General features: G+C 38.0%; 2 protein-coding genes and 1 long non-coding RNA gene across 10 annotated transcripts; all 3 read right to left on the bottom strand.

The window, feature by feature from the left end:
- Positions 1 to 88923: 88923 nt before the first annotated feature.
- LOC109144475 lies at positions 88924 to 90667 on the bottom strand. The gene is made up of 3 exons (XR_002045275.3): positions 90595 to 90667; positions 89543 to 89615; positions 88924 to 89009 (listed from the first exon to the last, which is right to left on the bottom strand). It is a non-coding gene; the product is annotated as an uncharacterized LOC109144475 (long non-coding RNA).
- Positions 90668 to 134928: 44261 nt separating this feature from the next.
- On the bottom strand, positions 134929 to 245880 carry CRPPA (CDP-L-ribitol pyrophosphorylase A). Of its 8 annotated transcripts, none has more exons than XM_039549325.1 (12): positions 245663 to 245879; positions 238519 to 238798; positions 220328 to 220477; positions 207206 to 207310; positions 199669 to 199714; positions 191660 to 191757; positions 187627 to 187716; positions 186821 to 186913; positions 185147 to 185253; positions 184242 to 184374; positions 182393 to 182521; positions 134929 to 137250 (listed from the first exon to the last, which is right to left on the bottom strand). In XM_039549325.1, exons 1-12 carry the CDS (start codon positions 245821 to 245823, stop codon positions 137146 to 137148), a joined length of 1497 nt encoding a protein of 498 aa, XP_039405259.1. In that variant the 5' UTR covers positions 245824 to 245879; the 3' UTR covers positions 134929 to 137145. The 8 variants fall into 8 exon arrangements, with proteins under 8 accessions (XP_039405259.1, XP_019141373.1, XP_039405260.1 ...); XM_019285828.3 differs by lacking the exon at positions 245663 to 245879 and adding an exon at positions 245061 to 245563; XM_039549326.1 differs by lacking the exon at positions 187627 to 187716 and having other exon boundaries at positions 245663 to 245880.
- Positions 245881 to 259302: 13422 nt separating this feature from the next.
- On the bottom strand, positions 259303 to 263294 carry SOSTDC1 (sclerostin domain containing 1). Its single transcript, XM_010399085.4, has 2 exons — positions 262839 to 263294; positions 259303 to 260627 (listed from the first exon to the last, which is right to left on the bottom strand). Exons 1-2 carry the CDS (start codon positions 263155 to 263157, stop codon positions 260212 to 260214), a joined length of 735 nt encoding a protein of 244 aa, XP_010397387.1. The 5' UTR covers positions 263158 to 263294; the 3' UTR covers positions 259303 to 260211.
- Positions 263295 to 288358: the final 25064 nt, after the last annotated feature.

Raw genomic sequence — 288358 nt, 5'->3', positions numbered from 1 at the left:
CAGACACATACACACACACAAACACACACAAAAATAGAGGGAGGGTTTGAAATAAGCTCCTGTAATACTTGAACAAATGTTACTCAGCCATTAAAGAAAGTGAAATCCAGCTTACACCACTGCTGCTGAAGGGTGGCTATTCATTTCAGTATCAGAGAGCTTGTTATGTTGTGTCAAGCTGATGCTGCTGAAGACTACTGAAGTGCTGATATGTGAACCTAATGTGGAGGATTTGCAAGCTGTGGAACTAGTAAGATCACAGATAACAAGGGGATGGATCTATTACACACTTTCTCTGGTTTCACCATGACATAATGCTCCAAAAATCAGAAAGTAAAATACAGAGTTGGCCCGAGTCCAAGCATCCCAATATGTTAACTACAAAGTTGGATTTGTGGATGCAGCATCCAATTAATTTCTTTTTAAAAAATAATCTAATTTAAAAAAAAATTAAGATAATCCACAATAGTGAAGGTTGGAAGTCTTTGTTAAAGACACAAAGCAGTCTTCTTCCTAGGGGTAGACTGCAGTGGAAACTCAGGAGGGATATAGTGCCGTCTCTTTCCTTTTCCCCTTCAGTGAGCATCACTTAGCACACCGTGAACCCTGGGTCACACACAGTCATATGGTTTGCAGAGCTCCACTCCTCCTTCCTCTCTCCACATCACAACTTAGCTTAGCCTCTGCCTTCTGCTGCAACATACCTCTGCCCTGAAGAGAACAGACAATCTCAACATTCAAGCAGAACATTCTGGCTCAAGCGCCATTCTGGCTTTGGCTGCTTTAGTAAAACTGTCAAAAACTAATGGAAACGTGTTGCATTTACTGTAATGGTTTTTGTGTTGTAAACACCTGGTCTTGATGGTTCAGATATTTTGTATAGGCTGTACAATGATGATTTAGATCACTGCTGGCTTTGAACTTTGAACATGTTACTACCAGACTATTCAAGTATCTATATTAGAAGCTGCGTGAGAAAGGACAGTTTCGTAACAAAAAAAAAAACCCTGAACATTTTTGCATGCGGTGTTTGAATGAAGCAGACAACTCTTAGAGTTTTGACAGAAGACAGCAAGAGAGTCACCAGAATAACCAGTGTCCCTAGATGATGCAAAAGAACCAGACCCAAATCACCATCCTGAATCAATGCTACACAGACTGAGCCTTTTTTTCCTAAACTGAGGGTAAGTACCCCAACCATTTAGCCATCAGTGTTTTTACGTTGGGTTTTTGTAACTAGAAATTCCATCATGAGCCTGCAAAGCCTCTCTTGAGAAAAAAATTCATTGAAACTAACATGCTTCCCTGTAAAGTTTGATTTGGTTTTAGCACTTTCCAATAAAAATAATCATACAAAAGTATGACTTGCATTATGATTTATATCTCATTTATTATCTTGGCACCTGAATTACAAACAAACTTACTTGTAAGCCTAAGGATCTCTGAGCAAAACTTACCCATTTCTTAAGCAGCCAAGCTCCTGAGTTTTGTCTGATTTTTAGTCTTGAATCTGATGTCTTGGACCTAAGATTTGAGTAATAAGACATTTGGCTTCTGTTTCCATTTCTGCCACTGAGTCTCTGTTGCAACTTGGATAAGTCACTTAATATCGCTGTCCCACAGTTTCTTGATCTACTAAGTAGACACAGCAGTATGCAATCTGAGTGTGTTACAAAGCTAAATTAAAGGCCTTGAATAAAAGGTTCTAAGTGTCATTTCCCTTTTTTTTTTTTTTTTTTTTTGCTAGTTATAAGATCAAAGAGTGAGAGAGGGAATGTATTGTGTTTATAAGCAGTGAACATCTGATAAGTTTTATAGTTTATGCCAATATTGCTGTAATGCCCTTTTAAACCCACTGTCCCCAACAGAAATAATACTAATAAAAACATCACATAAACAAACAGTAGTGCAAAAGACATGCCAAGGTGCAAAGGACAGTTATGCATATTCATAGCCCCTTAACTTTGGTGTAACTGCACAGCAGGCCCTCCAGCCCCCAAAGTTTTCTAATGATTAACGCCACACAAGTTTTCAGTGATTGACGTATACTTCCTGTCATGGATCAAAATCACTTTGCTTTACTCCATTTTTATGTTTCTTAGATTCATTAATCCCTCCCAAAATTTAAGAAAAAATGGCAGTGTTTTAAGTTCCAAATGTAATTGCTTGTGCCATGCTATGTTGATGATGCAGTTGTGTATCAGATCTTTTAGCTTTACACACAGATGGATAACAAGGAACACTACTACCAAATCTGCATGGAGTTATACAGCTGAAAATTGTTCCCATACACACTTCCATCTCTGATTTAAATGTTTGCCTTATGTCCTTAAAGTCCATGTCAACAGAATATGGGAGCATGCTCTTTCTCACGTTGTCATCAGGCCACTATCATGTCAGAAATATTCATACCTCCAGTGAAATTACTGCATGAAATAACCTTAAATGTATTACTTGGCACATCGTTTCTGTTTTATAGAGCACTGCTACCTACTGTAAAAGCTTGCATGTTTGTTTACTCTTGCAGGCACAGTGTATTGGACAGTTGAATAAATCTTAAGCTGGAGAAGTCTTCTACATTTTAGTTTCCTATTGGTTTTCTATTCCACTTGCAATTGACTTGCAGTACAGATGCCCAATCCACATATAGTGTTTCCAAATTTTTCACGCAACGTATAAATCAATGGGTTTTATCTAACCCCGTTGATCAGTTTGGTCCTGGCTAATGTGGATAATAATTGCATGATTATTCACAGGTTCTGGTCTAATTACTGTGAGGTTACAATCTGTTCAACACTTCTCACTGATTCTATTTTTCCAAAGTTTATCTGATTTTTTTTAAAAATGCAACATTTCTAAATTCTTTTTGTCACAAGTACCAATGTTTCTGTAGTTATACATAAGGACCTCAAATCGATCTTCAATCCAATGTGAATTTGCTTTGACAACCAGGAAGTTACTTCCATTATGCCCCTGTGTCTCCACTTCTTGCAAAAACATTGGCTCGACCTTAAGTCATTCCTTGGAACAACACTATCTATAATACCAAATAGGCCTTCTCTTTTTATGATGTCAAATAAGAGAGATGGACATTTTTCCAGCTGAACTCATCATGATACCACACTCCTTTCCCTATATAACTGTTTAAGATACCAAGAGCTGTCAATAAATGTAAAATGAGAAATAAGAATCCAGACTCCAAATCTTTATCTCCTGCGCTACCCAGGAAAAAAAAGAAATGCTGAGGTCACTGCTGACTCATGAAATGTTACCAGAAAACAACCTATTTCTTCAGGAATCAGATTTTTCACTATAGACTACATCATTGATGTTTGGAAACATGTTAAGAACATAAATAGCCTAGACTAAAAAACTGGAGTATATATTATTGGAACAGACTCAAGAAAGACAAAAATTCCTTCTTTTTCTGAAAACAGTGTCTCAAAGATGATACTGTTCAATCTAAATCTAAATACACAATAAAAATCCTGCCTTGGTTAGAGCATCAGCTTAAGGTAAACTTCAGGCACAGAATATGAAGTCACCATGGGGAAAATCATTATCACAAATCATTACACCAATCTCAGACCTGCTGTTCCGATATCCATGTCTCAGGGCATTTATAAAACTGCTTCAAGTTTGGAGTGAAGACTGTATTTGAAAGCTGTCTGGAACAGCGCAGCACTCTACAGTAACAAAAGTGTTTATCTAGGCAAAAGACACGATTTTCTCACAGACCTTTCAAAACTGTGAAATGGGCCCACTCACCAAGTAATAAACTTTGGAAATCCCACCACCTTTTGCTCCAAGGTCAAAGAACACTTCTTTTAGATGGACTTGTAAAACCATAACTGTATCTATAAACACAGAAGAGCAAACCAAAAGAAGTTCTACAAAAACAAATCTAAACATAGTTTTCCCTATGAGATCTGAAAAAAAAAAAAAAACCACCCCATGCTACTGGTTGTGGTTTCATTGAGGGTGCTTAGATACTGAATTTAGGAATATGATAAAAGAACTACATCTGAAAGGATACACATACGGAGGTACTCCTACAAGAAAAGCATCTCAAAGTGAAATATCCATAGACCAGAAATGCCCACCATTTAACCATATTTATTGTTTGACCTCTCACCCCTAGGTCAAAGTTCTGAACAGTTACAGATTTAAAAGTTTCCAAACAAAACAATTCAATATTATGTGTAGAAATACCTTTTAAAATACTCTTACATACTTTTGTATGGATGCATTCTTAGTCATTTTACTGAGCAAATTATATGCCCTAGATTTCAGCTCTGACCCATCCTTCAGAGCTTTTTTTATCTAAAGAAACACTGCATGACTTTTTCTTTTGCACCTGAAATTTTCAGGGACCAGATATACCTTTTATTGTAAAAACCCTACATATAGAATTGAAGACATCTATTACGCAAAATTATTGTGTCATTTCTATCTAAGGATTCATATCAACTCTCATTAACATCATAAGTCCATCTGCTTCATTTGAATTTATCCCTTTGATTTGCTCTGATGGTGTTTTAAGTCCCCTGTCATTTTTTGTTTTCTGCCACATGCCTACCACATGTATTGTATAAAAATAAAGGTTATTTTTCTACCACCCACCTATAAAGACTATTCTGCTACCAAAATGTGCTGAAAATTCTGCTTGGGAATTTACTCTAAACATAATATAATCAACCTGTGAAAAGCCAGTCTACAATACACAATAAGAATCCTAAAAGTTGCCAAACAGAAGATGACCAAACAAGCACATTATTTATTACCTACCCTGGAATGAGAATCAAGTCTCCAGAGATGAAGGGCTAGGACACTAAGCCTTGATTCTAGGACTGGAAAAACTATTTGCCTCTCTATATTGTTCATTGAATTTAATCCATTCTCTGTTTCTTGGTTGTCCAAAATTCAACACACAGTTTGGCTGTACCAAAGGTCTAAAAACATTTGGCTTCAGCTGGAGAAATTCTACTTAATGTCTACTTGTGGGCATTGTCATGACTGGAGACAGTGGATTCATTCTACAGTGTTCCTACAACCAAGTTTGGATGACACAAAATCAACACTACCCTGATGTCAGACTTCATCTTCATTCCTTCCCTGGAGCATTCATACAAATGCAGAATTCAATATTCCACATAAATACAAATATGAGTACAACTTTTGAGCTTTTTTCTTAAAGGTGTTTATTGCTTATCGTAAATGCATTCAGAATACGCTACTAAAATGCATGATTTCCGTGCATAAGCCACTAAAGAAATCTTTTTCTGGTTATGTCCTGCAGTACAAGCTCAGAAGTGTGCAAAATGACAAACAGAGCAAATTCTTTAAATAACAAATGTGTACATTTTTTGTTTAAATGTAGCTCTTCATGTCAAAAAATAATCTGCTTGCTTTTGCGAGAGAAATCTGATGACACAGTCTTGAAATATATTTTTGTTCTATGCCACTTTTATCTCCTTTGTAACATTCTCTAACGTGACTGCCAGAATGCTGTTCTAATTTGGGGGATAATTTTCTATATGAGAACTGACAGAATGAAAATAAATTCAAAGTTCCAGGAAATAATGAGTTCCCGATTATGTGTCTGATTACTGTCAGCTCGAGGAATGTACGGACTTCAGAAATGGAAGAGACCACTTTTCCTTTCACCAAACTGGGAGTCCTGAGTTGATTGAACAGGGAGAAGGCTTTCAAGTACTTTTAAATACTCCCTAGTTCTACATGAGAGTTATTTTGAGGTCATGTTCACGTTTCCAGACAGAATGCGATTCTCTGGTAGAGACATCTGAGTCTTATCTGCCTATTTCTGGCTCTGTTTGAGAATGTTTATATTATTCAATGTGGGAGACTTGAACTCATGACAAGGAACATGATAAATTTTCTTAATCAAACTGGGTATCAAGAGGTGGTCTGTCATCATTTCCCTTTTGTTGCACTGTGAAAGAAAGCAAATAAGAAGCATCCAGTGTGATCCCCACTTCTGTTTCAAGTCTCCCCACCAAGTCATTAAACATTCTCTGGCCTTTGTCAACAGCCTGGTAAACATCCAGAGAAAGAATCAGAATAAAATAGTTTATTTAACATTCCTCTCCTCCAACTGCTGATTAGGATAAATAGTTTGGATAAAAAGCCTATCTGTTCCAAAAATCACAAAAAGAAAGGATTCAGCTATCAGCAAAGTTTAGATTTGGTTTCAAATATTTTTAAACAGCAAAAGAGTTTTTTGTGCTCTTTGATATTTTCTCCATCCTCAGCACATCATGTTAGCACCGTGTCAAAGCAAAACATCAACATCAAATGATCACTGGGTAAACTCCAGTGAACTGGAGTGAAAGGCTGGAGGCTGAAATTCCAGGCACAATATAAAATTTGGAGAAATGCCAGAACAGAGTTCTTTTTAAACTGCCTAAAAAGCTGAGGAATTGATATCCAGCAAATCCCTTCATTGACTTAATAGTTTGGAAATTGCTAATTCTGGTCAGACTGATGAGTCCTTTGAGCCAAGATCATTTCCTCTGACAGGGAAAAGTGTCAACTATTTCAAAGAAAAACAGAATCTTCTTCCTCTGGCCACCATTGTGCTCATCCATAATGAAAACAAAGCGACACTATGCCTAACAAAAAGCATGTACCTAGCACGTAGAGTGTTGTGGTCAGCTCAGGAAGTGAAACAGAAGAATTCAGGACTGCTTTTTATTTTTATCCTGGACAAGGTACTTTTATAATCCTAACCTCCTTGGCTTAAAATATTGGGGCTCAGGATACTCTCCAATAATTAATTATGTGTTCTGAAAATATATTTTTTTATTTGTAGTAATCTTGTTGCCATTTAAGTTTGCCAACTCTCCCATTGCTCTTGTATTACACTACAGTAAACAGAAACAGCCAAATGATCTTAGCAGCATTCAGAACTCCTTGTCAGATGCTGAGCCGGCACAGATTAGAATAGCTCTATTGCATTCAACCCTCACTTAAAACATTGAATGACTACAAAAATCCTAAATGCCCATTCTCTGTGTTTGCATCCTGCAAGAAACAGCCAATCAACAATTATTTTTTATTGTATGTCTGATATGTTTAATATCCTTTAAACATTGGGTCAGATCATCAGTTAACATAAATCAGCAAAGCAGAATTTACTGGATCAGTTTACACAACTAAGAATGTTGCCTGTGGCTTTCCCACAGTAATAAAGTTAGACCACATACCCACTTTGGCTGAAATATCTGAAAACATCGAAAGGATCTGCATTCTTAGCTCCCTTTAACAGGAATTGGGGATAATCTTATCCATCTATCTGATGGGTTATTTCTATTTGCAAAGCACAGATCCCCATGGTGCACACACACCCCAGAATAATAGAAAACAAGATAATTCCACAAATGGACTCCCCAAAGGAATGCTTTATATTTATATTATTTTATCAAGAAACTGTAACCACGGAATATGTTTACACTTCTCAAGTGAAAACTGCTGCTGGAACAAAATGGTGAGCTCACTTCTAATTTTAAAAAATATATACCATTAAATTTCTCTGGAGAAAAAGTTACACAATATTGGCACATTAAATAATGCAGGACTTTAGAGTTCATGGTTAATATACTAATAAAACAGGAATAATAGAATAACCTATGAGTCAAGAAGCCATTTAAAATAGGTCAATTTTCGTTTTTACTATTGTCTATGAAAAGAAAATTAACTTTTCCAAAACCACTTCTAGAAGGTGGCTACACACCTGCACCACAGAATTAGGGAGTTTATCCCTAAATTCACCACTGAAAGTAATGTTCCCACAGTAAGTCTGAATGCGTAGTGCTAATTATTGAATATCCAACACCCTAGGAACGGAGGCACTTTAAAATCTTATTTTTTCAATAGTGTCCAAAATATTCAGGATTTTCCGCAAAGCTACCATTGGTTTCTCTCATTCTTACAGTTTAGGAGAGCCATTTGAAAAGGTGATCAGGAAAAACAGAACGAATGCTGGAACCAGAATGAGAAACAGAGAAATGCCCTCTCCTGAACGGTGATGTTTGGAAGACAACCATCCTCACAGCACTGGGGAGAGCCAAGGAGTATTCCACCAGCATGGAGGATGCAACACGTGTTGGATACTTCATGCACGTAATTCAAAGTGGGGCCTGTGAAATACACGTATAATGACAGTGTATTCTCTTGCATTGACAGTAAAAGCCAAATTCCATTATTTTGACATGATTTCTGAAACAGACTGAAAACAGAGACATTATTCAAGAAATATGAAGTTTTTAACTGACTCATTTCAGAGTCACCCTCCCATACTTCAGCTTTTGATTTCGTAAGCTACTGCAAGACTGCTTTTAGGTAGCTCAGCCACAGGAGCCCAACAGGAGGCTCATCTGGGCTGGCAAAAGGAAAGTGAGAGAACTCCAACTCATCATTATACCTTGTCCTGGCAAGCTGGAGAAACAAAAACTAAATAGATAAGAAAATCAAACAAACAAATCCAAGCCATAAAGAAAAAAATAATCAAATTAGTTATCCTCTTCTTACAAAAAGGAAAAAAACTTTGACTCAAGTTCAATATTAAAATTTGGTATTGACTCCTCATATTCACTTTCTTTTAAATAAGAATAAATCTTCTGTTGAAATGAAAAAAGGACACAAAACTTCTGTGATAATATAATTTGTATATTTTCAACTAGTACCTTTCACAATAGTGGATCTCAGAGGAAAGTGAAGCAGCAGCTGTATGCTGCCACTGAAGGTGAGGAATACAATACTAGAGCAGTAGCAGGCAGATAGCAGAAGAGAGAGGAAGCCAGATATCATTTCTTATCTGCAGAAGTGATGAGCCTGGAGCTGGATCTCTGGGAGAGCATGAAAAAAATCACTTCATTTTCCTTTTTTCTTTTCTTCCTCAAAATATCCAATATGATTTGAACACAGAAAGATCACTGGAACAGTAATACAGAAAATAGCATTTAAATTTAGTTATTTTAGTTTGGAATGGATAGCTTGGAAAGAGTTTGTTTCAAACTGTTGTATGCCATCTGTAAAATGATTGCATATGCATAAAAAAACCTTGGGGGAAAAGGGAAAAGAGAGAAGAATTGACCAGTGGAATCCCTTGTGAAAGTATGTTTAAAAATACTGAGGTTTAACACAAACCAAAGGAAAAGCCAGGAAATTCTAACTTAAACCTAACAACTCCATCCTGAACCCATGCTGCTGAGAAAAATAAAAGGAACAATGCTGAGACTTCAGAACAGATCTGCAACTTTAACTGAGCTTCCTGATTCCACTCCTTTTGTTAAACACTTCTAATGTTAGCATTTAAATAAATAGTTAACTTCATTTATCACTGCTCTTTACAAATAATAAGTTTTGCAGCCTGAACATAGGTTAGGTCCATTTGGCTGCAGCCAAAGCACTGAGTTTAAGCACTTTTCATGATGCTTCTTGTGTAAACAAACATCAGTGAAGCCTTGTGAAGGTTCATAAGAAGTTTTATGGCAACTTCTTAATATGGTGCCACACTAGAGTAAATGAGGATTTTTTTCAGGTTCTCCCCTTGGGATGATTTTTCATTTCGTAAAAATATATAAAAGTATTGAATAATCTTACATGTATGCCAAAATTATCATTATTTCTACTGTGAAAAGGATATATTTTTATTATTTGTTGCCATTAGAAATTATTGAATGTTGACATTTTCTTTTTAGTTAGTGATTTGCTGCTTGATCTTGGATATGCTACAGGCACATTTATTGTCCATCTGCAATGTGCTTATCTGGGATATTTATTCATATAGCATATTTATAACAATACTATCTATTTTGTGCAATATTTGTTTTCCTTTATAATAATTATTTTATTGCCATTCAGCACTCAAAGAAAAAAGGAAAGTTTAAAGCTTGCTCAGTCAACGTAATTTAATACAGAAATGTGTATTGTAAAAGTGTTTTGTAAAAGTGTTTTATAAAAGTGAGACTGTTCATGCTCACATTCTGATTCAGCAACAACTCCCACCCAGGTAGAAGATAAATGTAAGCCCATGCAATTCTTTGGCCACTCAACAAGAAGCAACATTATTATGCAGTATGAGTTTCCAAATTCCAACAGCACACTGCACCTTGTATTTTATTTTATCAACTAAATACGTTTACACACATTTACCAAAGTTCACACAAATTCCATCAGCAAACTGAAAGCAAGAAATGACCGAACAATATTCATCAGAATTATCTGCTGAGTTTTCCCCTCAACCTCATCAGTGTCCCTTCCCACAAGATATGGATGGCTTTGATGGCTCTTTCATCGAGCACATATCCATATATGCTAATTTTTAATTCCTCTTTGATCAACATTTAAGATCCTGAATATTTATTTGCTTCAGTCACTGTATTTTTTTAAAAACTTGTTTTTCTTCTGATTTGACCACCTGTTTGCTATTATGCTGAGTTCAGTGTAGGTCTCAGTGAAAACATTTCTAGTGTTGGCTGACCAAATGGACACTGGTTGTATAACAGCTGAAGTTTGATAGGTGCGGAAGATGAGCCTGTGGAAAATGTGGCAATGTGTTTTGCAGACCTAAAAAGAAAAAAAAAAAAAAGACAAAACGGTGCTTTGTTCAAAAGCAGGCACTCTGTCAGGATTAGGATTATTATTTATAGTTTATTCTGATAGGCAATGTATGAATATTAAACATAAGACAAGCCCTTTGCCATAATCAAAGCAGAGAAGAGAGCCCAGAATGCAGCAGTGGGGCCACGCAGCATTTCAAGTTTTGGAAGAACTGAGTAGTTAAGAATGAAGCTAAGTAGGGACATAGAACTGAGCATAGAAAACAAAGCAAATAAAAGATAAGGGCATATGTGAAAAGACTGTCAGAGGATGGGAGGAAACAGGAGAAATTTGAAGCTAATAGTCTATTTGCTTAGTGAGAGAATCTAGTCAAAACCATGAAAGATTCAGCCAAAATCATCATCCCTTTTGTTTGTTTTATTAGGTTCTCTTTGTCAGTAAGTATGAGCAAATTTGCTAAACTGCTATACTGAAGAACAATATTTTCAGATACAGAAGCCTCATATATATCTGTTATACCTCCAAATGTGGGATAAATATGATCCAAGGGTGGAGCAAAGTTCCACAAAGAGAGAGGAGAAATTATACATTCCAGAAGTCTTTTAAAATATCGTAGTGGCATCTAGTGAGCAAAGCATCAGTTTCAATTGGGAAGAAATTCAAATGTGGTCTTGAACACTGAATTAGCTAGAAAAACAACTCAGATAAGTTAAAAACACCTCCAGCAATTAAAGGATGATTCACAGCTCTGACCAGAAACTACATCACATGAAAGATTAATGTGTAGGTTTCACCATAATAAAGAATGTTAGAAATGGAAACATTCCTGGACCACATTACTTCTGCTCAGCCAGCAAATTAAAATAAAGAAAAAAAGAAAAAGAGTAAAACAAACTCCATCTCCTCCAATTTCCAGTGGCTTATTTTAGTAACTTGTCTCTTCCTACATAGAGAAAGAGGACTGTATTTTCACAGATGGAAATAAGTGACTCTTGTGCCAGGATTTGGCAACTGCTGCCCCATATTGGAAGATCTGGGAACTCTAACTGCAGCATATTGTGCAAAATGTGTATTATATACAGCATAGTTTGTCTTTTAACGCAGCAACATGTTCAAGTGAAGGGAACTGATTCACATAACAGTTTGGTGAAAATTCTACCACAGTGGCAAGTACTGGTTCAGACCTCTTTCTCAAAGCATCAACTTGTCAGTACAGATATTTGCATGATCTCAAAGCTGAACATGAAACACTGCAGTGAATCTGCAATCTTCCTGAGAATTTTTATCCATCCCTGGACATTTTGAGTCCTGAAGCTGCAGACCAACCCATTTCTACATGAATCTTTTAAATTATTCTTTGCTTATGTATTACAGCACACTGATTGAAAATGTGATTTTCAGTCCCACCATGCTGACCATATTATGCAAGTGGGTGAATTTAAAAAAAAAGGCAAAGCAAAGGCAAAACAGGTGCCATAAGACAGCCCTGCTGCAAAGAAGTACAAAACTGCTGGTGGGGCTTAGGGCTTGCTTGAGATTCAGATTGCAATTGTATTCCTTTCTGCAATAAATTGGAAGGATATCTGGAAAATAAAGAAATACAGTTGTGCTGTAGCAAAATAGTGTAAAGAAAATTTTAATGTGTGTTCTGTCAGTGATTCTCCTGGTATTTAACAAACAATTTATCAGCTGCCACTTACACACAGAGAATCCAAGACATACATCAGCTATTTCCTCAGGCTTATATCACAGAGTTTTGGCAAAGCTGGATTCAAGTCCCATGTCTGCTTTCTCCCTTTGTACATAGGCATGACAGTGGTTGACCTGGCAGCTGATCTAAACTACCCCTATTGAATCGTGATATTGATCATTTTTCTAGCACTTAGTTATATGTTTTTCTTTCATTTACTGGGTTTCAGCCCTTTTTTCTCGGAGTGGGAGAAAAGAAAGCAAGAAATTAATGCAGAAAAAGAAAAGCGGGAAAACTCCAAACATATCAAGTTACCTTTCTGGTTTACATCACCAGATGTGTTATCATTTTACTGAAGCCCTGCCTGTGAAGGACTCCCTTTTCTTCCAACCCTGGAGCAATGACTGAAATTCTTACTTCATACTCTTCTATGAGTAGAGTGCACCTTTGGAAGATTTGGAATAGGTATTCTGGAACTTCTCATTTCATTTTGAAGAGATTGCAAAATATAGTTAATGAGGTTGTGCAAAGTAACAGAAGCTCCAACATTCCCCAGGTGAACATGGGACTGCAAACCTGGAAAACTGCAGACTTGCAAACATATTGCTAACATACTGGGTATAAAGTCTGTGCCTTAATGAGATTGTTAGGAATTTTTGTTACCACAAAAGATATTCTGAAAAGCTTAATGTCAGTGCTATGCAACTACAAAAAAAAACCCCATCTTCCTTTGGATTTATAAACCTGAGACTGTTAAGCAATGAGAAGGGAGTGATCCAACTGCTGTTATTCTCAACACTCTTAAGGCAAGTACTTGGCCACACTTGTGCCTGTACTTTGAGGAGGATATCAAATCCTGGAGTTCAAAGGAGGGTCACAGAAATGATACAGGGCCTGGAAAACAAGTCTTCTCAATCGAGGCTTAAGGAGAGCTGCTTATCAGAATAGCTCAAGCACAGACTACAGGCACACACGGGGAGAAGTTCTGCAAAATAAGAAGAAGCCTTTCAGCCTTTTTGGCAAGAACTTTGCAGGACTTGTTTTCCCAACACTAACAGCGAAATTCAATTCTTAAACATGGCAATTAGTGAAGATGGTTAAACATAGACAAAGTCAGGGACTATGGTATTGAGTTCCTAAGGTTGAAAGTAAATCTTTCTAATAAAATTTTTGTTCCCATTGAGCTTTAAGAAAAATTTCTTTGGCACAGGTAAGTATGTTGATATGAATGAAGAGGAAGTGAGAGGAAATTAAGCCAAATGGAAGTGCAGTCCTTTTAGATGTCCCAGCTGATGGACCTCTATCTCCTACATCCCCTCACCTTGGGTACAGATGTAGATGTGGCACCTCCATGATCTGTGACACGTGTCATGCTCAGAGGCTTCAATCCTTCACATTAAAGCCAGGAAGATTTATGTAATTTCTGCTTTACATAGCATATTTCATTTTATTTTTTTACCCTGCTAATTTGTCCAAATTGCCACCCTTCTCTTACACAGCAGGGACAGACTGTAGCTGGGGCCTGGGTGCTAAGACAGCAGGGATGGGCAGGGCAGGGTAGCTCTAGGGGAGGCTGGTCAAGGACAGTAAAGCCTGGCAGTGCCCTCAGGGCCCTGACATCAAGTCCAGCGGTAGTGTCCTGTGGCACTCCAACATGGACCCTTATGTGGCGTGTGGCTTTTTCGATCCAGTCAATTCTATATCATTTCAGGGCATTCAGCAGCATTACTGCACCTGACAAGGCCTACAAGAGAGCTGGAGAAGGACTTTTTACAAGGGCGTATAGTGACAGGACAATGGGTAATGGCTTCATACTGAAAGAAATTAGGTTTAGGTTAGCTTTTAGGAAGTAATTCTTTACTGTGAGGGTTGTGAGGAACTGGAATATGTTGACCAGAGGGACTGTGGGTGCCCCATGCCTGGAAGTGTTCAAGGTCAGGCTGTATGGGACTTCAAGAAACCTGGTCTATGGAAGATGTTCCTGCCCACAGCAGGGATTTAGAACTAGATGATCTTCAAGGTCCCTTCCAACCCAAACTGTTCTATGATTCTATGATTTTCTGTTTGTACAGCTCCTCTTTTATGCAGCTTTGCTCCTGAGAATCAAAACATATTGTGCTACTGCTGTGAGGGAGCAGGTGAGATTGATGATGGTCAGCACTGGCAGGGCAAGGTCAAAGAATTCCTTGCCCTGCTCTTCTCCCTGTCTCTTTACACACACCTTTTATGTCCCACACAATGCAAGATATATTTTGAGCAATGACATAATTGAGCTAAAACCAGAAATTTTCTCTCCGGGTTAGTCAGAGCATGTCTACATAAACAGGTGAAGTGCAGTAGGGCTGGTAGCAACTCCTCCATGGATGCTTTTAGCATGGGCTGAATCCAATGTGATTCTGCCATTTTATAAAACAGTGTACATATGTAGCTGGTGCACAGCAGCAGTGATTAGTGACTGACTTGCTTGATTGCGGAAGTCATCAGGCGAACTTTGCGATGCAATTGTATTCAGACCAAGTAAAGAAATAAGAAATTTAGAGAGTGAAAACATAGGCATCCCTGCCAGATGTTTATGGAGAGCCAAGAAAGAAACAGGATACTAAGCCCCTCCTGTACTAGTCAGAAACACAGATCCTGGCTGTGAAAAGCAGTGACTCTTTCCTCCATTTTTTTGGTAATGCAACCTGCTTGCTCTAAAAGGCTCTACCAGAGTCCCAGTACAATTAACTGAAAACCTTCTGAGCACACATGTCATCTCTCAGATCTGAAGTCATGCAGGTTGCAGGCCTCACTTTTCTTCCTTTAGACCAGAGAAACTGGACATGGCAAAGCTCAATTGAGTCACCCAGTTTGTGTTTGTGAACAGGAGGCAATAATCCAACAGTTATTGAAGGATGTTGAAACAGTAGGTGAGGAAGTATACTTACAGCTTTTTACCAGCTAGGCTCGTAGTTCAATGCCTTAGAAAGCCTCGAGCAGCCTAGAGAGATAGCACGGGCAATCTGGCATTTCAGTAGCTCTAAAAGCGGCAAAATGGTAGCTGCAAATCTAATGCCACCAGCAGAAGCAAAGAGGGAGAAACATAGTTTTTGGTTTGCCTAATTCCCGCAATTAGAAGCTTTCAAAAGAAACAGAAGAACACAGATGTTCGCAGAAAGAGTTGCAAAGCCAAAGAGGGCAGGCCCCACCTTGGTCCTTTCTTTTATTCGGAGAAGGGGAAAGGGAAGGACTGGGGGTGGACCCAGGGTGACTGGCCAATCAGACACTGCTGAAGAGTTTGAGTTATATTTGGTTTTGCCCAAGCTTGGAACAAAGGGGTTCAGAGCACATGGCAGAGGCAAGTGTCTTGGGGAGGGGAAGGGGAAGCTCGGAACAGGCAGCAACAAATAGGGTGTAAATTATTTGATTGTGAAACCAGTGATGGTTTGTCATTTCTTAGGCCAGCTCTGTCCTATTTTACAATGCCCAGGCAGGTCCAAAGCATGACTGCTGATTGTTGACCCCAGTGGCCCATTTAGCTATTTAAACTAAAAATAAATTAAAATTATCAATAAATAAATAAATAGATGAATAAATAATCTTTTTAAAAGCTACCAGTCTCTGAAATCTCAGCTTTAGCTTTTGCCTCAGGGAGTTGAAGCTGCCAAGGGAAATCCCATACAGGCCCCATCCACTGAGGCAAATTCCCAAACCCCTTAGACAACTGCAGATTTCCAGGACCTGTTTTGATTCTTCAAAGAGTACCTGAAGTCTCAGTAGTGTCCCTCTCTTTCCAGCCCAATGATACAGACCAATGAGTCTGATAGTATCCTGAGAGAACAACAATGCTTCGGCTTACTTAGCTATCTTTGTTAAAGGGGTTTGTTAAAATAAAACATACATGAGAAAGTAACAACTAATAAAATAAACCAGATTTAAGTCCTTGTCGGCCAAACTGGTACAGTCCTCTTTTGTTAATTGGATACTTTTTCCAGACTACTGTTGGGCATCATTCAAGTTTTTAATCTCTGTGCAAAATCAAATACTGTACCACATAAAGTGAATTACTTGGCAAAATGTGACAGATTTCACAGTGGAAATACCCAAGTTATTTTAGTTTGGGTTTGCTTTTTTTTTAATCTAATGTTCTTTGTTTCTTTAATAGTCTACGAAGACAAAGCAGAGCAAAGGTCACAATTGAAGTGCCAAAGGGACTCATAATTTATAACTTTTTGAAAGCAACCACAGGGAGTCACAGGAAGATTGGAAATGGTGATACATAGAAAGATACATATAAATAACAGCATATGACAGGAGGTATCTCCTTAGGCTCCTACTTACCTTTTAATGTCTTTTATTCATTACTGCATAAAATGTGCACTCCTTAGAGCACTTCCCTCACTCTTACTACCATCATCAGCATAGGTTCCAGAAAATGTTAGCTGAAAGCCAGTAAAGAGGTCATAAGACACAAAAATTCCCCACTCTGTTCAAAGCACAGGATAACATTTTCATTAATAAACACCATTGTGTTTATTAAAAAGACTACTGAATAGTTTAATGATCCTACTTTCATCTCAATCTTTCAAGTTTTTCCTCCCTCTTTCCTTATCTTCATTTTGCACCCCACTTTTTTTTTTTAAAGCACAAGGAAACTTTTAGAGAATACCATTCAAACCAAAATTGTTGCTTTACAAAATCAATTTCATGGAATCAAAAGGGAAGATTTGAAAAGAAAAAGGTACAAAACACAGTATTTCATAGAAATCAAGTAAAGTTATCACTTTTCCCTTTATTTAATAGGGAAATCTTAATTTCTTTTCTCCACACTCAAGATTTCAACATTTCCAACTTCATAAGGAAAATAATCGGGGAAAACTAATGTGAGCAGAAAATTTCAAATAATTTTGTTCCTAAGTTCAAACATGGAGAAGTATCACAGTGGCAGATAAGATCGGCGACCTAAGATATTATTTATCACACTTCTGTACGTTATAGGGGTTTTCTTATTGTTAAGAACCAATGCTTCTTTGAGAAATAAGGGAGTGTTTTTAACCTAAGGACAGAATCACAAAGAAGCCTGCCAGTGTTAGCCTTTTCCAAAAAACAGTGGGTAGAATCAAGATTAGACTGCAGGACGAAACACAAAATGACAGCATGCTTTATTCCCAGCAGTTTAAATGCATGGAGATGACAGTATCTTCACAAATGTTTGAGTTAGATGGTGCTTCCAAGCCCAAGGTCAGAAACAGAAAAAAATTAAAGAATTATTTAGTCAGTGGAGCTAATATTCATATTCTTTGATATCATGACAGTTACCCACAGATATTCAAATTCCAGGATTGTGTAACATTTTCCATGGATTGTCGTTGTGGTTTCCAGCAACAACCACATTCACAGGAATCTCAAACAATGCTCCTGATGGAGACCTGTGGTGGACAGAATCTACTGACTACTACCAAGTCACTTTCTAGTTTTAGTTTCTGAAGTATGTATTTCACTTTTCAGCAGATTGCAGGGTAGATTGGCACCAACAAAGCTGATAATTTAGTTCACTGATTGGAAATATTTGGAGTATACGGAATTCTATGGGTGCCCAACAAGACAAGAAACCAAAAGGGGAATTTAGGAAGACTATAGGAAATGACATTTCAGCAGACACTTAACCCTAGGAAAGGGAAGTTACTACAGCATTATGCTGGGATTCAGGGAATCCCCAGTTTAATTCCAGCCACTTATCTGTCAAACAACTGTTTTGATTGTCTAAGCTCCCTGATCTAAAAACTAGATCACAGAATAGGATATTTCTGTAGAGTGTTTTGAGATTTTAAAGTGAATATTCAGCATAAAGACTTACTTCTGTTATAGACAAAGCCATTAGACATGAAATTTAGTCTATGCATAAATCAATCACAGTTTGCCAAACTTGCAGGGTTTTTTAATTTGAAATTTACTGTTTATGGAACAATGCTGTATTTGTAAGGTGGCTGAACAAGAACTTTTTCTGTGGTGTGTAATTTCTATTGTTCACTCCTATTTATTGTAAAGGAAATAGATCATGTTGTACCAGGACCAAAGGTGGTATTAGCTAGTAGATGCCTTTGCAATTGAAGTAATAAATTATCAAGTTTTTACATCACCTTTACTAAACAGGCAACTCTATATTCATAAGCTGAACAAATGAAGCATTGTTTCAGAGGAGAGATTCTGATTCAGAAAGGATTCCAAATTTCATCAGAACTGATAAAAGAAACACTTCCCCCTTTTACTACATGATAATATACAATTACACAGACAAAAAGCACACAGACCGAGATATTTCCACTAGGTTATTGACCAGAATTGGGAAGTGGCTGGGACATCTATATTTATACTGTCACCATCCCTGTACATTTCATCTTAAAATACATGCTTCCATTTGTATCTTATTTAGACCCCTTAGCAGGGCCGTAGATGCAAAAAAAAGTCCTGAATTAAATCTGCTACCGTTTACACACTGACTATGATTCTTTTTTACTCTCACTCTTTGGCCTATGTCATTTTATTTCCATGCAAAGAATTTGGCCCTTTGGCAGATTAGAGAGAATCCAAAGGACTAACCTTTTCGTGTTGGGAAACAGCTAACGTTCCTGCCAGTGAGCTAAAGCTGGAGTATCCCTTTGTCATGGCCAAATTTATGACATGGATCACAAACTATAAAAAGCTGTGTTGCATCCTGCCATTAAGGAGAATTAATATTTTCAGTGGTATGTTAACCAAAGTTTTTCCAGTGTCTTTCGTTAAAAGCAGATTGTTGACTTTTCATCCTGGTGTGCCAAACATTTTCACTGAAGCCCTAACAAGACTTTCATCTTAGAACCATTATTTCTTAATGGACTTGGATAGGGGCAGTGTACGGGAATGGATTTCCTTTTCAGCTCAGTGCAATGGCCTTTCATTATTGTGCTGGGTCTTGGAGAACCATTACACATGCAAACATTTAAAGTATTTCCAGGGTAACTACTTTTCTTTCCTGAAATGCAATTCATGTTTTATCTATTATATTTAAGGAATATTTGGTCACATTTCACCTTTCAAGTATCTCTACTATGATTGCTTCTCATTCTGCTGTATAGTAAAAGTCATAATGAATGAGATCATGCACAAAAACATTTTTTATGGAGTGGATTTTCTAGAACTTTCCCCTCATCTTGGGCAATAAATCTGTCTCTGAAAACCACGAAGCCCAAATGCTGACCATTTGACAAGAATACAGTATGACGACATCACTCACTGCTTATTTCTTATTATTGGGTAGATAATAGCATTCTTACTTGGCAAATAAAAAGGTAATCTGCTGTTTGCCCTTTCAGTGCTTCTATTTTTAATGATGTTTCTATTCATTCCTGTTTTCCTACTGGCATTGCCCTAATATATGTCACCAAACAGAACTCACTAGCTTTGCAGGAATGTGGGTTTTGTTTTTTCCAAGCTGACACATGCAGTGTCAACTGCTTTCAGAAGTGGTCCATGCCTCCTGTTAAGCCCTCTCATTCCTAATATGTACTTCTAAAGATTCCTTAGCAGTTACATACACAGATGCAGTTTTGGAAACTTTGAACCTTTGACGGTATTTTGAATCACGGCCCTATTGGCAGCAAATGAACTCAAAAGTAACAATCTTGGAGTGTGATACCACCAGTTCTAAGAAGCTGTGTAATATTTATATGTCTTCATTCAGACTTTATATCAAATGTAACAGGCTTTGCAACCTTCATTAAGATAAGCTGGCACCCAGAGGTTACCATATGTTCCTCTTTTTAGGCTAGAATTTAAGTGCAGATGTACATTTATTTTTCCACTCTACGGTCCTCCCTGAACTGTTCTTACTGCAAAGCTAATGAAACCATTGCTTTAATCCCTGCTGGCCTTCAGGGTACATCATATGGTCCTTACTATTTAGGAATTCTTTTTTGTGTGCTTTTTATTTCCTTACTTCTGCAGTATTTATAACATTCCGGTTCAAGAGGCTTTGCTTTTTCTATGGGCGTCAGGAAAATAAAACATTCAGCATCACACTGAAGGTGGAACTGAAGCCAAGCTGCCTAAGTCAGATGCAGAACAGTTCTTCCTCCACCCTTTCCCATTTGCCCAGCATCTTCTCAATTAGTGGAGCTGTACAGGACGGCCTTCATTAACAGGCTTGTCAGACATTTTTAAGCTGGTCTGCTCACCATTCAAATCCAAAGACCCTTTTTGTATTCCAGCAATTGTTTATTTAGACAACACAGTTACTATATACTTCCAAATACTGAACTCAAGGCTATTAAGGCTCTGCAATAGACACTAGCAACCTTCTTTATAGCAGATTAATTCATCTAAATTTCTATTATTTCTCTTTCTGCATTGTAGTGCTTCCACATTTTCTTCAGGCCTGATCTACCCATTTGAATTAGTGAAAGCATCCCATATTTGATGGGTGATTTTTAATGAACTTTTTAATAAGAAACACACCTCAAATCATTTGAACTATGGACCCCTTTCGACTGCCTTGAGTCACCCATGTAACATTTAGTCAAAAGAGCAAGCGTAGGGCATGCTGGAGGCTTTAAGACCTTCAGAACAAAAAGGCTAGAGATTTGGCCCCATATTCTTCGTTCCCTTTCTGCAGTGCACCGAATTCCTTGGTGCTTGATACTAGTCTATAAGATTAGACTTTTATACTATGTTTTATATTTCAGCAAATCCCACTGAACTCATTCTGGTTTATGCTTCTTCTTAGAGGAGACTATTACATGTAAGCTGAATCTCTTAACTATATCAAATCCAATATAAACACCCTCTTTATAAGACACACCTCACTCTAATGCTCAGTGTGGAACTCCTAACAAAAATTATAAATGGAGTGCTTTGTTCAGGAATTTAACTCTTTCATTTCTGATATCAAATCACAATGCTTAAGCTGTTTTTATTTTTCACTTGAAAATAAATATTAAGGGAAGTTGTAACTTAACCCATATGATGTGTTTGAGGAAATCTGGGAGAAGATTTTAACAAGAGAAGAAAACTAAGGATATGACTTCGCCAAAATTTTGAGGTTTTTCATCTCACTTTTTGGAGGGGTGTCTGGGAAGGAGTGGGGGGAGGGGAATGTGCTAAAACTTTGCTAATTGTTGGAGAATTCAAACCTGTTTTCATTTATTTTAAATTATTACATAATGGAAGTGGGACGCTATAATTCAACCCAAATGGACGACTTCAATAAGCGGGTGGAAATGATTCAGTACATTAAAGAGAAGCTGTTTCAATAACAAATCTTTATTATAATCAGGAGTGAAGTGGTTAATTTAAGTTTTTACTGAAAAACAGGCTGGCAAAAATGTTTCCAGGGATGTGGGGATTTTTTTCCTTTTACTCAGTAGGGGTTTGGAGAGGAGGTTTGGAAGGGAAGGAGGGCTTTGGTTCCAGGATCCCCGCATTCCCACGAGTTCCATTAAGGAAGGGGGAAGGGCTTCCTGCTGAGGCAGCCATCTGCAGCTTTCTGTGAACAGCAGGAACCAAAGGCCTGGTAAAAGGAGAGTAAACCCAGGGTGACAATTTTGTCTGCAGTCAAAGTCAGAATGTGGCTGATTTTTTTATTATTAGTCATGTTGTTACTACTATTATTATTAAGGAGGAGGGAGGGTTTCTCTGGCAGAATTAGCAGGTCTATAATGGAATATTAATTACAAGCAAACAATAGGGTTACAGGCAGAAAAGTGTCTAGCACAAACACACCCTGACAGCCTCTCCTGGAATGCGCCATCGACAGCAAGCTGGGATTGTCATCATCCAAGCTACTGTCGCTCTGCTACAAACGATCTGAACTCCATGGATGCATGTCTGACGTCCCTTAAGTTATTGCTTTCTAGGCTAGAGTAAATTAGACCTGGATTTTTTTAAAGTGCTGTCACTTAATATCTATTTTATTAAGGTTATGTTTATGCCCATAATTTGAGGGTAACACATCTGTTATTTCCTCTACTGCCTGGCTTTGGTGAGCATTACCTATGGAAAGTAACAAAGAGTGACACTGGAAAAAATAACAAGGGTGTTTTAACTTCCAACATCTGGAGAAAACAATATTAAGGAAACAGGAACAAATAGGCACGGTAGCCTACAAAGCAAAAGTCCACTTTGTAACAACAGTACATAGTTTATACAGTACAGTAGATTTTTATGATTTTAGTCTGGGCAAGCTAATATAAAAAATAAGGTTGAAAAATCTCATTAAAGAAGCAGCAGTTCCAGCTCTTTTTTAGGTCATCCTAATGCCAAAACCCCAGGTACAAAGGGAGAGAAAAAAAAAAAGGTACTAATATCCCTTCCAGAAAAGACTTTCAAAATTCCATCTCAAAAGCTTCCTGTTATGTAGTTTTCTATAAAGTTTTATCACTGCTACATATATGTCCCTGGCTGCTACCTACACGGATGCAGAAAATTCTACTGTGTCGTATGGAACTTGAAAACTGAATTAAGCATTCCTGTGGAGTGATAAAAATCAAGATTAAGAGACCAATGGTAGTTTTTTGAGACAAAAAAATAGTCAATTATAAAACTGTTAATGTTTGCAGTCACATCATTGAATATAAAAAAAAAATCAGAAAATATATCAAATAATCCTTTAGGGAAAGAGATGCATTTACCATAAAAATATCTGCCTGAAAATACCACATTTCAATACTAATTTTCTCTTTTTAAATTTGATAGATTTATTTTACAATGTACATTCCTAAACCCTCCCATTTGTTGTCTGAATTCCTGTTTGTGACCTTCGAATTCCAAATTTATTATGTCATCCTCTGCCTTTTTTTCCAAGGGCATTGTATTAGAAAATGAAAACAGTATGAAAATACTTCCCTGTCCCTGCACACCCTCTTCTTTTCTCCTGTTAACAAGTATTGCCTTAGAAAATTTTGGTTTTTAAATGAAAGGGTAGCTTATACTTACAATACTTTACAAAATACAAGGTCTAGCTTTGTTTCACAAACATTAAGGGATGGGTGTAGCAGAAGCTGCTCATTTCTAGCTACTGTTTTGGGGTATAGAGATTTCTGCCTTCATTTAATTTTTCCTTTTTGTTTTTAAGGAAACAACAGATAAGACGGTTGCAAGACTTCCTGCCTTTCTTCTTCTGACTTTCAAAAAGGAGGATTCTGCTTTCAGAGGCACGTGATTATTTTAGCAGTTTTCCTCATATAAGGGCTACACAAAAGCAGAGAGTGTTTCTCCTGCCAGTAATGAGAAGTAGATAGGTGGTGGTTAAGAACAAATGCCTGTAATGGCTGGACCATTGCTTGTGACCGCAAAAGCCAGAGGAAGTCATTACACACCTAAACAGTAGATGTCCTTTTTGGTTCTCAGTATGCATGCCTGGGTCAGTAAAGCACTCCTGCATTGGAATAGGTTTGGTTTCCATGCAAAGCTAAAGCTACTTTTCTGAGAAGGTTTTCTGTCTGGATGCATGAAAGTGACTCCAGGCACAGGTGAAATTACTCCAGCTCCTGGCTGAATATCCCAACCAAGCTGCAAGATGACAGGTTGCAATGCAAGAGAAATTCAGTCATGAGAAATTCCACTTACAAATGATAGCTGATTAAAACCTTAGTGCAATGTGAAATCTGACATAATGAATGGAAGTCTAACCCTGAAAATCCTCATTTTAATAGGTATTACAAATGCTCAACACCTTACAGGATTAAGTTCAATGTCAACTTTAAACACAGTTTTTCCTTCACAAGTACTAATCTTTCTAAAGAAACTTTAGGATCCAAACCCACAAAAATCAACTTAAAAAATTTTTGTCTGCTGTTAACACTACCAACTTAGACCATAAGGTGTGTACACTCCCAAGAAGAATACAAGAACCTATTTCTAACTTCAAATCATAAAACACTGTTTTCTTCAGATGAGGCTGTACATGTAAATCCATTTCCCAAAGCTGAAATAAAACTGCTAAAGCAACATAGGCATTATACCATTTTACAATAAAAGCTCAAAAACCCTCAAAAAACCCCAAACGGCTACGTACAACTTTGCCTCAATAACTTTGCTTTTTAAAAGGTCTCACAGCCAACATGATTATTTTGAAGGAAGATGGTTTTCCTACTTTTCTTCCTGAAGCTGTTAACCCATGTTTGGAGAAGTTTTCCTTCTGGACACCAGACACTCTCACAGAATTTAAGATATTTAATGTCAAAATGTCGATCTTTTTCTTGCATATGTTTATAAAAGCTTCATCTGTGATTGCTCCATATCACCTGCTGCAGGAAACACCTTAAGTTTCAGTGGATTGAAAACACAGTAGGCATTATTGATGAAAGGTACATCTGTTTAAATGGCATCTAGGGTTTTTCAGTGGGTTAATAGTTTAATAGCTTTAGCTATCAGAGAAATGCAGTATCTATGGGTAGCACCTCTGAAAAACATGCAGGCATAGTATATGCATTCATAAATGAGTAAAATTTATCACTGAATATACGGGTCTCAGGAGAACTCTTTATCACTTAAGTCCTCAAAGTAAGGCTCCAGTGGGATTTGAAAAATGTGTGGGCTTTTTTCCAGCCCTGTGAGGTGAATTATACCTAGTGAAACTACAGATATGCTTGTGCAGACAGGTGCAAGCAGTTCCCTCAATTCCTCTGTGTCTCTGGCCCCAGCCGGCTACAACCCAGCTTCAACCCAAAAGCTACACAAGCACGTTTCTCTGAGATGTACAGTTATTGGCTTGGGCCGTGTCAGCCTTCAAACATGCTAGCTAAGAATCTACGAAATAGTTCCTGAAGTGAGCTTTTAGTTAAAGCTGTTTAGTATGCAGAACACTTAGAAATAAAATTGAAGTAATGACATCTTTCTTAATTCCTTCAAACATTAAAAAAACAAACATACAAACAACAGGTAAAGCAATACAAATGTCCTAAAAATTTATTACAGAAACACAGATAATCCACAAGGGTCATTGAAGTCCAACTCCTAGCCCTGCACAGGACACCCCAAGAATTCCATCATGTGCCTGAGAGCATTGTCTAAACCCTTCTTGAACTCTGTCAGGTTGGTGCTGTGACCACTAACTGGGGAGCCCATTCCAGTGCCCAACCACCCTCTGGGTGAAAAACATTTTCCTGATATCTAGTGAAAACCTTCCCTAACATAGTTTCATGCCACTCTCTTGTGTCCTGTCCCTGATCACTGGGCAGAAAAGATCAAAACTATTCACTGAGCATTATGCCACAATTTTTAAAAATATGGACTGAATCTGCAAAACAAATTAGGTCAAGAGACCAGTATTTTTTTTAAATTCTGCTATCCTTCCTCATTTATAATACATGCCATAAAATGAAGTGGAAGAAGTAAATGAAGCAGAGAACACTTAACAGCTTTATTGACAGTTTTTGTACTACCAAAACAAACTATCCTGCATTTTTTTATATCTATACTGGGAATTTACCATTTCAAATACTACCCAATGACCCTAGTTCAGTAAAGTACCTAAACATGCCTTTAACCATTTTCTGAATGTGTAGAATAAAACAAAATCTTAAATTAAAGCATATGCTTAAGTCCTGAGCTAAATGGGAACATTAATGTTCACATAAATTGCAGTTGCAAGGCAAGCAATTGTTCTACAAATTACTCTGAAATTCTTCTAAAAGATATCACAGAAATCTGAGTAATTCATAATACTACAAATTCAACAGGAAGACCAATATCTGTCAACTGGTGTTTGGAGCAAGCTATTGATTCCAAGTGGAGCAAGGTTAAAATGTTATAACAACATGATCTGGCATGATTTTTCAAAAACTTACAAGCAGGGGAAATGCACCAGGGAATGCACCCAGGGAGCATTAGGCCATGCTTCTGAGAAGGCTGGATTTAAGGGTAGAACTCTGAGGAAATCACAAAGAAAAAAGTCATATGTCTTTCAGTCCCCAAGGATCTGCTTATAAATTTATAGCCAAGGATGTGAACCTCTAGGTTACTTGTGCTTCAGATCTGTAAGAAACTTTTCCTTATTAACTCTTCCACACCGCAGATAACACTCCTCTTCATAAACTAGCTCTCTGTTCTTTCTATCAAATGTATAGCAAATAAAATAATTATTTTTAAAAAGAGAGAGAAAATCAGTCTTTATTCATCACAAGGAGGAAGGAATAGAGTCAAAACAACTTCATTCCCCTTTGTTTTCCCATCTGATTTTGAAAGAAAATGAGATAAGCTAAGGAAAAAGAACACTGAAAGATTTCTTAGCTGAATCTCATAGGCTCAGCACTAATCAAGGAGGATTTGCAAGAGCTGTGACAGATGTGAAGGAACTGTACAGTCCAAAAGAAATGGAAAATATTTACTAACCCAAAGACTGCTGTCCACTAGTGTTTTTAACCAAGACACAATGTCTCCTTTCTCATGTTCCAGTGTGATAAAAACTCATTTATGGAATAAACCACAAGAAAGGTAGGGGTCATTACTTCTGTGTTTGTATTAGACCTGGCTTCTTCTTAATTTTAACATATGAACCCTGAAACAAATATCCATTTCCTTTGTACCATGGGAAGACGAAGCCTTTTCAAGCACAAAAAGTAATTGAAAAAAGATATTTTCTGGTTTTAATAAGAACTAAGCCAACATGATATAAAAACCCTCTATGTTTTGCAACACCTGTCACAACTTCAAAGAACTTGAGAAGTGGCTATTGCAAAAAATAACAGGTGTCTAGGTTGGAGATGTGAGGTCCAATATGTGACAGAAGCACAGCAATTCAAGCAATTGCTGTTAATAGAACACACAACCCAAACTTCCCTCAAAAAGAAAAATAGAAAAAGCCCCTTATGACCCACAAGTCAGAGTGGATATTTTTAAAACTCTACATGTTCATATTATCTCATAAGTAATATATCATTGAAATATGCAAAGGGATTCAAAAATAGATTGGAACAAAACTGAGGTTAAGAAACCAAGCATTCAGGGCCAGGAAAGAGAGAAATAAATACTGGTGTTTTAAAATACAGCCTTGCAAATGTTGATAACTGATAAAAAAATGCAAAATGGATCATCAGCTAAATACTGATAGAGATTGCATGACCTGGGAAGGATTTGGTGTCAGACAATTAATTTTCCTGGTCATGAGGACTGTAAGATATGCAAAAGCATTTAAACTGATAGATCTCTGATACAATCCTGAAAACCGAATAGAGTCCTCCAGTTACTCCAAACGAGAACATAGCTAGTGAGAGAAACATGGGAGGTATTACAGAACTGATCCTAAAAACAAATTACAAGTTAACTGCAGTTTGCATACAAGGTCCTGCCTTTCAACACACTACAGATCAAGGGACCATAGCTGAAATCCCAGGATAGGTTATTTATTATAATTTGTTTATGATTTCATAATTTTTAGTGTACTGTCACTAAATCTCTGCTAAAAGCAGACATTAAAATTTTTAAGGGCTTAACAATGTAAAATTTCCTTTTCTTTCTTTTCAACTACCCAAGAGGGACAGAGAGAGTAACATCCGATTAGTAAGCGCGCTTCCTCTGTGATGCTAGCTGTGAAATATGTAGCTGGCCCAGTTTATTAACAAGGAGTATGTGCATGAAGCATAAAAACACACTGGATTGTTTGGAACATAGCAACGGGCTGGGTTACAGGGTCCTCCCTCACTGCTACCTAATCCAGCTTATTGAGGGTTCTTCATGGTCTGGGCCCCCTGAGGAGATGTCATGGTGACTCATGACAGCCCCATATCCGGTGTGTTCGCCATCATGCTATGGTGTATGGGAATACAACAGCTCTTGCTTTAGAGATAGGCAGATGTGCATTGGATGTGGGGCTTTCAGGAGGGGTTAAGTGATTTGGACATTTTCTGTCATTTGTTATTACTGCACCTGGGGAGCCTATCTAATAGTAAAGCAAGGTCCCTGAGATGCTTTGGAGATCCTGGGCCTGAATTTCAAAAAGTAACTGTTCTTAATTATAAGAGTGAAGAGTGTGAATCTGTTCAGCAGATAACAACTGTTTGCTTCCCATGGTTAAGGAAACAACCAAAACAGTGTTTAGTACCAGTTAAAAACCACAAAGGGTACATCTAGAATTAAGGTAGTTTCTTATTATTTTTAATGAGACACCTTTTTCTCCTTCAGTGCTATACCTGCATCTCTTAACATAACTCTTTTCAGTTATCACCTTATTTGATAGAAAATTGTAATGATCCTAGTTTGTTCTGAATGTATTTCTTCAGATTGTTGGACTCTTATTTTGGGAAAAATGATTGAGGGCATTCATTGGTTTTTTTCTGTCTTACAGGTGGTACAACATTGATTGCCAGCTGGATGAATGCAAGTAGAAAGTCTTCCTAAGGTATTAGAATCCTGCCAGATGTTTTGCTTTTCTTGTTCCATGCAGCTTAGAGCAACAACATTCCAGACAATGCTTTTTACTGAATAGACAGTGCAGGATGCTCTCTCAGAACTTAGGGCTGTGCTCAAATTACCCAATTAATTTTATTGTCAGATGCTGAGAACTTAAGGCTGCACTAAATTAATAAAAATAAGTTTTGATTCAAATGTTTAACTGACAACAAATAAAAACCCAACTTTGAAACCCATATCTGAGTCAAGGTAGAGAGAATTTTATCAGTATTCTGCAGCATGCATTGAAATTCTAAAAGTAGTTTTTTATCTAGGTCTTATTTAATGTAATTTAGAAATCCAAATGTTCTATAAATGCAGAAAGAGTACAGACAACTGCATATTTGTTAAGAAACAGTGGTCAAAATCTCCCCGGTTCCTTCAAAACCCCCAGTCAATGTTTTTCTTTAAAGTTATGTTCCATGATTCAAGCTCTTGAGAATTTAAGTTCTTTGCTTCTTTGCTGGCTTAGCCAGCTCAGTCAGGTCTTTGTCAGCAGCTGGGAAGGGTTGCACGTACATAGCTACCAGTTCATTTAGGACTGAACTCTGATACATTTATTCATGATGGGCAGGAATTTACCCTCCCTGCATTAGTTTTAATAGGAATTCATTGGGTGAAAATGCTGCAGAAGTCCAGTGCTTAGTTGACAAATTGATACATTTACCAAATACCAAACAGGATTGGAGTCTGTAAAATGCAACTCCAAAACAAAAGTTTCGGGTTTCATTGCAGTAGCCAAGAAGGTAACATTTCCTGATCTCTTGAGAGGAATTCTTGGCATCGTTTGCAACTTTAGCTTTTTACCTAATAGTACCCTAGAAACTGTAAAATATTCCAATTTTAATGAACACAAAAAATAGAGTTATGACAAGGGGATAACTGAACACTAGCTCTCCTCTCAGCAGAGAAATACCTCTTGTATTTCTGTTTTCCTTCATTAAAGACTTCCTAACAATCTTTTCTTTCTCTTTCTCTCATGTGTATAAAGAGGAAGATAGACATAAAGAGAAACATTTTACAGAAGAATCGTTTGACCCAGGCTCCTCCACAGACCTCAGTGAACCTCCCTGGCAATGAAACACAGAGAGGAAACAGGTGTGGGAATGAGCCACGCACACACTTCCCTCAACAGTGGCCACAAAATTCAGACACAACAGCTAAATCCACTCCTGCAGAAGCAATGTCTGTGACATAAATTCAATTAGCTTTGTGTTAGAATGGCAACAGTGGAGGAACCATTTTGAAAAATAGGAGTAGTGGAGAGTATTTCTCTAAGACATGTCTAGGGGAAGAAAATAAGTAAAAGCTTTCAGAATTGAAGAATACTACCTGATAATTCTCTACCTACTCAATAAGTGGTATCTCATTGCAGCATCTACTGCAGAACACCTTTGATGTTGTATGTTTGTCAGTCTCCACAGAGGTGCTAAACTCTTAGTTGTGTTCATCTGTAAATTATAGAATGCTTTAAGGATCTTTGATCTGTTGCATATTTGCAGAGCATCTATCAGAATGCAGCCTTGCTTCAAGCCTGAGTTTACAAATAATGACAAAAGTCAATCTATAGCTTTGCTTGTGGTCACTGATTCCTAATTTTTCATTAGCAGATCACAAACAGAAGGGTTTCACTTCCATATAATTCATAAAATGATAACATTTTATATTAGAATTGTGATTTTTCAAAAATATTTACCTACAGCTTTCTCTTCTCATGCAGACTGAAACAATGTGCAATATGTTTGCTTTCTAGTTATTCTAATGATTGTGTAAAATTTTTTGCTTTAGACACCAAGCAAGTTTTTATCAGTGATAGTGTTTTTGTCTTGTTCAGTGTGCTTCTTTAAGTGGTATACAGATACATTATCTTCACCTTTCACTGAAAATCATCCCCATCACCTATGAATTATAACTCCTACAAAATGTACGTTCTTTTTGCTTTGCTGAGATTGACTCAGGCACACACTACAATTTTTAAAATTGGAAAGGAGATGGACCTTCTACGCAGATGGTGGTTTCTAAGACATAACAAATTAACTGATCAAACTGTGTAATATTCTCTGCATCACAGAGTTCATTCCCTACATGATGATATTCATCACCCACCCTCTTCCTTCCTCCACAGACTCTCAGAAGATTCACACTATATCCATTTCCAGCACTCCTCTCAGATTCCCCAGGCAAATGCCAATCAAAGCTTCCTTTGTTGGTGATATGTACATTCCTTCATGAGCTATAAAGGGTAAGTATGTCCCAACTTTCTTCAGGCTATCATAGCCACGTGCAATATTATTGTCCCATAGTTTATCTTACCATACCCTAGAGAAATCTCATCATCCTGTTTTCTTTATATGGGCTACAGATGTCTTAGCCAAGCTTCCTCACCACTGAGTCACCGACCAGGATTGTTTACGTCTTCATAATGAGTCACCTTCACAATTTGGCTCATTGTCAATACTTGTGCTGATGGCTTCAGCCAGTCTCTGCTTTGTCTCATTCTCCTTCATCTTGTCAGTGTAGTTGTACCTGTTGGGAGTAAAAACACAAAATGGCTCCCTCCTACTTTTCCTTTTCCTTTATGTATGCTACTTCATGTTCACTGATGTCACTTTCTATCTCTAGATTGACTGCTGTTCCAAAACTTTGACTTTCATGTTGTTCCAAGTTCCTGTGCCATAGGAAATCCAATTCAAAATTCCTTTTTTGCATCCAAGAATATCAGTTGATGTGCAAAATCTTTATGTGCCATATCTTTGGTCAAATGTCAAACTGCATTCAATATGTGTCTTTCATCCTCTTCATTTATAAATAGGGATATTGTGAATATTGTAAATATCTAGGATGCTTTAGAAGTCATGTTGCCTTTTCCTGTATGGTATCTTTTCACTTGCTGGAATGTGTAAATGACTAAGAATTCTGCTGGCCAAGAACTTTCCTTTTTGCACTATCTATTGCCTTAGAGGTTCATTTTATGAAGGTTCTGTATTTATTAGTTCTTTCCTTTTCTAATCACTATGTTTAGTATGTCCACTCAGCACCTAACTCCCCCTTAGATCTAAACTCCCTGCAATCAGGGATTGGCTGGACTCCCAGAGTTAGCCAGTCTCATTTTCTGTTTCACCTTCAGGCTTTCTTGTGCTACTTCAGAGCTATTATAATTATGTTTGCAAAACAGCACAGATATTTTAACATTTTCATTGTATCATTATTTCCTAAATTTACACTGCGAATATGTTTTTATATTAATTCCTTTCATAAAAAAAAAAATTTAAAAATAAAGTACTTGTTAAGTTTCCTTTAGGAACCTTTCACAATTCCAGTTCACAATGCACAAGAGGCATTTGCTTTGCTGCATAAAAAACCTTACAGCAACTGAATTGGGGTGAGAGGTAAAATATTGCCACGAATTAGAACAGGCTAAGAAACCAAAAACAAAGTGTCATAATTAATAATCAATTTTCAGGGAAAAGGTTAACAGGAAGATGACCAGAACTGAAACCAGTTTGCCAGGTTGGGGGTGGGAAGGTTGTGGTGAGTGGTGGTGTAGAATGTAAAGATGTGAATAAAAACATTATTGTATTTAATTACTATTAACAATATAAATAAATCATACCTAAGCTTTTTGCATCTTAATCCATGGAAATCTCACCCTAAAAAGTCCTTTAAGGATTTGGCTAGTAACTTCCAACATAAGCCCTATTTTCATTCAAAACCACAACTTTTGGGGATAGAAACATGGCCTTATCTTGTTTTTTAAAACCAAAGCAGTTGTGTGAAGGACAGAATATCTTTGAAGATCTCCAAATTCTGTGTATACAAGACACAAATATTCTAAAACGTAAATGAATTCTTTAATTCTTCGAGTTTATTTACTGATCTTACCTACAGTTTCTTTGACATGACCCAGATGTCATTAATAAGACCCACCTATCCACCCAGAAAAAGGGGTTCGTGTCCTTTAGTACCAGTTCAGATTAATGGCCAGCCCTATTATCCTGTTTATTTTTAAATCAATCTGGATAAACAAATCCTTCCATTTGTCATTATTGTTTCTCTTTCTGTAATTAATCCTCTGAGAAGTTACAAATTAAACAGCACTTACTCAGCCAAAATGGAAACTTCGTATAGTAGTTTCTTTCATAAAGCACAAATCAAATATAAATTCACATTTTTTGAATATGGAAATACTTGTAGTGATGAAAGTTATACTTAGCACATGTGGAATGTGTGCTTCGTTTTTTTAAATAACAGTGATGCCAGTGAACTTCAAGATGATGAAGTTTAATGGGCCCTGGAACCTGCTCAGATCCAGCTGCCTCAATCCAAATGCTAATGTTGAACTGCAAGCAGGGAAACTCAGATCTGAAAGACTCATTGCCCTAGTGGGAAATGCTATTTGTGCCAGTGAGAGGAGCTGCTGGATGGTTTATGTGACTGAAGGATTAAGAACATTGGCCCACATGAGGTGCATTTTCATTGCAGACAGGATTCCACTATGAAGCTCTCCCTGATACTACGACCATTTTTAGATGAGGCCAAGAATAGTGCTGCTTGTATTGCTTGGGATGCTTGAGGTATTAATAAAGAGAGCAATAGACACTGTGCTGGATTCCAGAGGTGAAGAATGATGTAATAAGAATTTTTTGTTTTCAGATGCTGGACCTAATTTTGGTGCTTTTCCATGTGTGGTTCTGGGTAAGAGACCTGAAGCTGTGACCAACTAGCTGTTTGTACACTCTGACAGACATGACCATAAAACAAAGCAGACTCATTATGAGTGTGACAGAGCCAATATCACAAATTCTGAGGTTTTCTACTAAGCTGCCATTCAGTGATGCACTCCTGCCTTAAAAGAACTCTCAACAACCAACCAACAGCAACAAAAAATTGTATTCAGATTAAGGAAAACCCAGTTTACCCTGGACTTGGCTACTGTGACAGTAGAGGAGAAGATAGTCTCAGTCTTGCAGTTTAGTCAAGTGTTATGCTATCCATCAAAATCTGGGATGATACATGACCAAAATATGGAACATCTGTATATTGTTGAGAGTCTCAGCATAATTTTTAATTAGAAGATGTGTTTTGAATGTTTTCTCACTCCTAAATAAACCAGACATTTTAAAAACACAAACCCCAAATTATTTATGGGCAAACCGATGAAATCCCTATTCCAAAACCACAACTACCCCAGCCATGAATGCTGACCTCACATCTGCTGCTACAACTAATAGGAACTACTTAAGCTAGGCATAATTAAGAAGATAAGAAGTATGTTAATGGATTTTTCAATTCTTTTGCTAGATATCTGCCAGGGAGAAAGATGCTGATCCTGATTCTCTCATTGGGTCTAGTAAACAGTGCAATGACTAAATAAAGCATATGTTAGCATGAAGCCCAATGCACAAAAATGGAGATAACATAAAAATGGATAAAGTAGTACGCAATATTGAAACAAAGGTCTGGGAGGAATTGGCATTATGAACAATTTCACAAGGGATTGATTTTGTTACTATTTTGATTTATGCTCTGGGTCTAGAACATGGGAGCGCACTGATGGCAATCCAAAGAGGCATACATAAACATACAAGAGGACAAGGAAACACACTGAAAGAACTGAATATTTGTGAATTGAAATGAGATTACACTCAGTAGTGAAAATGCCAAAACTTGCATTGAAGGCTAAGAACTAAAACTCTCATTTGGAAAAGATTCAGTAAAGTTGCTCTGGAATTACCAGATGACTGCAGGAGGCTACAAAAGCAGTGTTTTTTTAAGATGACACTAGAGGAAAAGTAGCAAATTCTTAGTGTCCAGTTGTGCAAGGTTTGGGAGGCCTTGTCTGCAATACTACATATAGCTTTTCTTCAAGGAAAATGAATTTATCACTAGCACAGGTACAGAAATGAGTTACTAGGATAGCCAAAGGAGTTAATAACCTGTCATTGGAGTAGCTTTATAAAATAAATTTGGGTGGTCAAGTAAACATCAGGAAAGCAGAATAGTTATATAAGCCAACAGACAGGACTGGCACAATAATAAGACAGCAGGCACTGGTCGTAAATTAACTGAGGCTGGAAACTGAAAGATGGTGTCTAGTCATTATACCAATAACTTCTGAAGGATGAACTGCTCCAGAGTAAAGAGGCAAAATTCATAAACACTTAACAGAAAATACAGAATAGTTTTTGAACAGGCAACTCAAGACTTTGTTTGCATTCCTATGTTTCTGTCTGGAGAATTCATCTGTAAGGATAAATGCCCAGCTGGACACAGCTCTTGGTTCTCTTCTCTCTGAGAAGAGCTACATCACACAACCAGCTTTATCATTATGACAGAGAAGTCTTCTATAAATTAGAAGCATCAGTAACAGAACAAATAGGCTGACAATTTTCAATGGGATATGTATGCAGACTTATACAGAAGAGGATGCCACTTTGCCATCTGACCTGGCTAAAAATCCATTAACTGACAGTTCAAATCTGAGCACCAAAATTGTCCTCAGGCTGTTTGAAATAGCACTTGACATGTCTGAAATTGAGGAGAACTCAATAATCGTAGATTATGCTGAGTTGGGAGGGACCCATCAGGATCATTGAGTCCAGCTCCTGGCTCTGCACAGGAGACCCCAAGAACCACACCATGTGCTGTTTCCTCAAGTTCTGTCACTGGTCATAAGAGAGAAGAGATCAGTGCCTGCCCCTCCTCTTCCACTCATGAGGATGTTGAATCCACAATGACATGTCAATAAAATATACTGAAAAAGTATATAATTAAGGGCTCAACTTTTTGTTTTATACACTCTTAGTCTCCTTAAAATATTCTAAAGGCTCCTTGTAAGCTAGCATTAGTTTTCTACTTCCACTGACAAACACATTTCACAGGTAATTGAAAGCCATATAAATTAATTTGGCTTTAGTTAACCGGACTGACAGAAAAGTGCTCTAGAGGCATTTTCTTCCAAGATTACTTGATTCTGCATGGTGGGATATATGCAAGCAATCTCTTTGAAGAAAACAGACCATAACAGCCATCATCTTTACTGAAGAATATTGTTTAATACAAAAAGATGCAGAAAAAAATTAACCAGGATACAATGATGTTTAAAACAGATTGCTGCGATGATACAAACCATAACACAAGTCCATTTTCTTAACATCATTAAAGCAGGGAAGAAAGTCTTTCTCATTCCATGCATTTTAACATTTTTCTGTGTCTAATTAATTAATGAAATTTAAGCAATAGGTTCTGGCTGAAAGTTCCACATTTTCATTTGAACTCCTGAAGAAATTCATCACAGAAGACCCCTTAGATCTTACTTCACTAAATTCAAGCAAAGTCAAGATTCCTTCAAAACCCACAATTCCTTCATATGCAGTGAATCAAAAACGTAAACATTGGCTTATTTCTGATCTTTTGCACTGCTAAATTTTGTCCAACATGCTCAGATCATTCATTCAAAAAATATATATGCTTAGTAACTGTTCAAAAAGAGGATTAAATCCTTTAACACATTATTACTGCATTGCCTCAATAAGCCCCTTAGTTTACCAAAAAGGATATTTACTGTAAATATGGTACTAGAACCAGCTGCATCACATTTATGCAAAAAGAAAACATACTGAATTGTTTAGAAAAAGAGGCATAATATAGTGGCGATTGCTTTCCCCTATACTTCTGAATTAAGAGTTTGAAATACTATGCTTGAAGTCCCATAAAGCTTGGTATGTCTTGGGAGCAGCACTCCTTGCTTAATTTGGGCCAGGCTCCTTTTTCCACTTTGAAGGAACAAAATGAGACTTTAATAGCTCCAGGAACCTCTAGGTGGTTGCAAACTGAGGGTTCTAAAGTATTCACATGGGCAGAGCACAGCCCATAGTATAAAGCATATTTTAAGGACACTGCCTTGTCTGTCATGGTTGGACCATTTCTCCTCCTACCAATGCAGAAATAAAACCAAAAAATTTTATTCCCCTCTCTCACTGGCTTCTATGCAAAATTTTATGGTTTTTTATGTATTTATATGCAATTATGAGACCTTTTGTGATCTAATACACGCAAGTGAATTGCACTTGTGATCATTTAGGGGTATCCATAACTCACAACAGGTCAAAATTAGTCTTTGGAAAGCACAGTGTAAGACATCAAGGGTGCAAAGAGTAAGTTTCATCATAAACAATTCAGAACTGTGTAGTATTTAGGTTAAAGAGGAGTTTTGGTACAAAAGAAATAAAACCCAGCCCTCTGCCTCATTCACCCCAAAAAATAATAAGATTTCAAATCCCAGCAATTTCAGACATTTGTGTCATGTAGAACTATATAGTTCAGGGCTTTTAGCCAGGAAATTCTGCAAATGTGTCCTCCAATTAAAAAGTGCCATGCAACCCAATCATGCTACAGCTTTATTTTGAATGCTTGCACTTGGCAATGTCTCTGGATGAAGATGTCCTGTATTTTTTGGCTTCTGGATAGTTTATACTAGAAAAGCATTTTGGCACAATTGGCATCTACTGTTTAATCTCTTAAAAGGAATGGAAATAAAATCCCTTTAATTGGTCTTAGGTATGCACATGTCTTGAAAGGTTTAAGACTAATTTTTATAACATGAACTAAATATATAGCCTGAACTAACTTCCTATCCAGCCAGGATGTTCTTTCTAGATCAAAGATGAGGATTCAGAAAGAATGCAATGAAATTGCATCAGAAAAAATAGCTTACTGTTTGGCATTTCTGTGCAGAGGTTAAAGACATGTCTACATGGCAGCCAAGAAGTATGATTTAAAGCTTGTTTGAGGATGTGTGCACAAGCTGCAACTAGCTGGCCCAGTGATGATAAACATATAGCACATAGCCTTAGCAGAGCAAAGGGCGGATTGAAAACTTCATCTGAAAATTTGGACGAATATTTCGGTGGTTAAGCTGCACTGAACTCCAAGCTGCCACAGCTGACACTTTATTTGTAGGATTTAATTTCTTATCTAGTCATAATGACTAAAAAATTCTGACAAGACTTTGTTCTAAGTATTTAATGAATTCAAACAGTGGGAGTGAAATGGGGAGTGGGAAGTGGGAGTACTACTGGACCTTTTTATCTGAAACTCTATTTCATCAATAAAATTATACTGCTAAATTTCTGGGATATTTATGCTTCCAGCAAAATCTCTACCTTCTATGAGTTCTTGTTGCAGTCACTGAGAGTTATTTGGAAAGTGTTTTTGAACCAGGGTTTCCATAAGAAATTTCAGAAAATAATTCAGACGTGCTCTTCCTTAACTGACTGAATCCACAGACTGAAAAACAACCTTGAAAACCTGGAATAATAGTGCCTGCTTGCTTCAACAGACCCACCCATGATTGTGTGCTTTAATTTTTCAACAAGATGTGGAGGTAGGGCCTGAGGAAACCCATAAAAATGTTTGGTTTGGCTTTCTGGCAGGTTTCCCTAGCTCAAGTGGATGAAAAGCACTGAGGATGCAAGATCCTGCTAAGTTTCCATAGAGCGCCTGACTTGAACACCACAGAACATTCTGTACATCCCGAAGCGGAGGATCAGATTGCTGCGCTCACTCTTGGGACAGCAACAAGCAGCAGTAGCAACAGCAGGTCATCAACTGAAAACTGGAAACCTGCCATCTTCTAATTAGTTGCTCTCTCCTTCATAATAATCCTATTTAAAATCCTATAAAATGCAAGGTCATATTTGCTGCACAAGCTCAGATAATGTCAAGCCAAATTTTTAATCACGTCATTAGCCAGAAACACCTTTTTAGACGGAATAAATACCATGTCCTCATTAAAATTAGGGAGTATAATACATGGCCAGGCTCTGTTCTTTCCTATTCTTAATCACTGTCCAGATGAACACAAAATTTTCACAACTGAATGAATTTGTTTTAGCTAAAGTCAACAGTTTTCAACAACAGTTGAAAAACTTAACTTGGTTTTGGTCTCAAATTCCTGTCCTTCAGATACAAGAACCAAATTCTCATTCTTCTTGCAGCATATGCAAAGGTATTTTAAACCATTCTAGTTTTCAGCAGTTCCAACCAAACTCCTGTGTAAGCAATCACTGGATGCATTTTAAAAGTAAATAATGACACCTCATACAAAATGTACACACGACCTTAAAGCAAAGGATATCAAAAGCATCAAAGTCTTACCATCATTTCACAGATTGTTGCAGAACTATGAAAGACACAGCAACTGTGTGACTTAGTGGAACAGCAAATCAATTCCTGAATCAGGAGCAGAACACTGGTCTTCTGACTCCTAATCCAACAGCATGGAGGAAAATGACCTTATCTGGATCTAAAAGGAAGATTTCTCACATGTGCTCCCTTCCCCACCTTCCACACTTCCACCATCACACCACGTCACTACTTTTTCAGGATGCTGGATTGAAATGTGCTCCTTGCCCTGGCAATAAAAAAATAAAAAGAAAAGAAAAAGAGAAACAAAAAACCAGTAAACTACAGTGGGTGGGTTCACATAAATACAAATTAATAAGGTTCTTCTGTAGATATGCTGCAGTGTATTGTGTAATAGAATATAATCTGAGTAATCTGAGCCCTTGCTACAGCTACTAAATCATTGCCAAAAAAGTGGGGGAAAACTGCCCACAAACCTTATGTGCAAATTATGAAGTGTGTAGATTCACAAGATTCTGCTTTATTGACAGAAGTAAACTCTTTTTGAAAGAGACTGATTTAGATAGCCGATTTCTTTAAATGAATTTATTTTACCTTGCAGGCGTCATCCATTTAGGCAGGAAATTAACTTTTCAGCTAGTGATCTTTTTCACAACACCTCTTAAAATTATATTTTTGTATGGAATGCTAGCAAGAAAACTCTGTATGAATACACCCCAAGAAAGAGTTTACAATGCCTGACAATATCCCAAATATTTCAGTAGGTGCAGAGCATACAGGCCCTTGGCACTGAGTCAAAACTCCAAGTCTCAACTCACAAAACAGCACGGAGCTGTATGCAGAATTTGACAGGACTGGGGCTTAAACCTCAGGCAGACAGGCAAGCAGCCAGCCTTTCAAGAACTACCTCAGGCTGCCGTTGATTTCCCAGCTCTCAGTCTGGACCTTTCGTCAACCTGTGGACCATCCCTCTTCTCCAGTGCTTTCTGTTCTGAGGGAATGTCTTGGGCAATTCCTCTCAACACTCTTGTCACTCTTTTAGGCTCACTCCTTAGTTCCACTCCTCTCCAGAGGATACAGATCTCCCTCATTCACTGACTCTGGGAGAAAGAGAGGAGTTTGAGACTCCCCAGCCTTACAACAGATTTCTTTCTCAAACTTACAACATTCAGATCTCTTTATCTAATCTACCAGAGTTTAACAATCATGACATATAGCATCGGTGTTGCCAGGGATGAACAGGATTGCTAAATAGGGAGGAAAGGGAACTTACTTTTTCCTAATGTGTTCTCAGATAGGGGCAAAATAGAAGCAGTTCTACACCTGGAAATGATCCCACACCAAGCCGCTCTCCTACCTCATCATAATCTCAACTCTGCACTCAGTTTAAAGGATATTTCTCACTGTACAGGCTGTGACTGTGACAGGATCCTCTAAATTCTGTAATGGAAGCATTCTCTGGAAAGACTTGACTATTATTTTTCCAATGAAAAGTGACAAAATGGAATATGCTCGTGGAAAGTCATTCTAATGAAATGCTTCCCCCACCCCACCCCCTTTTGCCATAAAACAGTACAGTTTTCATAAATGCTGTCAGTTGTTTGTTTTTAAAAAAAGTTCTCCACAAGTAATTTGTAAACCCAAGAAATGGTTCCGATTTCAAAATTTTTGGGAAGTTTTTGGTATCTATTTCCACATTTCCCATAAAAGCTTTGATACTTGTGTGTGTTCTTACTTTTATTTCTTATCAAGCAAAAGCAATGACACAAATTGTTAATTCAGCTCATAGCACCTTAAACACTTTTATACCTAAAGAAAGGGAAAAGGAATAAAAACATTGAAAAATGAGAAAGTAGTGATAGCATGTTTTGCCATCTAATTCATACAGAGTTTTCACTTATTCCACAGAGAAAAATACATTTACTCACGATCCTTTCTTAGTTTTAATACCTTTGCCAAGAGGATTTTTTTCATACTAGAAATCCACCTTCCTTTTTCTTTTATAGCCTACTTTAAAAACACCTATATTTAGTATCCTGAATTAGTCTGTATGACCGGCAAGGACCACTAGTCTCTTGAGAAGTGATTTTTTGGTTGTTTGGGGATTCTTTGGCAGATTCCGAAAGATCCTAACATTCTAACAAACATACATGATATCTGAACTGCTGCTGCTTACGTCACGTGGTAACCAGAAGTTGTTAGATAAATATAACAAGTCCAGTAATTTAAGCATGCCATAACAGTCCTGATAGCTGTAAATAACTGGCGTGTCCTGGACTGTGGCCATATTGTTTAATTCTCTCACTCTGCAAGCAGGCGGATGCACATCCAACTTGGAAATGGTCACTGTGCCCAGAATTTGTCTGGCAGTGCTAAGGGGCCCATGGCTAAAACCAAACCATGCTGGGGCAGCTATAGCAATTTAGCAGTACAGCTGATCAATTCCCAGCACCCGGGAACATTGTTTGATTTAGGAGTATGGATGTAGTCAGTGAAGCCACACTGATCATTAATAATAAATGCATGATATCGCACTTGTGTTTCTATGGGAAACACTAGCAATGTTTCAGAGATACACCCCATTGCATTACTAGAGCTCTATTTTCTCACTATTAAGTATATTCAGGGAAAAGGGCAAGTCAATGGAAAGTTGTCTGAATGGATGGAATTGTTGGAAAGGAAGCAATAAAAAAAAGGAAGCAGAATTGAAAGGCAAGTTAAAGATGTCACTTTTCAGTTTACTCCAGGATTGGCCTGGAAAAGTTTATTTTTAGGATCATCTTTGTAGTCCTGTAGCACTTGAATGCCTTTGCTGCCTTTGCAGTAATATATTAAACATAAAAGTACAAATACAATATACAGATTTCTTAGGCATTTTTTTGCAATCAAGGCCATGAGTTTTATTAGCTATATCCAGAATTTGTTTGATTTGAGATTATTGTAGGACTTGAGTAAAAATATTGCTTTTTCCTTTTAAACAAGGTAGATATAGCAAAAGTCATTTTTCTGGTCAGCAAAAAAAAAAAGGAAGGAAGAATTTAAACTTATGGTTACATCATTAAGAATCTATATTTCAGGGCTGTGACCTTACAGCTGCAAAATATAGAACTAGTTTTATTTCATGAGTATTTGTCCAAACATTTTCTTTCATTTTGATCCAAATACTTTCACACCCACTGAGTTAGACTTTGACTTTCAGGTTTGAACAAACTAAAAATTTCAATCAGGTCCTTGGCTACAGTAAATTGGTGCAGCTCAACAATGGGGCAAATCACTGACTTCAATGGAGCTACACCGATTAACACCGGGTGAGGATTGAATCCTGATCAAATTGAAACTCAATTGGAATTGCTGTGCTTCACCTGGTGTTTATTCACACCTCACATCAAAACCATGCAAAGCTATGAATTTTGCAGGATTCTGATCCAAAGCCACACACCCTATATGCTTAAAATTGAGTTCAGGTCACTCAGGAGTTGCACAATGCTAAGCAAATCTTTTGATAAATATGGTTTGCGTTACTAGTTTGTAACGAAACTCCACACCAGGTGACTTTTGTGTGGTCTGGTGTTTCATTGTGAACATTTTGCACTGCTCTAATGAAACATGATTTCCAAGACAACTAGGGGATAAAAAAAGTTTCTATTCAATGTTTTACCCTCGAGTTTTGCAATACGCACACAAACCATGACCACAACATTAAACTTCTGATGACTAAAATTTGAAACCTAATTCCCCATTAAAGCACTTAAATAATATTGGTGTGGTCTTCTAGAATGGACTGCAGCTCTCATTACTGGAAGAACTGCAAGTCAAATCACTCTGCCTTAGGTATTTACATAGTCCGGGATTTCATCAGAGTTTGTCAAGGTATTGAGACTAGCTTTTCAGAGTTTATTTATCAAAAATACCTGAAAATGCAGGAGACCATCTAAGGCTAGAATAGTGTAGAGTTGGACTCTAGAAAGGGACAGAAAAGACCCTGTGTGTAGAGCACACCCGCTACTGGCCAAGAAGCAACATGCCTACAGGAGCCCTTTATCCCTCTCTGGAGATTTGGTGGCAGTCACATCTCTGGGCATGTGAGATCAAGAGCCTGGAACATAAGGCTGCTTAATCTAGACAAAAGTATTTGTATATGCTCACACATTTATCGCATGTTCCTAAGGCTGCTGTGTTGTCTTTTCTATGCAAGACGTGTATGTCACATGCACAGCAGGAGAGATGCCTCCAAGAAGCTTTGAAGTTACTGTATTTGCCCTGCACACATGATTTGTACATGTGGGGTATATTTGATATGCACAAGCAAAATGCACATGCGCAATTTCTGGATTGCTCTGCACAGGATTTTCAGGTAGAAAAAGAAGTTATAATGAGGAAAAACTGTGATAAATAACCTTATGCTAGCAAGGCTTACAACATTGCTTACAACTGCTTTCACTGTACTCAATAGAAAAAAACAAAGACAAGACAAAGGTGAGTATTTCCATCCATATTGTGGTGGGCAGCAATAAATTCCTTCAAGTGAGGTGAATATAGAATTTGGATCCTTCCCCATGATGCTATGCTCTAAGATATAGGTTCCTACATGCTTGCCTGCCATTCTGAGCCTTTTGGAAGAGATCACAGAAACACAGAATATTCTGAGTTGGAGGGGACCCAGAATGCTTATCTAGTCAAACTCTTGTCCCTGGACACAACATCCCCAAGAGTCACACCATGTGCCTGAAAGCATTGTCCAAATTCTTCTTGAACTCTATCAAGATCAAAGAGAAATGTATTTGATACTTCTGAGGAAGCTTTGGAGGAAGATGAGTAAACACCTCCTCAGAGATAGGCAGATGCAGCAATACAGACAACAAAAGTATTGGCCTGGGAAAAATTAAAGTTTACAGTGATAGGACACCTGAATTTAGGCATCCTGAATTTAGGCAATTCTAGGATTAGATTGCACTAAGGAACAGACAATCTCTAAGTTTCACATAGCTCAGTTTCATGTAAGAAATTCCCTCTTTTGTTGAATGTGGCCTATTATAATGGAGTAGGATTTCAGAAAAGCTAAGGTACCAAAAATTTCAACATGGAAGATCCTTAGACTTCTGAGCCAAGTTTGTACTTGCAGCTCACTAAGCCACTTCAATTCAGCATTGCTTTCTAAAACACATAATCTGGCACAAGACTGAACTCCTCATAAGGCCCAGCACCAAGGCCATCTTCTTAAAAATCCTTCTTGTGAGAGGAAACATTATATTTTATTTATAGTTCAATGTTTATAGCACTCCCAAAGTACAGGAAGCCTAAGGGAAACCCTTTCCTAATCTGTAAAACCTTGAATTTATGCATTCCATCTTTTAGCAAAGTGACAAGCTATGAAAATTCTGCATATTCCTATCTCTGCTTTAAAGACGTATCAACATGAGGTTCATCAGATGAGAGCAGAAGACCAAACAGCTGCATTACTCCCCAGCTACCAATAAAGATAAAATGCTGGGAAAGGGCAAACCAAAAGAATGAGTCAGTGAACTTCTGCTCTCCAATGCCTTTCAAATACACCAGTGTGTCTTCTTAACTGGGATTTTCAGATATACTCTTTTGTATCTTTGAGAATATTTTCCTTAGCACCGAATTCCAATCACATCCTGCCATTCAGTGAGTTTATATGTAAGCGTTCACATCCTGGCCAATCTACTGATTGGTTCCATGTTATTACAATACTATGAAAATCTCCAGTAGTGATCTGACCATTAAACCAAGCTGTAAATTAGACAGATTTGATCAGCATTTTCCTCTAGGGAAGCAGCATGCTTCTTTATTCAGTATAAGGACCTCATGCTGGCATGATTCTTTAGGCATAAAGACAAGAATGTATTAAAATCAACAGTGGTACAGATGCTTGAACAAAGCATTAGATATATATCACTCATTTCTCCTGGAAGCTTCTTGTGCTCTTTGGCTTGTAGCCGTGCTGGTACTTGACTCGATTTGTTTCACAGAAGAAAGTGATGCAAGAACTAGAAGACAACGTGATAAAAATAGCTAAGCTTTCCCCACTGGAATTTCAAAATGTGAGAGAATGGAGAGAACACTTCCCCCATCCCTTGGGAAAATTAGTCCTATTTATTGCTAGCACAAAACCCAACATCTTTTCTAGCATTAAATGTTTCCCTGGGTCAAAATTACGTGAAGAAAATATTTCTTTTTCCAAAGGCTTTCGATTTTGGGTTTTCAGTGTGGCCATTTACAGAGCAGGAGAGACATAATTCTTTTTTTGGTCACAGTACAGTGTTTAATTTTACTTAGGCTACCATCTCTTCCCAGTCTCATAAAAACGTTTACATACAATAGATCACAGAGACCATAAACTAAAGACAAAGACCTACACAATACTGTTGAGATAATCCTTTGTGCTCTGCACATACCAGTGCTGTATAATATTTGAGGAAGAGCACAATAAACTATTTCAGACATCTGTTTTTAAGGTTGCAGAACACTACAATGTCAAAAGCAGATGCTACAAAGCATTCACATTTCCACCAACTTTAAATGATCCTGGTTATTCAGGGGAGAGCACCAAACTGAGTAAGTGCTCTCCCAACTGACAACAGTAGCACAATGTTAAATGAGACAGATTCTCATGCTGCCAGTATGTTGTACTGTCACAATTTCTTTGCTACACGTGATAAAAAAGGTGGTAAGTGGAGTCTGACAGCCATGCATTTTCCTTCTCGTATTTGCTGTTAATTCTGCTATTAGATACTATATGAGACTACAAGTCCTGTTTTAAAGAGCACAGCATCTGCTTAGTAGGATTTACACTGCTATCTCTAGCCATCAGAGAGTGTAAATGCTAAATAGAGCTGCTTACTACTGATATAGTTTGGTGATTTCTTCCAATACATTACATACTTTATCAAAAACCAATTCAGGGATCATGGCATAATGAAGCTGAGACAAAGCAGCTTTTCAGGCAGCTGCTCAGCATTGCTCCTTCTGCCTTGTTTTCTTTTCCTTAAATTAAAGGAAACAAAGGTTCCTGTTTGTTCTCTAAAACTCCTGCCCGCCACACAGCATCCTCCATTTCAAGCCAAAGGCACAACGGCCATCAGCAACATAGGTGGGCTTTGGTGAAAGCAAATGCTTCACTAAAGTACATTGTTTCTTTCAAGCAAGTAAAACAAATGCATTACATCACCTGCACAACTTGTGACAGTCACTCAAATTTTGTATCATCTTGAGCAGGTTGTTTAAAAATCCACATCTACAGATGCTGAAGAACGCATCGAGCTGAGGATAACTTGTGTATTTTTAATCCAAAGTTAAAATAATAATTTTCCTTTCATGAGAAGGCCTTTCAGGTCCGAGACACATGTACACAGTTTAAAAACGCTCTTTCATCTGCTACCACTTTTTCTGTACTCTGGAGTTTATGTTTGTTCATTATGACAAAGACTGTTGCAAAGTACTCCAGGACTTTGTGAAGGCACTCTGCCACCTACAAAGCAAAGATATTCTTCAGCTCCTTTGCAGTACATGACTCAGTAATGGGCTTCATAGTGGGCTTCCAGCCAGAGCTCTGCATAGTGATCTTGCTGCACTTCAAATTCTAGCATGAAAACATTTGGGGGAGTTTTTGTTGTCAGCTTTTTTCGTTTGTTTTGGTTTGGGTTTTTTTCTAAAAGCTTCTAAAGTATATTCTTCAAAGAAGCTCTGTCTTACATTTATTAACTGTAAAATGAAGCAGTAATGTCCACACACCTAATCAGATGAAAAACATACTGGGTTTTTTTTTCTTTTAGTTGTCAAAGAAAACCTGTCACTGTCTCTGCTTGTGCTATAAGTTGTCAGTCAACAGCTGTTAGCAAGCTAAGTCTTGGGGAGCTAAGAATCTGCCCTACAGACTGTGTTCCTGAAGCTGAGTATATTGGCAATTAACTACAGCCTAGGTAATAATGCCTGAAACCTTGGCTCAATTCACTCTTATTCTGGAGCAGGTAAGTGGGAAACTAACATCTGAATGAGCTCATTGCATGGCAATACCCTGGGTAGTTTGGTAGTGAATAAGAATGTGCTTAAAGAGCCTGTTCTCAGGGCTCATATTCTCGACATTTAAATTAGTCAGGACCTTATAAAATATTTCAGTATGAGTTTTTCTCTGAGAACATGCTTAATTAATCCATATTCTGATGACAGTGCACCAGTATGGGGACAGATCTGGCTACAGCCTCATTCACCACCCTCCCTACCATGCAGATACTCCTGGTGAATAACATCTTGGAGGCAATTATAAAAGTATTCTGAACAAATTTATCACTGGTAAGGCCTGCTTTGATGAAAAAAAAAAAAAAATAACCCAGACGTCATCTTGACACAGGACTAGCTCAAAAAGTGTCCAATGCCTTTATGACCAATTATGGTCAAAGAAGCTTTTGTTTTGATAATAGCAGGTTTGACGATAGCTGTCTCCAGAAGGAGGATGTAATGTTTCCTATACGACATACCTTCTGTATTGTGTCTTGTTTTCCTGTGTTCTCTCTTTTCCAGGTTCTATTTGCCTCTCAAATCTTTTCTTGGGTGATATCCCATTTTTTTTTTAATTGCTTTTTGTCCTTAGAATAGCGGACCATTTATACTATGCATTGGACAAATGTTGCTTTTATGGATGTTCTGTCTCCTGTGCTAAGGAGCAGAAAAATTAATTTACCAATCTGACAGGATTGAGATTAAATGTAAAGGACTCTCTTAAATATCCAATTTAACAAAAAAAAATCTATTAAAGAAACCTTAGATATTTGGCACTAGGGTTTTTCTTGCTCGATATAAGTACATCTAGGGCTAAAGATGTGTGATTCATCATGAATATGCATACATGGGAGACAAGGATTATGAATACATATTTTCTTTGTGTAGAAATATGTATATTACATGTATATAATATAATATGTATATTATATGTATAATACATATATTATATGTAAAATACATCCTAGGTATTTTATATTTACACAGTTTATGCAGAGTTGGGACAAGTGAGAAGGGTGCTCACCTACATGTTCTGGAGGGGGAAGGTCAAATATGCCCAACTATTCCCAGTATGCCAGGTGAAGCTACCTCTGCTGCACCCAGAGGAGCTGCAGCAGGTCTCTTGTGTCTCCTGAACAATCACTACCAGATGGAAGGAGATAGTTTAAAAGAGTGGCATGAGAAAAGAGCAGAGGCTGTGCCCAGCAGACAAAATGTGTCTAGCTATCTCATCACAGTTCTGTCTCTGCAGGGTGTATTCCAGGTACACAAACACTTCACAAGGCAATGGAAGAAAATCCCCATGCTGCAGGATGCCTTTCAAAGTTCACGTGTCTTTTCCTTGGAAAAGAGCTTGTTTTTTCTCTACATTACAAGTATCTCAAAACTTCTTAAAACTGCACAAATACCAGAGCAGATAAAACCTTTATCTGAGCAGAGAAAAGAGAAGGGGTGCAAAGCCCCACGGATTCAACCACACCATTAGATAGTTGTCTATGCCATCCTGCCAGAGCTTATGGATGGATCTCTGAAACACCTCTACCCATGTTATTAAATGTCTGATTGCACTCAGTACAGTGTGGTCTGTGCTGAGTGTGAATTGTCATCTCTACGCAGCTGAAATCACAGATGCTAATCCTTTTGGAGGCAAATATGTCTATCTCAGTAAAGAGAATGTTTTGTAAACTGGTGAAGGTAAGTATATACCTCCGACAGTAATCATTCTGCATGAAGCTGACTCACATGGACGGCACTTGGTAGCAGTTCATTTCTGTCTGAGAACGTAAAATTTGTCAAACAAAGCTGCAATAAGCCTTTTCAGTGCTCAGGCGCCACTTCTTACCATGGCCTCAGGACCCTGCCCTGACTTTCTCACTGGCATGGTCAGACACGCCCTGGCATGCCTGCACTTAAGAATGACTGGCAACTTCTTCCAGATGTTCCCACTACAGGTCTCACAGCCCAGAAACCTGGGCAGGACTGATAGTACACAAGAGTCAGGCATGTTTGTACCCATATGGCATCCTTTTTTACTGCTTTATTGAACACATTTATTGAAAGAACATATTTTTAGGAATCAAGTTTCATTTCTGAATAATTACATATATTAAAATAAACTGAGTAAGTGAATTCCAATGACTAATTCGAGCAGCTGTAATATCTGAATGTATAATCTGCCAGAGTGTTACATGATCTTATTTCCACTTGATTCCTGAAAGGAAGTGCCTTACAAGCAGTGGTACATAAAGTTGTCTCTAAACACAGACACCATCCATCGTAAACGTTTAATGTCCAATCATGAATTACAGCACCTGTTTTAAGTGATCAGCTACTAAAGGATATATATAAAAAAAAAAAAAAAAAGAGGACGGAAATAGGGGTTCCTTTCAAAGAAGATTATTTCCTGCTGTTGAATTTCTACATCTCAATAAGGTGCCAGTTTCAGTCTTTGTTCTTGCAGCATCTACTGTATATATGGCTGAAAAGAGAAACAAAGATCTTAGCACAGAATTTCAGTTACAGTACCAAGTATTTCGACCTTATTTTGCATGCACAGTGATTTAAAGTGTTAACTAGCTGTTTACATGTGATATACTACAAAACAGGGCCCACAAACCTTTGTTCCCTTTCTCAACAGTTTTTTCATCAATCTCATCTACTATTATAATTGCTTTTAGTGTTCCTGATAATTTGTAAAATGTCATATTTATTGTACACACCCATATTCACCTGCAAAAAATATATTCCATAGATCCCCTACAAAAAATTCCCTCTAATAAGAGTAATAACTTAAGAGTTAAGTGACAGATAATGAATAATGAAGAGTCAGCAATAACTGGTAAAAGTCAGCGCCTTACTAAAAATAAACAAAATAGAGAGGAAAGTAAAAATAATAGGATATAAGAGGGAAGGGGGGGAGGGGGGAAGTGGGACAGTTTTGGAATGATTCACAAGCAGAAAAATGGGGAAAAATTTACAGTGGATCTGTTTCTCAGGGAGTTTGGTCCAAGTCTCACTGGCAAAAGTGAAGAGGCAGACTTCAGAAATATGAAGCAAGGAGAAATACATTAAAAAAATGGAGTGAGGGGAAGAACTTCATGCCACTTTTTCCTTTTGGCCTTTATACTCTACACACATTTTCCTTTCCCTTACTCATACACGTTCGTCTGGGGGAAATGTTGGGATTGGGAAGTGATCCATGAGAATGAAGCAGCTCGAAAAGCATTATATTAGTCTGTGGAATAAGTAATACTTCAACCAAGTGAAGTAATGGAAACCACTTCACCCAAGTCATTTAAAATTGGCCTGAATAAGGCACTGGAGATTATACTGAAGGGAACAATTCTGCATTGGCAGGAATATGGACAAGATGACTTAATAGATCCAGTGTCCATGTGCCAAATCCTGAGATCCGGATCCAGTTTTTATTAGCCTATCTTTACTCAAGTTGAACTTCCATTCACGTTATTGGGAGCTCATTCTGACACAAGGAAAAAATAACCAAGAGCTTCAGGATTTATGTGTAAAACTGTGAATAAAACTTTAACTTGTTGCATAATAATTATGAAGTGTGAGGGCAAAAATAATGGATCTATACAGAGCACTCCTTGAATTATTCCTAACAGTATGACCAGAAAAATTACAGTTTATCTAGTTTAATTTGTTAAGACTCACCAGAATCAGTGAAAACCCTACTGCTCATTTGAAATGTGTCTCTGTGTGTATATTATGATGTTCCTGGAATGGGTGAAAATATCTGTGAATAAAATATTGCAACGAAAACTAAAATTTAATTATGCTTTTCTATTTAAGCATGGGAACAGTATTAGATGCTTACATTAAAAAAACACATAATGCAAATATAAGCAACAGCATTTTTTCCTTTTCTTCCTTAAATATCACTGTGGCATTTCAATGCAAATGGCAGAAGATTTAGGGTAAATGGCGTCTATTTTCCTTGGTGGAGAAATGTGTGTAAAGGAATCAAGGCTCTTCAGAGATTCTGCTTAACTCTGTTTTGTTTTAGTCCTACAGAAAAATAGTACTAATTAAACCAAAATTAGTCTATAAATGCTATTAACACATTTAAAATGAGATATTTGAGTGTTCTCTAGGGACAGAGACGTGTATTATGTACAGAGGGGTTGGTTTAGATGCAGTTAAATAGTTCCAATTTTCACTTCATTCCCATTCACACCTGTCGCCTTCTTAGGTTATTCCTGGCAAGAAAACGGTGAATGAGTTCTCCCTGGCACACTATAGAATGATCATAGACAGAAAGATCAAAGGCCCTATTGAGTGTATTGGGGGTGCGGGAGGAGAGGGGGGGGAAGTCAGAAAGATAGCTGAGGCAGCAAATTCTACATTTTGTAATATTTAGAGATATACATTATTTATATTAAATTTTCCAATATGGATGAGAGGATTAGGAACTATAGAACAGTGGAATTTTTTCATTCCCAATAAAAAAAGACGTGTTAATAGCTGGTTGGGGTCTTATCAAAATTTTTTACACCATACTGAAAATTTTAAGAGAAGCTTTCTAATATTCATGGGTTTAGGAATTCTTGTTTATGCCTACACTGAGCACTAGTCTGTATGAAGGGATGAGATTTTTCTTACATCTTTTGGACTAAGTTTATTGCCCAACACTACAAGGCTACAAAAAGTCATGCGTGTTCTCAGAATGGGAAGAACAGAAATCGTATCTGACTGCGTCTTTCTTTTTCTGTTTTTTTTGCTTTGGGGGTCTTTTCCTAGATCTACGAAGCTGTAGGAAACCTGGCATATTATCGTTTTAAAATATCATGAAATAAAAGTGAAACTCATTAGTGAGCACATACAGATATGGGGGAAAGAGCTGTGGTTGACCAAGGGCATGGAGAACCAGGAGGGAAGACGCGCAGACATTGCATTAAAACTTCACAAAGACCAAAGCGTGTATCAGGTTTCCCCGCAGGGTCTTCAAGTACAACACAAAAAGAGTAATTGCTGACTACAGAGCTTATGGTCTATACAATGACCAGAACTGCTACAGTCCTCCCCAGCTTCAGCTATACCCTGTAGATGCACCTGATTTCTTGGACCATCCTTATTTTTAAACCAAATAAAACGTCTCTCTGTTTCTTTAGGTATGGAAGGCATTGCTTTCACAGTATGCTTCATCTGGAACTGTATTTAAGTAAACTCAAGAGGACTCTATACAGGCAATGCAAAATCATGTGTGATTTTTTTTGTTGTTGTTTCAATAGACAGGGCTTGAGTAATGTCAGGGTTTATGGCTTTTATTTTATTTGGAGGGACTACTTTTTAACGGAAGCAGGAAGCAGTCTTTGGACACAGTAAGTCACAATGTATAAATAGCTCTACTGAGAGTATAACAAAGACTCTTTTGTGCTCTTTTACCAGCACGGCCAATCACATATGCAACTTAGTAACATAAAAATACCTCATCCTTACTTATGACACCTATATCTTACAAAAAAATTATTAAGACATCCATTTAGAACTTCTACCAAATGCACATTATTTTTCTGTGCATTTCTTATGAGAAGTCATATAGAAGCTGAAATTACTTTCTTTAATAATTGCAGAGAAATACAAGGAAATTTGCTGTTGTTTGATTATGAAGGAGAGCATACAGTTAATTCATCTTAAATTGGAATACATTTGTGGAAATATGCTTCTCCATATGGTTTCGTATTTATTTCTGCAAGGTGAATACAGTGACGGCATTTTTTCAAATTAGAATCCACAATTTTTTTATTAAATCAAAATCAGTGGAGTTTCTACTTAGCAAGCATTCTGGACCTCATTTTAAGCCATTTTAAGGAGGTCTGAAGTTTATTGGATTTTAAATACATCCTTCTCTCCATCAAGAGTCTTTTAAAGGATAGTTTAATCTGTCTAATTTACATTCAGGAATTTCATTTTACATGCCAGGCTCTGGGACTGTCAAATCCTTTGGCTTTTCGTTCTTATCAAACATAATAAAGCAATCATATATAACCAGTAGGATGTATTTTTTTGATTTTTATCCAAATATCATTTTCAAATCCAATTTTGGTCATATAGGATGCCAATTTTGTACAGTTAAGAAGTTAGATGGGTTTTCCAAAGGAAGATTATCAGTAGTAAGTATAAACATATGTCAGTTCATTAACTCTTTAAATAAAATATCCAGCACATCAAACTTCATTCCCTCCTACGTTTTCAAATACGACAATAGGTCCTACTTGAGGCTCTGTAAAGTCCTGATACAAAAACTCCCCAAGGCTGTAGAAATCATTGGCTTTCCTATGGGGTTTGTAGTTGGGCAAACTCCAATACATCCAAACATTTTGCTGAGTGGGCTTCATCACATTTTGAGATTTGGGACAGATAAGGATCCCTTGCAACCTATTACAGCCACTGCTTAGAATGGCTTCCAGCAAAATATTCTCTAGCTGCTCCATAACTTAAAGTGTTATTTTGTCCTACTTACAACCAAGGACAGAAGGTAAATTTGCCTATTGTCAGTCAATCATTTCTCTTCCCCTTCTCCTCTGCAAATATAACACCGCATTTTTACCTAAGAAGCTTTGCCCCATTTCGTCAAAATCAATACCGCTTCTACACAAGAATTTGTATTTCTTAATCACAAGTATTTTTTTTTCCACTGTTATGATAGAGTTTTGGGAATATTTTTTTTTTCCTGTACTTTGAAAATGAAAGGTTCTTTTATTTCCAGCTTTAGGAGCAACCAAATCTAAATCCATGCTAATCCCGAAAGTCAAGTAAACTCTAATGACTCCTTAGAAGTAGTACTAATATTACCAATTACTTTCTTCCTCTGCTTAGTGTGATGCAAATTGATACAAACTAATAAAAGTGGGTTTGATTTCCCTGTGCAAATGAATTAGATGGTACCAAAAAACAGTAATATACCCAACTTCAATTAAGTGCCAAGCATTTTATTCCTTGTACATGCAGAATATTTTAAGATTAATAATGTACTCACATATTTCTTAGGCTTAGTGAAAAAATGAGTCTGTCTTTAGAGGAACTTTGTACTTTAATGGGGTTAGATGGAGATTCTACTAAATCCAGTACACAATTCTCATTAATATAAGCCAGGTGAAGTTTCACTGTTACCTAGATGTAAGTAAAAGCTATTTCGTCAAAGTCCTTATCTCACATATATTAATCTGTTTGGACATATAGAAAGAGGACAATCCCTCCTTTTCTCAGTCTTCAAACAAAAGGAAAAAGAAGACTGACATTGCTCGTTCTTCAAGAAATTACTACATCATTAAATCAGTCTTTGCTAATTTTTCAACCCCTCTTTTCTGCACCCAGCCAGCCATGTAGTACACATTTGGTCTTGAGCCCAGTCTATCCCATCTCTTATAATGATAGTGAAAATCATTTAGAAGGCTACACCATTTATTTTAAATGCAGGGATAGCGTGATTTGTCAAACAGACAACAGCACTTCTCAGCACCTTTTCACAAGAATGGAGCACAATTTTCCATCTTAAATACATTCAGATCCAAACATTCAAATTCTTTTAAGCAACCACATCTGTGGTCGTAAAGGAAAATGTGAATAATAATTCTGAGTGCTAAGCCTGTCCCACTAGCACGGCCCTAAGTCAGAGGGACCTCATAGTAGCCTTTTCCCTAGGGCAAATGAGAAAAAGCAGCAGGATTCAAAAAATCTTCCTGTGTCTATCCATAAGCAATTAATCTGCTCTGCCTTGAACAGTCAGCATACTCACCTTTATTCCAGCTCATTTGTAGCAGCTGGTTGTTATGGTTCTTCACTAAAACCTTTGCTCACCTCCCATTGCTATAAGCCAATTCCTGCCTCCAGTGACAGAGAGAAAAGGAAAGTAAGTACCCAGGTGATGCTCACATGCTATTGTCTGGGCTTGCATGGACGTGGGGAAAACCTTGGTATTTGTCCGTCTCAAGGTCTCTCCCAGTGGTTAGGACAGCATAGTGTCAAACTCCCTCCAGAGCCTGTGGGCCAATATTCATCAAAGTCAAATATATCACAGTAAGTAAAAGTATGACCTGGACTCACATTGAGTGGTATGGAGTCATCAACAAACATACAGGGCTAGAGAGATAGCCCTTTCCAAATATATAACGTGGGATTTTCATATTGGACCTCCTGAGTACAGTAGTGTTTGACAAGATTTATAGAACTGAATCCATCAGGAAAAGAGAACATACAGGTTTAATAGCAACCAGTCATGAGTCAGTCAGAGAGACATGGAGACTTGATTGTGATTTCAGGGTAGGCAATGTCCACAGTTCCAGATTGCATTTTCATCAGCTATAATTTAGAAAGTCTTTATCACCTCCACCAGAACGGAAAATAAATATTAAAAAATTCATGTCAGTATCTCACAATATCCACATTTCAACAATCTAGTAAATAAGATTCATTTTACATTCACACTTGAATTATTGTTATTCAGCCAACAAAAACAAAATATGAAGCCCTACTGAAGAGCAGTTTTAATTTGATAGCATTTCTGAAGTGTCTGGGGATATCTGCTGTCTATGAACGCTGCATAAATTCTGCCATTGTTTTCTAGAGTACTGCAAAAGGATAACTTCCAAGTGTTGTTCACAGCAGGAAATGCCTTCAGCCTATTTCTACCCACAACCAATAATTCTTAAGTTAATATCTGGTGGGGCCCTCCAAGCATTTCAAAATCGTATGCTTTCTGCAGTGGTCTGGTAGGGACTGTATGACCTACAAAGCTACTTATGGTAGCATGAGTTGTGCCATCTTATAATGACGTGTTCTCATGTCAGTTTTGTTTACTGTATCAGTGGTGCAAGTTGTCATTAGGAAAAAAAGTAGCATACAGCAATTAAAAGAGATTTTTTCCTTGCATGCCTTTTTTCTCTTTCTTTGCAATAAAAAAAAATCTTACCCTGATCACTGCTATCCTATTCCTCCTCCATCCTTCCTCAAATCCCTCAGTCATAGTGTTGATGGTATTCATCGAGATTTAGAATACAAGAATTTTCTACTTCATTTATCACTGCATCAAACTTGCTACCCTTTCATAAGAAAGTTTCGTAATACCTCACATATTATTATACAAGGCCACTCTTAAAATATCCCCGTATTTACAAACTTTTTATAGGCCATAATACAAAAGAGCTGCATATACAACATCAGACTGTAAGTCCAGTCATTATGTTAACAATAATTAAGCTTTAAGGGATATTTACAATGAAATATGAAAAACAAGGCATAAGTAGCATGTTTATATATTCAAATGGATATATTGATCCAGACAAAAAATAATAAAAGGTGTGCTGATCATCTCATTTTCATCTTGTCCACCAACTTTTTGCACCTTTAAATCCAGTCTACTTCTATTGCTCATAAGCAGAACGTGACACATTGAAGTGGATGACTGTGACAATTTATGCTAGCTGAGGAACTGGTTCTAAATTTCTAACCACACTTCATTTAAGATTGATTAATACAAATCCTACCAAATAAATCTATTTGATATTATGAAAACTGTATTAGGAAGCTAAACTAGATAATTTCTAAAGCATTTGGGTTTATTTTTTAAGAAAATGTGCATGGTGGAAGATACTTTTATTTACTAAGGTGCATTTTTTTCTATGAACTTTTTAAGAACCCAAAAACCACAGAGTAAAAGATGAAGTATTAAATTCTCATTGTGGTGTACACTAGAGTCATTTGGATGATTATGCAAAAAGGGAATTTTCAAGCTACTGTCCTGTTCTTTACATTTTAGCATTAAATTTGGGATAATCCATTTCAGAAGCAGACAATACCCACTCAGTTAGAAAGAGATTACCTTAAGTCTTCTTTATGAAAAAACAGGGAGAAGAAGGAACCTTAAGCTCACAGTTATGTCAGTTTAAATGTGCTGACCCCGTTTGTGTTTCACTGCATGGGTGCCAAGAGCTTTGCTCTGATTTGAAAGGTCAAAGACTGGAGGAGATATTCCTTACAGATTGTGTTCTTATTTCTGGGTATTTGGCCATAGTACTCTAAATGTTCACCAAATAGACCTGGGTTATATTTTTCAGACTCCATTCTTTAGAAAAGAAAGAGTTGCCCTCTTTCAATTCATAAGGATAAAAAACTCAAGTCAAAGTACAAAAGTACAATTTCTCAGTGTGTCTATTCTATCCTATCCTTGTTTGTTCCATTTTTGAGTGGCTGAGCATTTGATTCAGCTCAGGCAGCCACCACTCCCAGTTCCTGAGCCTCAGCCAGGTCTCTCAGGCCCATTCACAATTCCAGCACTAACTTTCCATAATTATTTTATTTCCTTAATCTTCCCAATGGCTGGTTCAGCCCCAGGTGGGCCTCATTCCTCTCCAAGTTCAATAAGACAGTCTCTTATTCCCTCTGCTCTCCTGTCTCCTCCAATTTTGATTTTTGTTGGCAGCCTTACAGTATCTTCTGTCCTCTCTCTTATGCACACACAAACACACATACGCACACACACACAATAGATGGGAAATACCATTTGGAGAAAAACAATGGCAAGTTGCAATTTTCCACACCTAGAAAAGAACCAAAAGCCGGGAAAGAAAAAAAAAAAAAAAGGACTATGAGGGAGAAAAGAGGACCACAAAACTGTAAATAAAGAAAAGGAGAGGGGAAAAAAGAAGAGTTTGAATATATCAGTAGTAAAAGAGTGAAAAAAAATGTTACTCATATATATAAGGCTGAGGCAAAAAAAGTAAGTTATACTGGCACTGAGGAGAAGATATAAAAATAGAAAAAGTTTAAGCCCCAAATAACCTAAAGCTCAAGGTAGCTTTGCAATTTCTACTTCTCTGCCCAAAATTTCTGTCTCTAGAAGTGTTGAAAAAGATGCAAAAACTCCAAACAGTTTCAGCTTATTGTCTCAGTCTTTGCTTATGACACAGTATTCCCAAAGCTGAAAATGTTAAATGCCTGAGCTTTCCCTCAGCTTTTTCCACGTTAACCTGGAGTGCAGTACAAATCATTATGCAAGTGTAATGCTGCATGCTACACCCAGGTGTAGCATCTAACTGCAGTCTTCAGAGACTAAGTCTGTCGGCTGCAGCTTAATAAATTATTTAAATACATGGCTGATTAAGCAATGGCTGTGTCTAACCTGTGGAAGGCAGGTGTGCCTCTGAGCCCCTACAGCCTACAGGGTGTGTGTGCGTGTCTGTGTGTGTGTGTGTCTGTGTGTGCCCCAGCTGCACCCTGGCTTCTTGCTCACTCCCTTCAAGCCTTCACCCCCACACCCCAGTTTCCAGCCCAGCAAGGTCCCCCCTGAATGATCAAGGACTTGGTTATGGAGCACACCCCACTGCTCAGACAGAGCCTCTGGGAGTCATCGAGTGTTATGTTTGCAGCAGTCTGAAGCAGAGCTTTGACTCAGGGTAATTATCTTGTGAGCTGAGCCTTGTATGAATATTGTCCACTAATAGTTTTGCTGTGAAAGAGAGTATCTTTTCTCACTCTCAAAAGCAGAAATAAGTTCAGTTCATTTTTTAAAGAAATTACTTTAACAGCTTGTGCCATATTTAGGAAAAGGAATATAAGCACACACCAGGGCCAGTCTGGTAACAAAGGACACACACTGGTTTGGTAAAAGCAACCAGAGCACTCACATGGCTACGTCGCCATGCACTGCACTGGAAGTGTGCTCATAGGTGTCAGTAGTTCATGCTTGGCCATCTGTATTTTGTCAACAATAGCAATTCACTTTTTAATGAATGTTTAAAGTCTCAATTCCCGCAGGAGTAACAGCTACAGAGAGCATCAACTATTGCTGAAAGAACAGGGATTCTAGGAATAAACAGAATATTGTGGAATGGCAAATGGGAACCAGTGACCTCATTATTCTGGAAAATGTCTCTTTTTGAACCACAAGGAACTCTGACAATTGTAAAGGCTTAGTCTTGAACAGTGGAGTTTTGCAGAGATAGAGTGAAAGCAAAATTGAGCCCCCTGTGTACTTATGGCAGTTCTTTATTATGTGCCATATATTATCATGTTGTGTTGTGTTTTGCTTTATCGTTGTTGCATCTTTATTAAAGGTGGGCCAGAAATAAAACACAGATGTAAATATACCTGCACTTCCAAAGCACTTGGCTGAAGTTAAGAGCACAGCAGCTGAAAGCCATCCTCAGCATGTATTCTTCTAGAACATTTATATTCTTCTTCTCTTAAAGTGAAAAACAAGGAAAACATTTAAAATAGCAAATAAAATCTTGCTGTTGTAAAATAATTATGTATAATGTTGTTCGCTACATTTTAAAATAATCTGGCCATGCAGATATGGGTAACGATTCTGACTTTAAAGAGGAGAGCAATTTTGCTCTCTAGCCTGCAGAATACTAAGAATGCAGGACACATTCTTGCCCTTAAGTCTAGGGATTTCCTTTGTTTAGGCTTATTAAGCGAATTACAGACTGGTGTCTTGCAGTCAGACAGTGAGGTCTGCACTGGATTATTGAGTTGTAGGACACAAAACCATATAAAGAAAGAGATGTCATTATTCCAATGACAATGGAGGAGAAAAATATCCACTGCTGACAGGCCTACTTACTCACAAGTCCATTGGTGTCAACATACATAGCAGTAGAGACAGACTAGGTTAGGAAAGAGTTTGTTACATCTGGTTAAAAGGGAGGTGTGAGAGCTAAAGGGGAGCAAAATACTGTATGTCAATATTTGCCCTACTGAGGAACAGCAGACACGTACTGGAACTGAAAGATACCATATATAAAGAAGTAAGTAACCACATGTAGTATTTCAGCCCTGTGCCCCAGCTGTAAAACATTATTTGAAGTTATAATAGTTGCACAGCTGTGGGAAGGTGAGGGTCATCCATTTTACATACATATTCAAATTAAGAATGCAGGACTGCTGGCACAGACCATCAGGAATGATATGGCCTCAAAGGTAGGAATGTAGACAGAAAGAAAGACAAAAATCTCCTTTTGTTTTCTCTTTTGGAGGTGGATGTGAACTTTTTCACTCCTCTCTTCCTTGTGCAAGGTTAAGCCTGAAGGTGGAAAATTATGAATATCCTAAGCAATTAAAGTACAGATACACAAAAAGTTCAATAATTAAAATTAAAAAAATAAAAGACATACAAAAAGGCCTCATTTACACCTAAATCAGGTGGTTTCTAAATGCCCTAACTGCTTTCTTTTGCAATATTCAAATGCATTTCTTGAGTCCCACATCTGGTCATGGATAGAACTACCCTGACTAGACTTTCCTTATGCTCTATCTGGGTCTAGAAACTAGATGTTTTCCACATACAAATATGCCTGCACACCAATACACAGGTCATATGTACCTCAACTAGCTCTTAATGAAAAAGTCTGTGTACCAGAAGCTCATAATTTATTGCTCCTCACTGACTATTTATCCTCTTTTGATATGTCTTCACAACCTTCCACTATGACCAAGAAAAACAGAATTGCTGAGGTTGGAAGGAGCCTCAGAAGATTATCTACTCTGAACCCCTGCTCAAAGCAAGATCAGCTAGAGCAGGTTGCTCAGGATCACATTCAGCGGCAATTTCAAGTATCTCCACGTACAGACTCCACAAACTTTCCAAGCACCCTGTTCTACAGTTTGACTACCCTGACCACAGTGAAAGGGTTTTTTCTTACATTTAAATGTAATTTCTTCTGTTTGAAGGTATTGATGGTCTCTTGTGCTGCTGGAGCTCAGGCTCTGCAAGCTTAGGGTCTGCCCTAGGCAAAGCTCCCAGCCCCCCTTGTCTGCAACCAAAACACTGACCTTGTTCTGCAGCTGCCAAACTGCAGGCAGAGCAGGAGCCCTTTCCCTGATGCCACAAGTCAGAAGCTTGCAGCTCTCACCATCGTGAGGGTCTCTGACACCTCTGACTCTGCCTGCCCTTCTCTTCATAAAATCGGAGTTTAGGCTCTTGCAGCTACAAGGTCTTGGAGAAGATCTCATCAAACTCATTTCCTTGTCTCTGATGCAATGCAGTCTGTAGCCCTCGTGCAGCTCTTTTACTTGGTGACACAGATACTCTGTTAGTGCACACCTCCTGCAGCTAAGGACACATCTCCTCCAGCCCCTGCATCATGTCATGCCAGGCAGGAAGCTAAACTCCACACAGCTGCTCACTCACCCATCCCCACAGAAGGATGGGGAGGGAATTCAGAGAAAAAGAAAATTCATGGGTTAAGATTAAGTCAATAATAGGACAGGGATGGATGGATGGATGGATGGATGGAAGGAAGGAAGGAAGGAAGGAAGGAAGGAAGGAAGGAAGGAAGGAAGGAAGGAAATAAAAATTCAATAATAGTAATAATAATAATTAGAATAATTAGAATACACAAAAAAGTAATGCACTTGCTCACCGCCTGCCAACCGATGCCCAGCCAGTTCCTCAGCAGTGGTCCCCAGCCTGCTTTCTCCATAGTTTGTCTGCTGTGCATGACACCACATGATACAGAACATCCTTTTGGTTAGCTGGGTTCACCTGTATTGGCTGTGTCCCCACTCAATTTACTGTGTCCCCCAGCCTACTCACTGGTGGGGTTGGGTGGGATGAGCAGCTGAAAGGTCCTTGACTTAGTGTAAACACTGCTTAGCAACAACTGAAACTTCAGTGTGGCATCAACATTACTCTCATACTAAATCCAAAACACAGCACTGTATCAATCACTAGGAAGAAAATTAGCTTTATCCCAGCCAAAACCAGGATACATCAGTGAGGCATCCCTGCATCCATGAACCTGCAAAGCTCCATCCTTCCTTGGGAATTCAGGTTAAGTTATGGACAGAGGAAGATGCTTTAGTTTCTGCCCCATGAGAGGTCACCACCACTGCTGAGTGTATACACCATCCTCCACAGTTTCTGGCCCCCTTCTGTGCTCCCTTCTCCTCAAATTGACACAGACTGTTGCATCTCCTGGTTGCACCTCTTAGCTGCACTCTGTCACACATCTGTGTCTCACAGGTATGCTTAAATCTCCTGTGGGACATAACCCAGCTGGTTCTCTTAGTACAAGACTGGCAAGACACATATTCGTAAAAATACAGTAACAGATGCGGTCTTCAACATTGCCAACAGAAACACTGGGGAAGTAATTCTTCTCACTGGGATTTGACATTATTTGATGCATGTTGGTTCTAATGCAGTTCTAATCATGTATAAAAACCAGACATTGATTGATATTCTCTATTTTTACTCTGGAGTAATTCAAAAGACTTGAGTAAGCTCTGCTCATACCTTTGGAAATAGTTTAGAGGTATCATTTGATCTTCAGGAAATGGATACTACCTATTCATTTACTCTGGGCAGTTCACTGTTTTCTTTTTGATTTTAGGTGCTTCCTTGGTCAGCTAGTCAACTATTTGAGATACTGTTTTAAAACAGTAATGGGAATCTAGACACCTAACTTATGGAACAAGTTCGTCTCTACAGATCAGAAGAAAAATACTTAAAGGTAATTATAATTTCAACCTACTGAAATATCTGTCATTTGGATCCAAAAAGATTGGTGGCCCTAAATGCTACAGATGATACGAGTTCCAGGTCCTTAAATCTCCAAGGACTCGGCATTCAGACGCACAACACATCTGCTCAATGAATGAATGAAAGCAGAATTGGTTGTGACTTCAAATGGCCAAGTTGGATTCACAACTGTTCATCATTCTCCACAAACACAATTCTATTTCTTATTCCTATTCTAGCAAAGATAATGAATCAGTAACTGCTAGCTGCCAAGAAGGATTCAGGACCTTTGAGAAAAAAAGTATACTTTTAATTATGGCAAAATGAGAAAAGTAAATTAAACACCACAATCAGGTAATAACCTGCAGTCAACAAGGAATAAGATGTTGAGATTAGAAATGGACTCTTCCTTCTGTATTGGGAATTGTGAGACTTTCGAAAATAGATCTACCAGAAATAAAGTATATAATTTTATATATAATAAATTAGATTAATTGCATTGGTTTACTTCCATCTGGTAAAAGATGTCAAAGTACATACAAGTAGAATTTAACAGGCAAATGAACATTCTTTCCCATTAAGGCTAACATTATGGAATAGAGTGTGTATATCTGTTCAAATCCTCTTTACTTTCCAAAACTGCCTATTGAGAATGAACCATGGTCTCTGCTAGATTCCAAATCATGCCCAGATGCTCTTGGAGAGACCAGTAATTGTCACAGGACAAAAACTTGCAGGGGACTTTTCCAATAGTTTGGCAGCAGAGACAACCCCTTCAGGCATTTTTAACATACCATGGAACACCGTTTTCTAATATAGACATGACCTTAAAAACTGCAAAATCTAATACCAATTTTGCACTTAAAAAGAAAATAATTTTTTAAAAAATGTAAATTCATTGAGTTTCTTTTTATTAGGAAATGGATTTAAAGACATATTTTTGAAAGGAAAAATAGCATTTTAGTTTGATTTTCCAAAAATAAAACAGTTGTAATAGTACTGTTTGCCCATTCATCTGTCTGTCCAGCTTGCTTGCCAGTTCTCCTCAAAAACCTTCAAGGAAGTAAGTGAACATAGAACACAAATCCAAATAGAACACAAATCCATAGAATACAAAGGAGCAAGACTTTATTAATATCCAAATCAGTCTGTATTTCCCAAGCTCAAGTCATTATATAAGATGTGATTCTCTCTCAAAAGTTTCATTTTAAAGGACAATGCTAGAAGTTGAGGCAGAAATTGTTATTATTCAAGTGATCATTCAAATCGTGTGTCTGCATTCAAGGCTACAGTACTATCACCCTGTAACACACATTCTACAGGTATTCAGACTGGTAATGTGCTCTGCCTCTTACAGGCCACTGTGGCTCTCAGAGGGCCACAACACACGAAACACAAGTTGGAACACAGGAAATTTTGACTAGGTGTAGAAAAAACAAAACCCAAACCAGTTAGAGTGGTTGGCCAGAGAGTCTCTAAAGAGTCCTTCCTTGGCGATGCACCAAGGGTGATAGCACCAGGCCCTGAGCAGCCTGCTTCAACTGGAAGGAGATTGGACTACAGTCTCCAGAGGTTCCTCCCAACCCACACAATTTTATGGCTGCCTATATGGAGTCTATGAGCAGAAAAGGAAGAGTTGGTGAGAAAACTTACATCTGGTCCAATTAACTCAGAAAAGAAAAGTGAATCTTAAAATAGATTCACGTCTCATTGGCAAGTAACATGTATTAAAGGATATCTGTATATCTTACTGGATTGCTTAGATAGTCTTTTTTCTTTGTTCAGCTGCAGGCATTTGACTCCCCTGTAATCTATTTCTAGTAACTTCTGAATTTCTGAGTAAATCTTAAAAGATGGGAGGTTTTCGAGGCTGTCACCAATAACCTATCACTGATGTATATAAAGTTTCTGCATTCAGCAAGTTAAGTGAAAGATATATTTATGTATAGACATACCTGGAAACAGCAGAAAACAATACCCAAGGACACAGGAAGGTCTAACCCTAGTCAAAATCAAATGGACCTAGAATCCTTCAATCTAATGCAGGGTTGAACGACTGCCTTAAGATCATTAAAACAGTCTTAGAGGAAACAGTCACAAGAGTGCAGACTTCCAAAGAAATGTGGAACATCAACCTGAGTGCTGAAAGCAACTGAGATACTGCAAGTAAGTTACAAGCATTATCTGTTGTTTCTACTGTTTCTTTAGGGAATGGAATTTTGTGCACATCCTTTACAAATGAGGAGAAATATACCCAAATGGGTGTTGTACAGGACTTGTACTACACCTGTAAATTAAAAAAAGTACGCAGGGCACAGACAGTGAAAACCAGAATGAAAGAAATAAGATGTGCAATACAATTTCCAAACACGTGTTTTGTGGTATTTCTAAACCCTCAAGATACCTAGTCAGCTCACTAGCTGTCAATCTAGAAAGACACAGCTTCTCCTTATGTGGGAAGAGATTATCTGGTGTCCCAGGTACCCTGTTTTGCCTAAAATGGTGCCCACTATCTATGTTTAGGCAAGTGAATTGAAGACATGTTTTTCACACTGAACATAAAATTTCTGTAATTATGTCTCACTTACTGCAGAGGTCAGAGCTGGCTGTTTTGCAGTCCCTTGTTATATTTCTCTTCTTACCCTCTTCACCCCTCATGCTATGGTGGGATGAAGTAAGGGACTTTCAAAGAGAAAAGCAAAAGAAAGTCTTGTTTCAGACGGAAGGAAATAACCTGGTAATTCAGGCAGCTCAGACAGTCCAAAGATGTTTATTTCCAAGCCAAACTCTTTTGGCTATAGAGGTGATCGCAGTCACTGCTATCTTTTCTTTGGGTATTAAATAATAGTATGCTTGTTTAAAAAAAAATTCATTGAAGCACTGAAAGGACTATCCATGTCTTCTGTGACTGAAGCATTCAACTTTTCTAAAACCACAGGGAAAACCTTACTTCAGGTAACATTTAAGTCTTTATTTACCAAAAAATTCCCCTCCGTAGCCTGAGGATAGACCATGCACATTTGATATGATACAGACAGGAGACTGTATTGGAATTGTTTCAGATAAATTTCATTGAAGGAAAAAGGTGTGAAATAGTTTCTGTATGAAGCAGGTTGAGCAGATCAGGAGTGTTCTGGTTGGAGAAGCAGTAATACAGGCCTAATAAAACACTGAATGGCAAGAAGAAGGTGAATAGAAGTAACAGCTCATGGATTCTTCCCATATAAGAACTAGAGATTATCAAATAAAATAGCAATTGGCAAGCCCAAAGTAGAGATCCCTCATGCAAGACACTTCATACAGGGTACACACAAGCTCTGTGAATCCTTTTTACAGGATGTTGCAGGTGCTACAATTTTATATTGTGCGTAAAGTGGCTAGAAATGGGGAAATGGGGGAAAATGGGGGAAAAAAAAGCAAGGACTATTAATTACAGACATGTCAAATGACTGACTCCAATTTGCACTGGCGCAGAAAATTTCTGTATGTGTTTGGCAGACACATACTACTGACTATTGTGAGACAGGCTGAAAGGCTGGGAGGTATTTGGGCTGCCTGATGTGGCCATCCCTATAGTCTTAAATCCCTTATCTGAATGAAGCAGAGCTGTGTTTTGCAATGAGACTGCTTCCAAAGAGTGAGCCCGAAGCTAACATACGGCTCTGTGAGTCTGAGCAGAAAAACCACCCTGCAGCTCCAAAACTCCTTCTGAAACTTGCTCATCTATTCTCAGCATTATCTGATGAAAAGAACAATGAAAAAAGAACACTTTGTTTAAAAAAGTCCCAACCAGCTCCTCTGTTACCCAAACCAAAACTCCACAATTTCTGAGGTTTCCCTTCCAGAACCACAAAAGACATTGGCACATTCTATAGACTCAGGCACCAGTAAAATACAATATGTATCTAAAGAAGACTGATTGCCTGTCCTTACTGCAATGATTCTAAGGCCCAGTGCTCCACAGGGGAGAGATACAAGACAGCCAGGAAAGACATTGTGAAAACAGACAGAGAGCATATAAATCACCAGTGCAGCTCAGACATGGAATATAGAAAGATGACTCCTATTTGGAAGATAAACTACACTGTACATGCTAAGGCAGAGCAAGCAAATCTTTTGATATAGGTAAAATGCAGAACACTGTGGGGATGAGAAAGGAATCAACCTTCTGCCCCTACTGAAAACATTGGCTTTATTGAGCCAGAAACTGGAAAGGGTTATTTTTTCCTTGTGCTAAAATGCCTCCAGAATATAGCTGGGAGGAGGATTGGGGCACTTGCCTACAATGATTCAATCTAGTGTGGAAAAAATATATGTTCTTACGATGATTTTCTAACACCAAAGAATTTGTCTGCTTTAATAAGCCCAGAGAACCTAGGTGTCTGGTGATTTCTTGTCATAAATCAGGAGCTCATTAAAAGAAAAAAGTATGAAAAGAAGGCAAAGATTCTGGCAGGAGTCTTGAGAAAACAACTGAAAAACATTTTTGAAGTTTCAGTCATTTTGGTGCAATATTGCAAAGGCCACAGCTCTGAACAGTAGTAGTTCTGAAGTCTGTCAACTAAGTACCTTAAAGCTCCTGAATTTACTGAATTTTAGACCACAGATTCCGCTTCCCACCTGTGACTGGATATTGCCTGCTTAGAACGACGCGCAAAGCTGTGGTTGTGGGAGGGAGCTGCAGAAAGTCATGCTACCTGACCAACAGGAAATTCAACGTGCATCAATTCTAAGAGTCCAAAGAGCTGTTGAAAAGTAAGATAAGGTTCAGAAGGGGATTACTGTGTCCTAAATGTGATATTTTTATTGAGAGGGCAATGCTTAAATTACATTTTTATGAGCCAGAGTGGCATACCATCACTTTTTCATTTTACTGGGAAGCTTGCTGGGACTTCTCTGGTTCACAGCTGCAGAATGGATTAATTTTATCCTCTCCTGAATGAGACCTTCAGTCCCAGTGTAACTTCTAACTTGAAAGCAGTGTGCAAGGATACTACAAGAGCAAAATTATTATATCATCAGAGTAAAAGAGAAACAGGAATAAAAATTAATAAAACACTAGGACTTGATTCAGCAAAATATTTATGTGCATGTTAGCCTTAAGCATCCCTGGTTAGTGAAGCACTAAAGCATGTTCTTAGGCTTAATTGAAGTTAATGGGATTTACACAGGTCCTGAAGGTAATCATATGTTTCACTGCTTCATTAAATCAGAATACAAGTATTAAAAGGCAAGGGCTATCCTCAGGGAATTCCACTGAAATACAGGGTGATACAAAACTATAAATCATGTTAAGGTATTTATTATTAAAATTCAAACACAAAAATATGTTAAAGAAGGTGCATGTTGAATAAGACCTGAGCCTCAGAATAGCACTTTGTTTAACAAGATACCTGAGACATAGGACCTGTTTCAGTGTAAAATCAGAAGTAACTACAGAGAAGCCAAGGCTGACGCAGCTGAGATCAATATTAAACCCCAGAGAAGGGGAATTTTCTAAAAGCTAGGGGGGAGGGGAAGAAAAATGGAGAACAGGTCCCCAGAGAATGTGATAAATGGTGATGGGCTAGGCAATATAGTTCTGCTTCCAAAAGCCAGGCTTAATCCTCACTCAGGAGTAGACATTGTGCCACATATTTAATCTATCCCTTAGAGAGAGTCAAAAGGATCAAAAGCATCACACAGATACTTAAAGGGAAAGGTCATATTCCCATTGAGGACTAATGACTATATCCGTTCCTTCGAGCATGGGGGATTTCTGGTGGGGGAACTAAAACTTCAGTGTTTCCAGCGTTAACTCTGGCTGTAGGGTGTCTGCTGCCACAACAGCTTCTTGGACCCTTCCCCTTTACTCCAAACTACCCTCATGCGGTGAACTTCCAGCTCCCTGTGTTTCTCCTACAGCTTTTCTATACCTTTCAGCAGAGGGATTTCTTTAACAAAACTAAGCTCTGTGATCAGATCACCCGAAGCCACTGCAATGTCTCAAAACTACCAAAGCCTTTGTGGTTACAGAAGAATTGTAGAGAGCTGCTATAATTTAAGAGCAGGGATTTTTTTTTTCCACTGTAGTGGTTCAATGTGTGTTGTGTGCACACATGTGCTTCAGCACAGATGGAGATTCAAATGAATATCAGACCCTTTGGTGTGAGTTCAAATTTCCTGAAGGTGTTGGAATGTCTGTAAAACATCAGATGCCTTTTTGGTTGTTTTTTTTATAAATACATTTTAATTCTCTGCTGATTTGACATTTCACTTTATTCAGGAAAATCAGGAAAAAAATGACAACATATTGAAAAAAGTTATTACGGAAAAAAAGAACAGGGAAAGGGAAGGAGGCTTGGATGTCCCTGGCAGCTACCTGCCTTTCTTATACAAAGCCACCTATGATTCTTCTACAACCACAAACAAGCCAAGTTTTCTTTGTGCTCTGTCCAGAAAGGAAGTTCAAAATATGTACATCTACTCCAAAGCTATTCATCTTTTTTATAAGATTACTGGCGAGAGTAGAGAACCATTGTCATATTTCTTAAAATTAATTTTCCCCAAAGCTTCAGGAATCTTTAAAGTAAGGTTTAAGATATTCTTTTTTTCTCTCCTAACACATTTACCTCCAAAACAATAGTTACTTTATGACTGTTTTACTTTTTTACTGGTTATACTCATTTCTCTGTTTCTTCAGGAAAGAAAAAAAAAAAGACTAAAAAACCCCAAAAAATGCCCAACCCCCAAAACTTTAGACCTCTGCATTGCTGGCTTTAGCTTGAGCTTGCTACTATCAACCCAGACCCATGTGGATGGAGAGGCTGTGTTTCCACAAAGGCTGAAGGATATATTGCATGAAAGAGTTTCTAAATGGTCAGTAAGACCAAGAAAACAACAATCTTTGAACCTTTGGATTCTCAAAAATGTTTTCAATTGCATATTGGAAGTAACATAAGGCAAAACAGCAACAAAAATCAGAGTCAGGCCCCTAAACAAATGTCATCACTGGTTAGACTTCAGTAAGGGTGTTAATTATTATCACAAAGTGAGGAAACCACAGAATTGTTGGACGAAACACACGTTTCATGTGGAGAAAGTAGTACAAACAAACCAAAAACATACACCATTTTTCATGGAGTACAGAGAAGATGCATCTATTTATTCAACAAGCCTTAGGGATCCTCTTCCTGTACAAACTATCTAACCTAGTACAGTACAATTTGCATCCCAAGACTGTTAGAGTCTTCCATATGCTTGTAATTTAGTAACTATCTCAGCTATGAGATTAAAACTGGAATAATTCTGAGTGCCATTAAGAGGGAACTTCTTGTATAAAATCTACATGTACTGTACTATGATACCAATGCCAGAGAACCTGCCTTCTCCCATATATCCACATTTGCAGTCCTTTCAGAGGAGATTTAAACTAAATTTAAGATATGCAATTATTCTACCTGGGTCTAGGACACAGAATATATAAAAGGTGTGCTATACCCTATGAAAAAGCTGTGCATATGGTGAAAAAATGTACTTCCCACTGCAATACAGCATAGGGAGCAGTGATGCACTTAGATCAAAAGTTCTCCCAGAGAATGGCAAACACCAAGTATTTCACACTAAGGTGGCAGAAAGGCCAGAGCAAGTAGTTTTTGGATATCCTGTCTAGAAGGTATCCTTTTTCCCCCTTTAATATCAAGATGATTTGTTACCTAGAGCTGAATAAAAAATAACATATCATAGTATGTATATAATACAGGAACATCATCTAGCCATGTCACAAAGATTTTGTTATTTATGGACCAATCTAGGAATAAAATAAGTTAGAATGTTGAAAACAAAATAGAGCCTAGTCAGTTCACTGATCTGTACGCTCAGAATTAAGGACAGATCCTTTCCTGGTATGCACTCATCACGATGAGGAATTTTTAGAGAATCTCCTTGTTATAGACTGATGTCATATACGATAAATAGACTAAGATCACATGCTTAGGTTATGTCTCTATTGCCACATTTACCTGAATCATAGCCACACTGACAGACCTTAGTTTTAGGCTGATAACAATCAACTTTGTATAGGTTTGCACAGTGGCTGTACACTGGCTTCAGCAGGTGAAATCTAGGTTGAGACAAGGCAGGAGAATATCTCCAAGTGCCTTACAGAGGTGATAGAACAAATTTTACCAACTGAAACTTCAAGTCAACCTTACTGAACCCCTGGAAATTCCTAACAACAGAATCCTAGAACTGGTGTACTGAGTGCAGTTAAATTGCTTTAGGTTAAGCAACTTTTAACTTAGGTCATTCAGCATCAGCAATTTGAGCTAACTTACCTAGCTTGACTTAAACTGGGTTTAACATGGTCTACTTTTTCAACAGATCCACAACAATTCTATTCCTATGTTTTCTAACTGAGGTACAAATTAATTTTTTTTTTAAATGTCTCTTACTTAGAAATCTGCAAGCAAAGCCAGTCCTGCACAAACCACACCTTTCCTTGAATTTACTGCCATCATTTTAGAAAGTTTATTAAAAGAATATAACCCAGATACGTGCTTTTCTATGAAATGCACTTTTCAAGTTCATTTGGCCAGAGAAAATACTAATTTTCCAGAATGGCATATTTCATTTGCTACCAAAGAGGACTGACTGTAACATAAAGCGGGTGGGTCCTTTAGAAGAAAGAGAAACAATTTGACATGGTAGGTCTGGTATCCTTCTGCAATATCAAATGAAGGCCTACATTTTCAAAATGATGCATGGGAACTTCACCACGTGGTGCCCATTAAAGTCCATGCCAGCTCTCATGGTTTATGAGGTCACCAGAAGTCCTTGATGGAATTACACCCCCATCCTGCATGGCGGATTCTCTTGTATCACAGATTCTGAATCAAAGCCTCTAAGGTCAACAAAAATGTCTGCAGTCAGTTTGCTCAGGTTTGGATCACGTATTTCCACTGGAAAGGGAGAAACAAGAGAAATAAATTACTGAACATACTGAACTAACTGAATTGTTAGTGTAACAGCATGGCATGGATCTTATGTTGATACATATTCCTGTATGGTAAGGGGGAAATAATGTCTTCCTGTGGTCGTGCTCAAGGCATCTGAATGAAAAGAGAAACACGGGAATATTCCTCTGAAAAACAAAAGGACATCCTGTGAGAGTGCAATTACAAAGTAATTCTTTGAGCATTCCTAACAGCTATCAGACAACATATGAAACACAGTATACTTGAAGAATAAATATTCTGGGCTCTTTGTGCATCACGTGCAATTTTAGAATTTGCTGTTCTGGTGCACACATGTCAGTTTTGTATTTACTGGACCGAATCTTTTAAAATCTATTAAAATAGTAACATTCAATGTCCAAAAGTGAAACCTGGCACTCAATTCGCACAAAGACTTTGCACATTGTTGTGTTTTAAAACACTCAGTAGTTAATAAAAGACTGTGGTCTATTGGTATATTGGTTTTCATATTCTCTCCACTGGAATATGATCTTGCTTTAGCAATAAACTGATATCTTGATTGAATACTCTCCAGTTCTCTAGGTTTCTAGTAGTGTTCCTGGGGTTGTATCACTAGCAGCACAGTGACCGTGTTAGAAGAATCCTCCTCGGAAAATTAAAAGCCATGGTACCACTAGGGTCTCCTGAATCTGCTTATGTAAGGCAGAATAATTTTATTTAAAAAGTAGATGTTTGTCAAGTCACATGATGATATTCCTTATTAAAACACAGACCAGCAAGTTTCTAGGAATCTGTACACTTATCAAACAGTCTGGATTCCATAAGATTACAAAATGTCCTAAGGTAGTTAACAATTTAGGGAGCAATTTGTATGCATTAATACATGCACACCTTGCAAACAAAGGTCTAGAAAGAAGAGGACATGCTTATTGAATGAGATTTGCACAGAGCAAAGAAATAATGTCTCTGAGACAAGCAGCAAATTAGGAAGCATAACAGCAATGTGATAAGGATTATCACCAGGTGTTTCCATGGGTGCATGGTGGCTGTGGTTTAGTTAGGCTTCTGTTACCCAGGGCTAAGAATGCAGTACCCTGGCCAGCCAAAAACTTCAATAGTGCAGCACATATTTTACAGCAACTGACCAGATCAGAGAGAGAGAGAAAAAAATCTGACGCTTCATATGGCACCTCTCTGAACTAGGGAATACAGATGATACAAATATAGCTGCACTGCTTCTGGATTCAGGTGACTTGACACTTACTGCCCTGACTGTCTGCAAGCTGGAGAGGTCACCCACCGGATAAGTGTGAATTAACCATAAAGGGAATGCAGTGCTGTATCAAATGAATTTCTGTAGCAGCTGTGGAGGCTGTGGCAAAATTTCGGAGGTTTTGAAGGGCTGATCCCAGTGGTACAACGGCTTTTCATTTTCCAAGAATGGCCAATCCCAGTGGTACCATGGCTTTTCATTTTCCAAGAAAGATTCTTTTAACACACACTGGAGTATTTCTTCTGTCTTTTGTTTTAGTTTCTGTTCTTACTATTCTTTGAAAAGAAAGAAAAGTCAGGAAAGTTCAGAGTGGGGAAACTTTTTCATTACAGAGGATTGAATCCGCCAGTAAAGGACAAAGTTTACAGCAGGAATCCTGTGAAAGAAGCATTGTGTATGCATGTTCATATCCAAACCCTGTGATATAGCCTGTAGTATTTTACCTTTTGCAGCCAGGCTGCCTTTCTTGCCTTTGCTTAAATGAGCAGTCAGTATACCCACAGCTGGCCTGGGCTATTCCCACCCCCATCATCTCTTCACCCCTCTGAACATCAGGCACCAGCTAAATTTTACTGATAAAGCCAACACCAAGCAGAAGGAAAAGTATGCATTCTTCATGCTGTACAGCTGAGCACGGCTAAATGACTCATAAAAAGTCCCAGGCAACAACTTTAAAAGGAAGAAAGGAAAGGGCTGGTGCTGTGGGTGGAACTGGAAGGGGAGGGAGGCTGGAGTGGTGGGCTGTGGAGGGGGACGTGTCACTCCTTGAGCTCGAGCCACTGCCAGTCCCCCCACATGGTCTGAGCAGCACCACCTCAAAAGTGAATGGTTGTTTCTACGAAATTTTTACTTCCATCTGAGGGCATTTTGTGTGAGCTGAGATCAAAGGCATTTGAATTATATATAATGTAACTTAGGTAGGTATTTGACATGGATAAATAGTTTGCCAGCAGCATAGAAATAGTAATTAAGAATTTGCAATCTCTCATCTTACACCAATACTCCAATGCCCTATTTCTGAATTCACAACCCTGAAATGAAGGTTGAACTATTACATAGCCTAGGCTTTTAATTATCTTTTGGGAATGAAAATATTAAAATACATATCATCGAATGGCCTGGGTTGGAAGGGACCTTAAAGATTGCAAGCCTCCTGCCACAAGCAGGGACACACTCCACTAAACCAGGTGTCTCAGAGCTCCATCCAACCTGGCCTTGAACACTTCCAGGGATGGGGCATCTCCAACTTCTCTGGGCAACCCATTCCAGTGCGTCACCACCCTTGCTTCTTTCCTAGTATCTAATCTAAACCTACTCCATTTCAGTTTAAAGCTTTCCTGCCTTGTCCTGTCACTACATGCTCTTGAAAAAGTCCCTCTCCATCTTTCTTGTAGGCTCTCTTCAGTTACTGGAAGGCTGCAATTAGATCACCCCAAAGCCTTCTCTTCCCCAAGCTGAACAATCCCAATTCTCTCAGCTTTTCCTCACAGGAGAGGTGCCTCTAATTAACTTGGTGGTCCTGCTTTGGAGTCGCTCCAACAGGTCAAAGTCCATCCTGTGCTAGGGACCCCAGAGCTGGATTCAGTCCTTCAGAGGCGACCTCACCTTGAGTATAGGTGTTGAGAGATTACGAATTCCTAATTAATAATTCTATGCCGCTGGAGCTGTCACTTAAACTAAAGCTTTGAGCTCCTTTGCCCTTGCCGTCCACAGGGACCGCGTCAGCGATGCCCAGGCTCTGACCCCACGGCGGGCGCTCCTGTACCGAGCTCCCCTTTTCCTTCCCATCACCTTCACCAGGCTGGGGCGGCACAGGCTCCTGCAGCCGCTCGGCGCGTCCCAGGCCAGCGCCGGGAAGCAGCCCGCCGGCGGTGCCGAGGCAGCCCGGCCCGTTCCCGGCCGCTGGAAGCCGGGCCCGGCGCGCGCAGCGCCACACGGCCTCTGACGCCTCCCGGCGCTGCCGCCAGGGGGCGCGCGAGCGCGGGCGGCCCGCGTGCCGCGCCGGGATGGCGGGCGGGGAAATCCGGGAAGCGTTTGGGAACGTCAATGTGGAGAGCAGATTGGTGGCCATCGAAATGGAAGCGATCGCAGGGCGAAGTCCTGCGCTCCGCCGGCACGGTTCTGGGTAGGCAGAAACTCAGGGAGAGCCGGGGCGGAGGGTGTCCCGCTTGAACGCTGATTAAAGCAGCCCCTCCTGCTCAAAGCCCTCAGGTTCCAAACACAGCTAGGAATTCCAAAAGAAAAATGGCTTTGTAATTCACAAGTAAAGGAAAAATAGTGGACAAAAGGCTTTCCTTTTTCTTGCTGCCATCCTGAATCCATGTTTCTTTCTGAAATGTTATATACCTTTTCTTATTTGGTGTGTTTAGTTGAATTATTTTTTTCTCCTTCAAATGGGAAAACCTGAATTAATTCTTCAGATTAGAAAAAAAAAAAGAAGAAAAAAAACCCACAATAATTCAGAAAGGTATTAATTAATAGGAGGAGAAGTAACTCATGCTTTCCTGTTAAGTTATAATATGAATGGTAGCATTTTGAGCTCTTGGCCTAAAATAGTTATATTGAGCTTTGATCCGTGACACATTAACAGACAGGAAGCAGAGGAGAAAATTGGGGTGAATTTAATAGTATCCAGAGATAGAATAATTATGGTGCCTATCAGCAGTTAGGATCTGAAGAAAAGGCTTTATAAAAATAAAACCAGAAAGGGGAAAGGGCCATTACTGTATATTCGAGAGAAGAATGTGACAGCCTTCCCTAATATGAATCATGAAATGAAGGCCAAGTTTGTCTTCTTTATCATCAACCAAAGAGGGCCACTGTTTCCAAATAGGGTGAAGCATTGTAGGCCAGCAGTTACTGTCACTGCTTGTTTCTTGAGTTTTTATTCTCTTCTTATATTAGTAAGCTTTTCACAATACATGTATGAGTGCATGGATTAATGAGCCTTCTTATGAGTCATAAGAGCTACAGATGGTCTCCTTTCTTTTCAGCCTTGGTTATCAGTGAGATATCAAATCCTATTTGGTTAACACAGAGAGTGGATCTGTGTAAGTTGGCTCAGCACAGGATGTAGCACTATTATGCTCCCTGATTTAGTTCTAAGTGTCCACATCAGTTCATATGTATCATTAATATGTATCAATTCCCAATATAGCATGTTTTCATGTTGTAACAACCTAAGCTCAGTCTATCTACAAATACAGCACCTTTGTGGCTGTTCAGTGGTACTAAGACTCCTCTAGGAAGGACTCTAAAAGTATGATATAGATGGGGCTTGGAAAGGGTGCGTTGACCACAGCACAGATACGCTCAAGTGCTGATTCAGATCTGTGCTCAGATACAAGGTGTCTGTTCTCATGTGTACCTTCCTGTTTAATTGCTATGTTAATCACTGTTCCCACAAAAGACATTGAAGTGCCTCTAAAAACATGCAGGACGTACTTCATAGCTAACAGCCTATAGACTGAGAGGTAAAATAAAATGATTCCATAAATACTGGAGAGATGCTCTTTACATCAAAAGAAACAGCACTTCATTTTTCAAAGGCTAAAACATCAGCACAGGTGACAATGTCTTTCAAAGCGTGGAGTAGATATTAACCCACTTCACTAGATCTATGCAAAACCTCAGAAAGATATACTTCACATGATTATGTATTATATACCAAAGGGAAAGGAAGGAAGGAAGAAATCTCCCCAGCCTTTCTGCAAATGCATACAATAGAACTCATTGAAAAGCCTCTCAGTATATTGCAGTACTGAACAGTAAATCAATGTAATCTGAATTTCTGCAGTAGCAGGAAACTTTCCAAATGATCGCTATAAATGGAGCACATGTTTTACGTATAGGTTACTATTTTTGGCAGTCCATCAAACCCCTTTGATGTGTAGACAGTGGGGTTTCATCCAGCTAGCAGGACAAGAATAAAAGGTCCGTATTCTGCCTTGTGCCAAGATCCACTCTGAGCAGGAGACGGGGAGCTGGTTATGGTCACACAGCTCCATGGCTGTTCCTGTGTCAGCCTGAGCCACTGCAGAACTTAGATAAACTCGTGTTTCAGACCCTGAGATGTACCCGTTAACAATCAAGAGCACTCTATTCTGCTTCTGTGGGTCTCTCAGTCACTCCCTGGGCCAGCACGGGGAGAAACATTGGCACAGGAGCTTTTTATACCACCTTGCACTGGCTGCATGGTTCCTTACATAGGGAGCATCCCCCGGGGGCCAGTTAAGGCAGTGCTCTGGAACACCTGCACAATACAAAGTGACGGAAACCAGCACAGAGAGTCTGGCTCGTGAGTCCTCAAAATGGAAAAAAGGCAGATGAAAAAAAAACACACCAAGGCAAGGGAAACCAGGCATCGCATGAGGATTAGAAAGAAAAGACCAGAATGAAAATTTGTAAAATGGAGTAAATCACTTCCTGACTGCAACAGAGCTGAACTTCAAAAAAGATCCACTAAGCCCACAGCACTGCTGCCCAGGATAGACAGTGTCTGAGTGTCCTTCCTCTCCTCGGGTTTCTCATCAAAGATGACGTCAAGATTTATGAATCCCTTTCTGCATAGTTCTGTGAGTTTAAACTATCCTCAGTCTATTACAGCCTCCACATAAAGCAGCAAGCATTAAAGTGTTTTGCTGCATGTGGATAATGCACTATGGGACACAAGTGTCCAATAGCCATGATTTTGTGGCTGTCCCATAGCCATGATTTTGTGGCTCTCCAAGTTGATACCAACTACAGGAAGAAGTCAGTGTTGACAAAGAGAATTAAAAATATTTAATTTGCCCACTACATTTTTTTTTTCTTTTTTTAAACTCTGAAATTCATTACACTCATGGCACATATATGTAATACATTTTCATTAGTCCATCATCAAAGCGCACAAATACTAAAACCCCTCTGCTGTTCTGAGTGACATATTTCAGGAATAACTACTCAGAAATAACTGCTGTAGATGTGTCTGGCTGCTGAACATGAAAGTATGGGTGCTGCTGACTGCCTGGCAGCTGGCCCAGCATTTAACCCTGCTGTTTTAAAATGTCGTAAAATAAGCACAATTTAATCTTTTGAAACCTTTTGGTCAGTGACTGTGATTTCCGCAAAAAATGACTTCAAAGGAAAGACAGGCACCTTTGTTGATGCCTTTTTAAGCAGTCATGAGTTCCAAATTATTTTAAAAAAGGGAAGCAGAAACCTCAAAGTGTGTAACACCTCCTCAGAATTAGATGCTGAAGCGATATGTAAACTGGGCTGTAAAAATCGATCCTCCACTAGTGATGTGGCTCAGAATGATATCATTAAAAGATAATGTCAATGGAAAAAGAATATCATCATAGACTAATGGGCTCCTCCTGACACATAAATACCACAGCAAAACCTCTATTTTAATGAAAAAATACCATTTAGAAGCCAAGATATTTGATTTTCAAAGCAGGATGTGTTGAAAATGTTCTATTTCTGTGGCTGTATTTCTGTTTTGCCAAATATCTGACACAGAATTAACACTTCAACCTTGCGGTCTTCATGTAATACACGAGATTCCTCCACGCCTCAAAAGCACCATGCTTTACCTGTGCAAAAAGCAGCTGAGTTCTGCAAATAGTGTTCTTTTTTGTTAGTGAGTTGCAATCTTAATGTAGACTGAAGGTTTTATTTTCAAACTTAGATGTGGAAAAAAATTATCCATATGTAATCATTTGACATTTATTTCATTCACCTTGATTTAAGGAATGTGGGTGTTCCTAGGCATGAGACTGTTTAGGGGATTGTTTTTCACTGCAGTAAAAAGTGGAGTTAAAAATACCCTTTAAACACACAGAGAGGAAAAAAAAGGGATATGAAGATACCTTGAATATTATAAATAATATATAAACATATTTCCAGTCTACATCATATTACCCTTTTTACCTTCGCAAAAAAAATCTTCTGTTCTTCTCAGGTTTGGGTGGGAAGAAACGCCTTTTGACATTCCAGTATTAAAGCAGAATGATATGACGAGCATTTGATCTATCACTGTATGCCAGGATGCTTTGAAAATGCCTACCAGATGTGGCCCTCAAAAGTCTTAGGCGTCTTCTGCTTAGTTCCTGGCTTTAGACCAGTCCAAGGAAAGAACTGGCTGATGAGCTGCTCAGACCGGGCTGATCTGGACAAGATCTGGATGACTATTGTCACCTACAAAACTTTAAAATCAAAAAGGGAAGTGCCTTGCAAGACTAGGCGCCTCCAGGATTAGGCAGCAGCCAAGCACGGGTTTCTGGAGAGTGCTTTTGGATGCTGTTCCACCTACATCCTGCCTTAGGTGCCTAAGTCCTTTACTAGAGCTAGCCAGAAAGGCTAGATTCCCATTGAAGTCTGGAGAAGGATTTACATTAACTTAAGTGGATTGGTTCAGGCCTTAAAATGAGAACCATGTGTACATCCTTATGAAGAATCTGGTCCTTTCTGTTTATTCATTGTGACTTCTTGCTGTATTGAACCATTCATATGCACTAATCCACAAATAGTATGTTGGAAGATGTTCTGGAGGATAAGAGAGTTGTGACTTTCATGCCCATAGTCCGTGCTGCTCTCAGTGGTTCTGGCTGTATGGCAGCCGCCCTGGCTAATGGGCCACTCAAGCCACATGCACCATTCAGGTCATATATAAGCTCTAATTGTATTACTCGTTTGGCTCGTCAATACTTTTCCATGGAGCTGAAGGAAAGGAGAGCATATGGAATGGAGAAGCAGGAAAATTAATGAATGAGAGAATATAACTTTCAGGGTTCTGGCAATGTTTTCACATCCATATTTTGCTCCACTCCCCTGAGGTCACAAAAAGCAAATGGCATGTTCATTTCCTTCCATCTGTGCTATTCTGAACGGCAAATGGGAACTTATATCTAAACTTTCTTAATAAGCAGGGGAGAGAGGAGAGCTGGGTAATAATTAGCTACTGGCTAGAAATGCCTTGTAGATTATTTGAATTTCAGAGTGATGTTCACTGTAGACACATTTTTCTTCTTTCTTTTCCTATTTCGCAATGCCAGGACACTTTAAATTAAAAATTAAAAAAAGCCCAAATTCTTCCTAAATCCTACCCATCACACATGAAGCAGCAGGAGCAGACCCATGCAGAGCCAGGCCAGCGTTGTCCCATTTTCCTTTAAAATGCATGCAGTTCCTTGTAAACACTGGGACGAGGTGGCTGGCCAGGAAGCCCTGGTGGTGTTGGATGTGTGGCAATGGCCCCCCTTTCCCTGGAGAGAGGCTCAGCTCCAGCTGCAGCTGCTCCCCCCACCGCTGGTCCGCAGGAGGGGGCAGCTGGCAGGGCCTCCCCGCCGCCCCAGCACATCACTCCCCCGCCCGGGCTCCAGAAACCAGAATTTAGTGACCTGGCGATGCAGCAAATAAATAAATGAATGGAGCTGGAGAGCTTTCTGGAGAGGCCTGCGGGCCATGCTTCCCAGAGCGAGGGAGAGGAAAAGCGCTTCTGTAGGCGTCTGGCTGGCTGGGTTCCTGTCAGAATAATCATTTCAATGTTACTGTGATTTCACCAAGTGGCACACTGGGGCACCTAGGGTCTTGGTAGGCAATTTTTTACAGTGGTGAATGTAAATAAGGCATTTATTTAAATTAACCCTCTATTATACAGAGAAAACATAAGCTGGGAGGAAGCATTGCTGCTTGAGTACCTGACAGCAGTACATTTATAAAGCAGGGGGGAGGACAGGTCTTGCCCATCACCTGGGAAGCACTAGCCAATATTTACCAGTAAAAATGGGGTTCAAGGACAATAATTCTGCCACCAGCCTGGTTAGCAAGGCAGCTCACACCGTGGCTTCCAGTCTGTAAAACGGGTATAAGGATCATGCCCTTACATAAGCCCCAGAAAAGACACTTGAGGGATATGAAAACACTGGACACACACTAGGAAGGAACCAGATTTCTGCTCCATAACACTATTCACATTTCTGAGGGGAAAAAAAGACCATGGAAAAAACCCAACTTGAAATAATGAGATATTTCTTTAACTAAAAGTCTCCTCCTAAGCAGCATTGTACTTAATTACATCCTAAAAGATTTCTTGTGTGAGAGTATTTACATGTTTTATGTTTCAGCTGGTTTGTAATTTCAAGCCAGAGAAGCAGGACACTATTTTACAAAGAGAATAAAAATAGACAGTTTTGATCAATGAAAAATTCTTCCAGATTTTTAATGTCCAAAAATGGATCCAAACCCCTTTCTGCAGGAAAGTTTCATTTTCAAGCTACTCACATTTTTATAAAGATCCATTTCATTAAAAGTTTTCCACCTAGCCTGATCCAGTAGTACAGCTTTGTACCTGGATATTGCCAAACCTCTGCTGGGCTCCTTTTTGGGCTTGATGAGCTCCTGCCAGTTCCTTGATGCCTAGAGAACACCACTTTACTGCTATGGCAAAGCCTGAGTTTAAAGTAAGGGCCATTCCATTCCTGCCTTTGGTTAAGCCCCTTGTCTTTTTTTTTTTTTTTTTTTTTTTAATTTTAAAAACATTTCCCCTTTATTTTCATGGTAAAAGGTATTTTCAATATTTTACAAGAAAATACTGAATGTCCTTATTAGCTTTAGGTCATAAATGCCACAAAACAGATTTAAAAACTGGAATAAACCCAACATAAATGCTTACTATTGGTGAATATAAGGGCATACAAAACAGGGCAGTAAAGTCACTATACAATATCAGTAAAACCATTAAAAAAATCTGGAAAAGCATCAAGATGGCTGGCCTCTTTGTAGTTTCTGCACAGAAAAAAAAAATTGAGCCTTATTTCTAAATATTTTCCCTAGTGGGAAATAACAGCTTGAAAATAATCCCAGATGTATTCATTTGTGCAACATTTTTCTGCTTGCAACATATAGGCATGGAAAAATTATTGAAGGTTTCAATTCTGGACTTGTATTTTAAAAATGTCAAGCTTTTGAAAAACAGCATAATTTTTCCCTAAAAGCTATTCATTTACCTGGAATGTTGGCCAGCAGGCGTACATTATGGACTTGGTTTAGCTAAGATTGAAAAATTGCCCAAAGGCAAAAGACAAGTAGGCAATTTTTGTGGCTCAGATTATATACCAACACAAAATACAGCTGAGTTGGTTTTTGAACTGGCATATAAAAGAATTTTGGACATTATGTGATCTTGAAAGTGATCAAAAGCTATCTGAGGTTTTTAAAAAGCCCAATGATTGTTATTTTCATGTTGTCTTTTTTACAATCAAAATCTGTATCCTGAGGTACAAGCAATCAGAAATCTCTTGTTAAATGGCTACTGAAAACAATAAATAGAAAAGCAATCCAAGCCCATAAGTAATAATTTCCAAAGACAAGCAGATAAAGGTATATTTCTGTTTGCTCTACAAAAAAAGTTGTTTGATAAAATATTCCCATTTTGGATAGATATTAAAAAAACAACACTCAAAACTTCAGGAATCTGTCTTGCTAAAGGAATCAAAAGTTTTCTTCTGTTCAATCTAGAATATCATCTTGAAAAGTTATTTATCTGGATAATATTTACAGCCCAGAATTTTCTGTGACTCATTTCTGTGACATACAGTAAGTGACATTCCCACGTATAGGTGGCTACAATAATTTTCATAGGTTGGACTTACTGGGAGGAGTGTGGGGGGCTGTTCCCCTCAATGTATATAAAATTGCTTTTTTGATGGAAGGGAGACACTTTAATAAAAAGAAAGAAAAGTCAGTGAAAATTCAGGAAATTAAATTACTCCTCAAGAGCCAAATGAACAGATATGGGAAAAGGTAGAGTGGTCAAACCAGTGCACACCGACCCTTTAGGGCTGAGGGCAGCGCCTGTGCTCTGGCAGGAGGAGCCAAGCTCATGTTGAACCAGCCAGCTCCAAGAGCACACAGACTGATGCTCAGTGACATTGTTGCTCAATGTTGCTCAGTGTCTGATGCTCAATGACACCTGACAGCTCAATGCTCTGTGTAAGCTGAGCAGGCAAGCAAGGCTGGTCAGTGTGGACACAATGCCCTATGAGCAGAGCTCCACTGGCTTGGAGAGAATATCACTGCACAGTGCTGATGTCCTGCGTAACTGGGCCAGTCTGCCTGGAGCCTGCCAGAGGAAGTCCAGGGCAGCACATGTACAGCTGTATAGGAGCATCATGATCCAAGGGCCATGCAGTCTATTCTGTTCCCACAGGAATCATTGCCAGAACTTGGCTGTTTTTCTATTTGAGAAGAGTTGAGTCTTTAGAGGGTACTACAGGGGTTACCCTTCAGGAAATTTATGGCCACCGAGTTAATTAGAGGGATGGAGCACCTCTCCTGTGAGGAAAGGCTGAGAAAATTAGGTTTTGTTCATCCTGGAAAAGAGACAGTTTTGGGGTGACCTAATTGCCTTCCAATACCTGCAGGGAGTCTACAGGAAAGCTGGAGCAAGACTATTTACAAGAGCATGTAGTGACAGGAGAAGAGGAAATGGCTTCAAACTGAAAGAGAGTAGGTTTAGATTAGATTCTTAGAAGAAATCATTTACTGTGAGCATGGTGAGGCACTGGAAGAGGTTGCCCAGAGAAGTTAGGGATACCCCATCCCTGGAAGTGTTCAAGGCAAGGTTGGATGGGGCTCTGAGACACTTGGTCAAGTGTAAGGCGTCCCCGCCCATAGGAGGGAGGTTGGATCTAGATGATCTTTACAGTCCCTTCCAACCCAAACTATGACTCCATGATTCTTCAATTCTATGAAATGGGGTTGCTGCATGACTGGCAATATCCAGCTGACTGGTTATTCCATGAAAGGTGGTCCTTTTCCTTTTGGAATGCAGACTGCTTCTATCCATGCAGTCTCCCTCAAATGCAGAGCATTAGAAGTAGCTTCAGACACAAGTTAGAATGACTCTGAGTGCTCCCGGACTTTTTGGTACAACATATCAGCTTTGCCCTGCTGGAGTGAATGTCCACACTCAGGTCACATGTGATACTGGAACACAGTCCATGTGCTGGAGAAATGATGAGCGTAGTATCACAAATGCTGTGTTCTCACTTCTTCACTAGATCCAACACCTCCTCAATGACAGCAAAATTTATTTCTTGAATACTTCACATTCCCCTCTGTATCCTAGTGGTGACAAAGAGTGGCTCAGTTATACTTCTTGCCCAAGAGATTTGAGAAGTATTTGAAATAGCCAGTCAGATGAAGGTGGGAAGAGTGAGTTCAGGGTCAGAACTTCTAGACCTGTAATACTTTCTCAAAAAGAAAGTGTGAAGAAGATGTGCTGATGTTTCTGTGCTTCTGAGCTCTCCAACAGCATATAGTCAGAAAAGAGAAAAATCCAAAAGAGTGTAGTCAACAGGGTCTTAATGTACAGCTGACAGAGCTGGCAGAGAGGTTCTACTTGATGCTCAGGAGACCCATAAAAATTCTGGGTGCCCCCACCATCCAACTGCAGGTAGTTAGCATATCTTGAAATTAGCATATCTTAAAAGATCAACAAATATCTCATTGCAAATTAAAGAAAGAGAATTTGTGTAGACATCTTTGTTGTCCCCCTGCAGAGAAATTGCAGGTGTCTTCACAGATCAGGGAAATCAAGTATGTGGCCTCTGGTTATATTCTAAGTATAACTTGGTTTATTTACACATATAAATAAGTACTGAAACTGAGACAATCCAACAGTGTGCAAGTAATTCCCTTGTTAGAGTCTCAGCTCATCAGTAAAATTGGGATTATAAGCAACAATTCCACCTGAAGAACGCATTTTAGTATGAGATGAAAGCAAATAGCAACCTCACCTTCCAATATCACAGCTTTCTTCACACACAACTCTAATAACACAAATTTCAAAAATTAGTATATCATTCCAGGAGAGAATATTTATTTACGTGCTTAAATAAAAGAAGAAAAAAAAAAAGGAAAAAATAGTCTGGAAGATTGAAATGGCACCATCTGGTGCCACCTGCCACACAGCATGAATGGCTCATGAAGCTACTTTTTTATTTGAAGTTTTGTTGAACAGCCTTGTGTGTGAACATAAAAGCCTTTAACAGAAAGCTCTTGATCAGCCACTGCTTTTTTTATTTTGTTGCTTCATCTTGCTATAAAGACAATTGTAGACAGGCATGTGGATTCAGATCCTTCCTTCAGAAATTACCAGAGTAAATCAAGTTATATATAAGACTCACTTCTCTCTAATTTATAGTTCAGCTCAGACCATTGAACTTGTAAGTAAATTTTATGGGGGAAGAGCAATAAATTAAATTGCATAGAAACATAATTTTTGTCCTGCAGTTACTTGTACAGTTCGATTTAACACATAAAAAATGGAGTATAATACTAACTTGTTAATAAAATGTGCACAGCGCTGACATGTAAAAACAGTTTTATAATTGGTTGGTCCACTCTGTTAGCCTTGTTGACAACACTAAATTTTCAAACCCTTACATTAGTAACATTGAGCTAACATTATAAATGCAGAAAGCTCATAAATGCATACAACAGAAATTCATTTGGCCTTTGATTTTTTTTTGGGTGTCTTTAAAGTGAAAACTGTAAAATTACCACATAATAAAAGCCAGTACACTGAACACTAATTGCCCATTTATAAAACGCTCTTTTCCTCCAATCACGTAGGTGTGAGGCATAAACTTCTTGGGTTTTACGGAGCTGCGATTTATACTTTCAGTTCTGTTTCTCTCTGTTGCATTTCATCTTAAGCTTATAAAAGACGAGCTGCATTTTATTAATCTGCATCAGCATTCATTGGACATTAAATCTACGTAGATCCCTACAGGGTTTTAATTGTGGCTGAATTGCCAACAATAATTGGGCCTCCAACTAACCATGGAGAGCAGGCCACCCTCGCTGCCGGGCACAAGTGCTAGCTCCCACACCAGCCACGATAGCCCACTTTGTCAGCCGCTCGAAGGGAAGTTGTCAAGTCTGGGACCCTGCTGCTTTATTCCTATAACTATGTTTTAGAAACACCTCACAAGTGGAATTGTGGTTGCCTCATCCAGAAAATGTGGAAAGGATTAATGTGGCATGTAAAACAAATCACTCCTGAGCTCAGCTGAGAAAGTGGGTATTAAAAGCACTCCAGTCAAAAGAGCTTTAGTGAAAGGGTCATGGTGATATACAGTCAGCACATGTTGGGCTGGTAAAGCTGCAGGGTGTTTGGAAATGGTAATGGTCCATGGGTGTAAATTCTTTCAAGACCTCTTAAAGGCACATGTGTTTCTTGAGCATGTTCTCCAAACAAGGACCTGTTATAGGTTAGCTTCACTGGAACTTTTAAACTTTATTGATTGGTTTGTGGTACTCCAGGTTTGCTTACTGTTTTGGGTTGTTTTTTTTTAATGTTGTTGATAAACACAGAAAACTATCATGACGATCTAAAACTTACAAATCTATAAACTATATTGTATGTAGATTTATTGTAACTTATTGCAGAATGTGTTATTTCTTTTCTTTATACCAGTAATCACTGGATTCACAAGAGTTAAGGGTCTATCAATATTTCTTTTATGAATGCAGGTTGGTTAAAATGTCTGTAGTTTTGATGTTAAAAAGGTCAGACCCTTTAAGTTTGACATAACATTTAGTGGGCCTTTATATATGCTTGCAACTTTTGTAACATAATATTTCCTAAAGTTGTTAAAAAGATGGCTCATGGCAGCTCTTCTAGTAAAGCTGGGAAGACTGAGAGTACTTAGCAAAAGCTTTATTTTACAAGTTGCGCTATTCCTTGTTCTTTTTTTCATTAGGAGTTTCACTGTGATTTAGAATAAAGAATAAAAACATTATAACGTAGATATACCATATAGCCCTTTATACCCAAACATTTGCCACTATAAGATGGCAATGTCCAGAAAGGGTTTTTAAGCAACGGCTCACCCTGACTTCCATCAGAAACATGAGGGTTCAATAATTTTGTACATTAGGCCTTCTGTGCAGGGATCACTTCACTTACTTTTGAAATTGAGCCATTTTTGAGAAGCGTGTGTCAGGTGTTGAGCAGAACACAGCCACATCATTATACAGAATGAATGGCTGAGAAATGGAACTGAAAAAATAATGTATCTACTTGTTACAACACTTGCCGTGATATAATTAAAAACACTAATAATCACTTCCAACATGCCCCATTCAGCTGAGAACGTATCCCTGCAGCAAGTGGCCTGCATTCAATTCTAGGGAAGCTTATTACAATCATGGTTCAAAAGCCAGTATTTTAGAATTTGGCCAAGAGAATGCTGTTTTAGTTAAGTACACTAGAGATTAGAATTTTTCAGTCTTATTTCTGAATGTATTTGTTTTTTACACAAGGCCACTGTCAATTATTTTATGTGGTCATTTAACCTGTGTTCACTATAACAGACTTGAAAGCAAAAACACGGATTGCAGTTACATGATGTGGTAGGTGAAAACATTTGTTCTGAATAACAATATTTAATTGAAATCATATTTAAAAACACCAAAGAGTTGTTTTCTCACAAACCCATAGGACTCTTATGAACGAGGGCCATGGTTAAATGATCAAAACCCTACTTAGTCAAGTTAAAACAAATAAATAAAATAACATGTGACCTTGGCAAGGTTTGGGTTCTATGTAGGTTCTGGTTCAGTGCCTCCGTCATTGGCTCCAGCTACAACCATGACTACAAATATTGTTTCACAGGCTTCAGCAGTGACACCATTTGTTACTTTTGCCTAGTATAGCACCGATGAAAGTCAAGATCAGTCATTCTCCTGCAACGTTTCCATCATGCAACGAAGTTCCCGCCATAAAGCATAGGAACACACAGTAGATGTGATGTCATTGTCTGGCATCTTTATGGAAATCAGAAAGCTTTGGCAATGCTGACCTTTGAAATTAAGTTTCCTGTCCTCTTCCCCTTCAGGAAGGTGAAATGTGATGTGCCTGTAAGCTATCTTGAAAGAGATGTCCTGTAGCTACTTGGATAAACAGCTGAGGTAACTGGCCAAGAAACACTTAAATGTTTTGTGAAGAGACATGCAGTGTAAAAAGGCAAAAAAACCCCAGAAAAGGTCCACAGCAGATGTGGGGTGTTGTAATGGTATTGTTCCACATCGCAATAACCTGCAGGAAACTGGGCAACACTGTAATCTATAAACCAAATTATTGGTGTTCTGCCCAAACATTTTCAAAACCAAACACCTGCAAGAAACAGCCAAATATTTTGAACAGAAGACTAATCCTTCTGGGTTTTTTTACCCTGAAAAGCAACAACAAAAAAATTAATCTACATTTATGAAATTGTTTTCTTTAAGCTTGCTAAGATATAGGAGATTTTTTTTCCAACAGTTTCCAAGAGCTGCTTTGTTAAACCAAGTAAATGTCAAAAGACACTATTTACCATTTGTTTCAACTCCCATTTTATAATAGACTTGGTAGTCTTCATACTACAACCTCAAATCAGCTACTTTGCTGAAACACTGTGGCTTTTTTTAAGTTGAAGTCTTAAAAATGTCTCAAAAGCTTTGTAAGTTAAACTTCTAATAGCATCACCTCTCAAGTTTAGGTTTTTTTGGAGAAGAGTCTGCTCTTTCTCACATCTAAAACTGTAGATTCTGATTCAAAGACATTTGTCAATATATTCATCATCAAATCTGCAAAACCATTTAAAGATGGAGAATAAGCTAGCAGGAAAAAGAAGAATATTAAAGTTTTTACTTTGTTTTTTACTTCTATTTCTGTCAGTGATGCTATAATAATTTGCTTTTAGTTCATTGAATCATAATTCATTGAAAACCTCAACTTTCCTTTCTATTAGAAGACAACCCAGAAAATATCCAATAAAATAATATAAATAGTAAGTAGACTTAATAGAATGTCACTAATTTATATCCTGAAGATGACCTCTTTCTTATCCAGAGATAAATGTTAACTATACTTTGTCAGTAACCTATGGCCCTTGGGATAGTTGGAATTTATCAGACATTTCACTGCCTAAAAGAGTTAATTTGGACAGAAAAGGAGCCCAGGGTAGAGGGCTAATGAGCTCTTTGTGCAGCCCATACTCAGCTGTTCTAGTTCTGACACACCCTCCTTAGGCCCCCAAAACTGGGTTAATGTAGAGTGAGGCCTAAAGCACCAAGGTCTCTCTAAAATTATTCATCCTTTTACTCCTCTGCAGAATTGCCGCATGGTTAGTAAGGACTAGGGCTTTGCTATGCTAGGAAATGTATCAACATTAACAAAACAAATATTATTTGCTTTGAAGGTCTTCTAACGATAACAGTCAGTGGGTTTATGCCCTCTTAAACAGGAAAGCAAGTAAGGCAACAAAAAAAAAAAGAATAAAACAAATGTGGGGCTTATTTTCCTCTCAAGTAAGAAAAAGAATTTGGCTTGTTTTGTTCCATACCTACTGACCTACATCCAGCTTGTTCAACAAGGCTTTGACATAGGAAGACCAAGAGTCGAGGTTGACTTCTTTTGTAGGCCTGTGAGCGAAAATTAGTGGTACTTAGAGAAAAAGGGAATAGCAAAATGCAAAAGGGAGCAGGAAAAAATATCTGGATGGAGAAGGAGAAAATTCTTTAGTAAAAAATATTCTGTCTAAATAATTTACATTTCAAAAAAGTATGTCAGGAAAATACTCTACTCTGTGTTTAATTTATACAAGAAAATATCAAAATGCCATGTTTCAGCAAGGCCTCATGTTTAATTTTAAACTTATTCTAGAAAAATATATAAATATTTTGTGCATTTAAAATTTTTAAATTTTAAATTTAATATATTTGCTTGTATATTTGTTTTTCATTCTTCTTAATTTTTTTCTATTCATAGAGAGAGAGAATCGCAAACACAGGGAAGCCTTCATCTGGATCTAAAAAAATATGCTGTAGTCCTAAAACAACATACTTTTTTTCCCCACAAAGTTGAACAAAACTTTTGTCATCTTTTCCAAGAAGCAAAAAAGGCAAAACTAAATTCATAGCATGACACAAGCAGCAAAATATGTAAGTTATCTCACATTTTCAGTTGCTGATGTGGGACTGTCCTTGCGTCAGCCATTTCATACAGGGCATGGACACCACCTGGCAACCCTGTCCAAAGCAAAAGAGAAGGTGCTGTTATTGCTCACAAGCTGCTGCCAGTGCTGACTTTTCAAACAGTTTTTCTGTGTGGTCTTTTCCACACTTTCCATGAACTTGCCACATTTTGCCCACAAAATCTCTCTACATTTCTGAAAAAATATGCTACTCAAAGGGCATGAGCACACATGACTTTAGAAACAATCTGATAATGTATGTACATGTGTGAGTGCACATGTGTTGAAAACATTTATCAGAGCCTTCCGATGTTACTCCTGTTTCAAAATTCAGAAGTGTCATACCAACCACAAGCACAATATCAAAGTATTTGCAGTTGAATTACCCATATATTCTGCTATTCAGTACATACACATTGGTACTGAAGCAGCCTCAAAATGTTGTTCTCCAACTTCTGTTAGCTATGGCGTTTTTTTTATCACAGGAAACAAAAGGATAAGACTTTGAACAGACTAACCAGCTCTGTCTTCTAAACAAAAGAGAGCAGATACGGTAGGCAAGTGCTCCCACTAACAATTTTGAGCAGCAATTTTCAGGCAAACAAGAGGAAGCACTTTTCATTACAATGTACAATTAAATCATGGGACTCCTTACCACAGGATGCTGCAGAAGCCAAAAGTATAACAAGGTTCAAAAGGAGATTAGACTAATTCATGAAGGATATGTCTATCAATGGCTATTAAGCACTGTGATCCAGATGCCCTCTGATGAAGGAAGTCCCTAATCCACTGCCTACTGGAAGCTGGGAGGGATTCCATGGGAGAACTTTGGCATAGTTTCTATATTCATATATATAAAAACATTATTTTAATTGAACACCTTAAAGAACTGTTTAGTTCTCAGACTCACAGTTCTTATTCCTACTTGACTACTCAACTGTTTTCAATGTTCTTTTTAGGGGCCCTTTTTTAGCAACTTCAACATTATATTAGTCCTTTAGAGACAAAACAGTAACTTCTTTTAACATATTTACCTGATGTTATTCATCCAGCTTGTAGAAATCTCTCTACCTTTGTAAAGCCGCAACATCAGTTCCCAGAAACCTGGTAAGTATAACCAAAATAAAATGTGATATGTGCACACCTGTACAGCAGATGACTATGTTAGAAGTGATTAAATAGCATTTTTTTTGTGTTTTTTTTAATTTGAACCTTACTCCCTTAGAAGAGTAGCAAAAAACAGTTAGAGCCAGGACCCTCTGAGCAAACCAATTTACTGAGGCTGAAGATGCAGCCCTCGATCTTACAAACTGAGGACAGATAATTGTCAAACCCCAAATAACACATAATTGCAAATCTCCTGCAGTAACACTTTTCTTCCTGTGACCTTCCATTTGAAATGTGTTTGTATCATTTATATTGCAATTATGTTCTAATGTAAGATACATTTGGAGTGTAAATATCAAGATTAAATCTACGTTGAAAACTCAGTCTGAATCAGGTTTATAGCCTAGAGGCAAGTTGTGAATCCCATAAAGCATTGTTCGAGGGACCTGGTTAGTGTTCTGTACACCTGCTTAATGTTTTTTTTTTTCAGTCACAAATGTCAAACTGCTCACTAACGCATTGAGGTTTGAATGACAGCCATGCACTTGAGCACCAGTTATGTTTTTTCACTACCAAATTGGACTATAAATGATGAAAAAGAGGTCAGAAAGGAAGTATGGAAGCATACAAATTTGAAAGGGGAAACTGCTAATAGTCATAAACCGTGTGCAATCAAAGGACCAGAAAGTCATTGTGAATTACCTGCTCCATGAATTACTGATCTAACTGCATTATGATATGGAATTTTCTAACTCCTTTCATCTGTGGTGCAATGGCTCCTAACAGCTCCCAGATCAAAAGCACGACTGCTAGTGAAACCATGGAGAAAAAGCCCACAGCACTAACATTCATTATGAGCCCTTATTTGTTAAACTTCTCTTAATATGCAGGTTTCATTATTTATTGATTCACTGATTGCATGTACTGTAAGTGTGCCACCTACCAAATTTGAGGATATAGCACAGAAATGATCAGCAGTGTTACACCTCAATGCAAGTCAAAACTTTTAAGCATGTGCACATAAAAACTGATAGCTTGTGTATTTCTCCACAGGTGGTAACATGCAGAACATAGATTGGGACATTTTTGTTTGTTTGCGTAATCCAAGCCACCCAAAATACTTCAGAAACAATTTAGTACCATTTTAGTAGTTTTACTGCCTGTGTAAAGCTAATGAGACAATTCGCTTGCACATGCCAGCAGAACCTACAGGAAGACACACTCTAAGGTATATGTGAGCAGTGATGAGACAGTGACAACTTCTACTACAGGTGTCTGTCATACCATACATGCCCCAAAACAGAATTCTAAGCTCAAGTTATGACCATAACAACAAAGCTCAAGTCAGCAGGCATATTAACCAAAAGGTATGGAAGGTTTTTTCGGCTGAGCTTAGGAATTCCTATGGTGACTATTAAAATACATAGAAGACATTTCTAATCAAGCACTGTTTATTTTCCCCCTAAATCTGGTTTCTAGGCTGGATGAGAAAAAATGAGGTTAGTTATGCTCACCTGAGCAAATTTGACAATAAATATATAATAAATAAATAAATAAACAGAGTATGTGAATACACACACACACACACACACATATATACAGACATTTTGACAGATATCTCTTTTGTTTGGTGTGTTTCTACTGGGACAACTCAATATATGTCCAGAGAAAAAATGTGAATTGTTTTCACCATCATGACAGTCTGCACAGTGAACATGTCCTTTTTTTGCTGCTTATCATAGGGACTAAATGCTTCAGGCACTAACAGCTGCATCATTACTTCAGTGTGAACATACTGAATACTTTCTACCTGGGATTATATTTATAAATGTGATGTGCAAGCAAAAACACAGCAAATACTGTCAGTATCACCTTGCTAGTAGAGCAGTCTAGAAAATAGACTTTCTCTTCTGGAAAGAAGTGATTGTGAGGGGACCAGTGCCCCCTGACTTTACATTTCCTTCCCCCCAGCCACCCCACTGCTGAGGCAGAGGCCTGGTCAGGGTGTCAGGAAGCTGAAGGAGCAGCTGCCTGGGGAGCAGGGAGCCTGGGGAGCCTAGGCTGGCATGCAACCAGGAGCGCAGGCTTCCTGGACAGCCTGCCTGCCTGCTTTCCATTGAAACTTTCAATGGAATCAACATGTTCCTGTGAAAGGTTTCAATTCTGAAAAATCAGCATTTTCCAACAGAGAAGAGTTCCACTGGAAAATTTTCAAGCAGCTCTAATGATCAGGGCATCTTTAATATCTCACACAGGAGTGCTGCTGAGGACATTAAATTTCCATCTTAGAGACCGTGAGCCAAAATCTCTCCTTGCCTGCATCCCACACCGCAGCCATGGTCGTCACCGGAGCTGTCTGCCCCAGCGGGCTGGGGCTTCTCCAGGGAGTGTCACCGTGCGACAGCACGTTCTCATTCCATTGTTAGAGCTTGACTGAAACTGTCCAACAGCAGGCACCACGAGTTTAATGTGGCTGAATACAGGGTCATAGCAGGCACCATATGTGACATACTTGGGAAAAGTCCGAATTTTTTTAAGCTTTGAAGAAAGTTTAATAGTTTTAAACTATCATAGGAACCAAAAGGTTCTCAGCTCCAACCATGAGCAGAGCTTTTCTTATGTGTATATATATATATATATATATATATATATATACACATGTTGGAGCATTTGAGTTTAAATCTCTTTTTTCCTTTAGCGAGTGATTTAGCTGATTTCCATGTCTTCCTTAGGAGGTGGATTCATAAACTTGACAGAAAAGTATGGATTTTATTTATAAGAAAATTTCATTCAAGAAAAATTTTAGGAAAACAGCAGCAAGAATGTCAAGCAAAAAAACCAATTAATGGCTCCTGACAGATGTCAGTCTAACCACTGGTTTGAAACTGCTATTGATGATCACACCTCTTGGTATAACCTACTTTGTTTTCAGTGAGAGATTCCAGGAACTTGTTCTACTAAGAAGAATTAAAAGTTAATTAGACAAAAATATAAATCACTGTAAACAATTATTCAATTAAGATTTTCAATGCATAAGTGAATCTGAATGACAGGAAACTGATTCTTGATAGGTTGGAGTTTTTTTCAGTGAGCATAATGAACCCAAATATATTTCTTCACAAGAAGCAAGAAAGAGTTAAGAGAAATATAGTATCTTTCTGTAGCTGATGCTGGAACCCAAAAAGACAATTTAGAATTTATTGTCAGCAAGTGTTAAATAATCAAACTACATGAGGGTAATCAGATCACTGCAGATTTTTGAATTCTATTTTAAAACTCATTTTTAAGGATCGGATTTCAAACTACTGATTCAATTTCTGTTTGGTGCAGCTATAATACTTAGGAACAAAAGTCATCTTGAAGCAAGTCATGCAATATTCCAGATCTTCTAGGGTGCAATTTCTTAGTTTGAAATCAGCCTAATAAATCTCAGGAAGAATGTGCTTATTTCACTGTGTTAGTCATAAAAGGAGGCTGTGGGGACAAGCCTGGAGTAAACATCTACACAGTAGATGATTTAAGCAAGGTGAGATGAAATCAACCCAACTTTCTTTTAAGGTAACTTTTCATGAGATAAATCGCAAGCCAAACTCAGGCTGTAGGTGACTAATGTTTACATTGACGTTAAATTTTTCAAGAGCAAGTTTAATAAACGTCTCATTGACATCTGTGCTTTAAGTCCTTCTCATGATAGGGAAATTTTTTAACAGACCAGACCCTGAAGCTCAGTAGATATTTTACTAAGTGACCTCAAATTTAGGGTATAAGTATTAGGAGTCTTACTCATTTCAACCCTTATGGTAGCAAGGCAAAGAAAAAAAAGAGAAAATGAAAAAGCATGTAGGGAAAAAGAGAGATATGTAAAAAAAAAAAAAAAAGAAGAAAAAAAAAAAGAAAAGCAAACAAACAAACAAGAGAAGAAGCCAAAAGACCAGAACAAAAAGAGAAACAGAAACAATCATCAGAATTACAAAAATCCTTTTTTGTGTCATAGAAAAACATGCATAAACCACAGCAGATAATCTTCCCATCATTACAAGTGGCAGGCCTGAAACAAAACTCCAGATTTAGAAAGCTCGGTGGTTGGGGAAGCTGAACATGGATCTGTGCTTTGTGTCTGGCACAGCCCTCGCCGTGGTGCTGTGCCAAGCCCCCAGACGCAAACACTCCCCCATGCCGCGGCAGCAGCACCGGGTGCCTGGCCCACCTCCAAGCCAGCACCAACTTTTCCGAGCGCTCCTCATCCTGCAGACACCCAGTCACTTGTGTGTTGCAAGCCATAGATCACGTACACATCCAATATATAAAGTCACTCTTCATCCTGCATGTTTTAGGGGTTTAAATTATTTTAAATTTCATTAAATTATACACACTACTCCAAATTTCCCGGCTGATGGCTCTCAGCTGACCCCAGCCCCAGGACAAAGTGGGGGGATTTTTCATACTTGAAGGCAGAAATGCATGGCAGCATTGCTCTCCCTTGGGTACTATTTGGTGAAAGAGGAACACCACATGCAGCTGTGGCTGAATACTGGTGGCCATGGCTGTCCCTGCCACACAGTAAGAGGTGTTCCAGGTCCAAGAGGGGATACATTTTGGGAAATATACCAGTGGGAAATGTACAGTAAATGCATAAGTACCTACATTTATATTCATACATACACATAGGTGTATATATATATCATCTAAAGTGTGAGGTGTTTGGGAAAGATACCAGGGCACATACTCACAATTACATGTGAGCATGTTTCTGGGTAGATGGGAAAGCGGGTAAGCACAGCTGTACACATGTGCTCCTCATGTGCTCCCAGAATGCCTTGTATTTCTGCTATTTTGGCTGGGTTACCTCAGTCCCTGAGTCTACATAAATGCCTGTCACCCTTTTGGGTACATTTTGTTATAAATCTAAGCATGCAAATATTTGTGTCAAAGCTGTCTACACGTGCAACCAGTTGGGAAGCTGAAATTCCTTCAAGTCATGTAGCAACTGTTTTCATTTTCTCTCAAATGGTGTTTCTGTTATTTTCTAATCTCTGCCTGTTTTTGTTTTTTTTTTATTTTATTGTCTTTATTCTTCTCTAAAGCTTAACTGCCTTTCTCTTCTTTGCCTAACTTCTAGGCAGTGAGAAGAATGTGTAGGAGCCATCTCCAAATTTTAATACAAAGACAGTGAAAATTCCCAACTGTATCAAAACAGTCCCTTGCAGAGCTGCTCATCATTTCTTTTGTCTACACAAACCCCATCAGAGAAGCCAGAATGCAGCCCTAAGAAACTACCAGAAATCCTGTAATAAGCACTTTCTTTCATGTGTGGCAAGGGCTTTGAAATTCAAGTTATAAATGTGACAGAAGGATTGAATTCAAGTTTACCCTGTGGTTATAGATGTGGTATAGCTGGGTATGAAGTTTGTGCCTGTGTGTTCTCCCAGTGCACTTAGTCAGTAATTGCCTGGGCTCAGGGCTTCTCCTACAGAGGTAAGAACAACGGGCTGACAGGAGACCACGGACAGGCTGGAGAGATGGTAGAAACTGCTGCTGAAGAAATGGTCATGTAGGATGGTCTTCTGTATGTAATTACAGTAATTAGGAGATGTTTAGAAGGTAGTTCATCAGTACCAATGAATTGTGGACATGCTTAAGTGTCCTGTAGAACAACATTCTTCACAGTTTGGGAAGTCTCACCTAATACAGCTAAAGCTGCCACTGCAACACACCTTGCAATGCAGACTACAATCACTACTGGACAGCAACAGATCATCTTGTTTGAGAGATTTGATTCCCCACATGAGAACTACCCTATACAGATAAGCCAAAACTTTTGGGGTTTGCCAGGGTTTGGTTTTATTTTTTTGTTTGAGTTTGTTTATTTGTTTTTGGTTTGTGGTTGTGGGTTTTGAGGTTTTTTAATAAATAATCCAGGAGTCAATATGCAACACCTTTTAAATGTAGGAAATCTCCAACAGAGATACTGGAAGGGGAGGTTTCTGGCAAGTATCTATCTTCATAAGGCAACAGCAGAGCAATTTGGACTACGGTGGAATTCAAGGAAAATAAATATGAAATTGGCAGGACTCAAAGTAAATCCACCTGTCTTAAGATGACTTCAGCTGTAAACACTTTGGGGAACTCAGACAGTTACCACCCACAGTGAGGATGACTGAAGGAACCAAGATGAACTCACCAAAACAGACCTGACCTTGAATTCCCCCTAGCACTGGTCCTAGCACTCCGCTTGCTTACACTGCCTTAATCCACTTACCAGGTTTTCTGAAGTCAGTAGCCTAAAAGAGCATGTGAACACATCCTCCTAGGTTTAATTATATTTACTCAAATAATAATAAGGAACAGTAACAACAACAACAATAAAGATAATAATCTTTCTTACCAAGGTCAATAGCATTCAGTTACCTGAACATTAATTTAAGACCTTTTTCTGCAAATTCAGGGAGTTTATACAGAACAGATGAGCACTGAAGGCAGAATGCTCATCTTCCTTTTACTGCCATAAATTTGAAGTAGCTCCATATACCCCCAAGGAATTAAATGAAGTTTGCAGTTTCTAAAATGGGCTAAGAATTTGGCCAATACCAGGTACCATAACAGACTCTTTAATGAACTGACATCAAGGACACAGAGGGAAAAGAAACAATTAAAACCAAAACAACAACAACAAACTCCCCCTCAAAAAACCCCCCAAAACCCCAACAATCCAACAAAAAAACCCAACAAAATAAGCAAAACATGGTCCTTAAGTGAATATCAGTGGTTAGAGGAAGGGTCTTCTATGAGCCTATGGGAAGGGATATGCATTCATAACTCGTCTGTTGCTAAGCGATAGATGGGCCAAATTTTATTTAGCCACATCAGCAGCAGACTCACATAAGAAACAGCAGGAGCAATAAAACTCATATGGATAGCTTTCATACATATGAAGGCTTCTTGTACCACGTGTCACATATTCAGTTTGTAGGAGTAAATATATTAACTATGTTTTTCTAACTGAAAATATTTTCCACATGCGAACAGACTTAAAAGCATGTTTAAAAAGAAGATGCAATAATCAGATTTTAAACTTTGGCTTTAAATCCAAACCAGAACTTGAAGTAAGCCTTTGGGGATGTTCCTCTATTTGAAGGAATGCACTATTCTTGTTACCTACTTCAAGCAATGAATGGCAGCACTTAGTCACAAAAATGCAACAGAACTACTTGGGAGTGTGAGGAAACTACATAAAACACATTTGAACACTAAGATCATAATAGTCAGCAAGATTTGGAAAAGACTGAAGCAAAAGTGGATTTGAAATTTTAAATAATAACCTCAAATCTTTTCTTATCAACCATTACTTGTTTCCAGAGAAATAAATCATTTCAATTCCAATTCCCCAACTACCATCAAAATGGGATATTTATTACTGAAAATAACTTCTCTCAGAAATACAGGGTCAGCTATTTCATCAAAGACGTGGCCAACTAGGCAATGTGCAGAATGAATGTTGTTGATTGGATTTCTTTGTTAAGGACTGGCAGAAAACAATATACAGTAGTAGCTAAACTGTGATCAGATGGCAAAATAGCAAAATAATTGTTCATCAGTGCTGTGCCCTTGATTTTTATTTGAGCATGTACATTGGGCCTGTGTGGGCATGGGAGCCAGGCAAACAGCATGCAGAAGAAATGGGAAAAAAGGAGTCCTGGTGATGAGCTGCACAACACATTGCAGTCTCTGAAAAACACCAATGCAGACCCATCTATGAATTTCCTATTATTGTCTTTTTTTGGGTTATTTTGCAAGTTACTGGCTTTGCTGTGGTGCAGGAATTTTCAGGAAAAAGCAATCTCTGCTCATAGATAGGTAGGGTAAAAAATGCACAGCACACTTTGGAAAACAACAAATGTTAGAAAAGTCATTGCTACTGTTAGAGTAGTAGTTCCCACTTGAAAGTAACATTTTGTTCTTTGATGTGGTCTGTGTATATCTCCTGTTGCAGGATCCTAGCTAGCAATAAAATACCAACAGAAGTAGAACCAGGAACTGTAATAGGATGGTACAGGTACAAACTGAAAGGAGTTAATGAAGTATTTTCCAGCACTAGGGTGTTTGGACTGGCACCATAGAAAGGCCAAGAGACCTTGGTATATCTAGTCTAGGAAAATGGGATAGAAGAACAAGCAAGAAACACACCAGCAAGAAAATAGTAAAGTACTTTACTGTTGAGCCACAGTGCCAAGACGCAATGATTTCCCTCTCTCTTCTCTTTGCACTAACACAATCATGAGCTATGGAGCCTCTTTGGCTCATAGGAACTGTTTTACACCACCTTGCATCAGTAGTTCTGGGAAGACGAGCACCCTCCCCTCTCCAGCTCCTGTACAAGAGCAGGAGAAGCATGACAGGAATATTTCTCACACAACATTCTCCTTAGATTACAACATTAAGGAGCTCTTGAGGTAGAGTTTTTACTCTTAGATTTCATAGCTCTTGCTGGACTTTTCTTTCCTGAATGAGTGACTCTGTTTTTTAACCTGTATAAAGTTTTGGCATTCTGTGACAATGAATCCCACAGACTGATTGTAAAATTAAGCGTTACTTCTTTCACTGATCCAGCACAGTCATAATGTTGTGTCATTTATTCTTTTTCAGCTGGCAGTCATTAAAAGTGCGTGCCTCTGAGTCATTTGACCTCTAAGATAGTTCCAGTTATATGTTGACAGTTTTTAGTAGGATGCTCGGAAGTACTATAGGTCTTATGATTTCTGTTTCTTTTATCCTTTTCCAAACTGTTCTAAACTGAGTGAGAGAACTATCAGACAGGCTTTTCATAATACAGTAGGGTAGAATACTACCGTATGCTCTATTGTTTGCAAAATCAGCATTAAAATAGTTTGTGTACCTTTGCTGTGTCATAATTAAACAAAACTATTGTTATGGTGGTTTAGGTTGGTTGGGTTTTTAGTTTTTTCAGGTTTTTTTTGGTTCATTATTAAATGTAGGTAAAAAGCCACAGCAAAATTTCCAGATGATGTTTTCTTAATGTAATTATTTATCTTGACTTTTGAGACACTTCTTTTCAAAACCCACCTGAACTGCATTGCCCTCGAGTGCACAAAACAGACAACCTGAACGAGTGCATAACTGGGGTATAGTGAAAACTAAAATAAAGCAAATGCCCTTTGGGAATACACTTCTATCACAAATACCAGCTGGCATTGGTTGATCCAGATTTTGGCAGTCTCTGTAGCAATTTCAGAGACACAGTGTTTCAGAAACAACTGATGAGTCAGCGGCAAAAGGTTGAGAGATTTAGTTCAGAGAAGCCCATTTATTATATAATTAAATATTTCCGTAACATCCCATATTTGACATCCCATAAGAATACCAGTTACAGGCTGAGCTAATAATACCATGTATTATTGAAACTATATTAACATACTCCAGGATCTGACCCTCTTGCCACCTGCCTATAGACTTGTAAATCTTTAACCATTTGGGGCTGTAATTTTCCATGGTTTTTTCTGTTTTCCTATTACCCACTTCTGGAGTTTTTTTAAAACTAACAAATATTGTGTTTCTTTCCAAGAAAAGCTCTTGGGAGGAAAAATGTTGTTTTGTTCCTGTGAAATAAGGCCTGATGAACTTGTTGAGAAGCTTTCTGACATTCATGCTTTGGAACAGGAATATGAAATTTGGGCTAGAGGGAAGTGTTGAGGAGATTTTTTTGTAACTCTCATTATGGTGTTTTACAATTGATCCATCAATTGTTCTGAACTTCCAGAACTAGTTCCTGACATCTCCAAAGTTTTCTTGAGCTTGACACAGAAAATGTTTGAAAGAACTCACACCATTTAAAAAAATCTCTCCTTTCAATAGGAAAAAAAAAAAAAAGAAATAACTAAAGATGGTAAAACACTCAGCCAGAAAGGATTTAATAACAAAAGGAAAGAGTATTGTTCACTTTGCACTATCTCTGTGATGAAAATAGAAACATGTTTAGTCACACATCACATACAATATACTTCATGGGAATGTTTCCTAACATTATATGTTATACCCGGTGGAAGACAGACATGCTCTCTATTGCTCTGACCTCTCAAATTCACTGCATTTCCACTGGCTAGATGTTTTCAGCCCTTTTTCTTAAGTGGCAATTAAAGCTTCATTTGCAGCTGTGCTTGTGAAGCTGAAGCTTTCCTTGTATCATTCTGAAAGCTGGGATTTATTTGATCTGTGGAATAGTAAAACTGCTTTTGAGAACATAAAAACTACATTAAAAATTAAAAACATAAGAAATAACTACTATCCCTGGACAAAAACTGTTGCCTCACAGCAAGATGATGAACACAAGCAGCAAACATAAAGGAACAGGATGAAAAGCAGTGGCAGTTTGTCCTTCTCTGGAAAGTCTGGCTTGCTAACTGACTGCATGGAGTGAGTTGCAGGGGAAAACGAAACTAGAGAATATGTAAAGCTGGGAGATGAGATCATCCCCCCAAAAAAACCGTTCAGATTCATAGACACTTCTGGATTCATGAGGTGAGAATAACCAGCACTGAGGACTGTAAAATTCATTTGTAGCATTTGAATTTGCTAACATGCACTTGCAAACTGTCTCCTCCAGGAAGGGGGAGCAGGAGATGCCCTGGAAATCAAGGGCAAAGAAATGTAATTTTTAAAAAATTGCTTCCTAAAATGAGAGTGACAATAGCCTGCATCCAGACAGCCTCTGCTAACAGTCTACACCAATCCAATCAAGTGTTACAGCTGCCTTTTAAGTTTTCATCAGCATATTATTTTACAACAGCCTGATCCTGCAAATGGTTGTTCCCAGGTGCATAATTATTTACACATGGAGTCCACTGAAAACAATGGGTGTTGGTGCATAAGTAACTACCGGGAGGACTGAGAGTCCTGAAATTGTTTCTGCATATAATAGGCAAGTTGTATATTTGCAAGGGGGTTTTCTGTTTCCAAAACTAAAATGGAGATAGGCCCACGTCAAAATACCCAGACAAAGCCTTTTGAACTTTAACAGTGGATAGAGTCCAAACCTACAGCAATCTCAAAATTTTGCATGTATAGTGGCTCTTTATAGTGGGCTGGATCCAAACCTCACATTGAAAAATATCCCCAAGGCAGTAGAACTTGGATCTGTCCTTTCCGGTTTGAACCCAAACTGAAAGTGTTGCAAGAAATGGCTCATTAGTTTACTCTGTAACATTTGCCTCCAGAAATCTGTCATTGAACAAAGGCACATCAACATCTGAAAAAAAATTATTAGTTATTTTTGGATAACCTGAAGGCCCTTTAAGTGTTGTAGCTCAATATTTTTTGGAAATCAAGGTCTATTGCAGAGCTGTCTTAGATCGCTCTATCAGTGCAGACAAGGCTGACTTTTAACACAATGAGAACATCAACATCCCACTTGGGGTGGCCAAATTTATAAAGATAGCAAAACAGATCCTCCCTTGAGGTGAAGATGAGGTCATGATGAAAAGTCTCAGTCAGATTTTGGGTGACCAGCACTAAAAGCAGTAGCTCTTTTCTTTCTCTTTCAACCCTTCTCCTTTTTTAATCTTATGGCATACCACTACCCCATCTGCCATGATAGGAAGAGTCCTTCCTCTTCCTCCTGTGTAGTTCTTGCCTTGTGAGCAAGCAGCTGTGCCTGCAAGAGCTTGGAAGTAGTGGTAATTTCCAATCTTTGTCATTTCAAGGATAGGCAAAACCAGACTATAGATTACATCAGATAGGCTGATGAGAATGTCCTCCTCCCCCCACCTCCTTCCTAGAGCCACAGGATGGAAAGTGAAGGTATTCAGCTAGGTCCTAGCTCCTCATGGAAAAACAAAGAAAGTGACAAATCAAGTACTTGGCTGATTAGCGTTCTTGTGAAAGCAGTTACAGATATTTATGTGGTCCATTTTGTGCCTTTGCTTGGTTCAAAAGCTGGTTAATGTCACAGCCAGAAGGACATGTTAGAGAAGTAACATATGCCTGCTGTATTCATATCTCTGTTTAAGGAAAAATGTAATGCTTTTTATGCCTTGACGATCACACTGAGAGACCAAAGCATGAAAAGAAGGAAGGTTTTGGTAACTCATATTTGTGCCTTCTCAGTCCCAAAACAGGCCTCTCTGAAGTACTGCACTGACCATGGTCTCTGAGCATTGATGGCTACATCCTCCAAGTAGTATGTCAGCATGGATTTGGTCACATACTGATTACAGAGGGTTGATTTTCTGACACTGAAGACATGAATTGTGTGAGGAAGTTGTTTGTTTTCTGGTTTTTTGTTTTGATTTGTTCTATTTGAAGGGAGCCTTAAATAGATTTTCATAAAACACAAATTGCTTTTAAACATTGGCTTAATGCCTACAAGTGTTTATAACTTGTGTAAGGAAGTCATCTATCTTAACCAGTGTAGGTCAAACATATTTTCCATGTTAATTAGACATATTGGATCTGATAAGTCAATGACAGTGCTTCATTTTAATCAGCAAAGAGAGGGCTCTTAACCTACATAATGCATGTATAGCCTCTCCCAAACTAAATGTAATGAGTCTGGAAATTATAAATTCACAGTCACTCATTCCAAGGCCCTGGAGATGCTGCACACTGTTTTTCTCCATGGGCCCTCACTTGTGGTAATAGAACATTGGAATTCTACAGAGTAATTATCACTAAATTATAATTGCAGTAATGGATGTGTTAAGTCACTCTAGCAAGACCAGTCTTCTGAATACAATCACCTAAAAAGGATGTATAGTTATTTTTGCTTTGACCCAGTGGAAATGTTCAAAATATCCCTGTGATTTTTGAAACAGCTACATGCAATTTCTGGTACTTTCCAGAAGAGTTCTGATTAACCCAGTAATAACCAGAAGTTTTTTTATCATGTACATTTGGAATATTGCTCTGTGCACTGTAGTCTCTGCTTTTAAGTCTTTTGCTGCCAGATAACGGGGACTTTTTGGAATATATTTTTGGAAGTAAATTCCCAGTGTTATGACAGCTGTTCTAAAATGTGTTGTGACAAAAATAGCCACACAAAATAATTTTTTAAATACATTTTCCAGTTATTGGTGAATAACTGCTGGAGTAATTTCTTTGGAGCCTGTACATTTCATGTACTAATATATATCTATTATATTTGGTATATCCATATTTATACACATTAGCCCTATTTAGTGCATATTCTACCACAGTGGAGATTTAAACTCTAAGGATCCAAGATAAAATAGTCTTCTCAGGACTGCATTGTGGCAAGCCCAGTACTCACTTCAGCAGCTCAGCAACTCCCAGGAAGTCAGCTTGGTGTGCCTGGTGTCCCAGGCCAATCCACCTCTGGGGCAGCCAGCTGTGCCTGGCTGAGCTCGGCTGTCACCAGCCCATCCCATGCACAGCCTGTTCTCCTTTCGCTCACGTTGTCACTCGTGAAGGTCAGGGCTTATCAAGCTGCAGTATTTGGGCAGTATTAAAGGGCATATCATGCTGTGTCCCTGGCACACTCCACACTGAAAACTAGGGGGTTACACCCAGAAATCCTTAGGGATATGACATAAACACTGTTCTCAAAGGCTTCCATCATAGCTTATTCCTCTCCCAGCTTTTCAAAGGCAGCTGGTGTGTTTGTCAAGAAAGCATCACAGGAAAACAGTTCTCAACCATTTTAAAATGAGACATCACCTATTAAAAGGAGGTGGAAACAATGGAGGTTATATTAAGCCACTCCAGATGCAGACAGGACTTCTTTTGGTCCTTCACACCTATAGGTCTGATTCCCTGATGCTTTTGACTTCAGTTGCTTACTGACATTACTGCTAAATTCTGCTATTTCTCTTTTATACTAGTGTGAGCCTAAAGGAGCCAGAAAAACTGAATATTGTTACCAAGGGCAGAAAACCCTTCAACAGATGGGAAAATGATCCCACTTGGCAAGAGGCAATGTTTGGTACTTAAAAAAAGGAAAAAGCTTTTGGATTTCAGCCACCAAATCCAGTCCCAAATCTTGAGCTGTGCAGAGTAATTCCCAGAGGTCAAAAATGTAATGTACTGCTGTGGATCATCCATTAAACTGTCTATTGAATGAGGTATAATGCTAAGCAGGCTGAGGAGAGCCTATCATTCAGATTAATGCAACTCCAACTCACAAAACCTTCAGAAATTATTTTTGTAGGTAGGGCAACTTGGTGCTAAATAAGTTTGTTTGCTGTGAGAGCCAAGATTTTAGAGCATTAGAAGCCCAGAAGAATATGTCTATTTCTAGGGGCTGAATCATGGCACAAGTATGCAACAAAATGGAAACAGAGTAAACACCAATAAACAAAGAAAACTATATTTTTTTCTACCTCTGTGTTATAAAAGCTTAGCAACAATATATAAAACATTAGGAAAGTGTCATATATTCTTGCTTTAAAAGTAGTTTTTAAACAGGTATTTTAGTCTGGTCAGTGTCTCTCTAAGAAGCCCACTCTGACTCTGTAACTCCTTTTCAATACTGTGAAATGCATCATTTTGAGCTGTTGTCTAGATAAAGTTTTAAGCAGCCACTGAATGTATCCCTAATGTTGTCATCCCAGTATGAAATACCATACACACAGTATCATAGAAAAAGCATGCTAAAATATTGTGGAAAGTGTGGGTGTACTTAAAAATTAACAAAAATATAGTGTAACTCAAGATTCTTGAACATCTAGCCACTGGGAAAGTATTTTTAGAACCATTTTAGAATATGAAAAGAATATTTTTCTCCCAAAAGACTTAAGCTCACTATGATTGGAATAAAACAGCATATTTAACCTGTCTGCCCTGCTTATAGGTGAGATACACACATATATGAATATATACATATATCTTCAGTTTAGAGGTGCCATTGGCATCACAGCAAGATGATGAACACATTTGTGACATGAAAGAGTGAATAAAGAGATGTGTTTCTCTATTATTTGCATTGCTCATGACTTCAAAATAAAAAAATGTCTTAGCTATTAGGTGAGTTAATTTAAATTTAAGTCATAGTGTTGTCAATTTGCATCAGAATACTCAGCAGTATTGTTTTACAATAAGTGTTGACAGTCTGAAGACAGGGACCAGACAGGGACAGGATAAAGGAAGGACAATACATAGAACTTTTTAATATGAAGTATTTTCAGTGGCTTTATAGTGAAAACTCAATTATATTCTTCTTGGTCCACAGCCATAATCTGTAACCCCACAGCAACACAGTCATTCTCATCCTCCATGGGTCTGTTGAACATAATTTTTCAGTCCCTCAATGTCCCATGATGCCTGAGGCAGAAGGGACACTGGAATTTATGTCATAAAGAATTGGTTCACTTCTCTGTATTGGACTATATAACTATCATTCATTTTAATATTATTTCCTGATTATGCCTTGAAGTGAGAAATATGTGGGACCCAAAGATTGTATGCATATTGATACAACCTTTTCTTTTGCTAGTATTTTAGGGAGATAGTCAGGTAATGGGCATATACAGTAGCTTCCTCAGTCTCTCTGCACCTCATGAGTCTCATTCCATTTTAGTACAGACTGAGGTAATCTGGATATCGGGTGTTTGTAAAACACTGAAAATGAGTGTATGGCAAATGGGAGTTCTGGTCTCAGATTCCTCCCTTTAAAAACTAAGTTGTTCTTTCTGGATGACGCTGAGAAGCATTGAGACAAAAATTAGAGGAACTTTGTATCTTTGCCCTAGTTGAAGGAAATAGTAACAAGACAACCTGAACCAAACATGGACATAAGCAGTCTCAGCCCCCAGTGGAGATTCACATCAAGGTCATCTGTCAAATAAGCAACAGTAAAGTACGTGTGCAGACTATTTCTTCTGACATATGCCCTTTTCTGGCACTGAAAGTAAGTAGTCTTCATCAGACTGTGGGACAATTTGTTTTAAATTGCAGCTAAAATAGATACATTGAATTTAAAGTGATAGGTCAAAAACAGAAAGAAAAGGTCTTACAAACATGATTTGTAGGTTTAGTGCTCTGAAGGGCGAATATAAAGAGTCTTTCTCAACCAGCATGTGGAATCACTTAGTTAAAACTCAGTTGTTTGCTTGAAGTAAAGACAATCCCTCAACTTTCTGAAATAACTTCAGGTAGAGAAAACTTGCACAGAGAAAGCAGTGGACAGTAAATATGTAATATCTACACCTCTTCTTTCATCAACTTTTTGATGCACACTCCAGTGCAACTAAAGGATTCCACCATTACAGGTACAAACCAGAGAGTAAAGTGCTCTGTCCAGAAGCAAAGGGTTTTGCACAAAAGAACTGACCCAATCCCATATCTGAGAAGTGTAGACCAGTAATTTAGGGGCCATTTGCTTTTATATGAAAATCTCAAGAATCTTTTTTTGGGACTATACATGTCTGTTTCACACTGCTATCAGGCACATAACTTTCTCAGTCAAATATGAGATAATGAGAAAAAATTCAAGTTTTGTGCTGTGGGTTTTTTTTCATTTTGTCTGTAAAATTAGAATGATACAAGCATTAATATTGACATTTCATAGCTGCTCCTAAATATCACATTATGAGAAACAGATCTCCAGGACTCTAACCAAGAAAGACTGTTTTTACTTCCTCTGACTAATGCAATATTTTATTATGTCTATAGAGACATTTTTCCATAATACTCTCTTTTAAGGATCTTCCTCACAAAGAATTCAGAATTTCAAATTATTTAAACATCACTAAAGTAATCCTTGAATTTTTAGCTCACTGGATTCAGACTGTGCTGTATAAAAATTTTTATTAGCTCTCCAAAACAATTTCCTTGGTCAGTGAGAGCTCTTCAACACCAAGGGGAAAAATGAGATTATGAAAAATAGATGTTTGCTGCCAGCTTAACCCTAAGATATCAAAGACATCCACGCTACAACACAAAAAGAAAGGCAAAATGGCATTAGATAATTATAGGCGTATGTATATCAGATATACCTTTTTTTAGGTATCTGAATTGCTTCCTACATACCAAAGACCTCATCCCACTGAAGATCCACGAAGGAGGTGATTGTTCATGATCTATATGTAACTGATTATGTGTAGGAGACTCAGGACAGATGCCTTTCAGTAAGGATTTGGTCTGCCCAGCAAAGATGCTCCCAGAACGCTTGGGGCTCACCAGTGTGAAATTGCTTCTCCCCTACAATGAAGACACCATAGGAGTAATAGTTCATGGCCTTCAGCACATCTTAACAGCAATGGCCACTGCAGATGGTTTGAACTAGCCTAAATGACCTTGCCCTAGCTAGTCTCAGAAATCCAAGCAAAGCTGTGCAGAACTGTATGGGCAGGGGCCTTCAGTAACATGCTGGCTGCAAACAGCTGGGGATTGTAACATCTTAAACTAACACAGCTGTCTGCAAATTGAACATCTGTCCACAGGGTAAGTATTCAGCTGTATAATAAATAGAACAAACTAGATTTACTTTGGACGACTTAAAAATGTGATTCTTACTAGTAGATATCAACTTAAATCTTACAAATCCCTAAGTATTTCTTGCATTACAAATATGGCAATGCTCATTTGCCTACTTTGTGTCACGATTCTCTGTCAACTTGAAGAGAAGCAAAGGAGCTGCAGAAGTTGTACAAAGCCACTTGTACAGGATGTTACTTGCTAGGGGATTCGGATTCACACCCTTACTTTCAGAACAATAGTGCTAATGACACATACACACATATATGAATATATGCGTATATCTTCAAACAAGTCCTCTTAGAGCAGACTGTGTTGGGCTACAAATATGCAATAAGCAGAACGTTAATTGAATGCATTGCTTGCTAAGACCTGTTACTGAGACAGGATCTCAGAATCAATTGGGTTGTAAAAGACCCCCAAGGTCATTGAGTCCAACCAAAGTCTAGACACCACCATGTCCAATAGACCGTGACACTAAGTGCCACATCCAGTCTTTCCTTAAACATCCCCAGGACAGTGACTCACTCCACCACCTCCCCGGGCAGTCCATTTCAAACCTTAATCACCCTTTCTGTGAAGAAATTCTTCCTAATGTCCAACCTAAACCTCCCCTGATGTGACCTCCTCAGGACCCAGAACAGAGAGAGAATCACTTCCCTAGCTCTGCTGGACACACTATTCCTGATGCAGGCCAGGATGCCATTGGCCTTCTTGGCCACCTTGGCACAGCTGGCTCATGTTCAGCTGCTGTCAACCAGTGCTTACAGGTCCTTCTCCACTGGGCAGCTTTCCAGCCACTCTGCCCCAGTCTGTAGCACTGCCTGGGGCTGTTGTGACCAAAGTGCAGGACCCAGCATTGGCCTTGTTGACCCTCATGCCATTGGTCTTGGCCCATTGATCCAGCCTGTCCAGATGCCTCTGCAGAGCCTTCCTGCCCTCCAGCACATCAACACTCCCACCCAACTCTGACCCAGCTCCAACCTGACTTGGGCAAAAGCCTATGGCAATCTTAAATTGTGCCAAGAGTTATAACATTACAGTAGTGGAACAATTCTCAAACAGAGGAGAAGTGGAACAATTCTTAAATACACCAAGAAAGATTATCTATAAAATCAGGAGCATCTTTTGATGAATTCCACTGTGCCATGACATTTATGACACACAAATATTCTGCTCCTGCCACACTTTATGACTTGTATTTGAGATTAATACCAGGAACACGGCTGATTTCATCACACAGTCCCAGAATAGTATTTACAAATAAGGCATTTTGGTAGATGTTCATTAGAATGGTGATGAAGAGACAAAATGATTAAATATCCCATTATCAATCCCTGAATCATCAAGTATTCTTATTCATTGCTACACATGCAAATCCCAGTGAAGGATGAAAATTGGGTAACAACAAATTTTCAATATACAATAACCACATAGAAATGCAATTATATTTACATCTGTATAATAATCAGTGATTTAATCAAATAATGGAAATAGCATTCATTGCTGAATATTTTAAGGATGTCTTTGATCTAACAAATACAGACACCTGCACAGATAGATATATAGATAGATAGATATCTCTACTTGAGTTAAATTCATCTTTGTGCTACTGAAACTAAATTAATTAATGACTTTTGTGTGCCTTTGTCCCTTTCTGAGTACTTGAGAAGGATTTCGTAATAAATAATGCCTAATTTTTAATCTATTACTTATCAACAATAACAGCACTCATCAATAGGATTTCTGTCTTTGGAGCAATCTGTACACATCAGACCTCACTACATCATTGTGAAATAGCTGTTTATAGCAGACTTGGACAAAACACCTTCCTTGAACACAGAGATTCATGCATTTGTGCTGCTGTGTAGAGTCACTTCGCACAGTGAAGGTACATCCTTGTCTCACCACTGTGACCAATCCCATGATGAGCCTCTTCATTTGTCTCCTGGGATGGCAACAGGACCACAGTGAGAGAGCTTCTCTCCTTCAGACCCTTATGCACCAAATGCAGAGTAGCTAAAGTATTCTTGTCTTTCCTGATGAAATTATGCCTCTAGTAGAAGACTGTAACTGCACCAGTGTGTGTGAACTTCAGGGCAGTCCTTCTTGGGAGACTCAGTTAAGCTCTGATGCAGAGCAAGTTCCACGCATTTTGTCCCAACACCCCAGTTTTATGACCCTCACTGTCTTTGTCCCACTGACTTGAGATGGGAGCAGAACTTTCTCTTGTGTCTTCATCTTCCTTTGTCCTACCACCAGCCTGGCAGGGGGTTCTGTTTTTCCGGAAAAGATGCTCTTCAAGACTGCCCTTCAGAATAGGATCTATGGAAAATTAGCTCAACTCAGTCAGAGGAAGTTGTTGTCAGGGTTCTGCTGGCATCTTCTCCTTTTGATGCTGCCCTTCTGACTAGGGTAGTGTGCTTTTGGGGCTTCACTTGCTACAATTTACTTGCAGAAATATTGAGTTTTCTCAAAAAATATTCAGTCATATCCTTCAACATTACCGCTGTCTGGTTTTGATACAAATTTCTTACTGAGTATGCAGGAAGCTGAAACCACTACACAGTTTGCTTGTGCAGTTCTGGAATAAAAATCTCATGCTGTGTAGTTTCTCCAGTTTGAGTTCCTGTCAGCCTTGACAGGCAGGTATGGGAATCCACCTGAAATTTGAGAGCTCTGGGGGAATTCTCCTTCCTAACCCTCTGAGTATCCATTCAAGGTTCAGCATCTATACCATACAACATTTTTAAAATCATGCAGCAGGTGCCTCTTGCAATAAAATTTCAGCTTCGCAGTTGGAGCCTGCCCCCTCAGCTGACCACAAAGGTCAGCTTTGACCTTTGGAAAAGGCCAGAATTAGGTTGTACAGTAGACCACAATGGGTGCAGAAAGTGCTTGCACTGTACAGTAGAACAGAACCGGCAAATCTATGTTTGTAAACAGTGTTTTGGGACATTAATTTGTTCCTTGCTCCTGAATATCCCCATGTGAAATGTAGAAATAATTTCTCCACAGCATTCTGTGAGGTGGGGAATAAACTCCATTATACAGTGTATGAGTTAATGGGTTGACCCTGGCTGGATGCCAGGTGCCCACCAAAGCTGCTCTATCACTCCCCCTCCTCACCTGAACAGGTGAGAGAAAATTAACAAAAGGCTTGTGGGTCACGATAAGGACAGAGAGACGTCACTCACCAATTATTGTTACAGACCAAAGGGATTTGGTAAATTATTGTTACAGGCTCAACTCAGGGAAACATGGTTAATTTATTAACAATCAAATCAGAGTAGGATAATGAGAAACACAACCAAATATTAAAACATCCTTCTCCCACCCTGTCTTCCCAGGTTTTTCTTCTCTCCTGATTTCCTCTACCTTCTGCCAGGAATGCAGGGGGACAGAGAATGGTGGCTGTGGTCAGTTCATCACACATTGCCTCTGCCACTTCCTCCTCCTCAGGGGAAGAACTCATCACACTCTTCCCCTGCTCTAGCATGGGGCCCCTCTAACAGGAGACAGTCCTCCATGGACTTCTCCAACATGACTCCTTCCCACGGGCTGCAGTTCTTTACAAACTGCTCCAGTGTGGGTCCTTTCCACTGGTGCAGCACTTCAGGAACAGACTGCTCCAGTGTGGGTCCCCATGGGGTCACAAGACCTGCCAGCACACTTGCTCCAGTATGGAATCCTCTTCCTATGCATTCACAGATCATGCCAGGAGCCTGCTGCAGCTGAGGCTTCCCACAGGATCACAGTGTCCCTTTCGCACCTACCTGCTCCAGTGTGGCATTCTCCATAGGCTGCATGTGGATGTCTCCTCCACCATGGACCTCCACGTGCTGCAGAGGAACAGCCTGCCTCATCACAGACTTCAGGGAAATGTCTGCCCTGGCATCTGCAGCATCTCTTCCCTCTCCTTCTTCACTGACCTCGAGGTCTGCAGGGTTGTTTCTCTCACACGTTGAGATCTGCAGGGTTGTTTCTCACATATTTCACTCCTCTCTCTGGTGGCTGTTTTGCATATTTTTTCCCCATCCTTAAATATTTAGGGGACTGGAGCATTTCTCTTATGATGAAAGGCTGAGGGAGCTGGGACAGTTTAGCCTGGAGAAGAGAAGACTGAGAGGGGATCTTATCGATCTCAATAAATATCTCAGGGGAAGGTGCCAAGATGATGGATCCAGGCTCTTCTTGGTGGTGCCAAGCAGCTGGACAAGATGCAATGGGCAGAAACTGATGCACAGGACGTTACACCTGAACGTGAGGAATTCCTTACTGTGTGGGTGACCAAGCACAGGACAAGGTTGCCACAAGAGGTTATGGAGACTCCTTCTCTGGAGATATTCAAAATCCATCTGGACACAAACCTGAGCAACATGCTCTAGGGGTGGTGTCTTCCTACCTTACCCACTATGTGATTCTGTGAAATCTGTTATCCCTGAAATACCTGTTATCCCCACTCTCACTGCATTGCTCAGCCTTGGCCAGCGGTGTCTCGCTGTTGCTCACAGGGAACAGCGAAAATCACGACATAAGTCCAGGTCAGATGATATGGCCGAAGTGACCTCGTTTAATCACCCATAACCTTTATAGCATGGTTCACAACAGAGAAATTACATGATTGGCCTGTTGACCCACCACCTCTCAAGGTGATAGGTTGAGCAGTAAGACACCCATTTCCAAATATTATTCTCACAAGACTGAAAAAAATTCCTCTGTTCTCACAACAACCTGCAGGTGTAGAAATGGTTTGCATTCTCTCAAATTGTTGTCCATCCAGTTTTCATGAGAATGAAAGCTTTCACAGAGAAGCTGTGAGAAGCTGGATTTCTCTACCTGCTTTCTTATGAGAAAGAAAAGTTTCACAGGAAAATTCCTCTGCTAGCCCTTGCTAGCATCCACAGCAGTGGGCCCATCTCGGTGAATTTGATAACAGCCCTCATCTGCAAAAAGTCCCATAGGGGCAGTCAGGGAGGCCAGCCCTTGGTAGGATCAAAGTGGGGCCTTTCTCCAAAGAGAGGTGGAAAATACTGCTAGATTTCCCATCAGCTAATATCTGCTATACAGTTCCTACATCTTGAGGAGCCCCTGCACAGAACTGCCCCAGAAAAGTAAAGAGTTAGAAATACGGAAGATGAGTTCTTATAATTTATCTCAGAAATGGCTGAATTAGTTTTGTCATCAAGGCTAGGCTTTTTGTTTGAACTCTGCAGTGTTAGTTTCTTACTTGTATCCTTTACGGGAATACATCATCAAGAGCAAATCTTCTGTGGCACACCGGGGTGGCAATTGGCGATTTCCTATGGTAAACACTGTATGATTTATTTTTATTAGCTATGGCATGAGTGCATATGAAAATGCAGGGGCTATGGCCCCCTTTTGCTCTAGTATTATACAATACATGGTTTCAGTCACATTACAGAGAAATGATTAGGCAGCTGGATTATTTTCCTCCCCATCCCATCCCATCCTATCCCTACCTTATCCATGTGGCACAACTGTCTCCAATACTTCCTACTGCTTATTTTTCCCCCATTTTAAAAACAGAACAGATCATTCCATTTAGCTTGTGAGCAGACACACACATAAAAAAAAAAACATGTGAGGGAACTCTAACCAAAAAACCCACAGGAAAACCCCATGAGTCCTTCTGTAAATGTAGGAGATAGCTTAAGGAGGAAGATAGAAGCTGGTTGAATCCAGAATTGAGTTACATGATTGTTCAGTGCTTTAGAAATTGTACTTTTAATATGAGAGACTGGCTGGCTGGAATGTTACTAGATAGAGATCAGAAAGTTCAGCCAATGAAGCCAAATGGTAATAGAGATTCTTCAAGTTTCTTTTAAGAAATGCACAAATATAATGACTCAATATGTCACATTTTTGCCTTATTTTGAATTTAGCTATTGAGGAAAGCAAGCAAATTAAGCATTTTTACCACCAGAAAGCAGCATTTGTTCCACAACAAATGTTAACAACATCTGCCTAAGTTTGTTTTCCTCTTTTGCACTTGAATATTATTGATTAACCACAGGAATAGAAGAATCTTTAAGTTCAGCCCAAATTGTCTTAAAGATTTTCTTGGTTTCCTAGCATGAATTCCACAGTACTTAGTAGAAAGAAAAGTATTTACAAGCTGGGTGGTAGGAGACACCTGGGGGGAGTGAAACTGATAGTGGGAATCAAAGTCTGACTCAACTGTAGGTAGAGTAAGAAGTTTGACCAGAAAATACAAAAGATAAGCCATCAATAAAAACTGTGGTCTTGAGATTCATTCTACAAATGTGATAGTACAGCATGGAAATAGCATCAGGAATTCCAACTGGCAACATAACAGAAAAACAAACATCAATAGAGTGTTAGAAACTGACCTGTGAGAAAAAGTGCCATTTACAGGTAAGATATATTGGGTGAGATTTGTCCTGTGACTGCAGTTCTTTTATGCAGGAGAAAGGCTCATGTAGTGAAAAGAGCCTCTGGAAATTTCAGATGCAACTGAAGGAGGATTTCCTTTTGCAACCATAAGGAAGGCTTTTAGCTGTCCCCCTAAAAGTCCCTGGCTACCCCAGGCATGAAATAGGCCCTCCACTGGAGATGGGGCCACAGAGCCAAACCACATGCATTTCAGGGACCTTGAGCAACACTGTCACCAGCAGAGCACTGGCCCAGGCCTCTGGGCTACATAAATTCCACAAAAAATCTGAAGACTGCCTCAGTGTTTGCAGCAGCCTGGGGTAGAGAGGGGGCTGAAATGGACTAAAACTGCTTTTACTTCTTTCTCCCATGTGAGAAGCAGTCCTGTGCTCTTTGGCAGGTGACACGGACTGTCACCCCTCACTGCCACGGAGATCCATGCAGAGCTGCCTTTAGATTTAGAGACAGGCATATTTTGAGAAAAGGAGTGAGAGTAATAAAGCCAGAAGTTGCACCACGAGAAATGCTCTGGTATCCTATGAGAACATCGTAGCACCCACCATGAATCTCCTCGCATCCCCACAACGAACCAAGCCATAAGAAACTCCTCCTGTTGGGCCAGGTCCCAGCACACAGCTTCTTCCATGAACAGGGTGCTTCCACCATCACTGGGATAGTATGAGGTCAGGGGCTTCAGAAAGAAAATGAAGACAAATTCATCTACTACCTTAAAATCTCGTATTTTAAGACTTAGTTCACATCAAGTCACTTCCCATGACCATAAAACAAAGCCTAAATGGAACAAAGAGGAGAACTAGAGGGATATTCTTAACCTAATGAAAAAATTAGTAGGCACACAACCCTAGAGGGGCACAAGGGAAGATATCATAAGCATTTCTTTGCTCTGACAAACTGCTTTAGCAGTGAGAGCACCAGAAAAGGGGCTGTCAGTGGCTAAAAAGAAGAAATCCCCAGAGTGGCCACAACATTCAAGGAAGTTTTCAGGCCTGAGTCAGCTGTTAATTAGGTAGCTTCAAATGGAAGAAACCATTTATAGGAAGCCCTGATTCTGAAAAAACCCTAAAATCTCATGTACTCCATCTGGCATTATGATGGGTCAGTGAATGTCAGATAGAACAGAGAGAAAGAAATGAGGCAAAAGCTTTAATGGTGGCCAAGAAAAGTCTTTAACTCCTTATGACCATCTCGTTAACTTCTGTCCTCTCTGTCAGTGTGCAGTTCATCTAGATACATTAGGTTGGCTTGTGGGATGACTCACTCATTGAGGTGAATAAACTCTTTGCACGGAAAAAGCAGAAGGTGACACAATGTTTATCCTAGTGGCCTTCATAATCATTCCCCCAGTGTTCCAGGGATAAGGCAGAGAATCAGATGCTGTGATGTACAGTTTTGTGGTGTTAATCTAATTTGAAACAAACATAACCAGGGTAAATATTTTTCCAAATTTCTCATTTCAAATTTAATGCAACTGGTGAGATCTCATCATTCCAAATTACTGGATTAGGTAAATAAACTCCCCTAAAATACAGCAGCGGTGATGGGTTCTTGCATTCTGATAGTTTGTGTCTAATTTATTTTATTCCTATTAAATTTGTAGAACAGACTCTCGTAAGTATTTTCCAATAACTTTTAAATGTCTACAATTGCTGAGATAGTGTCTCAGACAAAGACCTATAGGGCTGAAATAAAAATAGTGAAGGGTTCAAGATGACATCATGTTTTATGAACACAAGACGTGACCACAAATAACCTACAATAACCTTTAAAATTAGTTTTTTCCTGACTTCATAAAACAATATTTTATTTGGCAGGCCCTTATTGGCAAGCACTTTGAACAGTTCTATTTGTTTTCTGTAACCAGGAAGACACAACCAGTGTTTTCACATAGGTTTCCTCAGTACTGTGGTTTTGCCATTTTTTGCCTCTTTATTACTGCCTGCTGCTGTTGAATATTTTTCTTTGGGATGTTTATTAAGAACAAGGATATGAATTTTAAAAAAAACCCAAACTTTCTTTGTAACAGCACTGCTGATTTTCTCCCACCATAATATTATTGTATCAAAAACACAGAAATAGATCATGGTATCTAGAATGATCTGGTTGCTTTAAGTCTAAAGTTATGTAATAACATGCAGCTGGCTACATGTATATTATGAGAAACTGAAGGAAATCAGCCCATACGTCCTTTGATGCATTAACCAAGACCAAGATTTAGAAATCCACCATAGCTTGTAACACCGTATGAAATGGAGGAAGGGGCTTAGCCAGTGACTGAACTAAATAAAAAAACCCCTAAGCATGCCAGTTAAAGTAAATTAGAAATGAACATCATAGAGTGACAGAAATACCCCTGGTTTCTTAGGGGATTGTACCTGGCATTAGTTGCTATTTCATTCCACCATCACCAGTGGTCCTGGTTATGAGAGCCACAACTTGAGAGATGTATTTTCATAGTACCTCCTGTAACTGAAGGGGATTGCTCTCTGTATTTGACACTGCACAAGTTTTTGTTGTTTTGAGTTTTGCTGCTGTGGACAAAATGGACCATTTTCCCACCACGTCTGTAGGAGTAGTTATGCTGCTCCCAGTGTTTTAAATGTGTTAATTTGGGAGTTTGTGGAGTTTTGTTGGTTTGGGTTTATATATATATATATATATATATATATATATATATATATATATGTAAATGCATATATACACCCACTTATATATAGATATATAAAAATATAAATCCCTATAAGATTTTTATTCAGTATCTTTTTAACTAAGATAGAATTTTTTTCTGCAGTACATATTGCACTATTCAGCAAATCCCATCTTCCCTACTGCCCCCCCCCCAAAACTAAAAAAGAGAAAAAAATAAAGGTTTTATATGCTTGACCAGGGGCCATGCAATTAAGATGAGCTTTTCAGCTTCTGTGCACAGTTTGGAGTTCCTAGCATTCCCTCTTTCTTCCGTACAGTGTGAAGCTTGAGTGAATAAGGTAGGTTCCAATAATTAAACTTGCTCTATTGACCTAACCAAAATTAACTGGCTATGCAACAATGTAGCTGTCCATGTAAAAACAGGAAGTCAGATTTCCCCAAGTAACCCTTATTCACCATGAGAAAAACAGCTGGTGCTCTCCCTTTACATGCAAGTGTGTGGGGCATGGATAAAAGATGTATACTTCTGATATCCTCTCTTTTAAAAGGCTGTGGTTTTTTTTCCAGTGGAAGTTTTCCAGCACTCAGTTCCTGAGAGGTAGGGCCCCAAGATAGTCTGGTCAAAATAGTCAGAATCCTATCTTTGTAAGAAGTCTGTGAAATTGAACAAAGAAGCCACATTAGTATAACATGAATAATCCTCCCTGACCTCCAAAGAGAAAAATAATAAAGGATTTATTACGCTTTTTTTTCCTCCCTAAGAAAGAGTAATAAGAAAAATCCTCCTTACAACAACAATAACCACTGTTTCAGAATCAGAGCCTTTGTGTCACTGTTTTTCAGTAGTTACGCTACATTTCTCCCAGTACACTGCTGGGATTTTTTATTTTTTATTTTGCTACGCATGCTCGCACATCTGCTCCACATGTGTGATCAGCAACTGGATTTTCTGAGCTGAACGTCCTGTTAAATGGACAGAGTGGGCAGATCATTCCTTAGAGAGCAGAGAATCTGCCTCTGGTGGATTGCTGCCAAATGCAATGGTGTAATAAAGAAAAGAAAGCTGCTCGTTTGGATTGCTCTGAAATGAACTGTGTCCTCTCCTAAAATTCCATCTGGCTAAGATCCCTGGAGGAGCAGTCCAACACACCTAGGTCTGGCAGTCCGTATGTTTGATGGCTGTAAATGTCTCTGCGTGGGTTGACTGGGGAAAGGCAGGATCATTAAGAACTAGAAGAGGTGAAACTATTGTACTCTCATTCCCTTTCACCCACCCAGACAAAATTACAGACGAGGGCTGTGGAGGTGAATGTACTTCCCGTTGCTGACACCGACAGATAATCTTTAAAATAGGTATTGTAGGCTTTGAATTTCTCTGTGTTGTCTAAAAGCTCTGTTTTCAGGTGGTAGAAACCAGCAGCAGTCTGGGCTCTCTTCAGGTTTGGCCCTTAGCACATTAATCAAGGGCTTCATAGTAAACTGCATGAAGGAGATTGAAGTGAGCATTCTGGTATGTGTGCAAGGAAATCCAGCTTCCAAATCACACGGAGGGACTGATAACAGATGTACAAAGTAAGAGAAGAAATTAACAGATGCTTCCCAGTTTGGGCATTATCACCAATGAAACCCAACTCATATGGTTGATAGGTCACATTATAGTCTGCTGCAGATTAATTTGGTTCCTTTCTGATGCTGGCAAAATTAAGATTACAACTGCAAAGTGCTGGAGTATCCCCTGAGTACAAGTTGATTTTCTGAAGTAATATCAGTGCTACTGAAAGGATACTTCTGTGAGTTTAGTAGTTAGTTCAGCAGGAGGCAATAGCATCACATTAGTTCGATCCATCTCCGTAAAAGATGTCCTGTAAGACATGACAATTCTAGCCTCAACAAACCAAATATTTCATGTTAATTTTCTTCTCAGTCTACATGTATCCTGGTGAAATAAACAGGGCCTGGGAACAGTCCTGAGCATTGAATTATGGTCATCTATGGTGTTAAAGAGTTAGGCGTCCTTAGCAGCCTCAAGGCTGCTGCCAACTACTGTTCAAACCACTCCCAGGCACAAATCAGAAGCAGGGGATTTCCAGAACCATTCCCAAAAGACAATTTGTAAGCAGACACATGGTTTTGAAGGATAAGAGTGTTTACTAGAGCAGAGCTGGCTGCCCTCTATTCATTGGCCTTGGCTCCTGGGAACACTCTGGGAATGTCTCAGCTGCCCATCCGTAGGCCTGGACAACTCTCACCAGTGAGACATTATTTTAAGGAGAGGCAGAATCTACCACTTCTTGAGATAGGGTTGTGGGTTTGGTTTTTTTTGTGTCAGAGACAATTTTCTTTGTAAAAAACCACAAATCATAAAACTCCAAATTTATTTTCAAGGCTCCCCTCTGCAGTTACCACTGGACAGGGTTTTGTTTCTGTGATTGTCCTGGAAGCTGTTGGACAACTGAGTCCCTTCAGTAGTGTCACTGATAGCATGGATCTCACAGCCTCTAGCTAATGTAATCACACTGCCCCATTAAATACACCCTAAAAATGTTTCAGTTTGTTTTTCCTTTACCAGAGGTGTTTTAAAATAACTAGCTGCTGGTTAAATTGTGAGTTCCTATTGTTTATCTTGTTTATCCATCTGCTTGTAATTGTGCTGGTTTTGGTTCAAGATGATTTTCAACTAATTTGAAATCATTAATTTGATTATTGCTTACCACCCAGAAAGAAATGGCCAAAATCCAGGATTCTGCCTTTGCAAGACTTTTCAAGAACTTGGATTCAGCTCAAATACGAATGAATTATTATTTTTCAAATTTCTCTTGAGTCAGACACTATAAAAAATTGCATTAGAAACAATTGCAGAGGGGGTGTACCTTAAAGAAATTTCTCCTTTGGCTCAAGCCATTATTTTAACAACTATAAAACTAGGAAAAACATCATTTTCACTAATAGCTGTGCTGGCTCATCAGGTCTCAGACCAGGTATTCTAGGGAAAATCTCATGTTTAACTGATACTTTCTGTTCTTCCTTGCAATAACCTACAGGATTCCTGGCAGGAATTCCTGAACTAAGCACCTTCCAGTCCCATGGAAGGCTTCGTCAGAGCCAAACACTTTCAGGCTCTTTGCCCTAGACACTGGGGACAAAGAGAAGAACCAAGGGCCAGGACTTGAAGGGCTTCCAACCAGCTGGGAGTAAGCTCTGATTCACAAACCTGTGAAACCAGTGGTTTTCCACCTTGACTTTCTGCTGCTCAGGTTCTGAGAAATGCAAGGCCTTTGGTGTTCAATGAACCAGCTTTCTTCAATTAGTAGTCTGTGATAGATCATTCCATTAGACAATTTCTGATATAAATTAGTGGAATAGACATAAGGTATAAAAGAAAGCAGTGAGTGGAGCTTTTATTAATTAATCACTAGGATTTATTAGTGGTATGTGAAGAAGCTGAGCTCCTAAAACCAGATGAAGGTTGTCCAGTTTGGCTGTTGGAGATAGCTGGGGAGGAGGATTAAATGTTTTCATCCAGACCTCAGATTAGATTGAAAATATGGCAGGATGCATCTGAGAAAATCATACTTGCAAAATGACATTATTTAACTAACATAAAGGGCTCTCCAATTGTTTCAAATGCAGATCCTATCTTGATCAATTATTATGTACAAAAAGAGGGTTTAGTAAATAGCTAATGAAATGGGACATGACCATTAAGACAAATGCTGAAAAAAGGTATTCACTCATTATCTAAATCATAGTGACAGCATAATAACTACCGAGGAGGTGAATGAGCTAGATTACAGAGCCCACCATTTGAAATTAGCCCATTCTGAAGTTTCTGTAAGTTCACTTAGAGGTTTTCAGTATTTTCTTGTTTTCTTCCTGCCTTTCTGTGTCCCCATTGGTGCTCAGCCTTCTTCTCTGTTCCTCTTAAGCTAAAATCTCCCAGGAGTGCATTTTCCTTGTAGTTGCCACAGCACTGCATGGCAGCACTGTGGTTCCTGGCACAGGAGTCTGGGGTCACACCACCTGTGCTAGCAGGGGTCTGCAGTACCTCCTACTAGCCAAACCTGGGGGGGGAAGTCAGGGGCAAAGAATCATCTGGAAGTGTACATGAGAAATACAGAGTTAGTTTAAACAGAAAGGATTCCTTCTGTGAAACTTTATCAGCTGAGCAAGGCACTTTGTCCTGAATGACTTTTCCTCATTGTAAGACAGTAGAACTGAAAACCAAAGTTTGTCTGGACAAGAATATTGAATTTGAGCCTAGCCTTTTCATTTTACAGGGTTACATAAATGTATGGATGGAACTACAGAGGAAGACATAGTGTTGTGTATGATAAATAGGCTATTTTAGCACATATGGTGGTACAGAGCAGAGCTCTTCAGAGCCATGCAGCTGTCTGCCACTGTACCTGGCATATGGTTTTCTAGATCTCATAAAGCTTAAAAAAAGACTCCATAATACACTACTGTGCCATACCACACCACACACCTCTTCATTTTGTAAACATTATGACAGCATTAGGGACTAGTGAGAGAAAAAATAACTACTACTGGGGAAAAATGTTTGCCAACTTTGTCTGCTCGTGTTCAGTACTGTTTTTAAATGCCTCAGCAAGTTGTTCTTAGGTGAAAGATAACAGTCTGCCAAGTCTTGAGAGTAAACATTTTGTGTTGGTCCACCCACAAATCTTTCAAGTAAGAAACTGGAGTTTACTCAGTGTCACTCAGGTTTAACCATCTCATTTTCAACATAGTTTGCTCTTCATGGCCTTTCAGATCCGTCTCTTCATGTTGTTCTCAGCCCCCTGAAGCTTCCTGCCTGCTCTTTCATGTTTGACATCTGGCTTAATCAGACTTAGGTTGTCATTATATTTGTGAACACATCTGATGAAGGCGCTTCTTTTATTACTTACCTGCAGTCTGGTTTTAAACATTAACATCTTGAATATTGACAGGTTCTATTCTTGTTCCCCAAACTGCATATTGTTTACATGTGTTTCTCCTAGGCCTATGGACATTAAAATGCAAACAAATATATGTATGCATATATTTGCATGCATACACTTTTTATATACAGATTATAGATTTTATTTATAGATAGATGTAAGTGCATATGATATATATATAATACAGGCAACCTTAGAGCATATATTTTTTTATGAGGATTTGGCTCCAAAACTGAATATTTCTGAATTATAACAGCACCTGTTGATCTCTAAAGCTTACTTAACATCAGAACAGACTTCTGTTGACAACAGAGCAGCATAGAATTTGAATACCGTGAACTTGAGGGCGCTTTCCATGTGCAGTTGGTAAGTTAGTGGCTGTACCACGTGGAAGAGGATAGTATAAAAAATGAGAAGAAAAGCTTTGTCTCTGATATTATAGAGCAGGAGAGGAAAAAAATTAAGGGTGCAGGTAGTATTGTTCTTGGAAACAGAAGAGGGATATACAGAGGAGATTTCTGGTCTCCTGTGGAAACTGGGCTCAATGAGATTTTTCAGTTCAGAGAAGACCAGAAAAAAGTAATCTGGGACAGAAAAGAGGCCTTCCACTGGAAAAGCACACCTGAAGCTCATGATAGTATGGGGTGGGAGATGATGGATTTGAGGCTGACAATAGCTGCCTACGAAAGGAAGAGAAACTTTGCAGCTGGTGTAGCAGAAGGGAGTTTGTCCAGAAGGATATGCAGCTGAGGCTGAGATGCAGCCTGGAAAGGAGTCTGACCAGGAGCTGCCAGAAGGCCTTAACCACTCTGAGAAGTGTGGGCAGTGGTAAGTGCTGGCAGTGGGCTCCCAGTTCTGTCCCTCCCTGAAGCTACTTTGGTTTCTACCCCTGAACTGTGCACAGATTGCTAAAGGGTAGAAATCTCTACAGTGTGGCAAGACAACCAAAACAACACACAAGCCTTTATCTTAAGAATTTCCCTGTCCTTATAGTAACTGACTTGGAGATTACCATAGGTTGTACCCGTGACTTAAATCCTGTTCCACTTCAGAAGATAAGAGTGCAAATGTTTTTACCGGCATCTACTGAGCTATATAGTTTCTTGGTCTCCATTCCTCAGGAGAAATCTGATAAAGTACCTTGGACAATTTGTCAAAACTTCTGCTCTTGTTATCTTTTAGGACCTGAGAAATTGGCCAATATTCAAGGAGTTTGGACTGTTCCAAAGAAGAGAAGCTGGTGCAGAAATCAATACTTCTCTCCAAAAATTTTGTATATTTATAAGGAATGCATTGAACTTTTTTTCCTGAGGAGAAAACCCATAGTTATTCATTGCATCAATGTCCTTCTAAGTTACCTCCCCACGAGGACTCTCCCAAGGCTTTTCAGGGTTGTGCAACAAGCTGTTTGTTGGTATCTGCTCCTTTTCCTTCTATACCATGAAAAGGAATATTGCAGAGGAATCACAAGTAACAGAAGCCAGGCTAATACAAGAATCAAACCAACACAGTCATGCCAGGCCTGTGTTGCAAGTGAGATAGTAAGACTTGCAAAAGACAGTGCTTATAAGTGCAAGCCCAGAACAAAAAAAATAATTCCTATAAATAGGAAGCTGATTTGTTTGGAGAATATTGTTTACAATCTCCAGAAGCAACACTTTGCAAAGTATGGTTGGACCACTGGGTTACCGGGGGGGATATCTAGGCATGTCTTTTTCCTGCTTCCACTTATTTATGCAACCATTACATTAAATTATACCCTTTTCAGCCTTCCACACAGACAGCTGAGATCCCTCAGTTGCTTTCAGTATGCCCTTGTATTAGCATGGAGACCAGCAGCACTTCATGAACAATTTGTTTACTTGATTCCAGGTGGACAAAACTGCCAACTTCAGGGGAGCTTCACTGGACTGTCCGTGGCTGAAAGTACGAGGAAGAGTTGCAATTTCAGCAGCTGTTTTCTCTTTCTATGAATAGCATACACAAAGAGATGGTTAAACCATATGGTGCTTTACAGTTCTGTCTGGAGTAAGCTTCTGATCTTTAATGGGGACACTATGGATTTTAGTTGGAGTACCTGTGAACCAAAATTATTCATGTTAGTTTTTAATGCAGCACCTAGCTAAATCCTTTAAAACAGCTGGATTGTCACAGTCTTCTGTAGAAATAGCCAATGAGCTATTATGGAGAGGGGTCACATTGTAAGGAAAGGTGGGGGCAGAGATAGCAGCACTTCTTGATGCTGTGCTGCTGTCAAGAAGTGTAATTGCACTATCTCACTGTCAAGGCTGTGGGTAAATCAAGACTAAGAAATTGTGTCTCTCAGCAAAATGGGAACAGCTCTCCCTGGCTATTACACATTGCTTGCTGTCACCTTCAATGAATGTTTATAAAGTACTTGGTCATCTTCCATGCAAAATGTTACATATAAGCCACTGAAAATGAATTTTTATCGTGTACTTGTTTAAGCTAATGCTAACAGTAACTAGTGCAAAACTTTGATGTCTGTCTCAAATAGGTCAGACTAATTGGAAAGAGCTGACAGGGTAAAATATGTGAAATCTGAAAAAAATCTGTCTGAAAAGTGTGATGTGTTCACAAATAGATCGAGAAAGGGAATCTGTCATTTATCAACACTTGTATTTAATACTGTATGAACAATCAAACATACAGCAAGCTGATACAGCCAGAATATTGTCTAAGTATATTACACTGATAACAGTCAGCACTTAAGTTGGATAAAGTATGTAAAAAGATTCAGTATCTATAGGATATTCAAGGATCTTACATGTAAGTGGTCTTTAGACAACTTTGACATTGAGCAAAGGAGTCCAACCAACTTGTAGCTGAATCTTTTCTGAGCTGGGGTGAGGCACTTATTGACCGCACCTCTAGCACTAGTGCTTAAAATAAGTGGATGCAACAAACAGTGCAAAAGAATAAAGAGATTGATGACAACTGAGAATAGCACTGACTGGCCCTGGCTGAAACACTGGACCTATAAATTAATGTGTGTGCAGGTGCAATTCTGAACGTGACTTTGTGCATGTGCGCGTACTTTCAGTGTCTGCCAGACAGAGATCACAGGCAGCTATTGCAGCTGCCTCAAGCCCTGCTTGGCTCTGGCAGTTGTTGAGGAGCTGGTAATTGTTTCCCCAAACTATATACCAGGTGCAGCTCCCTTGGCTCTAGACTGTCATTCACAACACTGCTCTGGACCCACTTGGGAAGAGCCCACACCTTCTGCACACACTATCCTAAAGAAAGAGGGCAAGTGAGAACTGGAGAGCAAGCACTTTGGTATTGAACAGATATTTATCTTCAGCCTTTGCTGATTCTATCCTCAGCCATTAATATGTGATTGTATGAACTTATTTTTAAGATAATGAATTATCACAAACATAATTTTAAAAAATTTTATGTAGAATTTGCTAACAATATACTTTCTTTTTTTAAGTTTTAATACAGTTTAAGTTTGATGGAGGTACCCGTGGGCCTGTGACTGACTGACTTCATCAGAGGGCAGAGATTTTAGGCTGTTCCTTAGCTGGAAGTCCACAACCTGAACCTTGGTACATGCCAGCAGGCCTCCCTCTTCCCCGCACATGCACATCCTCCTCATAATATCATAAAATACTTTCCATTAGCTAAACCCATCGACCAACCTTTATCACATACAGCACATAAATCACAGCTAATAGGGCTAAGCTGCTGAGGGGTTCAGGAGGTGCAGAGCTGTGTGTTACCGACGGCAGGCGGGCTCAGCGCGCCGGGCTCGGAGCGCCCGCGGGAGCCCCGGGAGCCGCCGCTGCTGCCGGCGCCCGCCCGCTCCCCATTCCTGGTGTTCGACTCCCCCTGCAGGGCGAGCCCGCCGCTCCTGCCTGCGTCGGGCGTGTTTGCTCCCGGTCCCCGGCACTTACCCACCACTCACCGCCGCCTCGAGCAGGAGCATCCCGCCGAAAAGGATGTTAAGGTGTAACACTGTACGTTTATCGCAGCAGCAATCTTAACCTCATCAGCATTTACTTTCTCTCCTCTTGCTCAGTATTTTAGGGTTTCAGCCCATTTCTTTGTGGCTCTCAGGTGCTTCCAGAGATGCTGTTTTCTCCACCCCTCCCTTTCTGGTACAGCCCTCTCCTCCTGCACCGCTGCCTCAAGCACACCTCTCCATCGTCTCTCCCATCACTGCTCTGCAGCAAGAACTGAGGGGCACAGATGATTTTTTTGTCACTCCATGACGTCTGACATTTGAGTATCTTCAGCCTATATCAAGGCCAGAAAAGGGCATTTTCATTTTTTTCTTGATATGAGTAGTGAGAGAAAAGGGAAACTTTGGAACATCTTTTTGAGTATTTTCAATCAAAGTAAAACAGTTCAGCATCCAAATGCAGCTTGTTTCAAGTGCTTTGCTTTGTTTGGGGTTTTTTTTTGTATTAAACTGCAATTCCCTATAATAGTGTATTGCCCCATGGGAGGAATGTTCTGCTGTTTAACGCCATGTCTTGCCTGTGGAGTAATTTTCCTGGCTGAACATCTTTCAGAAAGACTCCAGAGATGTCTGACTTTCTCCCTGTGCCTCTAGCTTGCTTCAGTGCCTCAGAAGAAGAAGATGGTTATCCCTCAGGCACTTGGCAGAGGACAGCTGCAAGATAGGGTTTTAGCTGGTTTAAAACATGTGGGCTTCACTCAATTCACCAAAGCCATGGCCTGGCATTTCTGCATTGCCATGCTGGCTTCAGAGGAGAGCAGCTCAGGCTCTCGTCCCTGACTTATTCCAATTTTGTTCCAGAGATCACTTCAACTTTGTAGACAATGTGCTTTCTTTCCAAAAATTCATTCAGGTGGAATATTCCCAAGGGTTTTCTCCTCCTCATCCTACCAGTCTCAGCCCCAGGCAGAGAGCAGGCAGCAGTGAAGAGGGATGTGGGGATGTTTCCCACTGATGGTCCCTTGGTGAAGCAGGGTCCTGAGCTCAGCCACTGTCCCAGCCAGGCCTGTTAGGCTGGGAAGGGGCTGAGCCAGTGTCTGGATTGGGCTGAGGGTGCAATGCACCTGCAGCAAAGTCTCTGCAGGGATCGATAAGAAGGCTCTGCCTGGAAATGAATGCCAAAGAGCTGCCTGTCCCCCAGCCAGCCCATCTCTGTTTGCAGTGGCACAGCCTGGGCTGGCAGGGTTACGCACACGAGGAACAGCCCTGCTCCCCTAGCCCTGCACCCACAAGTTGGAAGTCCAGTGTCCTCTATTAAACGCTTTCAAAAAAACCACAGCTCTTAACAGCACAGTCATCAGTGTCTGTGGGTCTGTCCAAGAAGGATTTCAGCTCAATTCATGCTGCTGATAAACAGCATAAACAGGGATGAGCATTCGTAAATCTACTGCACAACATCAAATGAGTCAAATGAGAAACATGGCTCAGTAATTTTAATATGCTGATAAATTCTGTGGTCCAAGGTCCTTGCCTATGTTTCAGGTACATGAGTAATGCCACCTATTATCTCCAGAGGCACTGAAAAATGAATGCAGGCAAAAACAAGATTTCCATGATTCAACTGGTTAATCAAGGGATCCCTAATACACAGAGTTGTTTTCGGCACTTTGGTATCATCTCAGCAGTAATAAATTTTACAAGACTGCACCTTCAAGCCTTTATAGTTTTCAATTTACAAAAAACTTCATAAATATGAATACATTCACTGTAAGAAATGCTGCTGTGAAGTAGCCATTAGTCATACTGCATAGAGGGGGAGGCTGAAGCATAGTGAAGTTTACCAACCTGCCAGCTCTCATTTTCCCTGAGCAGGACTAGCATCCAGGAAACCAGATTCGTTGGTCTTTATTGAAACATGGGACCATGTGCACCATACTCACTCAGTTCTTTTATGGGGAGAAAAGAGGGCAGCAAGACACACTGGCAGCCTAAGGGGTCTCTGTGATCTCGCCCTGGCCTCACCATTCTGGGAGTTCATGTTCCCTCAAGCAGTGCCTGGGTTCTTGGCCTTCCCCAGCCTCCTTACAGCATCTGTGTCCAGCCTCATTCCTTGGATGGTTAATTTAGGCTATGGAGTTCCTTGGAGAACAGCCACTGTTTTAAAAGTGGTTGGCACATTAATGTCTCAGTGAAGATCAGAAACCCAAAGTAATGTATTCAGTGTACAGCAATTTCTGGTTTCTTCAGAAATACTTTTGTAAGACAAGTGTGCGAGTTCAAGTTTTGTTTCTACTAATGAACACACCAGTGACAGTGAGAGCCATAGCCCAAAAAGCTTGCAGGAGTTATTCTTGTTTCCATTATATATATAAAACATACCTACTTGGACTGGTTCTAGTGCATAGTGGAAGCCCATGCCAGAATCAGTAACCAGCAGTCACCCTCAAAAATGTCATTGGTATGAAAAATGAGATATCTTTGATGTTTTAAACAGCAGATCAACTTCTCAGAACTTCTGACTTTTGTGTCTTTTAATTCCTTTTATCATTATAATAATTATTATTATTATTATTACTGCTATTGTTATTGCTATTAATTCTTTCACTTAAGTATATCATACTTGTTCTTTCCTCCCTGAGAGTCCTGTTCTTGACACTTCAGGACTGACCTTTGGCACTGTAGAAACTGACCATTTCTTCTTTCATCCAATGAAATTTTTATGCACTCTTGCACATTTCTCTTCAAATGCAACTAGAAGGGCTATGGTGCACTATTTTGCAATTTTACATCTGAAAGTTAGACATGTCTTTGAAATTAGTTGAATGTAATCAAGGTACAGTCAATTGAAATAAGACACTTTTTCTCACCTGCTTTTATAACTGTTTTGGGTAGGATTAATCACTTCAGATGATTCTATGCATAAATATGATCAGCACTCTCTGAAAGCAAAGCTAAAAAAAGTTACATGCAATGATGAGATTCAGGTTTGCTTTAAAGTTGTTTATACAGTCATCTGTACATAACTTCTACCTGACAGCAAATATGCATGAAACTCCAGACCTGAGTGGAGATGGATGCCTGCATGTAGTGAAACCAGCAAAGATCTCATACAAGAGGGCACCTCTGTTTACTTCTGTGCTCTCAGCTCTTGCCATGTAAGAGGTACCACTGTGAAAGCACAGGATCAACGGCATTACTGTAATGCTTATTAAATGTGAGTGTATAATAAAAACCACAACCTAGCCTACAGGCACCCCCCAAAAATTTCCAATAGTATTTACTGTTTTACCGTTTTCATCAGCCCTAGGTACTGCATTCTGCACCTGGGAAAAACACACTTTGACTGCACAGACACAAAACAGAGTTTTAACTGCAGAGGGCATGAAAGAGCTACTGAAGAGCAGAGTGTTTTACTTCCAAGGCATGAATACCCGCGACATAATTTTCTACAAGTTCGAATTTTTCCACATTGAGTATCTATAATATCACATTTTTGTCCCAAAAGATCCTCTGAGGATCCATCTGAATGCTTTCTTGTGGAAAAATACAAACCTAATAAGGAACATAAATGATTAGATTCATTCTAAAGGATATTTCTTTATGGTAATCATGGACTAGAAATCCTTCTATTACCCTCCCTGAATCTAGTGGATGTCTCTTGTTAAGGAGATTTTCTTTCCCATTTTACTTCATACTCAGACCAGGTTTTTATTTAATTTGCATGCAGGATTGGTAATGTAGGATGGGCTTACCTGTTTCCCATTTATTGCCATTATTCCCAGGCATTCATTGATGCTCACTTGAGTCATGCATCACATCTATCACAGTGCAGTACAGCTAATATTTTCTAGTTTTTTCTGATGCTTCTAAGGTTTTATCAAATTTGGTTTAAGATTCATAAAATTTTTTTAAAAAATAAAGAAAAATACCTGAGATTTTCACTAAAGTACAAAATAACACTCAAAAAACCCACTTGAATATTCATAATTTGAACACAGAATTGTCCAGAACTTGCCTATTTCGTCTGTAATTTAGGATTTTCCAGAAATCTGAAATGAATGTTACTCAGTGTGTGTTTTGAGCAGAATGAAAGAGGTCTGCAAAAAACACTACCAAGAATCCAGCCTGAGGCAGATATATGTTGGCAGGACCTGTCCCAGACGATAACAAATGCTTTGCCATCCTCCACCCACACGACCTGATTAGCATGAATCCCCATTTTTCCATTAGCCCACATGCTGAGGGTGTTTTCCAGCCTCCTCTTGAAAGCAGTTGCATCTTTGTTTTGCACTTTGTAGTCATTAGGGCAGATGTGGGGCCCACAGCTGCAGAGCCAACACCATGCCCAGAGTTCTTTCAGCCCATCTCAACACCTTAGGTTATTACTGCTGGGAATCAGAGAAGATGGAGAGAAAAATATTGGCCCTTCCTCTGCCATCAGCAGTGTTTGTTGATAGTTAACTTGGGGAAGATTTTGGATAAAATATTGATGGACACCAGCAGAGGGTGCATTGCTGCCGCTGTAATGAATGTTCTTATACTGTAAGTAACTATAAGTAACCATGGTGCAGCAAAGCTTTGGACAAATCCTGCACATTCCCAGTCTGTGGAGCTGCCTACACAAAGGTGCACAATCAGAAGCAGGATTCAAGACCAAATTCAGTGAAGACAGTTGCTTTAAAGATTAATAAAAAAAACAAATAACCAAGGAGAAGTGATGTGTGTTTTCTGCTGTGCACTCAAAGCATTTTGCAGCTTTTCTTGAAATACCCTTCATAAAAGTACTTCTTTGATCTGCTGTAAGCAGCCACTCCCAGAAGGGGTGAGAGACACCTCGTTTCCTTCCTTCCTTTTCTTATCCTGACCTACCAGTCTGGAATGCAGTTCACCTCTGAGCATTTTCAGATGTATCATTTTCAGAGAGGTCTGCGTGTCACAACACACAACTGGGCTCACTTTGCTGCTCACAAAGCCTGCACATGACAGCCAAAGAGAGGAGTCACATCCAGCTCTGACTTCACCCATGCACTTCACCCATGTATACACGCCCTTGTCTGCAGAAGGGGCACAACAATGTTAGAATAGCAAATACTCATCTCACCCTCAACATAGGCAGGACCTGAAACTGCAAAGTTAAGAAAACAGTGCCCCACGGGTGACTCACAGCTTAGGCAAATCTGTGATTTTATTGCTGCAGCCCTATGTGCCTCCAGCACATCCCTTTGCAGCAGGAATCACAAAGTACCTCCTGCCCCAAAGTCATCCCACCTGGTGACTCTGGTGAGAGCTAGCCACTTCTTGCAGGATTCGTTTCCAGACAGGTAACAGTTTTTCAGCTTCTTTGTCTGAATTTCTACACAGCAGCACAACCCTAAATGCTAGCATACAGGAGAGAGGGACAAAGTACAGTGTCCACAAGAGGCCAAGTCTTTTTCTAGTTCTGCACAAAATCATCCTTTTAGGCTTATTGTGCTGTCACTGGATTCAGAGTGAGTATTCAAAGAGAGATTTTAAATTCTGAACCGCCCTTCACAAGCGCCCCTATAACCCCACGTACCACAGGCCTGTGGGTGCTTAAGCTGGAACCACAACTAAATTCCAAACATAGTGGGCATTAATCAAGGCCATAATGTTCCCTACCAAATGGCAAGGGAGTTGAGCACAGCATAAATACACACACAGGACTGCAGCACAATAAAAATAATGATGACAATAATTATAATAATATTAATAAGCCCCCAGCATAACCAGCACAGTTATGTGTGGGTTAGCTGAAGATGGCAGAGGGAAGAGATGCCATGCATTCTTGAGCGCACTGCAAGGAAATTTCAGTCCCACTGACTTCAGGGGGGCTTCAGTGAGGCCATGTCTCTGCTGTGGAAAGGAACTGCTTCACACAGCATCGTGGGGTTCCTTGCTTTCTGTCTCTGAGCAACTCTTGGCAAAGCCACTGGTTACTAAGTGAAAACATACTTTTTCCAGTCACCAGGACTGCAAGCCATACCTGGATTTGGCTTTTTTTTCTTTCACTTTTTGTTGTTGCTGCCATTCTGATAGATTTGCAAATCTGGCTCCTTGACTAGGTGCTGACTTTATGAACCCAAGTTTGGCTACTGAAGCAGGGGAAGAGGGGTCTGACCTTGGGGCAGATTATTCCCCCTCAGTGGGATGGCTCTGCTTACAGCTTGACTCCAGCTAATAGGCGGCATTCAGTGTCAGCCCAGCAGCTGCCATGCAGGAGGTCTGTCCCTCCGGGCAGCTGCTGCTCATCTGCCGGCAGCTGGCAGCGGAAGTGACATCTGTTTTCGGTCCCAGCTGTGAGCGGTGCGGAGGTGCCAAAACCCAAATGCCTCAGTTCTCGATCCAGGAGCGAGGAAGGGCTTCTGATGCCAGACCACGGCCTGGATTGCAAGGGAAGGGAGGGGGGGGATCGTCTCCTTCGACGATGGTGGGCAGGGAGGAATGGAAAAAGAGTGACAAATACGGAGAGAAAGAATAAGCAACAGAAGTAGGGGAAAGGATGGGAAAAGAGCACAGGAGAAAACAGGAATGGCTGAAATGAAATATGAAATTGGAAATGTCCAGTCTGAGGCACAAAAACAAAAGGAAGGAGGCAGAGTAATGAAAGAGATGCAGAAGTAACAACAAACAACTAACCAAGGGAGACAATTATCTAAAATGGCTGCTGAATAGAAACATGCCTTGCTGAGCTGCCATCTGAAGCGCTACTGAACCTGGAAAGCGTTCCTGCCTGCAGCCCCTAGCCTATCGTGACGTTCTAGGGGTCTCCATCAAGGGTTTGCCATCTGGTGGAGCTCTGGTATATTCTCTCTTGCCTCCTTGCTTCTCTACGCTATTTAAATTCACAAACACTTTTTTCTTCTCCAAGTCTCTTACTCTCTCATGTTTCTTTGCAACTGTGTTATAATTCAGCATTGTGGCATTTTCACCGAATTATAATTTTAGTTTCTGAGACAGGAATAGGTGCAGGATGAAGGACAAGATCCATTTCAATCTGAAGATTGAAAGCATATTAAAATTAACCTTGGAATAAATATATCAAGAAATGCCACTTTGCTCCCCAGGTTGGTGTATGCAAGACAAGTGACTTTATTCTATCACAAAATGTATTTTCACAGTTGGGACTGGTTCCTCAGCACAGGTACTGAAATTGTGGTTTTTAGATCTCTAAACTGATTGAGTGTTCCTGGAAGAAATAATGCAAGAAAATGTATATTTAACAAGTGCTTTACAGACCTGTCAATCAAAATCAACCTACACTGGGAAAAAACGCAGTGTCAGTGACTGCTTCTTTTCCTTGGTGCTTGCCAGAAGCACAAGATAAACTGAATTCTGGTAAACAACTGGGCTGGGGAATGGGCTGAGGGAGACAGATGTCATTAAAAATTACCCATCTGAAGTTGAAAGTGCAGGCATTGGGGCACAAAAATTTGAACCCACTTTCACACTTTGCCTTTGGTATCTCATTGCAGGCACCCAGAGGAGGGCATTGGTCATTGAACTGTGTGCCTTTACAAATTATTCAAAATCAGGTGCAAAAGATTGGATTGATTGAGTTGGGCAGGAATAATCTTCTCCCAGACTCTGGCCTACAGGAACACTGTTAACATGAGCCTATTCCTGAACCCCCAAACCTTCCTCAACAAACATAAAGGGATTGTCTGCACATTGGTAAATGCTTGGTGACATGAACTAGAATTTTTCAGATCAAAGTTATGGATGAAGAGGAAGGAGATACAAAATAAAAAAGCTTTTGCATGTCTCAGAGTGAATGTCCTCTTCTTCAGAAATAAAAGCCAAACAAAAAGCACTGAGAAGTGGCAAGTGTCTGAGGCAGGGAGAACAGAGCAACCAAAGTATGACCCTTCTCTGGTGGAGAGACAGGAAAAGTTGCTGTATCCTCAGAAATTGCCAAGCACTAATTGGAAACTGTACATGTCTTTGGAAGTCTCTCTTTGGATGGCACCTAGAACAGCACTGTGGAGATGATGAGACTTTGGTGTCACATAGAAACACAGATTTGATTACACCAAAAGCTCCATGGCAACCAGAAAATCTTTGTTCTGCAGCCTACATTAATTATCAAGGTGAGCTCAATTAAAGTTGACTCTCCTATGCCACTGATTACAATAGGTAACATGTCATTTCCTCTCTCTTTGCTTTTTGGTATAGTTTTGGGGTGTTGGGGTTTTTTGTTTATAATGCCACTACCTTCTATCTTTTTCATTTCTTTCTTCTTTAGAGGACCATCGAGCCATTTTTTTTTTCCAGCTAGGTCATCTGAAAAGCTGAAGAAAAAAAGACTAACTAGAAAATCTTCTACCTAACTGATTGAAGACAAAGTAATACAGATTCCAGATTTTGCATGAAGTGGGTTAGTTTCAGTATACAATTCTAATTCATTCAACTTTGCAGTTATGAAAAGTATTTCTAGGGCCACATTCTGCATTCTCTTTTCTGAGGAACAGTATACCCAAGGAATACTAATTAGAATGCTTGAGGAGTAAGGTACGCAAGGCTGGCAGAGTCTGAGCTTTTATTTACTTTCTGTTATCTCTGTCCAAATGTTCAAAGCAATATGGGTGGTGACTGATTCACTGGTTAAATTCAAAACAGCATGTGTGTACAAAAGGCTGCCAAGTTTCTCATGTATACTGCTATTTGTGAGAAGCTATGCACAGACAAAAAACAATCAGCCAGTTTCTTAATTTCATTTTATATCTTTATTCCCATTGTAAGTACTAACAATCACCCAAAAAACCATTTTAATTTGGTTTGGATACACAATAGCATTAATCACTGTCCAGTTTCTTTCTTTCTTTTTTTTAACTGCAGTTTTAGTATTTTGTGATCTGTTTTAGTAGTTCTGTTGTTGGTGTATTTGCTTCCAGCAAAATGGATTTTTCAGTGTTTGTCGAGTATTTTAAAAGATTGCTAAAGATTAAAAAGCCATAATGCAATGATTAACAGTACATTAATAAAGCTTATTATCTTCCATTTTGGATTAGTACTAAGTATATTGGATGACCCAAAACTTATTTTTTGTTGTGCATTGTCTGTTCTCTTTTCAAAATAAATCCATAAACAACTATAATTTTTCTTTTTATTACAGCAGTTCATTGCAGTATCATTTTTAATAGGATTGAAATCCTCTTAGGAGAATGAGTTAAGTAAAACAACCCTAAAAAATAAAAGCTCTGTTTAAGCAAATGATGTCATGCACAAATCAATTTTAATGCAGTATCACAATGTACAAATTAGAGTGGATAGAAAACATGAAGGATTTTCGAAATTCACCTTCTTATTATTTGGGGAAAACACACCACAGATTGCATTTTAGTCTTCAAGCAAACAAGAAAAACAAAATAAAGTCAAAGAGACATCTTTCATCATGTCTTTTAAAAGCCTATGGGACAAATTCTTTCATCAAATTTATTAATGTAAAAGCACATTCAGAAAACTTATTTGTGAGAGCTGTCCTGTTAAATTATGAATAGCAGTAATAAATTCTTTAGTTCTTCACTTATTTGCGTACTCTGCATATGAACAGACATGAATATATGTATTAATAAAATATGCCTATTGTGTAGCCATACACAGAGCTAATATGAATGCTGATGTTGTACGATGTCAGAAAAGGACAAATTATTAATCAAAGTAGAGAGAAGAAAGAAGCAAAGAAGAAAGCAGATGATGCACAAGAACTTTGTTAGTTATCTTTGCATGACTTGTGTGTGGAAGAAAATGTCTGCTTTGGATATAGAACTGCCAGCTAACAACTCTTTATTTTATTCTGCAATGAAGGAAGTTTGGGACCAAGACCAACTTCTAAAAGCAATTTAAACCAGAGATATAAATAGTCATGTGAAGGGAAGGAGGAAGGGGACCAAGCATAGAGGTTGTTATCCTAAGTTTTGTGTGAGCACCAGAGGGTGGAACATAGTGGGAGTAAGGGGAGGAATGCTGTTTTTAGAGGGAAACTTGCTGAACTGACAGTGACAGGCTGAATCAGGGATTCGCTGGACACTTCTGGTGGGGATACTTCTCCAAGACCTTATTCCAGCCATAGCAAGTATGTAAGTCATTAACCTAGCCCCTTCACAAATTGCAGGAGAGATGGAATTCCTGGGTCTGATGCATAGGGAAAGGCATAGGTTTTCAGGGACTCTGCTTGTATTGCTCTTAGTGATACTCCACATACTAATCATTCACCATTTCATCTTCCTGTCCCAACTGTCCACACCTCACTATCAATGTCGTGTATCTTCAAATTCATAATGCTTGGTCTCCTTACTACTACTTACTACATACATCTGCTAACCAACAAGAGATGAGAATCGTATTCTGATACATGAATTAACAGACTCTTCCTATTTCAGTGGAGCTACAGGAGCTCTGAATGATGGCACAGGGGCACTGGAAGAAGTGTAGCACCAAGAAGGCTACAGCCAGAGTATACTGCATCTGGAAAACTGGGGTGGTAGCACCTTGTCGTATCCATGCATATCTTTTCTTTGATTTGAAGTTACCTTCATTCCACAGAGAACAGGTACCTGACCTTTCCAACTCTTCCTGCAATATACATTTCTCTTGATGCCAGGAAACCTACACTCTGTAATGAACTCTATATTCACTAATAAGTATTACAGCAGCAATTTTTAAATAATTTCACATAAAGTAGATGAGCTGTGCTTTAGGATTAATTTATCAGAAATAAAATTTAATTCATGCAGTCCCAGAGTACAACACACACATGGTTAAATTCTGCATGAATGCTTTGGTGTCGTCTGTGCACCTTTTTAAATGATGAGTACCTTAAAAAATATTTCAGTATCATTCCTCATAGTATATACCCAGTGTATCTCAGAATTATTTGTATTTCCTTTTACATTTTATACATAACATTATACTTGTATTTTAAATATCAAAAATATGCTGTTAAAGGATCTTAATAATAAATGGCATAAATCCAGAGTTTTCAAGAAAGAATAAAATGGCTTAAGACCTTTGGTGAACAGATGATGAAAAACTAACATTTCCAAAAGCCATGATTTATGGTCTTATGCTACCAACAGCTGGCCAATCAGCTCCGGGTTTCTGTCCTTTATTAATGCCATGATAAGAGCAGCAGCAGAATTTACTGTCTCCTGAAGCAGCAAAGGGTCCTGGAATGAAAAGAAAAAAAAAAAGAGGGAGTAGGGAAAACAATATATTTACAAGAGTGGAAAAAGTAAATATTTAAAATCAATTTTCAAGTATGCCAAATTACCATATGATTGTTGAAGAAACAAAGCTCTTTATTAGAAGAAGAACTTCTAAAACTTTTATTTTAAGAAACCATAATTTCATAGTAGTAACCATTTTCTCCAATCTCCTTGATGCAAAACTGCTAGAATGGTATGTACTCAGAGACCACCAAAAAACTTGATTCTGTCACTGGCTTCCTAAATGAATTTTAAAATCTAAAAGGCAGCAGAAATTCTGGGGTTGAAAACGGAACAAAATACAGGATTTAATCAAGTAGCATTGTTAAAGACCTGCAACTTTAAGCACCTACTGAATCCCATCTGTAGTCTACCAACTACTAAAACTCACAAGGGAATTTAAGCACTGGGATTTCAATGGTTTAGGCTGATTTTTGTATCGAATAACTTCAAAAAGTAGTCTGGTTTTGATAGGCAAGTATAGAAACCAACACAGGAAACAGCAATAAAATGAGACATTGATTCTGTGCTTCTAACTGAGCACTTCAGCTCACATTTGAAAGAGCCTTTTGTCTAATTACCAAGTTTTTTTAATTGTATGGACTACAAAAGGCTGGCCTCTTGCTACCAGTAAGATTTCCATTTGCGCACTGGGAAAATAGCAATAGGTGTAGTCAGGCATGGAGACATCCCAGGAGAGAGAAATAGGAGAGAACAATTTCTGGGATGCAATGGAGAAAAAGAAAGGTCTACAAAACTCTAGGGTGGGGAGAATCTACAAAGAGAAATCAAGAGCTGTTCTCCATAGCCATGATGGATAAAACAATAGGTTTTATCCATTCGTTTATTCCATGATGGAAGCAATAGGTAAGGACTAGTATACAACGGAACAGATTATTGGACAGATCAAGGAAACTCATCATGAGGGTCCCATAACATGAGATTCACATCCATATAAAATGGGATATAGATAGAGCTTCCTGCATGGGGTAGGAGGATGGAGCAGTTTGATTCCACATCTTTTTACTCCTTTATTTAAGATGCTACATGAAGAAAGAATTTGTAGAGAACACTTAAGAAACTTGGACTAATGGACAAAGAAGAAACTGTTTCCACAACTTATACAAAAATACAATATCAAAACTCGCTTTTTGATAAATAAGGCAACTGCTGAAGGGACCTACCTACTCAGCTAGCACAGAGGGGAGCTGGAGACTAAGAAGTTGCAGTTGAAGGAAAAACTGAAAGGGAAAAGGTGTCCCTGGCACATTCTCAATATAGAAACAGGTCCAGAGGAGAGCCACAAAAAATTATGAGGGCTGGAGCACCTCTCCTATGAAGAAGGGCTGAAAGGGTTGGGTTTGTTCTGCTTGAAGAAGGGAATGCGTGGGGTGACCTTACTGCAGCCTTTCAGCACTTAAAGAGGACCTACAAGAAAGATGGGGTCAGACCTTTTAGTAAGGTCAGTAGTGACAGGACAAGGGGTACGGTTTAAACTAAAATAGAGTCAATTCCGACTAGATATAGAAAATAAAGTTTTTATGATGGGCAGGTAAAACAAAAGAGCAGGTTTTTCAGAGAGGTCGTGGATGCCACATCCCTTGAAACATTCAAGGTCAGGTTGGACAGGGCACTGAGCAACCTGATCTGGTTGAAGATGTCCCTGCTTACTGCAGGGTTGTTGGAGTAGGCAACTAATCTTTAAAGGACCCTTCCAAACCAAACTATTGTATGATTCTATGATAATGCTCTTATTAGCTTTGCCACTTATGTAAATGAAATTAAACATGCCAGAGAGGTAATTGGATCAAATTACAAATAGCTAGTTTATAACGGATTTTTTTATCATCCCTGAAAAAATCATTTTTGTATTTGACTAGAATTTTGTCCTAAATATCATCAACTACGTAAATTACAATTTGTAACCTTGGAAAAGATTACACTCCTCACAAATTCATGTTATATACTCCAATATGCAGTAAAATTATTTATTAGAATTCTAAAAAAATGTGGTAGAATAAAAATGTACATAACATGTGTCTTGCTGTTCACTGAGTGATACCTTCTATCAGTCAAGCAAGGAGTGTGGAAGTCTACTGAGGTCCTGCTCCTTCAGGACCTTTTGTCATGAACCAAGGGTGCAAACTCAGAATCCACTGCTCTGGTTCGGCAGGGCGTTCACTCCCTCATTTCCCATGGGTATAAACTGCTGGATAAAGTACAAGGAGAGCGGAAGTCATTCACACACCCACTCAGATGGCAAACACTGCAGTTGCTTTCAAAATCAAGCAACACATTTCTGGCTATTCAGAAATGCCAAATCTCCTTGTGCCCTTCGTCACTTTTTGTTCAGTTTATCTCAAGAAGCACTTCACAATTACAGATACTCTCTTCCAAATGGGCTTCCAGCCATATCCGAAGTTGGCTGGAGCTGTACAGTATTTTTTTTTCAATTTCACAAAAAGAAATAAAATACACCTGGCCAGGAATGCTCTTAATGTTTCTCCCAATAAATCTTTCCACATCCTCTGTTGGTTACTGTCGGTACACATTCCTTTGCAGTAATAAATTATTCAAGTTTTTGAACATAAAAGGAAGTAAGAGAAAGAAATTTAACTTTCACAGGAGAGATTGAAAGTGACACCATAAGATTTCTTTAGACTGAAAAAAGCCTTTTCTAAAGCTAAACCTAAGGCTTTAGTGCTAATTTCCATGTTCTATAGGAAAGACATGCAAAGAATTATGAGTAATATTTGTAAAGCAGGCAATGTGGCAGAGTAATTTGTACAGAAACCTGCACGCAGAAGTGGTCTAAAACCCATTGAAACTGACTGCTGAACTGAAATTGGTTCAAAACCAGAAACATAGTAAGTAAGCAGCACAAATTAGAACTGCAAGATTTACAGTTACTTCACTTCTAATAATCCGATTATTAATATTACCATTATAACTCTTCAGGAAACCTACTGGCACCTGTATAGGACTGGTCACTGTAAGTCTGTTTTTTGGAAATAACCAGAAGTGCTTTTCTTTAAGGCAATATACATCATCTTTTAGGATAACAAATGCAATAGAAAATATATTCTTATTCTAAGTACAATTACAGTTGATGGTTTAACTACCTCATGAAGTATACACTGAGGATTTCAATAAGGCAATCTTTTAAAGTATTTATCATAGGGGTTACTAATTTTAGATTTATGCTGATCCTCCTTCCCAGTAACATTATCCCATTCTGATCTCAGGGTCACCGATTCACTGAAGGGTGTCCAGCACCTGGGCCCAGGAGACAGCCTCTGAGCACAGGAGAAATCAGTGCCTCAGAGGTCAAGTATGTGCTGACTTTAACTTGCTTTACCCTCACAGGCACAGTCTTACTGGAAGGAGGTAGTAAATAACACGATGAGCTGCACTCCTCCAGGAATTTCAATTTGTATCTTTCTGAGAATCAAAACTCACTCTTGTGATACAAATCATTATTGTAGTATCTGATGGTCATTGCCTGTGCATAATTTAAAACTCCTGTTGATAATTTCTATTCACTATCACAACCCCCTCCCCCCCAAAAAATAACAAACCAGAAAAAGAAATTTTAGCAACTGAAAGGTAACACATTGTTCACAGCATAGGCATAACACTGACTGATGTGACCACTACATTATATCTTAGGTATTCTTTCTCTCTTCCAAATCCTGCTAGGACTTTATTTCATTTTAGGCCATTAGTCTGCCTGTAAGCAGATATTTTCAATGTAATTTGAACATCAGCAGTTTTTCTAAAGAATATTAAAAAGAAATAAAATGACAGAATTCAACAATAACCCAGGAAAGGAAAAAAATCTTGTGAGTCTTTATTAATTTAAAGTCAAACAAACAAGTGAATACTTCAAGTCCCCTCGCTATACCCTTAAAACACCCATGGTTTTGACACTGCAATGTTATTTCTGGCAACAATGCTGATGATAGTGCCTATAGGGAAGCTTCAATAAGGATGCCAGGACAAACTTAATCTACCACACCTAACTCCATTGCACATACAGGCCTCCAAACTTCTTTTATATTCAATGGCATAGCACTAAATCTTTCAAAAATCTCATTATTAGTTGCAGGAAGTCAAATAATCAAGCAGAACCATGTCTTCACATGTTTAATTGCCTTATGTGTTTGCCTATACTGTAACCGCACTAAAACCCCGGATGTCAGAACAGGAGGATCAATACAAATCCTCCTGCAGCCCACAGGAGCTCTCGCACGTTGCTGCTCAGTGCTGCAAATTCCAAGCACAGAACATCCTTTGGCGTGACAGTCAGTGGGTGCACAGCCCTGCACACACTGGACGGATCAAACAGGAATAGTTCTTTTCCTCATTAAAAAAATCCTTTAAAAAGACTGTGACCTTTAAAGAAGACTTGGAGGCAGTAATGACTTTAATGGATTAATAACTGGAAGTTCCACATGATCAACTGGTGTGCCACGAACTCCCCCCAAACCATTGTGATATTCACTGTCTATTAATTTCATCCAGTTGATTTAAATGATTCTCCTGTAAAAAGAAAAACCAATCCCCCCAAACATTTCTTGGCCATTAACAAATAGAATTTTTTATTGTTTGAACAGATTATTAACTACATTTATAAGCTAAAACCAAAACTTTTACCACTTTATATTTATGTACTTTGGAAAAGAAAGTACTCGGAAACACTGCCAACGCTATAAGCCATAAATCCACATAACAGCACTTTGATTCCAAAATAAAATATCCACTTTGTCTGTTATTAAATAGTAAAAATACTCCAACATAACCATATTGTGTGATGCCTGTAACTCATACTCAGAATTTATTTGATGTAGAGTTGTGACTGTAGGGGTTCTCTGGTCTGCAGACTTAGACTGGGAGTGGCTACAGGGACAGAGTTAAAGTTGTATTTGGAATATGCAATCTGATATTTTACAAATGTGCATTTATTTAAGAAACTGTGAGGATATCTGAATATTTACTGACATTTCCCTTACAATTCATTTCCTTGCTTCAATCTGTTTAGGATTTATTTTTTTCCCCAACTGGAACTTCACATAAATGCATTTCAATTTACATATGTACTAGTTCAGTTTAAGAGTAGCTTGAAAAACACACCTACCCTTTTTAGGTCAAAAAAAGAAAGCCTCTGCATGTGTTACCTCTGTCTTGTAGTGCCGAAAGAATAAAACTGCTGTGTTCCCTTATTTGCACTCTGTCAAGCTGTAATATTACTTGACATTACATTTAATAAAGATTTTTAAAAGTAACAGAATTGTACAGTCCTGATTAAATGGCTGACAGAAAGCCTGAAAACGGGATTTAGAGACACTGCTAAACTTAGGCAATATCAGTATTAACATGGTTATGTTTGTATCAGGAACAGAAAGAGGGCTGGAGCATGCGCTGGCATGCCGGCATGCTCCTGCCCTTGCTGTTCCATTGTAAGCCTGCTCCCTGGCACAGTTTTGGCTCCTGACAGCTAACATGTTTCCAGACAATGGCTGGGCATGGTTCAGGGGACAGCACAGGCTAAGGAATGCTCTCAAGGGACAGGCTGAATGTGGCCACCCTCTTTTGGGAAGCAAGAACATAGCCATATGTAGATGAGGCATGCTGTGCCTTTTAGCCCTAGGACAAGAGAACCACCCCTGGCCTGTTTTACTTACCACTATGGATACAGCCTAGTACCACTGGGAAGTGACACTTGAGCCTTTCTCTCCCTACCAGATGCATCAAGAATACACAGAACCACAATCAAAGAGTGCCCCCCACACTGAGGCACAAATCCCATGTTGCTACCACATAAGCACAGTCAATAAAAAAATAAAGATTAACTACTCTGTGGACACCTTTCCCACCAAAACAGAGGAGAGAGAGATGAACCACACTAGAAGACATTAATTGTGCTGTACTGCACATTCCTGCCACCTTATGGAAAAAGGCTGGAGCCAGCAGAAGGAACTCATGCCCACTGCTCCTTTTCACAGGGTGGATATTGGTGCACACCAGGTACACCAGAAGACGGGGAAGAAGAGAAAAGTGCTGAAACAGTCTCTGTTCTGGCAAGCATCTTGCAAAAGACTATATCAGCAGTACAAGAGGAGCTGCTGGTAATTTAAAACTCCACTGAATGCTGCAATTTATACAAAGGCTATACCAGGTCTCTCCAAAATGCACCTAACATCATATACTGAGTGTTTTAATTTGCACTCAGAGAAACTGAGTGGAGAATCTAGCCTCAAAAACCTCAATACTTGAAATTTTCTTCTTCAATTAATACTTTTAACTCAAACAGTTGTTCTGAAGATGGACTGAGGTTCTTCCACTAGCAGAAATCAATGATCTAACATGGTTTCGTGTTTAATCACACCATGAGGAATTCATCAGTAGGTTCACAAAGAAGCATTTTTTCCCCCTCAAGGTATGTACTGGCATGCATCAACATATTAAAGCAACCTCCATTTCAGTAATAGTACAAATTAATCTGAAGTCTCCTTACTTCTTAAAATTCTTCCACATCACATTTTTTAATCCATGTGCCAAAGGATCTATTGATAAGTGTCATCTCATACATAATATCAATGCAACAATTTATCTCAATAAGAAGCTAGCTATGCAGATCATTCTAAAAGATAAGAAAAGTATTTCTCTGAATATTTTTAGGTTTCCTTTCAAGTAATACATAAGTAATTAAGGTAGCACTTGAGTTCAGATAGGTAGCTGGGCTCAAAATTACTCGAGCAGGTTCACAATTGAACCTCTGTACACATAGCCTTCCTTTCTGAACTAAGAAAATGCAATCAATTTTTCATTAGTGGATACTCCTCAAAATATAATTTTGAAATCTATATACTGAGGATGCAACGAGGATTAAAAAAAGGTGATGTGGCACTGGAAGAACCACGCTGTCACAGTGCTAATGTAGTTTAGCAGACCAATTAATTAGTGAATTCTGATAGATGTGAGTTAATTCCCTGCAGTTAAATGGTCATACATTCATGCTAATCAACCCAAACCTGGATAAATTGTGTATAAATACATGAAACTGTACTGTAACTCTCTCTCGTACTTTTGATCAGCCATGCTTCTTATAGTTTATACAAAGAAAATGGAGAGCCATCAACATTTAAAATGACTGTGTGAATACACTGAGAAGAAACAAATATTTTAAATCTTCTGGAGACTGTGAGGATTAAGTCTCTAGTGCTTTTGCTTTTATCTTTTCATGTAAGATTCTGTCTTGGGGTGACTTTATGATGTTGTATCCCTTTTCACTGCTCTATGCCCAGAAATTAATTTTGTGCCTTTCTGTGCCTTAAAAGTGAGCCCGAGAGGGGGGAGAGAGAAAAAACCGAGCGAACTTTTCAAAACAGTTGTTCAAAGATACAGATACACTCCTCTCTTTCTGCAGTAGCAAGAGCAGAGGAAGCACCCTTCTTGCTTTTCAGCCAGCTTTCAGCTCCTTTTCTCCGGAGGGAGACAAAGAGTTGAACTTTGTTTTCCTGGGACTTTGGTTTTTCCCTTCTTCTCTTCTGGACTGTTTCAACATCAGAACACATCGGGAGAATTTTCCACCAAGGCCCCGGAGGTGGGCTCATGACCCAGCTCCGAGGAGGAGGAGAGACACTACACCTACAGAAGGACTCTGAAATCTTCCCAGGTTTCTTTCCACAGTGAGAGGTTTTATTATTTAGCATTGTTATCCTTTTGCTGTCTGTTTGTTAAATAAATAGTTTTTTTTCTCTTTCACTTTCCTCCGAGGAAAATTATTTTTTTTCCCGAACCTGGTGGGGGAGGGATCGTTGTAACCTGCTTTCTATCAGAGGATATTTTCCTCCAAATTTGTTCAAACCAGCACAGATTCACAGATTTAAACCCAAAGGTAAATGTCACTCTTTTGTTAAAAAAAGTCCAACAAAACAGCACGAATGAACAAACAAACAAAAACTCAAATAGGATTCTGTTCTCTAGTATGATAAGAATAGACAGATTCACCCTAAATCAGCAGGTTTAAAACAGCTCTATTATCTACATGTTCTACAGCATGTAGGTGACCAGGGTTCAGTTCCCTTCTTCAGTTCTCCAAATCTTTTTTCCCCCTGTAAAAAACACTGTTAGCATGATCATGCCGAATGATCAATAAAAATTCTTGGACCAAAAAAATTCTCTGAAGTTTGTTATGAAGAACACTTTCAGCACATTCAATCACTGCAGCTTACGCAAGGGTTTTCATTCAGCACTTAACCACTATCTGATTGAAGCTCTTGGCAAGAGTGAGTGTGCCAGCAGTGACATCCTAATGCCTGTCAACCATCTTGCCCTCTAAGTTGCTCCAAAAGCTACCTAATGCTTGAGCTAGCAGCCAGTTCTACCACCTGTATGGGACTGGTACAAAAGTACTGGCAGAAATAGGCCATTTAACAGATGTGGTCACCTGCAAAACCATATTATGTGTTTGAGGTGGTCTCTTAATACAGTATGTTACCAAATAATTCTGCAGTATGAAATGTATTCATGTTAATATATGTTACTGTGCTACCTAGAGGCTCTATGAGGTATCACTCTGGTAACCTTGTAAAAAAGACCATAAGAGTTTTTAAGGGGAAGGAAAAAATTATTCTTGTCATCAATACAGGAAAACTGAAATGCTCCTGAGGCACAGAAACCTTGCTTTCTGCTCTGACAACCTGCACTCTGCGACCTGCTGAAAATCTAAGATTTGTCTGAAGTCGACTGAAGCTGTAGCAAGTCATTCCTCTGTTTTCAGAAAGTTGTGGATCAATCTGATAGCACTAATAAATTCAAGTGGAAGTGGGATTTAAGCCTTCCACATAGCAGCAGCATATAGAATCACAGAATCACAGACTATCCCGAGTTGGAAGTGCCCCAAGGAGATCATTGAAGTCCCAACTCCTAGGCCTGCACAGAACAGCCCCAAAAATAACCCCATGTGCCTGAGAACATTTTCCAAACACTTGAGCTCTGCCAGGCTTGGTGCTATGACCACTTCCCTGAGGAGCCTGTTCCAAGTGCCCAACCACCCTCTGGGTGAAGAACCTTTTTCCTGATACCCAACTTAAAGCTCCCCTGACACAGCTTCAGGCCATTTCCTTGGGTCCTGTCACTGGTCACCAGAGAGAAGAGATCAGTGCCTGCCCCTGTGCTTCCCCTTGTGAAGAAGTTATGACAGCATTTCCCTCAGTGTGTTTGTGTGTGGATTCTCTGCTGTCTGTTCCACTGTGAGAGTCTATGAATACTTTGATAGGCTGCAGCATTAAGTTTTGCAGCTAGCCAGGAATACAGAGCAGACCCACCACACACACAGATGCAGAAAAAATGGGTTAAGAGGTGTTGGCCTCCTACAAAACATAACACCCCAATCATGCAAATCATTTACAGACTGCTGCAGTTCTCCAGGCACCAAGCAAAGACAGAGCAGCTACGGATCTGTATGACTGCATTTGACACGTGGGGCTAGCTAGTAGCAGCACAAAAGCAGTTCAGCACAGTTTAGCTGGTTTTCTCCAATTATAAACAGAGAAATGCAGCACTTTCAAACGCTGTTTCACTTGATGACTGGTGTTTTAGCCCTAGCTGGCAATAAGAAGGAAGACAAAAATGAGTATGCAGAGAAGACAGAGAGAAGTGATGGGGGAGCAGATCAGAAGGGGGAAAAGGAAAAAACACAGAGTTAAAAGTTTAGGTACACAACTATCTCAACCCTGAAAATATAAAAAATACACCACTTCTAAACATCTGGTAAGATTGTATCAATGTCAGAGGCTCTGTCCGATAGGTAAACTACATCATATACTGCAGGTGAAATAAATAACTTTAAAAAATATCTTCAAAGAAGCACATAGGACATTTCTACCCAGTGAGATCTGGGGTCATCAGTGTAATTGTATTATGAAAGAAAAAAATAAATAACAAAAAAATTACAAAAACTACCCAATGGGGACAGAGGAAACAATACAGCACTTCTTCAGTAAACTTGTACCACAAGCAAAAAATACATATCTGTGGTATATTTAACACAGTAGATTTCAATATTAGAGGGGTTTTTTCTATACCATATTACATTGACAGATGTAATTTGACATTAGATTGGTTGTGTCACTTCTCAAGAAAAAAATGAACACAGTAGTTCACAAACATCTAAGCTGCTAATAAGTATAAGACATGAAATGCTTTAGCTATCCCAGGTTACAGAATTTTGCATACAAATGTGCTGCAGCAGTTTCATATACTTTGTCACATACAATTTGTGACTGTGACTACCAGTGTTATATAAAAAGATTGGGCAACTTTAAATTAGTGACTGTAACAAAATGGTAAGGTTTTTGGAAAGAATGAGTGATGCATTTGAATCTCCTGGGGGGTGCTAAAAATAAATGCAGAGGAAATGTGAGCATTTTTTTCCTTTTTTCAAGTCTAAAGCACATTTTTTTCCCTTCTCTATGTGCTAACTTCATATGTAATATTAAGCATAATAGACATCCAGATCTCCAAAATAAGAAGAGGTATGTGTCCATTCATTTAAATGGACACATGCCAACATTCAGTCATTAAAATCTTCATTATACAACTCCTACAGACTGTGAATAATCTGAAATACAAGCACACGGCTGCAGTAACTAATTGATTGGAAACATTCCTTTTGAATACAGATAATTTATTTGAGATGGTTCCGAGGAACAACTGTATGGCCTTCCAAAAAACAAAATAAAAAATTCTCCTTTGGGGAAAGAAGAAAACAAAACCCAAGAGATACTGAGGGACAAAGTATGCATAGACATGTGCTGGGCTATTGTGCACATCCAGCCTTGTGGCTTCCAAAGTTTTAGGATGATAAAATCAGTTCAGTGGGGTAAAGGCCACATTCCAATCCTGATTACAGAAATACAAACCAAAGTAATGACAGTACTACAAGCCTGGTTATTTTGCAGTTGCAGAGACTGAATTTCAACTTTAAACTGTATTTTGCTACAGGAGATCTAATATGTAACTGGTTTTAAACTGTTCTCTCAAAATTTCAAAAGCAGCTTTAAAGTGATTCAAATGTCACTGTTTTGGGCAGTGAGACACAGTGAGAGGGAGTGGCTGTCCAGAAGCTCACTGTTAGTCATCTGATATCGCAGATTTCCCTAATTTGATACTCTTAATTGAATCTAGCTAGTTGCATGCAAAGTGGCTCTCAAGCTGCATCATCTCATCATTCTGTGAGGAGGGACTGATTGCTGAATAAATCATAAAAACTTCATGTGTAAGTTACACACTGAAGTTTGAAAACATCCTTGAATCACATCTGAATGTCCATCCTACGGCTTTCATCTTATCACTCAGACCGCATCTCTGTGATAATAAGGCATAGTTTATGTCCATCTCTGTCTTTTCCTGTCTACAACTGAGGCTCTACAGCCTACTGGAATGCAAAAATATAAATTCCTTGCAATTCAAGACTTTCATGTAGGACCAAGCTAGTTTACATTTAACAAAAGAACTCAAACCAAACCAAAAAAAAAACCAAACAAAAAACCCCAACAACAAAAAAACCCCAACACAGACTGATGAAAAAGCATCCAGAAATGAGACAAAAGGTTACAAGGACATGAGGTGACATCTCTCCTTGGAGAGTAAAAGGAGAGGAGTCAGCAGGGGTAAAACAAGTTACAACAGAATTTAGTAATAAGATTTATTCCCTTTGTCTCTCACACCAATATTAGGTTTTAACACATCAATTTCACAGTAATTCTGATTTTTCTCAACATTCTTTTGCACAAAACACAAACTTGTTCCCAGCTCCAAAGCAGTCTTCACACAGTGAATGTAATAAGTAGAAAAGGAACTTAAACTTCTTGCAAGCCTGAATAATTCCATGAGCAAAGTACCTCTAAGCACAGGTATGCTCAAACACACTCAAAACTTCTGCAAATGGAGAAAGTGCATGTGCACTCTATTTTTTCCCTTCAGGTATTTTGCCTGCACAATGTTTACCTACTCCCTTTAAGACTGGACAGTTTATCTGAACAGCACTCTTGGACATGAACTGAATGAATGCCTACTCAGTAGGTACAAGGAAATAATAATAATAATTTCTGAAAATGTTGATCCAAACTCTCAATTTCTCTATTCTTTATTTCTTTGTCATCCTTAGTCCATAGTCTAAAGTCAATGTATCTGTCCTTCTTAAAGTTTTCAGCTAAGCAATGGTGGGAGCATATGAATTTTGAATAATTAATCCTAGAGGAATTAAAATCTGGTGTGACCAGAGGTTTAGAAAGCAGCAGTGAACAGTCTGCACCTAATCCAGCAGGCGGGGCAGGAAAGTATAAAAACACACTAGGAAACCGTGTGGCAAAGTGCTCTGTTTTCACTGAGTAGCCAAGAGGAATGGCAAGCACCGTATCTTCCCATGGAAGTGTGGATGGGAGTAAGGCTATTTGGTCTCTACAACTCCCTGAGAGGAGGTTGTAGCCAGGTAGGGGTTGGACTGGCCTCAAGTTGCATTAGGGGAGGTTCAGGTTGAATATTAAGAAAACTTTTTTCACTGACACAATGGTTAAGAGTTAGAACAGGCTATCCAGGGAAGTGGTAGAGTCAGCATCCCTGGAAGTGTTCAAAAAATTAGTAGACATGGCACTTTGCAATATGATTTAGTGGGCACAGTGATATTCTGTCAAAGGTTGGGCTTGATCTTGGAGGTCTTTTCCAACCTTAATGCTCCTGCTGTGATGGCTGTTCTGAGTCTGACCCCTCACCTAATCATCCCTCCACTGTTAAATCAAATGGAGGAATCTCTCCTACCACTAGCTACTGATTAAACTATGGCATAGCTGGAGGGTAAATAACCAGTTTCCAAAAAATCACTTTGAGTAAAGCCCAGTGGTAGGAGGGCAGACAAGAGCACATAACTTGCCTTGTAGCAAAACCATGGCAAACAGATAAAGCAGCTAATAGCATTCCTCAGCGTTCACCAGTAAATCCTTATCCTTAAACTCAAAATGTATAATCCTTATAGTTGTAAGAGGACAGATGTGATTGCTTTTAGATACTAGTTTTCTCTTAGGCTATGAGGGTCCAGCTACACCACAAAGATAGAGCTCACAGATGTTCTCTTACATAAAAATCAGGGTTTGCCAAGACAGGCTTCTCTCTCTTTCTGCCAACAAGTATCTGCCCAAATCATGTAACACAATAGCCTGTCTATATACAAACAAAGGCACTCAAAATGAAAATATATCCAAGTGATAAAACTCTTGTAAAATAAAAAAAAAATGGTGCTCTTAGACTAAAGGCTATTTTAAAGCTTTAAAAAGAAACAGAAAGAAATAGAATAAAAAAAGAATAAAAAAAGGAATGAGATCTGCTTTAGCAGATGAATTAATTTTACTCTATAATTAAGATATTTTATTAAAAATAAGGCATATGAAATATTTTGTTAGCTATGAACACATCTGTGTTTTTGAGACTAGCATTCAGTGTTAAGACTACTCCTCAGGTATAACAGAATATTCTGTTATGCATCTTGAGTTGCATAACAGAAGAGACTATGTTTTACAGCCTTTAACACTTTCAACTAAATTGTTACCAAAGTTCCCTTTAAAAAATCCTAAAACCATCTTGTGCCTACTTGCAACTTAAAATATGTCTGTGACTGGCTGCACAGGTAAGTTTGGTTCTCCCTAGTACCTTCTGTAATAGGCATTTGATTAAGAAACCATTTATGGCCATTTCCAAGGGCATGATTAAACATGATATGTAAGAGTTTGTCACATCACTCAGTCTTCACTTTAAAATTTGAGTCATCCAAAGCTAATTGAAATCCACGGGCTGAACAAGTGACCAATGTTATTTTCACGGTGATGGATGGCACTAGTATTTTTCAGCAGAAAATGGATTGCCATTTTTCCAAAATAGTAAGGTAGAAAAAGTGACATTGTAGACTGTCTTGTAGACAGCCTGCATGTGAAATGGCTTTGGCTCTCACCTTTCCCTATAAAAATTGAACATCCATCTACATTACTGTTGTCAATATTTAGAAGTGATGCAAGAATCATGATAATCATGATACTTGTATAACTCACTTGCAAAATGTCTAAAGTTTTTTTAAAATATGCTAATTTTGAACAATATTTAAAACAAACTGAAGAATAGTCTAGAGAATTTAACAAAATTGTTGGATTATTCTCTGAATATAACAGTCAAAAATGAAAGCAAGCAAAACACTAAGTGGCTTCCACTCTCATAGCAACAATTTGACAGCATCCAACCAGTACAGATCCTGGACGTAATACTGCCTAGGAATTTTAAATTGATTTTTAAAAGTCAATTTTTTTTTTTCTAGAAACTGTATTATAATAACAACATTTATGTTTAAGGGAAATGTAGTAGCTTAATTTTGGGGAGTCCTGGTCTTGGTATCCACAGCTACCAAGGAAAGAATACTCATGAAATGGTCAGTTAGTCAGGTGGGAACACTGGATGGCACAGATATGAATCCCAGCACTCACCATGTGAGCTCAGTTATGAGACCCTACAGAGCTATTATGTCATAGATTTGTTTGGTAAAAAAGGAAAGGAATATAGCTCTGTTTAAGCCTTATCCAGAACTAAAAACCAGTTCTTCTGTTCAAATAACTTACGTGTTAGTTTCAACTAGAAAGCACAACTTTTACTCTTTCTCTGACTTTGACTCACTTTTTTTTTTTTCCTTCCAGCTTCAGTATTTGCTTCCAAGTTCACAGCTGCATTTAGAAGTGCATGTATCTTTTTACATGGGCACTGATTTCACATTGTTCATCTCCTCAGCCTGTATCGATTAGATGAATGTGTGGTTTGGCTTTTCATGGATATGCTTTAAAAGTTTCCTCCGGACAAAAGAAGTAATCTCTGACTCCATTTCCACTAATTCCTCTCTTCATTCAATATCTCTTTTGTCTTCAGCAAACTGTATTCCCTTGTGCCTGCTCTTGGCCTCAGCTTTTACCCTGCATGTTCTGCTTCCATAAATCTGCTGCCTATTCAGTCAGTAGAATTATGTCTGCAGCAGTACAGACATGACACAGCCTCGTCTCTTGACACTCCCAGTTGTCCTCAGTCACGATGTCCCCTTCACAATAACTACTGAGATTATCTTTCCATTATTTACTTGAAGCTTACCTGGTAAGAACTTCTGCATTAACTTTTGCTGCTTAATACCCTTTTATATGCTCAAAATGAGATTCCATTCTCCCAGTCAAGCAAATCTAACAGCTATACATTGCCTTCACGGTCCATTAGGAGAAGAGTCTGTCTTGTGCTTGAGATTGTCTGTGGACTTGTTCCAGCCCAAAGATAAGACGTAAAAATCCTTTCTCAGTTACCGCTTTTTGACTATTTCCCACTGGTTTCTGCAAACCCTTTCCTATAACCAGATCAGATACTAGCAGAAAGGATTTCCTGAATTGTTTAGCCTAACCCTCATCTGAAAAAATATTCTTGTGTTCATGCCCCAGAGATTTTACTCTTCTTATAACATTAATGGTGCAGGACATATTTGTACAGTATATAAACTAGACAATATTATGGAAAACATGTAGTAGAAAAAAACCTCCTGTCTTCCACTTCCCCGAAATTTTTGAATTTTTTTTTTCAAAGCTTTGCTCTCTTACCAATATCCTGGAAAATATAAGCAACGAGTTCCAAAATCTACACTTTCACGACACAGGTCTCGCTTCTATAGAGAGAGTCATAAAGTCCAAACTCACTATTGACATCTTTTATACTTGCAATATATATGCCAAGAATATTATTCCTACTGAGAGTACATTATCTGACTTATTTTTCCTTTTAAATTTTTCAATTTTTCCAATATAGTTTTATAGGATTCTATTACTAGAATGGAAATTTGAAGTGTCAATTTTAATTTTTGTGTATTTCTTTATGACCAATCTCAAAGCCTTGTGAGTATACACTAGACTTAATTTGTTCAAACAGAATCAAAAACAAAAAATGCCATTGTATAAAATGGTAATAAACATCGGTTAGGGGCAATATAATTTTGTAATGACATTTAAAATGATTAATCAGGAAATCTTTAAACATCAACCTAAATATCAGAAAAAACATATTTTCACATTCAGAGCTATTTATAAAATAAACGGTAATTATGCAAAAAATCATCTTTCCCAAAACTTTTCTAAATTCATTCCATGTCATAAGGATGCATTTAGGGAAGTAATATATTTTAAAAGCATTGTATATGAATCCTTGTTTCTGCAACCACCATTATATTAAGTAAATAAATCACAGAATCATCAAGGCTGGAAGAGACCTTCAAGACCAGCAAGTCCAACCAGCAACCCAGCACCACCATAATCACCCCTAAGCCGTATCTCCCAAGTGCCACATCCAGACATCTCTTGAACACTTCCAGAGACACTGATTCCACCATCTCCCTGGGCAACTTATCCAATGCCTGACCACTCTTTCAGTGAAACATTTTCTTTTCTAATACTCAATATGTGGCAACCAAACATATTCTGCCGTCAGTAAGTATCAGGAGCTCTAAAGCCAAAGCAGGCAGTAGAAACAATCCTCTATTGTGCTTAACTGATAATGTTCTGAGAAAGCTGCCATGGACCCCAGACAATTCTCTGGGTCCTTGTGTTGGCCACTGTGATGTTATATTCTGCTTTGACTTTAGTATGTGCTTAAAGGACCCAATACTGTATTTACACAATAGATAATACATAAACTGTAATGAGTTATGACAAGCATTGTATTTCAAGACAATTATAATTTGTCTCTAGTAGATTTATAAGGCATGAGACTAAATACCTATTGAGTTTTACCCCCCAAGAAGTACTGTTTTGGACTAAAATGCCTGGATTATATTACTGATATAAAACAGAAAATAAACTTCAAAATAAGGAAAACGAGCAATAGACTGATTTGTGAATGATGTCATTGCACACCAGCTCCAGGACATTAATTTTATCAAATAGCCTGAAGCTGTTTATAACAGCAATTGCTATCAGTTAATTTTCAATTTTTTAAAGTGTTAGGCAAAGAGAAATACAGTTCAGATTAAAAGAACTAGAAAAGTCTCATAAGCGGCATTACAAAGAGAACTATTGCATGATTGTGAGATTCTGCCAGCACCCACTGTTTACAATGTTTAAACACTAGTATGATCTGATTTGATGACTTAGAACCTGAAAATTAGATTTTTTGAAGTTCAGATTTACAGAATAGTGCTCATTCATGACCAAACAGTCAAAATTCAAGAAGGTTAGTTGCATGCATTCATTAAAAATGACAGTCTATGAATCCATGTATTTCAGTCAGGTAATTCAAACTGCTGTGTCACTTGCAATTGCATTTAATGTTTGTTACTTGTGGAATCTTCTAAAGTTTATTTTTGAATCAGTTCCTTCTCTTGAAAGAACTGCAAAAACACAAAAAGCATCACAAATCACCAGAACAGATTAGTTAGCTACTGCCCAGGTTGCCAGTCCCACCTTATGTAGAGACACACATCCAAGATTCAACATCAACAGATCATCAAGACTTGGTTTCATCTATTTCACTGGATGAAACCAAGTCCCAGCAGAGGCTGTTGGCAATAACAAACTCACTTAGCCTTACAGTGGGTAGATACGTACTTTCTGACATCACACATTGTGTACTTCAGGTGCAATAACTGAGAATGGCTTCTGGCCAGTGCATTGCAAGCTTCTGGTGGCATCCCAAGAACAGCAGCTTTCTTGGAAGGCTGTGAATATGTCTGATATGAATTGCTCATTTGTCACAAGTATATCCACAGTGTACTTAATCTAGGATTCTAAATCTTATTGGTTTTAAGACAAAGCATTATTGACAAGTATCTGTACCTCCAAAGTATTTTAAAATAGTCTTGATAAAACATGTAAAATGCATACCTTTGTTTCTACTATAAAAAATTTCAACTACATCTTTAAATACCAGCCATCAGAAGGAGAAATCAGCATGAATAATGTGTTCATCTGAAGTGCATTTTGTTCACCACTTCTGCTACCTGTCTATTGTTTTCTCTCCTTGGCAAATTCTGCTTTTCAACTGTGGCTTCAGACATCACATGAAAAGTAAAGAACAAAAACCAGAAGGTAGAACACTATTGTGAAGCTTAAATGAGCAAACTATAGAATACAATTACAAAAATAAAAGTAAAAGTAAGAATTGGATTCTAAAGGCAACATAAAAAAAGTGAGAAATCTGGCTTGTATACAGGTCAGAGGTACTCTTTCATATTTTACTTAATGTGAAAGGTTCTGAAAGTAACAGTGAACTAGAGCCTTCTGGAATACATGTATTAACAGCGACTGAATGACAGCAGAATTTACCAGTAAGGATAATATAACGTGCATGTGATTATTCATAAAACAGGTCAATAGATCAATTGATTTATAGTAAGAATAAAGTCAACTTTGGAATACAGATCACCCTTATTTCATAAGAATTCTTTTCTTAATTTTTATTCCATGCCCAAGAACAGAATAGTTTGCAATAGTATTTAGGAGAGAAGGCGAACAACTGGACAGTTAAAGGATTAACACTGAGTTGATACAACTCATAAATAATCCCTAACAAATCTATGTAATAATTTGATCTGACATATACGGAAAATGCTTTAAAAGAAAGGTTTTTTTAAATATCCTTCTGTACAACATAAGCAGTTCTGAGTGCTGATAGGGATGAAGGAGCAATGTAGCACCAAAAGCTTTCTTCAAAATCAGACAACCAGATTGACACAATCCACAAGAAAGTCAGAATTACAAAACCAGGCAATGGGAGAACAGCTCTTAACATAGTTACTAAAATTCACGGCTACATTAGATGACAGAATCCAAAAATATACCAGACTTAGACACAGATTCACAGAAAAACTTCACGGTTTTCAATAGATCTTGGACAGAAAAAGGTGCATGAGTCCAGAAGTACAATTTTCCAAATCCAAGGACACCTGTGATTCACGTAGTTCATGTGTTTGACACTATGATCCTGATATACTCTGCTTTTAGAAGAGACAAACTGCTAAACATGGAATGGCTAAACCTAAAATCTACTCAAACTCTGTATACTAAGTTGTCTGACTTACTCCACTCTAACATTACCTGCAGTAAAGTGGATGGCTAAATCAGGAAGCTTTTTCCCGTCATGCCCCTTTAAAGATATAAGAGAACTTCTCCTTTCTTATAAAGTGATTCAGATCAGGAGCCTGACACCCACAACTTATTTAGATATCATACCTGGACGTAATAATCAAATAATCCACAATATCAAAAGAAATTATTTTCTCTTTTTAATATTTCATAGAGAATTTTGTATTTGTTAGAAAACCTCATATAGCAGAGAAAAATTCTTGTGTGGAAGAGGGGCACTTAAAAAAAATATTTTCTAAAGGCACATATAACCTGATATACACATATAAGCAGCAAAACACCAAACTAAGTCGCACAGATTCTTATTTTTCATAAACGCTGAACTTTGTCTGTTGTGATAAAAGGTAACTTATGAAATTACTACTTGAATAGTCACTGAAAATAAAAGCTGTATATTGCAAAAAATGTTTTTTCATCATAAAAATACATGTAATTCTGTGCCTGCATTAGTTGTCACTCATGAAGAGAAAATTACAATAGAACTTGATAGATTTAAATTGCTACAAATAATACCTAAGAAGAGGTTGGAGTTTGTTTAAATTGTACTTCAGAGCAGTTGCTATAGCTCCTCATTAAAACAGGCTTGTATTTTCTGCCTGCCTTTCTCTTGCAGGTTTATTTCCAATTTCCCATTTACTGAGTGTCTGTGTAAAAGTTCTACAGGTTAAGTAACAGATATTTTCTTAAAAACCTGTGATTTTCTGTCTTCAATTTAATTAATTTGTTCAGAACCTTGTATATTATGCAAACATAAGGAAATTCAAATGCCAGACTACTTGATTCCAAAGGTAGTTCAGTATAGCAAAGAAGGTTCTACAATGCAAAGCATTAAGTTCAAATATACAGCGGTTTAGTTTATATTAAAAAAATGAGAATTCTTAGAGGAAATGTATTTTTACAACTACATTCTGTCGTGTTATTTTTCCAACTTTCATAAACTGTCTGTATGTAGAAAATTTTGTAACTGAAAACACAGAATTAAATATTTATATTCAGTAAGAATGCAGTAGAATTTGAAATATACCAATAACAGGATGGAGATAAAACAAATTAAAATTGTTTAAACTGGAAAAAGTTTCCATTCTTCCCTGTGGTCAGTAAAAGGAGTGGCTCTGCACATTAGAAGTCTCCATTTGCAGTGTTTATTACACCAATCCCCCAAGATAAAGTAAGCCAATTAAACATTTAAGAGTCCTAACACCTAATTGAGCATAATCAAGATGAGAAGTTCCATAAGTTTCAGTGAGGGTCAACATAACATTAATCTCATTTGCATTTGCTAAATGCCTAGATTTAATAAATGAAAGACAGAGCATATCAGAAAAATGAAACATGCCTGCCAGATACTGTTGCTTAATTCATGGAAGGTATACAGTGAAGCAACAGATAAATGACACATACTCTATGTAACTCACAGATACTGCCAGTTCACTTAAAAGTTCATTTTAACAAATGAACAAAAGAGCTCTAAAACTGTCAGCTGCTTTATCTGTAACTGCATGAGTTCATTGAGTCTATTCCCAAGCCATACCTATCACACCCATTCAGTTAGGCAAAGACAATTGTTAATTGAAGAAATATTTTCTAGTTCAATCTGCTCAACCCCTGCTACCAATCCTTATTCAACAGAGCACTTCCAAGTTGCCTGAAGTCAAGTTTTCAAATTGCAGACAAACACACTGGAGGGAAGAAACTCCACTCTTCTATGCCATACCTTGTTTCCCTATACTTCAAAGTTTGGAACATTTCTCAGGAAGTATTTTTCATATCCCTTGTCAAGTCCAGTTCCATATGTGCCTTAGCTTTCCTGATCCTATCCTTACACATCCAAACTGTATCCCTGTACACTGCCAAGGTTATCTGTCCTTGCTTCCACTGGCTATGCAGTTCTTTCCTACTCCTCAGTTTAAGATCCTTGGTCAGATCTCAAGACATCCAACCTGAAAAACATTCCTGACAGTGCTGTAACAGGCATCAACCTGCAGGTATAACTGTCAGCATTTACCAGAATATGAAGCAAAACTGAGGGCAAAACACCAATACAAAAGCACAATGTACTTCATTATCATACTTTCTAAGCAGCACCGTTCTCAGCTACATAACCCATCTCAGTGCACCAGTGAAATCACTGCACACATATATCCTCACTGCTCTCTTAACAGACCTCTTAACAGACTTCTCTTATAATTTTTAGAATGTTATTTTGCATAGAGGTGTTTACTCTTCCATGTCATATAAAACACAGTCCTGCTTGCTTAAGTTGGAGTGTGTGTGCTTCAAAAATGTGGCATTTACAGTGCAAACAAGAATATGGGTAGAGATACTGTATGTTGCTGAACAGTCCTCAGTAATTTCATTCTATAACACCACAAAAAGATGTTAAAGTTTTAGCTTTCTGAAATAGTGGAGTAGTGTGCTTACCCAGGGCATGGTAATATTTTGTAAGGTATATGCACATTGCAGCACTAACTTAATATTCCAAAAGTAAATCTTGGTGTGGCTCAATTTAAAACCAGTATTATAACACAGTTTTCAGTTGATCATGTACTGCTGCAAGAATGGGATCAAGACCAAAGCCTCAAGTTTAGTGCTATGACTTGATGTGTTTTGAAATTCTGAGCAGTGCCATCAAAATCACAGCACATGCAAGTGTTCGGGTTCGATGATAAAGTTAATGTAGATATGGACACACTTCTGTTACAGCTTCACTCATGGAGTTCAGTCCCCACCATCCTGAGTTTTCAGCAAAACTTTGTTTTAACAGCAAAAAAGTTTAAATGGCATTCATGTAGAAGATGTTTAGCAAATACCTGACAAAACATGTTACCTGGTTGTTACGAGGTTATTACTGATACTGGCCTGTACGAGCAATAGTGTGGCCAGCAGGACCAGGGCAGTGCTCATCCCCCTCTACTTGGCACTGGTGAGGCCACACCTCAAATCCTGTGCTCAGTTCTGGGCCTCTCACTACAAGAAAGACATTGTAGTGCTGAAGCATGTCCAGAGAATGAAGCTGGTGAGAGGTCTGGAGCACAAGTCCTCTGAGGAGCAGCTGAGGCAGATGGGGATGTTTAACCTGAAGAAAAGGAGGCTCAGGGGGGGGCCTTATCACTCCCTAAAACTACCTGAGAGGAGGCTGTACCCGGGTGGGGGTTGGCTTCTTCTCCCAGGCAACCAGTGACAGGACAAGAGCCTCAGGCTATGCCAAGGGAGGTTCAGGGTGGACATCAGGAAGAATTTCTTCACAGGAAGGGTTCTCAGGCATTGGAACATGCTGCCCAGGGATGCGGCAGAGTCACCATCCCTGGAGGTCTTCAGGAAAGTGCTGGTGCCATGGTCTAGTTGACAAGGTGGTTTTGGGTTACCAGTTGGATTCAATGTCCTTGGAGGTCTTTTCTGACCTGAATGATTCTGTGATTATTCTCAGACAAGCCTTACAATTGTTCATCCAACCAGCAAGTCACCAGCTGCCTTGTATACGTTGTGAGATAGATGTTTACACTTAAAAGAAAAACACATTCTGAACTCTGAGCATTAGAGCCAACTGTGTAAAACTGAGCATTAGAGCTGTCTGTGTAAGCAGACTGTGTAAAACTGTACAAAGTTGCTATGTTAATACCAGCTGGCTTTAAATGTCCCTGCACACTGTGATAAAATGCTTTTTTGGTAACTGCACTCCCATCACTTCCAATTTTAAAACATTCTCTAGTTAATGACCAACATACTACTGAGCAATAACAATGCTTATTGTTTCCACACTCTTTTCATCTTCAGTCTATCAAAGTAAATTGTCATGAAAAAAACAGATGATGGAAGCCTGTTTCTACCAAGACAAGATCCTTATCTACATAATTTTTTTAAAATTATAATTGAACTTCATGAAGCATTTCCCATCACAGTTTGCACTCAATTTTAGGCACACAGTACCTTCACTATCTGCATTGTCTTCCTCATAACTACAGTACCAAGCACAATCCTGAATATCCACGAGGCAACTCTGGTCTGTGTAGGCTGCTCATCTCACTGTAAAAGCATATCAATAGCACTAAAATGGAGCCACCAGCTCCACTTAGGATCCTGCTGCTCCTGGGTAGACTGCAGAATGATTCAGATTACCACACATACTCAAGGGAGAGTGCTTAGTGAACTTTGGGATATGTCAGGAAGAATTTCTAATTATCAATATTTGAGAAATACTACCTGTTCAGGCCAGCCTGCTCAGAATATTTTCTTTTGATGAGGGATATGAACAAAATAACATCTGGAAGTCTTTTATAACCCCCAGCCTTGCTTAAAAAAAAAAAAAGCTATTGTCTGACTTGGTGATTCACGGTTGTAATTTTTCTAGTAACTGTCAACTTTCTGTTGCCAATTATTTAAATATCAAAATAATATATTCGCCTGAGGCAATAAAAAGCAATAAAAATAAGAGTTGGCAGTTATTACTTACATTATAAAAATCTTGATTCAAAGAGTTCATCCAATTAGTAAAAGAATAAATTGCATAGTGTATCTTAGCTAAAGTGTTTAATTCTGTTTTCATTTAGATCGTATTTGTGTTCAAGTCCAATAACATTGAGTGAGAGTGACAGGGATCCATTTTGTGGATCCTGCCATCTGGCACAGGATCTCTTGGAGGAGTCACAGAACATCTGTTTAAGCACCAGATGCTCTCGAGGCAGACAGACTACTTGTGTGAGGGGCACCAAGGGCAAAAGGTCAGTCAGATGGGAGTCTCACTGGGCTGCAAGATGTCTCCTCCAAAGCACAGCCTCTATACTAGCAGCATCCAGGCTTTTTAGGTTTGACTTGAGCAAAACACCCATTCCAGACCACTTCTGCTCCATACCAGTAGCCAGAAACACACAAGCTGAGTGGAAATTTCTGGACAGGGTGGGAAGGTAAGGGAAACAAAGATAATTTAGAGCAAATAATAAAAGTAACAGGTAATTCTGTTCCTGAAGGAAGTAAGGGAAAGTGACTATTTGATTATAAAAAGGATGCTGCAGCTACAGGTGAAAGGAAAAGAGAATTTCCTGTACCAGAAAGATGAAAGGAACAGGGAAGATTGCCTGTCAAGGAAGAAAGGTGAGCAGCTGTTGTATGGAAAGCAGAGTTGCTGCTGCTTTCCAGTGCAGAAGGGACAGAAAACTGAAGCCCAGGTTAGTGTTTTAACCCAAAGAATCCAGGAAAAGATTATCTCCTGGGGTTTCCTAAATTCAGGTATCTTCACTAAGTAGAGCAGTACAGTAAGAGCAGATCAATGCAACAATGCAGTTGCTGCAATTACACAATACACATTTTGCAGATTTTACTTCAGTCTAGTTCAAATCTGAGGCCTAGATCAAGTGTTTTCACTGCAGCAATTCCAAGGATAGCTATCCCACAAATCTTTGGTTTCCAAAGAGCAGATATATCAGGTGGATACTTGACAAAGCACTTTATCATCCTTCACCATCCTTTTTTCTGTCACACATGGTAACACCAGGTGGCAGAGGCAGTGACACGTATCTCCTTTATAAACCTCATATATGGAGTCAGCCCTTTCTGTTCATCTTTTGTCTCTGTTATCCCCCAGAGAACAGCGAAAATCACGACATAAGTCCAGGTCAGATGATATGGCCGAAGTGACCTCGTTTAATCACCCATAACCTTTATAGTATGGTTCACAACAGAGAAATTACATGATTGGCCTGTTGACCCACCACCTCTCAAGGTGATAGGTTGAGCAGTAAGACACCCATTTCCAAATATTATTCTTAGAGAAGGAAAATACTTTTCACAGTTCTCACAACAACTTGCAGGTGCAGAAATGGTTTACATTCTCTCAAAGTGTTGTTCATTCAGTTCACATGAGAACGAAAGCTTTCACAAAGAAGCTTTCAGATTTCTCTAACTGCTCTCTCATGAGAAAGAAAAGTTTCACAGGAAAATTCCTCTGCTAGCCCTTGCTAGCATCCACAGTCTTTGTTTCTGCTTTGAGTCTTCCTGCCTTTCCTTACACGTAAGCGCCAACATAAAGCCATCAGAAGCTCCCTGTTCATTCTGATCCTCCCTCTCCTACTCTTTCATCCATATTAGTTACTCCGTCAGAATACCCCACATGAACTGACTTCATGCGGCCACTTGAGTCTGAGGAGAGAATGTTTTCTAGGAGCCTCTAGCACCACTGCTGCTTTGACTCTAGTCTGGTACCAGGTGGAGGTGCCAGAGTCTCTGGATGGGACTGCATCTTCCTGAGACATGGGATGAAGCATACAGCATACGCAGAACTTCAGGATGAAGAGGTTTACAGTCAAAGCCCTCTGCTATGAGTCGGCATTGTGATTTCACCATGCTCATAATAAATTTCAGGTGCCTACAATTTTGTTCAGTTACAGTAGGCAAAGGTATAACAAGACTGCTGGGAGCGTTTTTCAAACCATACTTTTTTAATAGTGTACACATAACTCTACAGAGAACATCTTTTCCTCACATAAAGCAGTATGATATGATCAAGTCTTGAACCTAAAGATGTTCACATTACTCATGAAAACTCCAATGGAACTGGCACTAGAGGGACAGTGACCAGTGACAGTGATGTCAATGGCAAAGACTATGAGCTTTATTAGTCTGTGATGGTATGAGCAGACCATTTCAGCAGTATATTCCACATGGAGCAATACAATATAGTATGATTCCACAGAGATTCCCTTTGCTATCTAGTGCTGCTACTTAACAAAAAAACAAACAAACAAAAAAAAGGCAAAGCACCATTAACATACTTAACATTTGTCAGCTGTGCTAAGGTACTACAACACCAATATCAGAGGATTATTTTGGGAAGATCCACCTGGGGCTCTTGCTTCTATTCTGCTCAAGTATTGAAGCAGCCTGAAAACATTTCTAATTTGACAGCCTAAAGCAGCAATGAATAGCTAAAAAGCTCCTCCAAACCCTGTTCTGGTGAATCACAGTATAAAACTAGAATTTTACAGTAAAAATGTCCAGAAAATATCTACAACTCTTAGGGGAGAAGTTTCTTATTCATGCAAGAATTAGCAAATCTGTACATTTATTTTGGGGGTAAAATTTTACTTTGCAATTTCAAAGGAATAAATAGCCTTGCTGTTGCTTAACGTCACTTTTATAATCTTGCTTTAAAATGTTATCATCATTAATAATAAACTTTCCACTGTCTTTCAAAGTGAAAGTTTTACTTTGCTAATGTTAATTTTTATAGTATTAGCAACCAACCTGCAAGAACAGCGGGGTTTTTTTTCAATAAGATATACCAGCATCACGGCAGAACTCAGTTAATTGACACTGAAATTATTTTTGCTTCAGCATCTTCCTTTATTTTCTCAGATGATAATTGGGTCTCCACTGAACATCTTCATCAGTCATTGAGAAAAGCTTTTCAACATGCATATGCAGGGAAATATGATGAGTAGTCTGGCACAATCATTTTCATAACTGAGTAGCTGTTATGAATTCCATTTTTGTAAATAGAAGCATAAAACTGGAGGAAATCTCCCCAGCTTTCCTGTGCAAACTCTTGCTCCTGAGCTATCCAGATATTGAAAAACTGAAGTACCATTACTATGCCAACATGGACCATAACACTAACTATACCCTGCTTCTTACAACCAGACAAGCAGACAAACCCTCCACCCTCCTAGGACTCCCAGGTTCCAGGCTTCTACCCAGCCTACTTTAAATTCAGCTTCCTTGAATATAATTAACCAAACCTCACATTGTTTATATACATATATAATTACTAGAATGAGGTATCAAAATAAATTCTGAAATACTGCATAATTAATTTGCATGCCACTAAGAGAATATACTTTAAAATAAGTATTTTTCTTAAGCACCAAAATTCTGAAATAACGAAGGAATGAAATCAATCAAAATCTTACAAGGTAAAAAAAAAAGGCAAAACAAAACAAAAAAGAAACCAAACGCCCACTATTCAGCCTAAAAGCTCGGAGTGAGGTAGAATCTTTCCTCTGTTCCAAGCTTATGATGGAGAATTCCTCACCACTTTTTCTTTCTCTCAAATCTGACCCTGTATGTTCATTCCTCCCACATCTTCTTACAAAAGATGACAAAGAGACTAAGATCTGTATCTCCAGATCTGGCCAGACACAGCATTCCCTAAAATGTGTTCCCCCACACTGAGCATAGCATCAGTGGTCATGTCATCAATCACAGATGCAGAGAAATGAATATAAACATGATTCTTTCTAAACCTGATAGCTTGTTGATACTTGAAAAGCAATAAATCACTCTACAAGTATCTCATAAATAATGTTCACTTACAATGAAAGCATTAATAATTGCAATAGTATGTATGAAGATCCACGCAGAAAGCTATTCACCTATCACAAGGTGTGGAAAGAAAAAACTAATAGCATGAACAGTTCAAACACTCTAAGACACAATAGACTTAAAAGACGTAAAATTTTGTGGGGAGGAAAATGTGGAATTGCACTAAAAACTTGTGAAGCTGTGAATCCGTACGCATTCCACTCCTCTGCAGATACTGGCCCGCGGCTACTATACGTCTGAAAGAGTGTGTCTGTGGGGAGATTTACGAATTAACTGCACTTCATTTCCAAAAACTGCTATTCATCATTGCATGATGTTTTCAACGAGGGCAGTCCAGCTAAAATGCTTCAGCTGAAGCCACTAAGTATTTGCTAACTTCATACTGATGTCAATTCCAGGGTGGAGAAATTAAGGATCATGGTAGGCCAATTTCACAGGAATTTTGCAGAGAACACTTATTTTCTGACTTTTACAACTCCTTTCTGCTACTTGAATTTTACTACAGCTCACTCTTCCTCTTTGCTTATACTAAAAACATCGCATGCTAGTTTCTTCTCTACTGAAAGATGCTGTTAATCTCTAGCAATGGACTAATCTTTCATACAGAACATAATCTGCATCACTGGTACTTTTATTTATATCTGACAGATTGAGCAAACAAGAGCACTTTTGTAGTTGCTCCCACTTTAGCCTTCTCTACACCATGACGAACAGATACTGTTAAGAGCACCGTGTTTCAATATAGGGTGCATTTATAGCTCCTGGTAGGCCTTGAGTGTTCCTGCACAGATGAGGATGTTTAGGAATGTCTTGTTTCAAAATAAATACTAGAAACTTGAGTAATAAATATATAATTATCATCTGGATAAAGATGCCTAAAATCCTACTGCCTCTGACTATAATTATAGTAATAAAAGTATTACTGACTGATGAAGAAATGTACAATTTATGCTGCAGGGATTGCAAATCAACACTTTTTTATACTCAGTCAGTTAAAAATCCAGTCTGCATTGTAAAACTTCATTGGTATATAAAATAACTCACCTCTGGACTGCAGTGATTAATCCTTCTGGCTTTCTCTTCCTGTATTATCTTTTTACTATGATCTATATTATTGCCATGATAATAGACTCATCAATTCAAGACAATACTCAGTCTTTACTGGATAAAACATGTTTATGTAAAATGCATGCTCATTGTCCTAAATCACGTCTTCAAGATATCTTTCATATGTAGTAAAACATTGTCTCAGTAGATTAGAGCAAATATTTCCAAACATGCCTACAAAGCACAACCCTCAGAAACATCTTATCTTATTTTAATATCATATCTTTAATCTTATTTTGCTCACTATATCCCCGGAGTGAATATTAAAAAGAAGACCTATTTTACAGTTGCCAAGTGGGGATACATCATCTGAACTGCAAATTTTAATTTAAATGCTTTAGATCTTCTAGAAAGATTAAAAACGTGAGTGGTATTTTCATCTATATTTATGAAGTACTTATTGATAGAGTTTCCAGATGCTGTCAGTAGGAACAGAAGAGCCTTCCCTCATTCAGAGATGATGTGGTTATTGCAATGCTTTTCCTGTTCTCAGTGGAAAAGTTGTGGGCCGTGGTCTACATTTAATTGAGCCAGCTTATAATTAATTTTACATTAGACAACTTTTTGAGAAAATAGAGAGGAAATAAACTGTTCTCTGTATCAATTTTCAATTTTAAAATACAAAGGTTAACTCAAATGTCAGAAATCAAATAATTAAGGAGTTTCTGTGCAGACTATTTCAGGATATTTTTGCATAAAGCATTTTAATAGCATATGATTATTCACTTTGTGCCCCACAAGACCCATTGAGAACAGCACTAACAAGTGTGGCAAACTACCAAGACTGGTAAAATTATCATGGACTCCACCGTCTACTCCACCCATGCCATAAAAAGCCAAGTTCATTGCTGCTGCCCTGCTCCCAGTCTTTTTTATTTCTCTGTCCTGCAATGCTCCCTCCTGTCTTGCCTTTTTTCTCCCCCTCCCACTAAAATGTCTCTTTACCCCTTATTCTCTCTTCTTGACACCAGGTGCCCAAGCTGAGGGGGATTATGAACACATGAAAACCCCCTTTCAACTAAAAGGCCAAATGGGAGCAATGAGCTGCAGTGTGTTCCCTGGGAAAAAATGGGGAAAAAATGCCAGAGCCTATGTGGGATCTGTTCAAAGTCTTTTTGGAAAGTACAGCATAAAGAAAGCTGAAACCCAGGAACAACAATCCATGATGAATACAGAGGAATGTCGGCAAATTTCAGGGCTGTAGCTTTCACTAGCATCAACTGTGTGTGTACAAGAGAGAGATGTTTATAGAGCTGAATCACTTGGCTAAATTTGGATTAATCATCAAATCATACAATATCCTGAGTTGGAAGGGACCCACAAGGTTCACCGAGTCCAACTCACAGGACAACCCCCAAAATTACATCATGTGCCTGAAAGAATTGTCTCACAAGAAAAGAGTAAAAAATATTCCTAATATTATGTTGACTCTCCCTACCATTATCTTCCTCATCAAGGAAAAGTGGGAAAGAAGAATTTAAAATTAAATTTAATTCATTTACTGTAGCTTCCAATCCCACCTTAGCTCATTGCTCAGCCTGGGCAGAGTCTTCCCTAGCAGGAACTCTATCAAGGATCCCTGTGAATGGACAGAAGCTAAGACACTTTATAGTGGCTGCATAGAAGGAAGAGTTCATCAGATCCATAAGAAAGTATGCCTAATGCATATAAAACCAAGCTATTGCTCACTTTTTGCAAAGCACAGTGTTAGGACAGGCCACGAGTATTTGGTAAGTGAATGAGTCACATAGCTCAAAACACACTGCATTGAGTAAATCCACTTTATCTGCTAAGAAAACCATACAAATAAGAACATTCCTTTCTTAATTGGAGAACCACCTCTATGCATAGCCAAGAGAGTTTTTCTAAATGTTACCCAAAAAAAGCATCCTATTTTTAAGTGGAAAGCTTTCATTCAGTTTTACATTCACCTTGTACCTACCTTGATTACCAAATCAAGTCAAATCCTACAGATAACATGAATTTAGAGTAAACACAACTTGTAAGGATATCAATTTACGGTGCTTACTAAAGCTTGTAGAAATAACAATCATGCTGCTACCAATGATAAAATCATAGGAACAAAAAGAGCCATCGGACCAGTACCATTAGGGTGTACTAGCTAAGCCCAATACCAAAGTACACAATCATAGGACCACAGCATGGTTTGAGTGGGAGGCACCTCTAAAGGCCATCTAATCCAACCCCCCTGCAATGAGTCAGGACATCTTCAACTAGATCAGATTGCTCAGAGCCCTGTCCAACCTGACTGTGAATGATTCTGGGTTCTGGGCAACCCATGCCAGTGTTTCACCACCCTGTGTAAAAAACTTTTTTTATTTAATCTAAAAAACACCCCTTCAGTTAAAAACTGTTAAAGTTACTAGGGCTTCTCTGCAATAACATCACTTTTGCCTGTACACTTGAATGCCTGTGTTCTTTGGCTGAAAAACATCAGCAAGGAGACACCATTGCTACATTATCAGGATACAGACAGCTTTTTCTGCAAAGCACTTGCCCTAGGATAAAAATTAAACTTGTTGCTCTACTTCAGTATGGGAACAATGTCAAGAACCATGTGCAAACACTCCATTTCATATTAAACTGATGCTGCCTCAAATTATTTAGAGATGTTTTAGGGTGGACACTGAGTATGATTTCCATTTTGGCACAATTTGGTGCAAGCTTATGCTATAAATTAGCACTCCAAGGCCCTCTGACCAGTGTTCCCATCCCAAGTGAATCTGATCCTTCATATCCTTAATTATACTGGCAAATACTCTCTTAAACACAGCTGTACTGCTTCTAGCAAAATGGAATATTGATACAGAATCTTGGGAAAAAAAAACAAAACAAAACCAACCCTTGATGGTTTCAACAGCGCTTCACAGCTTTTAAGAAAAAACTCTTTAGAATAAATTTCCCACTCTCTTTTTCTGTAAAGAAAAACCTATCTTAGCTCTGCCCTGTTGTAGCACTTTAGTTTGTGGTGATCTTTGATTTGAGGCAAGAGTGAACATTATTTTCAAAAGACAACATGAAGAAAGATCCTGACTTACAAAAAAAGATGTTACTATTATTTGGGCAGTTGCCTTTAAATAATAACCCTGAACATTTCTATATGTCTCTGTGTTCAAAAAGATGTTGCTCATGTCCCACTTAACCAAGAATATGTAGGTGGTAATTAGGCACAGAGCCAGTGAGTCTCTAAGGAGTTTCTCTTAATGCTGTAATATCAATTAGTACAAAATATGCCCTTGCCGAATAGAAGGGGAGAATGGCCTAATTTATACCAGAAAAAATTGGAAGAGGAAAAATATACGGAGTTAATTACATAACAATGTTTGCCAAGCAGTGAAAAGCTGAAATAGATGGGTATAGAGCACAAATGCATGTTTCAGATGAGCTTTATCAAGTAGGCAAGATGGATAAAGTCACTAAAACCAATACAAAAGGAAGGCAAAGACAACGTTTGCTTAAAAGAATAATCTTGCATGTAGAATGAAGGAGCTGAATGATCATTTTTTCTGTCACTTAATTCCTATTTTTCTATGTATGAAGAAAAAGAAACACTATTAGCCAGTGGTTTTGTTCAGCACCGAACATTCAAACCCACCTCTTTTAGAAACATCAGTTTCAAGTGCTTACAGACATGGCTACAAGGAGTTGCTGGCACATGAAACCACGCTGGCCCTTCCACTAGAAATGTAAACCCTGTTTACAACAAATGCAGTAGTACAGCTGACAGAACTAACAACTTATCTTTGCTATTGCTGTGTCTGACACACAACCTGCCTATGAAAACTTTCAGCAGCTATTTTCTTACACCTCTAAATTTCATCCCCACTCTCACTCTACTATTTCAGCAAAGAGATTGAATTGTTTAGCATAGAAAGACGGGTTTTTCCAATTTATGCCTGAAAAGTGGGGTGGCAAGGTACCTTGTAGCAAAACTTTGATCAGTCAGTTAAGGAATTAAGGAAAATGAGGAAATCATCTGAGTTCACTAGGCCAGTTATTCAATAAGCCCTAGAAAGATCATAATTAACATTTGTTGGCTGATTCTAGGCAGTAAAATGCATTTTTCTCTATCATCAGGGGAAAAAAACTAAACAAACGGCAAAAAGTCACCTAAGCTTTAGTAGAATGTTGAAAAGCTAAGAGGCTGCACCTACAGTTAGCTGTTACCTTGTCCAAAATTTCTATTTATTGCAAAATCTAAGTAAAATCTGAACATGCCAGTAAGAGTCACTAGTAAGTTAATCAGGAAAATCTTACATCAACTGGATGTAAATGCATGGTTAGCTCTTATTTAGTAACAGCTAACTACTTAAAATTGGGTTTGGAGTAAACTTTAGTAAGTGGAATTTTGACATACAAACAAACATGCTTAATGGAACTTCAGAGTGCAGTAAATCACCCCAAAACATTTTGAAGTTCAAAAACAAAGCAGACTCTTCTCCCCTCCAAAAGATTTAGAAACAGCACATGCAGAAAACATATAATTCCATAAAAAATTAGCTCTCCATGCTATTTCTTCTAGAGAAATCCTAGTTTAAATTATTTTCATAAGAAGAGTGTAGAGGGCACAGAAGCAGTAGTGTCAGTTTCAGCATAACTTTTAAACAAGGATTTGTTATGACTTTATGGGAATGGGCTTGAATTTACTCTTGAGCTACACTATTGCAAGACACATCAGAGTAAATTACCTATAAAACCTGAGTCAATACCTAAGGCACTGACAAAATTCTGCTTTAAATTTAGCACACATCTAATACCGAGCAGAGATTGTTGTTCAGAAGTAGGTTTTCACCAGTAAACTCTAACCAATTAAGCAGTTAGGACATGTTGCAGAAATGTCAGTTTTAAACCTGCAGAAGGTTTATTCTCGGTACAAGCAGGTATCAGTCACAGACTGCAGCTCTCTGAGCATATCTACTAGTTAAAGCACAGTTAGTCTCACTGAACCTTCAACTTTGCTCATTCAAAGTAGAGAGCTCTTAAACTGCACACCCATCACAGTATCAGAGTAATTATAACTGATCATCTACTCTTATGCATACAATTGAAGCCATGGTTTCTGTCAGAACAAACCTGCCTGGCCAGAGATGAAGGGTGGGATCTGAAACTGACCCACAGCCTTACATGGGTCTCCCATGATGACTGACCTAGAACCATGCTCTGTTTAGAGTTTCATTTACATCCCATTCTCCTACAGGACCAAACACCCATATACGAATTTACTACATCATATATTGAACATTAATACTCTGCCTTACCTCCCTTTGTGTTCCTGAAAATGTTCATGTGATAAAATATTGGCTGATACAGTAAGTTTCTCCTAAAGATGCACATGCAGTACAGCATAACAAAATGGGCAAGCAGTTTGAAGACAAATATGTCACAAATACATCACAAAATCCTTTCCTATCCTAAAGTATCTCCCTGTTTAGGCTCCAATCCCCTAAAAGGAGTCTAATAATATTACTTTTCTTTCTTTCCTGATGGATAACACAATGCTTAAGGAATGTTCTCAACATAAAACATTTTGTCAATAACAAACTCATCATCTCTGCTTGCATAATTTGAGAATACTCTGAATAAAAACTTTTCACTGGAAACCTTTTCCATACAAATTTTTGGGTAACTAGCCCTTTCACACCAACCAGTGTTGAACAGGTTCTGAAAAATCAAAATCAGCAATGTTAACTGCAGATCCTCAATATTTCAGTCTCTTTGCAGAAATGTAATTATTTTTAGGCCATTTTCATATCAGTGTGTTAATTATTAATCAGGAAGAAAAATAAAAGTTACAGTCCTGACTAACACAAGCATCTGCAGCATTGTATGGATGATTTTTAAAAATCCATGAAATAAATGCAAATTCTGAAACATGAATACCTTTGCTTCAGTTTTAATATGGAATGTCAGACTTCTCCTCAGTTACTTTTAAGAAGCAGAATTCAGGATGTTTTATCTCTAGTCTGGGTAACTGCATCATATTTCACCCAGTTTTCCCATGGTAAATATAACAAGGACTTAAATCTCCAAAAGTTATGTTGCTATATTCATATACATCTCGCAGAGGAGGGAAAATGTTCTAATTGAAATTTATTATCTACAAAATGAGGAAAAGCTGCACATGAACAGGAGTCTGCACAAGAAATGGAGCTTCACCCTGACCCTTTCAAGTCCTTGAAAGAAGAAATTTAACTTTTACAGAAGGAACTAACACCCCCTCCACTTCCAAAAGCAGAGTCAAAAGAGAGAGGAAGTTCACTCGCTACTTCAGAGGAAGAGGCACATGCTGTCCCTTTTGATACCACCAACCATTTTGGTTTATGAACTCCATGAGCTCATAAACATACTTATACCATAATTCCATGGAAGAATCTTTGTGCCTTGAACATGGCAAGCATAGAGCACATTTTGAGGACAAAAATAAAAAGCTGAACTATGGAAATGATATCTGACCTATTTGAAGGAAAGTTCTGAAGGCATTTTACCTCATTTTGAATAATGAAAGACCTCACAGGACAGGGAGAGGCATCTAAAATTGCACAGTTCTGGGAGCAAGTGACCATAAAAGTTGGTGTGCAGTCAGGCTTACACAGCATACTTCATTATACTGCTGTTGTTTAAGTAGAAATCACACATCATCCTCATCTTTCGTATCATTTGCTAAAAATTTCCTACAAAATTCAACACCTGGTCTGCTAAATTTAAGCACAGAACACTGGAATTAAATACACAAGTGAAAGACACTTGAGCTCATAGCTGCATAAAAATGGAAAGACTGAGTCAAGGAAAAAGTTGAAGGCAGAGGCTCTGCCAAAAATGTGCATTCGTGCTGCTGCCAGTACCACACAGGTTGAATAAAACTCAAATGTAAACAATCTCAGTTTTTAAAATATTCTGCTTGGTAAAAACTTCAAAGATCAAAACAGTTATAAATCAAGCAGATTTATGTAAGTACATTGCGAAGTAATGGGCCCTGATGCTCAGTAGAAGCTATGACCTCTGACCTCGTGAGAAAGTACACTGTAAGGCTTGGAATATGGTTAAAATATTAGTTAGGAGGATGAATAAAAATTGGCTTAGGAAAGCAACTCCTCAAAGAATGTCTTAAAATCAAATTTAATGAGTTCAGACTGAAAATGCTGGAAAATCTATAATGGTGACATTTTCCACTTTTATTCAATCCAAGTATTCGACTGGAAAATAACTTCCAGGAAATACTTCACAACAAAATTCAGATGAAAATCACTACCCAGTGGAGTTTTTCTATGATCTTTCTCTGACTTGTGTTAAGCCTCAATCCATGCATTTCCATGTTTTAAGAGAAACAGTTTAATCTAACTTCAAACACTCTGCATCTTGAGATATGAACATATTTTCATATTCAGATGTTTCAAAACATATTTAGATGAAAGTCAGCTGAAATGTTTAGAAACTTAACATTAGTGAGATGAAGATGCCATGAGATTTGCTCCTGTTATCTTTGAATGTTAAAAAATAAATAGCCCTCAGCAACCACAAGCCAGCAGCAGAATGCACTGTGATTGTTCTGGTCTTGTCATTAATGAAGAGAAGCAACACATTCCTAGTGGTGTGCATCATCTCTAGTTTAAAAATGGCCTTAGTAGGCACAACAGTGTGGTAATAATTTCCAATTTAAAACAAAAAAATTCTGAAAAGATACAGTGAACTACAGAATAGAAAGCCGTAACTCTGTGCCAGACAATTTAACAAATTATAATTTAAGAATTAAATAAATACTTAAGATTAATTGCAGAGATCAAGTTAAGACGATGATAAAGTCAACATGTATTTGTTTTTAAGCTTGAACGTGCATTCTTACTGTATTTCTTCAAAGGAATGGGGGACAGTTGATTGAATTTACTGGGATTTCCAAGACATCCAACAAAATTCCTCCCCAAAGGTTTTTAAGAAAACTAAGGTTCCAGGACATAAGACAGAAGACCTGCCAGGAATAAAGCCTTGCTCAAAAGACAAAGTAGAGTGGGTAGGAGTAAATGCTTAGTCCTCAGAACAGAATACACATAGTTCAGGTGGGATTTGTTATAGTATCTATGTTGTTCAACATATTCATAAACAAATTGGAAAAAATAGTAAGTAATAATATGAGTGCTTATGATATGAAGCTCATTAGGGCAGCGGCTGACTGGCTTTGAATGCAGGAAGATCATTATAAAATGAGTAACTAGACAATAAAATTATAAATGAAGTTGAATGCAAGTCAATGTAAACCAATTCACCTGTACTTCAAATTTTAAATGATGAGAACTCAGCAGACCAGAAGCAAGCCCCTGTGCTTAGGACACCACTTAACCACCTCTTTGTTTTTCAGTCTATATAGTTGTTCATTAGGGGACACAGTGGATGCTAAAAGTTTACACAGATCTCAGAAGACAAGAGCAAGGAACAGAAACCCATCAGGGCTAATACTTCCACAGACAACCTCTCTGGCTCAGGAAATACTTAAGTTAGCAATTACTGAGTATAAGGAGAAAATTTAGGCATGCTATATATAGCTTGCCCTGATCTGATTCTCTCCTAGGCATTTCCTTACAGCTACTGTTGGACACAAGACAATGACGTAGATAAACTGTTCTGGTCCTTTATGGCCACCTTTGATGGCGACATACTGCAGCATAATAAATCCCACGGCAGAGAAACCCACACCTGGGATGTATCAGGACAGATACTTCCAGAGGAGATGGGTGACAAATCTGAAAGAGGTTCAAGTGCACAAAGGAGCTACTAGGATATACAGGGTGTCACTGGTATCTGATGGCAGTGCACAGGCTGGAGAATAAGGGGCATTTTTCATTCTTGACCTTATAGAGCCTTTGCCATGAAGTGTAGTATCACATATTATTTTTATATACTTAAGCACTGGGTATGATCCATAATGGATGACTTTCACTGAACAATCAGACATAAGCAACAAATAAGATCTGGGGCTTAGTATCTCAAATACTAAAACCCCAACCACAGCTCTTCCAGCCCTTCTAAAGAAATCCCCCAAAGTTAGCCTAAGGCTGCATTACTTGATTTCTGCCAGTATATAGCAGGAGAGGATAAAAGAGGAAATTAATACTCCCAATATAGAGTTGATAGTCAGTGCCTCTGCTGCACAAATTTTAAGAATTACCACACCACAAGGACTGCAGCAAAAGCCATAGAATGGTTACAGTCACTACAATGCACAGCTCGAAGGGATTTTCCTTTTCTGTTTAAATGGCTGAAGAACTTCCTAAGTTTTCCTGGTCCAACACAGTGATGAAAATTTGCTACAAACTTTGCATATTTTCACTATAAAACCAAACTTTGCATCGAAACTGGAAAAAGTTATCTGAAAAATTTCAGCCATGTTTTTAATTGAAAAAGTGCATTGAAAATACAAAAGCTCATTAGAAAACTAACACAACAGCAAGCTGCTAACATTTTCAAAATGCCTCTTAAGCAAACAGAACAACTTTAGTAATCTTCTTTGTTATTATTGTTTTACGTAATCAGATCTAAGCCAGATGTATTCTGCACTATAGGTATTTTAGTTACCTGCTAAACGATGCCTCTGGGGGACAGCATGGAAGCCAAGTGAGAAGACTAATTTTTGATGCCCAGCTTAGACAGTAAAAGGAGCACAAACATTGCTTTAAGTGGAGAATTGCAGCACCAAAAACTAAAAAGTGCAACTATCCTTAAACAGATGCAGGGAACTTCAGAGGTTTCTGTCAGGCAAGCTAGCAATGGAAAAATAAGTTAAAAGCCATTTGTTTGCAAACAAAATTTTGTGTCAAAATCCTTTCATCTTAAATGTTTATGTTTCCATTAAGAGATAGCAGGTCAACATCAAAGCTTTAATAAGAAATAAAAATCAGAATAACTCATACTATCAGATTTGAAGATAAAACTCAGATTTGATCCTCATAGCATTTGTTTTTGCAAATGGTTCCAATTCAATGTTTATTTCCTATGAAAATAAAGCATCCAGAATAATTAATACCAACATACTTTTCTAAGTTGCCATATTGTATATCACATATTTTCCTTTCCACTAGAAAGTTTGGTATTTCACCTTAAATCCACTTGCTCCCCAAAATTCCAGTCCATACGACGAAGCTATTTTAGAGTAATATGTTTTATACAATTAAAATATCCACAAAAGAAACAACTAGCAACCTTTATTGACTAACATTGTCAGAATGGCTGAACTGAGGTATAAAAGGAAGGATATTTAAAGGCCATTTTATGAAGTCACGACTTTTAAGACATGTCTACATGCCTTAATCATTTTGGCTGACAAGTTGATGGAAGAACTCTGGTTTCTCCAATTATAAGTTCAATAGCTGAAACAAGTCTAAAAAGGTCATGTGTAAAAGGCATAAAATATTAACCTCATTGTTTTCTGTGCAGCTCGTTAAACTCCTAGAACTTGTAATAGCAGAGACAAATTGAGCAACTTTCTGACCTTTCTCTGATAAAAACCTACACAGTTATTTAATGAAAGCCCAAAAGGTTACCAATTATTCTTCTTAAAAGCCCATCTTCCTCAGACCAGGAATTTGGCACTGCACTGAGAAATTAGTTTGTGGAAATGCTTCATTTGACTGCTTTTAGAAGAGTGGCAAATCTGTAGAAAATCCTCTGGTATTTTACCTGTTTTGGCTAGAAGAGGCAGAAGACTTGAGGGAAAATGAGAACAGAGAAAGGTGGCAAGAGAAAATGAGCGAGAAAATAAAAAGAGCATGTATGCATGCATTCCAGGTAGACACACTAAAACTCTGAAATAGAAGAACAGCAATCCCAATTTGTTGATCAATATTACCCAGTATCAAGCTTCAGGATATCTACTAAAATGAGCAGCAGCACAGCCAAGCAGCCGTGCTTCCCACAATGTGATGCACAAGAGCATTGCAAGCAAAAGTGAGGCTGCAAAGTTCTGTGTTTATGACCCTTCCTGACTCAAGGCTCAAAGCTTAAGAAACATTTTGGTAATATTTGAATGAATACATTTCTTAATTGACTACTGTGCCAGAGACATGCTCTTTTTTAATTTCTTGACATCCTCTGAATGGTACAAAACAGACGCGAAAGGCTAGTTTGATCAACTAGATTTCAGTTCAAAATACAAAGCCACCAGGCTTGTTTATCATTTCTGTATATATTACATAGCTTAAAAAAACCACTCACACACCAATGTATTTCTTTGGAACTACTCAGATTTCTGTCTTTCAAACACTAAATTTAAAACTGATTTTCTGTAGTTAAGTAATATAAATGTTTAATTGACAGAAATCTTAGGAGGACTTTCAAACAGATTTGTTACTAATATGTAAAAGTTATAGAAGTATCTTATGCTAACAGGCAGTTGTTACAAACAGTGTGACTAAATCTGTGTTTTAAAACTGTACTATTTGCAGTTCCTGTAGTTATTCGTAGTTTTATTTTACAAATCCATGTTTGTAAATCTTTTTCATCATGTCAGTTCTACTTATTGCAAAATATGCATTCATGGCTGATTGCAGATAGTACTAATAATTAAGGATAAAAATGTGTCCAGCCTCCATAAATACCAGTCTCTGGTTTTTCTGGTGAATGACTGGCTATGAGTTTGTATTAAGAAACCCACAGATTCTGATTTCTATGAGGCTATCCATATAGAAAGTTTCAAACAGATTTGGTTTCCCTCTTTGTCCCAAACTCAGTGGAAACCAGATCACTCTGGCTCATCACACAATTTGAACCATTTTCCTTGAAAGAGTGAATAGTCCATAGGATCATGATATTTAAAAGTTCAACTTCTGCCTCTTGAAAATACTAAACAGTAATTACTTGACCTTAAGGATTTCTACAAATAAATGTACGTTTCCAGATTCATGACAATCTATTATGTCACTGCAGCTGAAATAAAAATATGTTATCTTGAGAAAGGTGAGATTTCCAGGCAGCATCCCAATCATTTTAATCAGATTGCAACCATTTGACCAATTCTATGCTGATTATTAAGTGAATTAAGAAGCATGCAGGGGTCATGTAGGGCAGAACCTTTTCATTTTTAATGAGTTTCCAAAGTTTTATTTTGTGATTTTACTTCATTTGGCCCCTAGGCTCATTATCTCACAACTGGTTGCCAAACCACCTTCTACTTTGTGGATTACCCCATTGAGGGGTGTGTTCCCTCTTTTGAGAAACACTGCCTTCATGTTTACCCATAATACTATTTTAAGGGATCTTTGATGAAAAAGAAATCATAAATGTTTACCTTTGGGGTTTACCAAGTCAGACATAAAACACTTCTAGCACACTAAGTATTTCTTGAGTGATCAACCACACTGCAGATGGGCCTCTTGTCTTCAAAAACTCTTTAAGGCTACAATAAGTGTCCAGTATGTTTGCATAAGAAATCACCCACAGTTCAGGTTCCTTTTAGTTTCAAACAGCTTCATAACAATTATTCTATTGCATCATTTGTCTCTTTTTAGTGTACGTACTGTGATTTTTCTGGCTGTCAATGAATAGTTCCTTTATCTTAACCAAATAGAAGTTTCAGAGGCTAAAGTACTTAGGCTCACCTTAGCCTTGGCAAGCCTTAGCACATATTTGCTGCTCTGACACAACATTCTGTCACTGCTTCTCTGAAGTATTTTAAATTAATACAGTTCTATAACCAAGATATACTAGTGTTACTTTCTTATTTTAAAGCTTTCTGTGGCTTCCTGTGTTCATCTAAATGTGCTTTATTTTGGATGATTACTGTTCCTTTTTACTCCCTGTGAAGAGTAAGGAAGTTATTACTGAAACCTACAGACCAAGATTTTATTCCTGTAACCTTTACAAGCTGTTGAATTTGAACTCCCATGCTAGGAAATGTTGCTTATATTCTCTTTTTATGTGTGCTGATTATTTTTTGCAATTCAGTCATAAGAAATTATTATTATTATTATTATTATTACTATTTTTAAAGGGAGAAGAGCAATAAATAGAGAAAATGGGGGGTTTTTTAAACATTACTGTCGTATGTAAACATACTGTCATATAGGCCATTCACTACCTAGAATATGTTTAAAGATAATAACGTGTGTGTGTGAGATCAAGGCCCATTTTCAGTATTACTCCATTGCTCAGAATATAGAACAACATGCAGCTGAGGTGTCCTCTCAAATCTTGTGGCTCCAATGATATAAATCAGTACTTTTAATATATTTCCAGCCCTGCATGGATGCAATGATTTGACATTACCTTTCATATTCTTTGGGTTTTTAGGAGTTCCTAAGACTCCTTTTAAGTAAAACTTTGTTTATTTAAGAATAATTTGGCTTCTTTTTATAGGTTTTCCTCCTAATATCCTGAATTTGCTTTTTCCACTACATCCCACTAGACTATTATTAAAATAAAGAGTCTTATTTTAATATATAATAATACCATGCCAGTCATTGCTATTTTCAAGGGGAACTTCTCACTAAATTAAAGAGTTGGAATTTTACTAACCTTTTCATCAACACATGCCAGTAATATCTTCTATTAAAAAATGGACCTTTCTCCCTATTTTTAATTCACCTTGCTTATCAGCTATTTCCTTCAAATTATCTGAAAAATCCTCAAAAACTAATTCCATAAGTTCAGACTCTGCATACTGAATACTCTTTTCCCCTTTGTACTTTGAACACATAAACCATTTCTAATATTGCAGAACTGTTTTAGAAAAGAAAAAAAATTATTTCATAAGTGAGATTTAAATTAACAGTATTTTCAGGATGCAAACAGGAGGTTTTATGAAGTGGATCCAATCTATACATCAGTATCGGTAATGTGGTATTCTATGCATGATGTTTACAAGAGAAATAACTATTTGTGTACCAGCTGTGAACATGCACTTGTTTTGAGCAAATGAAAGGTAAAAACAGGTCACAGATACAGCACATTAAAGCCTTTTCCTTTAATTCTCCTGATTAGCTTCTTGGTGTATCGGATAGTCATAAAAATACTTGATATCTTTTTCTAAATACTAAACAAACACTGCATTTAAGAAATTAAAATAAAGATTCATACTTCTTCCTTAGGGCTTCACAGCTCCTCCAATACCATCAAAACCGAACTCCTTGGTTCCAAAAGCATTTAATTTCCACTTCCAGAATATATTAAAAAAAAAGTTATATTTTCAAAAAATATTTATTTCAACAAATTTGCTTTTCTAATGGAAAATCTGAAAGGCTACCCCCATATTCTTTTATATCAACATATCCTCACACACAATATATAACCCTTCTAAACATAATATAATTTCATCTGAATTGTACCATGGCCATGTGTCTCAATAAATTCCCTTTTTTTTTTAAATTCCTAAATGTGCATCTATCAACCGTGTATGTTTGATAGTGATGATATAAACCTGTCAGCTAGAGGAAAGCTCCATGAAGTAACCTGTCATCACTCTTTTCCTGAAATAAACTATAGCTTTCTGGGACTTCTAGAAAGCATAGTGACAGAAGTTATTGCAACAATAGGCTATCCTGCACTAGTACAGGTGTTTTTTGTGTTTCTACTTCTGGACTCCCCATCATGCCTATATGAAATTCCATCCTCAAGCATGGCAGTCACCGACAGGTTCACCTATTAACGGCTTGTACTAGAAGTAAAATACCTGGGTGACTCCCAAATCATGCTTTGGACTTAAGATTAAACAAAAAGAGACTGTTTTAAAGATGTCTTTACATGTAACAAATTGCTTTTGTTCACAGTCTCTCAGACCCACCCAGACCAACAATAAATTTTGGGTTACGTAATTTCTGGATTCGTACGTTGAGGCTTTCCATAGGTCTTCACCTAGAAACAATTACGTTCTATACAGATCTGCAGCCAAAAGTAAACTTGATACATATATCACATATATACAAACTATCTGTAGAACCTATTCTTTTGTTATCTATCAAATACTGACAAGCAGGAACTCAAGACTATATCCTTGTCTTTGTGAGCAGCAACACGTTTTAAATCCATTTTAAAACAAGACAGCTAGAAATAGTTTACTTTGCGAAGTGTTTTACTCTGTTTAAGACTTTTTCCATGCTAATAAGTGATAACTCTCTATGACATAATGATTCTAGCTTTTTATTTTCAAAAAATGGAGGCAGCAGTCTGGTGCAATTCTCTTATCATCACAGACCAAGAATTCCCACTCAGATCTCATACTGCTCTTATACATGCCTGTTAATATTAAAATGTCTTGGTGCCATGCCCATCAAAATCCACTAAAGATTGTAAAAGATTTTGTTTTCTTCCAGTTAGCTTTACTAACATATCCACATATATCTATTTGATTCACTTGCATATAAAATCATATAAACACAATGAAGTCTAAAAGGCAAAAACTGCAGTTAAACTAAAGCAATATTTGAAGAGTTACTTTTTACCATGAGAAGGTGACAGAGCTATGTTTCAATAGTTATTCAAATTATTTTTACCAAAGGAGGTCAGAATTCACCCTGAAAAAAAATGGTGTTTGATAGCACCAGAAAGAAAACTGAACAGTTGTATCCCCTTCACTGTTTTACAAACAAGTGACAAACTAATGCCATATAATAGCAATATTCATATTGTGTTGGCATTAAAAGTCTATAAAAGCATAAACTGATAGGTATTGATACTCCCAGCTCTTAATAAGGCAATAGAATTTGATGGGAAAAATCAAGTGCTTGGTATACCGGAAAAAGATATAAAACTAAAGCCACATTTAATCAATTATATATAAACCCAAACACATAATTCAACCTAAAAAAAACCCAGTTAAGATTGCATTTATTTTTCTTTATTAAAATTTCCATTGAATACCTAACTTCCTTCTTCCTTCACTGTTGACTGAGTTAAGAAGCTGCAAAACTGTATCTGCACTGGAGGCAAGGCAGCCCACTCTTCTGGTTGACAGAACATGTTTCCCAGGCAAAATGGTTTATTTTTAAATAGCTTTTGTGAGTACAAAGGATGTTGGAGTACTAAATCTTTTTGCCTCCAGCTGAGGCAATTTGCTGCTATTACAGACACTGTTTCAACACCTATATGCTATGCCCTTCCTGTCACCTGAGTACCAAACTCTGTTTTGATGAGGGACATAAAATACTGCAGAACCACTGACTGAATGTACTTTCACTATTTTTCTCTTTTTTTAATGCTGAAAAAAGCAAGTTCCCAAGCAGAAAAGCAAAAAGGGTCCTGACGTTTTAATGCATTTCTAAAAAATGTTTACCATTTATTCCTCTCTAATCAAAAACCTTACATTTTTGTCTATAACTACAGGCTTGTCTGAATTTTGAACAAGAACAGGCAAGAATCTTCGCAAAAAAATCCTTTTCATGTCATATATATTTCCCTTTGATTTTGTTTTAAATGAAGATTCTATCATTAATCATATAAATTGCAAAAGAAGATAATTTGCACACAGAAAGATAATTACATACCTTACATTGGATAAGGAGACCATAAACCAAAATGTTTTTCTTTTTAGTTTCTCTTGCAAATTTCTTGATCATAGTTAGGTCTTCCATCCCAATGCTGAAAGAATTATTTTCTGAAATATCTAAGTGCACCTGCAAAAGAACAAATGAGAAAAAAACAAAATCCACTTTTTCCACAGTGAAGCATTTTAGACTGATGGTTTTTAGTATCTCATTTTTATGTGTTAAGCACACACAAAAATACAGACTAACTGTAGTGGTTTAAGACTTTTCTTAGATAGCTTCTATTACTATTTAATTCCACTACTTACTTATACATTTAGTGATATGAAAACCATTTCTTTTAGAAGCACAAAGAAACCAATATGCCAGAACATGTCATCCATCTTAAAAATATTCAATTAAATTAGAAAACAAACAATATTCTTTTATAAGCTCTAGACTAACTTTCACAAGGTTGTTTTGTTTTGTTTTGTTTGGGTTTTTTTACTACCAGACTGTAGAATACATGTGTCTTTCTTAAGGCTGCATCTTGAAGGTTTTCAAGACAGAACTGAATTCTTTGAAGTTTAATTGGAAATTTACTATCCTTTCAGTATAGCATATTAGTTACCTAAATGGGATTAATTTCAAGGTAACACTTGAAGTTTAAAAAGAAGAAACTACCTCAAAAGGTAGGGATATGACTGTCCTGAGCTCTTGGGCAGGGAAAGGCAAGTCTCATTTCCATCAGGGATGCTGCAGAAACATGGCAGGTCTTACAGGACCTGAACTGAGTTCAAGAAGCATTTGGACAACACTCTCAGGCACATGGTGTGATTCTTGAGGTGTCCTGTGGAGGGCCAGGAGTGGGACTTGATGATTCTGATGGGTCCCTTCCAACCTGGCACATTCTATGATTCTATGAATTCTCTCCTGGGTATCTTGTGCAGGGCCAAGAGTTGGACTCAATGATCCTTGTGGGTCCCTTCAAACTCAGAATATTCTGTGATTCTGTTACTGGTATTTCCAGGGACACATCAGCTAGAGCTCAACCCTTTCCCAAGGCTTACATGTTCCACATTTTAATCAATTTATCTTACAAAGCTTCTATTATCTGTAGAAATCAAAGTAAGGATGATGATTTTTACATATAAAGTTTCAGTATCTATTAGTAGTAGAAGTACCTTTACCCCTAGAAGAGAGAAAAAACATTCACCTGGCTGAATGATTCCATCACATAAAACTTACCTGTGACCACTACACAGAGGTAGGGATATAGAGATCTCCCCAGAGACCAGTGCTTAGGAAAATTATTTCAAGTTCTCTTTGTACTTTATGTTCCATTTATACTGACAGAAAATAGGTCCTCATGCATTTTCCCTTGCAACACTTCTTAAAAAAGCTGTTTATTGTCTAAATGCATACTCACCAGAAGCAAAGCTACTGTCTTCTACTACGCCAGCAGAGATTAATTTTCACACATACTCATTATTTTGTTATTTTCTACCCAAAACAAGGCTAAGGACTACTCATTTACAGCTATTTACAAGAAATTACAAAACCTATTAATTTGAAAGAACCTAACTCCTCCTTACCATTAACCTCTTTGACAGCTTTAAAAACAGATTTTTCTCAAACTTACTTTGGTACTAAAATGCAAATAATTGTAACAATGGAGCTGAAGTACTAGCATTCCTTTCTTTCTAACCCTAAGCAAAGCAACAACATAAAAATCAAATCCATTCATACCATCTACAAACATGAAAATGTATTGCTCAAAAAGTAACGTCAGAATAAGAACACAATTTGTCTGGTTATAGCATAACTGGAGAGGATACTGGCTTGATGCAAACAAATAACTGAAGTTTACCTCTGTGCTTCCTATTTCTTCTGTAATATTAATCTTCCCCTTTGTCCAGATACAGTAGTCCAATTGGTGCTTCAGCTTACAGATGCCACAAAACAATCCAGTCAGGAACCAGGATAATGGACAGACTTTGAATCTGTGGCAACTGACAGGTGAGATTCTGGACAGAAGTCATTATGCCCACTGCAAACTCATCCTTTTATTGCAACAATGCTCCCTGGGCTGCTTAAACAGAGCATCTGGCACAATAATAACACCTGTCATTTTTACAACTAAAGAAGATGACTATTGGAAGGAAAAAACCCCTTTTTTTCTTAATTATCAGATTATTATGAAAAAGTTATTTTTGTCATGAAATCAAAGAATAGACAAGAACTTTTCAATTACCCAAATCCAATTACATTAGACTGTTCCTAGTTATGAGTTTAGAATGGAAGCAGTTAGTTGCTCTCCCCATTTATCCTTTCAATTCTTCACTACCAGAAAGAGTTTTACTTTTGAGAGTAGAAAAACACAATGTCTCCCTTACAGCTGGTACCTAAGACCTATGCATTTAAATGTCATCATACTGCTTAAAATTCTGATTCACATTTGTCCAAGAAATATTAGTATGTTCTTCTACATTGAAAGAAAGTGTATTATAGCACTGTTCATGAACAATTCATTCAGGTAATATGTTAAAAAAACATATAGGAAAGAATAAAGTTGAGGAAAATCCCACTCATGAGCCTTAGTGAAGAGGACACCCAACACTGAATTTAATTAAAGACTGCTGAAGGAAATTTCTGTCCCCGATACCATCTGTAATGAGTTTTAGAGATCAGAAGTCTAAAGGGCTTCAATACTTCCCAGTGATTAATATGGGACAATGATTTGTTAAGCTAATTCTTTAGTCACTGAAAACATACCTTCGAGATCTGCTTTTTTTCCATTCTGGTATTTCTAACACATAGTGTGGTACTTCCATCAAATGAAAGTGTAGCACCAGATGCCCAAGTGCAATTAGGCAATATACCTTTAACAAATATATTTCTATCAGTTTTTCAAATATTAGCAACTGTTTCCACCTAGTTATGAGACTTTTTTCCACTGTCTAGTTCTGGGAAATGTCAAGTAGTTGTCAGAAACAACTGATGGATCTGGAATATAGTAAAGGGATTAAATGTATCATTTTCTCCTAAGGCTATTTTAAAAGGTGTCCACCTAAATAATTTGTGCATGTTGCAGGCTGTTCAAGCAAGTACAGTTTCATTAAAAATGGTTGTGGGTTCTACAAAGACTTCAAGGTCTAGTATCTCAGGGGCAAAACTCAAGTTTCATGGGGAGATTGTGTAAGAATTATTTACATTCATACCTATTTCTTAGGAGATATTAAGACCAGAATATTTACAGCTACAACTATTAAACCAAAGTTTTCACATCCCTAGCATCACATTTAAAAAAGTATTTAATTTGAAGTCCAGACTAGAAAGTGCTACCAACTGGGCACAAAATAAGCATGCTTTTGACACCTTAGCATTAGCTAGTTGATTAACAATTTCAACTTTATCTTCACACCCTCAAGATTCAACACAGACAGAAATAGTTTTTTATATTCTTGATAAAGGACTAATGAAAACATTTTCAGTCCAGAAAAGGGCATTTTGAACATCCAGTGGCCTTGTAAATGACCAACAGAATTGGAGACATATAATTGCTCTGATTATGAAAGGCAGAAATAATTTATCTTTGATAATTCAGTAAAATTAAAGTTTTACCCTGAAGTTCCTCAGAAACAGGGTCAAGGAAAAAAGGTGGTCTAGAAAAAAAGTGCTAAATATTGATGTTCATAGAATCACAGTAACTCACTCCAAGAGAACAGCATACAATAAGTAAGGATATAGCAGGTTGATAGGTTTGGCTCTACAGAAGGATCAGGACAGGCTGGATACATGGGTTGAGGCCAAGGGTATAAGGTTCAAGAGGGCAAAGTGCCAGGTCCCACATTTGGGTCACAACAACCGCACCCAGCACCACAGGCTGGGGCAGAGTGGCTGGAAAGGTGACCCATGGAGAAGGACCTGGGGGTGCTGGCTGACACTGGCTGAACACGAGTGAGCTGTGCCCAGGGGGCCAAGAAGGCCAACAGCATCCTGGCCTGTATCAAAACCAGTGCAGCCTTCAGGATCACACATGCCATAAAAAAATAAAGCCACCTAATTCTGTTTCAACTGAGCATTCAAGCACAGCACATGCTTCACAGCATCCCCAGCAGAGACAGAGCACAACACCAAGGCAGGAGCTAACAGTTCAGTACAACCAGCCAGCCACAATGAGCCTTTCACAGAAATATATCACTAACTGTCATTTGCTAGTGTCACTTTGTTTCCTGACAGGATGCAGTACATTTGTTGAAATGCAAATGAGTTTTTTCAGAGACCAATTTGCAGTCTGAACTTAAAATTTTATTCCGAGTTAGCAGCAGTTTAAACCTAGTCTAACTTTAAAAATATTTATATTAAATATTACTTATATTTGTATTAAATGTTATTTTAAAATATTTAATGAGATTCTTTCTACAGTAACTTACAGGAGTTACCTACCGAAATAAGGACAACTGGATATAAGAGAGGAATATTTGATTTTTCCAACATATCCACTAGTTCCTGGATTTCTTGAATGGCACACCTTTTATCCTAAATTAAAATAAATGTTTAGAATTACTGAAAACAACAATTATTTCATAAAAATGGAATTCAAAGTTCTGTTATTTACCAAAAAAGAATATATCTCACTTTTCTGGTTTTGGGGGGGTTTGGTTGGTTAGTTGTTTGTTTTTAATATACCTGCAATGGTATTGTCTGGCAAAGTTACAGATGTTTGAAAAAGAACGAGATTACCCTTTATATACATATATATATATAAACAAAAAACAAGATTAAGATTGGTCTCAGATATGGTTCATCTAAAACCAACCTGTTCCCATACAAGGACCCAGATACAGATCACATGGCACGCACATGTCCCGAATGGGAAACATTACCTTACACCATGGTAGCAATGAATGCACAGTTAGATGACCACATGTATGACAGGCCTCTCCTTAAAATACAATATACACTTCAATACAACATCTATGAAAGGAAATTTTGAACTACTTCCAGTTTTATCCCTATGGTTTAAGCATTCATGGCTGGTTAACAACACAACAACAGAAGAGTGGAACCAGAGGAGAATGAACAGACCAGTATCTCAAAGGTCTAGTTAAGTGCACATCAGAAACAGCAAATATCAGAATGGACACAGCATATGAGGACAAAAATAACAACTTATTACTCAAATATTTAATTATTTACCACTACTAATAAGTTTAAGTGCAAATTAAAAAGCATGCATCCTTACTACTTACATTTACACAAACAAAATTGTAGCACTGTCCTGAAATGATGTTTTGTAGATGGCTATCATTTTTGCTTAGAGATTGTGAAATAGCTTCAACCTGATTAGACAAAAAAAAAAGTCAAAAATTCTATTTCAGCCTTAACTATCTGCTAAAGCTTCCCCCACTGTGGCAGAGTTTGTTCATTCAAATTATTTTAAATTGGCAATTATTATTTCCACTACAAAAACTGAAAATTGCTCAGAATTTTGGGGCACTCAACAGTGAAGCATGGAGCCCAACATATGCTGAAGTATACTGCTTAGGGAAGCCATTCCAGAAACAGCTCTAGAAGCATCAGGCACGAGTGCTGCTGCTGGGGTTAGGATGTTCAACTGTTTCCAGAGATGAAAACACTGTCCATAAAATGATCTAATTATTTTAGATGTCTAATTCTGAGAAAACCTCTATAATACTCAAATATATACATTTTGTCTTCATGAAGTTAAAAATTAAATAAAATAAGTGTGCATGAAAGACCAGGTGCAGTGATGTTCCAAGGTTCTGCCCAGAGCAAGAGTACAAGACTTGACTAGAGTTTCTCCTTGAAATAATTTCCTCAATGAATATTTTAAAATACTTTCTTAAGAACAGACATACTTATTTTGCAGCCTTTTACACAAGCTAAGTAACTATCTTATCCCAGATAAAATAAAAAGTAGATTCTACTGCATTATCAGCTTCAGGATTGCCTTAAGTAAAACAGTAAACCAGGTAACAGAGGGTGAAGCTGTTCCCTAAAAGCAGATTATAAAAAAATAACAAAATCTTGAAATTCAGGAGAAAAAAAATCTTCATGTTGCTTCCATTAAATCAGCAAATCCCACTGTTTCATTATACAACTGAGCTTTATTTCTGCCCAAAACACATATTAAGTATCATAGAACAGAAGCAATACACTGCTGTGTTCCCTTAAAATGCCACTTAATCCACAATCCAACAGAAGTTCCAAATACAACGTTTTAAAAGGCTTTGCAGTGTTATGTAAAGCTGTATTTGTTAATTTTTGTCATAATCAGGAGTTAACTTGTTTGCAAAGGAAGGTAGTTTGAAACCAAAGAGTTGATATTTTTGCTCTAAAGATTTTAGAAACATTTTGGGCTCAAAATTTGATAGCATAACCACAAATAGCTGACACTTAATCTTTTAAGATTAAAAAAAAGTCACAGAAGGTATGAATTACTTCAAAATACTTGGCAAATGCAATAATCCAGGGCTCACCTGGCTTGAACCTCTGAAGATATAAAATCAGAAATCCCTGGTATCTTCTCAACCTTGCACATACTTCGATGAACACAAGCATACTGCAAGCCAGCATCTTTTCTGAAGGTATTTGGAACATGACCCAAGGCAGAAGGCCTACTTTTATTTTTTCCTTTGAGATATTACCATACATGATGCTTAAGCATTGCTGAACATTTAAAAATTCCTTTGGTGTATCAGAAATTTTGATTTAACTTAAACAATTTTATTAAGTACCACACTAGCATTTTTTAACTACTATATTATCCAGCAAAAATGAAATCTAAATTCTCTGTTGGAAAAGTAAGCACAGCTGCCTAAGAAGAAGCTTCAATAAATCATCAATTAACTAAAATTAATTCTTATTCTAGTTGCCGTTTTATATCCTATTCAATATTACTTTTTTTAAAATTAATATTAATCAATGTTATCAGCTATGCAAGAGAGCAAAAATTACCTAAAAATACCACCTTGGTAAAAACTGATTGTCGCATAACAGTTCAGTGTTTAAATAAAAAGGAGTATATGGATTTGCTTTATTACTTCTGGTCCTTGTAACAACTGATATTCTTTAATGCTTTTTTAATTACCAGATGCCCTGCACTGAATTTTCAACTTTATTCAACATCAACTTTCATAAAATCAAAGATTAATACCAGGATATTTGGAACCTGTAAAAGTTATTTAAATTATATCAGAATTTAAAATCACAATTAACACCAATGCAGCAGGTGGACTATGCAATCATTAAGAAACTGGTGAGTTTCTACTAGTGAAATGATAGTTCTTTTTCTATTTGAAAACAACCAAATATTTTTATATGCAGCTCATGGATAATTATCCTGTCACAAAAATGACACACAACTTCATCCAGCTGATTCCATTTCATGTGACAGCAGCACTTTGTCACTAAAGAAACAGGAGTACACGATTTCCAGTGACAGAAGAAAACACCTTCACCTCCCATTTAGGTTTGTTTGCTTCAAAAGAAAGGGCTAAATAACAAATTTAAGGAAAGACTCAAGTTATGTCTTTAACAGTATGATATCCTTAACAAAACATCCATTCATTAGTCATACTGTTTAAAGTAACACTGATTAAAGTACTGTTAAAGTACTTCACAAACAACAATGTAGCCTTAAAAAATTTTTAGAAAAGCTTTTCTTTTCATTTTCTTTATCTTATTAGTTCAATTCTTAGGTCTTTTTTTCCCCTGTTATTGGCATTATCATGTTATTAGAGCTTCTCTCAGAAATCCTTCTAAAAAATTTCTTTTTAATTAACTTTAAGGATATATGTAGAAGTTAACAAATACCTCAGAAATAAACACGGCTGCTACTGAGAACTGGAGTATCAAAAGTATCTAAAATGTTAAAATACTGGACCCAGATAATATGTGCTCTACTGAATGATTCCCAGTTGGTCTCCTATTTAGATTAATTACCTTCCAATTATCCCTTTGAAAAGGCCCAGCTTTCAGTGTGGCACATCTATATTGCTTAAAATAATTATTTTGCACAAAATCAAGTCTTTCTCACACAAGGTGCTGTGCTTCATTTGAGAACACACAGGCTTGTGCATATATTGTTTCTAAGGTTAAGAGTTCTGTATATTGGTAAGCTTAAAAATTAACTCAGAGATTTTATTGTTTAAAAGTATATGGGTAAGTGATGTCTTCCTACTAATAGCAGAATAGTTTACACAGAGATAAAAATGAGAACTAGCAATGGATCTGGTGTCAGTGAAATGGAAACATACTTCTGTCCCATCGTACAGATATTCAGACAAGAAAAGATCTTATTCAACTCTGCTAATTTTTTTCACTTTTAGATGTAGACACTGAATAGATATAAAGCATGATTCCATACTAAATACAATTCTTTCCAAACAAAAACTGTAAGTACAATGTCAAATGACATTTCCAGATATAAAACAGCCATAGAGGTTGGTAGAGAAACATATCCTTCTAATAATTAACACACCATGCAGAAGATCAACAGACATGAATAAAACCATTGCAGAAGTAACAATATGCAAATCAGAAAACCTGTATTTTTGAACAGCTATTCCCTGTCTGTTTCTCAGGGTAACAGGAACATGTGGTATCATCACATAAGATATAATTAAGAATCACCCCAACACCAGTCTAAATTTAAGCAATTATCAAATGCTAATCGCCTTTGGGAAAATGGAAATATGATAGCTCTATTAGAAAGAATAACGAAAAAGATTGTTAAATGCCAGTAGAACATTCCATCCATATCCTAAAGCAAAGGCTTCAATGAGCATTCACTGTGAGGGAAATGTACCCCTATCACTCTACAAAAAGGATGATTAATTTGATTTTGCATTCACAGCTCTGCAGGAAAACAACGTACTCTTTAATTGGTTCAAATGCCAAGTCAGACTTCAAAGTAACAAAAGCATTTCCTCTGTAACATACTTGTAACAATTTGGTCTTACTGAATTCATAAAATCTAAAGAAAATGGCCTCTCTTTTGTCTGGATTCAATTTCTCCTCTAATCAAATATGGACATTTTATGTGGATCTGTAAGATCCCCCTGTACAGCACAACTGGGCAAAAGATGCTTCCTTCTTGGTAACTTCCACACCTGTTATTAATCCCTTGTAATAAATACTACAGTGACACAGGAAGTCTCACTTTTTTGTTTTCACATTATTTAGACCATTTCTTAGGAGCAGTGGCAACCAGAAACATTAAATTAATCGTACAGTTGAGAGCCATAGAGTTGTACTTACTTTTATTTGGCTTTTCAGAGATTCAGGAAGGAGAAAACCTACTTGTGCAAGAGTTTCCTTCACATTGGTGATAACACAAACTTGTTGTGATAGGTTGTCTGTGATCAAGAAAAAAACCTTAGTATTTCATGCAAAAATAAATTAATCCAAATTACTAATCTGCTAAACATTACCTTCAATCCACATATTTCAACAGCTGTAAATTTAACGGCTACAAGGTACAGTTAATGTAACTACGTAATTTATATGACATACATCTCAAAATTCAAATTATATTTGATATGATTTTGTACAACATGATATCGTTACGTAAGGCCTGTCCCCAAAGCCCATTTAAATCTACTAAAATGGATTTGTTCGGGTCCATATTGACACTAGATGACAATCAAGAAAACTTTCTGAAAATTTCATCTCTCTTATCATTTCAACAGATCACTAAATGCAGCGTCAGTAATATTGAGTAAATTAAGGGGGGAAAAAAGCAAAAAAACCCAGGATATAACATAAATCCTATTCCCAACAATACATACTAAAAAATAGCCCAAAAATTTATTGATGATACTATTTAAGGAGACAGAAGATGTAACTGTTCACCCCAACAGCAAAGAAGTTGCAAAGTTAGTGACAAAGATCCTGGCATGGGCAACTTCCTAAATGTTTTACTGGGGGCGGGGGGGCGCAAAATACAGTATTTTGTTGCTATCAAGAACAATAGTTTCAAGTTATTTCCTGATCTGTTCCACAAAGCCAGTATTTCAGAAAATTAGTGATTTCTCTTGTTATTGACTACAGGTTTTAGATTCAGTGAACATTTGCCTTTCTTTAAGATAACAAACCAAAATTCAAGTCTGAAACTCTCAAATCTAATTCAGGACTTTATCCTTTAGATGCTGAATTAACACACAGAAGAAAACATAAGATTTCCAATGTTTTGGGGGGAGCCATTCCATAAGCAACTAGAAATTTCATAAAAGTAAAGTCTAATTATGTTTAAAGCATATGAACTCCAGGGACAGAAATATACCAAACACCACCACAAAATAAATTAGGAGTGAAAGACAAGAAAAATTATAAAAATATGGGCTAACTGGTCTTCAAACAAGTCTGGATATAAACATATGTATTTGTTGCATATGGGAAGTTATTTCTATAATTACATACCACACAATAAGTTTAATCAGATGCATTACTTCAGCAGTGCAGAAACATCTCACTTTCTATTGTAAACACATAGACTTCTTTACAAAAATAGACATAAAGACCTGAAAATTAATTTTAAAGCTGCTGTAAAGTCAACATTATTGGAAAGTGACTTGTGATTTTTAAGCAATTTTCTGTGAGCAGGAAAAGTGAATTAACCACTGAGAATCCCAAAAGATAATTAGAATGATTTTTTGAATCATGGGTATTTATTACGTCCAATATTTATAATGTGACAACAAAAATAGCAACTGACTTTGTATTAAGTTAGCAAGAATGGGGAGGGAGGAAGAAAGAGAGAGAACAATAAACATCTGCTTATAAACCATCACAACCAGATGGAAGTGCAAATGAAAAAAATGCATGACCAGTTCTCACAGGACTGGAAATCACAGGATACCACAAGTGTGGGAGAAATTATCTTCCCATAGATTAACTGGGCAAAAAAGTATACTGAACATGCATCACAGTTGGCTTCTACTTAATACAGAACAACTTTACAGTCTGAAAAATGGGAAACCATATTGAATTAATTTCTTATCAGCAGAAAGAAACCAGTGGGTAGATTGAAATCAGATCAAGAGCCACTTGAATTTAGTACTGTACACAAAGTGCAGATACAAGATAGACATACACAATAAACCAGACTAACATATCAGATTTCAAGAACTCAGACTCTATTGAACTAAGTAACTTAATGAAGATTGGAGCTATTACAAAAATCCACATGTGGAAGAAGGCTGTGGAGTCCAAAAACGCACCATAACTTAAGCTCAAACAGTTGTTTTTAAAAAGAAGTCTGTAATCAACAGTAAGTGTCAGAACTATTCTCACAAAAGGCTGCTCAAAGGCTGCAGCTATACAAACCCATCTCACTCCTCTCTCCAGCCCTCTTAGATCTCTAATTTCCTGTCATATACATGAGAAAGGTGAGGCAATTACAAAAAAGCAACTAAGACTTTCAGGTTGAATTTAATAAAGAAGAGAGAAAATCCAATGAAGTGTGGAAAACTATTTTTTATCTGGAGGAGGAATGTAATGTTATAAGGGGAAAGTATGTTAATAAAGTAGGAGAACATTAAAGTAGTGGTAATACCTACATTGAAAAGATGCTGCATGTTTTTAAATGATCAAGGAAATGAGTAAAAGAAGTCTGGGAAATCATCATTTACAAAATCATCATAGTAAAGCAACAGTTCTGTTATAGTTGAGGTTTGAAACTCAACTTCCATTTAAATCCAATTTCAAGTGGTCACAGATCCATGTGTTAATTTAGACTGCACCTTTGCTGCATTGTGGGAAGGAAGACTGAGTGGCGCCTTCCTCCCCAAGACTGCCCGTGTCCCACCTCTGCTAAGATGATGGAGCTCTGTCACTCAGCATAGTCATGCTGAACTCAGTGAGCACATCTGGAGTGCTGGCTCGTAACTCCAGGGATTCCATGAGTTTTGCTGCCTGCCAGTAAAGCTGTGTGCAGCATTTCATTCCTGCTTGTCAGAATTCTGTTTGGGTGAATGAAACAGTCATACTGGAAAGGCACGACACGGCCATGTCACCAAGAATTTTAATACTCGGCTAAAAACATTTTGTTCTCCGTTGGACCGCTGGATAATTGAGGCTGGAAGGGACTCCAGGAGTCTCTCATTCAAACTCCTTCTCAGAGCAGGATCACCCATGAGGTCAGGCCTGGTCACTCAGCCCCTTACTGCTCTGGCATACAATCTCTCTGGGCAACCTGTTTGCTGCTTGGTTGTCTGTCAAGGGTGAACAAGATTATTCCTTTTACTGAGTTGGAACTTCCCTTGGTTGGGTTTTTGCATTTCCTCCTGTCCTCCCACAATGAACCACAGTTCTATTTTACTTAACTACTTTCTGCCATAACTTCCTTTTCATCTGCCCAATGCTTTTTTTCAGTTGTTTTCTCACTATTACATTACATATCAAACCCTCTACCTTGCTTTGGCTTCCTCTTCCTCTACTTATTTAAACTTATTATTTTTCTGGAAATTTCCTCTCCCCAACACACATCACGCAATTCCAGCTGTACCTGATAATGGAGTAGTGTTCCCCATTCACATGCATCACGTTTGATCCCATCCATCACTTTTAACATGCACTCAGAGCATATTTTTTGCATGAAATAAAAAATAGTTAAAACTTTACACTGTCAAATTTAAACATTAAATTTCTCAATCAGGAGTTTTCTTCATTAAACCTAAATTTGACACAAGATTTCAGAATTTATTCCATAAAACGTCATTTTTCCTTCATCAGAAAACTTGATTTTCAATCTTTCTATGCCCTCCTTTGATATCCCGGAAGGTTTAGATGACATTATTATTCACCAACACCTGCCACAGTCTTTATCCTAGGATCGTACCCAATCATAAATTAAAATGTGTGCATGTTTATGGAACTACCATAGTTAGATGATGTATTAAGTGCACTCTAATGGAAGACTTAGAAGTTTACCTTGAAGAGCATGCCACAAATAAACAGCAATTAAAATAATACTTTGTTTGAATAAAGATAATAAATATCACATCCTAGGGAATTAATACCATAAGAAAAAAAATGCATCTGAATCGCAAATAGGTTTTAGCCTACAGACATAATTTTTTTCTCTTAATTGCACATATATGTGTGTACATACACTTGTTTTTGGAAACATGCTCATACCACACCACTCTTAATACGCTATTACAATTCCTATTGCTTCCTATTTTGGAAGCACATCTCATCAAAATACTTTTGAAGTTTGCAGTGAATTCCAAGTAGTAAATTAGTTTATTGGAATTCCATTTGCACTTTCTACATAGCAATGGCTTGACTGGTCTGGAAATTCAGTATGATTTCCCCTGGCATCTTTAGAAACATCTTTGTTATGAGATGCTACCACTGTAAACATACGAAAAATTAAATAAATACTGCCACGCATTTAGTTCATTCATGCTCAACAGAATGAGTTGAAATTTTTATTTGAATAATATAGGTAACCAAAAGTATCTAACTTTTTTTTTTTGTTTACCCATCCCACATGTCTCTGTAGCCACAAAAAACTAAAAACCAAACTTGACACTGCCCCCTACCAATATTAGTACACAGGAAAGAAAGGAAAATTTTGTGGTAGAAGGCAAGAAAATAGGGTTCTTCTCACTTGACAGTAGCTATTCCAAGGAGTATTCCCCACCTACCAGTCTATTTCTTTGGCTCAGAGCAGAGAACAGCCACTGGTTCATGAGTGTGCCCATGAAAATGCAGCCTACCTCACATAAGTTCTCTGTCCTTTGCTCAATTTCTATTTTTATAAAAAGTCACGTGGTTTCTTCACAGAACACAAGTCATAATATGTAGCTCCCAACAGTCATAAACAGTTTGAAGGCGTTACAATATTTTTCTCGGCACTTGCAAAAACCATCATTTTATCTACATCAACAGATACTTCTTTAGCCAAATGTGAGGGCAAGTTATCCAATCTGCAAATGCATGCTCTTGTGAAAAAGTTATTTATAAAGTAAGGCCCTTGAGAAAAGAAAAACAAGGAGGAGGAGGAGGAGAGAGAGAGAGTCAAACTGTAAGTTACAAACCTCTTCTGAGAAGCACCGTTTAAAGTTTACATGTTGGAACTAGAGTTCAAAATTATCTACCTCGAGGGCAGTAATCCTAATGGAATTTTTTTAGGATGTTTTGTATTAGCCTGATCTTAACTACATTTCTAGATGAGTCACCCTTTTTGTAAGACAATGTTTTCTTACTTCAAGACTATTCAAAATAGGCGTGTGCCACCTTGTCTGCATGCTCTACAAGTTTATACCTGTGTAACTAAAGAAAAGCATTAAATTTGCTTTTTACAAAATGGTTATAAAAAGAGATTTGAGGAAGTGAGGAAACTAAAAAGAAATGTTTTAACAAAACAGTCTCAACAGAAAAATAACTCATTAGTCTTTTTACATCAGTGAAATGTTTCTTTGCCTTGAATAAGAATTATATGCATGTGTATAAATATCTAAGGTAAAAAAATGTATATAGGGATGCATGATTTTCTTACTCCCACCTGATAAGTTTAGCAAGCTGAAATTTGTTGAATTCCTGAAGAAAACCAAATGTTTTGATCACTAATAAATATAAACTGCAAATGACATGAAATTTGGAATTGTAGTCACAAAATCAAATGTGTACACTCAAAATTTCTTCATCACTACTGAATTCATCCAGTGAGAAAATGTGCGTCCAGCACAGTAAATTGGGTAACTTAATAATAAAGAAATCAGCTGTAAAGACTGAAACAGCAGTGGGGAGCCAGTGTGAGGCCAGAGCCCTTGGCTCCCTGCACCCTCCTAACCCATACATTCAGCTTCTGGGACATCTCCAGAGGGCCTTAACAGCAAAGTGGCATTTGGAGAGCTGGCATCTTGCAACTCAACTTGACAGCCATGTAGGACTTCCCCCTCAGGCACTCTACATGGCACAAAAAGTGATAAGCAAGAGCACATCACTTACAAGAGCATGTAGTGATACGGCAAGTGGGAATGGCTTCAAATGGAGAGTAGGCTCTGACTAGATATTAGGAAGAAATTCTTTACTGTGAGGGTGGTGAGGCACTGCAACAGGTTGCCCAGAGAAGTTGTGGATGCCCTGTCCCTGGAAGTGTTCAAGGCCAGGTTGGATGAGGCTCTGAGCCACCCGATCTAGTTAAAGGTGCCCCTGCTGATGGCCAGGGGGTTGGAACCAGATGGTCTTTAAGGTCCATTCCAACCCAGGCTGTTCTAGGATTCCATGATTCTACGATATAGCACCATGTAGTGGGTTTTGAACTCTCAAGAAAAGCAAACACTGTCATATTGTCAATTACCCAGCATATAGGAAAGGCCTAACTGAACATGACTTGGCTTGTAGGATGGTTGCCATTCTCTAAGGTGACCTATCCTTGAAGGTTTCCTATAGGTATAGCACAACACAGCAGATCATAGCTAATAAGATTTATTCTGTAAAACTAACAAGCATAAGAGTAAATTATGCCATACAGGGGTACATCAGGATGATGCTCCGAAGGACAAAAACATATTCTCCCCTTAAATATGCTTTAAGTGTGGAATGAACTGTGAATAGAGCACGTGCCTAATATTAATTCACATGGTTCAACTGTCCACTACCAAAATAATTCATGCTATAGCGACCTGAAGATCTGAGATCTGAAGCCTTTTGAAGGGCACAAAATAGATAAGGCACAACTCTCAAACTGCTGTCTTGGACAACTAACAGTGCCAATTCAAAATCCCATTAAAGATAATATGTAAGATAATTCTGTTATGCAGTGTCCTAATTTGCTATGGAGGACTCATTATACTGCTTGCATAAGGAGAAAAGAACACGTACAGCTTCTGCTTCCTGAACTTGCACAATGCAGCAAGAAGCAAATCTAAACTTCAGTAATCTTGAAGTACAGATTTTCATAGAAACCACCATAGTAAGACTGCTGCGGTTACTGAAGTAGATACATTGCATGTTGCCACAGCAAAGGAACATTAGATTAGACATTATTAAAGGGATTAGCCTGACTGACCACCATGAAGGTCTTCATATTTACTTTAAACTACACAAGCTTTTTATTATAAGTAACAGCTGAAAAAGATTGCACTGGCTTTAAGGAAAACAAAAAGATGTGATAACATTACATACGCTAAGAAGGCTATTGTGCTGGTGAGGCATAATTACTGCTTTGTAAATTCATGTCAACTACTCCCTGCCACCCTCTTTTCTTCAATATGTTTGGAATTCCTAAGCTTGAAAGCTTGGAGTGTGGAACATCTACAAAAAGTAAGATTTTCAAAAATCCCAGGCTTCTATCTATGAATATGAGAGCCCATTGCCTGTCAGAACCAGAAATTTCCAGGCTTCCCAACCCTATTTTCTTGACTTGTGCCTGAAAAATTCAGTTAAGTAATTCTAATAATGCATCTAATATGCAATATTTGCCCACTATAATAACCAGAGTGGACAACTAGCCATTCACTCACCGTGCCCCAACAGAACACAGGTTTTGCTCTGGTTTTCTTAAATAGGAACTTCATTCTTTTCTCTGGAAAGGTATTTTTAATCCAAAAGGAAGTCCCTTTCTCTTCATCAGTTTCTGGGGTTTTATCCCTCAGTTCTCAACAAGGAGTCAGGCAAGAGTCCCCTGAATCACTGCCTGTCAGTTTACAATAACCATCAGTGTGGTCATTATACAGTATTTGAGAATTCTTACTTTCTACATTGTTTTTAGAGTGAGTCAACCTAGATAAAGGCTAAATCCAGTCTTTAAGTTAAACTGCTATGAAACCACTTCCACTGGAAAAAAAAAAATTAACAAACTGTTCAACAAGATATTTATAAATTAATGAAGTACCTCAATATCACATAATTGCCACATCAATTTAGGCAACAACTGACTGTATGTGAAACAGTGACAAGCCCTAAAGAGTTAATATTTAATTTTCACTCTACAACGTAGAATAGAAAGATGGAACATATTCAGAATTGACCTGCAAATGAAAGAAAAAAATAGATTGTTTATTCCTTATAAAGTCCTTCAAAATTAATCTCTGTTTGACTGTAATATACACAGCTTTTTATAAGGTTCTGTATTCTAAGAGAAGTAAATAAATATGCGTAATACAAAGATTCCAGTAAACGAGCTAAAACAACTTGCCTAAGCACATTTTATGCATCATAAAACTTTTCTTAAAGACATTTCAAACTATTGCACACAAAATTCTTAATTATAATCAGGAATATGCAAACTGACAGTCACAAGGACGAACACATACCCTTAATGATCGAGTCAGCTGCATACAGATCCCGCTTGTAGGTCACCTAAAGGACAGACAAGCCTCATTAGATTTGACACAGCAGGAAGGAATGTAAAACCAATAACACAATTGCCCTGAAGGCAATTCTTTACATTTTAAATACCATAAACAAGTGATATTGTCAATTTCTTAATTTGGTAAAATATCACTGGCAATTTATGAGAACAGAGGTTGCAGAAAGTACTGGAGACTTGAGAAAACCCCTTTCCCAAATACTTACATCTGCTTAGAACTCATCTGAAACCTAAAACTATTTTCAACGCTTTGAAAAATCACAAAAACATAATGCATCTATTTTTTTACATATCAATTCTATGCTAATTTTATTGCAGAATAGATTAGTTTTCAACAGGACTTGGGATCATAAAAATGACAGCCAGAGAGAAACCTTGTTGTTGCTTTTACTAACGTAGGTGCAATTTTTCAGTAGTGCAAGACTCTTTTTGTTAACAAGAGTCCAATCAACCAGTGGGAGTCAGTGAGACTACAAGTAGACTGTGCATGAGCTTTCAGAGAATTAATAAACATCAAGTTCTCCTTGAAGACATTAATCAGATCAAGTTAGATGAACAATAAGATGCTGAATATTTACTTGGTACTTGCAAAAACACCATTTATATCTGTCTTTGTACACTCATGGTGGCTGACAGTCCCAATCACAGACTTTGCAAATAAAATAACAGAAAATTAAAGTCAGATCTATCCAAGACATTAACAGTGTTTGCTAGCACTGTCTTCACACTAACAAGCAGTGACTTGAACTGATATGACTCTTAAATATTTGTATTTCTTTTTACTGTAACTTCCTGTAATGCTAAATAATATTTACTGGATTTTCTGATTTTTTTTTCTCTAGAGCCTGAATAAATATTTCTTTCTTTTTGAAATTACTGAACAGGATTCCAACAGCATTAGTGCTGCAAAGTAAATCTTACAGCAGGATACCATTAATGGTATACTTAGTCTCCAAGTAAATGATTATTTGACTTCAACATAAGGATTCTTGTGACCACTTTCCTTCCAATCTCATAAATTAAGCTCTGTATTATATTCAGAAACAGATGAATAACATCTCATGATTTCCCCAATGCATTACATTCTTTTAAAATTTAAAACTAACTTAATTCCCTATAGTTTGTCCTGCAGGAGGAGCAGCCAGAGAATGAATCTATCCTGATAAATCTTAGGAGTATCAGTTTACAAACAGACTTTCACATTTCTACTTACTGTTGGGAAGAGTCAATGTCTTGAAGTTAGATTTAAGGATAGAGTGACCAATTGAGTGATTTTGCTGCAAAGTTTCTTGCGATTCACCAGATTCTAGAGGGCATTTATATTGAATTTTCAGTAAAGTATAACAGATTATAATCCCAAAACCTTTCAAGAAACAAGACTAAGGTCTGTCAGAAATGGTGTCACATACTCTAACATTTAATGTCTCTTTGAGGTGCAAAAGTATTTTTAAACAACCTGATCTAAAAAAATGGTAAGTGCAGTCTTCAAGAAAACAGCACAGGCGAATAAAAAATTAAGAATGAACCTTTAAAAAATTAAGAATGAACCTTTAAAAAATCTGTCCTGTAATTCTTAGACAGACATCAGCAAATGCTTTGTTTCCTAGAGAAATAAATCATTGAAGACCATATCACATGCTTCATATGTATTTCTTTCATAATCTTTGATCTTATAAGCTAATTTCAGATAAAAGCTCCTATAAGTTTTGTGAAAGTTGCAGAGTTCACAGGAAAATCCTTCCAGATACCATATGTGACCACCCCTTACCAGTCAAGGAGGGAGGGTGTCTCTACACCTCTTTCAATTTGAGTAAGATGCTAAATTCAATTCCCTGAATGTTCCTTATTTATAACAGTTGCACAGAGCTTGAGCCCAGATTTGTCCATAGCATTCTAGATGCACTTGCAATACTAGAACATCTCTTCTCCAATTTCATATTCTTGTTTCTCTATCCATGGCTGACATATGGTATTTTGCCCACATACTTGGGAAACTTGCTACCCTCTGTGATACCTACACCACATTCAAAGTCACTGCCTTCCAAGAACAATCCATTAAATAAGACCTATACTTAATTTGTTTCTAAAATCAGTTCTTGATATTTGGCTGCAATGAAAAGCATACTTTTTTCTTTAAACTGTTTGCTAAGCAATCCTTATAAATACGTTACTTCTGATCAATTATATTTTTATTTACAAATCCTTAAATCTTTGTCTGCAAACTTTACCAGACAACTATTAAATACCTTAGAGACAATAACAGCTTCTGCAGAAACTGGTGAGACGAGGTGAGAATTATCTTTTGAAATATATCAATTATCTAATTTTTCATCTATTTAATGAGAACTAGTACAGTTACAGTCATCCTATTTTTAATTAAGATGTCATGTAATAACAAGTCAAACTTCTGCCAGTTGTATGTTTTACCAGCAGCACTATCTTTATCAGTCAAGATTATAGACTTGTAATAAAGTCTTGAAGCCAATTTCACAAAATAATTAAATTCCATGTTGGTTCACATTAATTACATTAATCCCTTGACTCTTTAAATAACCAAGTTTTTCCTGTAGCAGTGCACCCTTTTGTTTTGTTGATCAATATCAAACTCACAGGCTCCAAATTACTCAAATTCTCATTCTTCACATGACAATATTAATTTTCATTTTGTCCTCTTGAACATCCAGTGCTCCAAGACTTTAAGAACGTTATTGCTGCAATCCAGAATATCACTAGGCCAAATATTAAAACTCAGCACAACTACCTCACAGTCACAGAACATGAAAACATGAACTGCTTATAGGAAAGACAGAGCAGTCTTACTTGGTAAACGTCTCTTCTGTATAATAAATACTCTACTGTACTTCTTTAATAAAGCCTCAAAAATCATCAGATGAGTTTGTTTTCCTGTGTGCCCTTTTTTGTTAATTGTCAGACTGTAAGTTTTCACTACCTAGGAAGACGTTCTTTTTAAAGTTATTCCCCAAAATTACTTCCATGTAATGTTTAAAAGTCTTCTTCAAACAGCTTGAGGAACAGTTCAGACTTACAAAAGTGGACATCAAATGCAAAAATACAACTCTTTACTGAACAAATACAATAAAGTTATGACCACACATATACACAAGTGTACTGCACTTCAGTTTAATGAAGTTTTTCCCGTCTCTTACGCTAAGACATCATACAGATCTCCTTTGTATGGGATAGTTTTGTAGGATTAGAAAATAATCTGTTGCTTTTTAGAAATGTTGTGGATTTTTCACTCTGCCAACATTAAGTCTGTAAATCTGCCTCAAATTTTAAAAAATGTTCTTATACTGAATTTTTTATCTACATTATACACACACATATATCAGAGTATAACAAATACATTCCGTTAGTTGATTTTACACTTTAAGAGCATATTGCCCCAGAATATTTAAGGTAATTTTACTTTCAAGGTATCAAACACAGAGAAACTGAAAATGTGGTGTTGATAGAGTCTTTCTGTTTCCTTTTTTTGCTGTCCTGACCCCAAATACCTTATAAATAATTATACAATAACTATCTTTAAAATAGAATTTAGGAATATTTATAATACTGAAGTAATTTGAATTACTTGGTTGTTTTCACTACAAAGAATGATTTTAATTTTGTAGTTTGTTCCCAGAAAGTAAACTATCTCCTGCTTTAGCTCCAACAGTGACTTTGAAATGTTACTTTTCCTAATGTAGAAGGGCTCAGGTAGAGTAATTAGTGTTAATTCAAGAAGATTATATATAAACACATACAACATTTTCCCACAACTTTGAGTCATTTAATGTTATGTCAGTTGTGCACCTCATGCATAAACTGAATTCTTACAAATATCTGATCTGCTCTTTAAAGATTCAAGATCCACATATGATGAAACTGGTTTTTAATACTTGAACGTCAGAAACTGTTAATTGATTGCAGTCCTTCTGTTACACATCCTCTGAAACCTCAACTGAACGAGGATTATTTATTTCAGATTATTTATCTGGATGGAATATCTTTTTGCCTTGTGTTGAAAAATAAGGCTGGAGCCATTGGGAGAACATCAGTTCTTGGCATATGAAATTTCATTTAGCTCAGCATTAAAAACCTAGCAGAAAAAAATAACAATATATTACAAATTACAGTATTATGACAGCTAATGAAAGATTATTGTGTTTCTGAGAGCTGACTAGTAACAGCAATAGTTCCTAATCATTTTGTAAGCAAGTACCACTTGAGAAAACTGGCAGTCTTCTGCACTTCATCAAACTAAAGACTGAGCATGACCGTTCTTTAATGGTACTGCTCCAAATCACCTGCCAAACACCTCGGTACAGAGTGACCAACGCTGGGTGCTCTTCAAGACGGAGCTGTATTGCTCTGTAGGCTCCAAACTGAAATCAGTATTTCCTGCAGAAACGATGTAATATTTTACACACCTCGTCATTTTTATGCCTTTCACTCTTAATGTCTTTACAAGCCACAGAAACACCAATGACTTTTAGCTACAAAATTAGACAGGGCATAGGATGTGAGAAGGTACTTTAATGACCTGGCACCAGCATCTTTGTGTTTACTGTATGTAAAATATTCACTGCTCTGAAATGGCCTGCAGCACAGTGTCTGCACATAAATGGGTGCTCTTGCTACTGTCACACTCTACACAACACTGTCAACACTGAGACTGTGCTGGGTTGACCTTCGATGGATACCAGATGCCCACCAAAGCTGCTCTGTCATTCCCCTCTTCAAGTGGATAGGGGAGAGAAAATATAACAAAAGACACATGGGTCAAGATAAGGGCAGAGAGAGATCACACAAACCAGACTCAACTCAGAGAAAATAGTTTAATTTAGTTTAATTTATTACCAATCAAATCAGAGTAGGATAATGAGAAATAAAACCAAATATTAAAACATCTTCCCCACCCCTCCCTTTTTCCCAGGCTCAACTTTACTCCAAATTTTCTCTACCTCCTCCCTTCCAGTGGTACATGGGGATGGGAAATGGGGGTTGCAGTCAGTTTATCACACAATGTCTCTGCTGCTCTTTCCTTCTCAGGGGGAGGACTTCCCTTCCTTTCCCTTCCCTTCCCTTCCCTTCCCTTCCCTTCCCTTCCCTTCCCTTCCCTTCCCTTCCCTTCCCTTCCCTTCCCTTCCCTTCCCTTCCCTTCCCTTCCCTTCCCTTCCCTTCCCTTCCCTTCCCTGTTGACATTATCGTTTTCCAAATGTTTATAGGCCTCTTTAAAGTCCAGTGCTACTGCAATGTGTTCCACACACTATAAAGTTAATAGGATCAGGATTTTGTTTCATAAACAGTGTTGGGGTGACACTGACACTTCAACAAGTCCCTTTTAAAACAGAGATGAGCACAAGTTCAAGCCCCAGTGAAACTGGGGACTGGTTACTAATACTACTCCTTGGGGCCTGATACTGGGGACAATACTGTCTAACATCTTTATTACCAACCTGAGAAAGGGGAAATACCCTCAGAAAACCAGTAGATGACAACAAATGAACAAGTACTCATTCAATATACTCAAGGGTCCAACAATAATTTAGAAGGATCCTGAAAGGCTGGAGAAAACAGCTGAGAGAAACTTTGTGGTCTATAACAAACATAAATACAGCATCCTGCATCTGGGACAAACGACCCTGGGCAGCAGCAGTCCATACTGATGCTGAAATATAGAAAACAGCTTTGCAGAGAAGGACCTTCTGGACAAGCTGAGCATGAGTCAGTAGTCTGGAGCAGTGGAGAAAAGGAATCAAACAGGGCTGTATCAATAAGGAAGTAGATCTCATTATGGGTAATACAGGGATTATTCGGCACTTTAGAGAAAACACCAGAGTACTGTTTTTAGTTTTGGGCTCCCCAGTATAACACAAAGAGGATCAGAAGGAAGCCAGTAGAGGTCTGCTAAGATGGTGTGAGAGAACTTGGCTTGTTCAGCCCAAAGAACAGAAGATGGAAGATAGGGAAGGGTTAATTCATGGCCATAGAAAAGAATAAACTGGACTTTTCTTGCAGAGCTTTCTGTTGGCCTTTCTTCCTTCCCCAGTGAAAGATGCAGTAAGGGAAATGTTGATGAAATAATATGAAAAAAGTCCCCATACAGGGTGATATTCATTAGAATTGTCTTCCCCAGAGAGGCTGTGAAATCTCCATTCTTGGAGAATCTCCATTCTTGGAGATACTCAAAACTTAGCTGTACAAGGCCCTGCACTGCCTAATCTAACTAACCTGGTCCCACTTTCAGCAAGGTGTAGGACCAGATGACATCTATCTATTTCATTCAGACTTAATTATTCTGTCATTCTAAGCTACATTTATCTGCTGGGCATCAGTAGCATCTACAGATAGCAAAGAACCAGATGAACATTATAATGAGAAAAATGAGCATTATTGGTATATTTTGCTACCCTTCATGTAACTATCATGCTTTGCAATGTGAACAATGAAACCATCCAAAAAAGTACGTAATGTAAATATGCATGACATAATCTGTCCCTTAGAAGACTGAATAGGAAAACAGACCATATACAGTTTCAGAAAGACTGCATGTCCCCAACAGGATATCAAAAGAAGTTCTGTATGGAACCAATGCACAAGTAAATTTTCCTGTTAAATTGCACAGGAAATGTGCACTGCAGATTCAGGAAATTACCTTTCTGTGTAAGATTTATGGTTATACTTTTAAAAATAATGTCTCATTGGAGGAAATTTACTGTCAAAGACAGATGCAGTGATTTGAGCTGCTTCCAGATCTTTCAGTGTGGTAATGAATAAAATAAAATAAAATAAAATAAAATAAAATATACTTTAAAATTGCTTGACACAACAGCCACTAAGAAAGAATAATGTCCCACCATCCAAAACAATGAAATGTGATACTTTGGAGTAGAAGGGACATATACTTTGGCACCTGTACACACAGATGCTTTGTCAGTCATCAGGAACCTACCAGATTACCAGACAAGGTAAATGATGTTTAAAAAAATTTAAAGTATTATTTGAAAACGTCTTAAATATTACAGTGCTACTGAATGTAATGAACTACTCTAAAAATCAAACTGTTGATAGCCAGGTATTTGGCATCAGAAAAAAAGCAATGTTCTCATAGGAAAAGTAGAGGAAAATAGACAAAAGATACGGAAATAGCAGAAGAAAGTCCGTACCATAAAAGAACATTCTTAGTTTGGGGGATTACAGAGTTATAGTTTTACAGATTCTTAGGTCATTCAAGTACTTAGATGTTTTTCCTATTTACAGGAAAATACTGTCTTCATTGATTATCTCAAGTAAAAACTGTCCAAGACGCTCTACAATAGTGAGCTCTAAAAAGAGCTCAGACAAAACCAATTCTGAAATACGAAATAGAAAAGCCTAAATTACAGTTGAAAACACATCTGAATTTTTATGGTAATATGCAAATTTTATTAATTTTAAATTATATATATAGAACTAGATATTATTATTGTCTTTACCTTCCAGAGGTCAGCTGTTCCTTCAACAAGTTTGGCATTTGTTTTACAGTATTTCAGAACCAGATGCAAACATTCAGTTCCATAATCCAGGTCATAGTCAGTACACTGTAGTAATTAAAAACCAAAAAAATCCTCAATTAGTCTTAGATACTTCTAAGCAATAACACATTTTCTTTCATTAATTAAACCTTACATCTCAACAGTCCTATCCACAGTAATACATCTGTATTAGGCACATAGGTTTAGGATAGATCAGAAATAAAACCGCTCCAAGAAGCTTATGCCAAATTGTGGCTATTCAGCAAAATGTTATAGAAGTAAACAAACACTTTATAAGCACAGGTGAAATCAGTTAGGTGCTGCTAAGCCTCAGGATCTTTATAAACCTTTACATTGTTAACTAAACGAATGAGAAGTTACATGTATAAAAAAATTCTTGACGTAGTCAAGAGAGGCCTCACCAGAAGACACCACTAACGTTTCAGTGACAAACCTTTAGAGTATGGGAACAAATCAATAGATGTAGAAGCATGACTCTTCAAATGCTGGGCCTGTTTTGGTTATTGCAGCATCAAAAAAGGGATGGTAGTAACCTCTGTATTCCTTACGTGACTCCCTTTATCTTTTTCTCCAGTTATCTGCACAAAAAATAGCAGTCTCATGCTGCTCCATGATCCTTACAGATTAAAAAAAACCCCAACAAACAAAAGTTTGTCTACCTTTTAGGCATCTAGAAAAGATATTATTCTCTCAACACACCCTTCCCAAGCAGTTTGGCTTCCTATTGATAGCGATTATAAGAATCTCAATAATGAACAACTGAGTATGGAGCAGAATATCCTGAGCCAAAACATAGGTAGAAAAGCAGGAACTGGGAGCTTATCAGTCAGGACTAGCTCAAGATGAATTAGCCTGACTAAGATAAGAAAGTTCTACTATTTTCATATTGCTAAATTATCAGTCCATACAGAAACAGGAAGGGTAACTTAAGATAGCATCTTCATAAAAAAAGGAGGTATTTGAGAAGATCAGAGGCTGGCTAGCACCGTACCCAGTCTCTATTTCAGAGTGACTTGTCAACAGTAAGTAAGAAAGAACAAGGCAATAATATGTTCTTACCTTCCCAGAATGCTCCCTTGGCCTCATATAAAGCTATTATTCTGGCTTCAGAAATCACTATAATAAAAAGTCCCTGAGGGACACACTGAACCAGAAGCGACTGCCTTAACAGTACTCAGTGAATTACAGGAATCCTGAATTCACCCAATTATTTTTTGAATAGCAGTATTTTTTTAGCAACTGCAGCAGGGAGTATCTCATTCATCACTTTTTTCATTGCATGCTCTGTTATTCTGACAGAAAAACCACCTTCTCAACCCTTCAAAATGCTCTACCACATCTCTTCTCACATCTTTCCACAGATAAAGAGATCAATATTTATTCAGTCATTTCATGTGTGAAAACTACTTCAAAACTTTGATCAACGCTTTTGCCCTCCATTTACCTACACTTACCTATGAATTTTATCATAATATCCTTCTACAAACCTTCTCAGTTAGCCCTCATCTCCACTACACAGAAAAAAAAAGGGTACCTCCACTTCCTGTTCCAAATTATTTATGAACAAAATAACTGCACAGTACAGACCATCAAGAAACTCCACTGGTGATTTACTGCAATGAAAACTGGTCATGCACTTGACCTTGTTTCTTATCTTCTAACAAATAATCTACTCTGGTAAATCCTTTCTCTTATCCCACATCTGTAAGATTCCTTCAAGAGTCTTTGGTAAAAGCTTCTGTGAAACATCTTATTAATGCACTTAGGTTGCTATCAGCTCAATCAACCGCAAACAAGATGCCAGTAAGGTCCTTAAAGAATGACAATTAGCTCTGCAATACATAAGCTTTCCTTTACGAACACTTCCACTGTGTAAAATTTAACCCTGGGTCCATGTTTCAAAGATACTGTGCTCAGTCATTTCCAGCCCCTCCAGGACTCAAGAAACCAAAATTGCCAAGCATGTAAAAAATTAAGCAGGTTAAAGAACCAAAAGAGAGTACTGCAACACAACCTGCCTTTCTTTTTATTAAGTTCCTCAAGAAGTTTATTAAAACAGATGAAGACAATTTTTTGGTTCTATTCTTGTTTTATAACATATCAGTGAAATTCAAGGAATTCATCAACATTACACATCTGAATTGCAATACTCATACACACAGACATCTTAGAAAAAAGATAGCTATGACTTTTATATTCTTTAAATCAGTAATTTCTATCATTTAATTTGTCAGCCAACTTTAAAAAGTACTTTAAATATTATTGTTCTTTACAGACTTTTAGCTGAGTTACAAAACAAAATGGACACAAGAACATAGAGTAACTTAAAAAGAAGGGGGTTTCAATAAAACCACTTTGGAACATTTTTTAATTAAGCAGAAATTTAAATAAATAGGATAGAAAAAAGGTCAACAGAAAAGATAAAGGAAGAGGGAACTCTAGCTCCGAAATACATAAAAATGCAGTGATCTTCCAAGTAAAGCTATCCAGAGATAAAGTGCCAGTAAAACCAGAAATGGCCTAGTCAATTCCAAATATTTATTACCAAAATGTTTCCTTTTTCATTTTGTTTTTAAGGAAAATTTTCTGGTAGAACACGAACTATTTTTCACTAATGTGAGTAACATACAGATTAAAAAAACCCATGTATTTTTATTTTTGCTTCAGAATGGAAGAGAAAATTTCAGAAATAAATTTGGCTGTGAAAGAATTTACTCAGCAATAAAATTGTTACGTTTTTTAATATATGGGTAATGAATGCAACTAAGACAAAACAAAGCAATTCCAACTTTTTAGCGAAGTATTAATCACAGATAATTAGTAGGGAGTGGAGAAGTTCCATAAATGGGCTAAGGCATCTTGAGGGTATTGCTTGCTTCAAGGGATGAAATATGACACAAAGCAAAGTAATAATTAAAAACATATTTCACTAACACTTGTATATCATGACATTTACCACTCTAATTATCTGTAATTGTTTCAACCTAAACATATATTCAGAGTGTACTGTTCTCCAAGTCTGATACACTGATGTCAGAGGAGAACAATGAAATGAAGTAGTAGCACAAGGCCAGCTGTTTATATACAATCTACATGCTAAACAGTTTCACATGTGAAATTTTAAATCCATATTCAAAGAGCAGAATTCAAAAGCTTCTATACTGCTCTAAGAAATTCAGTTAGCAAATTAAGCATTAGCAGAGAGCTCCTATAAAAAAACGTCCTGCATCAGGCACGGTATCACCAGCCAATTGAGGGAGGGAATTGTCTTGCTCTGCTCTGCACTGGGGCGGCCTCACCATGAGTCCTGTGTACAGTGTTAGGGCACCTCAATATAAAAAAGACATTAAACTCTTAGAGAGTGTCCAAAGGAGGGCAACAAAGATGGTGAAGGACCTTGAGGGGAAGCCTACGAGGAGTGGGGAGACCTCATCACAGTTAAAACTTCCTTCCACAAGGAAGTGGAGGGGCAGACACCGATCTCTTCTCTTTGGTGACCAGTGACAGGACCCAAGGGAATGGCCTGAAGCTGAGTCAGGGGAGATTTAGGTTGGATACTAGGAAATAGTTCTTCATCCAGAGGGAAGGAGCAGGCTCCCCAAGCCTGGCAGAGTTCAAGAAGCATTTGGACAATGCTCTCAAGCACATGGTGGGACTACTAGGAATATCCTGCACAGGGCCAGGAGCTGGATTCAGTGATCCTTATGGTCCCTTCCAACTCAGGACACTCTCTGATTCTACAAAAATTCCAGAATATCTGTGAAGAAAATTCATACTCACCCAGGTATACAACCACTCTCATCCTAAATCTTCTGTATGTAATTCAGTGTACATCTAGATTCAATTTACAATACAAAAATCTGTTTAAAACTCTTACTCTTTCTAAAGCCCCTTTATGACTGAAAGCCTTTTTAACATAAGTTTGACAGTGTACAGTTAACTGAACTTGACATGCACACACAGCTTTGTGAAACAATAGACATAGTTTTAGTTTCACACCACAGATTTGAAATGATGGAAACAGCTGGAAATACTGGCACAAAACATATCCACAAAAGAAAGAAAACATAATAGTTTAGCTCTTTAAATGACACAGAAGGAAATATGTTACTTAAAAATCCTTTTGTAGTGTTGAATATTCAAAGGCATTCTAATAGGTAGCTTTGGGAAGACTTTTTTGTGGGTGTTTTTTTGTTTGTTTTCCAAGAATGAATAAAGTTTGAATAAAATGCTATGAGTGGAATGAGATACAGATTTTAGCATTACACAAAGTCTTCTTCCTCTTCCCTCCAAATTAGTTTGAAAACATTTTGAAAAATACTACTACTTCCTAAAATGCAAGGTACATTGTTGTTCCTTATATGTAAACATAGAGTAAGAGGTTAGAGAAAAGAGCAGCTATGCAGCCTCTGTCTCCCTGGTATTTACTAAGAGTCCATATGCTCACTAGTTTTGAATACAATACTTTGAACACTAATTTACTGGATCTTTATATGGGAACTGGTAACCATACAACAGAACCAGCACAGATGAAAAAAAAAGGTTCAATACAGCACTGTCACTTTCTTATCTTTTCATAATTCCTTAGTTTATAAGGACACAAATTAATATTATTTATGCATTAACTAAAAGAAAATCTTCAGATTTGCTCCTTTACACAGGTACCTTTAAAGCCTGTGTTGAGCCAGCATTCACACTTCTGTAACCCTTGACTGTGTGACCTTTAGCACTTTTTCCACTGCCACCAGCATATCCATTTTATTCTCCCATGTAAATCCATTCAGTAACAATATCAGAACACTTGCATTTAAAATGCGTAACTAATCAACAATAGCAGAGCTTTAGGATTTTTCCAGATCCTTGCAAATGAAGTTTCCAGTGCTGAAGTGCCAGAGGACATCATGAACATTCATCATCAGGAACATTTAACTGAATTAAGAAAAGAAGCAGACACAAGCTTTCACTGCACCTGAATTGGTCTATTTTTATCCTATTTTATAAACTTTTTTTTTGCCATGCTCATTACCATGGAAACCAAGAAAGTGCTGAATCCAACAGTGGATTTGCAGCAAGCACTCAGCCTACATCAATATACCACAGCTAAATGAGAGACAGCAGAAGCAGCAAACAGATCGAGGAAACGTGAATGAGGAAACACTGACATCAACATAAAACCAGATAATCTCATCTCTGAAGTTATTTTTACTGTAGTTAATTATCAAAACTGCTATGACATACAGCCAGATGCAGTAGTAGTGAAGAGAACAAAGATACAGCAATTTAGTCTCTAACAGAATTAACCAAGCCTGGTTTCACACAGATTTGTATCTATATCCCATCACCTTTCAGTGCAGTAACTGCAAGTGCCTTTTCTGTACATGCCATGATTTCCTGACAGTTAGACCCCTGAACACTTCCTGATTATACATTGGAATATTTTGGTACTTGTGCTGCTTCCAAGTACACAAAATACCCATATTTCAGTTACAACATGAAGAAATAAGAAAATAGTAATATTCTATGTGACAAGAGTAGTAGTCAAAACACTGTGTTAAGGCTCATTGTTTACACCTTTTAAATTATCTTGCAAGTTGGAAAAATACTTGGGAAAGAATTATTTGGACTAGACAAAGACAAGAAAAATCTTGCCCTAATGCAGAAAAATACAGATTTTTAGGTTATTCTAAGAAAATTTGAAGAAATAATTGTTCACATTCTCCCAGTAAAGAGATTTCTAAATACATCACGTTCAAAATTAAGAAACCAACAGATAATTTAATCGAGGTCAGAAGCAGAGGCAAGCCAAATTCAGGCCAAGCTAAAATGCATTTTTAAAATTTAAAATATTTTTGAACAATTTACTTCAGAAAAATCACCTCTTGAATTATGCAAAATCATAAATGGTCCTTTTCCTTGCCTTTCAATACACCAAATTGTCAATAACTGGGAGATTAGAACCTCTAGCTTCACTACATTGTCTTCTTTGTTGCTATCTCAGAACAAGCAACAGATGACAATTTAGGTGAGTGGTCTCCCATATGCGGGATACCAAGATCCTCACTCAGTATTCAGCATTTTCTGAGCCTGTGCCAAACAGGTGATTCTCATGGATACAGGACACTTACCAGGGTAAATCAAGTAACACAACAATATTCTCATAATCCAATCTAACTTCCAACTTGCATATTTGCATTGTGTCTCCTTAACATATGCCTTCCAAATTATATCTGACAAAATACCTTTTCACAGCCATAGAGATGCTAAATTTCACCCATGGAGTGGAAGCTTTGCACCACTGCAGCAAACAGTTCCAAGAGCTAATATGTGAATTTGCAAAGTTCTTTGAGATCCTACAGGATGAGGAGTGACAAAATGGAAGTAGTTATCCCATTAGCAAAAAAACTTTTTTTCTTGTGGAAGGCATTAGAATCTCTCCAAACATTCTTGTGGCAGAAATTAATTAGGGCAAGGTGGGGATTCAGACAATATCCTGGCTCTACCATTGCGCCAAAGAACTAATCAAGTACAGAGCTATCTAAACTAGCACAGTTTTCTCCAGACCACCAAACTAGCTTCAGTTTTTGAATAAAAGAAGGCATTACTGACAAAATTTCTTTTAGCATATTTACCCTGAAAAGTATTCTGTAGAATTGGGTAGGCTTTAAGGATAGGAAAAAATTATTTATTCCTCTAAATCTCAGGGCAAAGTTGTCAGGGTAAAAAGATGCCAGATGAAATAACTGAGATCTCTTTGGAAGATATCTCAGAGCTACAACCTGTAGACTGTACAAATAAGGATATTCATTTAAGTGAGGTTGACAACCCTGTATTTAAGCAATAGTCTGTGTGCATCAGCCTGACAGTGAATGGAGAAAGATGCAGAATGCAGAACAAAATCCCCTGCAAAACTGCATTATTCAAAAATTAGCACTGTAGCAATTTTGCATCCAAACAAGAAAAATATTATCAGTTTTCAGCATGCATTAAATGGAACAGAACTCAGGTTCTACTAAAGTTCCAAATTTTTTTTTTTTTTAAATGCGACTAAAGTCATAAAATCCAAGCTGAAATGGACCACAACAATGAAGGGGTGCTGTTAATAACACAAAACTTCTCATGAAAGAAGAAATAGATTTTATTTTAACATTTAGGAGCTACACAGATTTCCTTGTCAAACAATCATATCTAAAATCCTAATGACCCATGAACAAATCAGAAAGGCTTCCTCCTGATAGATTATTTCATATGCTTAGATTGTACATTGAAAAATTCACAGATATTTGCCATCTTCATACTAGTACTACAAAGCTAATTAAAATTAGGGGTAGGAATATCAAAAAAATATTCAGTTGAGTATCCAGCCTACTTGGACCAACCAAGTAGGTAGTTACACTAAAACTGTAATTACTAGTTATATTTCATAGGCAGATGGAAGAATGCTGCCTTTAGGACTCCATACAAAGAAGAACGTTGGGTTGTAGTACTGTCCTCGTACAAATCGTACTACAAGATTACTATCAGTCTAGCCAGCTCTTGCCTAATTCACAAATCACTTCTTGATTCAGTATTTCAGAATACCTTTAATGAGAAGGAAGAAAGCCTATAGACACAAACTCAAATGCAGAATTAGGACAAACACAACAACAATGTACATGGCATGTATTTATAAGACCTGAACATAGAACTATAAACTACAAAAGTAAAGTGGGTGATCAGAGCGGGGGATGTAGCAAAGGAAGTGGACCTCCATATACACACATAGAGCATACAGAAACTGCAAAATCCATTTGAATAAGAATGAGGTTAAACGATCATCCTTACAACACAATACACTTAATGGAAGATTTCTGATGCTTTTCTTAAAAAGACAGAGGCCAAGAAACAACCCAGTACAACTCATGATAAAACCTACATATCTTACACACTTTTTGTCATACGTTTAAAACAATGGTGATGCTTTTACACTACAAAAATGAACAGCCCTGACCCATATCACTAACTCGTGATGGAATAGAATCAGACAAAAAAAAATTATCTCCAAGTGAATTCTTACAGGAAGTAAAATATTACTTTGGTCAAACTGGGTGACAACTTACATGCCTTGACATACACAAAGTTTCATGTTTGGTGAATGTTAAAAATAAAGGTTGAGGTGCCTTGAAGATTCAGATATCTTTAGTCTTGGCAAGGGGATGAGCAGTGTTTTTTTTCAGGATTCCAGCACTAGAATTAAATGCCCAAATTTTATCTCACTAACATCTTGACCCTTCAGTCCTTTTTCTGAATCTGACCCTTTCCTCCAAAGTCACCAAGGTTTTAGTAAACAATTTGTCTGCTACTGTTCATCTAATCGCTTGGTGCTCCTGGCAATAATAATTTGACAGACATTGATGTTTTTAACAAAGAACGAAGCCACAGGAAAATCCCCAAATCAGTCTAGACATTTTGCCTCGAAGGACTTTGCCTGACTTATGCCAAAATATTGCTAAACTGCTACAGCTGACTCCGCTTCCCTGCTACAGAGGATACTAAAATGCTTCACACATGTTTGAAGAAGAATCCCAGTAATGTTGTGCCCTTTCAAAACGTACTTTAGAAGTTTACAAAATCCACATGGAATACACTCCCTATTATTTACATACAGAAAAGACAATACTTTGAGCAAATACTTTTACAGTGGCCCTAACAATAGCCAACTTCCTTTTTTACTCTGGCAAAATCTTCCCTGAACATTTGCAGGGGTTTGTTAGAGGAGAACCGTTCCAGGATTTCCTTTTCTTCTATTAATGACCAGGTTGGACACTTTGCAGACTATCTCTTCTCCCTATCTCAACCCAAACTATGGACATCTTGTAATGATTTTTTGGGGGAGTGGAAGAACATCTGCCTCCCAGAATTCAGCATCAAAGTATGTGCATGATTCTCTCTGACACACTATTGTTTTGTATCTTGTCATTACTCTGTTTATATATAGTCATTCTCTCCTATGCAGGCAGATGCTGTAATGGCTAATATTCAAAGAGTGGTTAATGTTGGCTATGAACAGATGCACTAATTTAGTGTAGTCTCAAAAAGTACTAATCTCTACATATTTTCTACACAGATTAGAAAGAATCCTAGTATCAGCTGATCTGTGAGGATATTTGTAAGGTTATAGACATGAATCAGAGAAATGTCTCTAAACATGCTGAAGCTTATTCTCCTTCGATGAGTATTGCTGCTTCCTATTTCTATTTTTTCTTTTAGTTCAGCTCCATTGTTCTGATTGGCTAAATATAAACTTCTATAATCTGCAAAAACTCTACTATCAACAGATGATTAAACTAACTATATATGCAATACAAACACCCCCCCCAAAAAAAAAAAAAAAGTGTGTCACTCTTGCAGTAAATTTCCACAGGTACAGCACATCTTGAGGAAAATTTTAAGATAATGTATAAATGATCAGCAAGCAGAAAAAAACCCCCAAAAGTGCATCACTTTTTTTTTTTTTTTTTTTAGTAAGATTCTTGTAAAGCTATCCCTCAATTTTGAATTAGTGATCAGACTTTGCCATGCCACCCACATATGAAGGATTCCTAAAGAATAGCATTCTAACATGTCCTGCTCTTTTTTCAGCTGTTTGTAGCTATTCCTCTCACAAGGTTCTCGGCTTCCCTGGACTGGTGGCACTGGTGAGCAACTCTCTAGAATTCCCTGGATTCGTGCTGACAACTATTTAACCATTGTATCATCTTCCCAGGGCTGTTTGTTTACATATCTGACATAGAACCTGGTCACAATCTTCTACCTACCACTCCTCTTCTGCTTCAGTTTTTGGTTGTTTCTCTTCCAGATCATGAAAGGTAAAGCTTTTTAAATGTTCCTGCTACCTTTCTTGCTTTAGCAGAAACATTTCAAGTGTTCAATGCTTTGTTAAGTTTGGGTATTTCAGCCTTTATATATTGTGGTTGTGTTACTTTGTACAAACACATGATATGACACAAGATGCTTTGTGTTAAAGACAAAAAACTTTGAGATCTTTGTGCATTTCACAGTATGTCAAAAACAAGTATTACAGAAATCAGTCTCAGCCTACTCTGATTAAAGGAAAATGGTAGTCTACCTGACTTCCTGATACTCTAATTCTTTTAAAAGGTATGCTCCAGGGAACACTTGACTTCTGGAAAGTGAAGTCTTTCCCCCACCCACCTCTTCCCAGGCTTGCAGGATCATACTTCACATTTGTTCCTATTTAAATTAAGAAGCGGAACAGAAACATGAAACTACCTGAAGCAAAAATGAACAAGTCTAGTCTAAGAAGTCTATCCCTTATTTGCTATCTTTGGAAAGGGTGGATTTTCAATTAACACTTAAACTTTCCCGAATTTCCTTGGGATTTGTAAGAATAGAAAAGAAGTATGCATTTTCAAAGATCAGGAATTTGTTATTAACATAACAAAATAAAAATAATAATAAAAAAATTCAACTGGCTGATTTTATCCCAGGTAGTTTAGAATTGAAGTAAATCATGGATTCCATCATTTTTTAACAACCTTTCCAGAGGTTTTACTAGTTATTAGAGATTTGCATTTTTGATTTTAAAATTTTTAACTTGTCCATTACTAATATTTACCGTGGTTCATTACATTGTGCAGGAAATAAGAACTCACAAATTAGGACATACTAGAACTAAGAGTAGTGCTGCAACATAACATTTATCCCCTTAACAAATTTATATGTCCTTTTACCTAAAATCCCAAGGAAAACCCCAGAATTTTGCAAGTTTGCGGTCAATATATTTAGAGATCTTACATTCACGAACACATCTGGAAGTAAACACATTAAACCTATCACATCAGATGGTGCATTTAAATAGAGATGGAGTTTAAAAGCAGTATTGCACATTACCCACAGTGTAACTGAAAAGCCTGTGTTACTCGAAGCACTAATTCAGATGGACAGTTTGTTTCCAAGGAATGCATGTTTGACTGTTGTTTTTCTCCACACTGTTGTTGCATAAAGGTCACAACTGTATAAAATACACAGGCATAGGATCATGATCCCATGTGGAGTCAGCCAAAATTAATTCCATTCCCAGCTTTGTGAATGACTTGCAACATGAGTAACAAAATTATTTTCTCTTCTTTCTTCATCTGTACAATGATACTTACCTTCATCAGGTTGTGGGAATTGATCAGGGATATGTTAATATTTAGGAAGCATCATAAGGTGCATCCATTCCTACAAAAATCTGTCCTACAGTAGCTTGACTAGGTCTTTCAGGACAACGATTATCTGTCTTTTTTTATTTGTTTGTACAGTTCCCAGAACAATAAGGTCTTAATCCTTGACTTGGACAGCTAGACACCATTGAAACATAAATAATTAGGAAACAATATGAGTTGAGAGATTTTAGCAAAGTGTTATACTTCCCAAGGGGCCAAAGCACAGAGCATTTAAATGACCAGAATTTAGCCAAAGCAAAGGGAACTGGGGACAAGAAACCATGGCCTTGGTTGCTTCTAACAACTTTGGTGGCTTGTTCTTGAAAGAGCAGGGATACAAAAAAGAAGACTGATGGAATGCATATGTGAGAAAAAAACTATTCAGAGGAGCATAGGAACTGCAAATATAGTTGTCTTTTGAGTGAGGCATTTAGGGCAAGAGCTTTTAATGTATCTGCCAGATCTACTGTATTTGCAAATCATGAGCAAACACGGTAGAAAAAATACTGGGTTGTTTGGGGGGCAGGGAGGGAAGGTGGTTTCAAGAAACAGCACATAAACATGCAATTTGCCAAAAGATAGACACATCAAGAAAGAGTTGTATGACCAACAGTAGCGGTCGTCTCTTGAGATGTGTTCTTATGCACACAGAGGCTGCATTTCTTATGAGTATACCCACTACATTCCAGGTAGAATCTCCAAAGTATCAGCTGTGTGTCATATACTAAGAACACCCTCCTGCTTCCTATCAGAAGCAAAAAGGTTGAAGCCAGTCCAATCACTTAAGCAGCTCTTTATTTCAGATAGTCCTTCATCTTCAGCATCTAATAGCTTCAAGTATCAAGCATAAAGGGTATGACATGGAATTTGTGCCAACATTTCTAAGGAAAACAATTACTGAACAATTAAGTAACAGCTTCATTGCCTGTCCTCACATTTTTCTGTTGTTAGTGACTTCTAAGCTTTGTACTCTCTGAAAGTGAGTATCAGAAACTTGGGCTTGTTTAGAATTGAAAGACTGATGGGAAGCATGACTGCCAGAATTAACATGAAAAATAATTCCTTCCAAGTGACAAAAGAAATACTCTGCTTCCAGTCAGTCTGGAAGATACCTGGAGGACAGGCAATTTCCACAAGGTGATGAATGAAAAGGAAGTAGAATGTCGAGACGAAAGGCTGGAATGTTTCCAGTAAATTGTGAATGCAGGGTGAGGCAAATGAAAGCAGTCTTCAGGGCAAATAAAGGCAAAAGAGTCAGGGTTTAACACACTACCCCTAACTTTAATTTTCTTGAATAAAGTTAATGTTGAAGCAATATATTAGGAAAAAATGAAGAATTACAACAGAGACTAAGTAAACATTATTTTCAGCCACTAATCAATGTATAATACACATGCAAAAAGAAACAAAACATTTACCTAGATGTAGCAAGTTATATTATCTCAGTATTTTAGAACAGCCTGTATCCCACTAAATTACTATAAAATGTCATTATTACACTGTGCATCCAAAACCCTTTGATACTCAGTGAACAATACATACTTTATATAGACACCTAACTTTTAACATATAAACCCACTCATTTAAGTAATATATTTAATGTACAATAAAAATTAAAGAAAACCCATCTTTCCAGCCATCAACCCCTCCTGTATTTGACAGTTAACTAAACATAAATTTGAACACATTAGAATGATAAGGATTTTGTTAAAAGACTCAGAAGATGCATATGGTTTGATGTGATCGGAAAGAGATGCTGAAGCTCTGTTCTTGAAAGAAGAGAAATAAATTTACCTTTTTTTCTTTTTAATTGGAGTAAACGGAAAAAAGGTCTTAGAAAGTCTTAATGTCTTACCTGTTGGTATGCTTCATAGATTGTATCAAACAAGAAAGCCTGAGGCATTTCACTCGCTCTGTACCTGGCACGTTCCAGTGAGTGGTCTAAGCAGCCATCAGCAGCAGAGGCAATAACAGTAGAAACTAAAGGACGGATTGCTCCTGCTGCCTGTGAAACAAAACACAACACGAAACCTCAGTGTTATTAATTTATATCACATAGCTTTAGTCAAAAAAAGCTTGAAAATTATTTTTTTCCCTTCTTTATCTTTCCTGTATCTTAAAATCCGTAAGTCATACTACTTAGTCTGTATGAGACTTTCAAGATTAATGGAGCAATGGAAGACTGTATAAGTACACACTGAGGGACACTTTACCAAAAAAAAAAAGGAATCTTAAGCCCTTCATAAATATCTACTGCAAATACATGCACAGATCTGAGATGTTCATTCTTCAGACTTTCTTCTGTATACAGAGTAGGCAGCTTCAGTGAGGACAGTTCTAGGCCTGTTGTGATAGCAAACAGCAGCAGACAAACCTGAGAAGCCTTGACAATCCACAACACCTATTGCTTTCACAGATCTCAATTTGATCTAAACAGATCTAAACTGATCAGAATCATGCTACAAGAAAAGTTTAAAAAAATTGAGCTTGTTCCTCTGTGTTGAATTCACCAAGTCGAAATGCCAAGTAATCACATTTACCAGTGAAATCAGAGGGAACACAGCATATACATCTGAAAGTACTCAATATCCAGCACCACTGTGCTGCAGAACAGATATTTAAATGCTTATATTTCAGTTTTAGTTTTGCTTAGATTTGAAACCAATTAAACACATACCTTTGATCTTTTCATCAATATATAGTATTAAAGATCCGCGGCATCTCTGAAACAGAACTCTCCTATGTGGATTTAGGCATTTTGATACCAGAAAGTTACTCACACTACATCAGTAATTTATCAAATGCTCACATGCTTTGGATGTTGCTCAAAAAAATTGGGACAAGAGTGGTTCATACAATATGAAGAATGTAATGGCAGAACACTGCCTACGAAGTCACAGGGCAAAAAGCATGCTTCTCATCAATGCTAACCACTGAGAACAACATCTTCACACTATACCGCTTATTATCAATTTTTAAGAATAATAAAAAAAGAATAATTGATGCTGCTTCAAAACATGTGGAATTATCCAACATCTTAAATCAGTATACCTAGAAAATCATTCTCACTGGTGAATTCTGACACTTTTCACTGAAGTCACAGATTTTCTGAGGTTTAGTGAATTTTGACACAGAAAAAAAAATATGTCCCTTATCACATATCAGCACTGCTGTTATTGATATTACTTATCTCTGTTGGCAAATCCTGCCCTAATACGAGTCCTGTCCATTCTTAGAAGATTTCTGACCTCAGAAAGAGAAAGAACAAGTTCTCTTCTCTCCCCCTTTTACACTACTAAACAATTAAACAAAGAGGAATGCAGTCCGCGTGTTGAGCACTTTATGAGCTCTAAACTACAGTTTAGTAAATTACTTAGTTCATTCTTTTACAGAATGAATACAGAGATGTGAACCAATTTCTCATGCCCAAAGAGTTCTGATATGCATGAGCAACCAGGGCAGGGTGAAGGAAGTTAAAAGATACAAAAGATTCATGTGACAAGAGATATATCTGAACTACTTTCTCAAAATCTGAAAAGCACTTTTTCTTTCTAATACATGCGAAGAGATACCTATATAAAAACTACATGGAGCAAAACACTATTATCTAAAGGCAAAATGTGGTACAGAAAGACCAGTAAAAATTGTGAAATCACATAATAACTGTCTGTAAAGAACCACAAGAGGTCATCTAGGCCACCTTTCTGTCCTAGACAGGATCAATTTTATTTCTGTAATAGAAAAGACAAACTGAGAAAACTAAACATCACTATAATTTTAGTAATATGTCAGGGTATTAAAGGAGGTGTAAATTTAACGGACATACTTAGAGCAAAAGCTGTGCATAGCAAAAGTAGAGAGACTAAATTATCTGCAATTTGTCCCCTCTCTATTTCCTATGATTCAAGGACATGCATTATTACATCTATATCCCAGCTGCTGGGCATTTGGACTATGTTATTTTGCTCTGCCGTCAAATATTTTAATTGGTCATACACACACACACACAAAATTATAAAATTAGAAGGTCGTGGGAAAAGAGAGAGAGCAGCATGCTACCCACAGTTTTTTCTGTAATTAGCTATATATTTGAATTTTTTTTTCTGGAACAGTTACCATTCCAGAAAGCCATTTAGCAAAAGAGGATTCCTTAGGCTGATCCAATATTTTATTACAGTTTTTAACAATCCTGTCATGTTACATTTTCAGCATAAAACCGGCTGGAAGAATACAATGTGACTTGCGTAACCAAATCTCACAAGTGAAACATGCACTCTGAGGAACAAAAAACCAAACTGCAATTCTAAATAAAATTGAATACTCAGAATTATGTTCTTAAAAGAACTCTGAAACACATTGTTTTCTTGCCATCTGGTTAATTGCACAATAAAAAATTATGAATATCTGTACTGGTATCTTTGTGACAATACTGAACCACAACTCCTGCTCTGCTGAGGCCTAGCTCTTCCAAACAATTCAGAAAGACCTAATTTCTACTAAATCCAAATGCAACATTTTTTTAAACTCTGCAATTAACTTCTCAAGTAATTGAAAGCTTCACGGCACTTAACATTTAACAAGTGCATTTTTCAAACAACTACAGTTTTCTTTTACAATACCCCATAACTGAGTCCAGTGTGGCAGGCTGCGATTTTCCTCTTTCTTCCCACCACTTCAATAAGAAATTACAAGTTGGGCACAGGAAGATTTTTTTCTGCAGCAGGTCCACTCAAACTATACCTGACACTGATTGAAAACATGAAATTTAATACGAAGAATAAGATTTATGCCTGACTTTTGATCATGCAAATGAGAGAAATTCTGTGTATGTAGAAACAGGGTAATAAGCAGTCATCTGATTTAAAAAGAAACCCCCAGCTTTTATTACAGAACAGAACAACCCAGTCCATGACTGAAAGCAGAACAGAGGGCTCTGGTACTTAGTAAAGCCAAGAAATGTCAGCTGCTCAGAAAACCTTCATATGATAAGGAGCTGCAGTCCAAAAGCCCCAAAAGCTGAGCTCGAGCATACTTGCTAAGGTGCAGCAGTGAGTATTAATAACTTAAAATCCTTAGACAAGATACAGAAACTGATTGTCTGTTTTGCTCACTACTGGCTCACCTTTCCACAGGACCTTTCTCTGTCTCACAAACACACACAGGCTCCCTCAACCAGATGATGTGACCCAACACAGGACTGCATTTACCACCTCAGTGACACATGAACTACATTAGTTCCTAAGGCCACTTTCAGACTGGGTGAAATTGGGACCAAGCAAGGGAAAATACTGGCCTGTGGCCCTGCACTATTTTCTTACGGCACAAGAGAGCTGCATCCCAAACACAGGAAACCTTGCATCTGCAGTACTGCTGGCAACATCCCTGAGCTGGTATAAGCCAACAGAGCCGCCAAACCCACGCTGGCTCACACAGACCTCACCACATGTGCTTCTGCTTCCAAAACTGGCTCATTGTATCTTCATTCATGGTCTAAGCGTAATATTTGGCATGTAAAATCAAAAGAATTGAGCTGTGAGTTTTGTCTTATATGCAGGCCAAAGAGGGGCACACTTTTAAGATGTATGGCTCATTCTGCAGTACTTCCTTCTGGTTAGCACAAGCCTCCCCTCAACTCTGAAAAGCACAAAGCCTTTCTGAATTCCGGCTAGCAGCCTTGCAATGAACTGAACGGAAAATTTAGGAATTTAAGACAGGGCTACAGACTACATTTTTTAGTTCAGAAACTTAAATATTAGGGCACAGAAGGGACAATAATACAATAAGGCAGTACTGTAGTTAATGGGACTTCTGTCCCTGATAATTGTGGGGTGTAAGTGAAGAACACAATCACTCAGCTAGTCCACATCTATTCAGTTACAACAAAAAGCATTTTAATTTTTGCAAGGAATTTCCATGTTGGTTTTTGTGGTTATAAATTGGTAACAAAAAATTATTTCCATATTACTAAAAGAGAGTATATACTGAGTCTCAGGTACTTGAATTTGATTTGTTCTAATTTGAGAGGCATTGACTTGCTCTCTATGTCAGGAACGCACAAGTATTTGGCCCGGCTCTCACGCAAGGTTCAGACATGAACGTAAAAATGAATAAAACAAAGAAAACGTGTCCTCATTTAACATTAGAAGTACTTGCTAATGTCACTCTAGTTCTAAAAATCTTTTTTGTACTTTGAATTACCATAGCACAAAATACAAATCCTGTGAGTCTAAAGCAAGTGCCTGGGTCTTATACTGACATTTCTCTACTCAGAGTACTTATCTTCTGATTTCTAATAATTTTGAGTCAGACCTCAAGGAGGTTTCAAAATCATAGATAATGCATCATACACCCTTCTTGAATGTGAATACTTAACAGAGAGTTAAACTGAAATTCTTTAAATGTTCACTTTACAGCCTTCAAGCCACTCTACTTCAAACACAGTCAAACACTAGCTTTGGCATGTCCAGGAAATGCATTTCTTTCCCCCATTTTTGCATACTTCTTAAAATAAACCAGTTAAACTATCCAAATATGAGTGGACAAGCTCTTAAAATATTCCTTTATAGCCTAACAGACATTGGAACAAATACCACTAACTGGTTAGTTTTCTTTTGTAGACAACATATTGGAAGAAAAAACATCCTCCTAATCTATTACTTCCTTAAAACAATGCTAAAATGTCCTAAGAATAGAGAATTCTATCAACTTCAGGGAAGTGACAGACTCCTGTCACTCAGAAGTAAGCTCAGCCATCGATCTGGTGAAACTGAACCTGCTTCCAGATGCTTTTATAAACAACAGGTGTCTTTTATGACCCATTTTAGACTGCACAAATCAAAAACATTTGCAAAAAGGTTCTCAGTTTTGTGCTCCTCTTTTTTGCATAACTGCCTAGACCACAACATGCATTCAAGAATTAAAGATTCAATGGTGATTAAAAAAAGGTAGAGAATGAAGTGCATGATGAAGGTCAGTATAACAGGGTATTTTCAATGGATACAAGGTGTACTAACCCACCTTTTCACTAAACAGTAACATATTGTTCTCAGTTTATCATACTTCCATTCTAACAAGAAATTGTTTAGATGTGTGTATCCAGTGAATCCGTAACCAGGGTGTGCTTTACGATCAGACAACATAGTCAGTTCAACGAATGTTGGATCCAAAAAGTATCAATGACACTTTTTATTACAAAATGAAATATGAATTTTTAGATCACAGAAGCTGACACACAGCATAACAACTTGGCTAACATAATGCAGTGTAGCTTGCTGTCACTGAATATTCATAAATGTTTTAAATCCTCATTTTATTTATAATAAGGTAATATTAGGTAATAAAATGCAAACAGAACCCATTAAAATTATCATAAGGATTAGGTAGTGAGATGGAGCTTTTATCACAAGAAACAAATTATCCAGCTTACAGATATCCAAAGCACAGTGCAATATTCACCTGGGACAAACACACCCCACTTACATCACAACACACCAAGAACAAGTTATCAAAGACCCAAAAGCTCCAAAAGAGCATGAAAACCAACACAACTGCATCACTGATTTGGTCTTCTTGGGCAGCCAGAGTTGAAACAGAACAATGCTAAATAGCTGCAAAGCTCAACAAGTTGAATGACATGGACTAGGAAGAAAAAAAAGTTGCAGTGGCACAAAATCCTTACAAAAAATGTCAGAACTACAATTCCTTTTGTTTTAGAACAGTGTGGTAACAAACTCAGACAACCACAGATCCTCCAGGCTGGCATACTAAAAAAAGTATGCTGTCTTTGGCATGCCCTTGCCCACAGTAAGCCCCAAGTACTAATGCAGGCCCACAAAGTCCACTCACACAGCCAGTCTGGAACCCTCAACTTCAAGTGAGTGGGAATGACAGCCTAAAACTGTAGAGAGTCTAGTCATAAACAGGCAAAGCCTTCCACCTCTCTAACATGACTTCTTTTCTACTTTTTAATTACACCAACAATACTTTTTGTCTCCATTCATAGCCTCTGTCTCCCCTGAAATTCATTTTCCCTATGCTATCTTCCCAGCCCTCTAGTAGCATTAAGAAAGTGTATATTTTATGTTTTCTTTATTTTATATTTTAATCATCCCAACTAACAATTCGATGTTTTAATATTACTTAGGAATAGGCCTGATATGAGACATAGAAAAGCAAGCCTATGAGTGCTAAGCTTAAAAGAATGTTCCTACTCTTAAGCCTTTACATGTTTTCTCAATATTTGTATTCATAAATTTTAATTCTTTATTCAGAGTTGTTTTCACCTCTGACAAGCAAAATAGAACTGAAGCAAGGCTCACAAATAATTTAGCCACCCTGCCTTAGAAAAAATAAACTTGGCTTGCATATATACACTGAAAATAGAAGTACATTAGAAATACATTTTCATAATTTCAAAGCAGCTAACTTCTTTGAAACTGTATGATGGAGATGGTGGGGCTTGTCACACTTAGTAGGACAACTGTATCCATCTTGGAACTCCATTAAAGTCAGTTTTATAATTGTGAACTTGGTAAACATACAAGCAATTTTATCTTGCTTTTCCATGAAGACAAGGATTGCATTAGGACACTGGTGAACTACATAACAATAACAATCAATGGTAATCTAGACATGCTAGGTATCTAACAGTTTACAAATATGTCCTGGAATGGTTTTTGTTGGGTGAAAGATTATTTATATGTTTCCAAACATTACCATCTCATAAGGATTTCAGTCTAAATTAGGTCTGGCTGTGAACCAGCAGAAGCAGCTCAGAATAACTATGATTAATTTCTCCTCATTTTATTCCATCAAACTGTTTCCACATGTTACTACAGGGAAAGTATTCTTTTACACAGATCAAACTACTTTCCAGGAAGGGCACTCACAGTCATCTACAGTATGAAAAAAATACAGAAATAAACACAGTATCTCTGATTCATGAAACAGGTAGAAACTTGCATTTCTATTCAGACATCTGCATTCAAACTAATTGTATCTACAGTAATCAACATACTTCAGCCACACTCAGTAATTACCATTTAAGTTAGAAGAATAGTCTCTACTGAAAGATTTCCTATTTCAAATTTATCAAACAGAACCTTCAAAGGAAAAATTCAAAAATTTAATTATAAGATTTAAATATTTCACATATTTAAGAGGAAGTTCTTCTAAATTTCTTCTATATGTAATAAAACAATGGCATATAACCATTTTTGTAAAATAAAGCAATTAGAGAATTACTTCTAATGCACATTTAAGGTATAGCATTAAAATACCATATCTTAACCTTATCTTCTTGATTCTTTTTTTTTTGTTTGTTTTTGTTGTTTTTTTTGCTTTTCATTTTCTGTATTTTGTATCCAGCTCTTATCTAGGGATACATTTTCTTTTTCTATAACCAAAAGTTTTGATCTATGAGTTTTATGATTCCAGTGCTGAGATGGAAGATTTAGATTCCTCCTCCAATCTACAGAAATCCTAGCAAAACAACTCTATTTCAACGGACAAGAGGGAGGCAGAAACAAAGTCATGACACAAACCGTAAGCCACCACTCCTGTGCAGAAGAGCAGTTGAAAACAACAATTCAACTACACAAGCAAAGTTTTCTAAACTTAGGTGTGAACACTTGTTCAAGCCCAAACTAGCCAAGCTTCCAAACTAAACTAATACAAGCCTGGACATAGTCCTCAGAGTTCATAACCTCATTCGGCACCCAGAACCCACCTACTTTCTGGATAGCATGGCAAGGCAGCAGCTTGGTTGCATGGTTTCAACTCAAACCTGTCACAGTCTGCCCCCATAACTCATTCTGTAAATGTCATGTCCAAAAGACCCCCCAAACCAGCTGTACACTTCTCTTGAAGGACCAGATACTGCAAGCAGTCAGTCAGGACTACAGGACAAGCAAGATGACTCAGTAAAGAACAGCGCACCACAATAAAGGTAGAGGTACTGTCATTAGCATGCAGAAACACAAATTTGAGTCCAGGGCATCACATACTTTCACCCACACTCACACCCACACCCACACTCACCCATGTAGCAGATACATAACTTATGTGACTGTGCTGTGGTGGGACCAGGATTCCTTCTACCTATTCCTTCTACTGACAAACAAGCACAATCTGCAACCTGGGCTGGGTATCCATTAGAAATTAAGGCTGACGAAAAAGGACTACCTTCTTTCTGCAAGGGTATCTTCTGTCTGTATATTCTTTAACAAAAATAATCATTCTTAAATTATCTTATTTTGAATTTTGTTGGGAAAAAAACCCCAACAAAATTCATAATCTTTATGGGTACAGCATGTTTGATTCTCATTACTGAGCACTAAAATTTCTTTTATGTAGGCAGTATCACCAGCCAGTGCAATTTCAGCTATCTTCACACATTTGCACTGGCAGCTTTTAACTGCCCAAGGACAGAACTGGTTGAAATGTTAAACAAGCCTAGTCTTACACAGATATTAAACCTAATCATCAGCTAAACAAAAAGAAGGTTAATTAGAACACATGTAAGGAGTTTTGAACACTATGAAAAAAAGGCTTGTATGCTAAACTTCACCTAATTTCCTTAAAGTCTGTTTACCCAGCTGGCTAGAAGCAACAGTCAAACTCACTAAAATTGGGCACATGTTAATCTTAAACCAACACCAGGAAGGAAGAAGTTATAATTGTGTTTATTCCTAGCTGAAAGAGAGGGGATGTTTAATCAGAAATTTAATATACACTTTGATCCAATGTTAATGAGCTGACACTGTGTTGTACATTGAAATGACTTCAAAGACATAGGATGCCTTAAACAAATGTAATGTATATTTATGACACTGTTTAAGAAAAAGAAAACATTTCTTCTAATGAGGTCACTTTTATCAGAACATACTATCTGAGTAACTGGGGATAGCACATGTACATCAATACATGTCAGAGCCCCAATCAGCTAGAGCAAACTAAGGAAGATAACAGAAACTGTTGCTCAAAAATTAAGAGTGCACATATTCTTTTTTACTTTACATAATTTCCATTCTTTCATAGTTAAAGTATTTAGTTCTACGCATCAGTAAATATTGTTTTGGTATTATCAACCACATGCTAAATTCTAAATGTTATTCTGTGGAACAACTAAGATTTCTCAGAGAAAATAGAAAAGATCCCCCTCAAAAAGAGAGAACAATAGGAATACATAACTGAATATATATATATATGTTTAAAGTAGAGGAAAGAAGCAGAACTAGGTGTATCACAGGCTGCAATTTTTCAACACACAGCACTGAAAACTGGCTCAAAAACATAGCATAAGTGGAAAAGAAGCAAAGCCAAGTACATAAGCACTAAGAAAAAGAAAAGAATGGTACTGCAAACAATGACACAACATTTATGTGAACATTTGATTTCATAATAAAATTGGATTTTTTTTAAAAAAGCAGACTGAAAGTAAGTCGTAAGAATGCCATTTACATTGTTCTCGTATCATGAATTAATGACAAATTTTTAAAACAATAAAGCATAAAATTACAAAAGTTAGCAGGATTAAACCAATATATACATATTTAATGTGTCATACAAATTATATAGCATTTCTTCTACTGCATTCTTTATCTGTGCATTCCTTGTGAGAATTCAAGAATGGTCAAGGACGTCAGTGTTTTTCATAGATACAATAGTACAGAACATTACATAAAATAAATTTTGTCATATTATTAGCCAAAAAAGGTCTTATTACCTTAGTCAACCTATTTAACTATTTTTTGTCACAATGCAATAACTGCTAATGTTTAACAACATGCTCTCATTTAATAAGGTTTTGTTTTCCTCTAGATAGGTTTTTAAAAAATATTTTAAAGTTTGTGATATAGAGTCTGTATAATGCTACTGAAGATCCATATTAAGTATATGATGCAGACCACACATGGCATCCCCCACGTAAAGAGCAGCACACACTGGCACAGAGCTTCAAGACTTTCTTATGACCTATTTATTCCTTTCAGTTGTCAGCAATAGCTGTACATTATACACAATTACGATGGATTCTATAAGATGTGTAATTTGGTCTAAGCAATTCAAACATTGCAAAGCAAATCACGTGGCCAGTATCCCACCATCAGTTTTCAATACTTTTTGAAGCATTTTAAAGCATACTTACAGCTTTACTTTTTGGCAGTCACTCAAAATAACTGACACTAAGGTGAGATACCAGCACTTTCTTGTTCTAACTCATCCTATACTGCAAATCTAGGTAGCAAAATTTAAACAAAACATTTGCTCTAAAATTAATGAAACACAAAACCAATAATTTTTGCCACTAAAATTAACAAGACTGTTTATTTTACTTTGACTGCATAGTCTCCCCTTGCATAAACAAGTAACGAAGCACAGCTTACAGGCAGCAAGACATCTTTCATACCCCACATACTGATTTACATTGCAAAAAGCTATCAGTGAGCATGCACTCTACCACAAAGGATTTTGCATATTACAGTAAATCAATAGAAGGATGAGTTAGCACTTGTATTCAGTGGAGCAGAAATCTTGACATAACTGCCACAGGAGTGAAAATTGTTTTTAAGAAGTTTATGCTTTAAGAAGAATATTTTACCTCCAGACAGCGTGCATCATTACAAAATCAACCTCATGATGTGAAGGCTACTGATCCACTGCATATCATTAAACACATGATTTGCATCATTTTATAAAGAAGAAAAAAATCTCAACGTGTTGTAGGAAGACTCTTGCACAATTTAATCAACAAATGCAAAACTGCAATGTTTAATTAATAACTCTTTCCCACACATACAGTCCTGAGCAACCAAACCCACAGGCACTGGAGTTTGTGGTCAGGCAGTGCCCTAAGCAACTCTGCACTTGCTTATCAAATGCCTTTGCCTTATGAACTTGCTCAGCTGCTTCTCTCAGAACTGCTTGAGCCTCTCCTTGCAGGAAACCTTGGACCTGAGCTTTTTTCCCTCACAGCCCATTAGATTCAAAATTTCAAGTCACCTCTTCATACAGGCTTCATCTAACACCTTCTGTTATCAAGGGCCTTGTAAAATGGATCATTATGCCTTACCATGACAGTTTGGCTCAAATAGTGACTTTAATACATGTATGTGTGGATTTCATACCCCATGAATTCTCTCCTACATGCTCCAAGGCTCCTTAAGGCAGTTTTAGTTCTATCTGTACCACAGCCCACTTACTTCTTGGAAACAGGAGGATAAGCACAGAACCAGTCCAGCAAACTATTACAGCATATGAGACAGGCCAATTTGGCTTTCTGAAGCTTCACCTAACCTGCAGGGCTGGTGTTGTCCTTGCCACAACCACCCAGATCACAAACTCAGCCAAAATGCAGCTGGGAACATTTCTGCTTGAAAACTCAGACAATCTTTCTTTTCAGGGCAATATTTGGTGAAAAGGGGTAAAATTTACATGCCTAACCCTTAGTCACAGAAGTATGGCTAAGAACCTCTTCCAGATCTTGCCATGCAGGAGTTGCTAGAATGATCCAAGGTCTTTATTCAGCTTCTCATGGATGCTGGACAAGATGAGATTTCCCTTATTTTAAGGAACTATTCTTTAAAACTTTGATCTGCTGCAGGAAGGAGAAATCTGAGGGAGTTTTTTTGCACATCTTTGGTTAAGGCTGCTTCATTTCCCAAACATAATATTGTTTTCTCAGATGAAGCACATAGATTTTAATGAGCCTCAAACCAACAGCAGTACCATCTATGTCATTTCTCTAAATTTGAAGGAGGCATATTTATAGACGTAACAAAAAATTATGCTAACAACCACTTAAATACAGGAAACTATGCTCAGAATTTATTTTCAGGATAAACTAACCCTATCTAAAAAAAAAAAAGGAAGGTAAAAATTAATGTATGTAGACTTTCAGAAGCTAAAAAGCGGTGGATTAAGCTTTTAAAAATACTAGTTGTTTTAGTACTAGGCTGGTTCTGATAGTACAACATACAAATGCTGCAAAGAAAAAAAGGAAATTATACTTCAGGTTTCTGTCCATGATTTAGGTATTTCAGTTGGCTGAGTTGCATCCTTTCTAATAAATGCAGTGAATCATCTAAATCACTTAAATTGAGAATGGGAAATGACAGAGCTGTTTCTCCCTTTACCAATGCCCTCCCACTGTCAAACATTACATCTTGTTAGGACTAGACTACAAGTATTTACCAACAATGCATCAGTTCTCCATTCAATACAGAAAACAGTTAGCAACTTGGCTGAGAAGGTTTTAATTTCCATGGGACCAAAAATGCCATAAGCTATGGAAACATCATTATGCTTTCGATAGTTATCCATTAAAAAGGAAAAATGCATTGTATAACTGTTTTTTGTACAACAGCAAAACCACACTTCATTTCTTCACACATTCAGGCTACTAAGGAGCTTCTGATCTTTACAATAACATAGAATCATAGAATAGTTTGGGTTGCAAGGGACCTTTAAAGGTCACGTAGTCCAACCCTGCTGCACTGAGCAGAGACATCTTAAACTCTGAGTGAGATCACGTTGCTCAGAGCCCTGTCCAACTGGACCTTGACTGTTTCAAGGGATGGGGCATCCATCATTATGGCAGCTGGTGTGGGGTCAGTAGTTCTGACTGAGGAAGCTGTTACCAGTCCAGAGAGATGGTCCTGTGGAGGATTGCCTTCCCAAGGCCCGGTGCTTTCCCTCAGCTGCTGGCTAGGAGGGCCCATGCAGAAGCTGTCAGCTCTTTAGTGATTGTTAACTCGTGATTCCAGCTCAGGTCTGCAGAGCAGCCTCCAGGCCAGACCAGGGAGAGATGAGAGGCTCGTGCAGCTGTTCTGCACAAGGCAGCTTTATTGGTCTGTACTCCAGCGAAGGGGAGGCCAGGGACGAGCATCGCTCTGCCCTCGCAGGGGCAGGGGGCTCGCTTTATAGGGATACAGGGGGTGGGTGTCAGAGGGTAAAGGCCAATGGGTTACAAAGGATCTGCATAGGGTGTCCCAGAAGATTCTGGGTCTGTCTTCTTCTCGTAACTGAAGAGTAGCTGCCTTCCCGGGGGGGTCCTGCTGGGAGACTGAGCAATCTTCCTTATCTCAGCAGACATGCCTCCAGGGCAGTGGCTGGGCATACCCCACACATCATCTCTTTGGGAACTCTTCCTCTGTTTCACCACCCCCAGTGTAAAAAAATATTTACCTCTATCTAGTCTGAATCTACTGTTTTTTAGTTTAAAATCATTACCACTTGCCCTATTTCAACAGACCCTGCTAAAACGTTTGTCCCCGTCTTTCATATAAGCGCCCTTCAACTACTGAGAGGCCACAATAAGGTCTCTCCAGAGCTCTCCTATCCAGGCTAATCCACCCGAACTCGCTCAGCCTTTCATCATAGATGTTCAATCCATCTGATCATTTTTGTGGCCCTCTGCTGGACCTGCTGCAACAGGTCACATCTTTCTTGTGCTGAGGGCGCCAGTGCCGGATGCAGTACTTCAGGTGGGTTCTCACAAAAGTGGAGTAGAGGGACATAAACACCTCCCTGGACCTGCTGACCACACCTCTCCTGGACCAGAACACAGCTGGCTTTCTGGCCAAAAGTGCATACCTGTCAGCTCGTGACCAGCTTTTCATCCACAAGTACCCAAGTCCTTTTCCAAAGTGTCCTCTCAATCCTTTCATCCCCCAGCCTTTATTGATACTAGAAATTACCACAGTAGAGCCATAGGAGCTTGGACTTGGCCATACTGAACCTCAATGCTCACCACCAGACCACTGCTTGAGCTTGTCCAGGTCCCTCTGCATAGCATCACCCCTCTGGCATGTCAACCACACCACTCACCTTGGCGTCATCTATGTATTTGCTCAGGGTGCACCTGATCCCAATGTGTCTGTGTCAATGATGAAGGTATTAAAGGGTATTGGTCCCAATATGAACCCCTGAGGGACACCATTTGTCACCGATCTCCACCTGAACACTGAGGTGTTAACCATTACCCTCTAGACACAGTCATCCAACCAATTCCTCATTTGAACAATCTGAACTGTCCACCCATAAAATGCTTCTCTCTGCAATTTAGAGAGAAGGATATTTTAGATGACTGTGTCAAAGGCCTTAGGGAAGACCAGAGAGGCAATATCCATAGCTCTTCCTTGTTCCACTGATGTAGTCACTCCATCATAGAAGGCCTCTAGGTTGGTTGGGCAGGACTTGCCCTTGGTGAAGCCATAATGGTGCTAATCCCCTCCCTGTCCTCCATGTGCCTTAGTAGGCTAAGAGGATGTAGGTCTAAAATATTATTTTATTCTCAAATTGATAAATAACACCTTACAACTCATTAATAATTATTTTTACATTGACATTAGTCATTCTCCTAAAGTACAAAACTCATTCCATTCATGTCAAGATGGTAATGGTAATACGTCATCAGTTCTTGATTCTGTTTTTGTACAGGAGTGTGACAGGACAGTGAGAGTTCCCCAAAGCCCCAAGCATACAATGAAAGCAGAACTTCTAAGAACATAGAGGATAACTTCAGATGACCCAGTGTATAAATATTAATCAAAAACAGTCTTGTCACTGATGCAGCCTTTGCAGCTGGCTAAAATCAGTCTTTGAATATAACAAAGAGGACAAAGACCATGTGTAAAATATTCTATACATGGCAAAACCAGAGGAGATAACAAAACAAAAAGATAATTGCTCCAAGAGAAAAAGTGCAAAGAAAGGTCAGAGTGGGCAGAACCATGCCAGCATTCTGTTCCCATTCAAGTACACCACACCAGAACTTCCTATTTATCCACCCAAGTCTTCCTTTACCATCAGTGGAGAGAAAGAGGTGGCTTTTGGTTTGCCACCCACCAAGTTTTGCTAATGTAACTCAGCAACCATAGATAGCAAAATAAGTGGGAAAGAACAGGATCCACAGGGATCTGTGTCTTCTGCTCCGGTCTTCCGCTACAGTAAGAGTCATAATGGCAGCACGAGAGGAACAGACTGAGCACAACACACAGTGTTTTCTGTCTGGGAGTGTTATTTTGACTGCCTCTGTGAGTAGGAGTCCACGAGACTGAGTAGCACTGTACAGCTCTTTTGGCATGTAAGCTTTGTTCAGGTCCTCGCTAAAGCTCAGAATAAAGTAATGATGTTAGACAGCTTCCAGAAACCAGCTTTTAAGAATGCCATTTCGACTTAGTCCTTTCAACATAACAGACTGTACTTTCAAATCTAGTTTATGTCAACTAGAGAAAAAAATCTTTGGATGTGCCTTCTTTTTGTAAACTTTCAATAGAAGAACTGACAAGTTCCCCCTCCCACCTTCCTGATTTTTTTCATGTAAGTATTTTTCATTTTAGTTATGTTGTTTAAAATGCAATGTTGGCAATGAGATATTGCTAGAGGCTTTGGACTGATGCCTTCTGAAGCTTCCACTTTTCCCAGCTTTTACTAGCTGTAAAGAATTTGTTTCTAGAAACATATAATTTTAAGAGCAAAATTACTGCAAAAACATAAACTGAATTTAATTGGTTACAAAGTAATATTTTGACATAATCAAGGAATTGTTTAGGGGGTTTAAGGCATAATTTATTAGCTCTGGTTAAGGTACACATTTTTATTCCCACAGGCAAATAACAAACTGATTAGTTAGTGTAATAAAGCAGTTTATTTGTCTGACAATTGGCAGCTAGAAGTGCAATAACTTACTTGATCAATTGCCATTTTAAAGAACATTAAAGCCTCTCATAATTATGTTATCTATATGGTATGCAGACATATAACAATACAGCATTACCCCTATTAACACAAGTCATTCAATATGATGTTTCTGCCAGGTTCTGTACCTTTCTACATAACGCAAGAGGAAGTAATTACTTTTTGTACTGAAAGATTGAAGAACTGACATCCTTTTAGATATGCAAAGAATTTGACCATAGGAAGAACTAAACATGATAGCTGCTCTTGATCAATTTTTTTTCTGATATTCAAAACCATGCATACGAGTTTTGAGAAAAGTCCTAGCTTTCCATTTAGTTTCTCAGAATTCTGTAGTTCTCAAGTGGAGACAGCCACCTGTCTCTGGGAAGGTGGTTTTCCAATTTGTTATATAAAATGGAATTCTTCTCATGTTCCTTAATTCCATTACTTTGCCAGGTAGCATCAATAGCACCCAGCTCTCAGAGATTTAGACCACACATCTCTCTGAAGGCCCAGCCTTACTGAATTCAGTGGATCTAAGCCAACACAGAAAGCCACCACAGAGCAAAGGAATACCACACACATTTCAGACAAACATTATACAGTGGAAAAGACTATTACACATGTACACAATCACCTTTTTGAGATCAAATGAAACTTCAGTGATCTAGGTAAGGAAATATTTACCAGTCAGAAGTTCAGATGAACTAGAGTACATGGACGTGAGAAGGTCAATGGAGATTACCTTGGTTCCCCCTACATTTTTACTGAAAATACCTTACCTTTCTTTTAAAAAGAAAACCAGGAGAAAATATTGCATTAAAATCGCAAAACTTTCAAGAAAAAAGTGAACAAGTTAAACACAAATTCAAATGAGATATGATATACCTTAACATGCAAAGACAACACAAACATATTCAGGAAAGTTATTCTCATTTCAACCCAAAACCAGTACAATTACCTCCATTCTTCTACCACTCTCAAAGAATCACATTTAAAACTGATTTACAAAGAGGATTTATTTTAAAGTCTTTGGCAGAGAATCAATTCTGGAATGCTATTTTATATGAGAAAGGTCAAAAACCTTGTTAAAATTCAAACAGAATTTAAGTTTTAATGACTGGAAACTTATGTTCTGTATCACTGAAAACTATAGTGCAGAGTTTATATTTTATTGCCATTTCTTACTGAGCCTATCTACAAAACTACAGGCCTACTAGGAAGAGGCTCAATATATTTAGATTTCCAACAGAGTGTTCCGAGAGGCTTGACATAATTCAATTTTCATAACAAAAATTTTAAAAAGCTATACATTGCCCTCCCACACTATGAACTTTCAAAAAAAAGTGTAGGAGCACTAAGGAAACACCACGGTTCATTCTTCAGACTCATTATTCCACTGTCAAAATTGTGAACCACCTGTCAATTAGCTTATCTTTCACCGCATTTTCTGGAAAAGACAAGCAGTGGTACATTTTCCTAGTTTTCTAGTACCCAAACAATCTGTTATCACTAATGACTTCTACCTCAAGCCATGTCCTTGAAGCAGGGAAGCATTATGCTATCTTATTAATGGAGAATTCAAGAACAAATTAAAATAGCAAATTTTGCAAACAAGCCTGTGGCTTAGCTGTGATTTCTTACATCTCTGACTTAGCCAGTTTATCTAACAGTTCCTCCTGTTGCTGGTACATGCCTCTCCTACCCTTCTACTTGCGTAACACAACTTCTATCAACTCTTCTCCTTCATATTTCACTTACTTTCTCAGAAATCTTTTTAGTTTCTATGAGTAATCCCAGTCCTCAGATGCAGTGATAAACAGAAGAATATCCAACCTACAGCTGGAGGCTTCCTACTTACCAGCAGTTTGCAATGCTCACAGGTTCTAAAACAACTTAGCATTAATACAGAGACAGTTTTCTTGCTGCTTATTCAGGATTTGCATATAAGTTTGAGACGAAAACACAAAGCTTACAAGTCAACCAATGCAGTACACTCTTTGGCTATATTAGTAATCACTAACAGAACTGCTCTAGCATTAGGTGATAATTCTGCATGGAAAAAAAGGTAAACTATCATTACATAATCTACCTTTCAACTAACAAATTGCTGATTAATTCAATCTCTCACTGACAGTCTCTATGGCAATAATTATTCCCTGTAGCAAAATAATACCTGCGGCATTTAAAAATGTCAACCTCCCCCACCTGACTTCTCTGCATAATAGGGAACCTGGATCTGTTCTACTTAGAAAAAACCCATCACACATTAATAAAATTGCTAGAAAATTCCTTCTTTATCAAACATTATTTTATGCTGTACAGTATAAAGCACATTGCAGAGTTGCATTGCTGTATAGTACATACCCCATGTTCTTTAGCAGCCATAACCACTTTTGCAACAATATCTTCTTCAACAAAAGGCCTCACAGCATCATGGATAATCACTACTTCTGGTTTCTGGAGCAAATGGCTGGAAAATTCATTCTCTGCAAATACTTTCAGTCCGTTGAATATTGACCGGTGACGAGTTATTCCACCTTTTACTACTGTAACTTTTTTGTGGCCGTATTTTTCAATGATAGTCTTCATTGTTTCAGTATTTTCAGGAGAGACCACCACAATAACGTCAGATATCCAACTTATCCTAGAAAAACCAGTACAAAACCAGAGAAAGTAGATATGAATGACCAAATAAAAGTGGAGCTATATGAAACAAAGAAATTCATTACAACAAATATTCAAGGTGACTAAATAAAACATCTCTCAATATACTCAAATCCATGTTTTTGTACTCCACTCCTTAAGGGAGAGCTATAACAGATTTATACCAATAACACTGGAGTTCTGTGAAGGGACTTCCTTCCAACAACCACTTTGCAGAGGGGCACATTCTGATAACTCTTCAAAAGCCTTCAAAACATTTCTTACTCCAGCATCATTCCTAACTTCAAGCAGAACTTCTAAATCAAACAGTGACAGTTTGCTAATCAGTTTCTAATAAACTGGTAAATCCTGTGACCTGGAATACTCCACGTTCCAGTGAAGTACACAGTGTACAAGGGAATAAGACAATCAAGAAAAAGTCTGAGAAAAGATCACTATCAAGACAGGCATGAGCAGTAATTGACAGAATGGTAGTGAATGAAAACTGTAACACTTTAATATTGACAGGAAACATTATACTGGTAGTTTGAAAAAAATACATGTATTTATAAACACAAAGGTTTCTGCTTTAGGAAGCTAGAAAAATGTAAAAACATAGCTGTGCTAGTTAAGAATATCATATCAAAAGTACATTTTTAGAGATCTCCAAGATTTTACTGTTGGTATCAGTCGAGCTCTACAACTGAGGGGTTGTGTGGGAAGATAGTGGATGACCCACAGACCACAAGATTAAAACCAGTCACAACTGAAGCTAGGTTGAAATCATACTTCTGTATAGGAATACAAATTCTAGTCATATGTGGCATACTGTACTTCAAAACAACAGAAATACCGTAATTCAAATCCATTGTAGTGTCTTATTTTCTAAATGCCTATGTAGAGAACATAAAAAAAAAAAAAAACCTGTGTTCCCTTTCTGTTGTCTCCACAGATGGCAGAAGAGCTTTTTAGCAAGTCAGACACGAAACTCATCAGATGAGCAATGATTTTAAAAAAAAAATTACTATGTTAAAATTACCCATGGGTAGCTTACACATCCAACTATGGAGAGAGACAAGTACAACACACTGTCGCAAATAAAACTAGCAAAACTACTGAAACTAATTTTGCAGACACCAGCAGAACTAAGGTACTAAGAACTAAATATTTCCAGCTAGAAAAATCAGAGTAAGAAATTCACAGTTCAGAAATACACAGGCTCAAGAGACTGATTTCTGCAATAACACATGAGTAGGCATTGCCTGGGAACTATCCTTACTTCAAAAGCAAAGTATCAGTGTTAGAACCAGTCCCTTAGAACTACGTGTAACAACAGAGCATCTTCCACCTTATGTATGGAGAGGGGGGGTTGCAATTAGTAATACATGGAAAACTATTTCAACTAATTGTAAAATAACTATTCAAAATAAAATAAAGTGCTATTACCATTCTTCAAAAGAAAAATACTTGTCCTTATGTTCATTTTAGTATTAGCAAAGGCAGAAAATACAGCCAAACCAATATATTCTCAGCATTCTTTAAGTATTGAAGCTGCTCAAATGTAAAATCTGAAGTCATGTGGTTTCAAGTTTCATTTCAACTTGTCACTCACCACAGGTCCATCAAAAGGTTTAAAAATCTCTCATATGATTTCTGGCATACATTTAGCTACAAAATGTAGCACTTCTGCATGACTTTAGCTTGGAACTAGGGCAAACTAACTGGATTCATCTCAGTTCTTCTTTTAAATACTGAGAGTCAGTCATTTAAACAAAGCAAAATTCAAGAAGAGCTATTTCACACTAAATGAGAACAAGAGCTCTGCACTTCTATTTCCAGAAAGACTGTAGCCTTACACAGTACCCAGAAACTGGACGGTCTGCACAGTCACTGTGACTGTGTAAGAAGAGCACTGACATTGCCCTTTCTGGAGTTAAATGAAACAGTTTATGAGGCAACTGGGTAGTAGTACACAGCATCTTCTGAGAAGAGGGGAAGAGAACACAAGTACTGGCCAGCCTGTGATAAATCTCTACACAGAGGGGTGGAATGGCTCAAGGCCTCCAGTGGTACAATACACCAAAAAGTGACAGGATGCGGTCACAGCTCCACCCTGTGTCTGCATAAACACATTTGTAAACTTGAGTATGTCCTCCTTAAACTCATTCCGGACCCACATTCTGTAATTAGAGCTGGGATTTAGGGATGTAACATATTCATGTAAGAGCATAAGCATATCCTCTGGATTGACTACATACAGAACAGCTTAGGTTTTGTCCCACTAAAACTCATGGAAAGTACTAATCCAGTAAAGTATGCCACAAATCTTAATAAATGAGAGCTGTGCACCACACAGGTTGCTTGCTCTTCCGAAGATCTGCTTATGGAAATGTCGCAAGATGTTTTAAAGAACTAGAAAGATATCAGCATACACTCAATCTGGCAGTAAATGAATCTTATTTCTCTCCCTCAATTTGTCATATCCTTTCATTTAGAAAGATTTCATACTAAAATAATAACCTACTCAGGACCTGCTCAAATACAATTTAAAGACACAATTTCAATTTTATAACTGTAATATTGGATCAAGCTTCAGAAAGAATCAGCACAACACATGAAAAAGATCACCATGCTGTACCCCAACGTGCTTTAACAACACACAATTCTAGTGCTTCCAATACACCACAGGCTGTGGTTCCAAAGTGGAGAATCAAGTCTGACCAAATGAAGCAAAATGACAAGTCCAGTTACAATCACTTTACAACTGCCTTGGGAGGACCCCAATACTAGCAGAAAGCAAACAGTGAGGCAGAAAAGGACTATATGTTTGTTTCCTGCAGCTATCCTTCTTGTCATCACCTACAGACAGATTTATTGCCTAGTAGAAAATAGTACTGTTCCATTAAATTTCAAACAAAGTACAAACACACTAGCTGAGTTAGAACTGAAAGTAGAGCAGCTCATTAACTCAGCAACAGATTAAGCTTTTACTTGAAAACACAGGCTGCAGAGGAAATGAATAAACCCACTTTGAAACTGTATCACCTAAATGGCATGCTGAAGTCCAAATGTGACCCAGGTTTAACCCTCTATCAGTTTACTCGCATAGAAACCAGTGCTGAAATCTGACATAAGGCTTAAATACACTCTATCTCCTGCAACAAACTATTCAATATAATCTACTGAGACCAGCAAAACAAGGCCAGAACCAGGCAGTTACTGCTGAGATGGCTTTAGCAGTGTTAGACGGGATCTTTCACTGCCACAGAAACTTTCACAGGTGCAAGATAAATCATTATATTACTTTTGCTAACCTTATCAAAAAACAAATGAGAAAAAGAAGTATCAAGAACAAAATGCATTTGCAGAATGCAAGCATAACTTCTTTTTGCTCCATAACAGCTTTGTTATGAATTTATTGACATATGAAAAAATATATTAATACAAATATATCTCTCACAGTACAAAAATGGAAGCAGGAAGCTTTTATGGTATATTAAGAAAGTTTGGAGGATCTCATATACAGAAGCCATCCAATGTTTTCCAGAAATAAAATGCTCCCTATGAGTCAGACATGATAAAAAAGAGACCTCCATAAATTTGCTATAACTATTTTTTGCTCATAAGCTATTTCAAAAATAAGCTTATGATAATGGAACAAAAGGAACTATCAGCGTAGAGGCATTTAACAAAACTGTAATTGTGTGACCTATAGAGCCAGTGAATATGCATCAATGGAGAAAAATACTTGGCAAATAAACTATGCAAGACACTTCCAAAGAGGTGCTCCTTTGGGAGGTTCCCCAGGGGACTTAAGAGACATCCACCTGTTTTGAGATACTACAATAAAGTAATAAACAAAGCTGCCTGAAACCTCTATGAAAAATTTTAATTCTGCCAGTGAAGATATTAACTCTGCTTTTCCTCTTTTATAACTACTCACTGTACTTTCAACAACTGGTGAAATATGAGCACAGCAAGAATAGCAACAGCATATTTGTTCCATAATGATTTTAAAAATCAGTCTTTACCTTAGTTTGTTTTCCTCTCTATAGCTGTAGTAAAATATGCATGCACATGTGCATACAGAGCTAGGATTCCTCCCTGTCTCTGAAAAGGAACTGAAAAAGTTCTATTCTAAACAAACATACACACACACCAAAAAAAAAAAATCAGATGAAGAAAGAACTCTGATAGTTGCTACAGAAGCAAAAACAAGGAATGCCATTCTAAATCAGTTGAACTTGTTGCAAAAGCCTTGCATAGTTCAACAAAAGCAGCAACAAATCCAGTGGGAAAAAGAGACATTTAAGTTTTCTAACACACTTTAATTTTAGTCCGAAGGTAGGGCCTGACCTTCCTATCAGTGCCACTGCACTGGCAATTAAAACCAATGATTTTTCCTTACCCTAGTTCTGCTCACCTCCTCTTCCTCAGGGTATCATCTGTGATTATTATTGGCAGGCCAGTGTTCTACATGCTGTTATCCTATGCAACAGGATGCACTGCTTATTCATTCATGTCTGCCCTTGTCTCATCCGCCCATTTTTCCACATTGATATTCAGTCTCACTACTTGCAGCTGAACAGCATAAAAATCTTTTTCTACTGATCTTTAAAAACCACATGCAAAGCAGCTGCACATGGTTGAACTGTTCATGTATTTCATGTCTATACACTGCTACCTTTTTTTCAGATTTAAGGAAGCTCAAAAACAGCAGCAGTAGCTGAGATACTCAGTTCAGTTGAAGTTATTACAGACTAATGGGTCACCCATTCAATTACATCAGACATGAGAAGATAGAATCAAGCTAAACACAAAATCTGCCACTTCTGGGCAGATTATGGGATGAACTGCAGTTCCTCAATTTTACATTTCTGCGCTTACATTCGCACAAAGTAAGAACAAGGTACATCCTTTGCAGTTTCAGTGCCAGAAGTAAAAGTGTTGAGATGAAAATGAAAGCCATCCCAAGCTTTGGAGTACATCTGTTCCCAGCTGCTCATACACATCTATACCAGTCAACACTCTAACTCAGCAGAGGTGGCAGGAAGCTCTGCCTGCCAGAGCACTGGCAGCAGTTATTGCACTTCTAAGCAAAAGCATCAAGCTGTTACCTTCACAATCAACTTGGTTAAACTGTACAACTAGAAATCAACCTTCTAATTTTTTGCAGCTTTAGGACAAATATAATACTGTTGCTCAAAGTATGGCTATTTTCTCAGAGCTTACTGGCAGTAAAAATAGAGTTGTTTTTTTTTTTAGATGCATAACATTTCCTTCCCAAACCTCCCTCCGTTCTCCTTTCCAGGTCTCCAATACGCTGAGTGAGGATATAATTCTTCTCTGTAGATTCCCATGACATTTTGGCAGAAATTACAGCTGTGGCAAGCTTTGGATTGGACTCTTTGCTTACTGATGTGCTTAGCTTTGCCACTGGCTACTCTTGAAAATTAAATAAAGAAAACAAGCAGTATTTCTTTCATAAAGTAACAAGTGACCTGAGGGAAGCCTCTCTGGGTGGGAATGGAAAAAGAGTCCCAATTTTGATGTTGTACAAGTTTCCATGTGTTAAGAACTTTGGGAGATGCTGGCAATTTTATTTCTTTCACCAATCTCCACTCCTCCCCATTTATTCTCTCTAAACTAAAGGTTTGTTTTCCTACAAGTTACTGCAACATATTCAGAATTCCCCTTGACACCCTGCTCCTACCTGCGGTGTTTCAAGTGACACTAGATACAAGACTTACATTATGTTAACATTTGACAATAATATATTAACTGTCAGTCACATGCCTAGAACTCAACAGCCTTATGAAAAGGAAAAGCCTAGCTGCTAAGAAATCCCATTACTTTAATACTTTGCTCCAACATAGAATCATAGAATGTTAAGGGTTGGAAGGTACCCTAAAGACCATTTAGCCCCAAGCCCCCTGCCATGGGCAGGGACACCTCCCACTAGACCCGGTTGCTCAAGGCCCTATCCAGCCTGGCCTTGAACTCTACCGGGGTTTGGGCATCCACAACTCCCTGGGAAACCTGTTCCAATGCCTCACCATTCTCACACTAAAGAATTTCTTCCTAATATCTAACCTAAATTTCCCATCTTTCAATTTGTACCCATTACTCCTTGTGGTATCACTACAACATAAACATGGAAAAGTTACAAATGAAGCTTCACTCTACATAAGCCATCAGCTTCTAGTCCAACTATAACTTAAACATTCGTGCTTTAAACTTCCTGCTGATGCAAGGTATTTTACCATGGGCAACAGTGGAGTATAATGCAGTGCTGTACACCAGTGAATTCATTCATCCCATCATGAGGAGTAGATCATTTTTCGAGGCCTTTGGACATTATAAAGATCATCTCCAGTGGCAGTGGCAGTAGAGATCTCTTTTCAGGGCTGATGGATAATGCTATGACTGTCTCCAACAGCTGCGGTGGGCTCATAGCTCACCAAACCAGCCACTGTAGCTACACAAACCCTCGAGCTTCGAGGCTGAGGGGCCTCGAACAGATGATCTCCAGGAGCCAAGAAATGCGGCATACCCTCGAAGCATGGGCAGGGCTGGGGAAGGAGGGCGGAGAGCCACCCAGGATGGCGGCGCTGGAGCCAGGCTGGGGTGGGGGAAGTGCCAGCTCCCGCCCGGGACTTCCTCCCAGGTGAGGGGGCCTAGATACACCTCGTTCCCTGCCCGGTCTGACCGGGAGGGGAGGGACGGAGACACACCGCAACGCAAACTAGACCCGCCGGGGGTGCCAGGACCAGCGGGGACTGCCTGCGGACTCTCCGGGGCACGGCGAGGGCCGGCAGGAGCCCGCGGGGCGCGGTCGGGAGCCGAGCGGCGCCGGGCTCGTTACCTCTCCATGGCCCGCACCGCGTAGCTGACGAGCGGCCTCCCCTGCACGGCGCAGAACTGCTTGGGGGTGGCACCGCCCAGGCGCTCCCCGCTCCCACCCGCCGGCAGCACGGCCGACACCGACACTCCGCCGGGCGCGGCGCCGGGGCTGCCGAGCTCCATCTGCGCTGGGCCCGGCGGCGGCTCCGCTCCGCGCCCCCCGCGGCAGGAACAGCGCAACTGCCCGCCCGCCTGCTTTATTCGCCCACGACGTCCGCGATCCAAAGAATCCAGCGCCCGCCCGCCCCCGGCGCGCACCGGGCCCTACCGCTCGCCCCCCCCCGCACTACGCAAGCCCCCGCAGAAGCTCCCCCAGCCCCAGCAGCCCCGCGGGAACGACCGGGCCGCAGCGGGGAGCGCCCGGGGCAGCACGACACGGCCATAGCGGGCACACAGGGACACCGCCCGGGCACCGCCGCCATGGGCCCTTTAAATGCCGGGGGCGGGGCGGGGCCGCACTGAGGGGCGGGGGAGGCGCGTCCCGCCTGTCCCGCCAGGAGCCGCGGAACGGGGCGGGGGGGTCTTGGCCCAGTGAGGAGATGAACGCCGCGCGTGTGGCGCCGGGGGAAAAGCGGGCTGAACCGTGGGCCTTGCCTTTGCGTGAGAGCCCGAGAGGCTGTCTGGGGCCACCTGCTGAAACGTGGTGGTTGTTTCCGCTCATCCTAGGAGAGGGAGATTGGAATAGCATCATATTGGAATTCTTAAGGTTGGAAGACCTCTTGAGTCATTGAGTCCAATCGTTAACCCAGCGTGTCTGTAATCACTGTTAAACTACATTTCCCAAGTGCTGCATGCACACAACGTTTTAAACACTTCCAGGGATAGCGACTCCACTATTTCCCTGGGCAGCCTGTCCCAGTGTCAGCCCTTTCAGTGAAGAAATTTTTGCTAATATCCAACATAAACCTCCCCTGGTGCAGCTTGAGGCTATTTCCTTTTGTTCTGTCCCTTGCTACCTGGGAGAAGAGACTGAGCCCCACCTGAGTCCAGCCTCTTTTCAGGGAGTTGTAGAGAGCAATAAGGTCTCCCCTGGGCCTCATTTTCTCCAAGCTACACAACCCCAGCTCCCTCAGCTGCTCCTCATAGGACTTGTGCTCCAGACCCTTCCCTAGCCCCATTGCCTCTCTCTGGACATGCTCAAGCACCTCAATATCTTTTTTGAAGTGAGGGGCCCAAAACTGGACACAGCACTCAAGGTGTGGCCTCACCAGTGCCAAGTACAGCAAAACCACCAGTTTTCTGGTCCTGCTGGCCGCACTATTTCTGATACAAGCCAGGATGCCATTGGCCTTCTTGGCCACCTGGCTCTTGTTCAGCCACTATCAACCAGCATCCACAGGTAAAACATAGCAGTAGTCAATTCACTGGCAGGAACTGGGGTGTTCCAGCTCATCTCATGGTGTTACTGTAAGCAGTGATGGCTGAGACATGTTGTTCGGAAAATTCCCAGGGCTGATACCCATTAAATGGCAGGAGAGACACAGTCTGGTGATCACCTCAGTGAGGTGGCAGGTCTCAGGGCAAGCCAGGAAGGCGAGCCAGTGAGTGCGAGTCAAGGTCAGGAAGGCATCAGACCAGGTGCAGACATAGGGCACCAACAGTAAAGACTGCTTAAAAGTAGCTCCCAAAGCAAAACGAGGAAAGGACGGTTGAGAAGAGGGTTGCTTCTAGCTTTTTTCATAACAGTTCTTACTAGTGGAAGAGCTGAGTTTGCACTTTTCAAGTTAGATGCTTTAACTCAGTCATCCAAGCTTGAAGGTGGATGCAGTCAGGGCCCTGGCCTATGCCTCTTTGACATTATTTCAGGAAAAATTCAGTGTCTTATATGCAGGCTATCCTAAGATGACCAAATTCTTTAGAGTCTGCACAATTTCTTTATGTCTTTGAGAAGATAGCTTATTTACAGCTTTTCAGATTTCTTTTAGCTGTGTTAAGAGCAGTCTAAGAAAAACAGAGACCCTTCTGAGGAGTAAGTCTGATCAAAAGAGCAGCATGAAAGTTTATGTGCCAGCTGGCCTGCTTTGTCAGTGCCAGCTGTGGACTGGGGTAAAATGATAACAGGCTTGCAGAGGCATCATAAGTAGGAGTCATACAACAGGAGTCAAGTCATCCTTCCTAGCAAAGACAAGACTTCACAGGTATTCTTGATACCTGCAGTTGTAGGAAAGTCATGGACAACCACAGGCACTTTACATGCAGAGGTGTCTTGACAATTCTGGCAATGAGCAAAAATCACATCAATTTGTACCATGCAGTGAAACATGAGAGGGACTAATGTCAGACATTTTGAATGCAAACATACAGGTGAGCCTTCTAGATAATGATGTCTCAAAAGCTTCTGTAAGGAACAAATATATTATGGGTATTGAAAAGGGGCATGTATACAAGAGGAAAATGTATGACTTATACAGATTGCTGAAAAACTTTTGGAATTGAGACTTTTCACCAGAGAAGGAATTAGCTAGAAATTGAACTGCCTTCCTCCCAGCAAGTGTTGGTCTCATTGTCTTCAGGACAGTTTAGCATGTGGGATTTTTTTTTTTAAACCCATTGGCTCAGCAACTATATTAAACTGTTTATGTTCTTTTTCATCAGGTCTTTTATTTTCTTTTCTTGGAAAGTATTTCACTACCTGATTTCTGACTGATGGCATGTATTTTTGTGTTGTCTCTTTTCGGGACTTGACAAGTTTGTACTGTGAGTCAGCATCACTTCACTATTATTAGATGCCCAAAATTAATTTTTCTTCTCAAGCTAGACACCTCCAGTATCCACAGTCATCTTGGATTCTAATCTTTTCTTGCAGCAGTTCTATACAAATGCATTCATGGCACCTTATTCTGCAGCATTCCCACTTTTTCATTTTTTTCAGTGTAACAGATATTCTGAATTCCTGTCTCAGATCTTCATGTTTTCATTCATAAAGGCCACACCTCTTGTTTGCCTTTCTATAAGGAACAAAATAAGTTCTGTTTAGTTCCATGGCTTCTCACACTGTACATGAGTTCTGAGGGGTAGGTAAGTAAGACATTACCAAACACCAAAACAGCTTTCAGAACTATTTCCCCCTTCCTTCTTGACATTGTGGTTTTACATGTCTTCACCTACACCCACAATCTGTTGTGCCCAGTACCTTCTCTCTTGTCCAGCTAGTGTTTCCCCACTTCATTTCTTCATTAATATTAAGTTATTCTGTGAAGGAAGAAAGAGCATATGCCAATTTGGTTCTGTTCTTGTTCTGAAGTCCATGTTCCTTACTATGCTAGGGATATGAGACTTGATCAATCCAGCATAAATTATATTTGATGGATGGACTTTGATGGATGCAGACTTCAGTGTCATCAAATCTGTTGTATCTTATGGTGAGATTTTACAATCCAGCCAAAAAGCACTTTGAAGCTGCTTTTGGCTGCACTTGAACATTAAATGCTTCAGAAGGTTTCATGCTTTCCATAGTCCCTATGGAGTCAAAAGATTCTTGTCTGGTGTCGATAGCACCTGTTAGTTTTTCCAGAAGCCAGTCAGATTTTTGGGATGTTGGTTATACTTGTTACTGCTATTTCTCCTTGGTTTTTTTCTGTTTTCTTAGACAGGGATGTGGAAGGAAGAGCATATTTAACATTCTTATCCATTTATATTATGTTTTAACATGGGTTAAGAAAACTGGGATTTGGGGGGTTACATTGTTTTAATATTCATTTGTTAGTAACATGCAGTGAAGCACTTTGTGAATGCAGCAACATTTTGTGAATACATAATTTATCTTCTGTTCCATTCCATTATACATTTTGTATTGAATCAATCTAATATTTCAGTTGCTGTGCATATATATGCATGCTCATATTGGAGCATGCATATAACACTGGAAGTGGGTAAAATGTAAATTCACACATATTGGAAGAAAAATTTTGCAGTTTTTGGTTGGATAAAAAGGGACAGAGGCAGCATTTACCTCAAAGCAAGTAAAGAGCAGGCTAATCCATCATTTCTGTGCAGGGGTATAACATCTGAAACCATAGTTGTAGTTTGCAATTATGCAGTAAATATGCCAATCATATGTTTGAAAAGAAAAGTGGTGTTTTTTTCTTTTTTTTTTTTTTTAATTGAAGAAAGAAGGTATGTACAAATTAGAATCAAATTACAGTAGTGAAATTCACCTGACAATTTGACTGCTGGGGGAAAAATCATCTGTTTCTATGACTGAAACTCATAATAGGGTTGTCAGAGAACATTAAGTTATGGGAGTGGTAGAAATCATTCTGGAAGGTTGTGGGAAAATTCGTGAAAGAATAAGATTTCTTAATTTAAAATTGCAGTTGAGTCTTCTGTAGATGTGGTATAAATTAACTGAGAAATTATCCTGTTTTCAAAGTAATCTCTAAGCTCTTAAAGCATTTTATTTTTAATGCAGGCAAAATAAGATGAATTTGCCTTTTCCTGACAAGCAGCAAGGTTCACGGTTGTGTGTTTTAAAGGAAAATGCATGCAATCAAGTTAAAGTAAATTGTAAAAGCAAAATTACAAAAAAATCCACAATATTTCCTACTGTGGAAGTGCAAGATCTCTAAAGGACAACATAAAACTAAAAGTGTTAAAAATCTGAGAGGGCTTCTTGAAACTAACATGGTATCTGTAGCATTCTGAGCAGTTGTGCAGGCTTTTAACCAGAATCTTGTGTTTGCAGGCTTGTATTTCACTAATTTTATCCAGATATATAGATTATTGCTTCATTGGTGGCAAGCCATAAAAGGAACATCGAGAGCTGTAAGGAAGGAAGTGGAATACCAGTTCTCTTGAGACAGTTTTTCTGTTCAGGTAGGATAGCAGGCTTTGTTCTCCTGAAGTCACCAATAACTGTCTCTAATTATTGAAGTCACTGTTTACAGAAATAGACATAGGTTCTTTGCCTATCTAAAGAGATTAGAAAGTCCTCCAAAAGACAAAATTTCAGTTTTTATCTTGCATGTCTGTTGCTATGTGTAGCACTTTGCACAAGATCTCAAAGTGTTAGGCTTCACTGAAAGCATGGTTATTGTTTCCAGATATTTTATTTCCATTCTGATTGATCACTAGAAAAAATAATCGTGGGACAGTTTTATTTTATGCTCTTCACAATTTTCTAGTTGTTGCCTGAGTCTGAGTTCTGATCAGCCCTCCACGTGGTCCTTTTAGACTGACTTGCATCTTCACTATTTCAATCTTTGTTGCACAGCAGCTGCCTCAAAGTATTTGCTCACTGTGGTGACAGTGGTTTCCTTGTCAATATAGTATCATAGGGAACATAGAGCTTGAGGCAGTATAATAAGTAGGGCAATGTTGGAAAAGGCAAAAATATTTTCTCTCCAAAGCATATTTAACACCTTCAGGGAAATCTTATTGTATTTTCCATTAGCATATATTTATATTTGTATTTTTACAAATATGATTGCAAAGGGTTATTTCTTGCTCTGAGATTCTTTGATGAAAGATGCTATAGATGTGTGGAATATTTAGATAAAGTTGTGCTATTGATTCGCTCCTATTGGTATATGGAACTGAGATCAAAACAGCAGGTACAGCAAGGGAGTTACACATATGCATAGCTTAAACGATGTAAATGTTGACTATCAAATATCAAAGAGTGCTTACATACCTTATATACAGTGTGTGTAGAGCCACCTATAGATCAGAACCCTAAGGGAAATTCTAAGTGCTATTTCCTTCATAGGCAGTTCTGAAAAATATATTTTTTTAATAGTTGAAGTGTAAATAGAGAATATTAATGCTGGAAATGTAAAGGAAATGTGATCTTTGAACAAGAGGAGTGTTTTCATGCTTGCACGTCATTGTAGATACGTTGAAAAACATGCTTTGAGTTTCAAGTGTTGTATCCTATATGCTTTACATGTGCAAACCCCTTTGGCATTGTTTTACATGGTTTTGGTAGGTAAATTTCTGCTATGAATACTTGATACACAGAGGAAGCCTCTTGCTTGGGTTCTGTGCAAGTGCTAGGAAAAAATTGAATAACATTGAATTTCATGTTTGGCACACATTTAAAAGCTAAAATGTTACATTTCCCCTGAAGGGTTTATCCATTCTCTACCTGATAATCCTCTAGGCCTCTAGGATATGGAAGGTTATTTCAGGAGCTAATGAGCATTTTGTGTACACAACGTAAAAGAATTTAAAGATAAGAGAATTACCCCATAGTAATCCAATAATTAATGAGAGTGAAATTCCCTGACTGCAGGAGAATTTGTGAAATTCAGAAAGGTTAACTATTTGAAAAAAGACTTCTATTGCTTTGGGGACTGCTTTGACAAGTATGTGATGAGATGGAGGCCTCGTAATTCTTCAGAGGTCTTGTAATTTTTCATTAGAAATGGTGGACTAGTCTTAAACACTTGGCTCTGGAAGTCTCTTTGTAGATTCTAGGTGTCTTGGTCAGATGTTCAGTAATGCCAGGTTTGGGTAGGCCTGCCTGCTCAGCTTTAATGTCACCGTGTATTGTGCTGGTGTATAGGAGCTGTGGTTTAGGGTCTTTGGCTGTCAGAGTGCGTTGGATGGTGACACTAACGAAGATGTGCAAGTTGAGGGATGGAAATCCCTATGGCTGTTTTCCACTGTCACTGTGATGTAAGAGCAGGCACCAGCCATTAGGATAGTGCCCTATCATGTCAGTAAAAATAGTTACCTCTGAGGAAAGACTAATGGTAGTTTCCTTTTCCCAAGATGATTCAAAGCAGAGGTAGTCTGTGAACTGGTTAAGTGAGTGGTGTTGAGCCACAGATGTCAAGTCACCAGTGATATAGAATGATGTAATGAAACATTAGAGAATATATAAGAGTTGAAGTTAGATTTGGAATAAAATTGGGATTTTCATGCTCTAAGTCTTTGTTTTAATTTTGGTGTGTGTATATTATCACGCTGTGTTTTATTCTTTACCATCTGCTGTGTTATTTCCATGGAATGTGTGTGAAGGAATATGAAACAATTCACCAAACTTCAAGTGATGGAGAGAATTAAATAACACCAAAGAAAATTTGCAGGTTTGGTATGCATAGGTGTACAAGCTTTACTATTTATTGCTACACTGAAAGCATTGTTTCTGCATCTCTTGTCATGTTTTAAACCATTAAAACCTTGCTGTAAGAATACCAGGAATGTTATTCATTAGCCCTATGTCTAAGGAATATAGATGAAGTCAGTTGCAAGTAGTTCTTTTTCTTCTCTACTTTTGATTTTTTAGTGATACTTTCTAACTCTTTTGGTAGTTGGTAAGGGAAGTGCCTTAAAAGAGCCTTGTGGAAAGGTTTGTGAATCCTTTTTCTCTTTCCAAACAGTTGCTTTATAGTGAGCAAAACATGCATGATGATAGTCCCTAAAAACAGTAGTCTTGTCCTAATCTTTTGCCTCATCCTTTGCTGACTTGTGCAGTTCTAGCATGAAAATGTCAGATTGGAAAGGGTCAATCCTTTGATCCTGTACAGTTTTTAGAAAGATCAAGGTTACAGATTTTTCCCAAGTGCAGCAATGTGGCTACCTGTCATCCAGCAATTATACAGAGACTCAGTTTGTTTAACGTACACCACTGAGCAACCATCAAAGGTTAACCATTTTCCAACATACTAACCTAGCTGGATGCAAACCAACTACTTAATGAAAAATGCTCTTTATCCTGCTCCTGTTTTTCTGAGTAATGCAGTCCAACTCATTTTACTTTAAAAAGTCTTCCTGGCACTTACCTGTGCCAATACACTTGTGTTTTTCATACGTTGTTTTCTTCAGTACTGAACACTTCAGAAAATGGATTTAAGAATGCATCCTTCGGGGGGTGGGGGGTGGGGGTGTGTGTGTGTGTGTGTGTGTGTGTTGGAAACAAACTGTGGGACAAGTAACCTAAATACTGGAAAGAAACAAGCCTGGTCATTGTGACACCATGGGAAAGAGGATTTGATTTTGCTAGAGCCAGAAGTTTCAAAGGGAAGGGCAGAAACAAACAGATTTGCAAGGGACTGCATTATTTGAGTAGATAAAGGGTACCTACCACAAAGTGCTATGTTCTTAAGATTCAGACAGTGGCGTGAATGGTCTGTCTAATGCAGGTTTTTATGGAAGACATATGCCAAGAAGTATTTTAATTAAGCAAATAAAAATGGAAATCCTTAGTATTTACTTTATTCTTGGCAAAAGAGGTTGCAAATATTTTCTTCTGGGAGAGATGTCAAGATTCATAACTGATTACAAAAAGATCAAAAGAAAATATGGGGACAGTAGTTGCAGAAAACCTAGAAGAGGTTTTATGGATAACTCACTAAGGTGTTTTTGATGGCATTGTTCACAAAATCAGATTACTGCAATTTTATACATATATATGGTATGTGATATATTTTATGAAGGTGGTAAGCAGGATTTTGAGCCAAATTCTTCAACAAGGAAGTCCAGGTGTGTGACAGATTGATAGCTTTCTAAGAAACCTGTACATGAATCTGGTCAGCTTAGGCAGTATTCATTCTCCTTAGAAGTAGGAGGCTGTGGTCACCCACCAGAAGATGTGAACAGTGCAGTGAAACATGCATTTCTGTAAAGATGGTAGATTCTTAAGTCTCCCTGACTTCCCTGGTTCAGTGTGGAATGGTACAGACGCACTGTGCTGTGCATTCTTCCCTTTGCATGGGAAGTGAAGACACAGAGACAGTCAGAAATGGTTTTTTGCCACGTGTATTTAGACTTGACAGTCTGCTACATCAGCAATGTTCATGGGCTATTGGGCTTGGCAATCTGCAGATGGAGCAAGTCTTTTGAAGTCTCATGAAAAGTTGTGAGGATCAGAAGAAAATGAAGGATGCACAGCACATGCCATCCTCCACATGCCATTTTGTTCTCTTCTAGACATACCCAGGTTCAGACATTTCAATATCTGAAAAAAAAGATGCAGTGCAGTGATACAACTAGTTCCCAGGTGCTATGAGCCGTTCTGGCTACTGTCCTAAAAATTGCAATAAAGATGCACAAAAGCAAAAGTTTCAGCAGGCTTTTTAGATGAAGGAAAGAAACAAACACCAAAAGCAAGTGTTCCTTGCTAAAACCAAAATTTTTGCAGCCTTACGTTTTAGAAACACTCAGACCTCTGTTCTCCATCCCAGCTTAATGGCCATAGGGAATCTAAAATGGCTTTCTCCAACCCATCCCAAAGTAAATGAATAAATAAATAAGCAAATAAGTAAAAGAATAATCTAACAAGCAACAGATGTTTAAACTTGCTTCAGCTACAATTAAAACAAAGTCTTTGTGCTACGGAGTGTTTTAAATCTTTCCATAGTCACTCCATTTCTCAGTGGCTGTTCTTGTGGTAGGGCTAGTACTTTTCTCCTTAGGCCCTCTCTCTCAACTCTCCACTGTTTCATATAAAAGAGCTTTAACTGTGCCTGGATAGCTCTTCTTTAGCCAACCAAACATCAGACTTCACAGAATGGTTTATGCTTTTACTAAGTTGCTTTACAACTTCCTCACTAAGTCACTTCTCACCGGGGCTAACAAAACAAATCAAATGTGGAACTCCTAAGCCAAGTCAGAGCACTGCTTTTCCTCCCAGCACTCAAAATCAAAAAATAATGCATCCAGACAGTCTAAAAAGAGATTTAAAATGTTTATGTATCAAAAGCAAGTGTGCTGTAGTAATATAGTTCAGAACTGCTATGGGTTTAAACAATGAGACAATTATACACTAGTGTACTACCACTAGAATAGAGCAGGGGACAAGAAATAGACAAAGTGTTCAAAACATTTTTGAGTGGTTTAGTATTTTTTACTTAAGCGGATGGTAGTAAAAATCACTCTTTGACAGGAGTTATCATTGCAGGTTAGTAAACAGAACTGTATTATCCTTTCAGGGGATTTTGATTTAGGCTTCTTTTCTGATAGCTGACTTCTTTCTTTAAATTTTATTTTCCATTACATTCAAGAAGTACCATATTTCATAAACATCCCTATTAAAGAAGTTGTCCAGATTTTCATTTCTATTTAATTTCTATTAATTTGTGGTAGTAATGAAGGATTAAGAAGGCCTGAACTTTAGGTAATATAACATTACCTCTTTCACCATCATATCAAGCCAAAGGGAGGTAAGAAAACGCAAACTCCCAAAATGGAGTTACAGTCCAGTGTTTCTAGAGAATTCTCTCAGCAATTAGTAGAGACAACTTATTTTCAGAGCATGTTGTTCCATAAGCATTAATTAAAAATGAAGAGTATTTTCTTGTCATGGAAGTACTGAGTAAGGTAGATTTTTGATTATTAACTCAGTGGTAGGCAATATCTCATGTAAATCACACTTTTCTAGTGTGTCAGCCCACATAACTCATAGAAGGAGTGAGCTGAAAGGCTGGATGTCTTTCAAAAAGATGCATGGGCAGGCTTTTTGTTGTGGGGGTGACGTTCAGGCAAAATTAACAAATCCAATGACAGAATGTCTGCTTAACTCATAAATCTCTAGAGAATTTTCAGGTTTAGCCTGGAGCGATGTTTATATGTATGTCAATGAACTTAAAATCAAAGCCCTTTGCCTACGGGAAAGGAAATGCATCATGAGAATAGGATACCTTCCAACTCTAAGGATTCCTTATAATTTTCAACTGAACACCTCCAGGTTAATACTGTAGCAACAGGACTCTCACAGTGGAATGTATTGAACAGTCCTTTCTTGATTAATGTTGTACTTCTTCAGGAAGGATATAAAGGTCAAGGTTAGAAGGACTAAAGTGATTTACTAGCAGAAATCTGTTAGGTATTTTGAAGGGTGTTATTCAAATGTCTGCTTTATTTCCAAACAAATAACTGAGCTTGGATTGGGTGGTTTTGATTCCAAGGCTGCTGGAGACAGCAATAGATTTGTTACTATTATTAAATAACTGAATAAATAAACTTCTCAAGGGCCTTTCTAGTCTAGATTGCAAATGTCAGGCCCTTACGACTTCCACAGTTGATAAATGTCTTAATGACACATACTATCTACTACTGCCTCTATGAAGTGTGCCTCTGAGTGCCTCCATGCTATCAAAACAGTAAGCATCTGGCTAAGTCTGTTTCTAGTGATGTCTGAGGAAAATTGATTTCCACTCATTATAAAACAATTTACCCCTTAGCTGGGAGCAGATTTCATCAACTCAAAAGTAATGAAATAGTGATGGCAGATTAACAGATTATTTCTAATTTATTCACTTTTAGTTTTCTAAAGAAGCAAGTATGAGAAATTATAAAATTATTAGTTTCTTTTTTAGATGTTTGAAATGCTTTATAAGAAGCCCTCAGAATTCTGATCTGCCTATATGATTTAACATCACTGAGAGAGTCAACTTCTATATATTTTTGGAGTAATAAATCTAGACTATTTATAGTCTGATTTATGAAAAAAATTATCTAATCTGTCTCTACATTGTACTCTTTCAAAACCTTTACATACTTCTTGTATCTATTTGACTCAATACTTTAGGTGAAAATTTTAGCATGTTTGTCTTTCCTTTTTAACTCTGAAGCAAACTTAAAATGTATTATATTTAAAATTATTTCAGTTTAAGCAGTACTATTTCACTGAGTCTTTGAGAAACTTTAGTGTCCTCCAGAAGAGTCACTGTCCCCTCTCCACTGAGTCACTGTCCTCCACAAGAGCAATGGCCCATATCCTGCCCACTGCAACTTTACATGTTGAAGATTTTCCAAAAGAAACTAATTAGATGTACTTGTATAATGTCTTTTGTCTTGATCCTTGGATAGACCCCTGTGAGTTCACATGTAACAGGATGAAACAGAAAGCAGATTGTTTAGGCCACATTGAAGCATTCAGAGCTACAAGTTGCATCACAGAGTAACATTATTCCTTCAGAAAATTCTATATGAACAGATTTCTAGTGCTGCTTCCCTGCAGATCTCTCCCACAAAAGGCCCCTCATGGCCAAAGAAGAGATCTTAGCTAACTCAGGCAGCACATCAAAGTTAAGTTGCTGCTGATGGACACAGCTCCTGCTGGCATCCCTCACGTTCCCCCAAATATGCTGGACGTAGAGATGGGCCCCGTGGTCTTTCTACAGCATGTCCAGCAAAATTTCACAAAGTCATTTTAGCAGAAGTGTGTCAGATTATTCGCCTTTGAGTAGTTCTGTGTAAAAAGGCAATATAGAAGTTATAATCTCTATTTCTAAATGCAAGCTCCTGTCAAATGTATATTTTGTTCCTACAGTCCAACTTCACTGACTGCAGAAGAGTTATGAGCAAGATATGCAGTTTTTTTCACCATTCTTATTTCTGGAAGTTAAGCACAGAACAGGTAGGGCAGCTTTACTGATTTTTAGTGACTATTGGCCTTGAAATTGGTTAAATTTTGGTCCGTTATCTCAATCTTTTGTGCTTTATCATCTTGAATAAGTAGCTGGATAACAATTTAAGAATAGATAGATGTTTGGCATTTGGGAAAAATTCTTCTGTCATGAAATGATTGAACGAGACTATAATGTCTGTTAAAATAAAAAAAAAAAAAATCTGTGAGTCTGCTGGACTGATATGCCTAGAAGCAATGTAATTTCAGTTCTCTCCCTGCTAACTCCTTTATTTATCATCTCTCCTTTTATGCTTAAAAGAAGCACCTTTAAGATCAGAGAATTTAAGTATAAATCGTCTCTGGTCTCATCATTTTAATATTTTCACAGTCACAAAACTGAATTTGAAACAACTAGGTCATTAATGCAATGGGGTTTTTTAACTGTGCTATCATGTGGATCACTTAAAATTTAATTTAAAAGTATATATCTCTTTTACATATGGCAAATTTTAAAGTGAATTCTTGCAAGTAACTTTGAGGAAAAATCATTGCATTTTGTCAATAAAATTTAGGATTCAGTAAGTCAAGTCAGGCAGCAGCAGTGATTTTCAAACAGTTCTTAATGACCAAGATCTCTGCCAAGAACTTCATGATGAATCTTTTGGAATTAAAATGCAAAATAGGATGAGATAAAAAGAAAGTCAAAGAGAGCTTGTGTGAGACCTTATCAGGCAAGATTTTTCATTACTCTCCTCTTCTGTAATTTTTACTTTGGGTGCAAATGGATTGTAAAAGTTAATGAATTAAGAACAGCAGAATCCCATGGTGGAATCTTGCCCAGTGTTTAAATATAGCTTGAAAGATTAAGAACAGGTGATTCATGGCACTATGTGTTGAAAGGTAGATTAATTACTAATTTTCTGATACATTCTATAAGAATTTGTGGATAAATGTGCCGGACTCTATTGGTTCTGTGGAAAAAATGAAACCATATGTAATTTATACCATTATTCTGACTTGATCATCACTAATGAAAAGAAAAAAAAATGGTGATGTCTCACTAGCTTGTAAAACTTCTCAAACATACACTTCTTCTGAAATGTAGAGCTTGAGAATTGTTAAATAAGAACCTGGCTTGGACCAATAAGCACCATCTGTTAAACGGTCATATAAGATTTTTATATCCAGAAAGATTGTTTCAATGTTAAATTTCATGGATAGACTTTTTAAAACCAAATAATCTCCCTTTTTTTAAGTATTGTGACTGGTTAAAATGTGTGCATTTTCATAGAGAGCCAGACAATACAGTTTTTTAGCAGTGTTTATTTTTTGTAAAAAAAAAAAAAGAAACCAATGAATTTGAAAGGAAGTCATATTTGTCTTTTGATTGCACACTTTTTAAACAAAAATAATACAGGGTGAAGAATGAAAAATACAGTTTTTATGTTGCTATGTCAAAATAACACCTAAGTCTATGAATGTTCAAAATTAAAATATATATACCAAGAATGCTAAAATGTCTATTTTACATTATCTACAAAATGTATGTTCTAATCCAGCCCCAAATCATAGGAAAATACTTTGATACATATGAAAAGCTATAAACATAAGGAAATTTTGAAGGGATATAACACACATAAAAGCTCATTAAATAATTACAACAACAAATAAATAGTTTGTTCAGCTTTACTTTTTGATTGCTGCCATGCATATTTTAATTTTTGGTATACTGAGATAAGAGAAAGGTGAGCATGCAAAGCACTTTTTTTTAGAATTAATCTGAAAGCAGATACAAGGTGGTGTATTTTTAAGCTGTTGTCAGAAGATCATAAAACATGATATAAAAGGCAATAGATGTGATAACTGTTCTCAGGAAAACACACAACAAAGCATCATTTTACAAAATTGACTTCAGTGAATACTCTTGGCAAATTTTCTTTTCTTCCATGGCTGGAGAAAATGTAAAAGTTTATAGTGTGGTTTTGGAAGGCTTGTATTATTCCCCATCTTGAGCATTTGGAAAATCACCCAAAAGGTCCATATGCTGAGAATGCCCCTTTTGATTTTGGTCAAAGCAGTAAGCATGTAGTGTCAACTGAGAACACAGCAATGGCAGACTTGTCTTTAAGCAGTCAGAATGGTAAAGCAAATGGTTACAGGTGAGTTCAATTTTGGCACAAGGAGAGAGAGATGAGAGAGCAGAGAATGTCTGACTTCTAACTTGTACTATGCTTGCTGGATTTACTGGCTCTTTTCCTTTCTTTGTGGTGCTGGATGGGTTTTGCTTGAGAGGTTCCCTCGAAGTTGTGGCTGGACTCATTGTGCTGCCTGGTGTATCGCTTGCACTTGCAGGCCGTGACCACAGTTATTTTGTAGGTTCTTATACTTCCATCCTGGCACTGAAGCTGGATCCTCTGAGTGCGAGTTTTGTCATTGACACACCTCCACTCTTGCGAGCTCCGCCTGCTCCAGTACTTGGTTCCGTAACCTCCTCCAATCCAGTTGGGGAGCAGTGGCAAAGGGAGGCATTCACCAGCACACACCAGTTCCTTCAGGGGATTAATGCTGGTGCACTGGCCATCTGAGATGTACTTGGTAGATCTCAGTTCTCGACAACCAACTTGAACGCGATCTGCAGAATGCACAGAACAAGAAACATTGATATTCAGAATGGAGTGATTTCCTTAACCAGTCATTTTCACATTAATCAGGTATGTTTTGCAGAAGTTAAAGTAGGCTGTAATCTTTACAGGGCATCTCTTTACTGTTGTGTCCCCCATCACAAGGGCCTCAAGTGCTGATGGTATCTCTGGATAATACCACAGCATAAAAAAATCCTAATGACATGCACTTCAGCAGTTGTGGTAGAAGAGGCAATTTTATTCTCTATCCTTCTTCTCAGGGACATACCTTTTAGAAGAGGAAAAAATGCCCCAAGGGAAGAAATGTTTCCTGCTTGTTCTTAGTCTAGGGAATCTGCTCTGTGATATTTATAACAATCATGTTGGATCATTAGCAAGGGGGAAAACAGTGCTTTGGAAACAGTTGAAGTGTTTTTAAATGAATTTCAAATAGTGTGTTTCTTCTCATTCCATGGTTACAGTGGACTGAGTCTCCCATGAACTCTGCAGCTCCAAGCAGACACTGCAGAAGTGGTAACAGCTGAAGTTACCACAGAATGGGGTTCTGTCTATGAATGATTAGCAGTAACAATTTCAGAGGGGTCGTTTTGCCCTCAAGAGAACACCATCTTTGTAACTGTAGTAGTGTGTATATTATATGTAACATAGAGGATCCTGCAAATTCTCTCAGGCAGCTGACAGACTCAACATGCAGAGCTTCTCATACAGGCATGTTTGTACCCGTCTATATGTGCAGCTCTGCACCCTGCAATAAACACAACTGTTTATTTCAGTAATTACACTTTGAAATAAACGCCCACAGTGTGCTTAATTTTAATAAGCAATCTTTACTTGGCTGTGCTCTCCCTCTTTCCGAAGGACAATTACGGCACAGATTCTACACACAATGCAATTAACTAACGCTTTTAAAATAGAAGTAATTACTAGAAACATTTCAGAGTGAATCATAAAAGGCTTTGAAGGTACATCTACATATCACAGCTACAGGCTGCTTCTGTTTCTACTTGGATTTTTGGAAGCAAGTTCTGAACTGAGGCACTGCGTTAAGATTGCTTCACCCTGTCCTCTGTGTCTCAGGGTGGGCAGGCAGAGGGACTGTAAATCTGCAGGCTGATCCTAGGGACTATTGACAGGGCTGCTCTAATGCCTGCTTTGCAGAAAAGATTGAAACCTGCCTTCTGGCAGCTGCACTCAGGAATGCACCTGGAAGCAGCTGGTCACAGCTCTAAGTTTGTCTTTCCTTCTGTTTTTCTGTCTTCCCTGGCTCAGCTTTTCACCAGTGACAGCTCAGTGACAATGAATACCTACTGGGCTGTTCCAGTAATCTCATAATGATGAGATGTTTCCTGTGCATTTAAACCCTTAGCATTCATAGAAGCTGACACACCTGGCTTAGCTGAAAGGTACCGGTGTCACTTGTTACCTTCACTTTCTAGGGATGACTCTATTTTTATCAAGTTGCTGTGGGTTGATGTGCGTGTGTTTCTCTATTTGGATTTCTTTCATTTTAAGAAGGGGCAGGGAGGGAACAGATAAAGTCAGCAGGTTTCCAGATCTGCACGTATCTGACATATATACATAAAACTCAGAAGGGAAAGACTGGATATAAAAAAGGCAAGTTAGAGCAGAGATCACAGGTAAATTACGAGCTGATTTGTTTACTTTTGCTGGAGGTGTTAAGCGGGTAAGTGCTAAAGCAGGAAGTAAAACTAAACAGCGGGAACAAAATTCAGAGTTTTTTATTGCACTTGAAAAGTAGCCCAGACACCTCCCCTGCCCGCAGTTGGAGGTGAGTTAAAAAAGAGAGCGCTCTGGAAATGCCTCTCTCTCCTTTTCCTTTATCTCGCTTCCCTGCCGGATAACCCATAAACCCTGCATTCCTGGATGAACCTCCCTCAGGAAGTAACCTGCCCGAGAGAGCCGGTCCTACAGGACTTCCCAGCACGGGGGTGGGAGGGCGGCTGGCTCGGGGGCCGCCCGGCGAGGCAGATCCCGGCCGGGAACCAGCAGCATCTCCCCGTGGCCCGGCTTCCCCCAGGCGCCGGTTCTCTGGAGCGCCGCGCTCGGGCAGGGGGGTGGGGGGGCCGGGGCGCTGCCACGGGATGCGCAGCTCCGAGGGGCTCCGCTCCCGCTCCCGGGGCCGGGCCAGGCGGGGCTGCCGCCCAGGGCTGCGGTGGAAGTGCCGCCGGTGGGATACTCACTGTTACGGTCGGATCCAGTGCTGGTGTAGTGCCTGCCTCCGTTCCTAGCTTGATTCAATGTACTGTTGCTGCTTGGGCTCGCCGCAGCGGGTTTAACAACGTGGGAATAAAGTATCTCTGTGGCATCGTTCTTGAAAGCCAAGGAGCTTCTCGTGAAGATGCAAGCCAGGAGAAAGCCATAGAAGTGAATGGCAGGGAGAAGCATGGCTGGTTCAGTCTCTGTCTGACAGAGCTGGATGAAATCTTTTCCTTCTGCTTCTTCTGTGTAACTGAAATTGCTCTTGAAGCTTTCCTTTATATATTCAGAGAGGTTTGGCATTCATTCAGGTGTAAAGTTGTGGATAGCTTCAGAATGAAAACCCACAAAAGGGGTGGGGTCCCTACATGAGCTGCGAAGACCTTTCACCAATAGGAGAGAAGCCTGCAGTAAAGGAGGAGTTAGATGCACTAATTGCAGGATTCCTATTTGGGGCTTTAGAGGGTATCAGAAAACTCTTAGGCACCAGCACGCAGCAGCATTCGGGCTGAGACCTAGAGACTGCCGGCTCTACCCTGCCATTCCCTATGGTCCTGCGTGCCTGGCACTTTCGCGTGATGTGACTAACACGGCGTCAGAACGAGTCTCTCCTGCCCCTTCTATGCAAAGTTAGGTACCCTCTTCTCAAACTGAGCTGATAGGATGCATCTATAAGGATGCAAAAATTTATAGAACTTACAGAAGACTGCTAGTTACACAAATACTGTCTGCAATATGCCAAGATAATTTAAAAAAATATTGTGAATAATTTAAATCTGCCTCTAGATGCTTTAAATTATGCAGCTTTGATCAACAGGGAGTACTGCAAGAGAAAGTACTTGGTTTAGGGGAATATTCTCTCCCTGGTGTGCAGAGTTATAAGTATGTATTTCTGTATCACCACACATAAAAAGTATCTCCTTTAGGCTCCTTAGTACAAACATATCCATATTCGTAGCCTCTCACCATGTTCATTCACCAAAGTAGTCTTTTTTAGTTTTGTACATTGCCTAGAGCATTCTTATATTTTAATGTATTATTTCATGTGATAAAGGAAACAAAGAGAACACGTGCAAATCTTTTTTCAAAATTTCAGGAAAATAATCCTTACTTTGACATACTATTTTATTGTGTCACACACTTACTTGATTTTACATAAAATTACATGGCCCAGATACACACACCAGTGTAAACTGGGATTTACCACTAGGCCAATGCTTGTCTGCATCATGGTGAATGCTCTATAGATTTTCAATATAAATAAAACAGCAATCAACACTGAAGACTCTAGTGTTCTAACTAGAAACGAACCTTTTTCCTGAGAAAAATTACAGCCTTGCAGAAGGCCATACTATGTAAAGGTTAGACTCTAATCTCACATTCTCTGTAACTGAGTTGATATCTAAAGTCACACTGGATTTTATTGCTGTAATAAAATCAGAAGTGGAACACAGGTTAGTTACATCTACTGCCAGGATCAAAATCTCATTCATTCAGGGAAGACAACTTTGTTTCACCCTAGTCACAAGCAGACATTTGTCTATATCAGCAACACTTTCCTCTTGGATCACTAAGAAAGTTATCCTGGATTTCAGCAGGAGTAAGGACAGATCCACAGTGAGTGCCACACTGATAGCTTTTGCTTAAAAGACGCAGGAAAAACAGGAGTGTTGCAAGGTGAAGTGAGTTTTACTGGCAGAGCTGTGTGTGGGGAAGTTGAGTTGATTGCCTGCATCTATTATGACTAGCCCAACCCAGTTCTGGAATAACAAGAATGTTGCAAGGCAGAGTGAGATCTTTCAGAGGAGTAATGTATGGAGGAGTGGGATCACTGCTAGCCCCTTACAAAGCTCCAGGTTCCACTCTCATGGAACATCTAATCTAACCACAGAAGCAAAGACAGGCATTTTACCTTCCCTTAAAAAAAAAAAAAATTCTTAAGCAAATGATCAAAAAAGGTATGTACATTACAGGTCATTAATATTTGAGCTTTTTTTTTTTTCAACAGCAGTGAACCTTGTTGATGTTCAAGTCCTACTTCATTTTTTCTCATATTCACAGATCATACAGATCTTTACACATCTCACCTTCCCTGCAGGATAGTCTCTGTGCTGAACTGAGCCACTGTAATTAAAAGCATGGAACCAATTTTTCAGTTATCCACAGTACCTGTGTATACCAGTCAGGAGACCTCTTCCTAGTAGAGAGATTTCCCCACATTAGACAAGACTTAAGAAAGTCAGAAGTTTCCTTGTGAGCTATTTTCTTTGAAATAAGGCATATAATCTTCTCACAGGGAAAATGAATGGGACTTTGGAGTCGTTATAGGGCTGGGTCTACAAGGAGCTTGCTAGGCCTCAACCTTTTCAGGTTTCAATGAAAGTTCATGATCATCCTTTCAAATTTAGTCTACACGAAACCATTAAGTTTGTCACGTACATCTCTTGGTCTTGTCACTTGGAGAAGGAAGACCTCAAGAAAAGCTCCTTACAGCCTTTGTAAAGGAAAAGGTTGGCCCTGAATTTGCCGTAGGAAAGATAATACAGATTACCTCATTTGTTTTTTTCTGAGCACTAGACACAGAGTAGACATTATTTTATTTTTACTTTTATTTTCCACTTGTTACAAATATTATATGAAAATATTGTGATTTCAGTTTCTTGGTCAGTACTGTCAGCCTCCCTGCTTTGACAGGTAAGCAGGCTTCTGAGGAGTTTGTCAGTTAATTTGATTTATACTTTCTTTATCAAACCTAGAGATTGCAGTCTTTCACTTTTTCTGAGTCTCCCTGAGAGAGATTGGAAGTTGCTTGAAGGAATTCTGATCAGACAAATTTGGTTATTCTTTCTCAGTGAACTTCAGAATCAAAAGGTGTTTCTTGCTTAGCTCAGAATGAGTTCCCAGACTTAAACTATATTTTGCTATCATTAGTTAGATGTTGTGATAAGTTCTCAAAGGTGAAGGCTCTAATCCTTGTAGCCTCCAAAACAGACTTATACAATGTATAGTCTGTTCTCATTCTAGTCAAATTCGATGTCTTGTGTAGAACATTGCTCTGCTTAATCTGTAATATTGGCCATAAGGAATACATTACACAAGGTCTTTGAAGTCTGTACTGGCTTCCTTTTTGCCTCCGGGCATAACTCAGGATGTTCTTATTGATCTATAAAACTCTATGTGCTTTGAGTCCTAGGCAATAAATTCTCTCTCCTTTATCTTCCATTATGATGCTTAAGATCAGCCAGGGCATACTGACTGTACCTGAGTGTCTGGAGAGGTTGAATGCTCAGTATGAAGGGTCCAGGAGTCTGGATTTCACTACTCCCGAGGATACACGAGAGCTTTGTTCTGCTTCTTGGCATGGTGTAAAGGCCCTTGTTTAGTCAGATGCTTGAAAAGTGACTGTGGAGAAGGCACAGGGCAGAAACCCATTAACTAGATTAATTTAAATGTTTGTACATGTACCCAGGAATAAAGTGCTACCTATAACTGCATGCTTTTTTCAACTTAACTGCTCCTCCTATCTTAACAGCCTTGCTTCTGAGTGAACCTTAAACACAGTGGTAAAGCCATCCATCACTCTTCAGAGAGAATGGTATCCAGAGTTATCTGCACCTTAAATCTTGCATTTTCCATTTTCTGTGATGGAAAAACCACACTCTCTCAATGGATGTGGAATAATATAAGGCACACGTTCCGTAAAGATCCCAAAAGAGAATTCCCTTCTTTGTGGTCATTTATAAGTCTGTCAGGATCCCATTCTCCATGTTTCTTAGACACTCTAATGATGTCCAAAGGGCAAAGTTTTGTGCAGAGTGCACACACCTGTCTAGCAGCACAAAACAGCCACAGGGAATAGAAGAGTATGCACTGACAAGTACAAATGACTTCCAGAGAGCCTTGCGAACCACATGATCACTGAACATGCACAAAAAAAAGAAGGAATTCTCAAGTTTTCATAAAACATAGGCCTGCTCTGTTTTAATAATGACAGAAAAAGGCCACAAGTAGAATGAAGGCATCATGGAAAGAAAGGTTCAAAATTTGGGTTTGTATTTTTATTGTTAGTTCCAAGAAGAAGACCATTAGAGCACTGCACTTCTATCTTGTTCCAAAGCCACATACTTTGAGAGTAAGCACAGGCTCAGATAAATGACTGCAAAAAATAAATTGACATTTATTACTTTGCACCTTAAAACAGAAATGACTGTCAGGCTATTTTCTGTTAAGCAATAAGTGTATTAGTAATGTACTTCAAAGGTGCATAAAACGTGATTTGGAGCTTGATAAGAGAACTTGTCTGAAAGTGAGGTAAAATGGTAATAAACGCAACTGTTGAGAACTTGTAAGCTGTTGTGCAACAAGTTAGCATAGTTTTAAAGCTCATACAGAAAACTTGTTCAAGAACCAAGATACCCTCCCATGCTGCAAATTCTAAAACCAAAGATTTTTTGAATACTGAGGTTTTTATGTACTGGCACTTTTTCATTTTTTAGCAAATTACACTTGAGAGATTCAATGGAAAACATAACATATATTCTCATTAATAAGAATGACTAATTAGTTCTGATTTCGGTCTTCTTCATCTCCCGTAGATGCCATATTACAGTTTTATTTTTTTCTGCTTGCTCTTATACATAACACAGACGGAATAATTTAGATCAAACTGTGGCTTCAAAGGAGGTAATTTATCACTTTTATCAAAAAAGACATTAAATAGACTGAAAAGGGAAAAATATCTTTTTTTGTTTTTTTAAGTTCTAGGAAAATTTACAGTAGAGTGAAGAACTCTTCTTGAACATTTGCAGTAAGATTTTAAGACAAGTTTGAAGACAATGTGGCTTATCATCCAAAATGTATTTTATGATTTCTGCATGCGTTGAAGAAGAAAGAGTAACAAAACATTTTACAAATGAAAAAAAAAAAAAAAGAATAACAGCCTGTCCATTTGTGATAACATTTTCAGAAACTCTTAGATGACACTGAAATGTTACACTTCTATTTTAAGGAAATTTAGGGCAGGAAAGATGGATTTTTTTTTTTTAACTACACATAGACACTGAAGTCAACTGGACTTTGGTATCTACATACTTTGTAAAGTGTTGCCCTAAGGAGTGAAAGTCCTATTGATTTTCAGTGAGCAAGTCACTTAAATGCTTTTGAAAATTTTACCCTCAGGTTAAAATTCTGAAACTCCTACTCAATGTTAAATAGGCAAAGTCCCATCAGCAGTCCCCAGTTGCAAATAAAACAGAAACTGAGTAAAGGTTTTGAAGTCTGACTTGTTTCTTTATGTGTAATTAACTGAACTCTTAATATATCACTATGTTTCAGTAAACTGCTTTGTGTTTCTAATTATGCGGTCTGAACTGATTACAGTGTATTTAAAAAATGCACACTACTACAAACCAGCTAAGAAAATCTGGCACCATGTCAGGATTTCCTAGGCAAACACTTGCCAAACCTGTTGTTAGATCCAAAGTCATAATTTAAAAACAAGCCTACAAGGTATCTGGAAGAAGATCCCTCTTTCCTTCCTTCTGCTCCATCTCCCACTCCCTTTACAAGGAAATCACTTTACGTTATCAAAACAGAACAGTTACTGACATTTGTCTCCTGGTAGGAAACTTATCCCTGCTAGTTCAGATTTTAGATTTGACTAGTGCACATTCTTGCTAAAGAAAAAAGTTGCCTTCACCAAGAATGATAGTGTCCAAATTCTTCAATCAGATAAACATGCACAACTCCCTGCTGAAATTAAGGAAGTTCCTGAGGGCAAAACCTGGCCCCAAATTAGAATTTTAATAACTGTAATACTGTGTAATCCTTTCCCTGCCAAGAGACAGAAATGGCCCATCCTGCACAACAAATTCACAGATTTACCACACACTCAGTATCAGGGCTTCACTTTTAACCCATGAACCACAATGTAATTGATCAAAGTGTATAGAGCTTATTTTGTTAAAATTAATCCGTCCAATATTATGATGCATGTGTACAGTTCTGAGAAGCTCTTATTTGCACATGTGGGATCTCCTATAATCCAGCAAATGTTTTCACATTATCACCCCAGACACAGTTTTAAACAAATCTGTCTCTGTCTCAAAGGATCTATCTTGATGTGTTGGTTTTTACTCTCGGCTATGGAGAGTATTTCCTTCCTACCAGAAGTTAGTTTCAGTCATCTAATTCTCTTTTAAGTCCCAAACTGTTTCATGCAATAAAGGAATGAATCAGTCTAAATGAAATTAAGACACAGAACCAAGTATCATCTGACTACACAGACACTACAGCCCATTCCAGACTTCCTTTCCAGCAATTTTAATTACCTTGAATTCACATGTAAAAAGAAAACATAACAGGAAGAGCTGATTGTGAGCTCAGTGGAATGCTCTAGAATCTCTTTTAGAATTACATTTTTACTGAACTAAAGCTTAGTAAAACTTACTCTGACTACAATACAACCTTAACTAATAGGGTGGCAAAATTCACACAGAGAGTCAAGTTTCCAAAATTCTAAGGCTAAGTGCCTAATAGTTTTTAGGCATTTTTACAGTGAGAACATTTTGTTGTTGCAGTTGAGTCATGTCACTCACAAATATAATACAGAGAAACACATGCGCAGTCTGTTTGGTGAAGAGTGTGAAAAATGTTATTGACATGAAGTTGAGAGGTGGGAATGAATATTCAGTACATTCCACCCATTCCCCAGGTTCTATGTAAAATTTAATATCAAAACACTTCAGGGAAGAACAAGAACAGCAATTCTTTGCAGCCATAAATGTCAAGATTTCAAAATCTTTTCTTCAATCCAAGTCAGAAAAAAATCTTCACATTCTGAAACTCCTTACAGAAGAAACTTCAGAGAAAGAAAAAAATCTAACCAGATGTTACTATTTTTATTTTTTCTTTGATTAATCTTGACTTTTAATAGTGGCAGTTCAACAGCAGTAGGATAATCCCTGCCTTAGGTTTTAAAGGATTATTTATCTCATTTTATCTAAGCTTAGAAGTTACTTAGTATGCCTTCATGGTAATAAGTAATGATTAGCTGTATTTGCTTAATCACAGAATTTTAAGCAAAACAATCTTCTAGCCTGAAGTGCAGTGGGATTTCAGTTTTCATCTAATGCTCTATATATCTATATGATCACAACAGATTAGCACTTTGAATTAAAATGTAGTTAAAGTTATATGGTTACAAAACAACGAGGCTGCTGTCAGCAGAGATAATCAGCAATGATTATTTTAAAATTACTACTTCTCTGAAGACTAAACTTTGTCCATACTGCTCAAAACTGGCCATAACAGTACCTCTTGTCACTGTTGCACCTCACATCGCTGTCCAGGAACTAAATAGGCTCAGCAACAAATGCATGTTACCCAATATTCAAAACCTTGCCACTATTTATGCCTGTAACCTTCAGGCAATGAAGACATTCTTTTTCCAATGCAAAGCATGGTTGTTGTGAGCGACATTTATTTTGGGACTTCAGTCTTTAGTCTTTGGAATGACAAACTGGTTTAGATGACTTATAAACAGTATTCAAGAGAGGAAATGAAAGAACATTCTGTTTGTTCACTTGGCCTTTCTGCAATTCTTCAAAGCTTTTCAAAGAGTTGCTTTTCTAAAATGTATCCTAGCATGGAAACGTTAGACAAATAAAGCTTTCATAACTGTCAACATCTGAGTTTGTTTTTCAGGAGGAATATTTCCAATAAATTTTCACTCTGAAGAAAACCAGAGTAGTGTCCTTCCTTCTTGGAGTTTTCATCTAAAATGTAGCTCTCATCTCACATATTCATGCCTGCCTGATTAGAACAACAAAACCATTTTTACTGTAAATGGAAAATCCTGCAGGTGAAAATCCCTGGCCTGATTCTTCCGTGATGGTAACCAGACTGGCCTCCTGAAAGTCTTGGAGATGTCTATTTCCTCTGTAGAGCTGGATATATCAAGCCACCTCGGTATGAACAGCCAGTAAGAGACGGTATTTTGTTTAATTTTTGTTTTCTCATTACATGCTACCTTTGCTACCTCTTAGGAGGGTAGGATGATGAAATCTTGTCTTCCAGCCTCCCTTCAGAGTTTTGCATCACAGATGCTCATTTCCATCCACCTCTTGCACAGCTGAATGGAATTCGCGCCCCATGCCGACTCCCTCCTTTTCTTTTTCTATTGCAAACTCTGGCAAGCTGTTGGATCATGAGAGGTGTGATAACAACAATTCCCGTGTCTGCCCCCCTGGCTCCTCTGTGCGGGAAGCACATTTGGCAACCAAGAGAGGAGACAGAGGACTGGGAGCATATCTCTCCAGAGATTTTTTTGCACTATTGAGTTTTCAAGGAAGGAAAAGCATTTGAAGTACCTATAAAAGCTGCATACTTGCACAATGTCAAGAAAGAGCCAGTAGATCAGGAAGGTCCAGGAGGCAATCTGGGGACAAATGTTATAAATTTGGAATTCTGAGGAGATTCTCTTAACTAGTAGGTGGCAATGCATTTTGCACCCATTTATACAAAATAATTTGTGAAAAAGAATTTTACAAATTTCTAGGATTCATGAAAGTACCTTTTGCTGTAGAGCTCCTCACACCAGTGAAGCACCATATCTATGATAGCTTTCTTACTTTACGCAAATCACATAAAGGAAAACTAGTTAAAAATTGCTTCTATATGTTTAAGAAGTTATAGCATAATTTTTTTATTTTATAGGTGTAGAGGATGTCAGTAAATGTTATAGCTCAAATGCCTACCTGAAATGTGAAGTTTTGCCCACTCTAGCTGATACAAAGTTTCACATCTGCTTCTTACTTGAACTGTTCCACATTTACAAATGTAGCCTCTTATAAATTGTGCATAGAATAGATCTCTTTTGTTCCTTCTAACAAATAATATAGAGAACAGAAAAGAGGATCTCTTACGCAGAATAAAGTGTTTTGTTCTGGTCAACCCAATCCATAATTCTTGTCAACATAGTATCAGTATAAGGTCTATTAAAAAAAAGAAACCCTAAAACTGAAGTGCTGGAGCCAATTTATTCATTAATGACTTTCTCTGTTTTAAAGTGAGGAAAGTTGATGTTTTATTACTATTAATTCAGTCAACAAGTATAAACAAAAATGAAAGGATATGATGGTTACTAAGGACAGAGGAATGTATGGCAATGAATTTTATTGTACATTCTAGAAAACACCTTCAAAAATAAACTGTTTAAGTTAGGTAATTTGTTTTCTAAACTGTCACAAGGAAGAGCCACGCATGCTTTTTGCTTCAGCATTAGGGATCCAATCTGAACCTTGCTGAAGTCAATGGAAATCCTTCAATCATCTCACAGGGAGCTGTGTTTAGAGCCTCCATGCAGTAAAACACTCACCAAGAGAGGAGCTGGCCAAGTTCTGATAATCTGTGTTCCGAGCGTGCACTTTAAAATAACCCAAAACATCTTTCCAGTAGGTGGCACATGAGATTTCAGAGTCTACAATGTAAATACAGCAATGGCCTGTCACCACCAGCCCAGAAAGCTCTTACATAACCAGTTTGGACTCAAAAGCCAGTATGAATTTTAACTGTCTATAGGCAGCAATCAGTATGGTCTTTTTACTGGCTTTTGCTTAGATAGCATTAGATTCACATTTCCATGTTAAAAAGAAACATCATATTTATGAATGGCATGGTTATAAAAATTTTGATTTATCCAGCTTGTTAAAATAGTTTACATCTTTTCAGTGTTTCCATTACTTAATGTTTATTACTAGTGTCAGCGCACTTGTGCTAATTATGTGATGGCAGTCCTTCCCAAGCACTCATTCCAAACATCTGAGGGAGGATTTTTTTCATTCTTCCTGATAGAAGTGTAGTCTGCTTTGAGGTCATTAGTGAATGTATCATATCCTTCCCCCCAATCTGCATTTCTTCCTATGGACATTCAACACTGAGGCTCCAATTTGAACCTCATGCCACATGCAGTAATGCCACTATAAAAAATCTGGGACTGTCCTTGAAAGAGAGGCTTGGGAATCCTCCCATTCCCATTTGGGTCCTTTTTGTATTACTAACTGTTCTTTATTTTGATACAATAGGTAATGTAGCAGTGACTTAATACCACGTCACCATTTAAGACTTATCACACTTTGTGAGACTACAATACCTGAAAGAACTTGAAAATATCTTAATTATCCCACACAGAAAGATTAAAGGAAGAAGACAGGCCCAGGAATACAGAGGGTGCTTAATATAATCATACTTCAGGATTACTCTTGGTTATTAAGGTCCTTTTTGGCTAGAGGTGTTGCAGAGGATTGAAGTCATTCATTGTTTGCCTTATTACCTTCAGCAAAACATCTGAGGAGCAGGAACACTGAGTTTGCTCTCCAAATCTTACCTTCAGCTTTGTGGCACACATAATCTTTGCATGGTAAAAGTTCAGACTGTATCTTGAGCCTTAATTGGTTTGGGCTCCAGCATCAAAAGATGGCGGTGTACTTGAAAATATCTCATTAATCTAATCACATTATTTTGGGACCATTACAATGCTTTTTATGTCCAGGATTTGCATCTCTACTGTCAGGCATGTGTGGATCTTGAGAAATATTCTCAAGACCTAACTCTCCCATAATTCACACCACAGACCCTTAAACTAATACCGAGGCGTTATTTAGACGAGTGCCAGGAGGTGAAAAAACTCTCACTACACTCAGAAACACTGATTATACTCAGTGGCTTTGTGTGGGCCAGGCTTTTGTTCAGGCAGCCTGCCTGGCCTGCGCCCAGGCAAAATCAATCATAGTAATGGTTCATCAGCTAGTACTGGGGAGGTTGGTTTTCTTTGTAACAGCGTAAATTATTTAAAACCAAGCTGTGAGTGGGCTATGTACGAAAGTAGAGATGGAAAAATTGTGGGACGTGTGGCTTAGGGTGCCCATATGTGCAGTCAAACCCACTTTTCAGTTTGTAGTCTAGACATGGCCTTATGGCTCGGATTTGGCAATACTGAACCTCACGGAGATGAAAGTAGGGTTTAATACCCTAAGGCAGATAGATTGGAATGTGGAGAAAACCTAATAATGCAGGTTACTTTAATGTCTGCAGTATGACTGTGGTCAATCCCTCTCTTTTAAATGGGGAGGGGGAATTTCATGTCATCAAAATTTGGCAGGTACAATTCAAGACGAATAGTTTGAATCTCTAGCGAGTGTGGTTTGGAAATAAAATTAAAGTTTCTAATAAATTCCTGTAAATTTTCTTTCCGAATGTTCAGCTAAACACAGCTTCTCTCTTGGAAGCAGCTGTAATAATAAAATATTTTACATTTATAAAGTGCTTTTCATCCCAAAAAGTCCCAACAGACTTTGCAAACTGCATTCAATCAAAATCACCTAAATATGACTAAAGCTCATGGGGAGCAACAACTAGACATGGAGGCACAACGCATACCTTGGACCACAGGAGCTTCAGCCATGAACACTAGACTAAAATTCCACCACCATTGAAAGAATAATACAGTTTTTATTTACGTGAAATGGCCAGGACCCTGGATTTTTCAAAATACTCAGTTGATTGTAAACTTTACCAGTCCACTAAGTACCTGGGAAGGCAGAAGCAGTGAAATTATTTGGTTGGGATTTGGATACTACAAGTCTGTGTGTCTTAAAACTAATGCTTAGAGTGTTAGGCTTTCCTTGACAGATATATCTGGATATAAATGTTTTGCCTGCAGATGAGACAGTTGTCAGGTACAAAGCCTTAGTGAGGCTGCAGACAAGCAAAAGCCCTTTCTTACAGGAGACTGAACTGAACGTTGCTAGTATTCATTTGCCAGATTGGTATGCTCTGCTAGAAATAAAAAATACTAGACATAGCAGAAACTTAGAAAGAAAAGAAGTACTTCATGCAAGCAACTGATATAGGAAGTAATATTGGGTGAATGTATATATTAGAATCAGGAGCTTTTTCGTGAGAGTGGAATTAAAATGAAGGATACAGTGAGTGCTCTTTTTGTTCACTTACAGATGTGGCATTGTATTTTGGCATCAAGCATGTTGGAAGATGGAAAAATGCTTGACACAAGTCAGGACTGAAATGTCTGCTTCTTTAGAAGCAGGAACTCTCACACAGTTCAACTGCAATTGTGCATAAGCAAGGCAGGATCTAGCTTGCTGAAGAGTAGCTTGAAATGCTGAAATGCATTAGTTAAGACTAGAAAAGTAAAGGATTTAGTAAATGGCATTAGAAATGCTAAATCAAATTGAAACTGCACTTTTGCGTATTGAGGCAAAAGTCTCAAGAAACTAAAAATGTATTTCACCCAAAGAAACAGATTTTTGGTTTATATACTCCATGCTACTTACTCCTGCGAAAGGGCCAGTCCTTATCCAAGCACTTTATGTAAATTATCAATAGAACACTTATGGACAAAACACAACACACATGGTACAGATGATAAACACGTATATAAAACATTTTAAAACGTACATTTTCTTCTTCCCTTTCAAATTGTAAACTATAATCTACATACTTTCTTTTTTCTTTCTTTCTTTTTGTTTTTTTTTTAATGAGATTTTGGAAGAATGTTCTTAAAATTGGACCAACTTCATTTTAAAAGAAAGTCATGATTACAATTGATGTTGCTTTTTGGGACCTATTATTCATTGAAACTTTTTTTAGCTTTCCACACATGGTGTACTGGCCAAGCTGTGTATGTTGTTCTGTGCCACAAACTGTAAAGTCTTTAACAGTATAGCTTTTCTTTCAGGGATAACTCTTTAGAAAAACAGAAGAAAAGTACTCTTTTTTAAAGTGTATGGAATGCAAACTTTTCTTGTTTCTGAGTTTGTGTTTGTAGGAGAAACATAAAAAAAGGAAAATTGATGTTGGATTAGGTCTTTAAAAGAGCCAAAGGAAATCAGCTGTCCACTTTAATTGGTTCTCAAGGATGGTTTCTTTTCTATCAGCTGGACATTTATCTGAAAAAGACAGTCACTAAAGTAAAGCACTATTTTTCATTAGAGTACAAGAATATGAGACTATGAAAGCCACAAAAATATATGTGAATTATTAATTCTAAAGGCTTCAGATATGGCAAAATACTTGGCCTACACATGAAAAGTATTCAAATGTTATTTGTTACTCTTTTTAAAATGGAAGTGTAAACAGAGCATAGATCCAATTTTACTTCATTTCTCAAGGCTTTTTTAAGATTGGAGGGCCAGGGGAGATTGCCAGGTGATTTTATAAAATACATCCAAGTTCTTCTGTACCAAACTTCATTACCTGTATTTGACTAAAGCATGTGTTTCAGAAAGACACTGAAATGTGAAGGAAGACCCCTTCAGAGGTGTGTAGTCCATCCCTTCTGCTAATTTGAACGTTCTCCCTTGTTATTAAGAATATATATCTTATCTGTAGCCTGAAGGTTTGGGATTTCATTTTTTGGCCACGAAGAATTCCTGGCTATATTACCTAGAACTTCCCCTTGTAAAGGTACAGGCAGTGCCTTTACAGTGATCTCAGCGATCTCTAAGTCTTCTTTTATTTCTCTCATTTATCACTGTTCAGTCTCTCAAACAATGCCAAGCTACTCAGCTGAACACAAAGGAGTTATTTTTGTCTCTAAGAATATGGTATGAGGCCTGCTATACACAGAGTACAAAACATCAAGGCATTCATGACAAAAACCTAATATAAGAACAGTGCCATCAAATTCTGAGCAGTGTTAGAGTGAAGAATACCTTGATAAAAACAGTTACATCTGTCTCTACCTTTTATAAGCTTTGCTTCATTATGCAAATAGGTACCTCTAGAAAATGAATTAGTTGAGGTGGACCCCCCTTGCCTCTCTTTGGGTTCTTTAAAAGATCATATATCAAGAACTCGGCCTGTTTCAGGCTGGTTGCTAATTTTTCACTGGGTGCTGGTAATTTGTACCTCTGCACAGTCCAGTTATGCATTCTTTCTAGAATCATCTTGCAGTAGAAATTCCAGATTCATTAGACTGAAATGTACTAGTTTAAGAATTAGTTATACAGACATTATCTTCGATTCTAAAGCTGTGCACAAATTGGGAAGTTGGTGCTTTCGTGGACATAAAACAAACGTGTTCCTAGAACTTGTGGGATGAAGGTTGGTGTCATTTGATGTGAATTGGGAGGAAGGTTACATGTTCAGGCGAGTACTGTGGTTTCAGACCAAAATTTCCATCCCCTAGAGGTATTTCTTCTGTATTTCATCAGGCAAACTCATGAATCTGCAGAAGGCCTTAGCAATTATACTGATGCCCCACATACCAGCGGAGTGTGACAGTCCAGGTGCACACCAAGGAATAAAGGCAGTGAATGCTGACATTTTAAACCATGTAAGGGTACATATAATTGCTCCTCATGTTTCATAAGTGCTATAGAAGTCACTGAGAAGTAAAAAAACCCCTTCTACTAATAAACAAGGATCTAACACAAAGATAGGAAACTAATTAGAAAATCAGAGACAGAATATAGTGAATAAAAGGATGGAGCATACTATTAAATAGGGTGCCAAGTAGCTGCACATCAACACTAATCACTTTATACCAAATTAGGAGCTCTACCTCAACCATTTCATAGAAATCTTATGACTTAAATCCAAAAGAAGTGTGAGTTCTTGGGCCTTTCTTCTTTTTTTTTCTTTCTTTCTTTTCATGTAACTATTATTTATTTGTCATTCTGGGCCAGTTCTCTACATAGGAGGTCACGCCCCACAAATCATGCTGCTTGAGAAATGGCTAAAAGATGGACGAGGCCAAGGCATAGAGCTGTGCTGGGGGAATGTCTGTTGGGAAAACTGCACAGGGCAGGAGCAGAGGGAGGCCATGAAACAGTGAATCCACCTCCTGAGCCATGATAACTCCAGAACCTACCTCCCTCCTCATCCAAAGCAGAAGCTGGAGAGTACACCAGGAAAAGAAACACTGATGCTCTTCAAAGTTAACTAAATCAATCACAACTGTGAGTGTGGGATCTACATGGTATGGAGTCAACCTTTTTTTTAATCATGACTATGTATCTACTTGTCCAACAGAGAAATTGCCTTTGGCAAAAGTTTAGTTTAGTGTCATATACATAATGAACCACACACTACAAGAACCATAGATTCTATTTTTATTTTCTATTTGGTTTTTCCTGACTTACTGTTTTGCTAGTAGGGAATTTAAAGTGATATGGTATTCTTTCATAAACACAACCAGATTGCACTCAAACATACACCTACATCCCCATTCAGCACAAAACCTTAAATTCTCATCTTGTGGTTTTCTGTGAAATCTTTTCAGTCTGTCACATTTCCTTTCCCTATTGTTACTACAGACTCCATGGGGTACCATAAGTGAAGATTCACCAGAATGCTCTATTGTAAGATCTTTCTTTTGTGCTGGCTTTTGTCCTGGCAGGAGATAAACCATCTCCTTCACTCTGTCTGGGACACAGATGGGTATGGGCAACATTCTTCCACTATTGAGTCATTAATCAAAAGGATCTATTTTTCTCCTTTTTAGTGGCCTTCCTTTTTCAAAATTTTGTCATTGAGTAGACTGTTAAATATTTTATATTTATATAAGCCTGATCTTTTCCTAAACCAGCTTGAATTGATTAACTTAGTGTCAATATTCTCTAAACCATGCAGAATTTCTTCAGTTCTAATAAAATATGGACACTTGAGATCTTCCTGACTCCACTGGTTGTTGAAAGATGAAAATGGGCAAAATGTAATGCAGCAATAAAGAGCACTGTTTACCATGGGTTTTTTTCCAGATGTGGCAGTGTGATAAACTGTAAAATTTGTCCTTGAGCATTCAAGTATCAAAAAATGTTTGTGATTTTCAAGAATCTGCTGTTGGTATTTGTGAAATAGGCACACAACTGTTCCTTATTCCTTCAGGTGGGTCCTAAGGGCTATGTTGTGGGCCATCCATAAGGCCCACACGTACTTAAAACAAATGTTTATATTTGCAAGAAAATACAGAATCTTGTACTATAAAATTTGGTTTTGCTCAGATATCTTACAGTTTCATAGCCATATTTAGTCTCATGCTAAAGGTAAGAAGCAGTATTCTGATGAAAATCCTTCACAAGTATGTCCTCTAAGTACCTCAGACTATCAAAGACTTTTGTGCTTAAAGTATTGAAATGTAACTAATTGCAAATGTTTATGATACCCACGACAGCATTTAACCACTGACATTTTGGCCTGTGCTTCTGCAGTATTTATCATGCTTTTATCCACATCATAAAACAATCTCAAAGCATAGAAACCAGGTAGCTTCTAGACAAGATTGATCTAGAAGATATGCTCCAAAAGCACACCTAATGTTCTCCAGCCACACGTCCAGGCTATCTATCTATCTATCTATCTATCTATCTATCTACCTATCTATCTATCTAACTATCCCAGAAACACCTTCCCAAATCCTGTGTGATGTGGCTGTTAAGTTCTCAGAACTGACTCATGCCATAAATGCTTTCCCATTAGCCTGCACTACTTACTAAAGTAGACATCATTCACGTGGCTCACCTCAACCTATCTGCAGAGCAGAGATTACCTAGATGGGCTTTGTGAATCTGACTGGAAATTTCAGCCCATCCAGCAAAGTGAACTGCAAAATGGAAACACAACTGGGGCAGGCTCTTCTATGCTCGAGGATTCATTGCATGTACCTGAGGTATGTAATGTAGTAGCTAAGTAAAAGGCCCTGGATCAAAACTTTTCTCCTTAGTCAGAGTCCAGAACAATTAATTTCTAGAATATGCTTTTTTTTTTGCCCCCATGGTATAATAGGATGAATGTTTTGAGATATTTCCTTAGAAGCAGGGTATTCTACTGAATTTCCCAGCAGCAAAAAAAAAAAACTTTGAAGAAGAATTTTGAAGACAGCATTATTGACAATGTATGTTATACATTTGCCTGAAAAATGCATTTTGTCTGCTATGTTTGTATTTCTCATGAAGCATGCAAAGAGAGAGATAGGGTGTCTTTTTTGATACAAGAAAAAAATGGAGACAGAATCTCATCTGTGTATAATTATAGCTGATGCGCTGAAAATTTGCAGATCTATTGTGAGCTCATCCTCAGCAAAACCTCACACAATCCCCCCTTTTTGTGCCAACAAATGAGTTAAATAGCTTGGACTTTTCCACATTGCAGCAGTGTTGGGAAACATTACCAACACCACTATGTTTCTAAAGAGGTGTAATACATTTCTGTATGCTGGTTTTTAGGTTACGTTTGGCTGTAAATTTGTGAGCACATGCAACCATGTAGTACTTTCCCATTATATGATACAATAAAGAATCTTAAAATACACAAGCTATATATTTAAAACAAAGTAACCACAAATTCTTACAATTCAGAAAGCAGCAGTATTCCTGTAAAGGGAGGACATAATTTACTGAATTTATTTTTACTAGGCAAGCCCAATTTTTACTTTTATGAGGTCAAGATAAGTAACATGGATGTCCTAAGTTATTTTAACAACAAACTGCACTATTCAAGCTTTACATTCACTTTTAGGATTAGTAATGCCTATCAGATTGTTCCTTGCATTTACCTAAAGCTCTCAATTTAATTTTAAGAATGTAAGAAAGGTTTTATTGGTTCAGACCAATGGTCTATCCAGCCAACTTTTCTGTCTTCAGAAGTAGCAATAGGAAAAGCTATTCAGTGATTAACAAACCCAGCTCTTCTCAGAGGCCCATTCCTCTTTCTTTTGCCATGATACACCACTGTTGCGTCAGGGTAGCCAGCGCTACATCCTCACCCTATTGTGGTATTTTCCATCCATTTGTCTAATTCCTTTTGGAACCTCTCGATGCCCTGAAATCCCCCGTGATGGCAAGTGCCAGAAGTACACTACTTTGTATCTAAATAAATGCATTTTTTAAATTTGGTTCAGGCTGATATTCTACAATTTTCAAGTTGTCAAATTATAGGATAGAATGAACAGAAATTTTACTTCTACCTTATCCAGAATTCTCATTATGTCATCACTTCTCTTCCCCGCCTTTTCCTTTCACTGCTGAAGACTCCCAATCTTTTTAGTCTCTCCACATAAGGTAGCTGCTGAATTCCATATTCATTTAAGTTCCCGTTAGAACACATGTTTGATACAGAATGCCAAGACATTTTTTAATTTTTTTAGAGCTTCTCATCAACTTTGAGATTCAACTGCTATACTGGTTAAAAGAAAACTGAAGCTTTTCATATTATCAATCTGATAGTCACTTTTCTAGTAAGACAGGTAACTTTTTCCTATTGTTTATGAAGAGAGGCCCAAAAATTACTTCTGGAGAATACACTTTGACTTTCCTCCTTATTAATTTCCAACAACTATTTTGTATGTAATGCTTTTCATTAACTTAAAAGCTAATATTTAAACAGTACCTAATTTTTGCTATTGCAGGCTATTTAGCTGTGCTTCAGCTAAATACTTACACTTTCCTCCAGTGTGCTATTTGCTTAGTCCTTTAGTGCATTTATCTATATCTACTGCTCTTTTAATTATGTTAGGCTCTCCTGGAATGTCTTTAAAGTGTTGCTCAAAGACTGAATCATGTATATTCGTTGCCTTCTCTGACACTCAGTATTTCTTCTGCTCTAGTAACTTCAACTGAATACTTTTCACTTTCATTTGAGGGGTGTTTTTTCCACCTCATCTGCTAGAAATTTAATTTTGCATTAGTAACAGGTATTATGTACAAGCACAGAAGCTTATGGCCACAGGTAGTTATCTTTTTTCCCTCCCAGGAGTAAAATACAAGCATTGTGCTTGCTGTTAGTGATTTATAGAACACAAAGGCCTCATTCATTCTCATTTCAAGGTCATCGCTGTGTGATCTTCTTTGAACAACTTGCAGATAAGCATCAAGAAGTCCTCATGAATAACAATGACTAAACTGTCAAGGCAGTAATAGTGTGATTGAAGAGAGCATCCTCTAAATGCAACATATAGTAAGGAATGTGGAGAAAACTTCCATGCCTTACAGTTGTGATAAAATGGCAAGTCCCATTTTTAATATAATGGTGAACTGGAATACTGATTGTAATCAAGTCTTAAACAAATGGGTTATTAGCCAAGAAGAGAGGGGGGTTGCATTTTGGATAAAGCAGAGGGATGTGCAGGAAGCTTGGAGAAAAGAGTATCTTTCTCTGGCTCCTTTGTTCCTCTGTTGGGAGGCCACTTTATAGCATTCAAGGAAATGCCCTGATGGTGCTGCTGAGCTTCATATGAGCACATTGACAGGATGCACAGTTTGGCACAATTGCCTATTTCTGATCTGAATTACAAATAGCAGTGGTGGCAAAGATCCAAACTGACCTATACTGGTGGAATAATTCAAGTAATTATTCAGGAAACTGTAGTGCAAACACATTTAGTTCTTTACTTTCCTGTGGGGTTCAAAATGCTGCAAAAATCTCATGGTATGCTACACAATCGTGAGTTCCATGCTGCACATGTAGATTAATAATGTGGTGAGGTATTTCATGAGACTGAGACAAGAAGAGACACACAACAAGGTTCTAAGGAGTGATAAACTGGGTTTATTTAATTCCTGGATAAGTTTCATAGAAGTAGGACACATGTGAAAATTGGATGGTAAAGATTCCCATGCCCAGATCAACTAGGAATGTCATGTATACTAATTAAGCAAACAGAAACAAGAAAATAGTTTCTATGTATTTTTGAGGTGCATACAATTCACAATAAGACAGGTTTCCAGTCTCAGTGCCAGATAAGCATAGTCAAAAAAGATAATTGATTGGTTTTATGCACCATTGCACAGTGTCTAAAGGCATTCATAATCTATGGTTGATTGCATTTTGAATATTGCCAAAATGAATACAATCCCCTCACTGTTGGACAAGATCACAATATTTGACAATTGAGAACTTTGAATAATACATGGTCCCATCACGTCTTTTCTATAAAATTAAGATTCTTTTATGTCTGAAATCAAAACCAGTCCAAATAGTTAGGATTTTGACAGCATTTTTCAATTAAAATTGCTTATTTGTATAAGTTGTGCCTTTGTCATATAAATATACATTCTCACAGTATGAACTTGGATACTATTCAACTTTCAGTTTTTCTTAAATGTTCTTATAGTAAGCTGTCTGCCCTCTCAAAATGAGGTATAAAGGGAGTTCTCAGTTTGCGAGACTGAGAGAACAAAACAATGTTCCCATTTTAAAATTCTGTCTCAAAAGTTAGTGTCAAGTGTGGAGACATATTTCAAGAAGAGTGACCACATTCACTTTGCCATAGCACAAGCTGGGGAAAGGGTATGTTCTCTCTCTGAAAAACATCCTGCTTCTCAGTCAAAATTTGGAATACAAAGCTATTTTATTCCAGGTATTTAAACATTTCTGAGGGAACATGGGAACAATCACTATAACCTGTGAGTGTCCCAGTCAAGCAAGAATGCTGAATTGCTTTTAACATACCAACTTTCAGGCACTTCAAATAATTATTCTCAGGTTCAAACTTCACTGCATGCATTCAAGTATTTCTAAAGTTTTTAAAATAATTTTATTAAAATATCCTTCAATCCACTTCCTTCCCCCTCTTCCCCCCCTCCCCCCTTCTAATTGCAGAGAGCTCTGCTATTTGGGCATCAAGTTGAGAGTCAGTAGATCTTAATTTTGTTTTCATCACTACTATTTTGTGCTTTGAATTTTGCACTGATAAAAATAAATTCTTTATTATAAAGCTTTGGGATTTATTGATGAAAATATTGATTCACAGAAACCAATGAGATTAATTTTGGTTGCTGGCTCCCAAAAAAAGCTCTAAGTTATCTAGATAGCCTGGAAGAAACTTGAGACCTAAAACCACACCAAAACCCTAAGTGGAGTAGGTTTGGAATAAGTTCACCATTGCAGTATATCCAGTGAACAAGCAGCTACATTTTGCTCATGGAAGTCTTGAACTGAAATTCCTGCCACAAGTCTGACAGAGGAGCAATCTGAGGTGCTCTATACACATTGGACTTGGGGCATAAATGACCTTCTTGGAAGAACAGAAGGACTGATGGACCTGGCATGTTGTGCTGATGCTGGAGAGCCTCTGGGACAAGGGGAGTCCCTTTGGATACTGATGCCTCTGCCCAAAACTTACCTCTGAATGTTCTCCTCATTCTTTACAGGCAGAGGAAGAGGGAACTGGGGTGCTTTGGGCACCTAGCAGATGTCAGAGCTGCAAGTTGCATTTTCTGTTGGCTAGCTTAGCATACAATCTGCACAGCAAACTGATTTCAATTAATTCCCTTCTAGACAGCTAATTTTTCCAGCATGGCAAGTTCACTCAAAATTATGAATTTCTGTAAGTTAGAGGGTTTTCAGGAGTCAGGCACAGCAATACTAAGTTTTATAACTCATATGTTTCCCTTCTATATAAGTCTTCTGCTTGTGAGTATTGCGTAAAATTTTCAAAAGATTACATTTCATAATGGGATTATTAAGACAGGGACACTTATTTCTGGTATGTTTGATCTTATCTTTTATCTCTATTACTTAATTTTTTTCTTTCTTCTTGTCTACCATTTCTCCAATACCCTTGTGATACAAAACGGCATGGGCTATACAACATAAGTGATAATAGATTGCTGATGAAAATGCATTGCTGAGAGTCAGGGTATAATGAGAAGCTGCACAATTAGGAACTTTAAAGCCCAACAGTGAAGTTCTGAAGGCCACCAGAGCACTGAAGATAGAGGTGTCACACCATGGTGCTGTCAGGAAGGCTGCAAAAGCACTTGTCCACGCTGGCTGTTCTGCGAGGGCCGTGAGGTCTGACTGCCTCGATGAGGTGGACAAGGATGCTTTGAGGTTATGGAACACCATTTTGGAATTTTACTGTGGAAATTCTCAGGTTCCAGTTCCAAATATTAATTTATATCACTTTTGAAGTTCTGTGAGAATTCTGCAGAACTGCTTTCTACCTTTGTTGACACTGTTTCCAAAACATTAATTGGGACTCCTTTGGTTCTTTTAGGCAGTATGGGAGAAGATCAGAGAAAATTGTTCAGGATGTACTGTCTAATTTTAGCACGCACATTGTATGCTAGAGTTGTTTATGTATGTGGTTAGGTTAGCACAGCAATAGAGAAGGGGGGAAAAAAACCCAAACCAACAAAAAACCCCAAACCAGAAAGTCAGTTGCAATGAATGGCAGTTCAGCTTGTTCTTATTTGTGGTGGAATTTTTTGCTGGTAATTATTTTGGAAAAAACCCAGTCTTTAACTATAATCCCAAGTAGTCTGGAGTTAAATACTCAGCACTGCTTACTAGTGACCTAACATTAGCACTAAAAAGCCTAAGTGTTACTGGCAGTTATTAATGTTCTAATAGTATATGGTTTAGTCTGTTCTGAGAGTTAAGATGATACTGTATAGAAAGCTTGCAGATATATATCCAACTCAAATTCCCAACAATGCACTGACAGACACAGGTAATCTTGTAGAAAACTGTCACAGTGCAGACTTCGCAATATTTTATTCCTGCCCTTGTTAAAGAAAGTATTTTAAAAATGTGAAATGCTTTTTTTTCAAAGGAGCATTTTTGAAATCTGGAAGTTCTTCTATTACAATTCTCCTTTCCATTCTGAAGTTACATGTTTCCTGGATCTCTAGGGCTTTCTAAAAATGTTCAGTTTTAACAAAACAGTATATTTGGTTAGCTTTTTTAAGGTAAAAATCTTATCACCTTGAATGAGCTAAAGTAACAAAAGCCAGTGCTGTGTCTGTGTCTTTGTGTGTGTGTGTGTGACTAGAATTTTTTTTTTATTGCATGAGACATATACTTTTTCATGGAAAATTATTCCTAATCCTCAATCCACACAAAACAAGGAGCTCCCTTGTATCAATAACCTTTAACTAACAGCAAATCTTCTGTTCCCTCAAGGCAATCAGGTAGCTCTGACACTTGCAGCTAGTGTAAACAGCCACCTAAGAAGAAATCAAACTAGAGGGAGCCTGTGGAAATATAAATACAGTAAATGGATTAAAAATACTTCAGCTGGTGCTTAGAGATTGCATAATCATGAACTACTACATTTTCTAATAAAACAAACCACTAGAACTCACTAAAAGTTAGCCTGCCGTGGGGTTGGAGCAATTACCAGATACACTTAGAAGAGGAGGTATAGTATGGATTAAAGCCATGTTCATACACCAAAATATTTGAAAGTAGAACAGTTGTCTAAGATGACAATTCCTTTTAAGGTCTGCTGGCATACTTTACAGAACACATCTCGCACATTTTTTAAAAAAACGTAGATCTTTCTGTAGAAGTGGAAATGGGCTCTAGCCATATGTGATTTTATAACTTGTGCTGGTCTTTTTAAAAAGAAATCACATTCATGCTGACAGACAAAAAGTAAAATTCTCAAAAGTACCAGTGTACTTAGAATTCCAATTGTCTAAATGTTCTTTATAATTCATGTTTTTTCAGCAATTCCTCTATGTTTAACAAATTTCTAAAGAGTGTATATTGGATTCAAATTGTGTTCTGCTACAAAGACTGTTACTTGCTCAAGTTCCTTACCACTTTTACAGAAATACTCTCAAGTATTTTTCTCCCCAGTACAGTTTTGTGAACTTGAACATGTATCTTTGTTAGTCATGGGCCTAAATAATGCCAATACATATCAGTATACATACCATACCCCTACATATCATTGAACAAAATCACTGTGAAAAATGAGAATATGGGCAAAAGAAAATTTTAATCTAAATTAATTAAACTGTTCCTCTGTGACAGGGAAATTATCACGCCTACTAGCTGTAGAAAAACCTCTGAATGAGTAACAATTATGTAGTTTGTGAAAATCTTGAAGTTCATGAAGCTGCTCTTCAAGCATCTCCTCCAGTGTTTCACCATTCAATGTTACCTGCTCCCTTCTTCTCCAACATGAAGTCAAGAAAGAAGAAACAAAATCAGAAACAGTTGTGAAACATAATTATGGTATTTTCATTCTGCTGCTAATTGACAAAAATATAACAAATTTATGAATGTGATTACATGAACGTAAGAGGAAAACAGTGGACTTGATCTAGAAGATCTGTTCCAAGTCTAGATCCTATTTTCTGTGCAGGACAGTACTGCAATGGTGACTTTTGCCATGTACAAAAATTTAAGAGACAACTGAGAATTAATCCATTAATTGCCTTTGATGCAGTGCTATGGTTTCCAGATGTCATTTGACCCTAACTCTTTTACTAGGTTTAGCTAATTTTTAGTACCTTTAGCCTAGGTACAGTACTGAGTATATGCAAGAATTGTAGAATGAGAACAGTAGTAGTAACATAGTGTGTAAGTAATTCATTCACACAGTTTAGGTCAGTAGAGCTTTGAGAGACTAAACAACAGTTACAGGATCTCAAAATATCAAATCAGTGAGACAGATGAGTCAGAGTTTTTCCCAAGGCAGAAGGCGTGAAGAAACAATTTCAGTGCCAGGTAGCCAAGAGACATAATGTAACTCATATTTAGATTAAGATGCATGATCAGTATTATATAAATAAAGACTTTTTTAATAATTCGGATAATAATTACAGGAGTTCTGGTATTAAGATTGCACTCCTTTTCCCCTGAATGAATGTACATGCAAGTTCTTACATGGACAAATTCAAACTCTTCTTCAGACTTTAGTTTTATTTTGTATTGCATATAATCATTTCCATCTATTTAATATTACAGTATGAATTCAGCACAGGGCATGTATTTTCCATGTTAAATCTTCAGGGCATTAACTGACCAATTAAGTTATTACACTTCTTGTTATTGGGAATGCCTATGCTCTCTGAACACATTCTCTGAACCCTCCTGGCTCCACAGAGAGTGCTTAGGGGTCAGCAATGGACACAGACCCTTCAATACCCAAGGAAATTCGTTTAGAACTGCTTTTGTGCATCTCTGTGTGGCACAGTCTTGCACCATATAAACACGGTCTCATTGCCAACATTTTAAGAAGACAGAATACTGGAAGTTTACATTGAAAATTACATTGGCAGAGGTCACTATTAAATATTATTTGAAAATTAAAAGTTAAGGGCTTTTTTTCCATACCTGCAGGTTACAAAACAGCTCACTGACAAAGAATTCTCTGAACTAACAGGGGCACTGCTATCAGTCATCAGTAAGAAGAGTATTGACTTCTCCTTGTAGAGAGCTTTGCAGAGATTCTTCTAGAAAACAGTTATTTCTTAAAGGTGAAGGTAGTCAACTTTGTTAGGAAGCAATATTTAAAGTTTTAAATGTGCATAATATGTTCTTATGAAAAACACCAATGTTAGTATATATATATATATTTTAGAATAGCTATAAACCATTTTGGAAGTGCACATACAACATTTTGAAAGATTAGGATGAAATTTCTGAGACTAGAGTAACAGGATCATTTGCCATAAGGATGTTGTTTACAGAATGTTGTTTACATACCCATAAAAGAGCTGCAACAGACAATAATTTCTTTTCTGGCTGT

Source organism: Corvus cornix, chromosome 2, assembly GCF_000738735.6.
Source record: "Corvus cornix cornix isolate S_Up_H32 chromosome 2, ASM73873v5, whole genome shotgun sequence".
NCBI classification, from domain to species: Eukaryota; Metazoa; Chordata; class Aves; order Passeriformes; family Corvidae; genus Corvus; species Corvus cornix.
This window is presented reverse-complemented; position numbering and strand designations above follow the sequence as displayed.

Excerpts from the sequence above, each read along its gene's own strand:
- CRPPA (XM_039549325.1), bottom strand. The coding sequence starts at position 245,823 with ATGGAGCTCGGCAGCCCCGGCGCCGCGCCCGGCGGAGTGTCGGTGTCG. Across the intron at positions 184,375-185,146 it reads AAAAAAAGCAGATCTCGAAG|ATTCAAAGTCTGTCCATTAT; the intron begins GTATGTTTTCAG and ends CAGTTGCCACAG. Across the intron at positions 137,251-182,392 it reads GTCTCCTTATCCAATGTAAG|GACCCTTTGCTGCTTCAGGA; the intron begins GTATGTAATTAT and ends TTTTCATTCCAG.
- SOSTDC1 (XM_010399085.4), bottom strand. The coding sequence starts at position 263,157 with ATGCCAAACCTCTCTGAATATATAAAGGAAAGCTTCAAGAGCAATTTC. Across the intron at positions 260,628-262,838 it reads CACTGGATCCGACCGTAACA|ATCGCGTTCAAGTTGGTTGT; the intron begins GTGAGTATCCCA and ends TGCATTCTGCAG.